At 37.4% G+C, this 251,793-nt stretch overlaps 8 protein-coding genes and 1 long non-coding RNA gene across 10 annotated transcripts in view; 4 read left to right on the forward strand and 5 right to left on the reverse strand.

The window, feature by feature from the left end:
• Positions 1-6,049, forward strand: part of LOC131425652 (tRNA dimethylallyltransferase) — a 434,718-nt gene extending 428,669 nt beyond the window's left edge. The window contains exons 5-7 of the mRNA XM_058587709.1: positions 1,217-1,320; positions 1,395-1,659; positions 5,707-6,049. Coding sequence (XP_058443692.1) covers positions 1,217-1,320; positions 1,395-1,659; positions 5,707-6,015 — 678 coding nt within the window. The 3' untranslated portion in view covers positions 6,016-6,049. The remainder of the gene's footprint in view (positions 1-1,216; positions 1,321-1,394; positions 1,660-5,706) is intronic.
• Positions 6,050-45,426: 39,377 nt separating this feature from the next.
• LOC131425653 (sodium-dependent neutral amino acid transporter B(0)AT3) lies at positions 45,427-71,583 on the reverse strand. 2 transcript variants are annotated; one of them, XM_058587711.1, is made up of 10 exons: positions 71,109-71,583; positions 50,263-50,326; positions 49,459-49,745; positions 48,798-49,402; positions 48,498-48,745; positions 48,334-48,438; positions 47,890-48,093; positions 47,663-47,820; positions 47,335-47,598; positions 45,427-47,267 (listed from the first exon to the last, which is right to left on the reverse strand). In XM_058587711.1, exons 3-10 carry the CDS (start codon positions 49,647-49,649, stop codon positions 47,069-47,071), a joined length of 1,974 nt encoding a protein of 657 aa, XP_058443694.1. In that variant the 5' UTR covers positions 49,650-49,745; positions 50,263-50,326; positions 71,109-71,583; the 3' UTR covers positions 45,427-47,068. The 2 variants fall into 2 exon arrangements, with proteins under 2 accessions (XP_058443694.1, XP_058443693.1); XM_058587710.1 differs by having other exon boundaries at positions 50,263-50,642.
• Positions 71,584-71,878: 295 nt separating this feature from the next.
• On the reverse strand, positions 71,879-75,119 carry LOC131425654 (uncharacterized). The gene is made up of 3 exons (XM_058587712.1): positions 74,817-75,119; positions 73,653-74,682; positions 71,879-73,595 (listed from the first exon to the last, which is right to left on the reverse strand). Exons 1-3 carry the CDS (start codon positions 74,915-74,917, stop codon positions 72,273-72,275), a joined length of 2,454 nt encoding a protein of 817 aa, XP_058443695.1. The 5' UTR covers positions 74,918-75,119; the 3' UTR covers positions 71,879-72,272.
• A 5,030-nt stretch (positions 75,120-80,149) lies between these two features.
• LOC131425655 (methionyl-tRNA formyltransferase, mitochondrial) lies at positions 80,150-81,688 on the forward strand. Its single transcript, XM_058587713.1, has 5 exons — positions 80,150-80,465; positions 80,529-80,738; positions 80,800-80,938; positions 80,988-81,150; positions 81,208-81,688. Exons 1-5 carry the CDS (start codon positions 80,284-80,286, stop codon positions 81,570-81,572), a joined length of 1,059 nt encoding a protein of 352 aa, XP_058443696.1. The 5' UTR covers positions 80,150-80,283; the 3' UTR covers positions 81,573-81,688.
• A 188-nt stretch (positions 81,689-81,876) lies between these two features.
• Positions 81,877-82,794, reverse strand: LOC131425656 (uncharacterized). Its single transcript, XM_058587714.1, has 2 exons — positions 82,405-82,794; positions 81,877-82,345 (listed from the first exon to the last, which is right to left on the reverse strand). The coding sequence occupies exons 1-2, from the start codon at positions 82,546-82,548 to the stop codon at positions 82,154-82,156; spliced, it is 336 nt and encodes a 111-aa protein (XP_058443697.1). The 5' UTR covers positions 82,549-82,794; the 3' UTR covers positions 81,877-82,153.
• A 9,290-nt stretch (positions 82,795-92,084) lies between these two features.
• Positions 92,085-93,082, forward strand: LOC131425658 (neuferricin homolog). Its single transcript, XM_058587716.1, has 2 exons — positions 92,085-92,472; positions 92,533-93,082. Exons 1-2 carry the CDS (start codon positions 92,181-92,183, stop codon positions 93,030-93,032), a joined length of 792 nt encoding a protein of 263 aa, XP_058443699.1. The 5' UTR covers positions 92,085-92,180; the 3' UTR covers positions 93,033-93,082.
• An 84-nt stretch (positions 93,083-93,166) lies between these two features.
• LOC131425657 (E3 ubiquitin-protein ligase MARCHF5) lies at positions 93,167-94,998 on the reverse strand. Its single transcript, XM_058587715.1, has 3 exons — positions 94,807-94,998; positions 93,940-94,622; positions 93,167-93,875 (listed from the first exon to the last, which is right to left on the reverse strand). Exons 2-3 carry the CDS (start codon positions 94,587-94,589, stop codon positions 93,437-93,439), a joined length of 1,089 nt encoding a protein of 362 aa, XP_058443698.1. The 5' UTR covers positions 94,590-94,622; positions 94,807-94,998; the 3' UTR covers positions 93,167-93,436.
• Positions 94,999-101,162: 6,164 nt separating this feature from the next.
• LOC131425660 (5-hydroxytryptamine receptor 2A-like) lies at positions 101,163-237,700 on the reverse strand. The gene is made up of 9 exons (XM_058587717.1): positions 237,270-237,700; positions 172,384-173,043; positions 171,966-172,080; positions 153,094-153,531; positions 139,937-140,343; positions 107,887-108,291; positions 107,734-107,805; positions 102,117-102,286; positions 101,163-101,457 (listed from the first exon to the last, which is right to left on the reverse strand). Exons 2-9 carry the CDS (start codon positions 172,936-172,938, stop codon positions 101,244-101,246), a joined length of 2,376 nt encoding a protein of 791 aa, XP_058443700.1. The 5' UTR covers positions 172,939-173,043; positions 237,270-237,700; the 3' UTR covers positions 101,163-101,243.
• Positions 199,514-200,605, forward strand: LOC131425661 (uncharacterized). Its single transcript, XR_009229013.1, has 3 exons — positions 199,514-199,808; positions 199,861-200,311; positions 200,373-200,605. It is a non-coding gene; the product is annotated as an uncharacterized LOC131425661 (long non-coding RNA).
• Positions 237,701-251,793: the final 14,093 nt, after the last annotated feature.

The following is a 251,793-nucleotide window of genomic DNA, read 5'->3' on the forward strand; positions in this document are numbered from 1 at the left end:
TCTTATTAAAAAAAACTCGATCCCACTGCAAGATGATGGCACAGTCGAACCTTTTTTCTCAAATCTAGTTCAAACTGCAGCAAAAAGTCAACCGGTGTGTAATTGCATTTCCTGTCTGCACCAGACATTTAGTAGTAGATTTTAATAACTACACATTTCTTGTGCTGTCTGCGGTGTCTACACGAATGTTGTCAACATCGACGGATCGCCAGTAGGTGGCGTTTTCGTGTAGCGACGACGACGACAACGCCAACTATGATGATGATGATGGTGATGATGATGACGTTTTGATTCGGTGCCGCGCGCATTGACACAGTGACACACAGATTGAAGATAAACTTCGCTTAATGCCGTCTGGCCTCCAGTGCAGTTCGGCTTCATCACGGCATCACGATGCAAAATGCGAACCAATGGATTCGAAACAATGAGTACTAGTTTCTTGTTCATTGTTTGCATTTTGTTTTTTAATTTTTTTTGTAGGTTAGGGTCGGAGAATCACTGACAGCGTAGTTTGTTGTGTTTTGAGAGCGAAAAAACCCGTTAGTTTTATGTTTTCTTTTTTATTTTTCTCGCATTCATTCATTCATCAAAACGTCGCTGCTTGGCGAATGGTGGGCGTTTGGACACGATAGCTGATGTGCAACGAGTTGCGGGTTTTTTTATGAATGAATCATTCAGCCAACGAACCCACTATATTTGCCAATTATTCACGCTCGGTTTGGTCGTCGTTTTACAACTGCTGCGCTTGAGAAAGCAGTTTCATTCATAGTTTGGCCGCAGCCAGCAGCCAACGTCGATTGTCTATGAATCGGAACTAGCACTGTGTAGGTGGCCGTCACAGGTTCGTTCGGAGATTCGCTTGCATTCACCGGTTCGGTTCGAACGTGGGTTGCCCGAGCCGTACGTAGGCTTCCAATAAATAGCGAACGGAAATTAATTCCACTTTCATTTTTTTCACGAAATTTACCCTATAAAGCGCCCCCCCCCCCCCCCCCCCCCCCAATTGATCATGCATAAATCAGAGACACAAAAGATTGATCTCCGCCACAAAATTATTCCGTCGGCAAGAGACTCGCTTTTACCGTCGCTGTGTGTCAAACGGAGCGGAGTAGACCTCCTTCGGCGCCAGCCAGATTGTCATTTTTCTTCTATCTATTTTTTTCATGGCCACCTCAGCATACATTGAAATGAAGACAGTTTCACTTTCTTCCTGTAGGAAACGCTCAACGCTCGACTGGACGCTCGAGTGGATTCGATGGTCGCGCAAGGCCTACTGGCGGAGATTCGTCTGTTCTACGAGCGCTACGTGAAGCCCCACGAGTAAGCCGGCGGTTGCCATCAGATACGATGGGAAAATGTGAATTTTCACATCAATTTCTCTGCTACTGTTCTAGGAACAATGATTTCCATCGGGGCATTCTGCAGAGTATCGGTTTCAAAGAGTTCGTCGGCTATCTGGACAAGTACGACCGGGAGCATGACCGGCTCATCACGGAATACATGCGACAGGAGCTGCCCCGACCGAACGAGCAGACGGCACCGGAGGGATTGGAGTTGCTCCAGCAATGCCTGGACAATTTGAAACTGGTGACGCAACGATATTCCAAGAAGCAACTGAAGTGGATTAATCATCGATTTTTGGGCAATTCACGCAGAGAGGTAATTATTATCTATATGTTTTTTTTTATTACGCTTGGGATCAAAAACTGTAGGGTGAGAGTGGAGAAAGAATATAATGTGGCAGATGATCATTTTTGGGGTATTTCTGGTGAGGATGAAACAATCATATTTAATTGTTTTTTTTATTCGTTTTCGATGAATATATAAAATTTGACTTCAATATACAAATGACGAAATAGAACACAACAATTTAATTACTATGCAAGAGATGTAAATACGCCACCTAAAAAGCCGTCAGATTTCCCGAGAATCCAAACACAATTAACAACATAACCAACCCCCCGAGAGGATTTAGAGATTTTACATAAGCGACACCATTCTGCTTCTCTGGAAGAATGCAAAACGATTTGAAATGTTTATGAACAGAAGTAAACTCGGCATGTCCCATAAGGGATGCCAAAAAATCTGCTAAAACCTTTTATGGTAGAAACAGAATAGAATCTTTCACTCCAGGAAGAACGATGAACCCCACTGTCTGTTCCTTCTTACCATATTGGGTGAGAAATGATAGAATATCCTTCAATTTTGTTTATTTTATTTTGTTTATTTTTGGGATCAGGGAAAATCCCGATGGAAATGAAATTTGGCAATCTCTCTCTCCAGCAGGCATAAAACCTTCTCATCTTTAGTATCAACAGATTACAATGATCCAACAGATACAATAAGGCTTAACACTAACAATGAAGACTAATAATTAAAACTAAACCTATAACCCTATATCTAGTAGATGACACCAAGCACTACAGGGCAGCACAAGTGTTTTTGCTTGAACTGGCGGAGAGAGAAGAAAAAAATTGATAGGTAAATGGATGATGAAGGTAGGTGGAGGGGTGGAAAGGAAGCGTGGGCGAATAACGGGGTTAGAATCGGCAAGTAGATCTAATTAGTGATCGAAAAGATGGTGAAAGACGGAGGAAAGAAGGAAGTTCGAGCGGGTTAGTATTTGCAAGCGAATTTGATTAGTTTCCAATAGAAATAAAGAAGTCGAAGAAAATGAGAGGGGAACCGAAAGGGTTAGTATCAGCGAGCAAATTTGATTAGTTTCCAACGGTGATGGGAGAAAGACCTAGTAATGGTTGAACAAAAATACAAACGGTTACAGACAAATCCTGATCCAAAGTTAATCTAACAAGTGACAATGAAACAATCGTTTGATCATATTTCGAGATAGATGAAAGTCGAAAACATTGGAGCAGCTATTGAATGCACATACTGGAAAATGGTTCATTGTAACCATAATATGTTCGTGCAATGGGTAAACTCAAGAAACGATGAGAGCGTAGATTACGTCGATGAATGTCCAGATTAATCAATTGCAGAAGTTCGAGACAATCGATACGTGATTGTAATAAACCAGCAACAAAAACGGCTTTGGACGCATTCCTACGAACAGATAGCAGATCCAGGTCAATAAGCTTACAACGATCTTTGTAGCTAGGAAGATTAGTGGGATCCCTCCAAGGTAAATTGCGCAGAACGAATCTAACAAATTTACGCTGGATAGTTTCGATGCGTGCAATGTCGATTTGATAGTGAGGTGCCCAGACAACAGCTGCATATTCTAGCGTCGAACGGATAAGAGCACAATATAAGGCCTTAAGACAGTATACATTAGTGAAGCTCTTGGTAACACGAAAGACGAAACCCAAGAGCTTGGAGGCCTTCGAAATCACATAATCGATGTGACTTTTGAAGTCTAGCTTGGAATCAAGAATGATACCCAAATCTTTCACGGAAGATTCACGTTTCAGTATATTGTGCGAGATGCTATAGTCGTAGGTAATCAGTGAGCGTTTACGAGTAAACGACAAAACGGAACACTTCGAGGCATTCAAAACCATTCTATTATCCTGACACCAGTTTGTGAATAAGTCTAACTGTGACTGCAAAGATATAGTGTCTTCTTGGCATTCAACTAAATAAAATAGCTTGAAGTCGTCTACGAAGGATAGTTTGTGGCATTTCAATATGAAGTTGAGATCATTGAGGTAGAGTGAAAATAAAAATGGTCCTAAGTGACTGCTTTGAGGGACTCCAGAGTTGACAGCGAAAGGCACTGTAATGATGTCTCCGATCTTCACAGACATTGAGCTCACCATACACAGATTCAACCATGTATGGAGAACCAAAACCCGGGTACGTAGTTGTGTCAAGGCAGAGTCAGTCACCAGCTCTAGCCAACTCGTCCGAGATAGTTGATGACTGGCAATTTCCAACGCTCAAATTATCAAACGGCGACTGAAATTCTAACCGCATCATCCATCATATGAGGTTATGAGGTCCTCAGATACTTGAGTCAATAACGTATCCATCTCAACAAGTCTTACCAAAAGCTATTTGTTTTGCAGAACCAACAAACGACCCGTAATCATCAGTGTTTAAGAAAGATAAGAAATATTATGTAGGATATAACACTTCGCTTGACATCCTGATGAACTAACACTGTAAACAACTAAATATTGTATGAGAGCAAATAAATAAAAATGAATTTACTGTTGATGGCTTTAGCTCCTCTGGAATTCATATAATATGATGAATATGAAGTCACCGCTCGGCAGAGACCGGTTGTACGGCAAATATGCCAAGAAATAGACCTATTTTCTGTCTATGCTTTCAATTAGTCCGTCTAATTGTGACACAGAGTTTTGAGCTCCGCAAGGGCAAAGTCCACAAATGTTCCGTTTACGACTGCTGTTTCTTGGCTCCTGCATTCATTTTGTCATCAGCACGGAAATACACCTTCACTTGCGAGCTCCCGTTTTAGTGGCTTTTTACGACATGGAAACGGAAACCAGTGTATCAATTCTTGGTTACCTGTTTGGTGGACTTATACCATCGGAATAGGTGGACCGTAGCTTTATTCTTAGTCAGTAGAGAGTCGCTATCGACACCACACTGCTTTTTAGGGTGCTCAGAAAGAGAAGTTGACATTGAAGATCAATTTTTAATGGTGGCCGAGCAGCCGATTTGTATACCATGGAAGACTGTTGAATGAGTTATTGTGAATATTGTGGAATAGAATAAAATAATATGTTAGACTGAACATATGAACAAACAACTGATAGCTTGCCAAACGATGTTCATGCAGTTCATATTGCGAGGTTATGTCGTATTCGTGTGGGACCTGATGGATGAAGTGATATGTGAGTGAAATTTAAGTGGAATAGAATGTAAGAACGATAATAAATCAGCTTCAGCTCAGGACTACCGATCGTTTTGCGTACATGAAATTTCTGAAATCGAAAATGCCAAAAGTCTTGGAATTGCATAAAACGTTGAGATTTGGTGTCATCTTGAAAAAAAGATTCAAAAAAAAATCGGCTATCTGAGAAATTTTGAGATCTCCGAAATCGGATTTGTTGTTGTTGTCGAATATCTCAAAATTTCATAAAGTATTTTCTAAATAACACTAGATCTCCACAATTCATGCACTTCTAAAACATTTGGAATAAAAGATCTCAATATTTAAAAAAAAAATATTCTAAGATGTTTGGCATCGAAAAAAATTTCGATTTCGAAAATCTGAAAATTGTCCCAGAGAATTATTTTTTTCAAAAATAAACGTTTAAGATGAAACTAAATCTGCAGGGCTTTTGGCATAAAAAAGAATTAAGATTTCGGAAATTTCACACCGCGTAGTGATTAGAGCGACAAAAGACTTTGTTTTACTTCCAGCTGGTTGATGCTGATGATGATGTTTACGCACTATTATGATTAAACACAATAAAACGTTTTTTGACGTGAATTTAATTTAAAGAAGTAACAGGAGCGCAGGGTTTAAATCGGGCAAATAATCAGCTGCTTTGTGGTTGAATATGTTTTTCTTACCATAATAATTATTATTAATCTCAGCATGTATGTTAATGCTATTTGCTGGTTTTATTGATTATACTCCGCCAACACGGTATTGCTGAATAAATTTCAAACATATCAAGAAACAAACTCATTGAAATTCTTTCATTCTTTCTACCATATTTTTAGTAAAGTGGCTACGATTTTTCTTAATTCTTAATTTCGTATATCCAGGTTCCTCCCATCTACGCCCTGGACACGACCGACGTCAGCCGTTGGAATGAAGTGGTTTCGGTGCCGGCTGAACAGGTGATTACGGCCGTCATTGCCGGTGACCGGCCAACCCAAGCCCCACTGTCAAAGGTTACGAGTCTCCGAGAGGGTTTGAATGAGGAAACGTCCTTCCACTGTGCGATCTGCCGGCGAACCATCGTCGGTGAGTACCAGTGGCAGCTGCATCTGCGTTCGAACAAGCACAAAAGGTGCCTCCAAAGCCGTCACAAGGCGGCAACCCGCGCCGGAAAACCGAATGAACTGGAATAAGGTACGTCCGAGTTTGTTTATATTTTTGACCAATAAAGTTCACTAGAGATTTTGATTATGATTATGATATTTACTTCGAAATCGGCCGAAGTTGATGACCGAAATTATTTCGTCTTCATTTAAGGTTAAGTTCTTCGGACCTAGACAGCGACTTCCCCATAGCATAGTGTATCTCATACAAACAGTTAGTCGAGTAAATACTAAAGTCTGTACGATCAATTAGCTTGTTCAACTTATGTCTAGTCAATTAAGCCCTCCGGCATTGCAAATTTGTGCGCTTATCTCTCCTCTTCCCTTTCCTGCCTGTGCCAGTTATGCAACCATGGTTTTGCAACTCTTCTCCCATGGCAGTTGCGCTAATGTTGCGTTGTTTGTTTATTTTTTTAAATCTGTAGTGAGCTGACATTGGCACGGTTTTGCAATGCCCAGTAGTTCAGTAGTGGAGTGGATGCTGATTTTGCGCGGTTTCGAATTAGTAGCAAATGTACCGTGGATTATTTTAATACCACCAATGAGTGCCGATGATAATAATTCAAATGGAATTGATAGAGTAAATGTCTCAGTTCTGAGTTGCTGGGTTATTAAATATCATGCTGTCCAGTGCATTTTTTTTTAAATGAGGAGACAAACTGGTACTCAAGGCTCTGATTAGATTATTCGCTTTTTGTTTGAATTGCAGAAAACAGTACTGGTTTCTATAATCCTGCCTATAACGCCAACTGAAGTGTACCGATCACAGACTTAGGACTGAAATGTATTTCGTTTACGTATCACTATGATCCAGACACTGAATAAGCCTACGAGTAGTAGACGAAATACGTATCAGCCCAGAACACGAGAAGTAAATACTAGAATTGAAGAGAAGGATTTTTTCGGATTTACTCCCTCCGAAGCAATACACATATGCCAACACGCCCGTGCAGGCCTGGCTTTTAGCTCCATCAGCGAATTTTCTTTTACCGATTCGATCGACTCAAAACGCTTACCACGAAGGGACAGTTTGAGATTCGGAAACAGGAAAACGACTTACGGTTAATTGATATTCGTCACAAACCATCACAATATGAGTAATTTTCGAACGGATTTGATAAGTAGATGTCGGAAATAGTTTGTAACGAACATCGATTAACCGGAAGTCGGCATTTTGGATTTTGAAACGACTTCCAACATCCTTTTCCGACCTTTACTGATAATTTTCGGTCCAAAAATATCTGTTACATTATATTCAACGGAATTTTTGCGTCGATATGTGACAATGGATGAAACATGGATTCATAAAAAAAGAAAGGCAAAGGCAAAGAAAAAAAATTTTGTTTCATCAAGTCAACGCACCGTGTCACAAGTCAATCGATACAATGGCAAAATGGCAACGTGAATTGAAATTCGAACTGCCCCCACATCCACGGCATTCGCCAGATTTGGCTCTCACCGACTACTGGTTGTTTGCACACCTGAAAAAAATACTCACCGTAAGTAATTTTGCACGTATTATCGCTGAATCAAAGAACATATATTGTTCTACAAAAGAGGTATTGGAATGTTAGAGCAGTAAATGATTGCGTTGCTCTTAATGGAGATTAGGTTGATGAACGAAGTTAATTTTGAACCAAAAATATCGTGTTCTCTTTGTTAGGCCCGGGCTTTTAAGTCTATGTGTTATCTGAGCTCCGAATCTGAATTTCGGAACTGACTTCAGAATTTAATTCCTCAATTCAGTTACATAACTTAATTTCTGAATTCAAAAACAGAATTAAATTTCTAAATTCAGTTGCAGAATTCATTTCCAGAATACAAGTTCACAATTCAGACCTACTACATGCTGGAACTAAATTCGGAACTTGGTTATTGGAAACTAGAATTTGGAACTGAGTTCAGTTCATTCATTCGGGTTCAGAATTCAGTTCCAGAACTTGAATGAAAATGATTTCAGTTCCAGGAACCTAGACACTCTGTTTGGATTCCGAACCTGAATTTTGCAACTGAATTCTGCGCCTGTCCTAGGTTCCGAAATTAGTACTTGAATTAAGTTCCAGTTTCTGTATTTAGGCTCTGGCGTAAATAAATAAGTGATGACAGAGAGCACTGAAAGGTTGTAAAAATCGGATAAATCCCTCAAATCGGCTCTATTTAAAATCAATAAAATATTCCCATAGGATTATGCGAATTCTTTCTCCATTGAGTACGCAAGTTTAGATAAAAACTACTGTAGCATTTTACGCACTTATTCTGTGTTTACTTGTATGGTAAAATATGTTTGTCGTCAATAAGTCATACTTTAGTATAGAGGAATCGTTACAATTTTAAAAGCGAAGCAGTAATAGTTGCAACATTCACACAATCAACTAATACAAACGATTATCGATATTGGGAAGTGTGATTCAAACATATCAGTTTTATTCCTTATTCACGTCCTCCAGTTATATGTGTGATATGACACACCCGCATTTTTTGCTCATAGTTTGTGTACTAGAATATGCAACAAGTCATTTTAAAGCTAACGTACTCGAAGAAAATTTTTTTGGTCGTTGGATTTGGCATCGTGCCATTAGACGAAACCGACGATATCGTGGTATGAAATCAGCGATTATGTGTCGAACGAGGCGAATCCACCAAACTCGCCAGAACTTTGCCCAATAGAAAAAATCTGGGCGATAATGAAACACGAAGAAGGTCTCTAAAAACGGCAAGAACTAGAAGAAAGATGGCGCAAGTATTGTACTGAGTAACGTTAATTCCAATCTGTAGACATTTAGCGTATGAGTGGAGGAAGAAAGAAAATTGCGAACCGTCATTCAGAGATGTCCATCTCCTCTGTGCGACGAAGAATAAGCGAAATTTCTCCCCTGACACTGACAACTTCAACGAGAGCTCTTCTGTTTTACATATATACATCACTGTTGTATAAAGTGTGCACGCATCATGAGTGCGCGTGTTTATTTTCTTTCACCTCTAGCACTGAATCACGCCAAAGTGCCAGAGCAGAGATCTCAAATTTTCTAACGTGGCTACAAATATGAGCACTGTATGGTGTATGGTTTGCGTAGAAGAAGCGCGGGGCACGAAAAAGGAACAGCTTCTTTCAACACAAGCACATACTCAAAGTCTGTCTAATGGACACTGAGAAGAAGTGCGCTTTCCTTGTTGTGTGCTGCCCACCAAATGCATCTGCATTTTAGGAATGAAACTTACGAACTGGTGTAGAGCGACGATAAAAAAGAAGGCAAAATTCTCTGGAATATAGCTCAAAACTATTTCAATTCGTAGGTTTTTAGCTATTGGCCACTCGACCCAGCTTCGACTATATCGGATTCCGGTTTCCGGTTCTGGATGTACCAGAAAAGATACTCACTTCATTTTCTCAGAGCCCTGCGCTAACCTAACTGTTTTTATTCGAGTTTCAAATAGATTTTTTTCTGGAGAATCGTCGGATGGGTAATGTCAAAGACATAACTGTATGACGTGAACACCAATAAAACTCTGTTAGTTAATCGATTGTGTGAATTGTGTAAGCTTTCCCCTACTTTACTACTAGAATTTGAAACGATGCATCTACTCTAAAGTACGGATTAGTTACATCAATCATTTCGATATACAATTAAATATTGCGAAATAATTTGTATACTTCTATACAATAAAAAACAGGAAGACATACACGTTAAAAAAACTTCTTTATTCAATATCATACGAAAAATTTTCTCTAATTCAATGCAAATGTAAAGATCAATAAAATATCTGAATCCACCTGCACACTCTGAAGTAAACAAAACGCATTCAAACCATTCCATACAAAATCCAATTAAAAAATAGCCAAAAAAAATGCGAGAAATTTTCTAATTAGAATCTATCAGACTGTAAACCTTCCCTAAACTGATTATATTCGCTTCTGATTTGCATATTTGAACATACACTAAGGTCTTTTTTATGCGGTCTTTTTTTATGCGGTCTTTTTTTATGTGGTTTCCTTTCTGCAGTTTTTTTTATGCGAAGTTTCAGAGTTATGCGGTTTTTCATGCGAATTTTCAGAGCTATGCGGGTTTTTTATGCGAATTTTCAGAGTTTTGCGGTTTTTTATACGGTACGTAAACTCGCATAAAAAAGTCTTCAGTGTATAAGTAATTCTAATAGTTCTTTAGATAACATTTGGAGCCCTTAGAAGGGCTGATTTTGCGTAATTTTTCCCATCATTGTCCACTTTTCGTTACACTTTTCTCCAATGCAAACGACTAGCAGTAGGATGACGCAACCCCTCTTGTTTGATGCAAATGTCCCGCAGCAGAACTGCATCCTGATCGAATTGTTCAATACTAAAGCTATTTTGATAAAGGATTTTTTTACGTGATTTCGTTTCTAACTTTTTCACAAATGGGCAGTGGCCACAAAAATAGTAACATACATAATTTTGATGTGAAAAGAAACTATCAAAATGCTGTTCGGGGTTCATTTCTGGCATTCGGAAGGGCCAAGTTGTGGAGTTCTCTACGATATTAAACACTGTGTTTTTTCTTGAACGCGAAGCAGTTAAATGCTGGCTTCATTTGCACCCGTTTGGTGCGAATTTCGCTCTGCGAAAAGTGCGCAAAGCTAATCAAATTGTTTGCACTAAACTGATGATTTTTATCTCTTTTTATTGGAAGAGCCGATTCCATTGAATTGGCAAGTTTTTATGCTTTTAGGCGAACTTCGGAGGTTCATAAAATTCAATAATAATTAAAATTTTTAGGAAGTGTCTTGAAGAAACTAATTGAGCTGCGTTAAATTGATGGAATTGACGTTGAAAATATCCTTCATCCATTAATAAAGTAAGGTCGATTTTTTAATAAGTTTTTGTTTCGATATAACTTTGCATGAAACGTGTAAATTCGAAGTTTGAAGCGTTGTCAGTTTTTTTGTCTTGAAACAAAATTGTGCATTTAAACGTCGAATACGATAAAAAAAGTACTGTGGGGTTGTTCTAGCTGTCGACGTAGGACTATACAACTAGTATCAAAATCACTGCCAATATTTGTTTTGAACATTCAGGCAGCAGTCTTTTGTGTTCTGTATAAACTTATTTGTGTCTGCGAATTTTCGAAATAACTTCATTGAGAATTTTTGTTACCCTGACCGTTCCGTTCGTTGGGGTTGATGATGGAAGTTGCCATGATCGAGGTCATCCTGAATTTCCTCGAATACGAAGAAACAACTGATTTTCGTTCAAAATGTGTCCCGTGCGTATCGAACGGCGCACAAAACGAATCCATAAACAGTCCAGCCGCTAATGTGCTTTACACATTGTTCAAAAAGTCCCGGGATTGACAGATTACGTTTGTAATGTCAAACAAACCTTATTTTTTGAAAGTATCAACCAGATGACAAATTTTTACGCTAATCGCTCCACAAATGCGCAATCTACCGAATTACAAGTGACGTTCAGGCCCGGTGAAACATGTTAATCCCAGGTGGGTAATTTTTCGTACCGGGGAGAACGACCCACCGTTTCGAAGTATTGTTGTATAAGTAAAAAATATATTTATCCTTTAAAAGGGAAAGGTCGATTTTTGATTAAAATTTTGTTTCGGTTTAACTTTGCATGAGACGCGAAAATTAGAAATCTGAAGTGTTTTTGGACCAAAGTCTTGAAACAAAATTGCGCATTTAAAGATCGAATACAACCAAAACTACTGTGGGGCTGTTCGAGTTGTTGACGTAGAACTACATAACTAGTTTCAAAAACACTGATGGAAGGTGCTGAGCTCGTTCATCCAGTAATGCCTTGGTATTACATTTCTATTGGCGTTCTCGCCAGATTTTTCTCGCTTCGTCAGACACTCTAACTAACCAGATCTTTTGCCAGATTTTCCCAGATTTTGTCAGATGTCCCAATTCTCTATGGGTTTTGGCCTCTATACGATAGGTGGTGAGATTTTTCTTTTTGCTCGCTGAAAATAAAGCCCGGTCAAAATTTCCTTGTATATAGTAGATCCAGGCAAGTCCAGATAAATTTTCGAATCAGAGACAGATTTTTGAAAAAAATAAACTGGCAACTCTGGCCACCAGTGTTTTTCAATGCAAAACGCCATGAGAATCCTTTCAGGTCGGGACTTGAACATCCGACAACTGGCTTGTAAGACCAGCCCCCTATGCATTGAACCGCCAACCCATGATCGAAACCATTGAGAATTTCCTCGAATACGAACAAACAGCTGATTTTCGATCAAAATATATCTCGTGCGTATCGAGTGACGCACGAAACAAATCACATAACACATTGTTCAGAGTCCCGGGACTGGCCCAAAGATGACATTTGTGATGTCAAACAAAGCTTATTTTTCGAAAGTAGTAACCTTCAGATGACATGTGTGTAGGAAATAAGAAATAAAATAAAAATAAATATATAAAAATTCTACTAAATACTTAACTATATCTGAAACAAATCGAAAATAAATTCACGTATAACAAAAGCTCGCGAAATGGAACACAGTTTGTCAGTCTGGAGTAAAAACTTCTTCTTCTTCTCTATTTGTAACTGACATCTGTTGCGATGTTGCTACGGAAAGGGCTAGTGACTTGCCTTTGAAGCAAAAGCGATAAAAAGGGATATTTTAAGAAAGGGATATGTGAAACTGGTAGCACTGAAAAAAATGAACGGGATAAATTGAGAGGGGAAGTTTCAAGAAAACGGACAGAGCGAATTTATTAATATATGAGGGAGAGAGAACGCAGAGAGCATCTTCGGGCAAGTGACTGAATGAAAGGGAGAATGGTTTATATTAACCAATACGAAGCAAAAATGATCCGAAAAAAAAAGAAAAACACGAAGCGAAGCGCAGGAGATTGGCGGTTACTCTAGGCATTCTTGGAACGATTTTCAAGCCGAAAAGTTGTATCGCAAAAACATGGAAGGTGAACACGTTAAAAATCACCACAATGTGTTAAATTTTTACGTCAATCGTTCCACAAACACTAAGCCTACCGATATATAAGTTACTTTTACGTTAGCTACGTTATTTTTTAATTTACGAAAACGGAAAGTCTAGTACTCAGCAATGAGTTGAGAAGTGTTACTCGCACTCGGATTCATTGAAAAGACAGATTTCTGTCATCCGGAAAAAAAATTAGGCAAGTTTTGATAATCGTAATGAACGCAAAATCAAAGCTCGTGAGATTTTATTTATTTATTTATTTATTTTTAGTACCAAAAGGTACATTTATCCAAATGATACATATTGCACGTTATCGTAAACTTATCTATCATGCTATCTTCTGTAAATATCTATAATTTAACCCTCAATTCATAAGGAAAGCTGGCTGGCGAAAAATCTTGAAAATAAGTTTTTTACAGTGCTGCGGGACAAATGAAATTCGAATACATTTGAACAAACGTTGAATGATCGACACATACTAGCAAATGGTTCATTAAATCCATAGTTTGTTCTAGCACGAGGGATTCTGAAGAAAGAGTTTAACCGCAAGTTACGACGATGGATATTGATGCTTAGCTGTGGAAGAAGATCAACACAATCAATTCGGGATTGGATCAAATCCGCAATAAAAATGGCTTTGGAAGTATCTCGACGAACTGATAACAAATCAAGGTTGATGAGTCTACAACGATTTTCGTAGCTTGGAAGGTTGGCTGCATCTCTCCATGGCAGACGACGCAAAGCAAAACGGACGAATCTCCGCTGAACAGCTTCTATTCGCAGCTTATCGGTTTGATAATATGCTGCCCAAACAACGACAGCGTACTCAAGGGTAGAGCGGCCTAAAGTGCAAAAGTTCAAAAAGTTCCCGGAATTTTTTAATTGCGCGCGTCTGGAGAGTCCGGTGGTCAAATTTTTTTTTTATTGTGTTGGTACATATGTCCCTAATGTATGGTGAAATTTGCAGCTGTATTCATTGTTTACATTCTGTCTTGCAGCGGCTGGTGTAGACGTGTTTTTTTGAGCTCGGCGATTTTTGTTAGTTTAAACAATGGAAGAATTGAAGAGTCAAAGAATTTGTATTAAGTTTTGCGTGAAAAATGAAATAAAGTGTAACCAAGTGTGCGAAATGTTACAGAGAGCCTACGGTGAGTCTGCTATAAAAAAAACAAGTGTTTATGAGTGGTATAAGCGTTTCCAAGATGGCCGCGAGGACATTGAAGACGACGAACGCTCCGGTCGACCCAGCACGTCAATAATCGATGAAAATGTGGGAAAAGTGGAAAAAATGATTATGAATGATCGCCGAATCACTATTAGAGAAGTTGCTGATGAAGTTGGCATATCAGTTGGCTCATGCCATCATATTTTTTCAAATGTTTTGGGCATGAAACGAGTGGCAGCAAAATTCGTTCCAAAATTCGTTGCTTATTCGTGATTTTTTGGCTAAAAACAAGACTTTAATCATGCCCCAACCTCCTTATTCACCAGATATCGCTCCGTGTGATTTTTTCCTGTTCCCAAAGTTGAAGAGACCCATGAAAGGACAGCGTTTTTCATCGATTGAAGAGATAAAGGCAGAATCGCTGAGAGTGCTACAGAGCATTACAAAAAGTGACTATCAGAAGTGTTTCGAAGACTGGAAAAAACGCTGGCATAAGTGTATTATATCTAGGTGGGATTACTTTGAAGGGGATAATATAGATGTAGACGAATAAATAAATAGTTTTTTAGAAAAATGAGAATTCCGAGTACTTTTTGAACAGACCTCGTACGTTGTTGAAGTTTTTTGAAATGCGGAACATAAGTCCTAGCATCTTAGAAGCTTTAGATATAGTATACTCAATATGATCTTTGAAATTGAGCTTAGAATCTAATAACACTCCTAAATCCTTGATTGATGAAACTCGTTCCAAGACCGCTGTCGAAATAGAGTAGTCATACGTGATCGTGTTTCGTTTGCGAGAGAATGAGATGACGGAACATTTTGAGGCGTTTAGTACCATCCTGTTAACATTGCACCAGTTATGAAATACATCTAACTGAGTTTGTAAGAAAGCGGGATCTTCAGAATCCTTGATGAGATGGATCAATTTGAGATCATCGGCAAATGATAGCTTCATGCATTCCAGCGAAAAATTCAAGTCGTTGAGGTATAATAAGAATATGAACGGTCCCAGATGGCTTCCTTGTGGAACTCCGGAGCTCGCAATTAATGGTGGAGTGACGTTGTCTGCTATTTTCACAGTCATATTTCGACCTGTCAGATATGATTCAAGCCATTTGAGGAACCGTTGAACCCAACCCTTTCGAGTTTGGCAACTGCAATCTGGTGATTAATTTTGTCAAAAGCAGCCAAGAAATCAGTGTAAATGGCATCGACTTGATGATGCGCTTGCATAGATCGAATGATGTATGATGTGTACAACACAAGATTCGTAGACGTAGACCGTTTAGGCATGAAACCATATTGTGTATCAGATATATAGCTAGAGCAGTGATGAGTGATGAAGTTCAGTAATATTATTTCAAATAGTTTCGATACAGCACATAGGGCAGCAATTCCTCGATAATTTGAAATAATAGTTTTGTCACTTTTCTTATATACAGGGAAAATGTAAGAGTTCTTCCATGAAGCAGGAAAAAATCCGCGTTTAAGAGAGAGATTGAACATTAGAGTCAATGGCATCAGAAGACTTCTTGAACATTTCTTCAGAACGAAAGACGGTATACCATCAGGTCCAGCGTTAGTAGATGGTTTAAGTTTAAGACATTTCTTGATTCGTCAAAGTTTCAGCGGAGAAAATACTGCTCAAATGTTTGGAAAAGAAGTGACAAATATCGACGGGGGTTGATGCTTCATGTTCCCCAAAGGACATGTGAGTAGGTAATCCAGATTCCTTTCTTTGATCATTAACATGACTCCAAAAGCGTTTGGGATTTGATTTGAGGCTATTGTGAATCCTGCGTTGGTAGTTGTAATACAGCGCCTTATTTAATCCCTTGTACCGGTTATTGACAAATATGTAATGTGATCTTAGTTGTAGAGAAGGGTTCCTTTGGAACTTTTTTAATGCACATCTTTTAGCACTTTTATATCGATTTAAGAGCGGGTGTGCTGAGATGGTTATCACATCAACAGAATATGCTTTTTCGATCTTACGCGAAAATCTGGGCATCAAAATGATCTTTTCCAAATGGGTGCCATGGTCGTTCACAATAGAACAAAAGCAACAACGCATCAACGATCCAGAGAACTGTTCGGCACTGTTTAGTAGTAATAGAAAAGATTTCTTGCGTTGGCATGAAACAATGAACGCAACATGGATCCAACATTTTTCGGCGAAGTCATATCCGCATTCAGGCGGAGAAAGTCATCCGAAAACGAAACAGGTAGCTGGGACAATCATGGCGTCAGTTCTTCGATGCTCGAGTATAATTAACATCGACTATTTTAAAAAGGAAAGTACCATCAAAAGTGATTATAATATTGAATTACTGATGCATTTGAAGAGCAAAATCTAACAAACAGCCTCATATGAAAAGGAAAAACATATCTTTAACCAAGACAATTCACCGTGTCACAAGTCTATGAAAACATGGCCAAATTGAATGAATTGGGCACCGATTTGTTTCCTCACCCACCATATTCTCAACAACCGAACCTCCAGCAACTACTTGTCCTTTTCTGATCTGAAAAAGATACTCCCGAGAATTATTGGCTCGAATGAGAGTGATCTTCTTAAATGCGAGCGCGCTCAATAAAAAGCAGAAATCTTCTGGAAACCGTGAACTTCAGTATACGAATCTGTCGTATCTGTTAGCGAAAACCATGACAATGGTTTGAAGAACAGATAAAATTAGACATGGTTCGTTATTAATTGAAGTTTCTATATCTATATAATATCAATATCAATGCATTTCCAAGCAGTATGTATAATGATATCAAAAATCAGGTAAAAATGGTTGAGTACGGTTTCATTTGCATTGATGAGACGCTTAATCTTGACTCCTCTACTAGACGGTGAATGTTAAGTTACTAAACGACTTCTGCTTGCTCAAATGAGCCTTGTCACGTCTGACCTTACTGTTGTATATCTTCAAATCCAGACTTTACCTTGAGTACTAGCATTCTATAATTTTGATTTCATTTATTATTTTGAGTTACAATAAAAATATTCTTGGGCTACGGATATAGCGTGATGAGTGAGTCGATGCCTTTCACGCTGCCCACCTGGGTTCGATTCCCAACCCCGCACATAGGGTCAGAAAACTTTTCTGGCCCGAAGAGGTGAATGACAACAATGTTAAAACCTCTATAATCGAAAAAAAAATTCTTATTTGTATAAACAATACAAATATTACCATTGTGTTTCGCTTGAAACTGCAGGTGGGTAATTACCCACCTTTGGAATTTTCGGATGGGTAGTACTACCCACCGTACCCACCTCTTTCACCGACCCTGGTGACGTTACCTATCCATTCATAAAAAAATGTAAGTAAAAAATTTCTTGTGTTGATAAAACATTGCTTTTTAAACCCCAGCTTTGGGTTAACAAGTGTGATCCGCACTCAGATCCATCAAAAACAAGGATTTGTGATACTCTAGTTTAAAACCAAATGAAGCAGTCATTCGGAAACATTGTTTAGCTAGTTTTGATAATCGTGTTGGATCAACTCATAATCAAAGTTCATATGAGATTAGCTGTACTGAGATGATTGGCACATCAACTGGATGTGTTTTTACGATCTTACGCAAAAATCTGGGTATGAAAATGGTCTTTTCCAAAAGGATGCCGCGTTGATTGCTTACAATAGAACAAAATCCACTACGCATCAACGAGAGCTGTTCGTTTCTTGCGTTGATATGGAACAGTGGACAAATCATGGATCCACCATTTTCTTTGGAGTTTCAGTTCGAAAATGCAACAGATAGCTGAGACAATCACCGGTGTATCGAAAATCAGTTGAAAAAATGTTTGTACGGTTTTATTGTCTGTATTTTGAATTCGCAACCCGACAAGGTTCATTTGAGCAAGTGGAAATCTTTTAATAACATAACTTCCACTTTCTACCAGAAGAGCCGAGCTTAAGCATCTCATCGATACAAATCACTCGAGTCTCTGAAGAACCTATTGTGTACGATAATATGTTATTACAACTTCTGGTAACATTTCTTTTGCCGGTTCGGAAAGTTCGGATGGTAAAAGACCTTTTTTCGGTACTCACATACAAGATACTCGAGTGATTTGCATTAATGAGATGCTAGAGCTCGACTGCTCTGGTAGAAGGTGAAAGTTAAGTTAATAAACTATTTCTGCTTGCTCAAATGAACGTTGTCTCGTCTCACCTTACTGTTGTATATCTTCACATACTTTCTCTATCTTGAGTACTAGTATTTCATACTTTTGATTTTATTTATTATTCCGAGTCACAATAAAAATATTGTTATTGTTAAATTATACTAATAATAGGGTGAGGTGGCTGCTATCGAGACAAAGCAAGTCAAAGTTCTGGCCGAAAATCTATCATACAGCAGATTCTACGGCTAAGAAAAAACATGGAAGACCGGCCAAATCAACACCAAGGGGCCACCATCCAAATCATCGGTCAAGAGAGCCAATTGATTGATAATAAAATATTTTCAATCAAATGAATCAACTTAGTTTCTTAATCAGTTGTTAGCTGGGGAGAGTTAGCTTTTATTGATGTATATATGTTCGCATAATGTGCACTTAGTAAGAAGTTATAAACTTAAAATAAAAGGGTACCGGTAACCGAACACTCTCCCCTGTCATTATTTTTCGCTTGAAACTTCAGGTGGGTAATTACTCACCTCTGGAATTTTCGGGTGGGTAGTACTAATCACCGTACCCACCTCCTTCACCGGCCCTAGATTCATTGATTTTTCTTTCTTTAAAAATCGACAAACCTAGACTTGATAGTACATGTTTATTTTGCCACATTTTTTTTATTTGCTTGTTTCTTTTTGTAGATGTAATAGAGCTGTTCAACAAGGCTAAAATAGTAAATAGCAACATAAATCACAAGTTTCTGTTTTATTATTCATTCATGTTCAACCATCAACTAACCGTGGTAAGCGCATTCCAGTTCGCGTTGGCATCGCAACTGAAGCGACGATTCTTGCTTTGCTAAGCCTACCACGACGACGCGTTTCATTCCTTCCTTGATGCATAATCAATGGTATATTTCGCGCACAGTACAGGCATTTCCGTTTACTTACAAGGTAGTGTTACTTATTGTCCGTTTCTTAATATCTTCTAATTTATTAATGTTTGATTTCTGTTTAGTTTGTCCGTTTTTTTTTCGCGAGACAAATGTGATGGCCAAAGAGTTATTGTCTACGGTGTCTTGATCCTACCCAGTTCAACAATCTATTCTAAATTGTAGTTGTATACGTGGTTTCGTTTCGTTTCCGATCTGAGATAATCAAAATCAAGTGAAAGATTTCTAGGATCTTGAACGGATTGGGCTTAGCTGCACCTGCCGGCAGGCATAGGTGGTGGGATAAAATATGCCGTGCAATACGAGACCTACAAACAAGGTACGACGGATGCAAAAAATTATAGTAACATTAATAATTGCAAATTCTTTCCCTTTCTGCAGTCCGGATAATCGCGCGACAGACGATATTTGACGCGTTGGAAAATCGATCTTATTAACAGCGTCTCACACCATTGCGGTCGGTTATTAGCGACTTGTCTCCTCGTCAACTCAACGATTATGCTAACGTAAAAATTACAGTAATCATCATAGGGCGGTAAGTATATAGCATCACAGAAAGACGGAATCGGTGCACGTGCTTTGTCAAAACCTTTGGAAACCAGCCAGGTTCAGCGACATTCGGTTTATCGGAGATTTTTTCCATTCAGAGTATACAAATTACTTCAAACGTTGAAGGTTGACTGTTAACTGATCACTGCAAATGTCTACAGTTTCTCGAGCTATCTGAGTCCGGTGTCTGAGATGAGCAAAGATGAGAACTGCGGGAGGAAATTGTACCAGTGAGTGAGTGAGTGAGTGAGTGAGTGTATGTTTGTAACGTGTAAAAGTAACAGTCACGTTTACAGTGTTTTCTTAACAGCTAATAATGATAAACATCTAACGTTTTGATCTCACTTTCTGTGGACTATTTAGGTGTATATATGTATAATTTATATAGGTCTATTGCCTTCGAACAGTCGACTTTATGTAATCTTATCTCCTTACTGTGCGATTTAAATATTTGTATAGTTATTGTTTAAATAGTAAATACGTATCAGTGACATGTAAATCGCTTATTATTTGATATTCACAGCTATAAGAGTGTTTTATCTATTGTTTTTTTTTTGTTTAGTGAAACATAACATGTTTTACTCCCTGTTCGTGAACATGATCGAGCTCGTGGCAGTACGAGGAAAAAATCGCATCGGAAAGGTTTGAATGAATCTTAATAAAGTGAGAATCTTTTTGTGAGTAATTTCAGATAAATAGTTTAGAATCCCATTATGCAGTATTTATACATCATAAGTAGCACATTTAAAGCAATTTTTCTACTCTATCAGTATAGTCTTAAATATCGAAACGTACTTATAAAATCGTGGTTTTCAACGAAGAGTATGAAAAATAGGCTGATTGTGTGCCTTGACTACATTCCATGCACCATCGACGACATCAATTTGAGCAGTTGAACTCTACTAAAGCTACGATCAGACTAGCCAGTTTATCTGGCACAGTTTATCTGTCACAGACAAGTAATTTTTCTGCAGTTTATATTTGGTCTGGCAATGTGATTACACTATTCACAGTTAAATGACTGCAACAGTCAAGTTTGACTGCCGACAGTCAATACTTTGACAATTGTTATGTTTTACTGTGACAGACTTTTTGAGCATGTCTGTATTGTGATTACATTGATCAGACATATCAAACTGGTTACAGACTTAAATATAGGGAGTGGGCTGTATATTGCAGTTTTTCTGCACAAAGTGATCACATTGAAATAATGTTTGTGGGGCAGAGAACTTTTCACGGAATATTGCATTATGATAAAATATCGATCTGGTCTCACAAACGGAGGTTCGTTGCGTTGCTACTTGGTGTGTTGCGTTTCGAAGCAATTAAAGAAGGAATATAAATGTGATCCGGTTTTTTTTACCTTTTTTATAAATATCAAAAATAGGTATAGAAATCGCTCAAACTTCATAAAATTTTTCCGAGGCCCGGAGACGCATGGTAGATTGGTTATTATTCTAGACAATTTCAAATACTGAACTTTTCCACAGTTCTTAAAAATATGAAACCGAAGCTCTTCGATGTATCTAAAAATCATTTAGTGAGCGTGGTTTTGTTAAAATAAAACGTTTATTTTGAATGAGAAAAAAAAATAGTCGAAATAGTGACCATCTTTCTGGCAATTTGTGGATACCTCGAGAATCAGACATCCCATTTTCGACTTCCTCGTAGGAATTGAAATGGTGCAAAGTCAATGCGTGGCTATTCGATTAAAATTTAAATTCATATTTGTTTTCCTTACTTTTTTTACCTCTGAATGATTTACATTTCAAGTGATTCATTAATAAAATATTTCATCTTTGTTACAGTACTTTGGTTGTTCTGTTTCTTATTTCCTATCTGTATCTTGGTGTTCACTGATTTAGTGTCATTTGATACAAATAGTATTCGGAAATTAAAGAATACGACGGTGATGGAGAAGCTCCCAGTCAAGTGCTTTGATTGTATCCTTCCTGAACTTTGAAACTGATTTTGATTTGACTCTGCAGTATTTTTTTTCAAATGCAAGCATAATTCCAATGCTTTCCCCAAATCATCTCTTTCTAATACAAAATTCGACAATTTTTAAATGATAAAAATATACGATGTTGTTTGTTCTATGACTATGATGTATATTTGATATGTTTATCAGATGTCATAACAACATGAAAATTGATATTCTTTCACATCATATGTTCATTATCTACACGTTTATGTTTTAACGCGCACATCATACGGGTATATCTTCTATTACTAAAAAATCCAGAGTGGCACCGAGCTCGAAAGCGTGAAAAAATATGTTTCGCAATTGATAAGTATTTTTCACGCAACAAATACATTTTCAATAAATTGTAAATGGAGTGGTAGATTCAAAAATCAAATGCAATAAAAATCCATAGAAGCATCCTACCTCCGTAAATATGACAATTAAAGAGTTGAAATTTTGGGAAGGTTGTCTCCAGTCCAAGCTCTTTCAAATATGGTATAACGGTATGAATTCGCTTTGGGGCAGAGTTCAGATTTTGACAGATCCACCATTTTATTACCAAAAGCTTTGTAATCAATTCAATTATCGAACTAATGAACGAACGATAAGCTATTGTAAATTCGGTAAATATTTACAAAATCTAGAAAAAAATTTCAAATAAGTACATTTCCTGTTACCGTTCAGCATTTTTTAATTTGGAGTAGTTAATACTTTTTTTTCATTAATTCATTATTTAATTTTTCATAATTATTTCATCCAAGTACAAAGCAAAACGTTCCAGTACTATGCTTCTGGAGATCCATTGCACTTTATCGTGAAGGAGGAGCTCGGGAAATTCAGTAGTAATATCTATTAAGAATTCTACGAAATATGCGATAAGCTTCATTATTTCGACCGGAAATGACGACATTGACAACGCGGTTCGGTGAGAAGTTAGTACACGTGGTTAATAGATGGAATTGGGGTCCAATACTCGTTAATCGATTTCGATTTTAAGTACTTTTTTGTAAAATAAACAATTATTGTGTATAGAACTAAAAGCCTTGGGCTATTCCCGGGTTTCTGTTTCTGAAATAGTGGTCATATACTCAAAAATGAAACTCACTCACGTTTCGTAGAGGTCGCTTGACTGTTTAAAATACGATGGCCGAATCATATAAAAATTTATAAAATTGACTAAAATCAATACAGTTTGTAAGTCATGTTAACAGATGGTCATTCGAACCGACTTCATTTACACCGGTTGCAGAAGTACCTGCAATAGCAAAACTGTTTCATTTTGTTGGTTGTTGGTTGTGTTAATTGATTTTTTTTTTGTTTTCTTTCAAGAAGCAATAAAAATTATTTCGGATAATACCACATATATGAGAATGTGAGAATATGAGTAATACGAGAAAGCCATCAATACACCACTAGGGGGATTAAAACAGGTATTTTTATTACTATCTGGTTTCTACACATCAGAAAACAAATATATCACGAAACCAACCCTCTTGGGGAAAACCACGTGTACTCACTTCTCACACTGGTGCTGGAACGTTTTGCTTTGTGTTTGGATGAAATAAACAAGTTTTTGGTTGTCATAGAATCTGTGGCAGACAACTTCTGCACAACAGTTTCAGAAACAGTCAAATTTCAATGCTCAGTAGGCTGTGCGCTTGAGCGGACGGAAAAAATTTTTGCGCGTCATATTTTCGTCCATTATAAAAATAAGTGAAAATTTCCGTTTTCTATCGTTTGTATTGAGTTGGTGGACTTTAACAGTGCCTAGTAATAATATTGAACAAACTGTGTGTAGTTATCGTACGTTACAAGTAGAAAGTGCCGTTGGACATAGATAACACAGGCAATTGTTGCTTTTTCCTCCTCGGAGGTTTTTTGCACTGCCGTGTTTTTGATATATCGGTCGACGAGAACCAGTCCCGACGGCCGCTCCTAGAATAAGGATTACAAGCTAAGTGTAGTTGTTTTTTTTTTAATTTTCTCCTACTGAATTTAAATACCGTTACTGTTATCTGCGCGGAGACAATTCCGTGCCATGATAGTGTCTTCTGTTGTTAATCCCCCTCCCCCAGATGATAAAATGGAGACTTCCGCTGACAATAAAAAGTCTCGCATTAAGAATTATCCCGATGGGCTTGCACTCCCGCCCGGGCCTTACGCGGTCTATTTCCGGACCAAATCGAAAGAAAAAAAATTAAATATTTTAAAAATATCGCGGGACCTGTCCTCGCGATACAATACTATAAAAAGTTTTGATAAGATACGTCCAGACAAGCTCAGGGTCCTGTTTACCAGTTCAAAACAGGCTAATGAGCTCGTTCAAAATGATCCTTTTACGCGGGAGTACCGCGTCTACGTGCCAGCTCGCGAAGTAGAAATCGACGGTGTGGTCACCGATTCGAGTTTGACTTGCGAGGACGTTCTTAAGTACGGGGCGGGTTGTTTTAAAGACCCCTCACTTAAGAATGTCAAGATACTGGATTGCAAGCGACTGCATTCAGTATCGATCGCCGGGGATGGAACAAAGTCCTATCCCCAATCAGACTCTTATCGTGTGACCTTCGCCGGTTCTGCTTTGCCCAACTACATCCTCTTGGACCGGGTTCGTCTGCCTGTTCGTCTCTATGTACCACGGGTAATGAATTGTACGAACTGCAAACAATTGGGGCATACAGCCTCCCATTGCTGCAATAAGCCTCGTTGTGCTAACTGTGGGGGTGCCCATGCGGATGGTTCTTGCGGTAAGAATATTGAAAAGTGCCTCTATTGTAAGGAGGATCCGCATGACCTCTCAGCATGTCCCGCGTACAAACTTCGCGGTGATAGAATGAAGCGTTCTCTGAAGGAACATTCTAAACGCTCTTTTGCAGATATGCTGAAAAGTGCCACACCCCCTAAACAGACAACGAACCCATATGCCTGCTTGTCAACTGACGAGAGCGATTCTGACGACCCTTTGGAAGGTACATCTTCGGCTGTCCCTCATAGCTTTAGGAAAAGAAGAAATATATCCTCTCATAAGCTCCCTAGTAAGGGTTCGAAGATATCTTTAGAAGGGCCTCGAAAAATTACAGCTATAGGAAGTGATGTTAAAGCAAACCCGAAAAAAAATGCTCCTGGTCTAGGAAATCTAAACTCTAAGAAGGAATTCCCACCACTTCCTGGGACACCGAACCCCCCAAGCGTCCCTGAAAATCAACAAGAGAACCATCTTGAAACTGCTGGACTTATCAAGTTCTCTGATATTGTGGACTGGATCTTTAAAAATTTTAATATTTCTGACCCTCTTAAAAGCATTTTATTTGCTTTCATGCCTACAGTGAAAACGTATTTGAAGCAGATGACTGCAAATTGGCCCCTTCTTTCAGCGATCGTATCCTTCGATGGCTAAGTCATCCTTGGAGGTTAGGGATTCAATCACTGTCATACAGTGGAATTGTAGAAGTATCATCCCAAAAATAGATCCTTTCAAATTTCTAGTAAATAATCTGAAATGTGACGCATTTGCATTGTGCGAAACTTGGCTAACTTCTGAAATACCCTTAAACTTCCACGATTTTAACATTATTCGTCTGGATCGAGATGATCCCTATGGAGGAGTACTTTTGGGGATCAAAAAGTGCTATTCTTTCTATCGCATTAACCTACCCTCGATACCAGGTATTGAAGTTGTCGCATGTCATGTTACAATCAAAGGTAAGGACCTTTGCATTGCTTCCATCTACATTCCCCCAAGAGCCTCGGTTGGGCATCGGTGGCTCAGTGATATCGTAGAGCTCCTTCCTGCACCGACGTTGGTTTTAGGAGACTTTAACTCACACGGTACGGGATGGGGCTGTCTTCACGATGATAACAGATCAACTATGATCCATGATATCTGCGACAACTTCAATATGACAATCTTGAATACGGGAGAAATGACACGAATTCCCGCACCACCAGCAAGGCCAAGTGCGCTGGATTTATCCCTTTGCTCGACATCGCTACGGTTGGATTGCACGTGGAAGGTAATCCCTGATCCCCACGGTAGCGATCATCTGCCTATCGTAATTTCAATCGCCACCGGATTAAGACCATCGGAAACAATCAATGTTTCGTATGACCTCACACGAAACATTGATTGGAAATGCTACGCAAATTCGATATCTGAGAAACTAGAAACAACACAAGAACTTCCTCCGGAGGAAGAGTACAAGTTTTTGGCTGGCTTGATTCTCGACACCGCGAGTCAAGCTCAGACGAAACGTGTACCCGGCGCGAAAACTAACATCCGTCCTCCCAATTCGTGGTGGGACAAAGAGTGCTCATCACTAAACGTGGAAAGAACTTCAGCGTTCAAAAAGTTTAGAAAAAATGGAACACCTGATAATTATCGGAGTTACGCGGCGTTAAACTTGCAAATGAAGAACTTAATTAAAGCAAAGAAACGAGGTTACTGGCGCCAATTTGTTGATGAATTAACAAAAGAAACATCGATGAGCACTCTTTGGAACACAGCCCGACGAATGCGCAACAAAAACACCACTAATGAAAGCGAAGAATATTCAAACCGCTGGATATTCGATTTCGCTAAAAAAGTTTGTCCAGACTCTGTTCCGGAACAGAAGATCTCTCGCGTCACGACATTGAATACAAACGAAACACCGTTTTCGATGGTAGAGTTCTCACTTGCACTCTTGTCGTGTAACAATAAAGCCCCGGGGCTAGACAGAATTAAATTCAACTTGCTGAAAAATCTGCCTGACCCTGCCAAAAGACGTTTGTTGAATTTATTCAACAAGTTTCTTGAGGGTAATATTGTCCCACATGACTGGAGACAAGTGAGAGTGATCGCCATTCAAAAACCAGGAAAACCAGCTTCCAATCACAACTCGTATCGGCCGATTGCTATGCTTTCCTGTATCCGGAAATTGTTCGAAAAAATGATTCTGTTTCGTCTAGACAATTGGGTCGAGACTAATGGCTTCCTTTCAGATACACAATTCGGCTTCCGCAGGGGCAAAGGAACGAACGATTGTCTTGCGCTGCTCTCAACCGAAATTCAAATGGCATTTGCTCGTATAGAACAAATGGCGTCAGTTTTCCTAGACATCAAGGGGGCTTTTGATTCAGTTTCCATAAACATCTTATCAGAGAAGTTGCATCAGCATGGTCTTTCACCAATTTTGAATAATTTTTTGTATAATCTGTTGTCCGAGAAATACATGTATTTCACGCATGGTGATTTGTCGACAATACGATTCAGTTACATGGGTCTTCCTCAGGGCTCATGCTTAAGCCCCCTATTATACAATTTTTACGTAAACAACATTGATGAATGTATCAACACATCTTGCACGCTAAGACAACTTGCCGACGACAGCGTTGTGTCTATTATAGGACCCAAAGCTGCCGATCTCCAAGGACCATTGCAAGATACCCTCGACAACTTGTCGACATGGGCTCTTCAGATGGGTATCGAGTTCTCTACGGAGAAAACTGAACTGGTTGTATTTTCAAGGAAGCGAGAACCAGCACAATTACAGCTTCAACTAGGGGGTGAAACCATAGCTCAGATCTTCACATTTAAATATCTCGGGGTCTGGTTCGACTCCAAAGGCACCTGGGGTTGTCACATTAGATATCTGAAACGAAAATGCCAACAGAGAATCAACTTTCTTCGTACAATAACCGGATCGTGGTGGGGTGCCCACCCAGAAGACCTGATAAGGCTGTATCAAACAACGATATTGTCCGTAATGGAATATGGATGCTTCTGCTTCCGATCCGCCGCGAACACCCATTTCATTAAACTGGAAAGAATTCAGTATCGTTGTTTACGTATTGCCTTAGGTTGCATGCAGTCGACTCATACGATGAGTCTTGAAGTACTGGCGGGCGTCTTACCGTTGAAAAATCGATTCTGGGATCTCTCATATCGATTGCTAATCCGATGCGACATCCTGAATCCGATGGTGATTGAAAATTTCGAAAGGCTTGTCGAGCTCAATTCTCAAACCCGTTTTATGTCCTTGTATTTTGATTACATGGCTCAGAATATTAATCCTTCTTCGTTTGTTTCCAACCGTGCTCATTTCTTGGATACTTCTGATTCTACTGTGTTTTTCGACACATCCATGAGAGAAGAAATTCGTGGAATTCCAGATCACGTGCGCCCTCAAGTGGCCCCAAATATTTTTTATAATAAATTTAGAACAGTCAACTGTGAAAAGGTGTTTTACACTGACGGATCAAACATCAACAGGTCCACAGGCTTCGGCATCTTCAATCAAAACATCACCGCTTCTTACAAACTCAGTGATCCGGCTTCAGTTTACGTCGCAGAATTAGCTGCTATTCAGTACACCCTCGAGATCATTGAAACCTTGCCCAAAGACCATTACTTCATTGTCACGGACAGTCTAAGCTCAATAGAAGCTCTACGGGCAATGAAGCCAGGAAAGTATCCCCCATATTTCCTGGGGAAAATACGGGAACATTTGAGAACTTTATCTGAACGGTCTTATTTAATATCGTTAGTCTGGGTCCCTTCGCATTGTTCCATTCCGGGCAATGAAAAGGCAGACTCATTGGCTAAAGTGGGCGCATTGGAAGGTGATATTTATGAAAGACCAATCTGCTTCAATGAATTTTTCAGTATTTCTCGTCAGAAAACTCTCGAAAGTTGGCAAACTTCATGGACGAATGACGAACTGGGACGATGGCTACACTCCATTATCCCTAAAGTATCGACGAAACCTTGGTTCAGGGGGATGAACGTGAGTCGTGATTTCATTCGCGTTATGTCACGGCTCATGTCAAATCACTACACTTTTAACTCACATCTCCGGCGTATTGGGATCGTAGAGAGCGGGCTCTGCACCTGTGGCGACGGTTATCAGGACATCGAGCATGTCGTGTGGTCGTGCGTAGAGTATCGTGACGCCAGGTCGGAGCTTCTGGAATCCCTTAGGGCCCGAGGTAGACCGCCTGAGGTTCCGGTTCGGGATGTGTTGGCGAGTCGGGATAGTTCCTATATGCTTCTCATTTACCAATACCTTAAACACATTAATATACAAGTGTGATCCGTTGTATTTGGCATAGAAAGTTTTCCTTACTCTTTTCGAGACTAAGAATACTCTTCACCTATAGGTTCGACACTAACATCCGCCCGATTCTCCCAATCCCCGGTCTGTCTACCATCTTTATCGATACTAACAAGATCTTTTTGCTGTTACTAACTTTTCGCTCCCCTTTCCCCAGTCTCTTCACCATCTCGATGTCAACTAACTAAATATTTGTCGTTATTAGTTATTTCGTTCCCATACCCCTTTAACAATCCGTTTTCCACAACAATTACTTCTCTATTTTTTTTTCTTCATACCATTCGGCAACATCACCATCATTGCCACGGAAAGTCGCTCCAGTCGATGATTCACATGCGGGCCACCCGTCAGGTCTTTGCAGCCTGGGGGTGTTTCCCGCGGACCCACTGAAGGATGCAGCAATTTTTGATACATTTTCACGTCACCTGGCTGATTCCAAGAACGGAGGACCACTCCTGTCGACTAGCACGCGGGCCACTGGCCGGGTCTTTGACTCGGGGGTGTCTTCCGTGGACCCATACGGACAAGCATACGGCCACTATCATTGAGTAGAAACGTCACCAGTAAGAGGCCAGCACCTACACAATTCTTATTATTACAAAATGCCTTTGGCATCATAGAGCTAACGCATTGTGCCTTAATAAATATATTATATGAAAAAAAAAAAACAGTCAAATTTGTCTGTACAGTCATCAACTGTTTGTCTGTCGACTATGATCACACTGTGATTACATTGTCACAGATAATTTGCACACTTTGACTGCATACAAATGGACAGTCAAGCCGATTTTGACTGCTTGCAGACAACTGCGAACCGATTACACTCTGATACAGTAAAACTGCACAAGTTTGTGCAGATAAACTGGCTAATGTGATCGTACCTTAACGTTCCTCGATAGACGACTGCAAACAAATGCACGTTGCCATAGTGCATCATTGTTTTTGGTTTTTTCGGAAAATCGTCGGTTCTCGTGGATTGCTTTGATTGATACAAACTTTTTCAAAAAAGTTGTGTAAAGCATACCAGTAAAAATCCGTTAAAATCACCGTTGCGCACGACTTTGCACACATGAATTACCATTGTATGAAAGCTCGAACGCAAGAGCCCATAATGAATTACTGGGTTGCTTGAAGCGCATCTACAAGAAAATTGATACTTGGTGATTGCTGCACTCCAAAAAAATGGAATTTTACAGGTGACTAAATCCCTCATTCGATGTAATTCAAAAAAACCTAATTTGTCAAATGATGGAAAATTTCATTTGTGATAACTTAATGTTAGACTAGCTTGAAGTTTACTGGTTTCGACTGTAATGTGTATTCTGCTAGCGGTTGAGACTGTATGAATTTAAATACACCGTTTATCAGCCAAGCAGATATGTGCTTCTGTGGCTTAGTCGATAAACAGGCGTACTTTGCGATCCAATGATTCTCGCTTCAAGTCGCGGCGGTCGGTATAAGAATTCATTTTTTTATATCAATGCATTTCATGTCATGGAATTTCAGGTACAATATTAAATCGATAGCGGTAATTGCACAGCAAAAAAATATTAAATTTACAGGTGACGCAAATCCACACATGACTCAGTTCTTTAGGACGTAATTTGTAAAATGACTGAGTTTTAAAAGAATGATTTGAATATGTGTTAAACACACCCCGTGTTTTCAAACTGGCGTTGATTTTACATATTCGGGCGCTCAAAAGTATGTCTTAATGCATTAAATATGTGTTAAATCTACTATAAAAATGGGTTATTTTTGACAATCGTATATGTCGGCCGATTTTTTTTCTAGTCTAAGCTCTAGAAAAGTGTCCGATATCAACCGTGCGCTTGTAGATGTTTATGGCGATCGTGCTTTGATACTTCGAATATTTGAAACGCGATTTCTAAAATTCTTAGAGGTAGAATTCAATTCTACCGACACCGCACGCTTCGGCAAGCGATAATATTTTGTTGACGACGAATTGCAAATATGAAGACGAGAATCACTGAGAGATCAACAAACGTCTGCGAGCCATGGAAGAGATTCAGACAAAAAAGGTGTTTTTGTTCCACGAAAAAGTACCATCGCACATAAGGAAACGCGACACGTTGGAAAGTGCTTTACCATGCGGCTTACTTGCCAGAACTGGCCCCATCCGACTACCGTATCTTTGTTTCGTCGATCCACGGAACTTTGCAAAAATGGCTCATCCAGTGATTAAAAAAAAATCAATTTTACTGGCAAGATATCCATAAACTATCAGAAAAAAAGACAAAAATAACTATACTAATAATATATAAACTAATGCGTTTTATTTACAAAAAAAAACGGAATTTTCTTAGCAGTACACCTGCAGCCGAGTTTCGGTGGCAGAAGAAATTTATCCCAATTTTCTTGAAGAGAAGAAAATTTTAAAATGTCGCTCTTCACAAAATTGTCTTTCGGATTCACTGAGTAGCTGAGCTTTAGTTACAAAATTTCTTGAAAGAAAAGGAAAAGACATTTCGCTTATTTTTGTATTAGGGAATTCCCGTTAAGTTCAAAAGAAAATTTTTGGTCACTGGAGTGATTTTCTCTTTCAGATTTTTGCGAAAGAAGTTCTGAATTTTTTAGTCATAAAATTCTGCTAAGTATTTAAAAAATTAGCGGCGCAAGCATTATTTGTGCAATATAATCTGCAAAAAACGAGTGACTTTTTCAGCAAGACAATATCATGCTGCTTCGCCATCGTCGATTTCTTTGGGGATTTTAGCTATCCGTTCAAATTACCGAATGTCAACTGTTAGAAGCTATTTAGAATGGCTAAATGTTTGCCAGAAAAGTTAGTTCACTTTAACAAACCCGATCTATTTACAAATTCTTACAACGATACCTCAGTCAACTGTAGATTCTCATCAAGTCAGTAAGTAACAGTCGGGTAAAAAAATACTGCAACAGATAAGTATCTGTTGGGAGAATTTGAACGCATGCTTCTGTTCTGAGTTCCACCTATTCTGTCGATTTGCACTTTTTTCTGTTAACTAACGTATCCTAACGTATTATATCCAATTATTTAAAAAAGAACTTTTTTATTACCAACTTTATTTGCAGTAGTTTTGCCTTTCTCATAGTTTGTATTTGTAACCGTAAAGATAAAAAAAAATCTAAAACTGTTTCTTTATAGAAAATGCTCTATTCTACCTTATGATTTTTCAATAGTTTTGTTGCTAAAACTGATTTAGTGATAAAGAATCTTCTCTCAGAATTTCTTTCGCATGAATGTTGACGAGAAAATTATTCCCTTTTTCTTTTCCAAGTGTCAAAAAATTTCATCTTGAACTCGACGGGAGTTCCAAATTAAGAAAATAGGTGGAATCTCATTAATATTTTCTTTTCTTTCAAAAATATATTTTTTTTTTGTGATTGGAATTCGGCTACTGGTACATTAAGAAAAACATGCACACTTCTCATTTCAGTGATGTCTGATGCTACGCACACTAATAGATTTTGACATTGTAAAATGACGTGGAAACAAAAGACGCAACATGTGCATTAGTTTAATTATTATTTTATGTTCAATTAGTCCCGGTTTTAATCTTTGAGTCGATCGCCAGGAAAAGCAACGCATTAAAATTCTGCTCGCGCATCGCTAAAAGCCGAACTTCTCGTTCACCACATTGTTCAGTGTGGTCAAATCAACTGCCATCAAGGTAATAAAAGTATTCGTCGAAAGCCAGGATAACTGGGTCGAACAGAAAAAAATCGTCGGAAAGAAAGGCAAGCTGGTTTAAGCGGATCCTTTACCCTTACGAGACAAGCTGTCGTCTGAAAAGAACTTTATGGCCTTCTAGCAGACCCTGTCAGCTTGGAGCGAAATCAATCTTTAGTTCAGCAACGCCATCGCACGGCATCACATTCAACATATCATGTCAATTGTATGGGTGCGCAGCCCTACTATTTTGGCGCGCACGAATTTGACATTTCTCTCCCCTACTTCTACGTATCAGATTCAATGCGGACTCACCTGAGGGCGACATGCTCGCAAAAAAAGGATGTTGCCAATGATTTGTTCGGGAAATGTGAGAGCTGGATATCTTGTTAATATGATGTCTTTGCTTCTAGCCAAGGATGCCAGGTCATTTTTTTCAAAAATCAGTGTTCGATCCTAAAATCAGTCTGAGAAAAGTCTGTGTCCAATTCCAATTAAGAACATTCCATTTAAGAACATTGCAGAACGACACTGGCGGAAATATATTTTCACCAGCAATTTGAAGGCTTTGAGAAGCGCATTATCAGTCTGTGGTTACTTTCTGTGTGATTTCAAAAATCTGTGCAGAAAATTGAGAATCTGTAGAACACAGATTAATCTGTGAACCTGGCATCTCTGCTCCCAGTTCCCCGGATTTGAATCTTTTCGATGTATCTGGGACGAAATGCTGACGCACTCGAGAACAACTCGCGAAACGTTTTAAGTTTGTGAATAAGTACAAAAAAGGGAATGTTATCTATGAGGAAATTTTACAAACTTTTCCAAGAGAAAAGAAACTGTTACGAAGAGTGCCATTTTCATCGTGACCGAGACCATCTACCAAGAAATACATGCACAAAAATGCGCAATCATCACGATTGAGACGTTCTGTTTTGGCCGGACTTAGCACCTTATTATAACGGAAAGATAGGCCTCGAAAGTAAGTGTAAAATTTTTCAAATTTTTTTGTTTAGCTTGTCTATTTTCTTCTGCCAATTTAGTACTATTCGCTTCTGCCAATTTAGTACTCACAAATTCATGGAAAATTTCCGTACCATAAGAATTATGTTCAATACAGTTCTGGTATAATTGAATTCATCAGTTCACGATCGGGGAGCAATCAAGTTAATACTGTATTATCCTAAATCTATTATAACCATCTATTCCTTCGATACTATCGTAAGTAATACAATGGATCTGAACCCCAGTTCAAACGTGTGTACTGAACTATTGATATGAGATGGTTTTTTTTCTGGGGGGGACGCGCCTTTTTACACAGATTGAAAATACAGCATAATTACAATATGTCGATCGAAAAAAAAACAATATCTTACTCAACATTTTGTCTTAATTCTATGCAACCTATTGCGACAGGCATTTTAAAAATTTAAACTATACACAATTCGCTTCATTTTCAACAGAGTCTTTTCAGGTAACCATAAATATACATAAAACATTTATAATATTTTTTATCAATAAACATTAGTAGCAGTAACAGTAGTAGTAGTAGTCGCAGTAGTTGTAAGTAAGTAAGTAGTCTTTTTTTCTTTCGTTCGATTTTTTCTTTAGCCACGCCATAATTACCATTTACAACGGTACTGACTTACTCTCTATCTCTCGTTTGTCTAAATGTCACTGCGTTGGGTTTAGAAATTACGCGATTACATTACTTTCCTGTTTTTATATAGTTGGCGATCTCCAATAGGTGATATGCAGTAGGGGATTTGATAAATACGGTTCACTGAACTTTTTGAGCTAGGTGAAAAATCTCAGATAACAACTTACTGGAAATAACTAATTAACAAAACGAAGTTCACAAATATCAATGGTCAATCAGCGAACAGAACGAAAAAGTCTGGACGGGTTTGCAACGAAAAAGGGCCGAGATCTTTCTTTGAGGAGCAATAGTATGCAAATTCCCCGACACTCTTAATTAACTAAATCTGTATTAAGGCCCATACTAGAAATAGCCAGCATTCCAATCTTATGAAATCATGGAAAAATAGTCCATAAAGAATCTATTGTTCTACCTTTGAATCTTGCAGCACTGTAAATTCGCCGAGATTTTATGTCATGTCGTCAATATTGTGCGTTTGTGGCGCCGGAGCTCTTCATTCACTGTTGTGAGTAGAAGTACAAACAAATATACAGGCCAGACAGTGAAGAAGTTTTTTTGGTCACATCGCGCTCCTGCGTTTAACTGGCAACAGGAGTGTAAAACTGGCAGCGCTGCTGAGTTCTCAACACAATATTTACGCAAACGTTCAGATCGCGATTTGCAAAAGTGAAGATGATCTACATTTTCCCACAGATCATTTCTAAAAATAAGAAGATCCTGAGGAAATTTCCCATCAATTTTCGCGAGGCCCAAAACTCATTAAATTACATGAAAATTTTTTATTGCGAAACGATTTTCGTATCTATAAAAATGTTCTATTTTCTCTCGTTTTCTGTGTGGAACAATGATCCTACTCCTCACATTCCAATCCGTCACTATCGTTTATGCAATTTATGCGACGTGCGTTTATGCAATTTTGTAATTATTGATAGCAAGTACAGTAGAAATAGTCATTTGAAAAATTTAGGTAAACAAAACGAATATAACATAATTATTACTGAGGCAATTTTGATTAAATGTTGTCAGCTTAAATCACTTTCGCTTTAAGCATACCTGCCTGCCGAATCTACAAATCTGGCTTCCATGCATTGACGTTTGCTTTCGGCACTCACAATACACTCGCCACCGAAATTCAGTCAATCACGCGCGCCGCCAATTGGCGAGTGCGGTCATTATAGAAGGTACTGGGTACACTCAACAATGTTTCAGATTTTTTTTTCGAATGATCTTCGGCACATTCCGGTATTTATTATTTATCTTTAGCAGAAGGTTATGGATTACGCCTAAAGGAAATATTTTTGGTGAATGCTTTTCTTTTTAGCCGATAATTATAACAGGCAATCTTATCATTAGCGAAAGTCCAAGTTTTGACTCAGCTCAATGAGATTGGAAAATATCTGTGCCTGTGTGTGCACCTTTCGAAGATTTTTTTTTTCACCGCGAAACTTTCTCGGTGATGGGTGAACCAATTTCCGTAAATTTAGTTTCGTTTGAAAGCTAGTACTGAGCCTGTCATTTTCAGATTCGATTTATTAACTCATTTCGTTGCACTTTTATTTCTAATCATTTTAATATACAGATTTTCAATACAGAAATTTCATTCCCCGATACTTATTTACAGATAATTCTAAATAATATAGATTTAAATGTGGCTATATGGCATTGGACAAATCACGTTATGTGCTTCATTCGAAAGCAGTGGTGTATTCAGTACCATCACAGATAACAGATATACAGGCTCGAACAAAATTTTTCAAAATCCTGTGTAAATTTCAAATTTGCTATACGTTGGAAACACTATTGCCACCTACTCGACTGTTCGCCGCGATCTTTCAAAACGTTCCACTACGTTCCGGAACGATAACAAAATCCTCCTGCCAGTTGTAGAAATATTCCAACTACAACAATTTTAACACTTATCACACGATTTCCCTAAGTGTTAAAGACAATTTTATTTCCATGTCGCATAAATCACATGAGGATTCAATCGGAATAAAACAAAAATATACTTGTCATTTTAACCAACAGCTCCCGCGCAGCTTCAGCTCCATATGATGGGAAAAATGATCCAACAGGTTTTAACTTTTAAATACCTCGGGGTGTGGTTCGATTCCAAACAAAATGCCAACAAAGAGTAAATTTTCTTCGAACAATAACAGGATCTTGGTGGGGTGCTCATCCGGAAGATCTAATAAAATTGTATCAGACAACGATACTTTCAGTGATGGAATATGGATGCGTTTGCTTTCGTTCCGCTGCAAACTCTCATATTATCAAACTGGAGCGAATTCAGTATCGTTGTTTGCGAATTGCTTTAGGGTGCATGCATTCGACACATACAATGAGTCTTGAAGTTCTGGCGGGAGTTCTTCCATTAAAAGATCGATTTTGGGAGCTTTCATCACGCCTGCTAATAAGATGTGAGGTGCTGAATCCCATGGTAATTAATAATTTCGAACGACTAGTCGAGCTTCGATCTCAAACAAAATTCATGACAGTATATTTTAACCATATGTCACAGGAAATCAACCCTTCAAGATATATTCCTATCCGTGTCAGCCTCCTAAATGTCCCTGACTCAACTTTATTTTTCGATACATCCATGCAGCGCGAAGTGCGTGGAATCCCGGATCATCTACGTTCGACGGAAATCCCAAAAATATTTTCAAGTAAGTTCAGGCATATTGACTCTGAGAAAATGTTTTACACGAACGGATCGCGAATTGAAGAAGCGACAGGGTTTGGTATGTTCAACAATAATGTTTCGGCCTCATTTACAAGGTGAGATGAAAAAACTGCAACCAACTTCAGACTGCTGTCATTTCTAAACCGCTCGTCCCACAGCTGTCAGATTTATTCTAGTGACAGCTCATTATATTATTTACAAGCGCACAAAAGCATTTTGGTGGGAATTTTTCAGAAAAAAAGTTATTTGTGATGGAATTCAAGTGTGATAGTGTGATTGCTTTGCATTTGGCTGGAAAACCACAAGTGGCTATCGTTAGAGCCCTCCAGCATTTAAAAGTGAATAAATCTTTTGTGTCTCGTACCATCGCTCGTTACCGTGATACTGGTAGCGTAGCCCGACGTCAAGGAAGTGGACGAAAAAAAACAGCAACATCGGCAGAAATGGTTCGAAAAGTGAAGAAGCGAATTGAACGAAATCCGCGTCGCAGTGGCCGAAAAATGGCTCGTGAGCTGAACATATCGCAATATGCCATTCGGCAAATATTGAAAAATGAGCTTGGACTAAAGCCATTGAAGTTCCAAAAAGTGCAAGATCTTACTGATGCGCAAAAAAAAGTTAGACTCGAAAAAGCTAAAGAGTTGCTTCGCTTGGCCGAAAGTGGTGAACTGCCGAATTTGGTTTTCTCCGATGAGAAACCATTCGTTATCCAGCAGTTTGTAAACAAACAAAATGATCGTGTTTACTTGCCAGAGAGGTCAGCTGAAAATTTGCAACTTCGGTTGGCCACCAGAACTCAAAAGCCGGCCATGGTGATGGTGTGGGCCGCCATAACAGCCGATGGTCGCTCGCCGCTCGTATTCATCGACCGTGGGGTCAAAATAAATGCGCAAATCTATCGCGAAAATATTTTGGAGGGAGTTCTGAAGCCCTGGGCACGCAAACATTTCGGCCGCAGACCTTGGACATTCCAACAGGACTCAGCACCATCGCACTCAGCACGCGCCACCCAAGAATGGTTAAGAAATGAGGTTCCTCGCTTCATTTCCACCGCACAATGGCCACCAAAATCTCCGGATGCCAATCCGTTGGACTATTGTGCCTGGGGTATTTTGGAAAGCAAGGTTGGCACTAAAAAATACCAAAGTGTCGATCATCTCAAGCAAGCGCTTCGCCGAGAATGGGACAAAATACCGCAGAGCCACTTTCGGGCAGCGTGTGATGGTTTCATTGGCCGTTTGAAGGCCATAGTTCGTGCCAAAGGTGGCCAATTCGAACAAATCTAAACCGATTCTCAAATTTGATGTTATTTCCGACATTTTTTGCTTTCATTCAATAAAATTTAAAAAAAAAATGAAAAAATTATGGCGTTTTACTTTGTTGCAGTTTTTTCATCTCACCTTGTAGGCTTCAAGAACCTGCATCTGTTTATATAGCAGAGCTAGCAGCAGTTCATTATAGTTTGAGTGTAATCGTCACATTAATTCCAAACCATTATTTCCTCTTCACAGATAGTCTGAGTGCAATTGAAGCCATTCGCTCAAACATGACTGGCAAGACTGAACCGTTTTTCCTGGGCAAAATAAAACAGTGCCTGAACGACATATTGAACAATAATTATCTAATCACTATAGTCTGGGTCCCGGCTCATTGCTCCATTCCTGGCAATGAAAGAGCCGATATTTTAGCCAAACGTGGTGCTATTGAGGGTGAAATTTATGAGAGACCAATTGCTTTCAACGAATTCTATAGCTCGTCTCGCCAAAGAACACTTGCCAGCTGGCAAGCTTCTTGGGATAAAGATGATCTGGGTCGATGGATGCACTCAATTATTCCGAAAATATCGACAAAGGCATGGTTCAGGGGACTGGATGTGAGTAGAGATTTCATTCGTGTGATGTCCAGACTCATGTCCAATCACTACACGTTAGATGCACATCTCCTTCGAATTGGGCTCTCCGAGACTAATCATTGTGCTTGTGGCGAAGGTTATCGAGATATTGATCATGTCGTTTGGACATGCGTGGAGCATCGTGATGTCAGATCTCAACTAATAAATTCTTTGCGTACCCAAGGTAGACTATCCAATATCCCAGTTCGAGACATTCTTGCTTGTCGTGACCTTTCATACATGAAACTTATTTATCATTTCATAAAGAAAACTGGAGTTTCAATTTAATAAAGGCCCCTTTTAAGACTTAGTTCTGATCCCAGCTGCGTCCATGAGTTCAACCAATAGCTAAATTAGAATAAAAATAATGTAATGATACAAACAAACTCGAAACAGTTTATGAAATTATTAACAAAATGTCTGAAAATAACAGCTTATTTTATAATTTATAGAAGTTAATCGTTTGGTTCAAATAATATTTCCGAGTAGATTTCATAATTAATGACGAGTTACCTAAGATGATATTTAAGTAATAAGAGAATATGTTTTAATAAATGCAAAACGTTGTGACTATGTTAGAATTAAATTAGGATAAGAATATTATGTAAAAGTGATGCTACGGCGAAGAAAAACTTATGTAAACTGCCTTATGAAATAAACGTATTTATGAAAAAAAAAAAAAACCAACAGCAAAACAAAAATCTATCGAGAAGTGAATGTTGCATCCAAAGTTGTGTCTTAAGTGAAAGCGGCACCCAAATAGTGGTGACACCTCGTGTCGATCATGGTGACATCTGCAAGTGTTCGCCATGCTGATTGAGCAAATTTTACACACAGTTCATATGTGAGCCTGTATATCTGTTATCTGTGGTACCATTCAGAAAGTCCGTCACCTTCCGTCACAGTCAGCCTCGCCGTCACCGTCAAAATTAGTTACATGCTTTCTTATGGAGACATTCACACATAAAGACACCGTCACGGAACGTCGTCGTCGGTAAAGAAAGTATTGAACTAATTTTGGCGGAGGCTGACGTTCCGGTGACGGTGACGGAAGGAGGCGGACCGTCTGAATCGTACAGCACGTACCGATGCGTACCGGGTTTGCATTGTCATTTTGTATGGCGGTTTGAATGTGTTGACACTCATTGCCCTATAATTTCAGGACCGGAAGTCGGAAGTCGGTATCTTTTTTGAGAATTTTAATTTAAATCAAGATTTGTGAAAATCGGTTTAACCGAAGTGAGTTCCGTTTTTGGAGCTTTTCTTTACTACTATCGGTAGGAGACAATACCCAATTTTGTGTTTGAGCGAAATGTTCAATAAAAGTGTTGAAATAATTTTTTCTCCGATACAGGTTCTATGTTGAACATTCGATTGGAAATTGGGCCTACACCCCATGCCTCGTCTAACGATTTTTAAGGGTTTTACAGCAGTTTTAAATCAATCAGGAAGCAGCTCTGGCTTTGTTAGTTGTTTTGAATAGCTGCACAATGAATGCTGATTTTGAAAAATAAGGATAATTTGCATGCTTGCTGTTTGAATTTTGGAATAAGTATTAAACACACTTGAAAAAATTAATGGCAAAGTCTCAAGGTAACATCGGCAACATTTTGAATAAAATTATCAAAAATTCATAGAAGCCTTCATGTTTTTAAGTTTGCTAATGATTACCCTTGTTTCATCAAAATTTGTCTTAGTAATGTAATCATGAAACCATACTTCATCTCATCCACCGTTTGCAGAGAGTATTTGAGTTTCTTCTTCGTTGGTTTCAGAGGACAAGCATAGAATCTTGGAAAGTTTTAGTACAAGGAGTGTATCGAAAATAAGCTATCCACATGCATTTGTGTTGTGCGAATGTGTTTGTGATGGTTTTTTGTGCTTAGACCACAGCATGCTGTGCGTTTGACTGTCAGCTTTTGTTTGTTTACTTATTTGTGCGGTTGAAATAAGTGAGAAGGGTATTACTATGCGAAAATTGGCGAAGAGGTTTGGAATTCATCATGCCAGTGTTAAAACCATTATTAATAAGTTTAGGGTACACTATTCTTTGGATGAGCTACCTACAAGACCTGAATACCTACAAGAAGCAGAAAATCTCGAAACAGTGTAGAACAGAATGGGCAATCGTGAAGAGGGTCTTCAAGAAGACTGGCAAGGCAGCTGGGAACATGCAGGAGTTAAAAAAATGGGCTCAAGCGTCCAAAAAATGCGATGCAACACGTGTCCGGAACTTGATGAAGAGCGTTCTATCAAAAGTTCGAAAATTCGTGAAGGAATAACTTAAATTTCATCTGATTTTCATTATGCTCAAGTTTAACCTCGTACAATGAAGGATCAATATTTAGTTTGGATAAAATATCGTTTTTTATCATAATTTGAAAGAAAAATTTGCGGATAGCTTATTTTCGATACACTCCTTATGGTTTGCTTTGTTCATTGAATCTGTTTAATTTTATTTTAAAGATCCTCAACTCTTCCATGATAGGATCAAAAGAACGCTGATATTGATGTAGATGAAAGAGAATTCAATTTAGTTTGAGCTCTTGGAACTGATAGACTTCTAACATTAATAATGTAATGATTTAAATTATGTTTGGCTGTATCGATGTTTCCCTAAAAAATTTCAGGGTTTACATTGCCATCGATATGAGACCTGTATCCTAGCCGATTAGTGCATATGGTAGTATATATAACTATTTGAACAAATTATTGCTTAGTTTGAAATCCCGAATGTTAATGGTAGATGATGTAAATCAGAGCCAGTTCACTACGAATAGTACATTGATCTGCAAGAATCAGATCAAATGTAGAAGGATTTCTCATAGAAGATAAATTAGTTGTGCTATTTGGAAATAAAACAAGCTAAAAACTTCACTTCACGAGAAATGCCTAGTACTTAGAATCCTATTAAGAAAAAAAAAGATCTTGTGCGTTTCTACAGCTATCATTTGATTTATTTACTCATCAACATATTAAAATCGTAAAAATGAGCATTTCGAAAATGGAATGATATGACGGATGCACCTATTGTTTTTTGGTTAAAAAATTGGTGTTCTAGAAGAGCAAGTCGTGGCATCCGAACGGTGTTGCTAAATCTTATAATAGCTTGAGAATTTATTTTTTTTTGTCTGGTAAGACATTGTTAATAATTGGTTTTATGGTTTCCATCTCAATCAGAGCATGACCATTCATCTGCGGGTATCGTTCATTGAACAGACGTGTTTGCAAGCGAATAACTACAATTTAAACATCTTACACCGAAACCTCCATTTTCGAACTAAACGGGGGTTCGTAAATGGAGGTAGTTCGTAAAAAAAGTTTACGTTATTTGAGATTTACTTCGTAAAAAAAAGTTTTGTGTAATGAATGTGGAAACCCCCAACAACATGGCCATTTTCGGAACGGATGTGATAAGTGGGTGCAAGAAAATGATGTTTGGGGTCGGTTCAAAATCCAAGATGGCGATTTCCGGTTCATCGATATTCCTTAAACATCCTTACAGTGTGGGTATTTTCGGAACGGGATTGATAAGCAGATGACGGGAAACGATGTTTGAAGTGGTTCGGAAATCCAAGATGGCGACTTCCGGTTTGTCGATATTCCTTAAAAACCCTTACAATGTGGGTAATTTCGGAACAGGATTGATGAGTAGTTGACAGAAAACGATGTTTGAAATGCTTCGGAAATCCTTTTCCGAAAATACCCACATTTTAAGGGTTTTTAAGGAATATCGACAAACCGGAAGTCGCCATCTTGGATTTCCGAACCACTTCAAACATCGTTTTCCGTCATCTACTCATCAATCCCGTTCCAAAAATATCCACATTGTAGTAATTTCCATGGAGCCGGAAATTGTTTTCATTGGATGCAAAAACCTCTTTTTACGAAGTTGGTTCGTAAAAAAAGTTACGTTATTTGGGATTTGATTCGTAAAAAAAGATTACGTTATTTGGGATTTGGTTCGTAAAAAGAGTTACGTAAAAAGAGGTAACGTAAAAAAAAGTGTTCGTAAACGGAGGTTTGGGTGTATGTGCATATGGCAAATTTTTCATACCATGGCCGAAGCCCTGACAATAACGAAATTGTGTTAGGTTCGCTGTGCCATCATGGCGTTTATAATTTTCCCACCGAACTGAGATTTCCACTTTCACTTCCGGAAGGAACGAAGAAAGCTCTGTACAAAATGCTTTGAAATTGCAGGCATAGATTGTTGTTGGTTTTCCAGAGTGGTAAGCGTCCATTTTTGGGATTGTTGATACCAGAAAATGATAAGTCATGCGCGTTCGGAAAAAAATCGATTATGTGTAACCAAAGCCCCTAGATGACCAGAACAACATTTTTGGTTTTCTTCTATGCACAAGTGATAATTAATATTTCCTATTTATACATCGAGATGGCCGAAAAGTACTTCAATCCTCAATGTTCGTTTTTGGACATGGGACATGGGATATATGTTTAAAACTTGAATTAAATGAATATTTAAAAAAAACTCAACAGGGGCACCAAAATCCGGAAATTTTTATCTCGCAAACCGGGGAAAAGAACCGGAAAATTGAATTTTCAATTCCATTGTCACCCTGCTTATACCATCATATCTCCGGAACTGAAAGTGACAGTTATTTGATCTTCAAACTTGATCAATGTTCAAATAGTAGCCTTCAAACGAGCCTAAGTTTGTTGAAATCGGTTGAGCCATCTCTGAGAAAATTGAGCGGTAAAAATATCTTCGAAAAGTGCACGCTCCACACACTCGTTTGAAATCTTTTTCTTGCTTGGAAAATGGTAATTTGATCGTACCCCATTGGCAGCGGAAAAGGCAAACAAAAAAGGCGGGTGGGTAATGTCACAGACATATCTGGATGACTTGAATACGAATCAAAACTAACCTGCTTTTTCCACACTTCCGAATATCGATAATCGTATCTACTACACCCAAACCTCCATTTACGTAATAATCGGGACTTCGTAATTCGAACGTAAAAAAAGTTTTCCCTATGTATGTATATTATTGGATGTGTATAATATAAAGGATAACTATGGAACAAAAATGATTTAGTTTTTTCAGGAAAAGGATGTTCTAAGTCGCATCAATTTCCAACATGGAGACTTCCGGCTCATCGATATTCGTTACAAACCATCAGAATATGGGTATTTTCGGAACGGGTTTGATGAGTACAAATACTAAAATACCAGTCAAATCAGATTATCAAGACTGTTGAAACTGCTGACCAAGTGTCCTAAATGAAGCGGAATTCTACATATAAGGAACTAAAGAATTCAGAACCACCTCAAACATCGTTGCCGACATCCACTCATCAAACCCGTTTCGATGATACCCATATTGTAGTAATTTCCATGAAATGTAAATGAGCCGAAAATGATTTTCATTGTATGCAAAAACCTTCAAAGTAAGTTTACATTATTTGGGATTTGTTCGTAAAGAGTTACGTAAAAAAAGGTAACGTAAAAAAAGTTTACGTAAACGGAGGTTTGGGTGTAGTTGATTGATTGAGTGAATTTTTCAAACTTTCAATGCATCTCTTGCAAAATTGTAACGATGCAAATATAACGTGGAATACACGAGAGAGAAAATTTGACATGTTCATATAAAATTGAAAAATTCACAATTTTTTTGTAGCCATTTCGGATTTCTGAACTTGTTTTAAGAGATAGTATTAGTTTAAATAATTGTCAAATTATATAGCGGTTCGAAAGAATAGCAACAAACCGAATGCCGCCATATTGGATTTTTAGAATTCTACAACAGTCGTAAGTCCACAGCAGTCCACCATTGAAAATGTTCCGTATTTCTATATGTCGGTTTTTCGCGATACACTTTGTGTGATGATTCGTTCAATTCCATCGGTTCATATTTTGCGCGCCTCATTTTGACACTGAATTTCATCTTAATGCTCGTTCATACCAAACATTTTAGAAAACATTTTGAGTTACTTGTGGTTATCTAATACCATTGAAAATTTTATCATAAATTGCTGAACATATTTCCGATAATATGGAGAAAAAAAATTTACTGCCTTAAATACAACAAGAGCTATCCACGATTAAGTTCTGCCCATTCTTGTGTAGAGTGAATTTTGAAAAGGCGCCCCATAGTTAAAGTAAGACGTATTCACGTCAAAGTCTCAAAATTCTGGTCCTTATGGTCGTTCTCACTTCCACTTCCATTTTCACTTCACTTTGTTATACTTATTACCAGTATCACGCATAGTGAAGTGATCACTGTAGTGGAAAAACTTATTTTTTCAAGAAAATGTTGGTGGCGTGATGTTCGTAATGACATCGAGTGCATTCAAGTAATTACTTTTGTCTCTGAAGCGACTTTCGTAATAAAGATTTACATTCACTTCACTCGATTATCACCGTGAAGTGATACCGTTAATAAGGGTCACAATAAAAACGAACCCTAGTTCTAGTGGTCGAAGTTAACGTTTTGCCACTGGACGAACATCGTATTATAATGGGGAATACCACAACTGTACTTCTAGAGCGATGAAAATGCATATTACTGGAACAGTTTTCGTAAACCAGAAGATTCAGCTCGATTGCTCGAAATCGTTTTCAAATTTGTCAAACGAAAATTTAAAAAAATTAAAATCAAAATTTACTTGAACTTGTAATAGATGAAATCGAGGATTTTTCTTGCCATTCGGAAGCGAATGATATTTTTTTCGGTCGAAGCGAATGCAATTAGTTATAAGACACTGTTTCTATGTTATCAGATCTTGTTAAAAAAAAAAACAAACAAGGAACTAAATAAATATCAGTTCGGGTTTACATCTCATCCAAGTCAGTCGACAAACAAAACCGCTTACGTTGGAGACAGAAAAAACCAAGTACAGTATTGTGTAGTGAACAATAGACCTCGAAAATGAGTGAACCAAACAAACAAAAGCTACCGCCGGTACGAAAGAATACAATTATTGTTGACTTCAGACAGTGCAAAATTCGACCTTCGACACGAGAACTTGAAGGTTTGCTTAAGGAACAAATGAATCTTGACATTAAACGTGTGCATTTACTCCAATGCAATAAGACCAATAATGTTGTTTATATCCAGTTCTATAAAGAGTTGGATGCAATTCAATTCACTAAAGACAATAATAATGTGCACTATGTGGAGCATGAAAATATCAAGTACAACATTCCAGTATATATGGAAGATAGTGCTATAGAAGTGCGTGTGCATGATCTTCCCTCAAGCGTCAACGGTTCTTATATTCGCAAAACTATGTCCCAATACGGAGAGATTCTCTCTATCGAAGATGAAAAGTGGAGGAATTTTTTCCCCGGTATTCTAAATGGCGTACGTTTGTTACGCATGCGCTTGAGGAGGCCTATACCTTCTTATGTGACATTCGGTCAGGATACAAGAATACCGTGCAAATCACTTGTTACCTATGACAATCAGATGGCCACATGTCAATATTGCCAAAAAGCTGTTCACTACGGTAAGCCATGTGATAAACCGGACAAGGAGACAACTATACCAAAGGACAACGGTGCTTCCTTCACATCAACCCCAAGCAACCCCAGTACACCTGTGACAGTCACCAACAACAGTGAAGCATCCTCTCCAACGAAACCATCCAACGTATCCCCTATAGAACAAAGTACACCAGCTGCAGTTAACAGCTTACCATCCAACCAACCAGCAACTGCAAACAATGTACAACAAAGCGCATCTACAGCAACCAGCAACGAAATCAACAACAATACCACCGATGCGGCAATGGATGACGAGACGAACCACGAACGAAGTGCCCCTCTATCCTCGCAGGAGGAAAATGGAAGCTCCTCTCCCCCTAGAAAAAGGGTGACAACGAGATCCAATACAAAAAAAAATCTTTTATTTAAAAACTCAGCTAAATCGGCCACGTAAAGCTTGTACGCAAATAGGCCTGAATAAAATATCTTTTAAATAAAAAAAAAAAGGAACTAAATAAAAAGTAAATGTTGAAAACATAAATCAAAGCGGCATCTGTTTCAAAGTACTTTGAAGTTATTTGGCTGCTTTTGTTGCAATTGGAATTGTGGCTCAAAGAAGCGGTTAAATCGAGAAGTGTTATAATCCATAATAATGCCTTTCGTCAATTTGATTCGATTGTGCACTGAAACAAAAGAGTAATGTTCAGTCTCCCATCTACTGCATACCCCCCACTGTTCACATTCAACCATTGTCATTCACAAACCTTCCTAAGCTGCCTTCGAAATGGAATGAACTGTTCTAACTATATATATTTCTGTATAATATCATCCTATAGAACCACCACAGAACTAGAACCTGGATTTCCCTTATTAACTAATGGACTACTGTTTTTTTTTTTTGTGTATGATAAACACGCTAGTAATGGTGTTTCTAAGATCCTTACACTTACTCCTCCTCGTCCAGAGGCTGTTCTCGTGGACCATACGTGGGACAGCACAAGCCCTCCGATCCGTCCGGTCGTATGCAGAACAGTGAAATTTCGATATCAGTCGGTTCGTGGGGAACGATTCCGTGAACGTCTCGCAGTTCCGTTGTCGGGAACCACGCCGGTTCCGAATCTTCGATAATGTTAATCCCACATAACCTACCGACAAAAGGTTTATCGTTAATAATAGCAAGTGTGTCGCTCAGTTCTAAGCTACGCTACTCACCGACAGATGGCCACACCGGGAATCCACAGAATTGACACTAGAACTAACAATATTGCCACCACTATGCACCAGTGGGGCCACTCGAGCCGTTCGGCATTACCGGTTAGCGTGTTCCAGCCGGGATAGCTGCTTCCTTCGGATGCCAGTTCCATAAAAGAAGCGACCAGAATTGTAATCATTGCAATCGGTGAGATGTACTTCCAGCACAACATCCAGTATAAGCCAGGTCGTGATCCGGTCATCAGTTCAATATCGTCAGCGAATCTATCGGCAGAGATTAGGAAGGTAATTCAGGTAATTAATCTTTATGTTTTCGAAAGATTCGAACCGTTTAATTCCATAGATATAGCTAACGCCGATACATTCGAAGAATGCAATGATCAGCAGTGAGTAGTTCCCGGCGAAACTGTCCATCAGCTGAAAGATGTAGCTTCCAGCTCCATTGGCAAAGCACATCGAAAGAATACAACACGAAAGGCATAGTCCCTTTGAAAGAAAGAAAAATAACATACCATTGGTTATGGCAATCTTTCAATATCTTATCACACGGTTTACCCCCGTAATGACTTCCTTCGGTAGATTCGGGAACAGCTTCATGTCCACCAGTGAGGTGGTGACACCCTCAAGAGTACCGAACTGTGAGTCGATTCCTAGCGTGAACAGCATAAGGAAGAACAGAACCGCCCACAATTGGGCCGCCGGAAACTGATTGATGGCTTCGGTGAAGATTATGAACGCCAGTCCGGTTCCGGATGCACTCTAAAAATAGTCGAATCGAATCGAAATAGTTCAGTAACCTGCGGTCAACCGAGTTGCATGCTATCTACAGTGGATAAATCTACGACTACGGTTGCAAACTTCGACAGCTACTTCTACTACTGGAAGAATAGAGTACAGTGAATCGACCGGTCGACAGGTCGACAGATAACACATACACATGTCCACAACACGAACACTGAACAAAACAACCAACGGCTACGGGAAGTAGATGGTGTTTACGTTTTCGAGTTCCTTCTGTAGATCACAAACCGGTAGATCAGAGGTTTTGTTTGCCAGCAGCAGTGCGGTACGTTCTTCCACACACGAATCAAAGATCGACGTAGCCTGAAAATAATGGATTCTTTAACGTAGGACAATAACAAGACTTCTTTGAATCTGAGTACCTTAAACCCAATAACCGAAAAAACAACCACTCCGGCAAACATCGATGTACTACAGTTTGTAAAGGACACCACCAGGGCGTCCCGATAGCAGTTGTTGTTTGCTGGATTGTACGAGCTGAATGCGATCAATCCTCCAAAAGCAAGTCCTAACGAGAAGAATATCTGCGTTCCGGCTTCAAGCCATACCACCGGTTCCAGAATCGATTCCCACCTTGGAGTGAACAGATGTAGAACACCGTCGGATGCACCTGTGGAAGAAAAACGGTCAACGAAAAACAACAAGAGTTCGAATTTCAATACCTTTAAGAGTGATCCCTCGGAAAAAGAAGATTATCAGTACCACATAGGGAAAGATGGCGGTGATGTAGACGATCTTGCTCGATTCGGTTATTCCCTGAACCATGCACATGTACACCAGGAACCAGGCGGTAATCAACGCGATGGCTACGTGGTAGTTTATTTCCTCCGGTTCGTTAACACTGGGCGACACTTGCAACGTTTCCCTGTACCAGTAGTACTTGGTAGGCGAAGATACGACACATTCCGGTTCGACATCGTAGGTAAAGTTTTTGTACAGTCGCTTGGGACAGTCTGCCCACGGAAGAGGTGATTCGAAACTGTGCAGTAAATAGATCAAACACCAAGCAATTATGGTGTTATAATACAGTGCCACAATGTAGCTCACAAAAGCCGACGAAATGCCGATCCCTCCGAGATAGGCGGATACTTCGTGCCACACACCAATTGCTCCCTTCCGTAGACGTTGTCCGATCGCTAGTTCCAGGTAGAAGATGGGAATACCCTGTAGCAGTAGCATAACAAAGTAAGGAACAAGAAACGCTCCTCCACCGTTTTTCTGTGCCAGGTAAGGAAATCTCCATACGTTTCCCAATCCCACTGCATACCTTTCAAGAGAAAACACAACTTAGTTAACTAACAGAGGATCTCACACGGAACTCACCCAATCGTGGCCAGCAAAAATGTCCATTTGCTATCCCAACTTTCACGCTCATCTTCGGGCCGTTCATTCGGGACTACCGACTCCTCAACGACCTGATCGATCACCGAAGCCTGTGTCGATAGCTTTCCCATCGGTCCGGTGGTGGCAGTGGGCGGAGCAGATCTGGGGCCCAAATCCACAATTTGACCCATCGGTGGATCATTGTCATCAATGAAAGCCTGATTGGTGGCACCGTAGACAACATTTCGGTTACCATTCTCAGCCCGAACCAGTCGACTACGGAGTTCCTTGGGTTTTCGAATACACAAGAAAAGAAAATGAACAGCAAAAGTTAGATTTCAACAATTCGGATTTATTTCGTGTGAGTCACAGGAATGGAACTGAAATAGCTAGGCCTTGGGTGAGCTACTTCTACTTTCTCCAGAGGACGTCTGGCAAATCGACCCACAACCTGGTTGGAAGTCTCCGGAAACTTTGCCGGCCATGTTGTATCGATATTCAATTCAGCCAGTTTCTGCAGATTATTCACCGGACGTCTTCCATATCCCGTTGTTTCGTAGACGTCAGAAATCTTTTGCCGTGTTGCTTTCTGCAGAGCAAATACTTCATCCCAATATCCGGACTCGTGCAATAGACGAGCTTTTCTAATGGCTTCGATACGTTCCCGGTGCCAGCGATCCTGTAGGACAACCGTCGGTAATGGCATTTTGTTTACCGAAATTCGAATTCAACAAAATCAACAAAACATGACAGAACTCAACCCAGCAATTCAAGGCCTGCTACGATGTTGCATTATATACTCACCCTCAATTCTAGGTCATCCAAGCTTCGAACCGTTGCCTGCTGGATCAGATCCCGGGAGCTTTGTCTGCGAAATAAATGCGCCGTGTTGGCCATTATGATCGCTGCTGATTCCGATTCCGACGAGCGAAGCGGTGTTTTTTTCCAAATTCTACTGTTGTCTATAAGTAACGTAACGTAACGAACGTGCAGTACAAACGAACGGGATCGTGCACTTCCCCGAGCAGAAGATGCGCAGTTGATTGAAAATCGTTGTTGGGTTGTTGTTAAACGGCAATGCTAACGCTACTGTGGTTGGTGCATACGGTACAATCGGTGCTGTTGGGCTGCATTCTGGTTGGTGTTTGCTATGTGTGCTTTTTTTTGTTCAATTGTGCAATGTGCTGTACGATACAAGAAAAGGAAAGAATGTGCTCGGTGCAAACAGTCTGTGCTCTGATAGAAACCGGAAAATGGTAGTGATCAGTGCTGAATGTTTAGAAAATGTGATTGTTGAATAGTCAATTGATGTTGCATTACAATTCCGATAGGAAGTCTGTATAAAAAAATCCCGAAATTATCAATTGTCGATTATCAACGCCTGGAATTCAGTGAGTGGGTTGTCTAGCCAATACAAACAACTTTCCGAACAGTTTACTTTCAAATCATGTTGCCGTAATGCAGAAAAGAAAGTCGTATTTTTTCTACGTTACCGGCTCTACTTGAAGGACAGGCATTCGTTTTAAAATGATAAATATCTCACATGAGACAAGTCAAAGTTAAGGTCATGTGTGTATGATTGAAATGCGAGCTCCAATAGACAGCGAAATTGAGAAGGTTTCGAAGCAGTTTTTGATTGTTTTGAATTCAAAAGAAAAATTTCCGAAAATTTTCACGTATTTAAACAGTCTCACATTCGTTTTTTTTCTCTGTCTTATTCGTAAATAATAACATTCAAAAGCAAACAAAGAGAGAGGAAGTACTTTCGTCTTCCACTTCAACAAAAGTGATCGTCAATGCCAACGTCACTCGTTTCCTTTCGATAAGACGGTCCCCTGTCACGACGCCATCTTGATGAGATTAAAATCGGACCTTCAAAATCAGCTGATTGCAACTTAAACAAACAATCAGTAATGCAATCGTTTTATTGTTTTACCATGTTTATTGCTCGAAAATTAGAGATTATTGGGCCCTCCGGGTTGGCGGTTCAATGCATAGAACGGTGGTCTTACAAGCCAGTTGTCGTATGTTCGAGGCCCGAACCTGGAATGATTATTAATGTCAGTAGGATCGTAGTACCTAGCCATGCAATAATTCTGTACGCTAAGAATCGGCTGCCAAGTCTGTTGAAACAAATTCCACGAAAGGAATGTAATGCCAAGACTTTGCTTTGACTGTATGGGTGTTTCGAGACGAGCCAAATCCAACAAAAGTTTGTCACTCACGGAGCAAACGATCGCATGTTTTTAAGTGAAACAGATCTTCGTTTTCTAAAAGTTTTTGAACACTTACAGCTCAGTCAATTTTGCGCCTGCAGTTTGGAAATGTTTCTACGTATCAGTTTGAAAAGATAAAACCATGTATTTTAAATTTAAAATTATCTTATTTTACCTAATGGAGACGATAGTGCCATACATATCAGTTGAGAAGCGTCGTTTTGGTGGTCAATTCAAATCAAAGACAATTCGAGTGCGTGTCTATGAAGGCTTTAACCGGGTAATCATGTGAAATCGGCCCCCAAAGAGAATTCACATTGTTATACCACATTTGAAAGAGCTTGGCATTAATACAATTTTTTCAAGATGTCAACCCTATAAATGCCATATTGACGGAGCTAGGCTGATTCTATTGATCCGATGAAGTATTCAAGCCCCAAACTCGGTATGTTGGCATTTCTGTAGCCATGAGGAGGTTCCATTTGGCAAATTGTGCAAACGAAATCACGTAAAAAGAAACCCCTTCACAAAAATTGCTTCAGCATTGAATTAATCCGCATTGTGAGCAGTTCTGCTGCAGGATGGATAGAAAAAGTTAATCCTTCTGCACCAGAAAAAAAACAAACGATTTTGACCTTTTGGTCTACTCTTTTAATCGTTCGCCACGTTGCACAGTGATCCCAATCATATTAACTTTTTTCAATGCACCTAGTGGTGTAATGATGCCTTTCTCATATTACTTTACGTCTGCTTAGCGGTTCAAGTTGAACTGTTTAGGTTTGCACTAAGCAGTTCAATTTAAACTGCTCTGCATTGTCTGAGACGATCCGTAAAGCTTGCTTCATTTAGAATTGGAACAAACTTTTGCACATATTGTGGCGCTCCTGGTGGATGGATTTGGAAGTTCTTGGCACCCACGTGTCGGGAATTTTGTCGGCTTCACGTATGATTTTCGATATTCCGCAAATCGACAGTACTTTGTAAACATTCAACTTGGAAGCCGAAAGAAGGGAAAAATTGTTATTTGGAAAATCCATTGTGGTCAGCATCTAGGCTAGCTAAACAGCTGCAATTGTCCAGAAATACGCGTTATCAAACGGTATAAGGAAACATTGACGACGATTCGGAAGCCTCAAGCCAATCGTCGGAGTGGAACTGTCGATCGGAAACTGCGTGGTAAGATTTTGAAGACGATTAAGAGGAATCCTAATCTGTCGGACCGTGATTTGGCCAGAAAATTCGGTGCTGCCCATAGTACCGTGAGGAGAACTCGACTCCGGGAAGGAATCAAGTCGTATCGAGCTAGAAAACAGCCAAATCGGACAATGAAACAGAATAGTGTGGTCAAAATTCGTGCTCGGAAACTATATGACCAGGTGCTGACCAAGTTCGACAGGTGTCTTCTGATGGACGATGAAACCAATGTCAAGGCTGACTTCGGGAAAATCCCAGGTCAAAAATTTTACTTGGAAACAGCTCGGGGGGATGTTCCAGCCAAATTTAAATTTGTTTTGGCCGACAAATTTGCAAGAAAATTTATGATTTGACAGGGCATTTGCAGCTGTGGCAAAAACATGAAAGTTTTCGTTACAAATAAGACTATACCAAAAAGAGTGTCTCCAAAAACGAATTTTGCCGTTCATTCGATCCCACGACCATCCCGTAATGTTTTGGCCGGACTTGGTAAGTTGTCATTTCAGCAAAGTCGTTCAAGAATGGTATGCAGAAAAAGGGGTCCAGTTTGTTCCGAAAAACCTTAACCCACCCAACTGCCCCCAGTTCCGCCCTATTGAGAAATACTGGGCAATCATTACAGGAAAAATCGAGAATTCCTTCGAAACCGTGACGAATAATTTTATCCGTATTTTTTCTTAATAGTATGAAGAAAATGCTACATTTTAAAAAATGATCTTGAATTCAATAATAAATAACTGAAATACAGGTAATTGTCTTTGTTCCATTTCTATCTGAAGCAAGCTTTAAAGAAAAGTATCTTCAATTATTGTAGTACATGACGAAAGAATTGAAGTACTATCTATTTTTTGAAAATAATTCAAAAAAAATAAAAATATTGCCACATTTTTCATATATCAATACCCTTTGTAATAAATTTACCCAAAACCTTTTTAGTTTGTGAACATAACAATCACCTCGATTCTGTATTTCGTTCGAATCGGATTGTTTCGATCGAATACGAAATTTTGCATTCTGTAGCTCGATCGAGTTCCGATTCGATCGAAATACAGAATCAGAAAAATTGTAGAACATATGAAAAATCTAGAAAAATCATTGAAAAATGTTATATGGGAAAAATTTGATTTTGGGGGTCTCCAATAAATAAGGCTTCATATCTCGATTCGACAATGCGTTTTTAAGTATTCATATCTTCGGCATGTTTCGTTGCTTTAACGTGATCTACAAATTTTATGAGAACATAAATTCTCTATCTCGTATTGTATTGAAAATAATGCGGACTGTTCCAAGCAGAAATTCTTCTGAAGACATGAAAGCTCAACCCCCGAAGCACAAACAAAAAACCTGTTTTAATCCACTTAGTGACGGTGTACAATCTTTAACACACTTTACCCTACAGGGTCCGGCACTCGAAGTGTAACCAACTTCAGACCATCGAGCCTGGCGTCAAGGTAAATGCGACATATTATCGGGAAAGTATTCTGGAGGTTGCTTTGAAGCCGTGGGCAGACAAACATTTCGGTGGCAGACCATGGACGTTTCAGCAGGACTCGGCACCGTCTCACAAAGCTCGAGTGAACCAAGAATGGTTGAAAAACAACGTTCCGAACTTCATCACGTCCACACAATGGCTCTCGAATTCACCAGATGCGAATCCAATGGATTATTCTCTTTGGGCCATTTTGGAGAGCAAAGTCCGAACTAAAAGATACACCAGTCTCGAGGCGCTGAAAAAAGTTATTGTCCGCGAGTGGGCCAAAATACCTGCAAGTCACATTCGGGCAGCTTGCGATTCGTTTTTTGACCGTCTCAAGGCCATAGTCAAGGCAAAAGGTGGTCATATCGAGCAAAAGTGAATTGATTCTGAATTTTGTATTATTTTTACAAATTTTGTACTTTGAATTAAGTAAAAGTAATTTTCCAAACTGAATTTATGGCCTTCTTAATTGATTACACTTCGAGTGCCGGACCCTGTATTAACTCCGGAATCAGGATGAAATCCAGAAATTCCGAATGAGACCATGAGACCTTTCATTTGAATCTAAGTTCAATTCAGCCGTTTCCTAGAAAACCTAGTGAGGTTATCTGAGTCGAATGGTATATGTCACTTGGCCCTCCGGGCCCATTTTTACTAGTCGGTTTTTCAAGTGATTGCATAACCTTTCTAGATGAGAAAAGCAAAAACTAATGAGCGTTTTGTAGATTGTCAATTTCGTGCGATGGTGTACTTTTCTCCATCGAAGGGCTTATCTGAGTCCAAAGTACGCACGATTTCCTGCCATAATACGTCTCTGAATTTCTATGTTGGTTCGCGTCTTCCTCTTATGTATTTTGTTTTTGACGCATTTATGGCCAGTCCGATACGCCTAGCCTAGTTTTCAGTTCGACGTATGTTTCCATCATCTTCTCAAGGTTACGTGTTACAATATCAATATCGTCAGCGAAGCCAAGAAGTTGTACGGACTTTCGGAAGATCGTGCTACTCGTGTCGATCCTCGCTCTTCGAATCACACCTTCCAGGGCAATATTGAACAAGATACAAGAAAGTCCATCACCTTGACGTAGCCCTCTCCGAGATTCTAATGGACTCGAGAGCGTCCCAGATACTCGGACGTAGCACGTCACTCTATCCATCGTTGCTTTGACCAATCGCGTCAGTTTATCCGGGAAACCGTATTCGTGCATGATCTGCCATAGCTGTTCTCGATCGATTGTGTCGTATGCCGCTTTGAAGCCAATGAATAGGTGATGCGTGGGTACGTTATATTCACGACACTTCTGGAGTACTTGTCTTATCGCGAATATGTGATTCGTAGTGGCGCGGGCTCCGGTAAATCCCGCTTGGTACGGCCCTACGAATTCCTTAGCTGTTGGTGATAGACGACGGCAAAGGATTTGGGAGAGTACCTTGTAGGCGGTGTTCAGCAATGTTCCTGCGGTAGAATCTCCTCCTCCTCAATCCTAGAAATCATCCAATGCAGCGCTCTAGCCAGTGCCTCTCCTCCATGTTTGAGCAGCTCGCCTGGCAACTGGTCATTGCCCGCGGCTTTGTTGTTCCTCAGCTTGCCGATCTCCTCAATTATCTCCGACAGATCAGGGGCTGGGAATCTGTCGTCGGTTGAGCGTGCACCCAGCTTGATTCCTGCACCGTTCTCTGTATCCTGTGCTTCGCCATTCAGATGCTCGTCATAGTACTGTTTCCACCTGTCGATCACCTCACGTTCGTTCATGAGAAGGTTACCACTGGTATCTCTGCACATTTCGGCCTGTGGCGTGTAGCCTCTACGTAAGCGGTTCACCTTCTCATAGAATTTCCGTGTATCATTTGCGCGGTACAGCTGTTCCATCGCTTCACGATCTTGGTCTTCCTGGTGGCGCTTTTTCCTCCGGAAAACCGTTTTCTGTCTGTTCCGTGCCTGTTTGTATCGTTCCTCGTTCGCTCTAGTGCGGTGTTGCAACATCCTCGCCCTTTTTTTTACATAACTATTTATTGGAATATGAGTTAAAATTAAATTTAAATTGGGTGTTCAGCCACAAGTGGGTGTTCAGCCACAAGTGGTGACTTTTCAGCCCCTCGCCCTTGCTGCATTCTTCTCTTCGACCAACTGCTGACATTCGCCGTCAAACAAGTTATTTGTTCGATTCGATAACCTCGCACCTAGTACGGTTGCAGCAGTGCTACTCACACCGGACCTTATATTCCTCCAGACGTCTTCAAGAGTCGCCGCACCAAGCTGTTCTTCCGTTGGTAGCACTTGCTCCAGTTGTTGCGCGTATTCCTCTGCAGTACGAAAGCTATGTAGCTGCTCGAGATTGAATCCCGGCGTTCCTGTGCGCCGTGTGTTGTGCACCGTCGATAGTTTTGAGCGCATACAAACCGCGAAAAGGACATTGCCGTTTCAACCTTCCGAGTGAACGGACGTGCTTTGTGTTTATTGCGAAAGCGTTGAAAACCAGTGCCGTGTGTGATAAAGTGACCGGACGATCAAAACTAGATTGCTATTGTGTAATAGACAATAGTGCTTTTTCCTGTGAGAGGTTTTATGCACATTATATACTGAAGCAGTGTATTGTTGTGAGCGGACGATCGAAACAGTACCGTTAGCCGGTGATTGTTCGATCGATCAAAACAGGCCCAGCGGTGTACGTGATATCACTGTGCGGATTAAAAAAGAGTGTGCTTTTTCCTCTCGGAGGTTTTTTGCACACCATCGCAGCGGCGATACGCCGATCGACGAGGGCTAGGCCTTGGTGGCCCCCGTTGGATTTAAGTTAAGTATCATTATTTAGTTTTTTTTTCCTTCCTGCATTCGACTGTTCTATTTCTCCCCGATTCACTTATTTCTGTGCGGAGGTAGCTCCGCAACATGTCTAGTGTAAATTCTGACCCCCCCGTTCCCGATGATCAAATGGAGACTTCCCTTGACTATAAAAAGTCTCGCATAAAGAGCTATCCGGATGGGCTCGCACTACCGGCCGGTCCTTATGCGGTCTATTTCCGGACCAAATCGAAAGAAAAAAAATTAAATATTTTTAAAATATCGCGGGACCTGTCCTCGCGATACAATACTATAAAAAGTTTTGATAAGATACGTCCAGACAAGCTCAGGGTCCTGTTTACCAGTTCAAAACAGGCTAATGAGCTCGTTCAAAATGATCCTTTTACGCGGGAGTACCGCGTCTACGTGCCAGCTCGTGAAGTCGAAATCGACGGTGTGGTCACCGATTCGAGTTTGACTTGCGAGGACGTTCTTAAGTACGGGGCGGGTTGTTTTAAAGACCCCTCACTTAAGAATGTCAAGATACTGGATTGCAAGCGATTGCATTCAGTATCGATCGCCGGGGATGGAACAAAGTCCTATCCCCAATCAGACTCTTATCGTGTGACCTTCGCCGGTTCTGCTTTGCCCAACTACATCCTCTTGGACCGGGTTCGTTTGCCTGTTCGCCTATTCGTACCCCGAGTAATGAACTGTACTAATTGCAAACAACTGGGGCATACAGCTACCCATTGCAGCAATAAGCCACGTTGTGCTAACTGTGGGGAAGCTCATGCGGACGGCTCTTGCGGTAAGGATGCTGAAAAGTGTCTCTACTGTAAGGAGGGTCCGCATGACCTCTCTGATTGTCCCGCTTACAAACTGCGAGGTGATCGAATGAAGCGTTCCCTAAAGGAGCACTCCAAGCGTTCTTTCGCAGAGATGCTTAAAAGTGCCACCCCTCCTAAACAGACAACGAACCCATATGCCTGCTTGTCAACTGACGAGAGCGATTCTGACGACCCTTTGGAAGGTCCATCTTCGGCGGTCCCTCATAGCTGTAGGAAAAGAATAAATAAATCCTCTCATAAGCTACCTAGTAAGGGTTCGAAGGTGTCTTCCGAAGGGCTTCGAAAAGTTACAGCTAACGGGAATCGGGACACAACACCGAAGCAAAAAGCTCCTGGTCTCGGAAAACTCAATTCCGAGATGGAATTCCCACGACTTCCCGGGACTACAAAATCCCCAAGCGTCCCAGAAAATCTACCAGAGAACCAACTAGGTGCTGGACTTATCAAGTTCTCTGATGTTGTGGACTGGATTTTTACAACTTTCAATATTTCAGACCCTCTTAGAAGCATTTTAATTGCTTTCATGCCAACAGTAAAAACATATTTGAAGCAGTTGACTGCAAATTGGCCCCTTCTCTCAGCGATTGTATCCTTCGATGGCTAAATCATCCACCGAGGTCACGGATCTAATCACTGTTTTACAGTGGAATTGCAGAAGTATCATCCCAAAAATAGATTCTTTTAAGTTTCTAGTAAATGATCTGAAATGTGACGCATTTGCATTGTGCGAAACTTGGCTAACTTCTGAAATATCCTTAAACTTCCACGATTTTAACATTATTCGCCTGGATCGAGATGTTCCCTATGGAGGAGTACTTTTAGGGATCAAAAAGTGCTATTCTTTTTATCGAATTAACCTCCCCTCGATACCAGGTATTGAAGTTGTCGCATGTCATGTTACAATCAAAGGTAAGGACCTTTGTATTGCTTCCATCTACATTCCCCCTAGAGCCTTGGTTGGGCATCGGCGGCTCAGTAATATCATAGAGCTCCTTCCCGCACCGACGTTGGTTTTAGGAGACTTCAACTCACACGGTACGGGATGGGGCTGTCTTCACGACGATAACAGATCAGCTATGATCCATGATATTTGCGACAACTTCAATATGACAATCTTGAATACGGGAGAAATGACACGGATTCCTGCACCACCAGCAAGACCAAGTGCGCTGGATTTATCCCTTTGCTCGACATCGCTACGGTTGGATTGCACGTGGGAGGTAATTCCAGATCCCCACGGTAGTGATCATCTACCGATCGTAATATCAATCACCAGCGGCTTAAAACCATCGAAAATAATCAATGTTTCGTATGACCTCACACGAAATATTGATTGGAATAGCTATGCGACCTCGATATCTGAGAAACTTGAAAGAACTCTACAACTTCCTCCGGAGGAAGAGTACACGTTTTTGGCTGGCTTGATTCTCGATACTGCGATTCAAGCTCAGACGAAACGTGTACCCGGCGCAAAAACTAACATCCGTCCTCCCAACCCGTGGTGGGACAAAGAGTGCACAAATTTAAACGCGGAGAGAGCCTCCGCGTATAAAAAATTCAGAAAAAATGGAACACCTGATAATTACCGGAATTACGCGGCGTTAGACGTTAAAACTAAGAACTTGATTAGAGCCAAGAAACGCGGTTACTGGCGTCGGTTTATAGACGGCTTAACGAAAGAAACATCTATGAGCACTCTTTGGAACACAGCCCGACGAATGCGCAACCATAACACCACGAATGAAAGCGAGGAATACTCCAACCGCTGGATATTCGATTTCGCTAAAAAAGTATGCCCAGACTCTGTTCCGGAACAGAAGATCACCCGCGCCGCGACACCAAATACAAACGAATCACCGTTTTCGATGGTAGAGCTTTCACTTGCACTTTTGTCATGTAACAATAAAGCCCCGGGATTAGACAGAATAAAATTCAACTTGTTGAAAAATCTGCCTGACCCCGCCAAAAGGCGCTTGCTGAATTTATTCAACAAGTTCCTCACGGGTAATATTGTCCCACACGACTGGAGACAAGTCAGAGTTATCGCCATCCAAAAACCAGGGAAACCAGCCTCCGATCACAATTCGTATCGGCCGATTGCTATGCTTTCCTGTATCCGGAAATTGTTCGAAAAAATGATTCTGTTTCGTCTAGACAATTGGGTCGAAACTAATGGTTTACTTTCAGATACACAATTTGGTTTCCGCAGGGGCAAAGGAACGAACGATTGTCTTGCGTTGCTCTCAACAGAAATTCAAATGGCATTTGCTCGTAAAGAACAAATGGGGTCAGTTTTCCTAGACATTAAGGGGGCTTTTGACTCAGTTTCTATAAATATCCTATCTGAGAAGTTGCATCAGCATGGTCTTTCGCCAGTTTTGAACAACTTTTTACATAATCTATCGTCTGAGAAACACATGTACTTTGCGCATGGTAATTTGTCGACAATACGATTCAGCTACATGGGTCTTCCTCAGGGCTCATGCTTAAGCCCCCTTTTATACAATTTTTACGTAAGTAATATCGATGAATGTATCAACACATCTTGCACGCTAAGACAACTTGCCGACGACAGCGTTGTGTCTATTATAGGACCCAAAGCTGCCGATCTCCAAGGACCATTACAAGATACTCTCGACAACTTATCATCATGGGCTCTTCAAATGGGTATCGAGTTCTCTACGGAGAAAACTGAGCTGGTTGTATTTTCGAGGAAGCGAGAACCAGCACAATTACAGCTTCAACTAGGGGGTGAAACCATAGCTCAGGCCTTCACATTTAAATATCTCGGGGTCTGGTTCGACTCCAAAGGCACCTGGGGATGTCACATTAGGTATCTGAAACAAAAATGCCAGCAGAGAATCAACTTTCTTCGTACAATAACCGGATCATGGTGGGGTGCCCACCCAGGAGACCTGATCAGGTTGTATCAAACAACGATATTGTCCGTGATGGAATACGGATGCTTCTGCTTCCGATCAGTGGCGAACACTCATTTCATCAAGCTGGAAAGAATTCAGTATCGTTGTTTGCGTATTGCCTTGGGTTGCATGCAATCGACTCATACGATGAGCCTCGAAGTGCTGGCAGGCGTTCTTCCACTGAAAAACCGGTTCTGGGATCTCTCATATCGTTTGCTCATTCGATGCGACATTTTGAATCCTCTGGTGATTGAAAACTTCGAAAGGTTAGTTGAGCTTAACTCTCAAACCCGTTTTATGTCCTTGTATTTTGATTACATGGCTCAGAATATTAATCCTTCTTCGTTTGTTTCCAACCGTGCTCATTTCTTGGATACTTCTGATTCTACTGTGTTTTTCGACACATCCATGAGAGAAGAAATTCGTGGAATTCCGGATCACGTGCGCCCTCAAGTGGCCCCAAATATTTTTTATAATAAATTTAGAACAGTCAACTGTGAAAAGGTGTTTTACACTGACGGATCAAACATCAACGAGTCCACAGGCTTCGGCATCTTCAATCAAAACATCACCGCTTCTTACAAACTCAGTGATCCGGCTTCAGTTTACGTCGCAGAATTAGCTGCTATTCAGTACACCCTCGAGATCATTGAAACCATGCCCAAAGACCATTACTTCATTGTCACGGACAGTCTAAGTTCAATAGAAGCTCTCCGGGCAATGAAGCCAGGAAAGTATCCCCCATATTTCCTGGGGAAAATACGGGAACATTTGAGAACTTTATCTGAACGGTCTTATTTAATATCGTTAGTCTGGGTCCCTTCGCATTGTTCCATTCCGGGCAATGAAAAGGCAGACTTATTGGCTAAAGTGGGCGCATTGGAAGGTGATATTTATGAAAGACCAATCTGCTTCAATGAATTTTTCAGTATTTCTCGTCAGAAAACTCTCGAAAGTTGGCAAACTTCATGGACGAATGACGAACTGGGACGATGGCTACACTCCATTATCCCTCAGGTATCGACGAAACCTTGGTTCAAGGGGATGAACATGAGTCGTGATTTCATTCGCGTTATGTCACGGCTCATGTCAAATCACTATACATTCAACGCACATCTCCGGCGTATCGGGATCGTGGAGAACGGGCTCTGCACCTGTGGCGACGGTTATCAGGACATCGAGCATGTCGTGTGGTCGTGCGTAGAGTATCGTGACGCCAGGTCGAAGCTACTGGAATCCCTCAGGGCCCGAGGTAGACCGCCTGAGGTGCCGGTTCGGGATGTGTTGGCGAGTCGGGATAGTTCATATATGCTTCTCATATACCAGTACCTCAAACACATTGATATACAAGTGTAATGTGTTATTCCTCGCTCAGAAAATATAATCTCCACCTACAGGTTCGACACTAACATCCGCCCGATTCTCTCGATCCCCGTCCCTGTTCACCATCTTCATTGGAATTAACAAGATCTTTTTTTTTGTCACTAACTTTTTCGTTCCCCTTTCCCTGTTTTTTCACCATCTCGATGGCAACTAATTAGATCTCTGTCGTTTTCAAACATTTTGTTCCCACACCCCTTTTTTACCCCGTTTCCCACAATATTTACTTCTTTTTTTCATTCTCTTCCGTAACATCACCATCACCGGAAGACCGCTCCAGTCAATGACCAGCATGCGGGCCACCCGCCGGGCCTTCGTAGCCTGGGGGTGTTTCCCGCGGACCCTCACGGACCGAAGAATGCGGCCAACATAGAAAATTACCATCGCCATCTGGAATCATCTCATCCTAAATTCAATTCACCGGCCACTACCGATCGCCAGATACTATATTACATAATGATACTACTCTAGTTTTAAGTTAGACGATAATTAAGATTAGTAAATACCCTTGGCATCTTAGAGCTTAAGCAGTGTGCCTTAATATTATATTATATTATTGAATAAAAAAAAAAAACCGCGAAAAGGTAGTGGTCAGAATCAATATTGGCACTGCGGTAAGTGCGGACATTGATGACGTCGGAGAAGAATCGCCCGTCGATGAGAACGTGGTCGATTAGATTTTCCGTATGTTGATCAGGTGATCTCCAGGTGACTTTGTGGACATCTTTGCGGGGGAAAAAGGTGCTTCGAACTATCATTCCTCGGGAGGCTGCAAAGTTAACGCATCATTGACCATTGTCGTTTGTTACCGCGTGCAGGCTCTCCAGTCCGATCACGGGCCAGTATATTGCCTCCCGGCCTACCTGAGCATTCATGTCGCCGATGACGAGTTTTACATCCCGCCGTGGACAGCTGTCGTAGGTTCGTTCCAGCTGCGCGTAGAATGCTTCCTTCTCATCATCGGGTTTCATCTCATGTGAGCAGTGCACGTTGATGATGCTGTAATTGAAGAAACGGCCCTTGATCTTCAATACGCACATCCTATCACTGATTGGCTGCCACTCAATCACGCACGTGCGCATCTCGTTCCTAGAACACTGGTTGTGCCACAGCTCTGGTAGAAAGTAACCGCCCGAAACCCTCTTTGCCACACCTTCTGTCCCGCCCAACAAAGTTCCTGCAGTGCTAAGACATCGAAGCCACGGATTTGAAGCTCATCATGCAGCATTCGGTAGTATCCTGGGAAGCCAAGCTTCCAATCGTATTCTTTTGTTCGTCGCCTTAGTCTTTGCCGATTATTCCGAGTCGTATTTATATCCTGATTGTACGTAACATGTGTTTTCCTGGCGGCTTGTTAGGCCTGCACCAATCTGCTGTCTCGCCGGAGGGCCATCGTGTCAGCACTATTTAGAGTCGTAATCAGCTGCTCCTAACATGGAAAACAGACGCTGTTTCATGAATAAATATCCGATCAAGCATACTGAACAGGAACAGGAATAAAAAAAACACTAGCGCCAACGTACTACGGAAACGTGTTTGATCATACAGATGCATACTCTTGATGAAACATGGACCCTCGGTTACACACTCGACACACACATAGAATGAATGCTAGGTAATGTAATGGCACACAAGAGCATCGCAACCAACGAATTAAGTTGACAAATGCTTCCCCTTCGTCGTTCGATTTGGCTCTCTTGAACTATTATTCGTTCCCACATCTAAAACTGACGCTATCGTCTATCAAAATCGCTGGAAAAAGTGTATCGACCTAAGAAGGTCTCCTAAGTCCATCAACAACATTCATTTGCTGAATAGTCGATCTGTGGCTCAGAAATATCAGTTAGACGCAATACGAGACATGTGCATCAATTTTCTCGCTAATTAATGGTTTTTAAATAACCAGGTAAATGATGGAACAGAGATGACGAAAAGGTACAGTCTACTTATTTACCGCTCTGGTAGAACTAACGGGTGGCAACTAAAATTTTGGAATTTCTTTCTCAAGCTGTCAAAAAAGACAAACATATTGGAGAAGATCTGATTTATTGAAATTAAAGATACATTTTTGATATGATTGGGACCACTTTGCGCTTTCGCTTCAAACAAGTGCGGAAAATACATCGGAGTAACGAAGTAACGAAGAGAATACACAGAACGACAATTCTAGGGGCCATAAATGAGAGATCTATAATCGACAATTATGGTCAAATCATTTAGCTCCTGGTCATTTGCAGTGTCTTCACATCAGATCAAGCAAGAAGGTGCTTGATTTTCTCATATTCATTAATTTCAATTTATAAAATCGAATTTCAATCAGAATAAGCGTACTCACTAACAGTGATGGCATTTCACTAGAGTGATACACCAGTGTGTAAGTTTCATTTCTACACTGCGGATGCATTTGGTGGGCTTCACACAAAAAGGTAAGCGCACTTTTCCTCAGTGCCCATTAGACAGACTTGAGAGTGTGTGCTTGTGTTGAAAGAAGCTGGTGCGAGAGAACCACATTCTCTTCGCATGAATCGCTCTAACGCGCTCTCGCTTAAATACGCTCAAGTGACCAATGAGCAATTTCATAAATGAGTAGACGAAAAAGTGGCAAAATCAGAATCGACCTTCTCCGATTTGGATGAAACTTTGCACATGGCTTCAGTATGGCAAACCATAAGTTTTGAACCGATTGAGAGGTCAATACGACTCACGACTGATTTTTAAAAAGGGCGTATGTGATTTTGCATTTGCCAAGATTACCTTTTTCAAATCGTTGTAACTCGGAAACCGTTAATTGTACAAAAATGGCGTTTCGGAAGAAGTTGTAGGGAATCGATTGGACACTCTAAAAAAATGTACACCGAAAAAAAATTATGATTTTTTTTCTCAATCATTACAAAATAATCCGAAATAGTTAAATTAAAAAAAAGTATGGCTTTAATTTTTTTGTGATAATTTTTATTTTAAAGCAGTTAATAAAACCATCAGATTGATGGCTATCCCATCCGTGCCTTTTGAAAAATGAAGAAGTTACAGCTTAAACAATTTACAGATATATTCGAATTTCCAAGTTCTCGTTGAAAGTTAATCTTTTAAACTGTAAAATATTATCAGGTGTACAACTTTGCTTCCACCGTTTTTTCCCAATATTAAAAGCTTTATTGCGACAAAGTGCTTACAGATGTATTATTCAAAGTATTGTCCGTGGCTAGCGAAAACTTTCTACCATCTTTCCGGCAATTTTCGGATCCCGGCTCGTCATCATAACAAATCATATCCTTGGCCCCGTGAATACTCGGTTTTGCCTTCGACGAAGCAGCATGCCCGGGCTTTCCCCATGATTTTCTGCGTTTAGGATTACCGTATTGAACCCACTTTTCATCACTGGTTACGATTCGATGTAAAAACCCCTTACGATTTTGTCATTGAAGTAGTTGCTCACATACAAATAGACGGCGCTCGATGTCCCTCGGTTTCAACTCGTACGGCACCCAGTTTCCTTCTTTCTGAACCATGCCCAGGGCCTCGAGACGTTTTGAAATGGCTTACTGACTCACTCCCAATGATTCGGCAAGCTCTGCTTGGGTTTGGCAGGAATCTCTAATCAAGCAATGCTTCTAGTTGTTCATCTTTAAAGGTTTTTTCTCTTCCACCATCATGTTTGTCTTCGACATCGAAACCATTATTTTTAAAACGTTGAAACCACTCCCGACACGTTCTTTTACTCAGAGCAGCATCACCGTAAGTCTCTGAAAGCATTCGATGCGCTTCAGTTGCATTTTTTTTCTCGAATTGTATCAGAAAAGTAAAACTTCCCGCAAATGGCGAGAATTGGGCACATAAACAGACCTTTTCGAGCGTGAATAATATGAAAACAAGAACAACTGTCACTGAAACGGCGATGACAATTCGTTAGGTGCTGTACACACTCACTTCAAAGGCATTTTCATCTATGTATTTTGACCAGCCTCAGCCGGTACAGCCAGCTATCGAAAAACGGCGGAAGCAGCGTTGTACACCTGATATTCTACAGGTTAAAGGCAATAAATTTGTTCATGATATTCTTTCTTCTAAAAGTAGCTGTTCTTGAGATACTCCGAGGTTTCAGTATAAAGTCGGGTTTTCCAGCAATTCTATTACTTTTCTATAGAGAAAGGCAAAAATTAGGAAAATTAGTGGGGTTCCGTATGGAAATTAAATTTTTCACTGAAAAAAGTTGCCTATGCTTACTAGATTAATAATAAGCGTTTGACACGCAACGAGATGCTCAGTATTTGGCCGCTGAAGAAAAGCAAACTAGATCGTTTGACGAAAATTATTTGTCCTGCAACGAGTTTTGTGTGGAGTTTTCGAAGCACGTTTTTAATAGAGTACTAGCTGACCCGTCGAACTTCGTCTCTCCCAAAAAGACAGCAGAATTGTCAAACGACTAAGTAGTTAACGTTTATCTCCAATATTTTGCTGATTACTTAACCTACAATCAACGGAATTCGACACACATTCGCTTTAGGGGCTGTCCATAAAAGACGTCACGCCGAAAGGGGGAGGGGGGTGTTTCATAAAACGTGACTTTTTGAGACAGGGGGAAGGGGGGGAAGTTTTTGGAATGTGACGTCCAATATATAACAATGAGCGCATTTTTGAAATACCTAATTATATTACTGCTATGCCCTATTTCCTGAAAAAATCTTCACAATAAACGTTTACATTCTACAGGATGACGTGTATTTGTTGATGTAAAAGCTTTTTCTTGTAAATACGGAAATGAATGATGCAGGAAATAATTTCTGTTGTGATCAGCAAAAGTGCACGGAGGAGTGAGTAAATTTGCGAAATTAATAAATTGTGCCTAATATGTGTAAAAAAGAAAAAGATGCCTTCAAACGGTTTAACTTAAGTTATGCACTGACAATTTATCAGTAATTTGATTTTCTAGCATTGATAATAGTATACCATAAGAATTTCTCTTATCTGATTCTGATGTAGTTTATTCAATTGTACTTCATTTGAAAAAGGGCGGGAGATCAACGATTTCAGACGTAGATCATGTCATGTCTTATCTTGATCATATGTGATTTTCCTCATTCAACATCAAGCTTATCGAATCATCCAATGTTTGAACTTACATAAATCAAGAATCATTTTAGCTCAAAATCACTACCCATTGTGTGATGGAAGATCAGTACCGATATTGATCGATGTGATTTAAAATTCACTGATCAACTTCTCCGGCAGTGATCTCGTTTTGATGAGGTTTTGGTCTTTATTTTCTCAGCCCTGTATGCTACACTAAGGAAATATTATTATTTACCTAAATCAATAATATATCTGTGTACTCCTAGGAGGAATAAAACAGATGATTTAAATGTTTCATCAATTCCAACCAAATACTTTTGTTAATTTATATAATTGATATTAATAAAATAATTCCGATGATTTTGTAGTTTTAGGGATATTTTTGAATCTAATGACAGCATGTAATAAATCGATTTTTCCCTCATATTTGTATGGTTTGTCATACATATTGAGAATGTATTGAGATGAATTTTATTTATTTTGAATTCGTGACACGTGACATAGGGGGGGTGGGGTGTTTTTGCTTCTGCGACAATTTGTGACAAAGGGGGGATGGGGAGTCAAAAATTGTCAAAAAAGCGTAACGTCTTTTATGGACAGCCCCTTAGCTCAAAAAGTAATATGACTAAAAATTAATATGAAAATGTGAAATACTTCTGTTGTGCAAATTTGAGCAAATGCACATATTGTCATCTCATCCTTTGAATCAATGCACTGAACAGAGTTCCCTTTTTAATGGCTTCGACATAAAGAATATAAGGTGGCACGTTTCCTCTTCCAGCTGTGATTCTTGCTTTCGGTAATCAATAAAAAAGAGAAATAATCAGATTTTTGTAATGATAAACTTATCTCAATATTGAAGAGTTTCTTCTAGGGTTGTTCATTCGGTAGAGTAGGATATATTTACAATTTGTATTTAGTCCAAGTAACCAGAAATTCGTAAATAAAGATTTGGCTTAAGAAGCATACAAAGTATTTTAAGGAATTACTCATACTTGAATGTTCTCCCGACGCAGCAGAACAAGCTTTGAAGCAGTTCCTTGTACAGCTTTTAAGCAGCGAGAAAGTTTTTTCTCAGAATCTTTTCTGTGCGTTCAAGTTGCCAAAATGTGCCACATGTACTTCATAGCTCTAATAAAATGGATATTTTTAAGGTACTGTGGAACTTTTGGTTGCTTGGAGTCTTTCCAATTTGTGGAACTTTTGGTTGCTTTATCTTTTCAATTTGAACATTCTTCACAGAATATGAAATATAAAATTGCAGTCTCAATTTTTTTTTTTTTTTTTTGCATAAATATCTGTTTATTAATCTTATTTTTGTGTATTACATCAACATTTTACAGTACAAGTGTTTTGACCCTTTGGCCTTTCATCTTTGTTGTTCATACGATTCGTTATTAATATTAGGTGTTTTAGTTACTCTTGTTTTACATACTAATGTTTAATCATAATATTTATTTTAATAGTTGCAGTCTCAATCCATCTTGAACATTTATATATAATCAGCAAAATGCAAGTAAAGTCTTTTAGTTTGACCTTAGCACTTCTACTGCACGATCCTTTCATTGATTCATTCAAAAATTTTCTAATTTGTTAAACTTACGTTCACAATGACCAATATTATTCATCTGACTTCATTACACACAATCCATTAACTGGTGAACGATATCAGAACTTTTTCTCCTGCCTACATAGGTATTTCTAGAACAGTCATATGCATTCCGCCAGTCATTTATGTCGTTTTCGCTTGATGCCAAACTTAACCCAGTTACCACCCTAACTGCTGTCAAACCGTTTGTTTGAAGTCAGTTTCGAACGAAACTAGGTTGAGCTGAAAATAGAATCTGTTTCGAACCTGATTTTTATATCAGGTTTGCTCAGATCCTAGTTAGTAAATGCGAAACCAACACAGTTTCATTAAAAGTTTTTGATGAAACTAACCTGGGTCAGTTTCAATTTTCTCAAGCGATAACGTCATTAGGAAGCAATAATTTTGATACCCAATTAGGCACGTGGCTCGAAATGAATAATCACATAAATCAAGTATGCCTGTTCACACAAAACAATTCGTTGCGCGTCAAAACAATTTTTTCTACGATCTAGTATTCTTTTCTTCGACGGCCAAACACTTATGCAACTCGTTATGCGCCAAACACCTATCAATGAAATCAATGAAAGCAATCATTGACGATTTTTTTAGTGGAAAATTCCATTGTCCATACAAAATAACTTTATTGGTTTTTTCCACTTTTCCGGTAAGTTTTCCTAATTTTTTTAAAGTACGAACCCGGTGGGGGTAAAAACTGATCAAACAAAAAAAAAATCATCTCAATCCGTCCATCCGTTCTTACGTAATGCGATTACAAAGGATGATCTCCTCCGGCCGGTGCTCAGACATCGCCGATGAGGGAAAAAAACGTCCCGAATCGTCCCGGAATAGTGCGAATAGACTTTAAGCCACGAGGCCAGACATTGAAAATTTGCGAGATCAATTTGATAACTGTAACCATTCTTTTAACCCCGTAAACTTACGAACTGCTTGGTATTAAATAGAAGAAAAGATAAACAAAGTCACTTGTTTATCACTTGAAAAATTCGAATAGAATTCAAGAAAATTATTTTGGACGAGACGAAGTTCGACGGGTCAGCAAGTAGAACTTTTTTTTTTTGAAAAATTTGTATGAAGACCATATTGTGTCTGTTGATGATGCCTAAATAAATGAAAATATTGATAATGGATGGTTTTTCATCGAACTACTCTTTTCATGTAACAACTAGGGTTTTTGTAACAAAAGTCATCTCATTAGTACAGTCAGCACGTTATTTAACGGGTCGCTCGAGTTCCAATCAGTGAATTGTGATAAAATCGAATACAATATCAAACAACACATGCATTGAAAACGTTCTGAATTGTTACGACATGGTCATGGGCCATTATTTCAACGCACGTAACACACTTTAAAAAGATGAAGCATAGAATTGATCAATAATTCAATCTGATATAAGCTTCAAATCCTGTTGATAGGATACGCTAGGGCAATAGCATTTGATTCCATTTTACGACAGTAATCTTCAACTGTATATCGTCAGTCGATAGCAACAACCCGAGTCATCGACCTAATCGAGTCGAATCCGATCACACGATAATCGTGGCTTAGACGGTTGAAGAAAATATTCCAAAATTTTCGAAATTTTAATTGAATCACGGCAATAGGGGTGGTATCTAATCCATGATAGGAAATGTTGTCATCTTTCCTCAACGGGTAATCAACAGAACAGACCCGCCGTCATCAACTGTATAGAAACCATCGGAAAAACTTGACAAGAATTAAAATAAAATTCAATTAATTTCAATGACAACCTCGAGATTAACTTCCAGGCCTCGTCGCTAAGAGTGGAGTGGAGCACAAACGACATCTCATCAGCATATATTCATAGTTCCTATCGTATATGCAAGCTTTTATCTTGTGTGATTGCTCCAGTAGACAGCGTGTCGACAGTAACTACTGCACGACGGGCACGACAAATCTAGATTGTTTCTTTTTGCCTCTTATGATATGAAGGCAAAATGACTACTGTTATTTTGGCACGACATAAAATCAATATTTGGAAAGTACACTTTCTTTAAAGAAAAAAAAAACGAAAGGAACTGGGGAATGATTGTGCACTGTGGGCTTCTACCGTGAGACATTTCAAGCGAAATTACCGAAACGTGAACACCCAAAAAGACACATTGAAAGCGTTCACAGGTGTATGTACCTAGTAATCGATGGAGAGGTAAGACGTCCTTTATTACCAAGAAAGATTCACACCCTCACGGTATTCCTCACTTTCAACGAAGCTTTTGATAGGTTCTTCTCAAGTTTTCAGCTTTCCACCTACGTAGCTAGCGCCAATTCTGACCGACCGACCATATAATAATCTTCTTTTCTTCTGTACTAAAGCTGTACTGTACATCCCCCGATATTATATAACACGCAACACTCGCGCACTTTCACTGGGGGCAGAAAATAATGCTCGTCCCACTGCACTACATTGCCTAAATCCGGGGGTAAATGAGTACGCAGCAGATTTCTTCGGGATCCCAAAATGATACTTGGTTTTTTTTTCAAGCACTAAATCACTTGTAGAATGATTAACAACACACTCCTTCAGTGGCAGGATTTTTTCATCAGCTTCGCTTCACGGTCCGAAACAGGACACGACGGTCGGACGTTCGAACATTGTCGCTCGGCAGACAAAATTCGATTGAATGAATGAACAGCGAATGCAGCACGAGCGGATTGGTGTGACAAACCGACGTACCAAGCATACCATCAGGCGGAAAAGACAACAGGTTCGTAAACGCTTCGCAATAGAGGAGACGTATATCAGAAGGCGTATTTTCATTCACGTTGTGTCAACTGGCTGCGTTCCGTCATTTTGCACTGTGGGCTAAAAATAGGCACAATTGTTAACGATGGAAATGCGGTGCCCTAATGGGCATAGTGGTGGTAGGGAAGTCAAGCAAAAATTCGAACGAAATAATATATATAAAGTATTCATTTATTTATTCAGCATTTATGTAAACAATTTTTTTTCTCGCATACTCTCGGCTCTTCTATCGATATATTCAACTGAATCAGGTTAAAAATGCTAACGACTTTTGCCTGAGTGTGCGTGTGTGTGAATGTGTGCGTGTGCGGCAGTATTGATGATTCTGTTTGTTTTTTTTTCTTCCTTAACTACTTCGAAAATTAGGACTATGCTAGGCAATGATTATTCATTTTCACATCAGTCGAGTATTATCACACAAAAATGAAACTTTTCCGGGGGCCTTGTACTACACTTAATGATTACGAAAACAGAAATTTAAAACTATACACGTTCTTAATCTAAAACAAAATGAACAAAGAAAAAAAATACGACAATCCTACAAACCATTCATTTATCCGCAGCGGAATAACTCTCTTCCGCTAATTCGCCCAATTTACTTAGGTTAAGCAAACTGCGCCTGTGGTTGGTTTGGGCAGTATCTATCGATTTATTACCGGGTTGTGAGAATGAACCGAATCCGGCCGAAAGGTGATGGAACTGAGTAGCGGCGGGTTGTCCGGCACCGAATACGGGCGGTGTTTGTGATTGCTGCGGCGGGAAGGGCTGCCTTTGTGATAGTGTCCTCCTGAACGATGGGTACGGCTGAAAGAGACTTTGTTCTCCGAACAGATTCCGGCTGCTGTTGCTGGCTAACGAGATGAACGATGGAACCGGCGAATGTTGTGGTACCGGAAATGTGAGCGTTTGATTCAGACGAGGATTTGATTGTTTGGGTTGATGAAAAATAGCAGCCGGTTCGGAAAACAGTGAAATACGATCCAGGTCGGTTGGTGGTTCTTCGGGTGTAGGACGACGAGTCGGTTGTGATTCGAAGCCGGAACTTTGCGAGGATGTTCTAGACATGAATGGTTTTTGCACCAGAGTAACGTTTCCGGCATCCGATTCGGCATCGTTCTTCTGCGGCGACATGCCCCAGTAACCTCCTGCGATCCAGGAACTACCGGATTCAGCGATTGCACCCAATTTCGGGGGTGAAATTGTAAAATTTCGATGACGCAGCGAGATGCTATCATCATTATCGACATGGTGTGTGGCGAACGGATTATTCACCATCGATAGATCTTTTCGGGAAGTCGACAGTCGGCCACTGATACTAAGCCGATCGATATCGTCGCCGAAGCGGTCTTCCATGAAGGCCGCATTATTTAATGCATTCATTGAGTAGCCAAATTTGTTGAGACCGTGTTGGCTAGGCGCAACGGCAGCCGTTGTAAAGTTATCAACCGAGAAGGAAGCTGTCTTCAACAAAGAACTCTCCGGTTGAGGGAAACTTTGACGGCTATATGTTCTAGGCGAATGCTCTTGCAGAGTGGTATTCAAACGATTAACATTTAAAACAGACCCATTGAAAGTTGATTTCGGTGAAGACACGGTACTGAAGGAACAGTCTAGGAAGGGACGGACAGTCGAGGCAGTCAAAACGGAAGGACTCATGGATTTTGTTGTGTCCATAGACCTAGCACTCACATCAACGGTTGAGGACTGCTGCTGTAGATGATGTTCCGATGCATCAGAAAAATCACATTCGGTTGCTTGCTGAGAGTAGATCTTATGGAAACTTGAGTTCAGATTGTCCGACGGTTGAATCTTAGGCGATGTTTGACCAATACAGCCGATGGCTGTAACTAGAGCAATAGAAGAGAGGAAAACCTGAAACAAAAGGAGAATTATTCCAAAAAATTACTACTCAAAATTCTACAATCTAACCTCGACCAATTCATGTGACACTTCTTTTCCCATAAAGGCTAAACCAGACTCGGCACCAAGCAGCAGCATTTCACCAACACAGCAAAGCATCAAAACAATTGGCTTAACACAGTCGATATGCGATTTGGCACACAACATTGCAGCCAAGGCTAACAGGGCAAAGTTTAGAAGAACATTACTGTCCGCTAGCTCCGGTGACTGCTCGACTTTTTCTGACACAGTTTCGGAAATATTTTCACGATGCAGGTCCCATCTGTGGATAAGAAAATCCTTCATCGCACACAACTGATCGACACCGTCCACCACTGCTGCTTGGTTCCAAACGCTATTCCATAGTTTAATCATGGTGTGTTTAAACGCAAGCATGTACGAAACAGCAATCAAAATCGTTTGGGCCACCGACGAACCGAACAGCATTTCCAGCTGGGCCCGGTTTAGCTCAAATTGAACCGCTCGTTGACCTAACTTCACCACCAACAGTACAATTATCATCCACAAGCAAACCGAAGCAATAGTCTGTCGCTTCTGGAATGCATTCTGCTTGTCACTGGCGGCCATGTGCAAATCGAGTACCTTCAGTCCCCTGGTTCCAATTTGAGCTAGTTTCGAACCTAGAATATTGCGTTTGACTTCGTTCAAAGTTCGTTTAAGAACCCGTTCACATCGCGAGCACAGCTTGTACGTCTGTTCCAATTGCCGCTGATATTCTTCCACCTCGACGTCGTAGTTTTCCTCTACATCCGGCACAAACGACGCTAACTGATGAATCTTGAGTTCCTGATTGCGGTTGCAGCCGAAACAGAGCCCATTGTATGGCACAGAGTAACTAATTTTATCATCATCGGTGATGTTGGAGCGTGGGTTCAATCGGCACTGGTACTGCTCCGGAATTTCTCGATTATAATCGCCGTCCTCCGTAAACCCATTGTACTGAGTGCAACTAGGACAAACCCATGAGTTGGCGTTTTCATACAGAACTTTACAGTTTCCGTTGCAGAACCAGCAGTTCACCCAAACTGGGAAACGTTTTCTGTGAAGAAATAATTCCAAATTATTTTATCAACTTTCAAACCAAGTTTCAAGGTTATGTTATTTTGATTAGGCCTCGGTTTATATCGTAAATGACACATGCGATTATTGCTGAAAACACAGATTCCAACTGACCTGACATTGAGAAATAGGTTGACAATGGCAACGGTTCCAACAAATAGGATTGCCACCGCCGGCAGCACCGTACTCCAGAAGTTCCCCATCTGAAACACCATTTTCTCCGTCAAACGTTACTGCAATGTTGCGATCCAGTTTTGCATGAGAAACAATATTTTCTTACACAACTATTTCGTTTAAAATAGCAATTTCCTGATTAGATTTTGTTCTAAATTCCGACAATAACGCAGTGTTTAACCCGTTTCAATCAATTCAATCGCGCGGTTACCGGCTGATTTTCTGATTCTGACCGTTCGCACGATAAATATTTTTCAAAAGGTGTTAAGCTTAGAACTGGGTCGTTATTGATGTCGTACATTTGAATTACCACACATAAAATTTAAAGTACCTACTAACTGACTATTTTTAACCTAATTTTGAGTTTATTTTATTCATTTCGACAGTCCCACGACAAAAGAGCCTAACTGCAAATGGGACCCTCTCTTTGTTTACTTTCTCTTTTGATTATTACGGAGCCATTACACCAAATTCTTGGAAGTATCCAATATAAATCCAAAGCTTATAGTTTTGAATTGAAAGTTTTAGGAAGAGTATGTCATCATGATTTTATATCCGATAAATCGTGAAAGAAAAAGTAAACAAAGAGAAACTGTCATTTGATTTGCAGTTAGGCCCTTTTGTCGTGGGATTGTCGATGTGCTCTTTCACAACTCTCGGTTGATTTTTCAAATGACCGTAGGAACAGGTGACCGTTTCTCTGTTCTTCCGATTATTGTGACGTGATAACAAGTTTTCTTGGATTTTTCAATTCTATTTGAAAGTCAAAGGTTTCGGGTATCATTTTATACAAAGAGTTGAGTGATAAACGTGAAAACCGCTTGGTAGTTAATAGAAGAGAAAGTAAACAAAGAGAAACTGTCACTTGCTCTTACAACCTTTTGAAAAATCAACCATGAATTGGCGTATAGATAGAGAAAATACAGCAAAGGCATTGGTCGTGTAGATATGATATTTTCATCATGAACTATCAAATTGGTACGAAATTTCAAATATGTCCATGTTTTTAATAATGTCTGATAACAATGGGCAACTTCTAATGCAGATTAATCGCAAAAATGAAAGAGAAAGTTTTTGTTCTTAATGTCTGTATATTATAAAATATACTATATCTCAATATGAATCACTTTTGCGATGCACGGGGGACATTTTTAGTAATGTGGCAAAAAAGGTTACTAATACACTACATTTTTTTTAATTGCACATACCCACTTGTACGCGGCGGGCAGATTTCCCTCCAGACGGCTGGCTATGTCTGCCAGCCATTTTTGCCGGAATTCTGCCAGAGTTCCGGCAAAAGTCTGGCAACAATGCAACAACCGTTTCCGGCAGATAGTTTCGCCTAGCGGTTATTAACGGTTCTTTTTTGTCGGATTCTTGCCATACAAGATTGGCAGAACCGTTTTGAATCGGTTCTACATTTTAGGCGTCTTAGTTTTATTTTTTCAATAAAAGCTACATATGAAAGGCAATAAGTTATTGCCCCTCATATATACTAATCATGGAAAATGTTATTGCCAATAACATTGCTTTCTCACTACCAAACATACCCATATTTCAATCTCATTTACCTCGTCCCAAGATTCGGTTTTTGTACGTACATGCGGGATTGACGAATATCAAATGAAATCGAATAAAAAAAAGAAAAAGAAAGAGGAGGGAAATACACAAGACACGTACGGCGAGATAATGACGCAATTTCGCCTGTACAACTTTGACAGCTGCCGGAATGCAGCCAGCCTTCTGACGGTTGCCAGAATTCCTCACAATCGGGTATGACAGCTTTTCCAATCAGTACACTGAACCAAACAACTCCAAGTATGTGGAATATTTCTCGATATATGCTGCACGAAAAAATAAGCATTAGGAATCGAAATCTGATACTAACTCGGAAGGGAACATATTGTTTTATAGAAATCCCTATTTACATAAATGTGTGTGAAATGTGCACGCAAAATTAAACAAATAAATCTTAATGCTAGTTCCAAAAGTACTACGATTTCTTGATTCGAAAAATTTACCATTTGTATTCAACGTAACTAAAACGTAACTTGTAACTCGCCTCAACGAGAGCTATCGTTTGAAGTAAAAATAATAAGTATAACTGATTCTTATGATTACTGTATTGTACTTATCATACTATTTAATAATTTTTTTCAGAACTAAACAAACTTTCTATTTGTCGAATTTTCGAACGATTCGTCTGTTGAGTGAAATTCAACTACTTTTCAGAAAATAAACTTTTAATTCATAGACTTTATAAAAATGACAATTTTCCTTTACATTCTAACTTTTATTCATAACATGCATGAGCAAAGTTTAATATTACTACTTTTAACTCTTGAAAGTGAAGACGATAGGTCTAAAATAGCGTAATTCTACATTATTTATAGGCGATATTTACTTTCATCGAAAAAAAACACACCTTAATATAAAAATATTCATATCTCGATGTGGAAACCGTTTGGTTATTAATAGAAAAGAAAGTAAACAAAGAGAAACTGTCACGTGCTTATATACCTTTTTGAAAAATTAACCGAGATTTCACTTCTGGGTGCACGCTAAAAGCAAACTATTAAACATGACGGAATTAAAAGCCTTTTTCGTCACGAGATGGTGTTACTGTGATGTCTTTTTCGATTTGTATTGGATTCGTTAAAGTGATCCATATTGTTATATAATATATTTGATATTATAGTACTAGACATACAATGATTCTGAACGCTAAGAATCGGCTGCGAAGTCTGTTGAAATATAACGGTTGAATTCCACAAAGGGAATGTATTGTCAAGACTTTGATTTTGTTAAACATTCTGATACTCGAGATGTCAATTAATAACTAGCCTTATCCATTTTTCTTCCCGTTTCGCCTTCGGCTCGCCAGTGCTTGAAGCAGTTTCAATTGAACTGCCATCTCCGCCTAGCAGATCAATTGGAGCCGCTAAGCAGATTATAATGAATTTTAGTATATTGCATCCAGGTGCAATATCTATTCTGATGACTAGAACCAAAGACATCATATTAACAAGATATCCAGCTCTCACATTTCCCGAACAAATCATTGGCAACATCCTTTTTTGCGAGCATGTCGCCCTCAGGTGAGTCCGCATCGAATCTCATACATAGAAGACAGGGAGAGAAATGTCAAATTCGTGCGCGTTAAAATAGCAGGGCTGCGCACCCATACAATTGACATGATATGTTGAATGTGATGCCGTGCGATGGCGTTGTTGAACTGAAGATTGATTTTGCTCCAAGCTGACAGGGTCTGCTAGAACGAAAACGAGTGACGACTGACTACTGGTCGCCGCAGAATGCGAACCTCGATACATACATACATATCTGCTAACAAAATTCCACTTTCTGATTAGTTCAATCCAGAATTTCTTACTAAGAGTTTTACATTTTTGCAAACATTAACAATCTCCGGCTTTCTACCAAAACTAGCGATGACTTTCAGAAATGAATTGTTTAGATGAAAATGGCCGGAAAAGTGCCGACGTGTACTGTTTCAGTTTTGCGAAGGCGCTTCTGATGAGGTGTCCTCAAAACGCAACTCGTCGAACGCCGGATAATCACTTTCAGCAGCTTGCACGATGATGCTCTCAATTAGCAAGCCACCCATCGAATGATCAACCCAAACCACGGGACGTTTACGTAGGAATTCTATGGCACGCTTTTCTAATTTCCATCGTATTTTTCACACGGGCATTCACTTGCGGACCATTGGGAAAGCGATGTGTTAATTCAAACTAATAACGTGAATGTTGGGAAAATCTCTGACAGCCCAATGGTTCCTTGTTCTACTGTTCGTCGGAAACACTAACAACTTTCGATGATCTACGGGATAAACGAGTAAACTCTTTTCATCTGCCACCAGAGGAAGATTCAGAAAAATAAACGATTATTCCGAACTTAGTTATTCGTCTTCTCGCAGAGCCTGAGCGAGCTCTTTGGTGGCGATGTCACTGATCGAGGCCTGTCAATGAGTGAAATATTGCACAATAGTGTAAGATCTTTTGTCAATTTTTAGACACATTAAAAAGAGATATCAAAACTAATATGAGATGGGGGCTAAGTTCTGGTAATAATTTTCGAAAAGCGTCAAAAAAAATCTAAAGATTCGTCCGTATAATGTATATTATTCCATCTTAAAAGACTTTTCCGGCGACCAGTTGAACAGTCGTATAAGCCGGGCTGATTTCTGTCAACCACCATCCACACTGTCACCATTGAGCTAGGCAATCGCGTTGGATGACTAAATTTTGACATGTATTGAATTACTCTTATTTTAAGATTAACGAATGAATGTCTCTTATCAAGAAGACAGTCCGGCTACGGTTTTAGATCCTTCTGTCGTCATCTTACGAATACATCTAGAACGGAGATCTGTTTTGATTTTTTGCACTACAAATTGAGGAGTTTATACCTAATGAACCACAAATAAAAACTACACTCATATTGGGCTGCATCCTCCTGCGCCCCTTCGGATATGGAGTGTCAAAATTCGATTTATATAAATAAAAAACAGCTCAGATCATCATGATCCTGATTACAAATATACAAACAAAAAAACTCGAACTAAATTTTTCAAAAACCTGTGCAAATTTCAAATTTGATATGCGTTCAAAACAAGAAGCTTACTACAGCCACTTATTCGATTATTTGTCACGATCTTTCAAAACGTTCAAAATGATTGTTGACACAAATACACGGCACGGAAGTGAAAACGTTCTGTGAGGTTAACATAGCGTTTTAATAAGTTTTACAAACAGCTCCATTCCATGCCAGTAACGGTCACCTGATAGGGTAACAGAGATATTTTGGCCGCTTCATATATTTTTTTATGGATTTAATCGATGTTAAGTAACACATTTTACATCAGTTTGAAGCGTATCACATTAAATTACCTATTGCGGGAGGGTTTTTCAAAGATATTAAATCATTTGGTGGATATTTTTACAGTGGGCCAAAATTAAACCAATCCTAAAGTGGGCCAAAATACTCTGTTACCCTAGAAAGTGTGACTCGTACTTTAGTCGATTTAGATATGATGTTTGTTTTCACTACGAAATATTCCATCGGTTTGTAGTTTTTAGGCAGATACGCTTAGTGCTAGTTATTTGCCACAAGGGTATAGAAAGGTCTATTCGCCTGCACGATACGCACGACGGTTGGTGATCTTACTGGGTGGGATTTTACGACGATGAATTTTTGATTTTAGCGTGTAGGGCTACCCGTCATTAATCGGGTCTTTTCATACAACCATCGGCCCGTCCCGACGTGCTTTTGTTATGATTGGAAATTCTATAAACCGCTGAAGAGTATTACTTAATATTTCTTTTATTATGGTTCCATCGTTATATTCAAATTAAATATAATTGTGTGAAAATTCCATTGTAAACTCATGCACTTAGTGAAAAATGCCTGTAGAAATATTTTCAAATACCGTAGAAAACTATTATCCACTGCTTTTCGGTGCACACCAAAGCATTTTGGCACATCTCAAAGCAGTCAATTTCTGCGAATACTGTTCTTCGGAACGGACAATTTTTCGCTTCCCAGTTTGCAAATATTAAATAAAAGCGTGTAGGTTAATTGAAACTCAATTATTTTAATTTATGGTATGATGGCAAGTCTCATATTCGACAGAAAACACTGTGGAACGGTCTCTTCGCTTGAAGTGGTAACATCGTTTAAGGCCAAAAGAAACCCTCTGAAGCAGTATGCCGAGGCGGAGAATCTTCCACTGCATGATTGGCCCATGGAAAATCCAGCTACGATTGCAAAGAACTTTGATTTAGGTGTGGTCGTCTCTTTCGGGCATCTAATTCCAGAAAATTTAATATCGTCATTTCGATTGTGCGTTCCGGCACTGTGTTGATAATTTAACATTTGAATTTCACTGCTTAATTTCTTACAGAGGAATGTTGAACGTACACGCTAGTTTATTGCCAAAGCTACGTGGAGCGGCCCCTATCGTACATGCTATTAAGAATGGTGACGTTGAAACTGGCGTTAGCATTATGAAGATAAAACCTAAGCATTTCGATATTGGAGAGGTACAAATTTGTTGTAATTATAATTTTATATTTTCCAATTTTTCCACAGATCCTGAAGCAAGAGAAAGTTGTTATAACGAAAGACATGCTCATGCCGGAACTCCACCAACAGTTAGCCAATTTAGGCGCCACAGCGTTGTTGCACTGTGTAGACAATCTAGATTTTGTATATAGCAATCAACTGATTCAGGATAACCAGAAGGCAACTTACGGTGACTATTAATTCATTTTTATTGTGAGAAATATTGTAACAAAATAATAATTTACAGCTCCCAAAATTGATCCTCAATTTGCGGAAGTTCGATGGTCGGAAATGGGCGCAAAACAAGTGTACGATTTGTATCGATCGTTGTACTCCTACAAAGCGCTAACTACTCGCTTCTGCCACGGGGAACAAGTGAAATTATTTCGTTTACACTTCGACGATAACGACGGCAGTCACGATTGTCTGCCACCAGGACATATTCAGTATTGTCGAAGGAAAAAACGGCTGCGAGTTTGTTGTAACGATGGCCGATTGGTGGATGTTGATCAACTTTCAATAGGAGGAAAGAAAATGATGAACGCGCAAGAGTTCTATAATGGATTCCTCAGCAAACTCACGGTAGAAGAGAGAATGTTTCGAAGTCGATAGTAGGCTGTGACGGTTTACCTGTTTGGAGAAATGCAGAAAACGTGGTACTCGGGAGTGTGCCATCTGAGCTATTAAATAATAAATCCATACTGTAGTTATTATTTTCGTTTTTCGGACGCAAGTATGAATCATTTTGACGATTGATAAAAATGAAGGTGTTCCAAATTTTCCCCGCATGGCCTCGGTACTATCGGAGATTGCATTCAGCAGTCAAATCCAATTATCTTGGTTCTTCAAAGTTTAGACTTTTTCTTGTCATAAATCACTCTTCACCGAGTGCAATACATCCACTTATCTGTGCAGTTCTGTTTGCCATCTTTCGCATCAGGCAATATATTTATTAGAACAATATACTAAGTACACATATTGATAAACGGCTTTCTTAGGTAACAATAACACTACCACAACCCACTTGTATCGAAAGTCACACAAAAATACATCACAGATAAGCAGCTTGGTTTTCGTTCCACGACGATAATGGCCAAACGGAGTCCGTAAACGAAAGAGCGAGAAAAATCAACAGCCAATTATTTCAATTTTTGTATCTCAACTTCCTGTGCAGGAAACCTTCGACGTTTGTCTCATAACGCTGTTTCTATGACTCCTTTCGAATGGTTTCTGAGGTGATGGTTGTGATGCTGAGCAGGAGACTCCATGGGATCCTGACGTGAGCTAGTATTGTTGGTCCCTACACTATTCGGCTTGTCTGTTCGATTCTCTGCTGTGGTACTACTCACTGGTACTTCGGCACTTTGGTTCTGGTTAACGGTGTTCTAAAATCACACAAAACATCACTGCCAGGGATTCATTTCTCTAATCGTAAACAACTTACTGTGCTACCAATTCTGATCGGATCCGATCGGAACAGATCCACGCTTAGGGCAGGCCTAATTTTTAGTCGTGACTTGTGCTTACCCGAATGTGAAACTGAGTACTTTTTGTTGGTAGATTCGTGAGCACTGTCTCGGAGCGTCATTTTTGGACTGTGGTTCCCCAAATGTAATCGTGCCGGGTTTCGCCTGAGATAAAAGCCCTTCCAGCCAAACAGTTGCCCGTGAATTGATTGTTATTATTGCCTGCTGGCTAGCAGGGTGGATTGATAACGAAACGTAGCGTCACGCGCTCGCCTATCTATCGCACCCATCAAGTGCACCAATACACCAATCGCCCAGATAACCGAATGCAAAGGTTTGCTGCACAAAGCTGCCGTTCATCTTCTCGACTCGATATGAAGTTTGCAAGTCGGAACGACTGCCGGGAGACTAGATAAGAGTCACGCTGCGCACATTGTATAGCAGCCATCTGAATGAGTAAGCATGAATGATTTTTGTCTAATATTTTGGACAGATTTTAAAATAAATTCACTGGGTGCAACGTGTTCAAACCATTTGATTTTTCATTTCAATTTCTGCGGTCTATATCGGAAACATAATCGATAATCGATTGGAATCGGCTTATGGCTGAAGTCCATCAGGACATTAGTAACACTACTATTTCTCTCCGGTCTGAACCATTATAGAAGTCGTGTCATAGCCGACGGCTAAAATATTTCTGCCAATAATAATTTTAATCAATTTGTTTTCCTAAATACTTTTTTCTTTACATATCGTCTAAATCTATTTGCTGTCATTATTAGAAAGTATTATTTAAGAAAACTATCTCGTTTAGTTACTTTTGACGAATATAATGCGACACTGTAGTAATACCACTGACGAAACAAGCTGAAAGGTACGTTTTCGAGAAGGCTACAGATGTTGTATGATGTAATAATTTCTTTCGTTTTAGAGATCGATGAAAAAGAATAAATTTAGATCATCTTATCATTTTTTTTTTGGAAAACAATTTTCTGCTCACACAATTGGCTACAGGTACATTTTACGATGCACTCGCGGATGTGAAAGACTTAGGTATTAAAGTTAAAATTTGATACTCATATATTTTATCTTAAACATTGTATATTCACAGCAACAGGCTTTAGGAGGGGCCATCAGGGTACATGCTTGAAACGATTTAAATTGGGAGAGTAGAGTTGCTACCTTCCTATTGTTAACATTTGGGCGGGCCGTTCTCCCCACTTATTGGTGCTACCTTACATTACAGTTTTTCAAAGAGGGTCGAGAACGCGTTGACGACGAACCACGTGAAAGCAAGTCAAAATCAAAGTAATATTGATAGTTTTCTTTGATTATCAAGGTGTGGTATACTCCGAATTCTTTCCGACCGGCCAAACTGTCAACAAGAAACACTATCTGAGTGTTATGTGTCATTTGTGCGAAGCTATTCATAAAAAGAGGCCAGAATTACGGGCTGACAACTCTTGGTTTTTGCACCATGATAATGCGCCGTCGCATACTGCATTGATTCTTCGTGATTTTATTTTGCCAAAAATTCAACCGATATCGTTCCGCATCCACCGTATTTGCCTGATCTGGCTACGTGTGACTTCTGGATATTCAGTAAACTCAAACGAGAGCTCCGGGGAAACCGTTTTGAGTCAATTGAAGACATTAAATGTGAATCGCTAGGCGCATTGAAGGCTCCCAAGCAACCAGAAGTTCCACAATTACTTAAAAAGTCAACTTTCTTGCTGCTTAAAAGTACACGCGGAACTTTTGAGAACTTGAAAGTACAGATCAAGTTCCATGTGAACTTCCTAGCTGCTTAAGAAAACACGTGGCAATTTTTGACAGTTCGAAGTACAGAACAAGTTCCGCGTGAACTTTCTCGCTGCTTAAGAGTGCACGTGGTACTTTCAGCAACTTGAAAGTACAGAACAAGTTCCGCGTGAACTTTTTCGCTGCATAGAAGCTGAACAATGTATTCTAGAAGCAGTTTAGAAGTTCGTTCCGCTGCGTCGCGCGAACTTTCAAGTGTGGATAATTACTTAAAAAATGGGCTGCTTAGAATCCTATTGATTAACTTTGAGAGCTGCTTAAGCCAAATCAGTCCCTTTTATCCGAACTTTTGGTTAGTTGGGCTATTATATTTCGAGGATTGGAAAAAAAACGTTGACACAAATGTATTGGGACCTTTTTTGAGGAGGGACGAAATACATTTGGAAGAATAAATAAAGAATTTTAAAATTATGAACAAAGAAGTCTCACTATTTTTTGCCCACAGTAGTATTCCAACTGCAAATAATATGAACAATTTATAAACTCGTTTGTTTTAAAGTCGATAGACGATGAGAAATTTTTATTGGGTGTTTATGAACTGCAGTTATGATATAACACAGAAAACAGATATACAGCCAGCATATGAACTGTGTGTGCGTGTGTGTGTGTAAAATTTGCTCATTCAGCACGGTGAATACTTGTAGATGTCACAGTGAACGACACTATTTTGGGTGCAGCTTTCGCATCACAACACTATTTTTTACGCTACATTTAGGGATGTCGGAAATTTCGAATTACTCGATTATTTAATAATCGAGTATAATTTTGAAACTAATCGATTGTAATTTATTCGATTATCTAGGTTATTAATCGATTACTCGATTATTACTATGGGAACGTTTTAACTATTCGATTAGCTCAACAATCGAATATTAGTTTTATGCTAATCGATTAAATATTACTCGATTATCTGGGTTATTAATCGATTACTCGATTAATCGATCGATATTACGACATCCCTAGCTACATTCACTTCATGCATTTTTTTGTGTTATTTTTGGTTCAAATGACAAGTTTATTTTAATTTTATTCCGTGTGATTTTAACAACATGGAAATAAAGTTGTCTTCCACAATTTTTTGGATCGTGTGAGATGTGTTGTTGTTGGAACGTAGTTAAACGTTTTGATAGATTCCGGCGAATAGTCGAATAGGTGGTAGTAGTGAGCTTCTTGCTTCCAACGTATGGTAAATTTGCAGTTTACACAGGATTTTGAAAATCTTTGTTCGAGCTTTTATATCTGTTATTTGTGATCGTATTTTAGTCATAACAGTAAACGAATCAGAAAAATTTGCTCTTTTGTTTGGTGTTGAAATGTGTTCACAATGGTTCGCCTGCAATCCAAAGATGATGTTGACAGAGGCAAACAAATGTCTTGGCCAGAGTTGCAATTTGACAGTCATGTCGAATGACCTTGACAGTAGTGATGGGCAATACTAAAATTGTAGTAGTGATGGGCAATCTAAAATTGTGTTTCACAACTAGAGGTGTCCGTGTGGGGATATTGAAATAAATTAGTTGAAATTCCGTTTGGAAAAAAATCTATTTTTCTTCTCCTATTACGACAGAATTCTTTGAAAATTCACTAGAGAATAAATGTTCCTATGTATTTTTGATAGCTTCGTTAGAAAACATAACCGTTTAACCAACAACGCAATCAAATTTGTTGAAACGCAGATTTAAAAATGGCTACTCTGCTTGAGAGCCGCTGTTCAATTTTGTAGAGCCGTGGTTCGTTTGCTCATTGTTACGAGTCGGTTCAAATGAACGGCTCGTGAGCGCTCGCCCATCACTACTTGACAGACTGACTAAAATCATCGTCAACTGTAATCCGTACTGTGAAAGAGACTGTAAACTCAGTCAAAGACAGGCGACTTTTTTGTTTTCTCTCTCGTTCTCCTATTTCCTGTTGTACAATACAGCAATAATGTGTTGGAATAACAACAGAGCAATAATGTGTTGGAATAACATCTTTTAACATCATTTTATTGTTGAAATTTAATTTTGTTAGTGAATACAGATAAATACAGATTTTTATAGAGAGTAATACCGACGACACGACCAGACACTCCATAGAAAAATCGGAATAAAAAGTGATCGTTTACGATTTACCATCAGTTACCACAATTTTAGTGACCCCTTGTTATTGATAAAAATAATGTTCGTGAGCAACTGTTTTAGTTGCTACGAACTAGTTTCCAAGGAACCCCAGCATAAATAAACAGTTTCTAAAAAATACGGAAAACAAACATATTCTCGATAATGAGAGTAGTGCATCAAAATCTAAAAGCAAACGTAAATTCAAGACTTCCTAGCTCTATAAATCCCAAATCTCCAGCATTTGAGACACGGCAACGTGGAAAACAACAAGAAAAGCACAAAAATTACTTACATTACAAATTTGGATGTTTCTTAGTTTGGAAGTAATGTTGATCCATTAATTCTAAAATAGGTAAGCATTTTATATAGTTCTCTAAGTAGTAATATTAAACATATTTTTTGAAACAGTTCTCTTTCGAGTATTTAGAAAAAATGAACTTTCTGAAGCTCACTTCTAATAAAGAAAATCGCAAGATAAGTGCAAATAGAAATAAGAGATCAATGAGCATTAGAGGTCGTTGTAATATTTCAATTCAAAAGTCGTCAATAATTTCTCCAAAGTGATTAATCACTACAGGAAAATGGAAGCTGAAGAGAAAATGAGATGACAGGATGCAGATTGAACAATCACATAACTTCCGCTATCTTAAGGGGGGATTCCGCATTCTTGAAATGTTTCGTTATGATAAATTATAAAAGAAAAACTAAGATTTTTTGAAAATGTTAGACCCTACGGGCTCCCTGGAGTAATTAATTGTTTCCATTGATTTTATAGACAAAAACCTTTAAACGCGTTTTCCTCGAAAGCAGGTTTTGAAAGTCCGTGTCCATCGTCATTCAAAAACTACTGCACCAATTTTTTTTGAAATTTTGACCATACTTTCTACATATAAAAAATCAGACCCCAACGTTTTCCTTTTTGTTGTTTTTTTACTTTGGGGAGGTTTAACAGCTATAAAATGGTGGATTTTTTCGTGAAAAATCGTAGTTTTCACTTTAAACAACCACCAAAAATTTAAAAAATCAAAAAAAAATCACACAGAAACGTTGGGGTCTAGAAAAACTTCTACTCTATCTATGCTGCTTTGTTGACTTCTTATCAGTCTGCGCTAAGATACAGTGGACACCATAAATCATGATTTTTAAGAAGCGTTCTCAAAAATACCTCTTCACCGACTTATTTCTCCATATTTTTCCACGAAAAAATTACAACCCCCCCCCCCCTTTAGATAGCGGAAAAGTGAATATTAGTGAAAAATTGTGTTGATATATTTCATAAGTTTGGTTGCGTAGAATGTAACCATATTTATAAGATGAATAAAGTTTCGCAAGCTATTAGTACGCTGAAATGGAAATGTTATTTAGTTATTTTAAAATAAGATCTTCCAAATACATTCACGAGATTGTGTAATATGTTCTTCAAATAAATACTATCTTCTTAATGTACCACTCATATACTATTTATAATGTCCGAAACAATAATTATCTGGAAAGAACTTTTCGGGTGTTCGGTAGTTGTTAAATAAAACATGTTGTTTGCTTGAAGTCCAATCGAAGAAGAGACCAGCTCTTTCTCAGACCATACTTTATCTTTTATTTTCAGGTAGTCATTGTCATTAACACACTAATTGAACGTTACGTAAAATCTAGATAAATATTTTATAGTGAAGCGCAGTTACGCTGAAAGAATTTTATATTCAGAACGCTGATACAACAGCTCTTCCCCCTTAAGGAGATGTTACAAAATTCACAATCTGAATACATTTAACCATTATAATCATTGAACTAAGAATTCACAATTACATCTAATGAATTATTTCCATTTTGATTCCTGCTTCGGTGAGTACACCTTCCTATTTGTCTCCCTTATGGCTGTCCCAATGAACTCCGAAACATCGCTGGCGTTTTGTACAGTCACAGACAGTTTCTGTGTCAATGGTGAAAGCATCCACCCTCCGTTCAGTCGCCCCCACATACTAGTTAATCTATTAGTTGTTCGAAGAACCACCACCACACTCCTTTCCTCAAGAGTTGGGTAATATCTCTTCACTTTTATGTCACCAATATTTGTGACAATCGTTGAACGAAGCCTTGAAAACCTATAATAGATCCTACCAAACAAACAAATATTCAATTGAAATTAAATTGGAATTGCCCTTAGCCAGTTAGCTGCAATGGTTTGTCATATTCCGAAAAAGCTCGGCAATACTCATCAAAAGAAATCCACTGTCTACACTAACAAAAAGACGCCACTGAACAAAATGGCGTTCTACATACAAAAAAATCGTCACTTTGGCTTTGTCGCTGAATGCTGGTTGATTCCTTTCCTTTGTCGAACAATTGAGATCACCAACACTCACCAACTTCTTGATCGGAACTTTTCCCACTAGCAAAGGAAAGAAAAATTCAACTAAAGTTTCTGACGCCACAATAAAAATGATCGACACAATGAAACACTTCCAGTTCGAACAACAATTCGCACACTTATTAACTTTCTGGCTGGAACCTTTTCCGTTCCCAAATACACAGCCACATGGCCATCACTATTCCTCACACGTCGAAAACCTTTACTCGCAGCTCACAAACTTTCACGCGCAATAAAAAAACACTTTCTCGTCGCCACTTATAATGTCCGAAACAATAATTATCTGGAAAAAACTTTTCGGGTGTTTCGGTAGTTGTTAAATAAAACATGTTGTTTGCTTGAAGTCCAATCGAAGAAGAGACCAGCTCTCTCTCAGACCATACTTCTATCTTTTATTTTCAGGTAGTCATTGTCATTAACACACTAATTGAACGTTACGTAAATATTTTATAGTGAAGCGATAAATATTTTATAGTGAAGCGCAGTTACGCTGAAAGAATTTTATATTCAGAACGCTGATACAACACAATTATGATTTGATTTATAGTTTTCGTGCAAAAGATAAGAACAAAACTTCGTTTGCATATGAAAATTGAAGATAAAACTATAAAGCTACAAAATAATAAAATTGAAACAGGTATAAACAAAAGATATTAATATAATGATAAAATTGAAACAATAAATTGTTTTGCGGATAATATCAATGTTTAAGTTCAATTTTTCGTTTTATTTCTATCGTATATACTCAGCTTATGCACTAGCATTCCAACAATCAATCTTTCAACTCCGATACTTTTTGTCGTGAATACGACTTACTTTACTATGGGGCGCCTTTTCAAAATTAGCCATATGGAAGAATGGGCAGAACTTAATCGTGAATATATCGACTTGTATTAATGGCAGCAACATAATTCTTTCACTACTTCATCATAAATATGATCAGGAATTTAGGATAAGATTTTGAACAGTGTGAGATAACCACAAACAACTCAAAAATTAAATTTTCTGAAAATTTGAAAACAACGCGGAAAACTCTTTACTTTCGCTTGGGTTTTTCACACAAGGACGACGATTTTGAGGTAGTCAGGCACATATCTTCAACTGACTGCGTATAAAAGGTGAACCGTGGTAAAAAATCGATCATTTCTTCTTGTGTGTTGAAAGGAAGCGGACGTCGTGGGAATGATTTAGTCAACCAGAAGCTTCGGAGAGTGCACTTTCTGCGTGATTAAAAACCTCAAACGCCCAAGTCGCAACTCTCATTTGGACTTCAGTCGTCCGGTGGAGCAGTTGGCAATGAAAGCAGGCCTTTTGCGTGTTATAAGGCCTCAAACGCTTAGGTCGTGCTTTCATTTGGACTTCAATCGTCGGGAGCAGCAGTCGTCAATGCTCTAATTTGGACTTCGGTCGTCAGGTGGAGCAGTCGCTAGTAATAAGAACAGACCTTTAGCGTTGTACAAAACCTCAAACGCTCAGGTCGCAGAGTCACCTGTTGGTGGTCGTTTGCATTGGAGCAAAATACAACGGAAAATGGACAACAATGTGGAATATTCTGCAAAATCAGCCCTTCTAATGGCTCTAACTGTTACCTAAAGAACTATAAAGATTGCTTCTTTGTAAATCGTAAATTAAAATTATCAGTGTAGTGCAAATCTAAGATAATTTGACCAGTTTTTTGCAATTTTCACAGTTCTAAAACAGTGTTTAAAATTGTTTATATCGAATCAGTGTTCAATATCTTAGAAAATTATACAATTTGCTCTTCTGGGATGCCGAAAATTAATCCCGTACAGCATTTTGATAGTAACTTTTACTAAAATATTGAAATCCGAAATGTAATAATCGACATCAAAATTCTCTAAGGTGCCATTTAGAACCATAAGTTTATACCCAAAGAATTATGCGAAATTTTACTGCACTATATTGTATACGGCCCATTTTTCAATCAGTTGTAGTTTGTAGTAAACTTTTTGCAGATTTGCTATATAAAATGCGTAGCACCGACTCAGAAGCCATTCATTTCGAATTTGGCTGTCGTTTTCATCGTGTTAATTATGGTGCGATCGAGGAATCTCCAAGCAAAATACAAAGATTTTTACCGCAAGCGGAAGAAGCATTCGTGATCTTTGTGTGTCAGAATGTTTAATGTAACTAATCTGTACTGTAGTTTAGGTGTATCGTTACAAATTCTAGTAGTGTAAAAGAGCAAAACTTGCACAATTCACACTATCGATCAACTAATTTATATTCGGAAGTATAAAGTAAGAGTGTCAGTTTTATTCGTATTCACGACATCCAGTTATGTCTCTGACATTACACACCTGTACTTTTTTTGATATCTCCGTCATTGGAACCAAATTACACGAGTTCCATGATTTAAAGCATTTAGGATGGAATTGATTAATCTGTGTTTCTTACATTTCGCCTCAAATTGTTTTGTTGATATTTTTCAATTGTTCCAAGTAACCAAGGTGATGGTAACTATTATTTAAAAAATAACAGTTTATTGCTCCAAGTTGCCAGTTTCAGAAGAAAATGAAGTGAACTCGTTTTGACATTACGAGTTACTGAGGGGTACTTAAATATACGATACAGTTTTGATAGACGAGTGGCAGGTCTTGTCGTCGGTAATACAGATTTCCTATGAAAATATCTAGCATCTCTCACTAACATAAACATAAATTTATAAAGTTCATTGTTTTTGAGAAACGTCATCGGACTTCGGAGCTTATTGGTGTAAATTAAAATATTTCAATGTTTATTTAGTAATATTTAGTCACATCGTAATCAAGTAGGGACCAGACCCTGTCAGCCTGGAGCGAAATCAATCTTCAGTTCAGCAACGCCATCGCACGGCATCACTTTCAATATATCATGTCAGTTGTATGGGTGCGCAGTGCTGCTATTTTGGCGCGCACGAATTTGAATCGTACACACAATATATTGAATCGTTGGTATTGAAACCCACAATTATGATTGTGAATCAATTGTTTATGCTGTAAAATCAATGGAATAATTTTTACGGGTGGGTTGTTATGTTGTTTTATGTCGTTTTCGCTTGAGAAAACTGAAACTGACCCAGGGTAGTTTCATCAAGCAAACACTTTCAACAAAACTGTGTTGGTTTCGCACTTAGCAACAGGGATTTGAGTAAACCTTGATTTTCAGTTCAACAACGATGAAACATGGTTCGAAACTAGCTTCAACCGAATGGTTTGCAGCAGTTAGGGTGGAAACTGGGTTAGGTTTGGCATCAACCGAAAACGACATTAAACAAGCTACATTTTTCTTCGTGTATGCAAAAAGGAAGAACAAAAAAATCAATTATGAGATACGCCCTTCTGTTAATAAAGTGCTGGTTTTTGTTGTCGTTTCTGTTGATTATTCCAAACGGCTTAGTTTCAGTTTATAGAATGAGAATCTTCGCAAACATACTCGCAGTGTTATAAATAAATAGTTATGGTGAAAAATGATTTTCTCCTACTTGATACCTTATTTTCGTCACTTAGTTGTGATAGGACTGGCAGTGTTAATGTTCGTCATTCTTTCCCGAGAACCAGAGGACATTCTTGCTAACGAACGAGAAGAGCAAAGTGAACGAGTTTCATCCGATGAGAGACTATACAGCGAACTGGAGCTTGCACAATACGATGGCCGTGAAGGAAGTCCTGGTATCTATCTCGTTATCCTTGGCTATGTGTACGACGTAGCGACTGGAATCAAACATTACGGCCCTGGAGAGGCATACAACATGTTTGTAGGTCCGTACCCTGATGATCGAAGTAACTGTGATTCACATGAATAATGTATATAAATTCCAGGTCATGATGCATCAAGGTCCTTCATAAGTGGTGAGTTTGAAAGCTACAGGCCAGAGTTATCGGACGTGTCTTCTCTAACGGATGGTGAACTAAAAAGTCTCGTCAAATGGAAATCGTTTTATGATGAAACCTACCAATACAAAGGTAAACTCGTCGGTCGTTACTTCGATGACCATGGTAGGCTGACCGACTATCACAAGGTCGTTCTTGAGCGTGCAGCCAAAGCGGAGCAGGAAGATGCTAAACCACACCAGCAGTATCCTTCCTGTAACGTCGAGTGGAAAGAAGAAACTGGTACGCGTGTTTGGTGTACGTCTCGTTCGGGCGATGGTCAAGAACGCGGATGGGTTGGAAAGCCACGAAGGTATGTCGACGAACAGAGTCCATACTGTGTTTGTGTGCCGGAAGAAGTTGCTAGTTCAGATTCTTCATTGGCACTCTTCGATAACTGTGATGCGAATAGTGAGAGCTGTTTTGTGATAGACACGAAGCAGGGATAACTGTGTGACAGTATTAAGTTGTTGTTCTCGAATAAAATATTTTTCCAGTATATAGCGTGTGTTGCTTTCTATAGAATCGATTTAGTCGTTCTAATGTTCTAAGAAAGTTAACTGAGAGAATGGAATCGCTGTCATTCGTCGCTAGAAAGCAAATTAAGGAAAATATATTTATTTTCACAAATATTCATGATATAGTGTACATGTAACATTCAACAGTTTGCTTGGTATCGAATAATAGCTTTAGAAAGTACTGAACTTAGTTTTCTTCAAATACGCAAAATTTATGTTTAGTTCGTATAAAATTCTTCCAGCACACCAAGATACAAAAATTCAAAACAGAAAATAGTACTAGAGAATAAAATATCTACAGCAACGAAAGTTTCTACTGAACTAAAGTCAAGTGCCTAGAAAACATTTCGGTAGACAGTTTCGCTGGGTGCTTCTACTTGTACTACCTGATCCTGATATTCAGCCAAATTCTGACTTTGCTGTGGTTGTTTCTGTTCCTTGATCACACAATACTTTCGTATATTTTCTGGTGAATAGTCAAGAATGCGGCGCTGTTTTTTGCGATTATACTGTTTCTGTTTGTAGTAGATTTTCAGTGCGCCCTTGACCACTACGAACGCGAAACCTCCCACCAACGCCCGTTGGAAATTGTTCCGAATCGAATCAAAGAAAACGTTACCAACAATGGCAGAAATGGTTGGTAGAAGGAGCGCACCGCATAGTAACCTAGTTCCCGAGAGGGGATCCGCAGTTATAACCGTTCCAGGTGGGAGCGCGTTTGGTGCTGTAGGAGAATCGGCACCACTGCCATAAATCGGATCGTCATCTAAATTCCTGTAACAAAAGAGCAAACTAGTTGGAAACTGCATCACACAAAAATAACACAAAATTCACTTACGAAATAGGCAGTAGCAAACTTAGCATTGGAAATTTGCGAATTTTGAATGACTTAGTTTGAAGAAACCGTAGAACGAATTCTTCCCACCGTATCATTCTGCCGAAAACAAGCCCAATAGGAATCGCTGGAAGTCCAATGAGCAGTACAACAGGTTCCGCTCTTTCCATCAGCGCTATGCCCTCGTCATATCCGACGGTCTGCAGAACCGTAACTGCTCCGTACGTAACAGCCGTCCAATATATAGATCCGACGATGACACCAGCCGTCAGAAATGGACTTATCTGTTTGATCACAGTGTCAATTCCTTCCAGAACGTTTGCCAAAGCTCCCATCGTTGGTAGTACGATAATGTACTCACTTTGACATTGCGGACAACTAACCCTTTTGAAAGTATTTCCCTTCTGTTTCTCGTCTACCCATCGCTGTAGACAACTTTGATGCACCCATTTGGTGGCACCACGGCAATTGCACGGTTGAACCCACGGGGCCAGCTTGTCATCGTCTTCCGTGGCAAAACAAACCCAACAGTAGCGATCATCAGCCCCAGTACCAACACCACCACCACCACCGCCTCCGCCACTATCCTGAGATGAGCCAGCGGGCGTAATCACGTCCTGTTCGGTTGTTGCACTAACTGGAACAGATGTCATTGCGATATGTTTAAACTTGCCCTTTCCTCTGAACTAGAAATCGAAACAAAATGCAGAAATAATCATTATTCGAAGTAAAAATAATTTTCAATTAACATTGGTCAAATTTCTAGCAGGAACAGGTTGGCATTGAAAGAATCATTGAAATGAAAACTTGAAAACAACCATTGCAATAAGTGCAGAAAAATTGTGATCTCCATGAAAACAAACAACTTACCTTATTTGTCGAACTGACTTTCGAAAGCTGTCGATATGGTGCTGATGGAGAAAAGATTTCGAGCTTTTTTAGACCAGATTAACGACGAAATAATACGGGTTTGACCGCGGAAAATAGGTTTTTTTAATGTTCGATATTCGATAGTGCGACTTTTGTATCCGTGGTATCTGTCATTTCATCATCAGTCACGAATGTGTCATCATTAGCAAAACGAAATAACCCGAACTTGTCCGATGTGCTTGAGAAGGTATGCGTTGCAGAAATGTCACACCTTCTTTTAAAGTGAGCAGGGTTACCATATTCATTGATTTTTTAATACATTTTGCTGCACAAATTGTATGGAATATTCCACAGAATGTTTTAATTATTGGATTGTTTTTAATAATCATCCTAAATTTCTCACAACTTTTCTTACTCTATGTATCACAGGTGAAAAAGAATTTTTCACTAAGAACCTTTGCAAGCCACATGCAGAAGAGCATATTGCAAAAATAAATAAATTCTGGGCAATTCTAACGCATTTTGTTATTGATATAGGGACAATTACAAATCTGGTTTGATTAAACCAATGCTTTTCTGAAGCAATTCTAGTTTAAAGTAAGCATATTCTGTTTGAATCTGCGATATCTCGGTTTGAAACTTTTTTTTTGTTTGATGTGCAACAGCCGAGGTTACCTAAACAGCCGAGGTTATTACCTAAATTTTAGCTATTTCAACTAACGCTTTTGTTTGTTGAAATCATACATTTTTATCATACATTTTTATTTATTTTTAAGAGTTAAATGATTCTTTCAAACTAATTTAGAAGGTTATATTTTACTACTTTTATTTCGATTTATATTGATTTTAAAATTTCTAAAAAAAACAATTATGTTCAAATTTGAATTTTTTAAATACATTTGACCATTCCGTCATTCCTGTTGCTGCACGATCAAATTATTCACGTATCACAGTCAAATCCTGTTTCTTTTTAATTTGTATAGCATTCACACGATTCAGTGCTCCATCAGTCCGGACAAAGTAGAGAACCTGCATCAAATATTGTTTGTAAAGATAATGTGTTATGTAATTGTATGCAAATTTCTAAAATATACCAAATTATCAATAAACATACACTTGAATTGTTGAAAACCCCCTAGGAAATGAAAGAAGCAGATAAAATTTTTTCTTACGGAACGCGTACAAACTTTTTCCGCGGGAGACAAAAATACTGTGAAAAAAATGTTTTGGTTTTTATGAAATAAAACTATCACGGTTTATTTAAACAGTAAAGTTAGTTGTATCATTACACAAATAATATCAGAGATAAATTGACCCAAGTTTGTTCGTGATATAAAGGTATAGCAGGATTGAGTCAACAAGGATATTGCCGATAATAGTAACTAAACTTTGGTTGACATGTAATAAATAGTTAGTTTATTTCAACAATAAACTCAGACGGAACAAAAATATTTTTCGTACGGTTAGACCAACATTTTGATTCAAATCAAACAGAGATCATTGTTTTTATTGAAAGGAGAAATTGGCTTGTAACAATTATATTCTAGTTTGAAATGAATATAAATCAAATTTAAAAATCTACCAACTGTTTTGTTATTTTAAACATGCGTGTAGAAGTGAAAAACAGGTCTAAAACTAATTAAAGAAATCAACGGAATCTAAAAACACACACTCTTGCACGTTTGCGGGCATCCTTCAATGTAAAACTGAGAAGAGAAATCCTTGAACGCCGTTCGTCCTGCACTAGTGGCAATGTTGATCCTTTGCATTCGAGAAAAAAACTATCAGTATAGTTTTTTTTTCAGGAACCAGCAAACCAATTCCAAAAACTAACCACAATGTTCTCTTCAATTGAAATAAGGAAACCAGTAGTTAAATGATAAATTCTACTATTTGTGGAATTACTTTGAGTGCTGTGAGACGACGAGTGATAATTTTTTCAGTAAAATTTGGCAGATTTTCGCTTCGAGAAATATGCCGTCTACGTTGTAAAATATCAATGACACCTATTTTCATCTTAAATTTCAAGTCAATCTATCGAACAGAGACAGCAGATCTCACCCTAAATAAGCACACATAAATTTTATTGCTTAATCTCCGCAAAAAAAACGCCGAGATTTGCATCGGTAATCGTCTCGCCAAAATATATAATTAGGTATATAGGGTAAGGGCTCTCTATTTCATCTCATTTGTAAGGACGTCGCCTTCAAACCCCGATTTAGCCACTAAAAACACTGTAACTATTTCATATTACTGCTTCATTCGCCTTGCTCCACGTTGAGAATTGATTCACATTTCTTGAAAATTCAACTAATACTTATAAAACAGTTAAAAACGCTAATGATGTTTTCACTACTCTGCTCCTAATTTCATCTCAATGGATTTTTATCCATCCTATCGTTGATCTTTTATTCATCCTATAAATTAGCAATGGCGACAGAAATCAAAACAAAATATTCCACTATTACACTCTCACCCGCATACGCATGGCTGCCAGATGGCTGACTAAACGCTGCCAGCTGGAAAATATGGCTGGGCACACATTCTGGTGACCGACTGCCTCACCGCTGCTAGATATACAACTCAAACGATACAACCGTACTCACCAGGATTTTTCCACATTATTAGTATTGGTAAAAAATTTACTCGTTGAATTATCTAATTAATGGGGCAATGACTTACGGAGATCTAAAGAACTATCTTTTAACATAATTTTATTAGTGAAAACAGATAGAACAGATATAGACTTTCTATGCAAAGTAATACATATTTTCTATCAAAATATCTGGCATCTCTGTGCACAGCCGATGAAACACACACACACTTCACAGCGTTATGTTGGCGTATAGCGGAATGAAACCAGTGCTACTAGATTTGCCACAATGGTTATTTCATTAGTATTTAACACGTTCTTTCTGATTATATTCGAAGCTGAAACAGTTTTATTGAAATATTCTTATCAATAATATAATTAAACTAATGTCACGGATACCAAAAACATACTTTTTGATGATAAATTGAAGAAGGTAAACAATTTTTGTTTTGTAACATTATGAGATAACTTGGCAACTTTGCGAAACCAAATGAGATGAAAACAAAGCGCAATCAAGTGAACGAAGTGAAAAACTTTCATCTCATATTTTTGAAGACTTTTATTGCTTGTCGGGTAATTTATGAAGTTTTTATTCGTTAACTAAACAAGTGGCAAGTGAACATAACTAATTATGAAGTCATCCAGCATTCAATGGTAGTGTAATTGTGCGAAAAAGTGATCATGTTTTGAGACGAATCGATTAGTAGATATTCAGAAACATGACGAACTGTAAATCTTGAGACGAAAATGTGTCCTAAATTGAAAAGTGAGTTTATTTTATATGAAAAATACGATCACCGAAGAATTTAAAACCATTTCTTTCAATAGGAAAGTGTGACAATAGCTTTTCAAATCATTTTAAAACATTTCACAGTTTGCTTCCGGTAGGTTGTAAAATATTATTCATGTTCAAAGTTATGAGGTGAAGGGATGAGATGGAAATAGGAGCTCAGATGAATTAGGGAGCCGTTGCCCTAATTAGGTTAGGTTTTTACCGTCACTGCTAACCTCAATCAAATGAACACATTTTGACAGTTCAGCAGTACTGTTTGTAAACATATATTTTTTTGTTTGTCTGTTGAACAATTGGATGAGATCATTTACGGTCCATATCGACTAAATAGAGTTTTAAAACATTTGTTCACGATTGAATACGGTTTGATTTTGAGATTTATTAAATGAAAGTCACTAGTTGCTAAGTGTAAAGATGATTGTTTGAGATGTGTTCTTCGATTTTTGTTTAAGCTTGTTTGTAAACAGTTCCGCTGAGCTGTCAAGGATGGATACTTCTTCATTTGTGACGTCACGATAAAAAATATCGCCAATGCTAAATTTATTGAATCAAGAATTTTCGAGTCATCAATAATCGAAGCTCGAAAGTATTTTTCTTAATTATTGTGTGAAATATATATCAAAAAGGCGGGTGGGTAATGTTAGCGACATAACCGGATTGGCGTGAATAACGTGGATCCCGGAAGATGAAACTGTGCCCTTAAAAATATGATATCAGACAAACGACAAATACAAGGAAAAATAGAATCTGGATTAAAGATATATAATAAAATTTTGAATCGATTACTAGTAGGATTGTATATATCCATCTATAGATCACTGAACTAAAGCATACAAAATTATGACAGAAAAATATGTGGCTAGTTTTGCAGTTTTAATTGATAACCGGTTTGAGCGGTTGGTGGAATGAAACAAAACCGTTCTCGAAAAAAAAATGAAAGTTCTCTTGAATACCACTATGAGGAATTTTTAACCATTTCGTTATAATACTAACGTAATAGTGACAGACATATACCAGTATTTCGAATGCTATTTGCATTCATCCTCTTTGTATCAGACTTTTAACTGATAGTAATGTTTTTCAAAAACGGTTTTACCTTTTTAAATGAAATGTCGCTTAGCACATCAAAACCTGCGTTCCAAGTATGAAAAAGGCTATCACCCGTCTTGAGAATTCCTTTTTGATGCTCGTTGATACCAAACTTTAGGAAAACTTTGTTTTTGAATAATTTGTGATTATGTCATACAACTGAGAATTTTATCATAAATTGATGATCGTATTTCCTATGGCATGTAGCAATAATTATGCTGATACGTTAGATACAACAAGTTATATCTAACGTATCAGCATTAATTATTATTGATATTCACTATCAGAAAATTATCACTCTTTCAGAGGCTAAATTTTGTAAGGCCCCATAGTAAAGTAAGACGTATTCATGTCAAAAAGCTACGGTTGAGGAAAAGAGGTGTGTTGTTAATCTTCATTTTAATTCAGCATAAAAAAAACAAAAGAAACTCGTTTCATTGCACCCGGCGAACGACCATAATTAGGTTGAACCGTGTTTTGGTTATAAGTATTTCTGTTTTATTTCTATTCACGTAATCCAGTTATGTCTTTCACATTACCCACCCGCCTTTCTAACTTTTACTCTTCATCTCTCGTATTCTGAACAGATACGTATTTCATTCACCACTTGTAGTCTCCTGCACTTTGCAGTTTCAGAACACTGGAGAACTCTTCACATAAACACGTTGGTGTTTTGACTCCTGCAATGTAAATTTTTGTATGATCGTGTAGCTTCTGAACAGGTTAGGTGTTTCCGAAGTATAGAACAGGTTACTGATTCGAAGTCTGTGTTTGGATGACAGTGTTTTTCAAAAAACTTCATTTTCGTTGTTGATGCCCAAAATGTAAATAAGCAATGAATTTGAATGGTATGATTGAATTTAATGTCGTTTTCACTTGATGCCAAATCTAACCCAGTTTCCACTCTAACTGCTGTCAAACCGTTTGTTTGAAGCCAGTTTCGAACCTAGTTGTTGAACTGAAAATCGAGTCAGTTTCGAACCTGGTTCACAGACTAACAGACATGGCAGTATGAGTAAATTCTTATAAAAATAGTTTTTCGTGATGCACTAGTTCCACCTATATTGTACTGCGCGAACTATTTACTATCTGTACACCCCTTGTGTTATGTACAAGTTTTTTTACTAGTTGGTTTCCCTTCGTTTGTCAACACCGATCAGCTGCTTGCAGGGATCCCTGATTTCATCAACATATTTGAGAATGAATCAACACAATAAATTATTGGATTACGTTGATAATACATTCAACTTTTTCGCGAAGATTACCATTTATTTGACTAAACGTTGTTCATCAAGACTATTTTTTATTGTGTTGGTAGTTCTCACCCGAAATTAAGTGGCGGCAGACCAGAAGCAAGTAAATATTGTAACAAAACGGGTTCGATTTTATATTCCGTTGGAGGATGAGAAGTAGGCACAATTATGTATATAGTTTTGGTAATATGTATTAAATCTGTATCCTGCATAAAATTCGCATGGACGTAAACAAATCAATACATTACAGGAAATTCTGTATGAATGGCAACTCTGTTGGTAAATGAAAAAATAAACACAGTCTAGATGACAGACAGGATGTTTTTAATAGGGTAACGTAGCGCCATCATGACACATGTGAGTACTGTCCCAAATAAAGGAATATTCGAAATGACCGTTAAAATGATTGAAGAATCTAATTTGAGTGTCCTGTCTGTTAGTCTGTGCCTGGTTTTTATATCAGGTTTGCTCAAACCCTCGTTGCTAAGTTCGAAATCAAAACAGTTTCGTGAAAAATGTTTGTTTGATGAAACTACCCTGGGTCAGTTTCAGTTTTCTCAAACGAAAACGACATAAGTAATGTTATCTAAGTAACAACTGATACAGTAATAAAACAGCTTTTGCACATTCTTCTATCACTTTATTATCATGAACAGTATTGCGAAGACACCTGGCCACTGATTTCATCAATGTCGATCTAGAAGATATTTTAACGATAAGATTGCGCCGGACGAGATTCGTTTGAAGTACGTTGATAGTATTTGCTGTCTAGCTCTGCAAGCTGTCTAGCCTGAAGATTTCGTTTGATTGACGCGGTGCTATTCGTTGGCAAGTTTTTCGTCTCGTTATGCCGTTTCGTAGTTCTAGAATTACCCCATGCCTGCGTCACATCCGTACACGAGAGGTATTCGAGCGTACTGTTGCTGATGAATAGAAAAAACAAGGAGTCAGTAAAAGTGAATGTGCGATGTATTTTTTAAAGATCAAGCAAAACTGAGGTCGCGAATGCCAGTGACTGTATGAAGAGAGCTGATAGCTGTTCGTTTGAAAATAAAATTTTTTTTTTCAGTGTAAACGACTTGTCAAATCCAGTCCCGCATACGCATGGCTGCCAGACGGCTGACTAAACGCTGCCGCATTCTGGAGACCGACTGCCAGACATACACCTCAAACGATACAATCGTATCCACCAGGATTTTTCCACATCGAAATCTTTGATATTTAGAATGACATGTTTTGAATTGTCAACATCATTCTTCTTACAATCACTCTAGATGTCTTACATAGAAGATAGATAATAGGCTCTACTGTAACTACTGCTTATGAGTCAGTCTTCTGTACCCATCTAATAGACTTTATTGATTTGAAAACCATATAAGTTATGTTTTGAAGAAAAAAAAGCTGATAAAATATCGGTTAACTAGTTAAAATTTCCCATCCTCGTTTTAATAATAAAAATCACTAATTTCGTCTTTGGGCGATACTTATGTGTTTTTTTTACGATTACAGTCTAAATCACTTTAAAACACCGTCATTTTACATAATTTTTCTACATGAATTGTTCGAACCTCCGTTCGCTTACCGATGTTGATAACAGCCAAATATATTCAGGAATGCTTGTCGAAACCACCGGTTCATGAAACAGTAGGTAATTGGATTACAACAGGAGCTGATATACGCCAACAGTTGAACCAGGGCTATTCCGTTACTACTGACGTATTTATATACGAAAGCCGGTGAGTACAAGTAAACCTGAAAGATGAAAAATGAAAAAAAAGTTGCATTAGTTACATGAAATTAATACGACGTTTGATTATATGTTCAACACACTTATGCCAGCGCTTGATCCACTTCTCGCAACATATTTTATATTAAGTTTTCGGTATGGGCATCAGAGCCACCTGCGATTGTTCCATAATTTCATCTCGGATATTGAAACGCGTTCCACGGAGCGGTTTCTTGAACCGATCGAGTTGTTTGCCCACAAATCTGGTCTTTTTAGGCCAATTTCTTCACGCAAACGTCTCATAACGCCCAAATAATACTCCTTGTTGACGGCCTGAGCTTGTGGAAGGAATTCATGATATTCAACAACAATCAATGAAAACTGGGAGCAGCGTCTTCTTTTTCGACTGAAAACGACTCAAGATCGCTTCTTCAACGTCCGGGCTGTAGTGCTAGTTTAAAAAAATAAGTGGAAAAAAACTTCGGAAAGTGTCCTGTAAAACTAGTCCAACGGGGCTCCAACTCCTCATATTAAAAATGTCTCAACAATGGACCTCTGTCTGCCAGGTTTGTTGAACGAAAAAAATGGCATTCGGTTCAACGGTCTGTTTCAAACGAAGGTCCCGTGTTGGCCTCCAGTTGAACGATTGATTGGACTTTCATTGGAGCAACGAACCAACGTATTGGACCAACGATGGACCACCGTAGAGCGTTTTTTCTAAAAGGGTTTGGATTTACAAAAATATTGTCACGTGTTAAGAGGCCCTTACACGAGAATTATAAATGTAATTTTTAATGATTACATTCCAGATTTGTATGGAGAATTTATCATTACTGCCCTTACACGTTAATTAAAAATGACATTACATTTTAGTAATGACACTTTTAATGATCGTGCAAGGTTCTCTTACCTGACGATGTTGTTTAGTACATACTTAGAAAAAGTTACTCATTTATGAGGAATAAGTGTCTAATTGGTGCTTTACTGACATGTGTGTCAAGGTACTATTGACACATTACTCCAAGCGACCGCAACTTGATATGATGTCTCGAAGTTAGAAATCAATTGTAAACGGAGTAATAAATAAGCACAGTAGGGTTATTTAAGTATTGAGTGCCAAATACTTAGTACCTAAATACAATATACTCAGAAAATGAGAAAATTATACGCAAATTTGATATATGTGAAACAAAATTTCACTCAATTTTTGACTCATGGGCAAATAAAGCATTACTCAGTAAATAGTTAGATTTTACCCAAACATCGTTTCCGGTGGAATTTTTTCAGAAGCTAATGTATTATAAACAAAAGAAAACTTTTACATTTTTCGAATAACGTTTGAAAACCTGGGAAGAGTTCTTTGAATCTTGACGGTAGATTTTCAACTATCCTTTATACTTCCGTATCGGTGTGTTTACGAGTGGTATAAGCGTTTCCAAGATGGCCGCGAAGACGTTGAAGACGACGAACGCTCCGGTCGACCCAGCACGTCAATAATCGATGAAAATGTGGGCAAAGTGGAAAAAATGATTATGGATGATCGCCGAATCACTATTAGAGAAGTTGCTGATGAAGTTGGCATATCAGTTGGCTCATGCCATCATGATTTATGGAAAAACAATTCATGGGTTTTGCACCACGATAACGCACCTGCTCATTCATCGTTCCTTATTCGTGATTTTTTGACTAAAAACAATACTTTAATCATGCCGCAACCTCCTTATTCACCAGATATCGCTCCGTGTGATTTTGTCCTGTTCCCAAAGTTGAAGAGACCCATGAAAGGACAGCGTTTTTCATCGATTGAAGAGATAAAGGCAGAATCGCTGAGAGCAGTCACGTACCCAGAGGGGGGACCCATGGGGCCCGGGCCCCTCCCGAAATCAAAAACAGATAAGATAAGTGTATTATATCTAGGGGGGATTACTTTGAAGGGGGCCATATAGATGTAGACGAATAAATAAATATTTTTTTTTTGAAAAATGAGAATACCGGGTACTTTTTTAACAGACCTCGTATATTCGATTTTAAAGCTTAATAAAAAACATTTTGTCCACCACTTTGGGAATCACTGATCGACATCAATGTTAAGCGAATTCGACCAGCCAACAGTCGTATGTTTACTGAGTCACAATATTGACTAGCGTAGCTTCAAATTCACGTGCCTACGGTGTAAACTTTATTGATTTCGAATGGTTTTCCACCTCATTCGTATTTTCCGCTCCGATCATTGTCGCAGTACATTTGGGCTAACGGAGTGAAAGGATGTAATTAATGTTGTGTTTGTTTTAAAGCTGGATAAGTTAACGTGAGTCAATTAAAAAAGTTCCTATCGGTTTGCTTCCATTTCGATCAGTTCAACACATTCAGGCTTCAGTAGTCAATTAGTACCAAACAACTTTGGGCAACGTCAGAAAAGTTCAACCCCAGAATGCGTAAAGTTTATTCCGATGACCAACATCCATTACACTCATTGTAAAATGGTTTTCTATTTGATTCATGTTTCCATCAGTTGATGTTCTATTTGGTTTGGCTTCAAGTGTGGCAAGTTCAAATTTTAGAATTTTGACAGAAGGAATTCATCACTCATCATGAGAGAAAGTTCAATTTAGCGTGTCACTGTTTTTTTGCCAGCATATGATGAGCCTTTCGCACACAATGTTAGGTTGATAAATAACGAAGCGAGAAATCCTATTAGTGACACATAACAATATAATGGCTGATGGCAGCATCCTGAAAGTGAGCACAATAACAAAATAAGTGCTGTCTGAGTACCTACGGCCTCGGCATCGTGCTTTTCGTATCGACGATGTCGCCAGTAAATAGATACTAAAAGAATGTTTTGACTCACATTTATTCGTATCGATTTTGTTTTGATAGAAGTGCAAAACAAGTCGCAAATAATATGGCTTACTTTAGTGAATAGGAGACGAATCTCGAAAGCAATTGAACAAAAATTACTTTTCCTAAGATTAAGGAAGAAAATTGTGGAAATATATAAAGATATTGCATTTTCAAAAAAATAAATCTCTATCTCAAAATATTTCAAGTAAAATCCAACAGGAGATCCTGAAAGAAAAAAAATATATATTATTCTAATCGTGAAAAGTTTAGAAAGCTATAATCTGTATACCTATCCTACAAGCCATAGATTGTTAGAATCCGTCCATTTTTAACGGAGGTATCGAAATTTTTGTGTAAGCGACTTTTTCCCCTATTCCAGCAGTAGAATTCTTGAGCGCTGTCTGGCAAAGAAATGCTTGGGAGCAACATAAAACACGATTTTTTATACTGTTACATACATTTGTTTATAAGTACCCAAAAGACTGTGTATAGCATGATATTTTGCCTCGGACCGATTTTAGCACGGTTCGTTTTTGGCAACATAATCGTTCGAATATGCCATATGTTAACCAGATGATGACAGCATTTTCAAGTTGAAAGCAATTCCATAATTATATTGATTTAAACTACTTACAATAAATGTTGGAAGAACATAACAGCCATATACCATTCGAATCAGTTCGTCGAGATCAGCAAATGCGTGTGTGACAAATAATTTCACTCATTTTTTTTCTAGATGACTCAACCGTTTTCGACAAACTCAGACTCATATGAAAAGTCGTATACTCCCAAAAAAGGTTCCTGAATTATGTTTGGTTCCGACCCCTGGTTCCGGAACTACAGGATGATATGTGAAACGAAATTAAAACTGTGTAACTCATTTTTCTCGTAGATGGCTGAACCGATCTAAGATTGAAATGAAATCTAAGAATCATCTAAGATTCAAATGAAAAGTTTTAAGATACTATAAAACATCTTGTTTTTCAGTCAGATCCAACTTCCGGTTTCGGAGATACAGGGTTATTAGTTTAAAAATGTCTATTTCACATAAATTAATCAGGTTTATCGGGTTAGCAGATTTGGATAGTCGATAACCAAATAAACTTATTTCATTTTTAGTGGTATTCAGTTTTCGTTTCGGAAGGCACCCAAAAATTTAATTCGCACTACGATTCCTCAAAGATGTCTACATTGATTTTCAAACATTTTGAAACAAATGAATTGGTGAATTTGTCTGACTTCGGCTACACCGAATTTCGAATTCCGGTTCCAGTATCGAATCGTTTCTCAAAGCTCAATCGTTTTCTCAAAAACAGCCAAATCGAATTTCAAAAACAAAAATTCAAATTAAAAAAAATCCAATTTTATCCAATTCTGACTTCCGATTCTGGAATTGTAGGAGGATGAATTTTTAAAATTCTAAGCGATCCCGAAAAGCTTTGAAGTTGGACTCAAAAATATTGCAATTTATTCATCATATGGCCATACGAATCGGTTTGGGTTATGCTGGTTCCTGAATACCGGCTCTGGAAGTACCTTAAATTACCCTAAACTCTAAAGTTTAAATTACTTCGACATATCATGGAATGTTTAATCGATTGTTACACTTTTAGATTCAAATTAGATCCGATTTGCAGTTTCGACATTAGAGAGTTATGAGTGATTAACATTTAAAATTGCCACTTGCAACGAAGGACATTAGAATAGTGTCATTAAAACTGAAACCCCGAAGAAAAACACATGCGGATTGATAAAAAAAGGTATCATCTCACTGCTAGGTGGATTAAGCACGTTTTTCTTTTTGATCCAGTTGAACAAAGTTTGAAAAAAAGCTACAAGGAACAGCCTATTGTCGAAATCACTGTTAATTTTTGTTTTTAATAGTTTTGTTGTGTTTTTTCGCGTCTATGTGAAATATACTTTCGAAAATAATTTTTTGTGAGTTTTGGATACCCTTAAAAAGACCGTTTTGTATGATGGTGATGAATCAAGTTAAGAACATCAAGACAATTCTTGATCCATTGCATCCATTGATTGAATCTTGTTGCTCAAAACGACATCGCACAGCTTGTTCGACTAATGAGGAATTTTCTGTAAAAAAACCATAGTTTTATTGACAGTTTGACATATCGATTTTGTTATACTGTAGCGTACGGTCGGTCACGTACAGGTGATTGTAAATCTATGTATGATTTGGTATTTAATTTTACCCAGCTGGATCCAACTGGTTTGTTTACTTTTTCAAATGCATGTCATTCTCTCAAATCCCATATTCATTTTGAATGCAACACTGTTTCTAACAAACATTGACCGGAACGACGCAACAACATTCATTTCAATAATTGAAACCGCAGACTCGATTGCACGCGGCCGACACCATGTTGTTTGCTTTGAATTTCTGTTTCGTGCGAACACAAACTCTGCCTTCACCTACATTCAAACATGCCCAGTAGGAGCACTTTATTTGATCAACGGCTTTATCAGTAAATTATTTGGTTTGGAAAACACCCACACCACGTAATAACTTTCGGTAAATACGTTTGGGTAGTTTAGTGAGATATTAATTAATATATCCTAAACGTTATTCCCTCGTCTCGATATAGAAATTGGTAACAGTCGGCTTACTTACCGTGTTCAGGATATGTAGCGGAGCCCAGCAGACGAAGAACTCGACGATGATAACGAACAGCATTCGGATCACCTGAGAGCCAGCGAAAATCGAGAAGGAAAAAAGATATCGTGATTTAATGAGGCACAATTAAAATCGTTTCATCCGATGCACCTTTTTCTTCGTTTCGATGCTCTTATCCATGTACGTGGACCGGATGGCGTGACGTGAAAAGGATGTCGCTGTCACGTAAGACACTTGTCCGGTACGCTCGGTAGATGACTGTTTAATTGATGGCGGATCCCCGGTGGTTGTGGGTCCATTATCGGCGGTTATCGTCGGCGTTGGGCGCAATCCACCGGATGAGGTTAGGCCGGCCGAGGACGTGTTTGCTGTCGGTACACGGTCGCTGAGAGTGGTCTCGGAAGTAAAACTGTAAATGTTCGCTTTGCTGTACGGTTTCCCACAGGCAGGACTAGTAGCTTTCATTTGTAGACGGCTCGAACATGAGAATAAACCATTCTTTTTCGCGGTTGGTGCGTTACACGATTTCTGCGTATTCACCGGCTTCGCGCGGAACTGCGGAAAAACGAGAAAAGATACACGCTAAGAGCTTTGTTTGTTAGGATACGCCTTGTTTCATATCAAGCCATTGTACGATATGGTTATGGTTATTGATACGTAATAACAAGCACTAACAAATGGGTTGTACTTGGTTTTATGAACCTAGAACTGTTGAGCTGACTTGCCTAAATTGGTCCACGTCGCACAATTTCGCTACAAAAACCAAAATAATTTTCAGTTGCGGTGGAACCTTTTAAACTCGTTTATATCTGCTTCTTCTGCTTCTTTCAGAGAAATGACACCGGTTGATGGTACTTCATTAAAGCTTTATCGCCAGTCAGACTTTGTTCAAAGTCCAATTGGGATATTACCGAAAAACTCAATTACCGGTTACTACATCTGCGTATGCATAATGAATAAAAATTGAAAAATGAAATTAAGCAAAGTATGATTCTTCTGAATTTCTCATAGCGACAGCACTTGATTTGCATTTTGAGTTCTGAATACTTTCGAGCATTTGAAAAATGGTATTTTTTCAGATACACTTTTACATTCTTTTTCTTTTGTTTTCTCAATGAAATCTGCATTATCATCTCAGAATAAAAACGTTTTCGTTTGCCTCTGCGATAATGTTTTGTATGATTTTGCTCGTTTTTATCATAAATAATTAAAAACATGAACACATTTTAGGGGACGGATAGTCGACGCCTTTCACGCAGCCCGTCTGGGTTCGATTCCCAACCCCGCACATAGGGTCAGAAAGCTTTTCTAGGTCGAAGAAGCGAACGACTTTAAAGTTAAAACCTATATAATTGAAACATGAACACATTTTCAATTTTCTTTTCGATTTGACAGCTCTTGGCGAAAGTATTTTCTCCACATTAGTGATCTTGTAAACAGAGATCAGCGAAGACATTGTTGTGATTGTAATTGAACTATCAAAAGCGATTCCAATCTGCCTGTTTAGAGATGCCTTGTTTCTCGTTGTTGAGCCATCAGTGGCGGGTATTGATATTTAAACCAAATAGCGAGTAGGGGAGAGGTGGCGATTAGTGCGCACCTAAGCATTTACATTTACAGCGATTACAAATGTATTAATTTGTTTTTAAATCGTAAACACGTTTACGAAAACTTGCTTTATAATAACCCCAAATGAATGATTACAATTAGGTTTCACACGAACATGACATAACCTCACAAATATGAACAGAATGAACTTTTTTTGACAGTCGTCGTGTATTTGTTTACAGTTCGAAAGTTCATCAGAGGTTCATCATTTGAATTTAAAATTGCAAGCCGCCTCACACTAAACCGATTTATACAAATATCGCTTCTTAATGTTGGAAACGCATAACACATGGATCAATAAGTCCCGAGACTAAAGCAGAGATGGCGCTCGTAGTAAACCAGTAACCACGTCTTTTTTTGCTTGAAACGGGTCAAAATTTTAAGTCGATCCGACCAGAAACAGCTGAGTTATCGAGGTTGGAGTAAAGTCGTTTTGTAGTTTGTTTAAAAAATGGAAAAAAAACCGAGTTTCGTGTTTTGATAAAACATTGTTTTTTAATGGGTAAAAACACCGTGCAAGTGAAACAATGGATTGAAAAATGTTATCCGGACTCTTGTCCATCAAAAGCAACGATTTATCGGTGGTTCGCCGAGTTTAAACGTGGTCGTACCGACACAAATGACGCGGAACGCTCGGGTAGACCTGTGGAAGCCGTTACACCGGAAAATGTGAGAGAAGTGACAAAAATTATAATGAAAGATCGTAAAGTGAAGCTCCGTGAGATTGCTGAGATGACACAGATATCATATGGAAGTGTATTTACTATCCTTCATGAAAAATTGAGCATGAAAACAGCAACGAGTCGATGATCCAGAAAGCAGTTTATCGCTATTTACTCGCAACAAAAAAGATTTCTTGCGTCGTTACGTGACCATGGACGAAACATGGATACATCACTACACTCCAGAGTCGAAGCGGCAGTCATCTGAGTGGCGCACAGCTAGCGAAAGCCGTCCGAAGCGTCCGAAAACGCAGCAGTCAGCTGGCAAAGTCATGGCGTCAGTTTTTTGGGATACGCATGGCGTGATTTTCATTGACTACCTCGAAAAAGGTAAATCGATCAACAGTGATTATTATATTGACTTACTGGTGCGTTTGAAGGAGGAAATCGCAAAAAACAACCGCACATGCAGAGAAAAAATCCTTTTTCATCAAGACAATGCACCCTGCCACAAGTCGATGAAAACAATGGCGAAATTGAACGAATTGGGCTACTTCCACCCCCCCCCCCCATTACTCGCCAGATTCAGCTCCCAGTGACTACTGGCTCTTTGCTGATCTTAAAAAAATGCTCCAGTGAAAAAGATTTGGCTCAAATGAGGAGGTCATCACTGAAACTGAAGCTTATTTTGAAGCGAAAGATAAATTTTTTTATAAACATGGTATTGAAAAATTGGAAAAAACGTTGGAACCATTGTATCACCCTAAAAGGTGATTATGTTGATGAATAAAAAAAAATTTGCAAAAAAAATTTTGTTTCCATTGTTAGTCTCGGGACTTATTGATCCATGTGTTACAGGGCAATTTTTTTAGGTCTTTTCATTATTTAACACGTTTTTAACAAGCACTTTATGTCATTTTTCAATTTTTAATTTGTAGTCGCAAAACAAAACAAACCACCGGCAGCTGTCAAAGATGAGCTTGATTCAACGGCAGTTCATTTGTGTCGTCTTCGTGTAAAACCTAATTATCATGTTGCTTACGTACATGAAAGCCACAAATTGGTCGCGTACTGTTAGTAATTACTATACTATTATATACTACTATTAATAGTGCGCAAGGGTAATGGAATTAGGTTTTGCACGATGACGACTTAAATAAATTGCCAATGAATCAAATTCATCTATGATAGCCATCGGTGGATTGCTTACAATGGAATGATACGGGAATACCCTAAGACAAGACCTGACAACTGGCATCTTATTCTTCCTTTCGAATCATCCTTCTCATCATGTTCGCCCTGTGGAATAAATACCAACGTATCGGCTGCCGCGTAGCCATATTTAATAACTTTATGCTAAGAAAAAAATATTTATTAAATTTAAATTTTTAGACTCGGTTTTTGATTTGAAATAAACACGAATATTTTTAAATCAGCTTTGATGACAAAACACGGAATATCTCATGTTGAATGCAAAATCGAATCCATTGTTGACGTATTACCGGATCTTTTGGAAACCGAAAAAAGTCAAGTTTGGATAGAAATGTTTAGTGATACCAAAGAAAGGAACACAACAGCTCATTCTTCTCGTAAAACTAAAGACTGTCGCGGAAAGTATGGACGCAACCAAAAAACGCTGCCATTTCGCAATGGTTCAGAATCTGTCAATTTGTATGGCTGCGTCCTGTTTACACTCTTCTCTAACCACTTGTGCAGTTGTTTATTCGTTTTCATTAGTTTGTTTCGAAATGCGTGGACTTTCAGCAGAACAACGTTGAAAAATTGTGTACAAATGGTGCACAGAACTCGGACTGTCACTGAGAAAGAGAGCAAAAATGGAAGGAGTAAGTGAAAAAGCCCTGCGAAATGCAATCAGGAAGCTCGGTGAGGGTAACACCTTTGAGGATAAACCGAAAACGGGTCGAAAAAAAGGTCCTGCTAATCCTTAGTTGGATAAACGTATACTGAAGGCGTTCGAGCAAAAGAAGTAGGTTTCAGTTCGGGATGTGGCCAAAAAAGTGGGCATTCCGAAGTCAAATGTTCTTCGTGCTAAAGAACGTTTGAATCTTCGAACTTATAAGAAGCAGAAACAACCAAAACATAGTCCGAAACAAGAAGCATCGATCAGGCCGAGGGTTCGAAAGCTGTACAATACGATTTTTGCTGGAAATTTGAACTGCATAATCATGGACCACGAAATCTACGTGAAACTCGATTACAAATCCTTGCCGGGACCACAATATTATACGGTGCGAGAAGGGCAAGTGTTAAACCAGTCCGAGACATCGATTGAAGTTGAAAAATTTGGTAAGAAAGCTATGGTCTGGCAAGCAATTTGAAGCTGCGGTAAGATTTCGAAACCCTTCATCACCACTGCTTCAATGAACAGCGAAATATACATCAGGGAATGTTTACAAAAACGACTTCTACCCATGATTGGAAGCCACAAGGATCCTATTATCTTCTGGCCAGATCTTGCTTCTTGCCACTACTCGAAATCAACGGTAGAATGGTATACTATCAAAAATGTCACTTTCGTCCTAAAAGACCAAGAATCCACCGAATTGCCCACAACTTCGACCAATTGAGGAATTTTGAGCATTAACGAAGGCACATCTTAGAAAACATGTCTCGGCAGCCGAAACCATTCAACAGTTCGAAAAAGATTGGAAAAAAGTGTCAAAACTTGTCGCCAAGAAGTCTGTACGGAATTTAATAAGAAACGTTCGCAAGAAGTCTACAATGGCTAAGTAGCAAATGTTGAGAATAAGATTCTGTTGTTGTAGTCTATTATTATCAGTATATCGAATCACTTGTGAATTATTTACAGCGAAATCAAAGTGCGTCCATACTTCCTGGGACAGTCTGTAAACACACTTTCGAGTTTACACTAATTTAACACATCTTTTATGGTTACACTTTATTTCACTAAAAAGAAAAACGGCTTGATGCTGATTTTAATTACACAGTGCCACAATAAACTATAAACAATTTTCATTTTCATTGGTGAGCTAAAATTATTCATTTTAATAAACTTGTTTTCTGATTTTCATTATACTTGGCATCATTGCTCGCGTGCCCTGCAAAAGTTTTTTCTTTTCACAATGTGCGGGTAGCAACATCAAAATCAGCCAATCAGAAACTGATCCATTTTGGAACAAAAGCAGCCCCCCAGTTGTCAGGTCTTGTGTTAGGGAATATCATGGAACAGAATGGAAAGAAACGGAATGAACATGTAAACTAACCACTGACAGCTGTTCATCCAGCTCATTTTTTTAGGTCAGCCAAATCGTTAACCAAAATGTCCATAAACAGCGCGTCATCTTTCTTTAAAAAGCTAAATTTTTAAGTGGCGTAAGACCACAAGTTTTTCCGCTTGCTAAAACTAAAAAAAAACTTTTCTTAACCCATTTGCAGACAACCAAATCAACTTACCCTGTGGTTCACATTGTTTTCGTTTGAAGAAAATAACAAAAGTATAACCATAGCAACATTGAATAATGTTGTTCAGTTATAGAAATTTTCGATATTAATAATTTTTTTCATCATTTGTGTCGTTAATCGGGACTGGATGTTTACGGTGACTACGTCGAAAGGTTCATATAGTTATCCTGTACAAGAATGGGTAGAACTTAATCGTGAATATTTCTTGTTGTACTTAACCCAACAACATATTTTTTTCTCCATGCTATCGAAAATATGATCAGCAATTTATGCTAAAATTTTCAGTAGTATGAAATAAACACAAATAACTCAAAATGTTAGTTTTTTTAAATGTTTGGTATCAACGAGTATCAAAGAGTAGTATGTAGCTTGCGCAGTTGATAAACTAAACTAAGAACTTTCTGATATTTTCTATCATTGAAATTATTCTAATTCGTACCGTGTCTTCTTCTGCAGGCGAATAAAGTTTTACTCTTTTGGCCTCCTGAATAAAAAATATGGTAGAAAAACAATACGATTTGTTGTTATAAAACCTTCTATAATTTTGTTTTGACTATTGAAAAATATTTTAATGTATTGTTATACACTATTCAATTAATTGTGAACATGCTTTTACAATAGAATGTATAGGTTGTTATGTATCGTAACAATTAAAATCATAAAATTTTCTCATACATGTTCTCTTGGGAAACAATCAAATCTACAGTTTGCATATTGTTCAAAACACCACGTGTACAATAAATTCAATTGTGAATTGCAGAAACAATATATTGAATCGTTGGAAATGAAAAAAAATTGTCAAGATACAATAAAATGTATTGTAACCCATAGATCTTATTGTGAATCAATTGTTTATGCTGTAAAATCAATGGTTTATTTTTTCACGGGCTGTCTCATTAATTTGTGTGTTTGAAAAAGTATATCGTTAATTCGTTGTACTTCAGTTTAAATGAAATGCTCGATTCATGTAAAGCCATTTCTCAGACTTTTGGACCTTTTAGAATTCCAATAATGCACATGTTTTTTTTTCATTTTTCAAGGTAGTCCACCCAAAGTACAACATGACAATCCCAGAAAACTGACGTCGTGGAGCCTTCCATGGCCGCTTCAGAGCACTCGTGCTGACTTCAGTTCGTTGTCGGGTAATCATTATGTTCTTTGATGTATTAAAAAAGTCTAACTGCATCAGCATAGCCAAACACGTTTCCAAAGTGCGCTCGCGTTCACCTGTATAGGCAAATTTTGGCATCCAGCAGAACGATATTTCCAATCTGTCCAAATTATGGCATGCGCGCTTAGTAATAATCTCTGTGGCATCTATTAGCTCACACAATTTCACTTTTCGGTCATCCAGCACTATTTTATGTAGTTATTGATCAGTCACGTACCCAGAGGGGGGGCCTGAGGGGCCCGGGCCCCTCCCGAAATCAAAAACAGATATATAATTATTCAGAAGACCTGAGGCATGTGTTGCAGAAATAACAAGCCAGTAAACGTAAACAAATGTTATACAATAATAGATCCAGTGGAAAAGTTTAAAGTGTCTGTTAAAAACTCCCGTAAGAGGCACACCAAAAATTAGGTACATAAGCAGTCTTCAGTAACATTATTTTTTTACCTTGGGCCCCTCCCGAAACGAAATCCTGGGTACGGGCCTGTTATTGATATTGTCCAATGTAACCGCATCGTAGGGTCTTCTGTTGCCGTTTTTATCGGCAGTGGATTTTCGATCACCATGAAACTTATGAAATCACTATTTTACGGTTTAATCTGAAGGAGCATTAGCCTTATGATATTTACCGAACTTTTTGAGAGAAAACTTGCTTTTTGATAAAAATTTGAAATATGTAGAAGAATATATGGGCAATTTTTGGGGTGATTTTTTACTGGTATCTTTCTGGCAACACTGTCCTTTGAAGATCACACGTTGATTATGTCTTGTGTCATTGTAAAACTTGTTCATTTTGGTCGATAGTTGAATCATTAATCGTCGTTTGATCCATAATTTTATCATGAATGGGCGCTAGCAAAGTTGGAGGAAGATTCACTTTTTTATTGAAAAATTGTGTTCTGCGACGAAGCTCATTTCTGGTTGAATGGATGACAAGCCAGAAGAATTTCAAGAGATACCAATGCATCCCAAAAAAGTCCCTGTTTGGTGTGGATTATGGGTCGGTGGCATTTGTTCGTGAAATACCGTCCGATATGTTGGAGAGAGTGTGCCAAAATTAGACCTTGGGCCATCTAAAGCGGAGCCGCAGCTAACATTTGCATGAAATCATCTTAAAACATTAAATTATATTCATCGTTCTGTAAATTTCAATGAAAATTTTATCAATTTTCGCAAATTTGTTGTGTTTTTTTTTAAAATCAAATCTTATCCCTCTTAAAAAATCATCCTTTAAAATGCTATCAATAAAAGTGTTCGATTTCGGGATGGGCCAAGGCTCCTTGGGGGACCTGGGAACGTGCCTGATGGAGACACTCACAATGTAATTGCGTTAGGAGTGTTGGTTACATCTTTATATTTATATTTATATTTATATTTATATTTATATTTATACGTTTGAGATATGAGAATATAACGGTGCAATAATTTTAAAGTTAGTTACATAAAAAGTGTAAATTTTGGGTTGGCTTAGCGGTTTCAATTGAACTGCTAGATAGCAATGATAGATCAATTTGAATTGCTCAAAGCACTGAGGAAATAAAGGGAAACTGTGAATAAAATGATTTTTGTATTCATACATGAAATTGTTGAAAGCAGTGTTGGTGATTGCCGATAATTTGACAGAAGCTGCTCGATACTTATCTATATTGTATACAACATTTTCAATCCGGTAGATTATGCTACAAGAACTCGTGTCTCTCAATGCATGAATCGTGAGAGAATTTTTCTACATTTCTTCGTTCCACATCATACTCTGAGTATTTCACGACCTTTAAAAAAATTATAGTCTGATAATGATGGGCGCTGTGTGGAATTTAACAAGAGAGAATCGCAAGTTGACAATTATCGCATAAAATCAAATCGATGATTGGGCTTGATGATTCGCGTACTAGGTTGCAATATTTCAAAACCCTTGTGTGGAGCATTCACATACATTTTCATAGACACAACTTATACAAAGGTTATATGCACATAGTTAGAATAAGCGGCAATAGTAAAATGATTCAATCGCAATTATCAACTACCATAAAGAATGGGATCGGATTGCTTCAGAGGGAATCCCCACAACAGCGTTCTAACTCGTGATGCTCAGACAGGCCATCGAGAGAAATGCGCTCTCCCACTGGTGTCCATTCTATGTTAAATGAGCCATGTCGGTTTTTTGTTGCTGCGATGATATCCGTCTCTCTTTGATGACGCTGATTGATTCGTGTGAAGAATTGCTAGTGAGCGTTTTTTGATACGATAAAAGCCATCCTTGCGCATAGATTTGTCCCGGGTTGGCGGTTCAATGCATAGGACGCTGGTCTTACAAGCCAGTTGCCGTATGTTCGAGCCCCGACCTGGAAGAATTCTTAGTGTCAGTAGGATCCATAGTACTAGCCATGCAATGATTCTGTACACTAAGAATCGGCTGCGAAGTTTGTTGAAACAGAAAGGCCAAATTCCACAAAAGGAATGTAATGCCAAGACTTTTCTTGCGCATAGATAATAATTACGAAACGAGTATAAAATAAATACCAAAGGAAAAAGGTTCAATCAGTATGCTTTCGATTGCTAACATTGTATTGAATATTGAAACAGGTTTCTATTATTTGAATGATAGACAACCACAGCTTTCAGCTAAAAATATGCTGATCCAACAAGTCTGGTTCTCAGTTTCTAATTCTTCGGTCTTGAATCGGAAGGGTGATATCACTGTAATATCGGCACGAAGAAAAGAAACACCACCTGTGGCACAATCGATCCAGTGATGTCGATCTGAGTGCACTATTTCCAGACAGTTTGCTTAATTTGGCAGAGTGCTTTAAGTCATTTACTTTTCATCACTCACTTTGTGTGAATTTTCTATAAGATTTTTTGAATTGTGCATGATTCAATTTTAAAACAACTACTGAGGAGCAAGGTATAAAAAAGAGGTGATCATTGAGTTCACTTGCTACCGTTAACGCAATTCCTTCGGTCACAGATTGGATATAAAACTAATCCACTGTCTCACTATGCTGAAAATGCAGCGGAAATATTGAAGAAATCCAATTTTCTTCGTGCAAAAAGGTTTAGATGGAATAGAGAACAGCAAAACCTAATTTCTGCGCGTTAACCTTTGCACCGACAGAGGAACGGAAAAATACATCTATGGTGGTTTTTATCCTTTTAATCCCGCTATCACCTCACGCTACTTTGCTCAATATCTCTTTACAACTTGTGGCATTCTCGAGAACTTTAATATATACGCTCGCCTGTCGAGAAAATGATTGATTGATTGAATCCATCACAGACACACTTGAGGATATGGCAGTCATATCAAAAGAAATCAGAAGCTCATTCTTTCCAATTTCTTTTGAATTGTGAAATTGACTTTCGCTCCCTTGGCTATTAGTAACTGAACTGATTTTTTTGGCGATTTATTATACATTTGGTATAAAGACGCCCCGAATTTAATTTCAACTTATTTCATCAGTATCCGTCGATAAACGGGCTGAAAAATGAAATGTTTTTTAAAGATATTAATCATTTTATTGTAAAGCTTTTCTTCTGAAAGAATTGTAATGAACTTTACGGAATGTAGTTTTTATTGCAAACCCCCAAAGTGACGGACGTTTAAGATAATGCATTGTTGGTGCTCTGTATTCAGTTTAAATTTTTTAGGAAGTAATTGCAGCAGCATTTGAAGAATTGATTGGATTACATTGCTTTCAAAATTTCTTCTGATCAGTACGATTACGACTGGAAATGCTCGAGTACGATAAACTTAATGAACTATGTGTCAACGTTCATAAGCAAATTGAAAAACGGTAGCATATTAAATCAGTATATGTAGGGCAATTGTACCAATAGTCATCTCATTAGTTGAGCCACAACATTATTATCAACTTATTCGACCTATAATCAACGGATTGCGATGTATTCGAAGACAATCACATGTTCCCCGGTGAACGACCAAAATGGTTAAAGCCGGGGTAAAATAAACGATATCAAAAAAGACAATCACCCCGATTCTGCAATCCGACGGATTTGTGATACGAACGAATCTACATTTTCGTTAGAGTTCAAATTTTGCATTCTTTATTACCGTCGACTTGTATGATTCGATCGACTCTCGTTCGGGAACAAAAAAAAATTCGAACACTAACCATCAAAGCTGTCAACATTAATTACACGTTCTATCTTATTTACATTACTAGCTGACCCTTCGAACTTCGTCTCGCCTGAAATTATTTTTTTTTAAATTTATGTTTTCGGACAGCAGAGTTGTCAATGTTTCTTTCCATTATTTTACTGATTACTTGGCTTACAATAAACGAATTACGACAAATTCATATTCAACACATTAACTTCGTCCCGAAGAAGAAATATCATCAAGAATTATTGTGGATGTGTTAAATGCTTTTGTTACGCAAAAACTAAACAAATGCACCGATTGCCATCTCATCCTTCGAGTCAGTGTATTGAACAGAGATTGTAGATCTATCTCAAACTAAAGGTTTGACATATGGGATGATGGATTGGATTGAATCATATCTGACTGGTCGTAGTACGACCGTGAAAATTGACGACTGCGTTACTCCATCGTTCGTCGTGAGCTCTGGCGTTCCTCAGGGAAGCCATCTAGGACCATTCATATTTCTGCTATATCTAAATGATCTGAATTACGCATTGCAATGATGAAGCTATCATTCGTCGACGATTTCAAGCTGTTCCACCTTATCAAAGATCTGAAAGACTCAAATTTCTTGCAGTCACAGTTGGATGTATTTTCTAACTGGTGCAACGTCAACAGAATGGTTATGAATGCCTCTAAATGCTCCGTTATCTCCTTCTCTCGTAAACGAACCACGACCATGTATGATTAGACTATTTCGCAAGCTGTACTAAAACGGGAGCATTCATGATTCGCATAAGGTAATTCGTCAAGTAATTAAAAGTTCAGAAAATGAAATGATTTGGCTTAAGCAGCTTACAAATCTGTATGAAATGTTCAAAACGACGATGGTAACAATGAGAGATTCTCTTTGGATTATGACGGTACTCTTAGCAATCCTTCACTCCAATTATTTACCGATAATAATAACTAACGCTATCATCTTTGAATCTGCACTGAATAAATTACCGACAAAATGCAGGAATGTTTCGCAATAATCGAAAGAGAAAGTAAACAAAGAGAATCTCTCATTGCTACATTCGTCGTTTTGAACATTTCATGCAGAAATGTCATGAATAGTATCCTAAGCAGACCGTTTTGAAGTAAACCACTCTTGAAAACTTACCCGAATCGGCTGAACAAACTTCAGCATGCTAAATGCCAGGAAAATATTTTTATCTGAACTCATTATTTCAACAGCAGAATCTTACATTTGTCGTCAACCAGTTCGGACGCGTTTTTAATTTGCTCCAAGAGCCGCGGTGCGCGAGTTTATTTAATTTGCTTTTTAATAAAAACAGTATTGCTTTTTGTTTATTATTCACTATGACCTGCGAAATTTGTGCTTTGGATACCACCGTCGACTCGGTTATGTGGACATGTGTTGGATGCCCACGAAAATTTCACGCCACCTGTGTTGGAGTGTCTATTCAGCGGGGTTCACTGCGGAGAAGGGATAGAAGAGTTATTGACGTAAACTCTTATATACTGTCGTGCTGTGAGTCCTGTCAAGAGCTTGTTAACGCAAAAATGGACCTCGATAGACTAGTTGAACTACAAAAGATTCTTGAACGTCAACTCCATTCAAACACGGAAGTTGTGCATAAACTTTCGATGCAACAAGAGAAGCCAAGCTTAGTTCATGAGGCTATAGATGCCCAAGAAATATTGCTTACGACAATAAAAAATGAATTGATTTCAATAAACAAAAATAGCAGTTTGACCGGCAGTGTTATTGCCATTAAAAACCATGTCACCTCATTGTTCGATACAGCAATGTCAGCAATGAAGGAAAACGTGTACAATGACTTAAAAAAACTGACTTCCGAATTATCATCTGAGTTACGTGATATGAATAACGAGCTAAACCATATCAACCAGCTCATGTTATCCTAGTAATGATCATCTAATACGAAGACAACCCAACAGCATCCTCCCACCAGACAGAGTGCTTCTTGCTGCTGCGAAAGACCGCTTTTCTAAACCGTTAGCAAATAATAGACCAACCACTCAATTCCAAAGAGGTGAGATATTGAATCCATATCCAGCGAATGACTCACGACGATCGCCGCAACGAAGCAACCCGATGACTCCAAAAGGTGCGTCAGCTACTTTGTACGGCGCGCTCAATTCTCAACACTCTTGTTTTCGGCGTCATTGACACACCCCTTAGGAGAAGAAAACGACGACAACTCTATTGATTATAATGCTTATCATCCAAATGCTGCACAATTTAATAAGTCATCATTGGAGGCAGTGCCGTAGTTGTTCAAATTTAATTGGTTAGTCGTTGACTTTGTTGATGGGGCGCCTGGATTTCCGTGGTACAGGGGTGCATTGCAATTGACTGAAGTTAGATTTTTTAACGGGGTTTGCTGTTTCTTCATCTTCGTATTTTTGTATACAACAGTTATATAGTTCTATTATCAGACTTATTTGTTGCGAGCGAGGCGCCGTATTTTCCTCAACAACTCATTTTTAACTCTTTTGTAAGTTTCCTGAAGCTCTACAATTGCCACACAAATCAACCATGAAGACTCATTTGCAACAGACATAAGTGTTATCATAATCTGAATGTTAATGTTTCTAAGTACCCAGGTGTTGAGATTTCCACTTTCTGTATTTATTATTCTTTCAAATAATAGTTCCGATTGTGTGATTTTGAGATAGAGTTCAAAATCTACTTCTTCAAAACTGCACAGAAAGAAATTATGAATTTGACAGGTGACATAATTCTTACTAATTTACAGCCAAGCAGATATGTGCTTCTGTGGCTCAGTCGACTATCTGGTGTGCTTTGTGATCTAATGTTTCCGTCTATCATCAAAAACCATTTGAAATTGCATATTGCACCAAATGCATGATACTTGAGAATATTAGATCATGCCTAACGTGCAACCTAAACTGATGAAGAACTCATCGATAACGTAAAAGACCCCGTGTGTAGTGGAGGATGTACTGAAACCAATTGTCAATTGCACTAAACCTGTGCTACACTTTTTGCACCGATACCACTTCGCAGTTTGGAAGAAACCTGTAAAATTGAATTGAATCAGATGTAACAAAAAGTAAGTAAGTGTAAGTAAGTGAAATTTACGCGCTAAACATGTTAATTTCAATCAATCATGATGGAAAATACAACTGATAGAAAGAAAATGGAGAATTATCTATTTTAAAGTTTACTCTGCGTAAAAAATTTAACGGCAACAAATTTAATATTAATATGTGAATAGATTTTTTGAAATTTATGTTACATTTAATGGACAATTGTGTCTAATGCAGATTTCCGTTTTCACTGTTTTCGTAAGCATTAAGATTCCATTTTATTAACACAGAAAAAAATTGTAAATTTTACAGGTGACACAATTCTACTAACGATACGATTCATAACAACTTAATATGTCAATTGATGCAATATTCCACTCGAGCAGAATTTTACTAGCTTCTAATGTAATTTGCACTTGGCTACCAAGTGACGCTGTATGCGTTTAGAGGTATCAATTATTCACTAAGCAGATATGTGCTTCTGTGGCCCGGTCGATTAACTGGAGCGCTTTGAGATCTGATGCTTCTTTCGTTCAAGTCTCGCGCAGTTGCTATCGATATTTTGTATTTTATTTCATTCGTTTTCAAGCCATGTAATTTTCATATCACACAATTCTACATGTTCTTGCATATAAATTAGTTTAAAACATGACGCTCCATTTATGTGCATCTTATAAGATGTAAAATCACAAGATTTTTTTGAACTGAGAAATTTTCAGATATTTTTACTGTATAAATTGTCAAATGACGCAAAAATTGGCGTAATTTGAGCTTGGTTAGCAAGTGGGACTATATAAATTTGTATGAACCATTTACTCATCAGCGGCTTGGGTGACTCAGCCAACTAACGGACATACTTTGCCATTTAATGATTCTTGGTTGAAGTTACCATTGTTTGCTCTATGAGTTTTTATTTTTTGTTCATATCGTTGAATTTCATGCCATATAATTTTCAACACTCACAACATTACATGTTTTTCACGTAAGTTTGCGTGAAGCATCAAAAAGTGCATGTTTTGATAATTCTGTGAAAACTTATTTCAATCTTAGTTTGTTTAAAATTGTAGATTGAAAACGGCATTCATTCCTAGCAGCTGTCCCGGATTGTTCTTCACTGTATCAAGCATATGTTTCAATTCCACGGTTCATGGCCCAAAATCTTTTTATAAGGAATTACAACTGGCATTTTTCCGCGCTTGACAAGTTGTTATTAATAATATATATTTTAAAATTCATAAAATCCAAGATGACGGCTTTTGGTTTGTGGATATTCTAACAACTCGCTATACAATTAGTGTTTTCGTAACAGGTTTGACAAGTAAGTTATTGTAATTAATGTCATATTATTCTCATGTGGGCTGCCATAAAATTTTACTGTTACAATTATGCAAGTGATGCATTGAAAGTTTGCAAATCCACTAGTACGTGTGATTGTCGATATTCAGATATGTAGAAAAAGCATGTCAGTTTTATTCGTATTTACGTCATCCAGTTATGTCTGACATTACTCACCAGTTTTTTCTGCTAAAAATAAAAGACACTATTCTGGCTTACTGGCTTTCCCCTAACGGAGACGATGGTTTTGAAAGAATGGGGGATATATAAGCTGGAAAGAATTGGCCAATCAATGCAGAAGCGAAACTGTGGAGGCTGCGATCAATTGTTATTAACTCGATGAAACTTTTTGCTATGTCGTTCTCGCCTAAGATATCTGCTACTACCCCTTGCGTGCTTAAGATTAATTTCTAATTTAGATAAGATGATCTTGGTTAATCTGACATAACTGTTTACAAATTGAAAAGGTGATGGTAGTTTATACCGAAGAAAGTTTTTGATTTTATTCAACTTTGAAAAAAAGAAATTTGACAGAATCTTCTAGTCATGTTTTTGAAAATATTAGTAATATGAAAAAGGCATCATTACACCACTGAATTTTTCATTTTCACATATTACCTTGTAACTTCGAAATTCGGTTCCTGATGAAATTAAATAACAAGCTATGGGACCATAAGACCTTTCATTTGAATCTAAGTTAGTGAAAATCGGTTCGGCCATCTCTAAAAAAGTGATTGCGGTGATGGCGATACCAAAAACCTGTTTTAATCCACCTACTGGTGTAATTATGCCTTTCTCATACCAATCATACTATCATATATAATACTGTAGTATTCTTCAAAATAATTTTCTTTGATTCTTGAAAGAATAACCGAAATCGGTTTGTTTGACCGTCTACTGATAAAAACTATCAATTGGAGAAAATTTGAGGTGGAATTAGAAAATTTTCGCCCTTTTTTCAGTGATGGTATAAAATTTTTAACCCACTTTACCCTATATTTCCGAATCCGGAAGTCTTCTTGGTTAGGAAATTTATCAGAAATAAAAGAATAAAGAACGCAACAGCTGTTTCAACGAATTGTATTAAGCCATGAACTAACAAGACCTGCAAATTGATTTTGTGTATTTTTGCACTGTCACTTTCAAATAAGATTCAGATAAAATTCAATTGAAATTTCAGTTAAACTGTTATAATACTTTTCGTTTGAATTGAAATTTATGCAAATTAGCCAAGCAATTATTGTGAAAAATTTGTCAAATATTTTGACACACACCTACACGAATATTTTGCCATCTAGACTAATTCAAATGATATAGGGCAGTTGAACCAATAGTCGTCTCATTAGTCAGGACATCACAGTATTTATCCGATTACTCGGTCTTCAGCACACATCTGATGCATTCGGAGCCAATATCTTCGCCGAAGCAGCCCTAACAATCAAAATTAGTGTGAAAATGAACTATACTTCTGTTATGAAAACGTGAAAATCGGAGCATAATGCATATATTTTCTTCTTATTCTTTGAACCAATGCACAGTAGGGAAAAATGGATCAAAAACGCTACGACTTTTTGGAGGCAGATGACCACAAAGCATTTTTTGGTGTAAAATGGTCAGTAAAATCGATTCTACGTACTTAGAAGGACCGCACTAAATGCTATCATGTTCATTTTACCTCAAGGTCCCTTTTGTCGTGAATACTTTACTATGAGGCGCCTTTTACAAATTTCCCCTCTGAGAGAGTAATAAGTTTTTAATCGTGAGTATCTCTTGTTGTATCTAACGTATCAACATAATTTTTACTACATGCCATCAGAAATATCATCATCAATTTATGATAACATTTTCAGTTGTATGACATAATCACAAATAATTAAAAATTAAAGTGTTCTGAAATTTTTGGTATAAACGAAAGAAAAGTCATGACGTTTTTCTCGTACCTGGGTAGGTAAAAAACGTTAATACTTGATATATTTCGTTCAGCTCAGGTTCAAGTATCAAGAATTCAGTTCGATATTTCATCAATGGCGTTCAGTATTTAATCCCTTCAAAGCAGATCGATTGCGTCATCCTGCTGCTTATCGTTTGTATTCTAACAAAATAAGTGGAAAGCGATGGGGAAAATTACGCAAAATCTGCTCTTCTAATGGATTTAAATATTATCTAAAGGACTATTAGAAATACTTGTCGTGTGAAATACCTATGCAAATCAGAAGTGAATATAATCAGTTTAGTGAAGGTTTACAGTTTAATTGATTCTAATTGCTAAATTTTCGCATTTTTTCTCGACTTTTTTATTTGGATTTTGGTAGTGTCACATGTTTTAATGTTCATTATATTTGCATTAATATAAATTACAAAATTTTTCGTATTGAATAAAAAAGTTTAACGTATACGTCCTCCTTTTTTATCATGAAGAACTATATAAATTATTTCATAATATTGAACTGTATGTCAGAACGTTTGATGTAACTAATCCGTACTTGAGTGCAAAGCATCGTTTCAAACTCTAGTAAAGAAGGGGAAAGTTTTCTCAATTCACATAATCGATTCACTAACTGATATTCGAGAGTGTACCCGTTTAATTCCTATTCAAGTCATCCAGTTATGTCTCTGACATTACCCACCCTTCTTTTTGTACTGGATTGTAATAAAGTTTAACTATATAACATATCACAGAAGAAGTTTCAGAAGACCGAATAGAATGTTTCTGATGTAAAAAGGTCTGACAAGTCATTGGCATATAGTTTTAATGACAGCAGGAAACTCGTTGTACCGTTTTTAATCTACAATCCAGAACCAGATCCAATACGATCTATCAATATTGGTTCACATTACGTAGGAAACTCCAAGTACATACAATAGGATGGGTAGTACTAGCCCTTTTAATCCGTTTTACACCAATTTATTTCATAAATCGTATCATTGGTAAAAATTTCTATCGCATTCCGATAGGAGGCTTATTGCGGTTGATTAAATTATATCAGTCAAAAAAAAAAGAAGAACTAGAAAGAACGTAAAATTAAAATCATGTTATACCGTTTCACACCAATATTGATAGGATAAATTGGAGTAACACGGTATAACATGATTCGTGCGGTCATTGAATCTATTTGTAATCTACTTTTCATGGTATTCTACACAATATCAGTAGGTTTTGATCAACCGCAGTAAGCCTTCTTTTGAAATGTGAAAGAAAGTTTAATTAATAGTACGATTTATGTAATTAATTGGAGTAAAACGGGTTAAACGAACTAGTATTGTTATTCCCATTGAATGTACTTGGATCACTGGAATTTTCTAAGTAATATGGACCACTTTGGCTAGGTCGCATTGATTCTGCTTCAGGATCGTAAATCAGAATTGAACTTAAAATTAAGTTTGAAGGACAATTGGGGTAGAACGATGTTGCACGATTCATGGGATCATGGAAACTACATGTTAATTAATTTGTAGGGCTATGTGCGTAACATCGAACTATCTTGGTTTAACATAATTGATTGAAGAAAATGATTTGGAGTAAGACAGAAAACAGTTTTTTGCAATCGTTCTGACAAACAGCAATCTATTTATAAAACTAATAAAAATGTCAGGAGTCATTAGTCGAATACATTTTTCAGGGTTTTACAGTTAGTTAGTCAATTCTACATAAGATAAACCTACTTTGAAAATATTTTCATAGATTTCGATGAAATTATTGAGTAAAGTTGCGTTTTTCATCCTTTTTCCCCACAGTGCAATGTATTAATCAAAGACAGCAGATATCATTATTAGTAATGATCCTAAAATGTTGAATTAGTGATAAACCTGAGATGATCTAGAGTACAGATACCCTATGAAACTCAACCTCGTTTTAAAAGATGGTTGATGCAATTATTGCATAGTTTTCAAAATGAGAAAAACAAAAAGCACGTCTCACTATCCATGAAATACAGTATCTATTCATACCCTAATGGCAACGACGAATGGAGCTCATGCCGGTAGAATCTATCTACTGACAACTTTATTTATAAAAATGTCATTTAATACATGCTGGGTACAGCTAACGTATACGCGGCACAATATTATAATCCAGTCTACTCTAGTTCATTATCAATATTTTGGCGATTGATTATTTTCCATTTTAGTCAAATTGCCTAAATGTATGCAATTTCGTACTACGCGTCTTGAACACAAACGAGTATCCATTGACAGAAAATACCAGCAAACAGCTTTTCGAATTAATACAGCTTGTCATATCATTGAAAAAAATCATGTTGTCTTCAAGTGGCTATCATAGTCTATAGCGTTAAATGAGTTAGATATTCTGAAATCGGGAGATCCGGAGTTCGAAACCAAATATTTGAATCCATCACAGAATTCTTTTTCGTTGTTGCGAATAAAATCACTAAAATGTAAATTCCCGGATGAGATTTTATTTTGTGTCTGCCCATTCTATTTTTAACCTTTGTTCGCGGTGTTTTCAGTAATGTCAGAGCAGATCAATAACTGATTATGTTTTTCAATTTTGTTTTTGTTATTTGGCAGTAAAATTAAACTGAGAATAAGTTTTGTTATCAACTAGAGAAATTCATATCTCTTCTCGATTTCAGTATGTTTTTCGATATTATAGGAATATTTATCTGCTTTCGATTTTGATTTTTTAACTTTTAAGGCGACCAATACTAAGCAAATTGAGTAACCGATAAATACGAATATCACATCAAATTCAGAAGAAAATGTTTATTTTAGCGCTTAGTGGATAGCTTTTTAAGAAAATAAAGTCCATTTATTTCCACAATATTAAAAATTTCCTAACTATTTCCCACTAATGTCACGAAATAGTAACAGACACAAATAATAATAGTGGGAGGAAAGTGCGGTGCTATCTCTGTTATACTAGTACAGGTGAATCATTTTACATCTTACAGATAACTCATTTTGATAAGTTACATTTAAATAAATGGTAGATTGGAATGTTTATATTTACATATACTCTTAAACTTTCAGCTACGTTTAGTTTCCATCGGTTAGATGATAAACATATAATTTTAATGGAATGATAACTTTATCTAATTTCTCCGAAGTGCACTTTGTTTATATGATCCGGATTTTTTCAAAGTATCTCTATGGTCTTATGTAGATCCTAGTATTATTCTTACGGAATACCAAATCCAGACCAAAACTTTTTAGTTTTGTTTTGGGCAGATGTTTAATATCATGGCTGAAATCTATTAAAACTATTTTTAATTTTTCTGATGGTTGGGTTGAAGTAGGAAGTGATTGTTTTTCAACAGTATTTCTTTTTATCAATTTTTTTTTGAATTTATTGCTTCGAATATTAATTGAGCTTTCCAATATCGAGAATGTATTTTTTCTCGTTTCTTACCGCATTTTCTCCATGAGCTAGGTTATGCATTCAATGAATCATGGTGAAAAGCTGCCATTTTATGCTGATGAGAAAGATTAGAAGTATAACGTATAATACTTTCCGTATTAGTTAGCTTTCTATATATCAAAAAGGATAAGTTTTCCGTCTTCCTCATGATGAAAATGTCTAAGAAGTCTGCTATTATTTGCTTCTTCACAAGTGAATTTAATGCTTTTGTCATGTTATCGAATGGTGAACTACCTCACTATGTATTGAGTAGGTCTTTAATCAAAATGATAAAATTTCAAAAAGTCTCATCTCAGAAGCATATAAGAAATTGGAAAATACTAATGAAACCCCCATCAGTTGAATTCATGTGGTAATTAATTCTACTATACCGACCTTCCACTATACAAGGCTGAGTTTTAAGAAAAGATGCCAGTATTTATATTAATTCATCTCGTTCAAAATTATTGAAATTCATCATTTCTTATTCAAAACTTCATTATTGTCAAATTTTTCAATAAAGTCAACTTAAAACTATTAAAAGCTGTTAATGAAGATTACAAACAGTTATAAATGCTAGTATATTTTATGTTTGAATATAATAACTGTTAGAAAAATTGTGGTTAAGGCAGCACTGCTCAAAGCTGACTTGTGCATTGCTTCCTCCCGAGATTCTATTTATAGAACTCACAAACAAAGAAATAATTTGCGCTCCATTTATGCTTTCGAAAGCTTTGTAGTATTAGGTAAAAAAATCGTTCTGCACCCTGATGTCAATCCTGAGGCACTCCTTACTTATGCTATATATTTAGCTTGAAAATAAATAATGATTTGCGCCTCAGTAGAATTATACACAGTATTTAAAAAGATTTCCACCATACACCCGGAATAAGTTTTAAGAGCACCCTTTTTAATTCTCCTATCGTGATTCTGCGCCCTTAAAACATTCCTAAGGCATCCTTCCAAATTAGGCGTACAAGATTTTTTTTGCTTGAAAATAGATAGTGATTTGCGCCCTCAGTTGGATCATTTGATGTATTTTAAAATACTTCCACCCTGCACCCTGGAATCATTCCTAAAGCGTCCTTCCAAATTATCTTTACAAGATGTTATTTATTTAGCGTGAAAACAAATAAAAATTTGCGCCCTCACTAGGATTATTTAATATATTTAAAAATACTTTCATCCTTCACTCCTTCATTTCCCTATCGTGATTCTGCGCCTTGGAATAATTCCTGAGGTGCCCTTCCAAATTATCTTTACAAGATGTTATGTATTAAGCTTGAAAATAAGTAATAAGTTGCGCCCTCAGTTGGATCAATTAATGTTTTCAAAAATACTTTCATTCTGCGCCCTGTAATCTATTGTATAGGTCGCCCTTTTCCCATTTCCTGCGCCCTGGAACTATTACTAAGGCAATCTTCCAAATTATCCTTCGATATGTTATTTTTAGCTTGAAAATAAGTAATAATTTGTGCCCCCTTCTTACGATTATTTAATGTATTTAAACTACTTTCATCCTGCGCCCAGGAATTAATTATATGGGCGCCTTTTTCAATTCTCTTACCGTGATTTTGCGCCCTAGAATCATTCCTAGTGCGCCCTTCCAAATTGTCCTTACAAGATGTTATTTATTAACCTTGAAAAGAAATAAAATCTTTCGCCCTCACTGGGATCATTTTATGTATTCAAAAATACTCTCATTATGCGCCCTGAAATCTATTTCCATTTTCCTCCCGTGATTCTGTGCCCTGGAACTATTCCTAAGGCGCCCATCCAAATTATCCTTACAAGATTTTTTTTAGCTGGAAAATAAGTTATAATTTGCGCCCTCACTACAATTATTCAATGTATTTAAAATACTTTCATCCTGCGCCCTGGAATTAATGATATGGGCTCCCTTTTCAATTCTCTTACCGTGATTCTGCGCCCTAGAATAATTCCTATTGCACCCTTCCAAATTATCATTACAAGATGTTATTTATTTGGATTGAAAATAAATAATTATTTGCGCCATTAGAAGTATATTTTACTATAATCAAGATTACTTCCATCCTGCGCCCTGGAATCATTTCCAAGGCGCCCTTCCAAATTATCCTTACAAGATGATATCTATTTAGATTGAAAATAAATGATGATTTGCGCCCTCAGAAGGATATTTACTATAATCAAGATACTTTCATCCTGCGCCCTGGAAGCAATTATGTGGGTGCCTTTTTCAATTCTCCTACCGTGAGTCTGCGCCCTGGAGCCCTGGAATAATTTCCAAGACACCCTTCCAAATTATCCATACAAGGTATTATTTATTTAGATTGAAAATAAATATTGATTTGCGCCCTCAGAAGGATATTTTACTATAATCAAGATTACTTTCATCCTGCGCCCTGGAATCATTTCCAAGGCGCCCTTTCAAATTATCCTTACAAGATGATATCTATTTAGATTGAAAATAAATGACGATTTGTGCCCTCAGAAGGATATTTTACTATAATCAAGATTACTTTCATCCTGCGCCCTGGAAGCAATTATGTGGTGGCCTTTTCCAATTCTCCTACCGTGAGTCTGCACCCTGGAATCATTCCCAAAACGCCCTTCCAAATTATCCATACAAGATGTTATTTATTTAGATTGAAAATAAATATTGATTTGCGCCCTCAGAAGGATATTTTACTATAATCAAGATTACTTTCATCCTGCGCCCTGGAATCATTTCCAAGGCGCCCTTTCAAATTATCCTTACAAGATGATATCTATTTAGATTGAAAATAAATGACGATTTGCGCCCTCAGAAGGATATTTTACTATAATCAAGATTACTTTCATCCTGCGCCCTGGAATCATTTCCAAGGCGCCCTTTCAAATTATCCTTACAAGATGATATCTATTTAGATTGAAAATAAATGACGATTTGGGCCCACAGAAGGATATTTTACTATAATCAAGATTACCTTCATCCTGTGCCCTGGGAGCAATTATGTGGGCGCATTTTTAAATTTTCCTACCGTGAGTCTGCGCCCTGGAATCATTTCAAAGGCGCCCTTACTAATGATCCATACAAGATGTTATTTATTAAGATTGAAAATAAATATTGATTTGCGCCCACAGAAGGATATTTTACTATAATCAAGATTACTTTCATCCTGCGCCCTGGAATCATTTCCAAGGCGCCCTTTCAAATTATCCTTACAAGATGATATCTATTTAGATTGAAAATAAATGACGATTTGCGCCCTCAGAAGGATATTTTACTATAATCAAGATTACTTTCATCCTGCGCCCTGGAATCATTTCCAAGGCGCCCTTTCAAATTATCCTTACAAGATGATATCTATTTAGATTGAAAATAAATGACGATTTGTGCCCTCAGAAGGATATTTTACTATAATCAAGATTACTTTCATCCTGCGCCCTGGAAGCAATTATGTGGTGGCCTTTTCCAATTCTCCTACCGTGAGTCTGCACCCTGGAATAATTTCCAAGACACCCTTCCAAATTATCCATACAAGGTATTATTTATTTAGATTGAAAATAAATATTGATTTGCGCCCTCAGAAGGATATTTTACTATAATCAAGATTACTTTCATCCTGCGCCCTGGAATCATTTCCAAGGCGCCCTTTCAAATTATCCTTACAAGATGATATCTATTTAGATTGAAAATAAATGACGATTTGCGCCCTCAGAAGGATATTTTACTATAATCAAGATTACTTTCATCCTGCGCCCTGGAATCATTTCCAAGGCGCCCTTTCAAATTATCCTTACAAGATGATATCTATTTAGATTGAAAATAAATGACGATTTGCGCCCACAGAAGGATATTTTACTATAATCAAGATTACCTTCATCCTGTGCCCTGGGAGCAATTATGTGGGCGCATTTTTAAATTTTCCTACCGTGAGTCTGCGCCCTGGAATCATTTCAAAGGCGCCCTTACTAATGATCCATACAAGATGTTATTTATTAAGATTGAAAATAAATATTGATTTGCGCCCACAGAAGGATATTTTACTATAATCAAGATTACTTTCATCCTGCGCCCTGGAAGAAATTATGTGGGAGCCTTTTATCAATTCTCCTACCGTGAGTCTGTGCCCTGGAATCATTTCCTAGGCGCCCTTCCAAATTATCCATACAAGATGTTATTTATTTAGATTGAAAATAAATATTGATTTGCGCCCTCAGAAGGATATTTCACTATAATCAAGATTACTTTCACCCTGCGCCCTGGGAGCAATCACCTTTTTCAATTGTATTATTATTTCTTTTGCACCCTTCAGGTTACTTGAATCAGTCATTACAAAAATTTCAAAAAAAATTTTTCGGTTGCAGTTTCAAGAGCTGGTTAGTCACTGACTAACTGTGACTAACCGCAACTACAGCACTGATTGGAGGTCATAGTTTATGGCCAGAATTTTAATAGAATGAAAAGTGCGTTGAAAATGACTGAAATTTGTAATAAAATATTAAGTAGTTCTTACGCAATAATCTTAGCTACAGAAACAAGCTGGGATGAAAGTGTTAGGAGTGAAGAAGTTTTCGGCAATAATTACAATGTGTTCAGAGATGATCGCAATTTACAAATGTCTGATAAGAGATCGGGTGGTGGAGTACTAATTGCTATTTATACAAAATTTAATGCTGAGATCATAACCACTAGAAAAATTAAAGAATTCGAGCACGTATGGGTGAAAACTCGTCTGGCAGAGGAAATACATATTTTCTGCTCAGTGTATTTTCCCCCAAACAACACCCGTAAAGAAGTATATGAAAAGTTTTTCCAGATTGCTGAAGAAATCATAACTAACCTTCCTTCCGAAGTAGAAGTACACATTTATGGTGACTTCAATCAACGTGACATTGACTTTTTTCCAGACTCTGAAAATGAGAGCATCCTATTACCAGTGGTAGGAGAGAATGAAACTCTCCAATATATCTTTGATCAATTTGCATGCTTAGGACTCAACCAAATTAATCACGTTAAAAATCAGCAAAACTGTTACTTAGATTTTTTACTAACAAATTCACAAGAAGACTTTTGTCTTACCGAATCCCTTACCCCCTTATGGAAAAATGAAAGATTTCACACTGCAATTGAGTTGTCCATATTTGTTCATGAGTATAATAGACCCGATGAATATGAGTATGACGATGTCTTTCAGTATGACTTGGCAAATTATGATAACATAAAGTTAAAATTAAGTAACATTGATTGGCAAACCATTTTCAGGGAGTCTAATGTTGAAACTTCTGTGGAAATGTTTTATAAGATTTTATTTGATACTATTAATGATCAGGTACCTTTTAAGAGAATCAGACGACGACTTAACTATAAATATCCAATACGGTATAATGATAACATTAAAAATCTGAAAAATCGAAAACAGAAGGCCCATAAAAAATATAAAAGAGACAGTAGTAGCGTCAACTTAGGAACTTATTTACAAACTTGTGATCAATTGAATCTGGCAATTGAAATCGCTTCCGAGGAGTACTATTCAAAAACGGAGAGTGAAATCAAATCTTGTCCGAAGAATTTCTTCAATTACGTAAAACAAAAACTGAAATCTAATAATTTTCCCTCAAAAATGTTTTTCAAGGATAAGACTGCTGACAATTCGGGATATTTGTACACTATTTGCAAATTACTTCCAAGAAACCTGTACTACGTTTTCCGAAGAGGATCGAGACCGTGAATATTTTAATTTCTTCCCTGAACATGCCTGTGACATTAATATTCATCACATTAGTGTCCAAGATATTATGCAAGGGCTCAATAAATTAGATATCTCTAAAGGTCCCGGACCTAATGGAATTCCTCCCATATTCATGAAAAAAACTATCGTTAGAACTAGCCACACCCTTGTTTTGGCTTTTCAATAAATCACTCATGACCGGTATTTTTCCTAAAATATGGAAGGACTCCTATTTGGTACCGATTTACAAAAGTGGAAAAGAATCAGATGTGTGTAATTATCGAGGAATTGCAATTATCTCCTGCATTCCTAAACTTTTTGAAGCGATAATCAATGAAAAATGTTTTATCAAGTTAAAAATAGAATCACTAATATGCAGCATGGATTTTTTAAGGGTCGCTCGACTAATACAAATTTACTCGAATTTGTCAATTACTCACTGGCTGCTATGGATAAGGGTAATTACATAGAAGCTCTCTATACTGACTTCAGCAAAGCATTTGATCGCATTGATATACCTATGTTATTATTCAAACTACAAAAAATAGGAACTGGTCCTGAACTACTCAAATGGCTTGAGTCGTATCTGACTGATCGTCAGCAAATGGTTCGATTTAAAGGGAGGATATCCAACCATGTCCTAGTAACCTCAGGAGTTCCACAAGGTTCTCATCTAGGCCCTCTCTTATTCATTTTATTTGTAAACGATATATCTCTTATTTTAAAACACATAAAAGTGTTGATTTATGCCGATGACATGAAGCTCTTCCTAGAAATAAAAAGTGATGTAGACAAGGTGGTATTTCAAGATGAAGTGCAAACGTTCCATGTCTGGTGTAACAAAAGCCTTTTGAAACTAAACGTCAATAAATGTAAAGTAATAGCTTTCAGTAGGAAACAAAACACACCAGATATCACAATTAAACTAGGCGATCAAACAGTAGAAAGATGTATTAGAATTAGAGATCTAGGAGTAATTTTAGATAAAAAGTTGACTTTCATCGATCACTATAATACGATAATAGGCAAAGCTAATAACATGCTTGCATTTATAAAACGCTTCAGCTTTAATTTTTGCGATCCTTACACGATTAAAACATTATATATTGCCTACGTAAGGTCTATACTTGAATATTGTAGCATTGTTTGGTCCCCATTTTAATCACTCACAAGGAACGTATAGAATCAGTTCAAAAGCAATTCCTATTATTTGCACTCCGTAAGTTAGGTTGGGCAAGATTTCCTCTACCATCATACAAAGCTCGTTGCATGCTCATTGACATCCACACATTAGAAGAGCGTCGAGAACAATTAATGGTTTCATTCATACATAACATCGTTACACATCGGGTTGATTCATCTGGACTTCTGTCTAAACTTAATTTTTATATACCTTCCCGACAATTACGAAATCGAGCTATATTCTATATAAGTCATTATCGTACCAACTATGCTAAATTTGGCCCATTAAATCAAATGATGTCAACTTATAATAAACATTGCGGAGCAATTGACTTCACAATGACAACAGCCCAGCTTAAACAATATTTTTATTCAATACGACCTAGGTCCTAGAAAATAATGCACATTAATGTTTATTTTAGAAAATATCACACGCGTTAAAATGTAATCAATACAATGTAATGGTCTACTATAGTTTGACGACAAATAAATAAATAAATAAATAAAAAATAAATCCTATCATTGATAAGTAAAAAATCGTTACAATATTTGATTTGTTCAACTCACGCCCACGATGCCCAACATTATTCAACTAACTACATCTATTAGTAAAAGATATTAGAACTTTTGCTTCTGTTTACGCTATAGCTAAAACAGTCATGTGCATTCTACCATAAGGTCATTTGGCAAGTAATGATTTTGATACCCTATTAGGCACGTGTTTCCAAATGATGAATCAATCATGCATGTAAAATCTCCACCCAAAACTACTCGTTACGCGCCAAACGATTTTCCAACGATCTAGTATTCTTTTCTTCAACGACGAAATACTGAGCATCTCCTTGCGCGCCAAACATCAATCGTAGATCTAGCAAGCATTGGTGACTTTTTCAACGAAAAATTCCATTGTCCATACAAAACAATTTTATGGATTTTTCCCACTTTTCCGGCAAGTTTTCTTAATTTTTTTGATGTACGAACCCGGTGGGGGTAAAAACTGTTCAAACAAAAAAAGAATCATGCAAATCCGTCTATCCGTTCTTACGTGATGCGATTACAAAGAATGATTTCTGCATTTTTATAAATATAGATTAATTTCTTAGTAAACGAAACCGTCACACTTGTATAAACAAATTAGAACAATTCTAAACCGAACAGAAGTAATACGTACGCAAGTCGATCAAATAATGTTTGAAAATTAAACAACTAGTGGTGTAATGATGCCTTTCTCATATTAATCATAATATCATATATAATACTGTGGTGTTCTACAAAATAATTTTCTACGATTCTTAAAAGAATAACCGAAATCGGTTTGTTTGACCGTGTACTGATAAAAACTATCAATTGGAGAAGAATTGAGGTCGATTTAGAAAACTTGTTACTTTATTCGCGTTTCGCTTTCTGCTCATCAGTGCTTAAAGCAGTTCAAATTGAACCGCCATATCCACCTAACAGTTCAATTTGAACCGATAAGCAGACGCAAAGTCCACACTATTTATGTGACCGTTCAAAGGTATGACACTCGGTGCATATCTTATGCATACATATGTAGTTTCGATTTCTTCGCGTTTCGCCTTAGGCTCATAAAATATGTACTTTACGTACCAACCAAAAACCCCTAAATGTTCAAACTTTTTCCGTTTTTTCGCCCTTTTCAGTGATGTTGTTAAATTTCTAACACACTTTACCCTATATTTCCGGATCCGGATGAAATTCAGGAATAACGTATGGGACCACAGGACCTTTCATTCGAATCTAAGTTTGTGAAAATCGGTTCAGCCATCTCCAAGAAAAGAAAGTGCAAAAAAAAACGGTACATACACACATACGCCCACATACACACAGACATTTTGCGTACTCGGCGACACGCAAAGAACTCTCCACGAGTCTGTTTCAAGTATTGGAAGAGGTTTCTAAATTAGGAAATTTTTCAAAAGCACCTTTGAATTGTAACAATACAGCTCCTGGGTTGGGTAGCAATCAGTTCCACTTGATGAGGAGACTGTCTGACCTCACAAAAAGATACATGTTGAAATTGTTCAACAGCGATTTTGTTTTAGGCTTTGTTAAGACGTAAAGCCGTCGTCAGTATCGTGCGGCAAAAACAGATGGGTAGAAATAGACTCGTGATCATTGTATGTGATTCTGTTGAATTTGTTTTCGTCGATACGGGACTGTAAGTGAATACCGTAGTGGCTAAGTAGAGCGAAGCATGCTTAGTTTCGTCCAATCAATTGGACTTTCTCTTCATGTGTTTTCATATGCAGGGTAGTTTAATTGGTAAAACAATTTCCCCGGTTAGGAGTTAGCTACGGGTTCGAGTCCCGTCTCTGCGGTAACATTTTCGCGGTTTTCATTACATCATTGTGTTCACATGTCGGTTTTCCAATCTGTTTCCCCGTTAGATACTGATCATATTAAAAATTGTTCAACAGGTTACTTGAGCAACATATTTTTACACTTGACTGGAGGCAAAGACATCTTATTATCAAGAATTTCATCAACAAATCATAAGCGACATGCTTTTTTTTACGAGCATGGAGCTGGAGGCAAGTGAAAGTTATTGCATTCAAAAGCCGAAGAAACCAGTGCAATGTTTCCTGGCACACGGAATTTGTTTCTGGCACAAGGAATTTGTTCGAAAAAATATTTTTCGATATCTTAACACATGGGTCGAGTCGACCGTTTTGTTAGCAGATATGCAGATTGGCATCTTTAAAAATAAAGGGACGAATAATTGCCACCTTGCATCACAATCTTCCATTTGGATCTCCTGCAAGAATCTCGCTCTAATGACAATGACAATGGGCACGTTAAACCACAGACCAAATTACATGTTTGGTATTCATTAAAACTCGTCCACGTTGAATTTTCTGACAATTCGCTCAAACAGGATACTGACGAATTAAAAACGAAGCATAAATTTAGAAAAAATAGATGTGTGTGGAATTGAAATTAAGCGGTTTCGTTAACTAGAATCAGAGCTTAAAATTGTCACGCATTCTCAATGAAAGAGTCCAATCTTGAGTCCAATCCAACAGCCTACTTTTCAATATTTTACTGTCTCATTCGTAAATGACCGACACCAGAACAAACGAAGAGAGACGAAGCAGTTTCGTTTCTCATTGAAAAAATGGAAGAGCATAAATGCCAACGTCACTTTCTCCTCCATGACAAGACGAAACCAAACTAACAAGGAGCATCAGCAGAATTTTAATTCTCATTCTTTCATCGATGTATTGAAAATCTGTGACGCTTGGCTATAAATAGTGACTAAAATATGACAAATCGAAGTAATTACATCCCAGAACCTCTTTAAAAACCAAAACTACTACAAATTCGAGCACCAACAGGTAAAAGTCATTGTGAAAACTTTTTCTGTCATTTTCGTCTTTTTTGAGTCAATGAAAATGACTTTTATTAGCTCTGACTAGAAATTTTTTTTTAAATAAGCAACAGAAAACCTTACTGCCATTTTTATTTTTTACATGGTGTCAAACGCTGCGCAGATCGAAATAAAGGTTCCGATGTTGACTACAATAGCTCGTTGCATTGTTGTCGATTTGGATTTAGTTACAACCCAAGTCGCGTCACGCGAAGTGAACATATATTATCAATTGTTAAACGGGATGAAAAGAAATGTATATAATATGTGAAACGAATGTGTGAATTGAAAATAAGGAACGAAATAGACAGTCAGTCTCTATCCGTTTGCAGGATGAGTTACGACATACTCGCTTCTCTTTGTGTTGTCTAAGGGAGGGCACGTACGGAGTGGGCGCGAAAACCGTTGAACTAAACTTAAAGCTGATGGCGGAATGCGAGATACGATATAATTTTCAGTAAACTGAATCAAACATATCGAGGTGCGAAAAAAAATGTAAACTTCCGCTCTAGTGCTCGATCAAATCACGTCTCTCGGTACTTCCAACGCCGGGGAATTACGTTCCGCGTGGGCGATACCGGTTTTACAGTTCGCGTAGCTAACACGTAAAACTTACCCCAGGAAGTACGTACTCTTTCATCCGTGCTCAACGTTAGCAAAACTGCGCTGGTTGTTTTGCAGTCATTACGGGATGGACAAATTCAACATTGGCAGAGCATGGAACGAACGTTCTTTTCGCAAAACAGTTTTATGCAAACAGTTCCCGAAAATCCCATATTTATTCAAAAAATTCCAACTAAAAACGGATATTGTTTCAACGAAAATGAAAACGATTTATTGTTTCAGTACAAATATTTGCTTTGATGCAAAGTTTGGAATTCTCGCTTTGATGCAAAGTTTGGAATATCAAAGAAAATTTTTTTAATCACATCACAATAATCGAGAGAGAGAGAGTGATTAAAGATAAACTGTCACTTGCTTATACGCCCTAATGTAAAATCAACCAAGAATTGTGATTAAATTAAAGGAATGAGTTCCACCAGTGGAAGGTGGAAGAGGTGACGGAAGAAAACATTTGACGAGAATGGATCACATTTCTCTGTATATGCTTAACCAAAAGTTGCCCTTTGGGAAACATTGTGAGTAAATGTAGAAACGAAAAGTTACCTTACCTTAAAAAAATTGTTCAGCATTCGTAATCTCGTTGTGAGTCGTTTGCTGGTTGCTGCTTTGCTGTTGGCCCCGGCTGGTGTGTGCCGAAATATGCCACATCCTTGGCGAACAGGATAGTAGCAATTACTGCTGGTGATGATGGCATTGTTAGTGCTGGGGGCCGACGTAATTATAGCTGGTGTGTTCCCTTCGCTCAGAAGGTTCCTTGTTCTTGGGCTGGTGCCGAATCGGGTGGAGGCGACGGGTGTGGCACGCTTGGTAACGTTAGATGTTCCCCCGGAGGCCGACAGTTTAGATGAAACCAGAAGGAAGCAAACAGTTTCAGATCGAACAAGTGGTTTTCCGACGGCATCAACTGCGATGTCGCCCGAAGATGAACATTCGGTTGGGCAGTTGTTTATCTGTACTGTTGGAAGCAGAAAGGTGAAATGTATAGTGTTTTATAGGAAATGATGATGGCAACTGAAGACCTGAATCATGTTAACTTAGAAATAGACACCGCGAGACATGATAAGGAAAACGAACGCCTCTGCATTCCCATAGTCCTAATAATAGACAGACGAGTAAAATAGTATTCTGCCTTCAGGTTCAATCACGTTGCTCTTTCCCGATCAAGCGATTTTCGTAGTTGTTGGTCAAGAGGATATCACAGAAATTGATAAAATTTATTTTTCGAATGATTTTTTTCTCGTTACAGCTGAAACATTTAATGAGCATTTTTTATAAATCAAGTTCATGATCAAAATCGCCCTTTTTAAACACCAGAATGTGTTTGTTTAGCTAAATAGCATCTGATTCGCTCATAGACGGCCGTCTCCTGCAAACAACCGTTCTCGAGATATTTATGTCGCTTGAGAAAAATGAAACTGACCCAGGGTAGATTCATTAAATGAACACTTTTCACGAAACTGTGTTGATTTCGCACTTAGTAACGGGGGTTTGAGCAAACCTGATACAAAAACCAGGCTCGAAACTGACTCGATTTTCAGTTCAACAACGTTAAAATTAGGTTCGAAACTAGCTTCAAACAAACGGTTTGACATATTCATCCTGCGCCTACCTTGTTAAGTATACGTATTGTGGAGACGCAAGGTTATTTACTAGCAAAAATAAAACCATCCCCTTATGGCTTGATTGAAATAATTCATTTTGAATGTGTGAACATTCTTCAATTCAAAATTCTGTTTTGTTTGTTAATTACATGTTCGGTATTATTGGTAAATAGTTTTTTTTGCACTTTGCCCTTCTCATTTAGATACGCTATCCATCAATGTGGAACCCGACTTTTACGCTAGGTCATACACAGCAAAACAAGAATTGTAACAATTTTGAGGTGATTATCTATTGATGTGCAAAAAATTTAGACGTACTGAGCATCAAATGCAATAATTTTCTGTGAATTTCTGAATAGAACCGCGTATTTGTTCAAGCGGATTTCCGAAGTCACGTGGTTTTTTATGCTGATTTCCGAAGTTACACGGATCTTCAGACGGATTTTATGCAAATTTCTAAAGTTACGCATTTTTTGACTATTTTAGAGGATTTTCTAAGTTACGCGGTTTTTACACGGATTCACGCGTAATTTTTCGCGCGGCTATCCAAAATATCGCGATTTTTATACCCGGATTTCTGAAGTTACGTTTTTTTATGCGGATTAACACTAAGCCGACTTCCGAAACAAGGAGATTTTTTTTGCAAATTTCCGAAGTTATGCGTATTTTTTTAGCGGATTTCCGAAGTTACACCGTTTTTTACACGGATTTACTAAGTTACGTAAGTTACGATTTCCGATGTAATGCGGTTTTCGTTTTATCTCCGAGGTCACGCGGTATTTTACGGATTTTCGAAGTTACTCGGTTTCATCTAAAATGTTTCTTTACGCGAATTTGTGAAGTCACAAATATTTTTCACGCGGATTTCCGAAATTACGTGGTTGTTTTATGCAAATTTCTGAAGTTACGCTTTTTTTCACGCGGATTTCCGATGTTATGCGAGTTCTTTCTACGCTGATTTTCGAAGCTACGCGGACCTCGCGATTTTTGCGCGTATTGTTTCAAGCGGATTTTCGAAGTTACGCTTTTTTAAGTAAATTTCCAAAGTTACGCGGTTTTTAACACGGATTTACGAAGTTACGTGATTTTTTTCTCACGTGGATCTCCTAAATAACACGATTTATGTTTTACACTGATTCCTGAAGTTACGTCTTTTTTATGACCGATACCATTGAAAGTTATGCGTACGAGTTGTTCGGAAATGTTCAGCTATTCATTAGAACTTACGAATCAAAATATGGAAAAAATTAAAAAAATAAAGTCGTGTTTGCAAATTTTATGATTGATTTAATTATGTCACACAGTTGAATTACGCTAAAACTTTCTTTTTATGCCGTATTTGTCACACGGATTTTCGAAGCTAAGTTAGTTTTTTTTAATTATGCGGATTTGCGGAATTACGCCATTTTTTGCGAATTTATGAAGTATCGCGTATTTTTTCACGCCGGTATCCAAAATTACGCGATTTTCGAAAGTTGGCGATTTTTCACGAGAATTCCCGCAATAACGCGGTTATTTAAGCACATTTCTGAAATCACGCATTCTTTTTCACGCAAATTTCCAAATCTCTTTGGAACGCGGTATCCAAAGTAACGCGATTTTTTACGCAAATTTCCGAAATTACGCTTTTTTATACGAATTTATGCTGTTTTTTACGCGGATTTCCGAAGTTTCTGCGAACTTTTTTTTACGTAGATTTCCGAAATTTCGCGATTTTTCATGCGAATTTCTGAAGGTAGGAATTTTTGTCAATATTTTGGGTATTTTCGAAGTTACGACATTTTTTTCTACGCGGGTTCCCAAAATTTTGCGACAGAAGCTCGCATAAAACATCGCGTAGTTTCGGAAATTCGCGTAGAGTAATGCGGTTATTTTGCAAGACATTACACTTTTTTTGCGGATTTTCGAAGTTACGCGGTTTTCACGCGGATTTCTGAAGTTAGTCGGTTTCTTTTATAGTGTTTCTTTTCGTGGATTCCTGAAGTAACACCTATTTTTCACGCGGATTACCGGAATTATAAGGTTGTTTTAGGAAAATTACTGAAGTTACGCATTTTTCGTAGATTTCCGAAGTTATGCGATGTTTTCCTACGCTAATTCTCGAGGTTACGCGGATTTCCGAAACTACGTGCTTTTTTATGCGAATTTCCGAAGCTATGCATATTTTGTCAAGCGGACTTCCGAAGTTACGTTTTTTACTCGGACTACCGAGATTTTTTATTTTACGTGGATTTCCGAAGTTACTTGGTTTCTTTTAAAGTATTTCTTTACGCGGATTCCCGAAGTCACACTTATTTTTCGCGCGGATTAGCGGCATTACGAGTTTTTTTTTTTCATAAATACGTTTATTTCTTAAGGCAGTTTACATAAGTTTTTCTTCGCCGTAGCATCACTTTTACATAATATTCTTATCCTAATTTAATTCTAACATAGTCACAACGTTTTAAATTTATTACAACATATTCTCTTATAGCTTAAATATCATCTTAGGTAACTCGTCATTAATTATCTACTCGGAAATATTATTTGAACCAAACGATTAACTTCTATAAATTATAAAATAAGCTGTTATTTTCAGACATTTTGTTGATAATTTCATAAACTGTTTCGGATTTGTTTGTATCATTACATAATTTTTATTCTAATTTAGCTATTGGTTGAACTCATGGACGCAGCTGGGATCAGAACTAAGTCTTAAAAGGGGCCTTTATTAAATTGAAACTCCAATTTTCTTTATGAAATGATAAATAAGTTTCATGTATGAAAGGTCACGACAAGCAAGAATGTCTCGAACTGGGATATTGGATAGTCTACCTTGGGTACGCAAAGAATTTATTAGTTGAGATCTGACATCACGATACTCCACGCATGTCCAAACGACATGATCAATATCCCGATAACCTTCTCCGCAAGCACAATGATTAGTCTCGGAGAGCCCAATTCGAAGGAGATGTGCATCTAACGTGTAGTGATTGGACATGAGTCTGGACATCACACGAATGAAATCCCTACTCACATCCAGTCCCCTGAACCATGCCTTTGTCGATATTTTCGGAATAATTGAGTGCATCCACCGACCCAGATCATCTCTATCCCAAGATGCTTGCCAGCTGGCAAGTGTTCTTTGGCGAGACGAGCTATAGAATTCGTTGAAAGCAATCGGTCGCTCATAAATTTCACCCTCAATAGCACCACATTTGGCTAAAATATCGGCTCTTTCATTGCCAGGAATGGAGCAATGAGACGGGACCCAGACTATAGTGATTAGATAATTATTGTTCAATATGTCGTTCAGGCACTGTTTTATTTTGCCCAGGAAAAACGGTTCATTTTTGCCAGCAGCGTTTGAGCGAATGGCTTCAATTGCACTCAGACTATCTGTGAAGAGGAAATAATGGTTTGGAGATAATGTGACGATTACACTCAAACTATAATGAACTGCTGCTAGCTCTGCTATATAAACAGATGCAGGTTCTTGAAGCCTGAATGAGGCCGAAACATTATTGTTGAACATACCAAACCCTGTCGCTTCTTCAATTCGCGATCCGTCCGTGTAAAACATTTTCTCAGAGTCAATATGCCTGAACTTACTTGAAAATATTTTTGGGATTTCCGTCGAACGTAGATGATCCGGGATTCCACGCACTTCGCGCTGCATGGATGTATCGAAAAATAAAGTTGAGTCAGGGACATTTAGGAGGCTGACACGGATAGGAATATATCTTGAAGGGTTGATTTCCTGTGACATATGGTTAAAATATACTGTCATGAATTTTGTTTGAGATCGAAGCTCGACTAGTCGTTCGAAATTATTAATTACCATGGGATTCAGCACCTCACATCTTATTAGCAGGCGTGATGAAAGCTCCCAAAATCGATCTTTTAATGGAAGAACTCCCGCCAGAACTTCAAGACTCATTGTATGTGTCGAATGCATGCAGCCTAAGGCAATTCGCAAACAACGGTACTGAATTCGCTCAAGTTTGATAATATGAGAGTTTGCAGCGGAACGAAAACAAACGCATCCATATTCCATCACTGAAAGTATCGTTGTTTGATACAATTTTATTAGATCTTGCGGATGAGCACCCCACCAAGATCCTGTTATTGTTCGAAGAAAATTTACTCTTTGTTGGCATTTCGTTATCAGATACCTAATGTGTCCTCCCCACGTGCATTTGGAATCAAACCACACCCCGAGGTATTTAAAAGTTAAAACCTGTTGGATCATTCTTCCCATCATATGGAGCTGAAGCTGCGCGGGATCATGCTTTCTTGAAAAGACGACTAACTCTGTTTTCTCCGCAGAGAATTCGATACCAAGATGAACAGCCCAAACGGACAAGTTATCTAAGGTATCTTGCAATGGTTTATGCAGATCAATAGCTTTGGGCCCAGTAACTGAAACCACGCCATCATCTGCCAATTGTCTTAGTGTACATGGGGTTACTAGACAGCTGTCAATGTCATTCACGTAAAAATTATAGAGGAGCGGACTGAGGCATGAGCCTTGCGGGAGACCCATGTAGCTAATTCTGAATGTTGCCAAATCGCCATGTGAAAAATACATGCACTTCTCTGACAAAAGGTTGTGCAAATAATTATTTATAACCGCTGGAAGTCCATGTTGGTGGAGTTTGTCTGAAAGAACATCAATGGAAACTGAATCAAATGCTCCTTTAATGTCTAAAAATACAGATGCCATTTGTTGCTTTTGAGCGAAGGCAATTTGGATGTCAGACGAAAGTAATGCAAGGCAATCATTCGTCCCTTTATTTCTACGGAAGCCAAACTGAGTATCTGACAACAAACCGTTCGTCTCGACCCAAGTGTCGAGACGTCGTAGAATAATTTTTTCGAACAATTTTCTGATGCAGGACAACATCGCAATGGGTCTATATGAGTTGTGATTGGAAGCTGGTTTCCCCGGCTTTTGAATGGCGATAACTTTCACTTGTCTCCAGTCAGGTGGAACAATATTTTGCTCAAGAAACTTGTTGAACAATTCCAACAAACGTCTTTTTGCGAGGTCGGGCAGATTCTTCACCAAGTTGAATTTAATTCTGTCCAACCCAGGGGCGTTATTGTTACAAGACAAGAGTGCTATAGAAAATTCCATCATTGAAAATGGGTTATTAATAAAACCATTATTTGGAGGAGATTCCCGTATAATGCTCTGCGTAGGAACAGAATCTGGGCAAACTTTCCTAGCAAAGTCAAATATCCATCGGTTCGAGTATTCATCACTCTCATTGCCCACGTTACGATTCCTCATTCGTCTGGCCGTATTCCAAAGAGTGCTCATTGAGGTTTCTCTTGACAAACCTTCGACAAAATGTCTCCAATAGCTACATTTTTTGGCTCGAAGTATGCTCTTGTACTTGGTTTCTAAAACCATAAGTTTTTCAAAATTCTGAGGAGTTCCATTACGAGTTTGTTTTATGAAAATTTACGCATTTTTTCGTAGATTTCCGAAGTTACGCGATGTTTTTCAACGCTAATTTTCGAAGTTATGTAATTTTTCTCTTTTGTGGATTTTAGAAGTAATGCGATTTTTGTTTTACACTGATTCCCGAAGTAATGCTTTTTTAATGCGAAGCTTCGGAGGTCACGTGGTTTCTTTACGCGGTTTTCGAAAGTCACACTTATTTTCCACGCAGATTTCCGAAATTCCCCGTTGTTTTAATGCCAATTTCTGAAAGAATAGCTACGTCTCTTTAATGTGGATTTTCGCGTTTTTTACTTCACGCGGAGTTTCGTGATTTCTGTTTAGGTGTTTTTACACGAATTTCTTGAACTATGCGGTTTTTTATGTGGGAATTTCTGAAGTGACGGTGCGGTTTTTAATGGGATTTTTTTTTCACACGCATATCTAAAGTAACGCGATTGTTTTTACGCAGAATTCTAAAGTTACGTTTTACACGCGGATTTTCGAAGTCACTCTTATTTTTCACGCGGATTTCCGAAATTACGCGGTAGATTTATGCAAATTTCTGAAGTTATGCGATTTTGTTTCATGGCTGATTCTCGAAGCTACGCAGAGATCCGAAATTACATGGATTTTCATGCGAATTTCTGAGGTTACGTGTATTTTCGAAGTTACGCCGTTTTATGTTAATTTCGGAAGTCTCGCGGTTTTTTTTTCAAATGAATATCCGAAGTGATGCAAATTTTTCACGCGGATATCCACAGTTACGATATTTTTTATGCGTATTTAAGTGGATTTCCGAAGTTTCATGATTTCTTTTTTTCACACGGATTTCAGAATAAAAGGAAACAAACTTACTAACGTTTATGAATCAACAGTTTTTGTAAAGATCGTAAAGTTCTACCGAATAATTAAATTATGTTAGTTCTCCATGGGCGATCTAATGTTGTGTTTCCCAGCTAAAGGCGTACGTGTGCGAGAATGATGATTGTAGCAATCAATTTCAGAAAGGAATTTAGAATTTTACAGGTGACATAATTCTACAAACGATACAATTCATAACTGCTTATTCTGTCAAATGACGCAATATTCCATTCGTACAGAATTTTACCGGCTCCCAGTGTAATTTGCACTGGGTTACCGCTGTTTAGAATTATATGTATCAATTATTCAGTGCTTCAGTGGCTCAGTCGATTAGCGGAGTGCTATGTAATCTAGTGTTTCTCGGTTCAAGCCGCGCTGTTGCTATCGATCTTTTGTTTTTCCCTTCAATCGCTTTTAAGCCATGTAATTTTCAAATCACACAAGTTTACATATTCTTGAATATAAATTTGTGTGAAATATGACGCTTCATTTGTGTGCATTTAAAAAAAATGTAAAATGTCAATAATTTTTCGCACTGTGAAATTCGAAATCATTTAAAACTTATTTACAACGTCATTGGTTCAAGCGAAAAGTTAATTTTAGTGTTAGAATAATCATTTCCCATCTCTGTTACTTTTACAGCACCCAAGACTGTGTTTTAAACGATGAAAATTTTCAGTTCCAATTTTAGCACGGGAGAAAATGTTATGATGATCATTTTCAAATGATTTTATTTGTCGCGCACATCATGAAATGTTACTTGAAGGACCGTACAGATGCGCAAACCGAACCAAATATGCGGATTTCGGATTTACACGTTCATTTTCACGCGGATTTCCGAAATTACGCGGTTGTTTTAGGCAAATTTCTTTAGCTACAAATTTTTTAATTGCGGATTCCTGAAGTTACTTAAAGTTTTTCACGCGGATGTCCAAAATAACGCTTTTCATTTTACACGGATTCGCAAAGTTACGTTTTTTTTATGTGAATTTCTGAGGTCACGCTGTTGTTTACACTTCGAAGTTACGCGTTTTTTTTTCTATTTTGCGAGGAATTCCGAAGTTATTTTATGTGTTTTTACGCTGATTTCCGCAAAAACGCGTTTTTTCGCGAACATCTGAAGCTACGCGAACTTTTTTACACGGATATCCAAAATAACGCAATATTTCTAAGCGGATTTCCGAAGTTACGCGGTTTTTCTTACACGGATTTCCGAAGTAACGTGATTTTTTTCTCACGTGGACTTCCGAAATAACGCTATTTTTGTTTTACACTGACTCCCAAAGTTATGCTTTTTTTATGCGAATTCCCGATGTCACGCGTTTTTTTTACACAGATTTCCGAAGCTACCCGGTTTTTTAAAGTGTTTCTTGACGCAGATTACCGAAATTTTGCAGCTATTTAATGCAAATTTCTAAAATTACGTTTTTTTTTCACGAGGATTCCCGAAGCTACACGATTTTTCCTACACTGATTTCCAATGCTGTACGGATTTCCGAAGTTACGTGATTTTTTAAGCGAATTTCAGAAGTTACACGTATTTTTTTCTATTTACGAAGAAACGTGATTTTTTTTACACGGATTCTCGATGCTACGCCTTTTTATGCGGATTTCCGAAGTCAATCCTATTTTTCATCATGATAACCGAAATTAAGCCATATTTTTATGCAAATTTTTAGAGCTACGCGATTTTTCTCTACACTGATTTTAGATACTACGCGGACTTCCGAAACTACGCGGTTTTTATTCGAATTTCCGACGATATATGCGATATTTTTTCACGCGGATTTTCCAAATTACGCGATTCCTATTATGGGGCTTTGTTCACGCGGACTTCAGATATTATGCGTTTCTCATGCGAATATCTGAAGTTGCGCGTATTTTTTTTCGCAGATATCCAAAGTAACGCGATTTCCGAAGTTACACCGTTTTATGTGGATTTCTGAAGTCACGTGTTTTTTTTTGCGGATTCCGGAAGTTGCGTGGTTTTTTTCAAGTGACACTTTACGCGGGTTTCCGAAATCACACTTATTTTTCACGTGATATCCTAAATTACGTGGTTGTTTCATGCAAATTTTTAAAATACCGTGATATTTTTGCCTTTCTCAAATAAAAAGGTTATGCAATCACTTGAAAAAACAACTAGTGAAAATTGGCCTGGAATTGAATTTCATCCGGATCCGACTTCCGGTTCCGGAGTTACAGAATAAAGTGTGTTCAATATTGTACACCGTCACTTAAACTGGCGGAACAAAAACCAAAAATAAATGTTATAAACTGGACTCTAAACCGTTATTCCCAATCTTAGGGTCAATTGAAAGGTCTTATAGTCCTAGCAAAAATTACTGCCTATTTTCGGATGCAACAAACATTTAAATCGTAATTTAGAGTGCGTACTAGAACAGTTTGTGTATCATGTTAGTTGGTGGCTGTACGAACCGACTTTGATTATACCGGTTCTCGGGTTCCGGTGCCGGAAGTGCATATAATAGTGAACCCACTTTGTTTTCTTAAGGATGACCTACGCAATCAAAGCACTGTTTTATTCTGTATGTTATACTAGTTAATGCACAAACAATCTTTTGATTTCTTTCAAAAATCTAAGAGAAAATTTTTGAATAGAATACCACAATATTATATGTACATGTAATTATTCAAGCGGATTTCCGAAATTACGCCTATTACGAATTTCCTGGGTTTTTTCAAGAATTTCTGAAGTTACGCGACTTTTTTCAAGCGGATTTTTGAATTTACACGTTTTCTTTTTATGTGTTTTTACGCCGATTCCCGAAATTACGCGTTTTTTAGCGAATATCTTGAAAATACACGTATTTTAAACGTGAATATCCTAAGTGGCGTGATATTTTTACGCGGAATTTCGAAATTATTCGAGCTTTCCTACGAATTTTTGGAGTTACGCGGATTTCAGAAGTAAAAGGTTTTTTATTTCACAATTTAAATTACGCGATTTTGTTCACGCAAAGTTACGCGGTTTTCTAAGTGTCCGATACGTATCCGACGTGTAAAAAAGCTTCAGTGTATTGAAGCGTAAATGTCGATTTCAGCAGGAAATACAATTGGATTCATCGTTAAAAGATGTTAGCTGTAATATTGTGTAACATTTGTGCGAATTTTCACGGTGGGAAATACCGCTATATTCGGATTCAATTTTAGACTTCAACTTGAGTAACATTTCAGCAGTTTTTTGTAAAGATCCTAAAATACTACCAATTAATTTCAATGATATTAGCACAAACTAACAGACATGACAGTATGAGTAAATTCTTATAAAAATAATTTTTCGTGATGCACTAGTTCCACCTATATTGTACTGCGCGAACTATTTACTATCGGTACACCCCTTGTGTTATGTAAAAGTTTTTTTACTAGTTGGTTTCCCCTCGTTTGTCAACACCGATCAGCTGCTTGCAGAGATGCCTGATTTCATCAAAATATTTGAAAATGAATCGTCACAATAAATTATTGGATTACGTTGATAATAAGGAGTGTATCGATAAGTAGTTAGCAACATTCAAACAGTTATCACTCTGAAACGGCTTAATTTTTTGCAGCGTGATTTGCAGTGACATGTTTGTTTACATGTCAATAACAGCTGCGCCGTCGATTGGTTCCGGTACGGTTTATCGTTTCAATGATGAGTCGAATTGATCCGGAAACGCGAAAGAAAATTCTGCACACTTGGTGCTCAGAAAGTGGTGTCACGTACAACGAAATTGCAAAACGCGTGAAAGTGCACCACACCAGTGTCAAAAATATTACCGAGAAGTTCGGTAAGACCCTTTCCAGGAAGGATTTGCCCCGATCCGGTAGGAAAACGGGTCCCAGTCAGCCCGGTCGGGACTTAAAAGTGGTTGAGTACATCAGGAAAAACCCATCGACGTCGACGCGGGACTTGGCCAAGCAGTTCAACACCAGCATCGGGATGATTCAACGGATTAAAGTTCGGAACTTCCTGAAAACATACAAGAAACAGAAGATGCCGAAAAAGTCCCTGGTACAGCAAGTTCAGGCCAAAACAAGAGCGCGAAAACTGTATAACCGGATTCTACAGAATAAAGACGAATGCATCCTAATCGACGACGAAACCTACGCCAAGGAAGACTCTCGAGCGCTGCCCGGACCGCAATATTATACGAAATCGGTGTACCAGGACCTGGACGACGCTGACACCACGGTGGCGATAGAAAAATTTACGCAGAAGGTGTTGGTCTGGCAAGCAATTTGTACCTGTGGTTTGCGGTCGTCGATTTTTTTTCACGAAGGGCACAATTAACGCCAAGGTGTACGAGGAAGAATGTTTGAAGAAGAGAATGCTGCCACTGTACAGAAAGCATAAGGCTCCTCCTCTCTTCTGTTCGGATTTGGCTTCAGCCCACTACGCCAACTCCGTTCTACAGTGGTTGTCTAAAAATAATGTACAATTCGTAGAAAAGAACATCAACCCACCGAACTGCCTGGATTTTCGGCCAATTGAAAGGTATTGGGCAATTGTCAAGCGGCACTTTCGGAAGGAAGGTACAGTGTCCCAAAACATGAGGGGTTCAAAAAAAAACTGGACAGCTCCCACCAGGAAAGTCACAAAAGTAACTGTGCAGAATTTAATGAAGAATGTCAAGTCCAAAGTGCGAGAGTTTCACAGAAACTATGATTTTCTTCAATATAATCAGTGAAATGCATAAAAATGTAATTTTTCTAAAATATATCAAAATATGTTTTTTTTCGCTTTTTTACTCAATAATCAATGTTGCTAACTACTTTTCGATACACTCCTTATATTTAACTTTTTCACGATGTTGGAAGGTAACCATTTATTTGACTCAACCTTGTTCATCTAGATTATTTTTTATTGTGTTGGTAGTTTTCACCCGAAATTAAGTGGCGGCAGACCAGAAGCAAGTAAATATTGTAACAAAACGGGTTCGATTTTGTATTGCGTTGGAGGATGAGAAGTAGGCACAATTATGTATATAGTTTTGGCAATATGTATTAAATCTGTATCCTGCATGAAATTCGCATGGACGTATACAAATCAATACATTATAGGTAATTCTGGATGAATGGCAACTCTGTTGGTAAATGAAAAAAAAACAGTCTAGATGACAGACAGGATGTTTTTGATAGGGCAACGTGGCGCCATCATGACACATGTGAGTACTGTCCCAAATAAAAAAATATTCGAAATGACCGTTAAAATGATTGAAGAATCTAATTTGAGTGTCCTGTCTGTTAGTCTGTGATATTAGTTCTCCATAGTAAATAATATAATATTGGTTCAAATAATGACACTTAGATGGTGCAAAAAATGGTTTTGCGTCGGATCAAATTGGCAAGTGTCCAGTATCGATATGAGCGAAATCTTCGAGAATCGATAATACCAAAAATCGATTTAAAATTACGCTAACCTATTCTCGCTCGTATTTTACATTTTTAGCTTCCAGATGTGCTCTACAGTGTAAATTTGTCTTTCAAATTTAAATTTTATTGAAAATCGTAATTCAACTGAGTTGCCTACGGACGTTATTTCAGTTTTAGTAGTACAGGAACGATCGATGTTTGCATTGATTCTCTTTCTTGCTTGCACGGATAGACGAAAACGTTTCATCTTTGATCTTTCGCTTCGAATGTAAACAGTAAACAAAAAAAAACAAACACGATGGCGAGAACGTTGGAATGGAACCGTTCATTGAGTATACGCGATAATTCAAGGCTCTGCCATGAATTTGTTGACATCAATGACAATTTGAAATGATAGATTGAATCGTTGTTAGACTCTAACCAACGAGATACGTACCTTTGTGTTTTTGGTAGGCCGTGTGGGAAATCTCACGCTGCAGTCCGCGCCACAGTTTCGAGACAATCATGCAGTAGGCGAATCCCATCGATAGCAGTGGACAAATCAGCAAACCAGCATCCAGAAACAGTACGTACGATTTCTCGTAGAATCGATCCGGCCACATTTCTCGGCATTTCATGGCAGTGCTGCTGCTGCTGCTGCTACCGCCCCCGCCCACGCCGATGTGCATGGAATTTGACCGATGAACCGGCTGGAGTCGTTGAACGTAGCAAAGTGGCGCGTTTACCAGGAAGCTTAGCAACCAAACCATGGTAATCATTTTGTACGCGTGGAATTGGGTTTGCCAGCGTCGGGATGAGAGCGGCCGGCAGATAGCAAAGTAGCGCTCCAGGGAGATGGCTACCAGGGTCCATACGGCCACCGAGACGGAGACGGCTGCGGATTAGAAATTCATCTTGGGTAAATCAATCTTTTTGTTGTGCTTCGTGGCAGCAAGGAGCTCCACTGGCCCCGGGATTATCGGCGGTTAAGCTCTTGACGGTCGGTAACTTGCAGGATATCAAATGGAGATAATAGGATTATTATTCTCAGAGCTTTTCTTTTCGAATAACATCACAATGTGAAGCGAAATTTGCTAAATCAGAGAGAAGAAAGTATTATTTTTTTCTTTCTAGAAGAAAGGCATTGAAACTATTCAAACATCTTCGCTTATCTGTTCTAATAAATATGAATGCAAAAAACTTCTGACGTGTTTGGTTGAACTTGAAATAATGTGTGAATCGTGGGTTGAAAGTGGAATAGTTTAAGTAAAACATAAATCGTATAATTTGGTTAGTAAACACTGTTAAGGTGACCATGGAAGCGAGCCATAAATGGCAACCAAGAAACCACCTACCCTCCCACTCCACCTTCCGCTATTTTGCCCTGCCTTAGATGTAAACAAACCATGAAACACATTTTTTCTACGCGTAGGGGTAAATATGTTGCGTAGAATTGCTACTGCAGTTTGATGACATAATCATTCATCGTATTGATATATGTTTATGATAAACTATCAACTCTGAAGAATGATTTGTGCAAAACTTTTTCGGACCTTCATTAGAAGGTTTCTTCTTAGAATGTTATTATTTTTCACTCACCTCAAGATTTCAACTGCTGTTTATAGCTCTGTGACATAAGTAAGCTTTATGAAACACTTTTGAGTTGTTCTTCACCGGTAAACTTATCCTTTGATCTAAACATTTTATTATAAAACCTTTGAATTACTCACAGTTCTGGTTTTGAAAATTTTACAAAAATTCACGATAATTAGTTTGCCGGCCTGCTTTAGTATTGGTAATACCACCCTTTTATATTGGCAGTGATGCCATTCATAATTAGAGAAAAAAAACCTTGCAATGCACTAAAAATGAGATTATTTTCAATTAGTCGCACATTGATATAGTTAAAATTACGTATCAAAACTTTCGTACGTCACCATCTAAAATTTCAATTTTTTTTAAGCTATAACATTACCCTTATTTCCATTTCAAACATTGCTTCCCCTCCAAGTTATCCGCAACCCTGTTGTCTTATTTACCGTCGCTATGGAATGCAAAAAATAAACAAACAGTTCAAGTATTGCAATCTTTTTAAAATGCCTCGTTCATATAAGAAGAGGAAAACAGCGCTCATTAGCAAAAATCAATAGAACACGTTGATAGAGTGTGTTTTGGGTAGTCAGTATGTGCGGGACTCATCAGTTCAAACAGTGGAAGAACTGCCAGATATGCCGGTTCAAAACAATACCACGAAATTTAGAAACTGTACTGAATCCAATAATTTGGTATCAATAGGTAAAGTTCTAAAATATTTTCGTCAATATATGAAATTATATCTTCAAATTTGCATGATAAATCTTTTCAGAGCAAATAGCCGATTTGTCATTAAGTCCTCTCGTCAAGTGCCACTTGACTGTTCTCTGGGTGAGGTTGCTTTCCTATCCGAAAACGATGATGTTGTCGACAAAACGGAAAATGTAGAATTTGTTGGTTTGTATTTTATGAATAAGGGAGCTTCATATTAAAAAATTAAAAGTAATATAAAAAGCCATTGCAACAGAGTTTGTTCTGATTTCGTGTTACTATACTTAATCCATCAATGTAGCAGCTTCCTTTTTACTTTGAAATGTGAGAAAAAGCCCAAGAACGAAGCGAGGGCAAACAGTAAACTATCTTATTTGGCACAATTCTTTTGGTCGCATGATTGCAATTTGTTAACTCCAGAATGAGCATGAAGATGAGATTAGTCCACTCCGTTCTGCTAGGTGATTCGAATAGTTTCAATGTTTACATTTTTTTCTTGCACCTGTATTCCTTTCAGCACACAAATATTATTATTTCATTCCTCTCTACTCACAAATACTATTACTATATGAAAAAGTACTGTTTCACCAATACTTTTACATTTATTTTCTTTGGCTTCTGTCCACGGTCACCTTAAGAGCTTGTTGAATTCAAATGATATGTCACGATTTTAACTTTTATTTGACGAGAGCATTTATTTTTTCGCCTGTTGCCGTAACACTGATGCATCATGCAATACTTGGTTCAGTTTATAAGAGAATATTCACATATGCAGTTTCATGCATTAATGGCATCAAGGGCTGAGGGCACTACCGTAAAGTGGTAGGTTTTTTTGCTAGAAAGGAGAGAGAAATAAAATTGGGTCGACAAGGCTGCCAAACACACAGACATTCAATCTTTGTGAAAGTTGAATATTTTTTCATTGTTCATTAGAATCATGTAATGTCCAACCCATACGATAGATTAATTTGATAAAACTTCTCATCAAAATAATAAAATGTATGCTGGCAACCCGGTACAGTTTGCTCATATACGAGAGAGTACAAGAGAAATACGACGCGCAAAGGGAATTGAGCGAGCCACGTGGTCGATTTAAAACTCAACACGTGGCCCCCTGTCCTCAGACCTTAAAGTTTTGATCAGGATGAAATTAAAGATCGGACTCGCTTGAACAGAGCATTAATTATCACTGCCGTTTGTTAGAAAAGGACACAGTTTCGTCTTCGATTAAAGTCCGAAAACGCTATCCGGGTCAGGATCTTGTTCGATTGCACACATTAGAAGAGTACAAGATTCAAACTGCGTTCGGCCATTTTTATTCATGGCATTCGCGCTATATGTTCAGGCTATTGTAAAAACCCGAATTCTATCATCTCTCCGTTGTAACTATTTTTGTTTGGCATAGATCGTGATTCAAGCCTTCACGCCCTGAATTGTTCACTTCACGAAAGCAGCACTTTTCTCTCGAACACGTATTTAGGATGAAGGATTTTTGCCTTTCTCTATAGAAAGGTATTAGAATTGCTGGAAAAACCGACTTTCGAACGGAGCCTCGGAGACCCATAGTGTTATATACCATTCGAATCAGTTCAACGAGATCGGAAAATGTCTGTGTGTGTGTGTGTGTGTGTGTGTGTGTGTGTGTGTGTGTGTGTGTGTGTGTGTGTGTGTGTGTGTGTGTGTGTGTGTGTGTGTGTGTGTGTGTGTGTGTGTGTGTGTGTGTGTGTGTGTGTGTGTGTGTGTGTGTGTGTGTGTGTGTGTGTGTGTGTGTGTGTGTGTGTGTGTGTGTGTGTGTGTGTGTGTGTGTGTGTGTGTGTGTATGTGTGTGTGCACTTTTAGAAGATATTTGAACGCGCTCAATTTTCTCAGAGATGGCTGAACCGATTTTAACAAACTTGGGCTCGTTTGAAAGCTACTGTCGGGCCATTGATCAAGTTCGAAGATCAAATGGCTGTGACTTTTGGTTTCGGAGATATGATTGTATAAGTGACGTAACCGACAATAGGCGTTGAATTTGAACGTGCTCAATTTTTTCAGAGATGGCTGAACCGATTTTAACAAACTTGGGCTCGTTTGAAAGCTACTCTCGGCCCATTGATCAAGTTCGAAGATCAAATGGCTGTGACTTTTGGTTTCGGAGATATGATTGTATAAGTGACGTAACCGACAAAAGGCGTTGTATTTGAACGCGCTCAATTTTCTTAGAGATGGCTGAACCGATTTTAACAAACTTGGGCTCGTTTGAAAGCTACTGTCGGGCCATTGATCAAGTTCGAAGATCAAATGGCTGTGACCTTTCGTTCCGGAGATATGATTGTATAAGTGACGTAAACGACAAAAAGCGTTGAATTTGAACGCGCTCGATTTTCTCAGAGATGGCTGAACCGATTTTAACAAACTTGGGCTCGTTTGAAAGCTACTGTCGTGCCGTTGATCAAGTTCGAAGATCAAATGGTTGTGACTTTTGGTTCCAGATATATGATGGTATAAGTGACGTAACCGACAAAACACGTTGATTTTTACCGCTCTTGTATATATAAGGGTGCCAAAATTTTGGGATCAACTCTATTTTCGTAAAGTTCTAGTGCTCAAAAGTTTAAGCACCTCGAAAAAAGCCTTCATGCAAAATTTGACCTAAATCGGACATGCTTAAGGGGTGCTGCCCGGTGGTAAAGGTTTGACAATTATCGATCTTGAAAAAGCACCATAGGGGGGAGTACATGAAATTTCCAAAATCGAAAATTTTTTTTGATGCCAAAACTCTTAAAACTGCATAAAACATCGAAATTTAGTGTCATCTCAAAAAAAAATTTTTTTGAAAAAATCAACTTTCTGGGACTTAGAAAAATTTTCATATTTTTTCTAAGTCCCAAAAAGTCGATTTTTTCCAAAAAATTTTTTTTCGAGATGACACTAAATCTCGACGTTTCATGCAATTCTAAGCCTTTTGGCATCAAAAATTTTTTTTCGATTTTGAAAATTTCATGTACTCCCCCCTATGGTGATTTTTCAAGATATATGAAAATTTCACTAAGTGGACTAGGAAGGCTTTTTTTTTAGATTAGCATCACTGTTCTCATACAAATAGGCAACGCAAATGTCAAGCACTAGTTTGGAAAAATGATGCTGACACTGAGTGACATAAACACTGAAGCATGCTTTTGTGAACTACTCGAATCAATCTGAATCAATTGGTGTCAAAATTAGTATCCAAAATTATTTAATAAAAGTATGAAACATATTTTCATGAGACTGTTATGAAAGAAGAGAAAGGCATTATCACACCACTAGGTGGATTAAGAAGGGTTTTATATATGTCATTATTAGACTTTTTTTACTTATCCTTCCAGACTGGCTAAGACCATGGTAGGTCCACCTCGTCAAAAATTTGTTTTCGTTTACGCACTACTATAGGTATTTCGCAAGAAATTTTCCTATTGCCAATAGTGACATTTTCAACAAATATCCAATTTTCAAACTGGTAAAATTATTTTTTCTTGTGCAATCAAAGTTGATATCAACACACCTAGAAAAAATCGTGTAAATTTACGTCTTCTGAAACCGACGTATATGAGCGTCAAAAATTACTCAATTTTACAGTAAATATAACTTATATTTAATTCATTCTGACATACTTTTAAGTGCTAAAACATGTAAATTTACACGTTTGCATGAAATACGGGCGTATATTTACATCATTCTTGTAAAATTCCGTCGTTTAACGGATTACGTTTTATGAATTGAGTCATACGTAGATTTGCGTCACCTGCAAATTTCATAATTTTTTGCTGTGAATAGTTAGAATGAAGTAATAGCTCAATCGAAAAAAATATTGGAATACAAATGTTCAATGAATCATTTTACATTCGATTTATTTTACGCGAGTTCTAGTATTTTCCAGCAGCCATTTTAACCCACAAAGAAAATAATATTGAACTTACTTTTTTATGCTTTTCCTTCCATCGTAGAATTTAATAAATTCTATTAACCAAGGGTGTTATTGTAAATAATCACTCGCAAAATGAAGTAACAGATCGGCTGAAAAGTTCGTATCGTTTCTATGAGAGGGCGCCACTAGAATTAAATCCATACCATTTTCAGTTAGTACCAACCGTCAAAAGATACGTGTATAAATTTGACAGCTGTCTGATTATTAGTTTGTGAGATATTGCATTTTGAGTGAAGCTACTTTTGTTATTGTGAAAAAATGGAAAAAAAGGAATTTCGTGTGTTGATGAAACACTACTTTTTGATGAAAAAAAGTGCCGCCGATACCAAAAAATGGCTTGGTGAGTGTTATCCAGACTCTGCACCGGGCGAAGCAACAATTCGTAAGTGGTTTGCAAAATTTCGTACTGGTCATATGAGCACCGAAGACGATGAACGCAGTGGACGTCCAAAAGAGGCTGTTACCGATGAAAACGTGAAAAAAATCCACAAAATGATTTTCAATGACCGTAAAGTGAAGTTGATCGAGATAGCTGACACCCTAAAGATATCAAAGGAACGTGTTGGACATATTATTCACGAATATTTGGATATGAGAAAGCTTTGTGCAAAATGGGTGTCGCGTGAGCTAACAATCGATCAAAAACAACAACGAATTGATGATTCTGAGCAGTGTTTGGAGCTCGAAATAAAACCGATTTTTTTCGTCGATATACAACAATGGACGAAATATGGCTCCATCACTTCACTCCGGAGTCCAATCGACAGTCAGCTGAGTGGACTGCGCGCGATGAACCGAACCCAAAGCGTGGAATGACTCAACAATCGGCCGGTAAGGTTATGGCGTCTGTATTTCGGGATTCGCATGGTATAATTTTCATCGACTACCTTGAAAAGGGAAAAACCATCAACAGTGACTATTATATAGCGTTATTAGAGCGTTTGAAGGACGAAATTTCAAAAAATGGCCTCATTTGAAGAAGAAAAAAGTTTTGTTTCATCAAGACAATGCACCGTGTCACAAGTCGATAAAAACCATGCTGAAATTGAACGAATTGGGCTTCGAATTGCTCCCTCATCCACCGTATTCTCCAGATTTGGCCCCCAGTGACTTTTTCCTGTTCTCAGACCTCAAGAGAATGCTCGCTGGTAAAAAATTTAGAAGCAATGAAGAGGTAATCGCTGAAACTGAGGCCTATTTTGAGGCAAAGGACAAATCGTACTACAAAAATGGTATCGAAAAGTTGGAAGATCGCTATAATCGCTGTATCGCCTCTGAAGGCAATTATGTTGAATAATAAAAACGAATTTTGGCAAAAAATTATTAAACGATACGAGCTTTTCAGCCGAACTGTTAGTTATACAAAAATGTTTCTAATTTTTTTCTCTGAAAATATTGAAACGCGCTGTTAATTACGATATTGATTATCAGACTTGATCAAATTTGAATTTAAAAGAGACGTGTCAGTTTATTTGGTACATTTTTTTAATAAACGAATTTCGCGCCAACAACTTTTTTTGGTCGAGTGCCCTTATTAAATATATTATTCGTTCTACTACCCACCAAGTAGAGAAAAAACTATTAAAATTCTGCGACAATCAACATTTTTGCAGTAACCTCAAGATTTAAATATAAAATAGATAGAAATGATGCAAAAAATATTTTACTTCGCAATCTCAACACGGTAGAAATTATTTGTTAATTCAAGACCCTATGGTACAAATATTGAATAAGTAAAACCGGAGATATTAAGTAAAATCGACTGGCACAGGAATGAAGCTGTTGAGTGCGAAATTGGATTACAGGGGATCAACTAAAATGTGAACTTAACCGACCGTGTCAGATCAAATACCAAGTTCTCTTCTAGCCGGAAGTCTTCTACGTTGTGTGTCATAGCATCCACAGTAGTTCAGTTGGCAGAATGATTTTTCCGGATTGGAGACGGTTGCAGATGGTTTAAAACTGGCTCTAAAAGTTTATGACACCCGTTTTTGGATTTTATTGTTTTCATTTTATCAGTCATAGTTTCAGACTGTCTTTTCGTTGGGTGATGGAGAAAAGATCTGCATTTTGCGTGTTTACTTGTGGCGTATATGAACGACAACATGATTTTCTAAAAGCTCGCTCGAAACTAACTTTTCCAGTCATTTCTATTTCTGGTTTTACTTCTTGTGTGAGAGACAAAAACGAAATCATTTTAGGTCGAACAGTTTATTTGCGACTTTCCATAGGGGAAATTACGACAAAAATTAAGTTTTGGTGATAAAGATGTGTATAATTGTGTTTATTTCATTTGTTAGTATTTGGTTCTATGATTATTAGAAAAACTTGCAAGTCCTTTTACCCAGTAATAACTACACTCTTAGAAAAAATGAAATTTACGCTTGACGTAAAACCAAGTATGCCGTAATTTCTTCGGCGATGACACAATATTACATCTACTAACATGTGAACATAACTGTTGCGTCTGTATCGATGTAAGTTTCAACTAAATCAACTGTGAAGTTAAAGATATGACTTATGTTTACATGCTTTGTATTGTGAATGTAAGTGAATCGCGACGCTCCTTTTATGTGCATATATAAAGATGTAACATTTTCTAAGTGTGTAAGCAATTTCTACACAGCACAAAATTATGAAATTTACAGGTGATGTAAATCCACATAGAACGGAATCCGTGAAACGACTGAATTTTACAAGAATGATATAAATATACGTCATACGTTTACATGTTTTAGCACTTAAAAATATGTCAGAATGAATTAAATATAGTTTAAGTTATATTTACTGTAAAATTGAGTTATTTTTGACACTCGGTCGGTCTCAAAAGATGTAAATTTACACGATTCTGGATTCAAGTCCTGAACACTGGATTAGAATACTGAACTATCGAACATGGTTTCAGGATCAGAATACTGAATCTGAACCTGGATTCTTGGAAGAGATTCTCTATCCGAATATGGATTCTGAACTTGAAGCAGAATTCAGTACTTATATTCAGGATTCCTCAATTCTAAACTTGAACCTAAATTATTGACAGAGATTCTAACCCTAGACAAGGATTCTGAACAAAGACCCTAGATTTGGATATCCGACCAGGTTTCTGCATCTAAATACTGAATCTGGACATGGTTTTTGAACCAGAATTCTGACAGAGATTCCGAACCTGAGGCAAAAATCTACACTTGGACACTTAGCATGGATTTGGATTCTAGACCTGAACCTGATCTCTTGGCTTGAACTCTCGATGAAGGTTTTGAGTCTAAATCTGGAGTAGGATTCAAGAGCTGGATTCATCATTCCAAACAGGATTTTTACCTAACAAATTTTTACAGAGATACTGGGAATGCACCAGAATCGTGAACCTGGAACTTGATCCTGATTTTAGATTCTGAGCCTGAAGCTGGTTTTAGAAACATAATCGTGGACTTGGATTCTGGGCCAAAATTTTGAAGCATGATTAAGGACCTGGTTTCTGGATCTGAGTTCTGGACCTGCATTCTAACCTTGGATCCTGATTCTGTATTCTGAACCTGATACAGAATTCTTTATTTGGATTCTGAATCTGAACCTGGATTCTGTACATGGATTCTAAACCAAGATTTAAATTCCAGACTAGGATTCCGTACTATAATTGAAACTCAGAACCTTTTGGGCCAGAATTCTGACCCCGGATCAGCTCTTGACAGAGTTTTTTAACCTAAAACTAGATCCTGATCCTTGACTCTTCACCTGAATTCTAGACTTGAATTCTGGACCTAGTTTCAGAACATGGACCTGGATTCTTGAGCGAAAATCGGGATCCAAACTCTAGGCCTGCATTTTGGACCTGGATTGTAGACCTGAGCTCCTGACAGGAATCATAGGTTTTCGTATGTTTTGGCCATGAGTTCTGATCTCAGACCTAGATTCTGGGTCTGAATTCCTGGCAGAAATTTTGGATCTGAACCGGGAAGCAGAACTATGAACCTGAATTCCGAAAATGAATCTGAATTCTGAAAATGACCTCTAGACTATCTTTTGAAATAGGCCAAATTTTTAAATCTATTTTTTAAAATAATTATAGTTGAAAAACGACAAATCCTCTAAAAATTGTTATATTAGTGATTTTCACAAAATCGAGTTTACGAGTAAAAACAATGAAAAAATTGACATCAAAAACTTAAAATCGATTTACAAAAAAAACCTGTTTTGATTTTGGTAAAATTTTATTCCAAGATAGGTGATTCTGTTCTCTATTAACCGTTCATGTATGGCAAGATGGACACTTTTGAAGAAAAAAAATTTTTCTTATAAAAAATATTTCATGTCCAAACTTATTTTTTATCCAGTGTATTTTTATCGATAAGAGCTGGATAAGAACAAGTTTTTTTTTTTAGAAAAACTACAAGGATCAGCCCCATGGGGTTGTTCGAGCCATTGATGTGGAACAAGGCAACCAAAATTTCTAATGATCGACATTTTCAATTAATCGCCACACTTTCAATCCGCAATTGCACGAGAGTCTGCTTAGATTGATCTTTATTAGGAACCAACACCGAACACGCGAACCCAGAATATAGACTCTATTTGTCGTGATTTGTATTTGTTTTGTTGCCGACGAAATTACATCAATAGCTCAAATGTATGCAATTATATGTTTGTACATGCTTGCTATACGGATATCGATATTTAAGCTTCTCTTCGCCAATCTTGTGTTCAAGTTTTGTATGCAAGCAGTTATTTTTATAGCGTTTCTCTACCATTACTACCATTCTGCGATTTCGGTTGAAGCGATAAACTTTTTCTCATTATCAATCGAGCTCATCTCATATAAATTAGAAACTAATCTTATGCACTCAAAATTTACCCTGGGTAGTTGTCAATTTCTCAGGCGGAACGACATAGCATGGAATTTCATCCGATCTTGGATGACACAAGATCAAAGCATACAAATTAATGCTTCAAATCGTTTTATGGCACTTTTTGTCTTGCTGTCTAGCAACAACCTACCTCTAGCATGCTACGCGTAGGAATGAAACGTTAGCTATAATTTTGCTTATATTTATAGCTTCGCGTGCTTCCAACAGTTTCGCTTTTGCATCGATTGACCAATCAGAGCGATGCTTTCCCTTTGATATATCGCTTACTCCTTCGAAACCGTCGACTATGGCAGGGAAATATTTTTTGCAGACAAAATAGGACACTGCTAGCTATTAATCAACATTTAAATGATATACAATTAAAAATACATGGCTATGAACATTCAAATCAATACGTAGAAATATTTCCAATCAAATGGTGACATAATATTAATAATTGATACAAAATTGACTGAGCTGTTATTGTTCATAAACTGACCACATTGCTACGTGTATTTTTCTTGAGTTTCAAATTTGCACCCCTATATAGAAAACAAAAATGGGTTCCTCTTTAAAACTTTGTTTTTCCTTCTAAAAGGCCCTTCTTGCTTCGTATGGAAGGTTGACAGGGAAAATAATTACCTACCTTGAGACAAAATTTCATTGAATTCGAATATTATGTTTTTTTTTGGTAAATCGACTTTAAATTTTTAAAATCGTTTTTTTTTTCAGTATAGGATCCGAATAGAAAATATTTTTCGTGCCAAAATTCGCAGCAACTTCTTAGATTGAAACTTTCTCGAAATATAGACTTTATCACAAAAAGCCACTCTACTTACTTTGTTTTTCCAACATTGATTTTGCTTTCGTGTGTTTCGCCTTTTTTGTTGCAGGTATTTGTTTGGCAAAGTGTTTTTGACAGATAATGCGTGAATCGTGTCTCATTCAGGGATGCCAGCTTCACAGATTAATCTGTGTTTCACAGGTTTTCAACTTTATGCACAGATTTAGAAATGGCACAGATTTTCACAGATTTCTGAAAATGATCACCGATTTTCACAAATTCTGAAAGTAATCACATATTTTCACAGATTTTAGATTACAGTTAAGCACCAAAAAGTACAGAGCGGTTGAGTAAAAAGGTACAGGTGAAGGGTGGTAGTAAGATCTTTTTTGCTCATCAAAAAGGTTCCGATCAGCTATTCTGGTACGGGAAATGTGCACCGATTTTCACAGACAGGTTTTTGGCTTGATCACAGATTTTTGAAAAAATTACCTGGCATCCCTGGTGTAACTGTCAAGCTTGTTTAGCTTGGATTTGGTATAATCATGGATCGTTGTTTGGGAAAAAATTACATCACGAATGGGCGCTGGAAAAGTTTCACTTTTCTATCGAAAAATTGTGTTGTGTGAGATAACAATGTACTCAAAAAAAACAAACGGGCTGGTAGCATTATTCGTGAAATACCGGCCGATATGTTAGAGAGAGTGTGTCAAAATTGAAATTGAAATCATCTTTTTTTGAAAATCAAATACTTCTTAAACAATAACTCTTTATTTGCATCGTTACAACTAAGCAAGTGATGCATTGGAAATTCGCAAAATTCATACAATCAATCAACTAGTACGCGCGACTATCGATATTCGGAGGTGTGTTTAAAAAGCATGTCAGTTTTATTCGTTTTCACGTCATCCTGTTATGTCTGTTATTACCACCTGCTTTTTTACTCATTTATATACAATGGGGAGAACAAAACGCGCAATTCCTGGTTGATCCAGCTCCAAATTTAATACATCGTCATTGTCCTTTTCTCGTATAAATGTGGACAACATGAAGATAAGTCCTCTTGCATTTTCATGTCATGAAGATAAGTCCGCTTCATCAATCATGTCCTATTACTCATGATTTTAATAAGTCATCTACCACGCAAATTTTCATTTTAACCATCATCACGAAATTTAATGAGTAGACATGTTCCATGAATTCATGATTTTGTTTCATGGCACAGGCAATGATTTTTTTATCCGTGTAGATTGATATTTATTTTCATGTCGATTTCATATTGTTCTACTCTGCTTGAAAATGTCACAATTACAGTCGTAAGGGTATGAGGTGAGACCATCATCATCATTATTATGATGCATAGTGATGATGATGATGGTATAGAACAATGATACTGATGATGATGATGATGATGATGATGATGATTATGATGGTATAGAATGCACAAAACTAGCTAGAAAAACTTTCCGAGTTACTCTACGGTTGGCTTTAAAAAAATCCAACAGTGGAAAAGCATATCAGTTTTATTCGTATTCACGTCATCTAGTTATGTCTCTGACATTACCCACTCGTCTTTTTGGTATGGTGTCAACTTTGCGTCTGGTCAGCGGTTTAAATTGAACTGCTAGGTGGAGATGGTAGTTTAATTTGAACTGCTTTAAGCGCTATTTACACTAGGCCGTGACGTATCCGGAATGGGACTGGACCGGATCCCGTCCGGGTTACACTTCAAATTTGTTTAATGCAGCTCCATGTGAATATTCTCACTAGACCGTGTCGTATCCGTTTCTGTATCGACATACGTCCGAAGCACGGTCAAAGCATGCGTTGACTCAAAGACACTATTGGCAGGTAGGGTAAGGGCTCCCTATTTCATCTCATTTGTAAGGACATCGCCTTCAAACCCCGATTTAGCCACTAAAATCACTGTAATTATTTCATATTACTGATTCATTCGCTTTGCTCCACGTTGAGAATTGATTCACATCTCTTGAAAATTCAACTAATATTTATAAAACATCTAAAAACACTAATGATGTTTTCACTACTCTGCTCCTAATTTCATCTCAATGGATTTTTATCCATCCTATCGTTGATCTTTTATTCATCCTATAAATTAGCAATGGCGACAGCAATCAAAACAAAATATTCCACTATTACATTCTCACCCGCATACGCATGGCTGCCAGATGGCTGACTAAACGCTGCCAGCTATGAAAAATATGGCTGGGCAGACATTCTGGTGACCGACTGCCTCACCGCTGCCTGATATACTACTCAAACGATACAACCGTACCCACCAGGATTTTTCCACATTATTATTATTGGTAAAAAATTTACTCCTTGAATTATCTAATTAATGGGGCTTACGGAGATCTAAAGAACTATCTTTTAACATCATTTTATTAGTGAAAACAGATAGAACAGATATAGACTTTCTATGCAAAGTAATACATATTTTCTATGAAAATATCTGGCATCTCTGTGCACAGCCGATGAAACACACACACACTTCACAGCTTTATGTTGGCGTATAGCGGAATGAAACCAGTGCTACTAGATTTGCCACAATGGTTATTTCATTAGTATTTAACACGTTCTTTCTGGTAATATTCGAAGCTGAAACAGTTTTATTGAAATATTAATATCAATAATATAATTAAACTAATGTCACGGATACCAAAAACATACTTTTTATGAGAATTTGAAGAAGATAAACAATTTTTGTTTTGTAACATTATGAGATAACTTGGCAACTTTGCGAAACCAAATGAGATGAAAACAAAGCACAATCAAGTGAACGAAGTGAAAAACTTTCATCTCATATTTTCGAAGACATTTATTGCTTGTCGGGTATTTTTTGAAGTTTTTAATCGTTAACTAAACAAGTGACAAGTGAACATAACTAATTATGAAGTCATCCAGCATTCAATGGTAGTGTAATTATGCGAAATAGTGATCATGTTTTGAGACGAATCGATTAGTAGATATTCAGAAACATGACGAACTGTGAATCTTGAGACGAAAATGTGTCCTAAATTGAAAAGTGAGTTTATTTTTTATGAAAAAAACTATCACCGAAGAATTTAAAACCATTTCTTTCAATAGGAAAGTGTGACAATAGCTTTTCAAATGATTTTAAAATATTTCACAGTTTGCTTTCGGTAGGTTGTAAAATATTATTCATGTTCAAAGTTGTGAGGTGAAGAGTTGAGATGGAAATAGGAGCTCAGATGAAATAGGGAGCCGTTGCCCTACTTGAATTGTCACATGCTTTCTATCCGAGGCTCCAAGACACAGGGAAATTCCACAAAAATCGTCAGTAATTTTCTTTCACACATCTTCTGTTGGTTTCGGCTTTGCATCGTCGATTGATTTTTCGGTAATTACCACCCGCCTGCTATAGAAGCTGGTTTCTGAAACCGACGCATTTTGTTTTGGTGGCGTTGTTGTCAACAATATGTTAAGTTACGTTCATACCATACAATCAAACCGCACTGGTGTCAAAAGTTAATTTCTTGCAACCCTATATAAATATAACTCTAGTCTAGTATTCTCTATAAAACAAGTAATTTGACCTCTTTTTGAATAAGAAAAAGAAATTGTGGTTTATTATAGTTTGATTATATTCCATGGAAATCGTTTCCTTATGTTGGTGCAACCGCCTGAAGAAAAATGTGAACGTGTGAACACTGCTTAAACACAGCATTTGACAGCGAACTAGAACCAAAGAACCAAAATTTTCGGCTTCAAGCTAATTGTATGCAGATGACAATCGTGCCACAGGGGTGGTAACTATACGACATATCTCGTGAACAATCTGGTAGACAGCCCCAAGTCTGTAACTAAATGCTATGGTTTTTTGCGTGTCTCTAAATATCTGAAATCATGAGACGAACACAAACCATAAGCCATCTCAATGATCGGTATACAATTTTTGGTTGGAGTTTTCTTGACATTTCCAAGAAATCTTGTAAACAAATCAATGAAAATTAGAGATGGGCAATTCATTCGCGAACGGTTCAGTAGAACTGGTTCTTTTGAAAGAATGAACGAGCTATAGTTCTTTTTTCGAGAACGGTAGTTCCTCAGATCAAAGTCGAGGGATCTTTTTGTTTTGTTTTATGAGCTCGCTAAACCTTTTTTCAAGAACGGTACTAATAAAAAAGTTTCATCACGAAACCTCAGTTCTACTTCGAGGGACCTTTTTTTCGCTTAAGGGCCACCTGACAATGTCTTCGAAATTTAGTTGAGAATATTCTGTGAAATTTTAGGAATGATTTATTGAGTTTAGCGGTCGTGTCGTATTTTTTTCTGAGTGAACTGCTGAAAATTGGAACGCTCGGAAATGCATACCTCTACTTGTTCATCGAATATCTCGGCTTTGAAGGCTTGTATCATAGATCTACCGTGGCAAAGTCTAGATAATTTAGTTTAGATGCGATTAGTACATGAAAACATATATGTTATTGCGATAAAAATAAAGTATCGCGATAATAAAGTCTTGTATTTTTCTGTGAAACAAAGTCAGTTTCAATGCATACGATATTTTTTTTTGCTTTTGTTTCCTCATAGCATTCTAAAAAAGGAGAGATACATAAAATTGACTCGACAAGGCTGCCAAACACACAGACATTCAATCTTTGTGAAAGTTGAATATTTTTTCATTGTTCATTGGAATCCATGTAATGTCCAACCCATACGATAGATTAATGTGATAAAACTTCTCATCAAAATAATAAAATGTATGCTGGCAACCCGGCACAGTTTGCTCATATACGAGAGAGTACAAGAGAAATACGATGCGCAAAGGGAATTGAGCGAGCCACGTGGCAGATTTAAAACTCAACACGTGACCCTCTGTCCTCAGACTTTAAACTTACAAAAGTTAAGATCACGTTTAGTCTTTGAACAAACAAACCAACTATGAATAGAACGAATGAACGGAGAACTAGTTCTTTCAACAGAACTCTGCATCACTGAACGGTTCTTTGAAATGAACTGTTTTGCCCATCTCTAATGAAAATACCTTAAACAAACTACCAGCGTCTCTCGGGGAGTCACTGCTAATCGGAATGTAGGGTCATGCTTTTCAAGAAACGGATGAATTTTAATCTACAGCGAATTGAAACAGGCTTCTGACATTCGGAAATATTCCTTTATCTCGCACGGAAAGACGGAAATCAGCATTTTGGCGAAAAAATTAGTTGATTTTCTGATTTTAGTTAGTTATTTTTTGAGACAACTAAAAAAATCTTACTTTTGCTAATTTAGATTTCTTAGTTCTAATTCCCTTAATAATAAAAAAATATTTGTTGAAATGGCTATATTTTTTAGTTGAATTCACCAATTAAACGTGCTGTCATTTCTTAGCTAAAGCACTCTTCATTTCCATTCAACTAATTTTTTAGTTGAATCAGAGGAATAAAACGTTGTTTTCAACCAACATAGATGGTTGAATTGGTTTCTGCAATTTGCAGCTATATGGCGCTCTGTCACCGAAAAAAATGTTAACACCGTAATGACTACCAGCCACTAGATGGCACACTAAAAAATTTCAGTCGCAGTAGTCTTTTCTATATTTGCAGGTATAAATACGATGTTGTATTGGAGGAAAAGACATAAGCGAAACATAAACTTCTTTTTGAAAATTTTTCTTCTAAATCGCTGCTTTCTTCATTCGACTTCGCGAAATCGACTCTCTCACTGAAAACTTTGAGCACTTGGAAAACAAAAACCGAATACAAGTAATACATCGGACGGCGTAGCCCGGAAGGTTGGAAGATACAAAAAACATCATTTGACATATACAATTAGAGTGCAACATTCGAAACTCACTTCACTGTTTCGCGTAAAAACATTATTAAGCACAATCGTTTCAAATGCGCACAAATTCTAAATAAATACACTTTCCACTAACAGTTTACGGCATTTTCACATATCGGCTTAGACATTTAAATATGGATATATCGTAACACATGCGAAAAACATCGAAACAATTTGCAATCAGTTTCAACGAGACTGTCCTTTTTAGCTTTCCAATGGATTGTTTTGCTTTGACACTTCTCATGAGTTTTTGGCTAATAAACTTGTTGATAAAACCAATTTCATTTTTGTTTTCTTTGTTCTGCCCTTTAGCAATTATGGTGACAGTGAATAGTAACAAATTTTCTGATTTTAATAACAAAATTAGTTGTCAATGAGAATTCCATGTTGGATTGAAATATTGCTGGTTTGTATCCAGGATATTCGCCAACTTAACACATTCTCTAAAAATAAGAGTTTTTTCAGCAAAGTAAATTCTCAATTTTAACTAATTTTATAGTTATTTTGGAAATTTTGTTGTTGAAATCAACTAATTCAAAAACAGTAATACGAATTAGGCGCAGAGCTAATTTCGGTCGTTCCGTGCGCCATTCACAAGCTGCTTATAAAAGGTGGGGAATTCACCATCAACTGCTCTTTTCCGCCAAGGTTCGTGCACCCAAATCTTCTTTCTTTTTGTTTTTTTTTGTTCTTAAACTGCTGACTATCTTCGTCATTCAGAGCAATTGCAATTACGGCCAATTCTTCATTGAAAAAATGTGCCACTTTCGTGAGGAACAGAAAAACATCAAATGCAACGATTGTGTATGTTACTAACAGCAACGGCAGCGACACGGAAAGTGCACGGTATGATAAGAATATTTCACAAATAAATCCCGGCACGTTGCGGTCCCGTTCCGGATACGTCACGACCTAGTGTGAATAGCGCTTTAAGCACTCATGAGCCGAAAGCGACACGTGAAGAAATAGAAATAAAATACGTGCTTTTTGCACAAAATAACTATTGTCAAAATCCCTGTTAATTTCTGTTTCGAACATTTAACAATGAAGAACGAGACCGTGTTCGAATGAATTGTCTCATGGTTTTAACCTTTCGTGAGACATAATTCAGCTCGCTAGGAATCTAGGTATTGCCTTGAAACAAAAATTATGTGTATAAACTCAAAGAAATGTATTGCTAATGACATCTGATCAAACCGGGCCTCCGTACGGTTAGTAATAATACAAAAAATTGAATTTCCTAAGAAGGGTGGTACTTTTTCTACCTGATAGCGAATTCACCAGTTGAATCAATCCTGCGGGGTACCGAACTCAATTCTTTATCATCGCCGTCTTTTCAGTCGGGATAAATGATAAATGCTTTGAAACTGATTGAGAACTGATTTGTGTTTTGCTTCCAAACCACTCAGTATAAAAGAATCCGAAATGCAAAATCTCCATCACGAACCCCACAAAAACAAATTTAACGTGATGAGAGAGAGAGAAAGAGAATGGAATAAATCCGGGTAAGGTCCCTTCTGATACGAGGGCTCATATCTCGGGCACTCTCCCGTAGACCGTAGGTAAACCATTGCTGTTTCATATGCTAGAGCGAGTTGAGCTGCTTCATTCGTTGCCAGACTTACCTTGAAAGTAGGGTATCAGCTTACACATGATGCCGCCGAAAATGAACTTTCGCAACACTTGACCGACGAGAGTGAACGGCATGCAAAACACACCCAAAAGCAGATCCGAGATAGCCTGTCGAAAGGAAAGAATGGAAAAACAGAACATAAGGGAAGGGAGGGCTTCAAATCAATCGTGCTCCCTTCGATAAGCCGATCCCATTCCGTTACGAAACCCACACACGGCTTTGGAAGGTTCTATTTAACCGGTCGGATGCCAATTTGAAGCGTTTGTTTCGAAAAAGATCGAGTGGGTTTGAAAATTGTTTGTTGAATTACATATTGGAATGGATCAAAACGAAAAACAAAATTCGGTATGCTAATTAAACTTGCAAAATATTTCATAAACATGAAATTTCAGCTAATTATTTACACTCACCAAATTCAGCAGGTACACATTGGTGACGGTTCGCATTCTTTTATTCTGAGCCAAAGTGAAAATCACCAGTAGATTACCGATAACGGAGAGCAGAAAGATGACCACGTACAGCGGTATAATCAAATTATTCTGTATCGTTGAATCACCGCTGGCCCGATTGGCCCCGGCGGGACCGGCCGACGCTGCTGCTGCTCCACTGGCCGTGGTCACAACATCCACAGCAGCGTCATGCTCGGTTCCGTTACCGGCACTGACGGTCGACCCACCCCGCAGATGCCATTCGTTGATGATGTTCTGGCGGAGAATTTCACCGATGGAACTGGTAATGTTTGTCTCAACCAGATCCGGAGATGTTGCGTAGTTAACGAACAGCGGTGATGTTTGATCCGATTTGGTCCACTGGTGATACGGGCTGGCAGGAAACTGATTAGCAAACTGACCGGACATGACTTCGCTCTTCAGTAAACGGTCGTACTGGGTCAAGCGGTTCGTAATGGTTGTCGGAGGAGGCGATTTGAGCTCCACTCCGTACACGAACGACTCCTCTGTCATCATCAACACCTTGTTCGGGTGTGAGGTGGTTTCTCTGTACTGCGAGGACGAGGACGAGGACGATAGGATGTGACCCAATGTATTTGGTCGATTGTTGAAAATGTGTTTCTGAAACGATAGGTAAACACAAATCATTTAACGGAGGAATTGCTGATGGATACGAAGGAATGGGTCATGCGATGATTTAAATGTCCTTCGCCGAAGGCAAGGGTTGTCTGCTGAATGTAAAATCAATTCACGTCACATGGAATCGAGGACGGTTACTCAGTGATGCTCAGGGCTTTAGAGTTTTAATTGGTTTCGCAAGGAGAAAGTCAATATAATAATGTAACAAGAGTTGATTACCATCAGCACAAACGAGGAGTTTTGAAATCGGTAAATATTTTGTGTCCTTGAGAGACACACTCAGAACCGATGTTTGAGTTCGGCACAATAATATGCTGAACCAGAACGAACATACGCGATCTTTCTGATTGATCTGCAATCAATATGGTCTATTTTGAAATTCGTAAACAAGTTCTATTGAATCATAACTTAGTTGTTACTTGACCAATTTCTATCAATTTTACACCCTCGAATTTTGTGAAGTTTGTAGATTATTTAAAGTATATCATTATTGAGTATCGTTTAGGAAAAAACTAATGAAAATCTAATTTTTCCCGTTCCAAGTTTTTTTTAAGCTCGAAATATGCCCTATCTGCATTTATGCGGCACCTGCATCGCGAATAGGATATAGAGAACTTCAACTTTACCGAGTCATAACTTTGTTGTTAGTCAACCGATTTTCGAAATTTGTTCACCATTGGAAAGATACTACTTACAGAAATAAAATAAACTGAAATATATATATATATATATATATATATATATATATATATATATATATTTATATATATTATATATATATATATATATATATATGTATATATATATATATATATATATATATATATATATATATATATATATATATATATATATATATATATATATATATATATATATATATATATATATATATATATATATATATATATATATATATATATATATATATATATATATATATATATATATATATATATATATATATATATATATATATATAAATATATATATATATATATATAATACTATATACTATTAAATATATATATATATATACACTCACACTTCTACACTTCTCGCTATATAAACCTCAAAAATTAACACCGACCTGACATCCCTCTTCCTACTCCAAAACTCTCTCCTCCCCAGAAACAATGTATTGATGAACAAAATTATATATCCGTTCAAAGAATCTCGAGAAAATACAGTATAAATACAGAGAATTTCTATTATTGGGAAAATTTTGCCAAACAAAATCAATACAAAATTTTTAAATTATATGACATTATTTTTTTATTATTTAGGTTGGAATGTATTAGAAACAAAATTTACAAAAAAAAAAAAAACTGAAACTTCGATTTCACTGACAATCTTAAAAATTTTGGTTAATATACTAAAACACTAAAAATAATTATGCATATTTTTGTATTGGATAAAAGATTTAAACAATTTTTCTGCACAACCCAAACGCAATTGATAACTACTAAAATTCTGATTTTGTTTTAGGTTTGCCGTAGAATCTCAAAAAATATGCAGTGATCCGGAACCACAATTTAAGGGGACAAAAACATTTGTGGCTTAACCGTATACTTTAGAGCTATTATGTCTTGAAAACAAAGGATCAGTGAAAGATAAGCCATATTTTGATGACCATGACCATGTTAGGGTGGTTCTTATGCGGAAAGACCGAAGTCAGCATTTTGGCGAAAAAATTAGTTGATTTTCTGATTTTAGTTAGTTATTTTTTGAGACAACTAAAAAAGTCTTACTTATGCTAATTTAGATTTTCTAATTCTAGTTCCCTTAATAATAATAAAATATTTGTTGAAATGGCTATTTTTTTTAGTTGAATTCACCAATTAAAAGTACTGTCATTTCTTAGCTAAGGCACACTTCATATCCATTCAACTAACTTTTTAGTTGAATTAGAGAAATAAAACGTTGTTTCCAACCAACATAAATGGTTGAATTGGTTTCTGCAATTCGCAGCTATATGGCGCTCTGTCACCAAAACAACGTTAACACCGTAATGACTACTAGCCACTAGATGGCACATTACCACGGAAAAAAATTTCAGTCGCGGTTATCTTTTCTATATTGGCAGGTATAAATACGATGTTGTATTGGAGAAAAAGACATAAGCGAAACATAAACTTCTTTTTGAAAATTTTGCTTCTAAATCACTGTTTTCTTCATTCGACTTCGCGAAATCTCTTACTGAAAACTTTTTGCACTCGGAAAACAAAAACCGAATACAAGTAGAACAACGGACGGCACAGTCGGAAGATTGAAAGATACAAAATACTTTACAAGGTGAGATGAAAAAACTGCAACCAACTTCAGACTGCTGTCATTTCTAAACCGCTCGTCCCACAGCTGTCAGATTTATTCTAGTGACAGCTCATTATATTATTTACAAGCGCACAAAAGCATTTTGGTGGGAATTTTTCAGAAAAAAAGTTATTTGTGATGGAATTCAAGTGTGATAGTGTGATTGCTTTGCATTTGGCTGGAAAACCACAAGTGGCTATCGTTAGAGCCCTCCAGCATTTAAAAGTGAATAAATCTTTTGTGTCTCGTACCATCGCTCGTTACCGTGATACTGGTAGCGTAGCCCGACGTCAAGGAAGTGGACGAAAAAAAACAGCAACATCGGCAGAAATGGTTCGAAAAGTGAAGAAGCGAATTGAACGAAATCCGCGTCGCAGTGGCCGAAAAATGGCTCGTGAGCTGAACATATCGCAATATGCCATTCGGCAAATATTGAAAAATGAGCTTGGACTAAAGCCATTGAAGTTCCAAAAAGTGCAAGATCTTACTGATGCGCAAAAAAAAGTTAGACTCGAAAAAGCTAAAGAGTTGCTTCGCTTGGCCGAAAGTGGTGAACTGCCGAATTTGGTTTTCTCCGATGAGAAACCATTCGTTATCCAGCAGTTTGTAAACAAACAAAATGATCGTGTTTACTTGCCAGAGAGGTCAGCTGAAAATTTGCAACTTCGGTTGGCCACCAGAACTCAAAAGCCGGCCATGGTGATGGTGTGGGCCGCCATAACAGCCGATGGTCGCTCGCCGCTCGTATTCATCGACCGTGGGGTCAAAATAAATGCGCAAATCTATCGCGAAAATATTTTGGAGGGAGTTCTGAAGCCCTGGGCACGCAAACATTTCGGCCGCAGACCTTGGACATTCCAACAGGACTCAGCACCATCGCACTCAGCACGCGCCACCCAAGAATGGTTAAGAAATGAGGTTCCTCGCTTCATTTCCACCGCACAATGGCCACCAAAATCTCCGGATGCCAATCCGTTGGACTATTGTGCCTGGGGTATTTTGGAAAGCAAGGTTGGCACTAAAAAATACCAAAGTGTCGATCATCTCAAGCAAGCGCTTCGCCGAGAATGGGACAAAATACCGCAGAGCCACTTTCGGGCAGCGTGTGATGGTTTCATTGGCCGTTTGAAGGCCATAGTTCGTGCCAAAGGTGGCCAATTCGAACAAATCTAAACCGATTCTCAAATTTGATGTTATTTCCGACATTTTTTGCTTTCATTCAATAAAATTTAAAAAAAAATGAAAAAATTATGGCGTTTTACTTTGTTGCAGTTTTTTCATCTCACCTTGTATTTGACATATACAATTAGAGTGCAACATTCGAAACTCACTTCACTGTTCCCCATAAAAACATTATTACCCACAATCGCTTCAAATGCGCACAAATTCTGAATAAATACACTTTCCACTAAGAGTTTACGTCATTTTTACATATCGGTTTAGAAATTCATATATGGATATATTGTAACACATGCGAAAAACATCAAAACAATTTGCAAGCAGTTTCAACAAGACTGTCCTTTTTAGCTTTTTAATGGATTGTTTTGCTTTGACACTTCTCATGAGTTTTTGGCTAATAAACTTGTTAATAAAACCAATTTCGTTTTTGATTTCTTTGTTCTGTCCTTCAGTAATGAGAGTGATAGATTACTAGAAACAAATTTTCTGATTTTAATAACGAAATTAGTTGTCAATGAGAATTTCGTGATGGATTGAAATATTGCTGGTTTGTGTCCAGAATATTCGCCAACTAAACACATTCTCTAAAAATAAGAGATTTTTTCACCAAAGTAAATTCTCAATTTTAACTAATTTTATAGTTATTTTTAAAATTTTGTTGTTAAAATCAACTAATTCAAAAACGAATTAGGCGCAGAGCTAATTTCGGTCGTTCCGTGAAGATTATCCAAAAATTATTTTGCGGATGTGTTGAGATAGAGGACTGCATCCTTCGACAAAATTGTAGATATATTTATATCGAGCTGCTTTGCTGAAGACAACATTGTGGTATCTTCAACGGTTTTAGTGTTACAGCTATTTTTAAAGAGCAACAGCAAGAAGCATTTTTATTTTTCACTTTTCGTATTAGGTATTTTTGAACATTGTTAAAACCAATTTTTTTTATAACTGTCGCATTCAGATAGCGTTTTCTGAACCGAAGTTATGAGCAAAACTAGTTCAAAAATGGGCTATTTTTAAATTGTTATATCTAATATTGAGGCAAACGAAAAAAAAAACCGTTTCTTGTATTTGACAGATAATACTTTCGAAGTATGTTTATAAAAAAAGGCGGAGGAGATATTTTTTAAATTTTTTTTTACATTGTGTTCAAACATTGGGTTTTTTCATTGAAAAATACTCTAGTAACTGTACTGTAAGGCATTTATCAGCTACATATGAGAATAAGGTATTTAAGTCTTCTAGAGTGTTAAAACTAATTCATGTGCATATTAGGGAAGATGAAGTTCACTCACGTTGGTTGTTACTCTATTTGATAATGCTATTACAGTGATTATCTGACTTTAAAAGCAATCGTTTGATTATCTCCTCCAGATTCACTAAACGATTGAATTTCCCTATACTTGTGTAATGATTAATTCCTTGCGCTTTCGTCGCACCGAAGTCATGAGTCAACTCGATTTTTTTTTTAATGTCGACACTATGGGACTTTGAATTTTAAGATTTCCGATATCGAACGTCGAGATCTAGTGTTATCTCGACGTTTCAGACAATTCAAAGATATTTGACATAAAAAATAAATTTCCGATTTCGGTGAATTTAAAAAAAAAAATTTTTTTGATGACACTAGATCTTATCGTTTAAGCCAATTTTAAGATATTTGGAATTGAAAAAGACGGGTGGGTAATGTCAGAGACATAACTGGATGTCGTGAATACGTAAACAACTGACATGTTCCTTAACACTTCCGAATATCAATTAGTTGATCAGTACAGATTAGTTACATTTAACATTCTGAAACACAAATATTATGAAATAACCAGTATAGTTCTTTATAATAAAATAATGGTGGCTCTGAAAAGAACCTTTTATGAAAGTGTTTGTGATGGAGAGTGATGAGTTGAATTCGAATTCCGATGGATGCCGCTGACTTCCGTTATCTAATTCTAGGCTGAACTGTTGTACGTGGGTATAGGGATTCGTTTCTAGCATTCAGAAGGGTCAAATTGCGTAATTCTCTACGACATTAAACTCTGGAACATTTTTCGCAAAAACAAAGAAGGCTCACTTGATCTCGATTACTGTGAATTTCACACAGCGAAAAGTGCACAAATCTAACCAAACTGTTCTAGATTTGAACTAAACTGAGGATATTTACCTTCGATTTGCGAACAACAAATCCTAATTGTTCTTTAGAAAACTTTTAGAGCCATTAGAACGGCTGATTTTGTGTAATGCTCTCCACCGTTGTTTTTTCATCAATGCAAATGACTGGCAGGTGTGACTTAATCGCTCTTGTCGGAAGCGAAACTAGCTTTGCAAACGACACAAAATACATCTGCTCGCAGTGGCGATAGAATCCAAACTGATCCAATTTTCGTTAAGAGCTTTTCTACGTCATTTCGTTTGTAGCTTTTTCACTGATGGGCGGTCCTAACGGCTATAAAAATAGCAGCATATAGAATTTTAATTTCGATTATTTTATTTTGGATTTGCATTTCATTGAAAGGAACTATCAGGATGCTGTACGGGATTCATTCCTGCTTTTCAGAAGAACCAAATTGTTGAACTCACTACGATATTAAGAAATGTTCGGAACATTTTTCTCGAAGGATTTGTTGTACAGCAACAGATATTTTGTTCTCTCCCTCAGAACGCGTTCTGATTGGCTGGTGTTGACATGGGTCAAATGAGACAGGTTTTTCAATAGTGTACTATTGAAATACTTCAATGCTTTTGCTATACCCGTTTAAGTTGAAAAATTTCGATTCTATTGGTAGTTAGATTATATAAATCCTTTCAGCTTTAAAAATACGAGAAAGGCAAACGCGCCTTATGAATTATACTCTTTGATACTCGTTTATACCAAACATTTCAGAAAAGTTTAATTTTGAATTATTTGAGATTATGTCACACAACTGAATATTTTATCATAAAATTGTGATCATATTTCCGATGGCGTGCAGCAAAAATTATGTTGATTCGTTAGATACAACAAGAGATATTCACGATCAAAAACTTATCACTCTCTCAGAGGGTAAATTTTGAAAAGGCACCCCATAGTAAAGTAAGTCATATTTACGACTTTTTTTAAAAATGGAAAATTATCAAACTTTCACCATTATCGTTTATCAAACTTTCACCATTATCGCTTCGTCTTAGACTCGTCAGTGCATAGCAGTTTATGTTAAACTGTTATGCCACGTGCAGTTTAACATAAACCGCCGAGGGTTATGTCCCCTAGCACAAACAATTCCTGAATAATTTCCAATGCCGGCTGGCACCATTCACCCACCTACAGTTTTACGCAATTAAAGATGATCCCAAAATATTGGCAGTGCAGGGATTTATTTCCGCTGTTGCAAAGCCAATATTAGAGCGATTTCAGTTTCAGAAGTACTTTCATGTTTTTCAAAAATCAAACAAAAATGTTTGAAGAATACCATTTCTTTTTTACATGAGAATATGAGAGATATGAGAAAGGCATTATTAAACCAGTAGGTGGATAAAAACAGGTTTTACTTAATTTCGTGAGATTTTTTGTTCCAAATTCGTAATCCTACTTTTTTTTTAATTGTGAAACAAGAATATTACAGATTTTCGCGTGGAATTTACTTATAGAAAATTCAAATGATGTTCGCATTCTATACATTTCAAAATAATTCTAGGTTTATGAAATATAAATTTTAATATTCTATCGACTATAATTGATGTCGTTTAGGATAGCAGAAAATTTATGATATATGATTTTGTTCCTAATTGCTCGTAAAACAAAAATCAAGCAATGTATTATTTTTAAATTGTAGTCATTTTTTATCGGTTTATTTAGAGCAGGGAAAAACCCACTGGATTTAGTTTCTGTCAAACTTGCTCTCCAGCAGGCATAAAACCTTCCTCAGTTTTTGCATCAACAGATTACAATCATCCAAAGGATACATGTCCTTGAATCTAGTGCTAACTAAATTTAATGAGACAATAATATGAGAAAACGAATGTCTAATTGTAACAATTGCAATAGTTCGGAGCAATCGATTCGCGACTGAAGAAGGTCTACCACAAAACGAGTCTTACAAACATCGCAACGGACATACAGGGTCCGCCATGTAACTTTTTTTTAAGCATGCAATAAAACACAAACGGTTCATCCGATTTCAAAATTTATTTTTTCATTTTAAAGTACAATCCTTCCAATTAATTGTGGAATATAATTTCATTCAAATGGCTGCCTCGGCTGGCCTTGAAGTACGCCATACGGTCGGTCTAGTTTTTAGTACATTTTCGATTGTATGCAGCTTTATTTCAGCTATGGCTGCACGAATGTTATCCTTCAAGGCTTGAATTGTCTCTGGCTTGTCCACATAACACTTATCTTTGACAGCCCCCCAAAGATAATAATCTAACGGCGTCAAATCACAGCTCCGAGGCGGCCAAGCGACATCCGAATTTCGACTGATAATTCCATCTTCGAAGACTATGCGCAGAAGATCGATCGTAGCGTTGGCTGTGTGGTACGGAGCGCCGTCTTGTTGGAACCAAATGGTGTCCAAGTCTTCCTCTTCAAGTAACGGGAAGAACCAATCGCTAATCATGGCGCGGTAGCGCTCGCCATTGGCCGTTGCGGCGGCTCCTGCCTCATTTTCGAAGAAAAATGGACCAATGATGCCGCCAGACCAAAATCCGCACCAAACCGTCACTCTCTGAGGATACATCGGCTTCTCCAGGTTTTCCGTCCCCCAGATGCAACAATTTTGCTTATTAACATACCCACCGAGATGAAAATGTCCCTCATCCGAGAAAATGATTTTTCGGCACACATTCCGCAACATTACCATGATTTTCAAAGTAAAACTGCACTATTTTCACGCGTTCCTCAAGCGTATACACAACCATTATCGTTCAGCGGAAGGATAAAACTAAGTTTCTGTCAAATCAGAAGTGACATTAAGGTTACCAATGTCGAAATAACCGCTAGTTAAAAAAAAGTTAGATGGCGGACCCTGTATAATGAATCGAGAGTAAGTTTGCAGAGGCCATGGTCACTCGGTAGGTTTAAAGGATATCTCCATGGAAGACGTCGGATCGAATCGGACAAAATCGCTGGATATCATTTTGGTGACCAGATAACAGCAGCATATTTGCGAGTGAGCGAACTAGAGCACAATACAGAGTCTACGAGCAATGTACATCAGAGATTTTTTAGTAACGCGGAAAATAAATCGTAACCTCTTAGAGACGTTTGAAATAGTAAACAATATCTGCTCCTTAAAATTTAACTTGTAATCTTTTTATTTATTTCGTCAAGCAAATGTAGACTACATATAAATGGTTTACAATGTTTACTTAGATACTACGTATTATTTCTACGACTAAGCTGTAAAATAAATCCAGAAGAACACCAAGATTTTTAACAGACGATGCGTGTTCGAGGATAGTTGGCGACATATCATAGTCGAACTTGAATGCAGACTTTTTGCGACTAAAAAAACCATTTTGTTGATGTTACACCAATTAGTTGAATTATTCAACTGTTCTTGTAGAAACTCTGAGTGAACTGCAAATTTGATTATATGAACTATTTTAAAATCATCGACGACCGATAGTTTCATACATTTGATCGAAAAATTTAGATCGTTGAGATACAATAAAATTATAAACGTTTCAAAGTGACTTCCTTGAGGAACTCCAGAGGTAACAGCAAATGTTGAGGTTGTATAGTTTCCTATTTTCGCTATCATTTCATGACCAGTTAGATATGATCGAAGCCAATCAAAAAATGATCCGTTTAATCCCAATCTACTTAACTTGGAGATCGTTTGTGATGATTGATTTTGTCGAAAGTAGCAGCAAAATCGGTGTATATAGAATCTACTTGTATTCGTGCTTGTAAAGAAGGTATGATAAAGGAAAAAGCAAATTCTTGGCATTACATTCCTTTGGTGGAATATGGCCTTTCTGTTTCAACAGACTTCGCAGCCGATTCTTAGTGTACAGAATCATTGCATGGCTAGTACTATGGATCCTACTGACACTAAGAATCCTTCCCGGTCGGGGCTGATAAAGGAAGTGTAGGTTAATAAATTTGTGGACTTCGGCATAAATACTGAGTCTCAGATATGTGGTCAGAGCAATTATGTGTTATAAAATCCAGAACTATAATTTTAAACAACTTTGACACAGCACACAAAGCAGCAATTCGACTATACTATACTATACTATACTATACTATACTATACTATACTATACTGTTCACATAGGATTTCTTTCATATTTCAGGAACAATTCCAGGAGCCGCCTTCTCGTTTCATTTCTTGTCCAACTTCGCTTCGTAAGCCTGTCGTCCAAATTTTGCTTTAAGAATGCGAATTTTATCACCATGTTTTCGGTAATGTTTCATATAATGGTTAAGCCAGTGTGGAAAATGTATACACTAGAAAAAACAGAAGGTGTATACACTAGAAAAAACATCCAACATATTTACTAGACATTGTTCCATCCGATTTCAATTTGCTCCAATCTATGGCGCATGGCTTGTAAGAGCAGTTAAAAAAAAAACGAAATCACCAGACATTGTATCGGTTCATTCGGCGGAAAAGAATATTTCGAGGTTTGAAGTAATGCGTGTGATTTTTCTGTTGATTAACTAAACCCGATTATAAATGTTCTGCATTTATTTATGTATCATATAGGGGAGACCGGGGCTGGTTGGCCGAACGGCCGTTTGGCAGAGCAGCTTTTTTGAAAAGGCTATTGTGCGCAGTGGCGACATCTATAATGATTTTGACGTAATTTTAGGTGTTTCTGTGTTGTCGCTTGTGCAGCAGCACTTTTTTTCTTTTTTCGGCACTGGTGAGTAAATTTCTGTTTTTGTAAAGTAATACGTGTAACGTGGATCAATTTATATATGATTTCCAAAAAAAATGGTACCATTGGAAAGGGTTGAACTTTACAAAAAACTTTACAAAATGGCATATTGGTTTTCAGTATAACTTTACTTTTATTTTTGTTAATCGTGATTGTTCTCGAAAACATTCATTGGGGCAGGTTGGCCGAGTTTTGTGCGGGGTTGGTTGACCGAGTTGTAATTTTGGCTTAGAGTAAAGTGCACTTGGATTGCATTCGTAAATGTTACCCTTTTTTGGGCGGAATTGGATTGTATGTTTATATTGATGATTATAAGAAAAATATACATGAGACATAGGTAATGGAAATAAACTTAAATCATTAACTAATTGAAATAAGAGATTTGAATCATTAAAAGTTGCAAATTGTCGATAGAAAATATGATTCCAATATTTTATGCATCAAATGCCATCAAAACTATTAGCATTTAGAGTTCCTGACAGGATTTGTCGCAAATTGACCCAACCCCGAACAAAACTCGTATAGAATCTGCTGCAGATGTAAGCCATCCTGAAAATTACAGACCTTTCCCCAAGGATGATTCGGAGGAGCGTCAAGATCGTGAATCCCGAATTAATCCAAAATTTCAACAATTCTCTAATAAATGCAGCATTGGAGGAGTACAAAATGAAACCAAGCGTAAGCGCGAACGCTGATGGAGTAAAAGGCAGGAAGGAAACTGAAAAAGTTCACTGATGCTGCCGAAACTAATTCCAGAATAGTTGAAAAGAGTCAAAAAACAAAAAAGGGGAGTTTTTTCACGTACTTACACAATAAAAATGATGCATACAGACTTTTTTAACTAATGAAAACGTTTATTGATACAATTGATGTGTTTCACATATTTTATAAAACTCGGCCAACCTACCCCAGCTCTGGGGTTGGTTAGCCGATTTTTTTCGCCGCATTTGATCGTTAATAACTATTCTTCCGGATTTTCATACAGGAATGAAAAAAATCACACATGTGCTCAAAAGGCGTACAATCATGATAGGGCAAAGCGTTTATTAAAATGTCTAACCAGAAAGTGTAATGAAATTCCTAAAGCGAATTTTACGATTTCGCAGATTTTCCAGCGACATATTTGGTATCTAAAACACCAAAAAAGTTAGGAAACCACTACTCTACACTTAGCCTAACAGTTCGCACTCGCATTTACTGGAATGGGACCCAGACTTTTGTGATTTGATAAGATCATTTTAATAAATTATTCCAATGGTAATTCTCTCATCACACCAAAGAAGAACAGCTGAAGTATTTCAATCCTACTTGCATGAAAAGCTGGCTGCAGAGCAGTGCGGTAAAATTTTATTTTCAATCGAATAAAATAAGATGAAAATGAAATTTATGGCCGCTGACAGTCAGCATATCCCTACTAATTCATTTGACTTTCGCTGCCATATTCAAGTGAAGCTCCCGGAATTCATCGTCAGTTGAATAATCGTATCTAGTCATTTGAAGTTTTGCTTGCTCAGTTTCGAGTGCCAAGTAGTCTACCTGCTTCAATGCCTTCGCTCGTGGTAGTAAGCAAATTCAAACAAATAGAATTATAAATGGAGTAAAGTATTACAAATGAAAACAAAAGGAGGAAACAATTAATTTATGTGTATTCTGTGATTGATATTTCAGCTATCTGGTTTGTCTTTCATCTATTTTCTTGAACCAATTCGAATGTTTACATGAACCTCATTTGAAGGCCGCTCTCACACTATTGAAAGAGATATTTTGTCATTTCAAGAGATCAATTGAATTGAATGAAGTTTTACAGCACTGCTGCAGAGACTATTCGAAGGGATGAAATAAGGGTGTAGCAAATGTATCGGCAAATGCTCAAGTTAAAACAGGTGCAAACTTTATTGTTGAACATATCATTGTTGAAGCTGTCTCTACAATTTCGAAATACAATAGAATATATATGACAATGTAAACATCGAAATATATTCTATCGAAGAGAATTTGAAACAACAAAAAACCTCATCAGTGCCTTTTACACTATATTAGGTGCTTACTAACGAACGCATGAATTCACAAATTCACTGCACGTTTGAAAAAAATAAAAACAATTTAACTACCCTAAGCCCTAAAGCAAGAATGACATTATTCAATTCAGCTTATTTCGACTTCATTCCGTTTCAATTATCCGGAATTTCGCTTCAGCAACTCGTCGTCGGTGACCCCCTCGATTGTTCACGATATTTGCTAATGATGCTCCTGCAATGGTCGTTACCGGTGAATTCGCACATCAGGGATAATTCCATTCCAGCTCCGACGGTACCTCATCCTTCCCGAACCTCCGGGGTTTGGTCACCGTTTTATGAAAAAGTGCTGGGGATTCTGAGTTGTCTGCTGAGGATTCAGATGTCATTCAAAGATGGTTTTAATTGGTGTTTATTTTCTTGATATTAGCACCATAATAGCGTTACAAAATGATGATAACTATGTTGGGGTTTGTGTTAAGACATAAAGCAGTCGTGAACTAACGAGCAACAGACAGAGAGAAAAGTTCTTCCTCCGGGTGATATTTTTTTGCAAATTTCTCAATTTTCGCTGTTTCATGCATTTTCTACTTCTCTCTCTGTCTGTTGCTCATTAGTAGTTTTGTGTAGAAAATGATGATAATATTATTTGTGATGAGGAGGGACTCTCCCAAAATTGATCTCGTTTTCCATTGCAAACTTTGATTTTTCAACTGAATTCCACGAATTGTCTAGTTTCTAATCTACGTTTATATAGGGTAAAGGCTCCCTATTTCATTTCATTTGTAAGAACGTTACCTTAAAAACCTGATTTAGCCACTAAAATCACTACGATTTTTCATATTTCTGCATAATTCGCCTTGCTTCATATTGGGAATTGATTCACATTCCTTGGAAATTAAAATAGTATTCAAAAAACCAGCTAAAAACATTTCTGATATGTTCACTACTGTGCTCCTAATTTCATCTCAAACGTTTTATATTCATCCTATCGTTGGTCCTTTATTCATCCCATAAATTAGCAATGACGACAGCAATCAAAACCAAAATATTTCACCATTACACTCTCAAGCAGAGATGACAAATCTGCAGATCTGGCATCTCTGCTCTCAAGTTCAAAATGTCAGAATTTGTCTTAAAAAGGGCTTAGTTCCAACTATGAGACAACACACGATATTTTTAGAAACAGTTTGGAAAAAGTAAGAAGTAAAAAGTTAGACCTCTCTCTCTCTGAGTATCTGTTAGTATTTGATCACAGTACTTCTTTAAAAGTTTATTAATAAACGGACAAATCACATGTTAAAATGGAAATCTTTTATTCAAATATTTGATGGTGAACACTGATAAACATTTATATTAAAATTCTGTGACAACTTTCTTGCGAGGAATAGAGCAGGGTGGTTTGCAAATCTTCTCGATGAGGAGTATCGTCGACATTAGGGTAAAACGGGTTACACGGGCTACTGTCATCGGAACTTTAACTTCAATGATGCGATTTTTCACACGGATTTCCGAAGTTACGCGGTTTATTATAAGTGTATGAGAAAGTAGTCGACCAGTTGTCGTATGTTCGAGTCCCGACCTGGATGGGTTCGTAGTATCAGTAGAATCGTAGCACTAGCCATGCAATGGTTTTGTACACTCTGAATCGGCTGCGAAGTCTGTTGAAACAGAAAGTCAAATTCCACTACAGGAATGTATAACCAAGGCTTTTGTATGGGAAAGTAGCTCAGACATCTTAGAGAAATCGATGTGAGTTCTCTTCCAGGATTAGTTTTTTGGCTAACGAATCTAGATGAGTTTACTGAATAATTCTAGCATATTTACTCCTCTTTATAGTGTCACTTTTTAGGCACACACAAGAAATGAATAATTTTCACCTTTATCACCCTGTAATTACGGAAGTCGGCTCCGGATAAAATTTAATTGTAGCCTATGGGACCATAAGATTTTTCATGTGAATTTAATTTGGTGAGTGACATTAATTGTCGGTTTGTGATTTCGAAGACCGGACTGGAAAGCTCCGGGCCTTGGTTGAAAAACCAGTTTCCACAGTGATTGCATTGCCTTTTGGTATGAGAAAGGCAAAAAGAAAATTTAATGAAATACTCACATTGAAAACTTGATACGAACGTTCGTTTTGTTTTTTTTTTGTGTTTACATAAAGTGAAATAATTCGCTTTCTATAATGTTGATTGACATGGTCTTTTGAAAATGATCAAACCGTCACTGTTACTATCGACGAAAATGCAGTTTGATCGAAATTGTTTGCTTGACGGATCCATTCTGGGTTGTGGTAGATTTTTCAGGCTAAAACCGCACGAGTGTCAGTACGAATTTATTGAGTTCATTTGATGTCGAATGATATGGGAATCGTCTGATTTATCTGGGGATTCATCACTAAATCGCAACGGATAGCGGAGAACTCGCATTTCAAGCGTTCTTACATGAGGTCGAAACGATACTGGAAGCCTATCAATCGCAAGGGAAAAAGGGTCCATTCCACATCTTCTTCTGGTGAGACTGAAGGGTACGAATCAAGCCAAGTAGTTGTGGCTCATGGAGGCTCTTCAGAATAATAAATAAACCTTGTTTTCCTAGACTGTCAATCAGACAATGAACCGAAGATATATGTGCGTACCGAAAAGATGCTGTTACAAATGGTAGTCGGTGGTGTAAAATTTATAACATGACAAGATTCTGATACTACATCCGAGATCGATAAAATATTGATAAGTGTGAAACGTTAAACAGAAATCAGGATACTGAAAATAAAACGGGGGAAACTTGGCCCTGGATCAATAACTTCGTTAGCAGTTTCCTGCAGCTAATGTAATCGTTTGTATTGCGTTTCTAGGAAATGATTATTTTTTCCAATCATTCCAACACTACTTTGCAATAAATTCTTTCACGTTCGAACTCGTTTCTATTGCGGAATACTAAGCTTGTTTGTCGGTACTCGTTTTGTGCCTCTAATTGCCATGAATGATTCGTCGAAAAAGTAGAGATGTTACGAATGGATTCTTGCGTAAAAACATTTAAACATCAACTGAATCATTTGCTTGAGTTGGTTTAGAGACGAAACGATTTCAAACCGAGAACATTTGCTAGTATCAGTTTTGCGTGATTTACTTTCATATTTTACTGTCGAATATAGAGGAGTATAACGAGTATAACGCTCACTTCTTTTTTAAAAGTTATTCTGTATATTTGCCTTTCTCTATAAAAAGGTAATAGAAATGCTGGAAAAATCGACTTTCGAAAAGCTTAGACTCGTTTGAAACTACGCTACTATTAGGTTATTTGATAAACTCACAATACTAATGGTTGAGGATAGAATCCTACAAATGTTTCATTGAGACTATGTAAATGGTAAGAGAAAGCCATTATTACACCACTAGGTGGATTAAGAAGGGTTTTTTTTAAAATATGAGCTATATCAGTAACACTATCGTAGGATCTAGCTATTAATCAAGTTTGGTTGTAATCGTCTGCCGAAAAATATCAATAAACTGTGAAAATCAATGATTTGTTTTAGTCTTGTTAAGACGTACATCCGTCTTGAGTTAGTTTTAAATTTGATCGGGGAAAACAGGAACTACCCTGCATATGAAAACATATGAAGAGCCACCTTAATTGACTAGAAAAACCAATCATACTTCGCTTTATTTCACCGCCACCGTATTCAACTATAAAAGTATCTCTATTGAAACACATCCGACAGAAAAACAACACACACTGCGTCACAAGTCTATAAATTTACTTGCAGCTTTGCTGCGTTTTTTCATAGATATAGGACTATAATTAAACTGTGTGGCAGCCAACTAATGCGAAGCATGCTTGGTTCTTCTAGTCAATTAGGCTGTCTCTCCACGTGTTGTCATATGCAGGGTGTAGTTCAATTGGCAAAACAATTTCCCCGGTTAGGAACTAACTACGGGTTCGAGTCCCGTCTCTGCGGTAACATTTTTACGGTTTTCATTACATTGTTGCATTCGCATGTCATTTTTGCATTTCTCATATAGAAAGGCTATACAATCACTGTGAAAATCGACTTTTGAACCGAGGCCCTGAGAGCCGAATGTCATATACCATTCGACTTAGCTCGCCGAACTTAACAAATGGCTGTGTGTGTGTTTTTTTTACAAGGTGAAATGCATTTACGCACAGAGTGTGGTACTCTCCACAGGACTACCACTGTATAATTGGAACTACCCACTAAAACACCTTGGATCTCCAACCCTACCTCCCCGGAACTACCGTTAGGTATTACTTCGGAGTGGAATTGCAGTGCATTTTAGTGGCTGGAAACAGCATATTTTAAAGTGCCGATCAGCCAAATTGATGGCTGCTGATCTGTTTTCGCCATGGTCGCTTCGATCATCGCGTCTTCGCAAGCCAGTGTTTGTGTTTTTATTATATTGCCGGTCAAACATCGGTATATAGGATTCCATTAGCCCTTTGGCTAGTATACAGGTTTGATATGAACTCATACCATTCAGGTAAGTTTATTCTTCCTATGTGTGTCACTGAGGAAAAATAAATGTTTTTGCACTCTATCTTCACATTACATTCGGTGCCTTTGGGCACTTAGGTATGTGACAGATGCAAAATACACACCCATCGGTTGCCTTTAAATCGCAACTGGTGGTGTAAAACTATTTGTACTGGTCAATACCGGTAAGATAGTAAAGTTTCAAACTTTTTTGTTTGGGCACTCGCTATATGTGTAAATAGCATTTTGGCTCATCTCCACACGATCTGTCGCTGTGTGATCGTTGGATTTAAATTATATCCCTTTACTACTTGGCGCCATGCAGGGAATCTGCGCGGTAAGCCAGCGCTAGCTGTTCTATATAGATACAGGAGTGTTAAATTGTACACCGCGGTGTGGACGGTTTGGGAACTGCTCGCGAACAGTGCTGCTCAAATTGATGTCCTGGTCGCTTCCTTTTTCCCTTGGCTGTGGAGACAGTGCACTGGATGCAAATCAGATGTCATTTTTGCACTTTGACCTCTGTGGTATTTATTGTTCTGTTGGTTTATAACAGCTTTTGGGGGGGCTGCTCTGGGGTTTTCAGTTGGGCTGCAGGTTTGCCGAGCATGTCTCGAACGTTTGCACCACTGTGTGTACAATTTATTACTCCGATTTAACACTTCAAGTGTATCTTTGGTCGGTGTGTGTAGATTTGGACAGTTTGTCACACTTGTCCATACGAAGCATTTATATTTACTTGTGAATATAATTGCGTACAAATTCTCTGCCATAGAATTTGGGATTACCTAATTAGGATTAAAGTATTAGTGAGTATCCAACTCTGTTCTTTTGGAACGGACTTTCGGCTTTCTTTTACTTTGGATCGCACTAGCGAAAGGTTGAGTATTTCCTCGCGCGCTTTCACGCTTTAAATTCGTATCGCTTTTTTCTCTTTTATTTTTCGGAAAATGGACACAAAATACATCCAATCATCTGACTGCTCTCATTCCGAACCGTCTGATGGCCAGAAACCTGGGAGTTCCGTCACAAAGTGTCGGAACGACCAGAATATGGAAGTCAGAGGGAATGGATTCGAGAGTAGTCAGACTGCGATGGATGTTCAACCCGGTCCTTCGCCTTCCACCGTTGAAACAGAAGGCGAAGACAAAGGTAAAAACTTTGAGCGAAATCTAAAAAAGAAGATTCGCAAAAGACAAGCTCTCGGAAAGGCGGCTTCTGCTTCCAGAGGCCACTTGTCCGAACAAACTGAGCGCTTTCAGGTCCGGATGTTGAACGGTATGTTCACTGAGGACCTGAAAGCCCATTTATTAAGAGACTTGAACAAATGTCTCTTCACAACGCCGTCTACGGAGTTTATACCAAGCTTCAAAGGCTGTGGACTTAGGTACGGCATCGTCTGGTTCTCTTCGGAGAATGAGATGAGCAGTGCCTGGCTCAAGCAGAAGCTTGGTTTGATAAACCAGCAGGCTGGCGATAGTAAGTTCATTATTGAACCCTACAGTCTACATCAAAATCGGGTTTGCCTTCCTATTCCTTGGGATACTGAGGAAGGGTTGGCTGAATCCGATGTTCTGATGAGATTAGATCTGCAAAATCCGGGGATTTTGTTGAATCGGTGGATGTTACTCAAGGCGGGTCCAGTTACTGTGGGAAAACGCATGTTTTTCTGCAGTATCGACGATGACTCAATGAGCCTTCTAGAGAAAACAAAATTCCGTCTGAACTATGGTTTTCAGAAAATCTATGTACGTATCGTTCATCAGAAAAACGTACATAGTAACAAACCTGAATAGGCTTTAAGAGCAGACTGTTCGGGACCTCGCAAAGGTTCAGAATTTACTTCTGCTTTCACTAAATGTGATCCCCAGCAGATTGTTCAGCATCCCTCAGGGGTGCAGAATTTACTTCTGCTTTCTATGTTTTTTGTGTCGTCAATTTCCCCCATTCTCCTAGTCCAAACCTTACCATTTCCCTTCGATCCCTCCCTCTAACACATCGGGAAAATGATGAAAACAAATAATATGGATGGCAAGGCACAAATCTCCAAATATCAAGGGGAACGTGCCATTCGAGCCAATTTGTTCTGATTCCTGATTCCTGTATAATTGGAACTACCCACTAAAACACCTTGGATCTCCAACCCTACCTCCCCGGAACTACCGTTAGGTATTACTTCGGAGTGGAAGGCTATCAAAGCACCCTTCCCATAGTTATGCATCGTCATGGACGTCTGCGTCGGTCTCTCCTACTTTTGGGCCATTTATCTCTTGATTTTGAGCCACTCGTTTCGCTACAGGGGATCGACCAGAAGGATGTCGAGGTCGGTTCGGCGATTCCGGTTGGAGCTTAACTTCCGGTTCGCTGGCGCCTCGAAGACCCAGGGCTGGTCTACGTCGCGAACTACTTAGCTAATCCTCGACGATGGATCTAGCCTACACCGACGAAAAGTTTCCCGACGATGAAAGTTTCCCAGGGACCGACGCTCCCGAAATCCGTGAATGATTCGAACGGCAGGATGCCTGAGTCGGTTCAGTGATTCCGGTTGGAGGATGACTTCCGGTTCACTGGCGCCCCGACGATCCATATCGGAGTTACGTCGTAATCTACTCATGTAATCCCCGTCGAAGGATCTAGACTACGCCGACGGAGAGCTCCCCGACGAAAGAGTTTCTCCCGACACCGAATCTTGTGTTTTGCCACACGGGACACTCGAATGAGTGCCGAGGTCGGTCCTGTGATTCCGGTTGGAGCGTGGCTTCCGGTTCACTGGCGCCCCGACGATCCATATCGGAGTTACGTCGTAATCTACTCATGTAATCCCCGTCGAAGGATCTAGACTACGCCGACGGAGAGCTCCCCGACGAAAGAGTTTCTCCCGACACCGAATCTTGTGTTTTGCCACACGGGACACTCGAATGAGTGCCGAGGTCGGTCCTGTGATTCCGGTTGGAGCGTGGCTTCCGGTTCACTGGCGCCCCGATGACTCGACTTCGGTACTTTGGCTAGTCCCCGATGAAGGATCTAGCCTACACCGGCGAAGAATTCCCCGGCGATTGAAGTTCTCCCGTATCCGTCGCTTCCGATACCCGTGAACGGATCGATCGGCAAAATGCCTGGGTCGCTCCAATGATTCCGGTTGGAGGATGGCTTTCGGTTCACTGACGCCCCGACGATCCATACCGGAGATACGTCGCATTCTACTCGTCTAATCCCCGGCGAAGGATTTAGACTACACCGACGGAGAGTTCCTCGACAACGGAAATAACTCCCGAACCGACGCTTGTTCGCTGATCCCTTTTTAGCGGCCGGCGGTCGCCGTTGCCTGTTGTTCTGCGCTCCAATTCCGCTGCAAGATGCCCGCGATCTGGGAGGTCGACGTCGACACTGCGTTCCAGTTCTCCACGCTGTGGCACATCCTCTGGACTAGGTTCTCTGGTGTAGTTTCTCTGCCACATACATCCAGTGGATCATTCCTTTGTGTCGCAAAGCGGGGACAGGCAAACAGGACGTGTTCTGTCATCTCAAGCTCATTTGGGCAGCCAGGGCAAGCAGGAGACGCCGCGTGTCCGAACCTATGGAGGTACCACCTAAAACAACCGTGACCTGTGAGGAACTGCGTCAGGCCAAAGTTTACTTCGCCGTGGGGTCTTTCGATCCATCCGGAGACTCTTGGAATGAGCCGATGAGTCCACCTGCCCTTGGTTGAGCTGTCCCATTTCCTTTGCCATTCGCGTAGGGAGCATGCGTTGGCAGTCCTACGGGCGTTCTTGTCCCTCCGCGTAACGTAGCACTCAGCGTCCTCCTTGATGAGCAGTCCAATAGGCATCATGCACGACACCACGCAGGCTGCATCTCCAGATACCGTACGGTACGCACTGATCACGTGAAGACACATCAGTCTGTGCGTGCTCTCCAGAAATTTTGCGTTGCGTTCCACCCGGAGTGCCGACGTCCATACCGGGCTGCCGTCCCTGAGGATCAAAACTGTCACTCCTGCCAGTAACCTGCGTTTTCTATTGGCTATTGGCCATCATTCGCGAGAACGCAGCAATCGCCATTGAAGCACGTTTACAGGCATATTCAACGTGCTAGCCCAAACTGAGCTTGTCGTCAAGTATCACACCCAATTGCTTCAGTGATCTCTTGGAGAGGATCATGCAATCACCAGCATGTGCCGACGCCTCTTGCTCTGATTTTTTGTTGTTTACCACTATCATTTCTGTTTTATAATGCGCTAGTTGCAGTTTCCTGCTACGCAACCAGTTTTCCACCATGCTGATCGAGTGTGATGCGCTCAGTTCAACCTCTTCGATGTTTTCTAGTTTTTACGTTTCGTCTTCGACTCATCAGTGCATCAGCAGATTATGTTGAACTGCTGATGCAAAACCCCCGGATGCACTGATGAGTCGAAGACGAAACGTAAAAACTAGAAGTAAGTCATGTGCACTCTGCACAAACTGGCTACCCACGAGGTACCAAACTCCCAAATGACTCTTCGATGTATTCTTCGTAGACTGCCAACGTGATGTCGTCCACGAACCCGACTATCTTGACGCCCGTGGGAAGCCTCAACCTCAGTACGCCATCGTACATTATATTCCACAGGAGCGGGCCCAGGATGGATCCCTGTGGAACTCCGGCCGTGATAGAAGTGCTGCGTAAGCCTTCCTCGGTCTCGTAAAGCAATACCCGGTTCTGGAAGTAGCTTTCCAGAATCTCGTACAGACCTTCTGGTACTCCCAGTCGAAGGACGGAGTCAGCGATATCCGCCCAACAAGCACTATTGAACGCGTTTTTGACGTCAAGCGCTACTACCGCGCAGAAGAGAATTCCTCGCCGCTTAGGTTGAATAGCGTGTGTATGTGTGTATACATGTATGTATGTATGTATGTATGTATGTATGTGTGTATGTGACAAATAATGTCACTCGATTTTCTCAGAGATGGCTGAACCGATTTTTACAAATTAAGATTTAAATGAAAGATCTTACGGTCCCATGGATCGCTATTGAATTTTATCCCAATCCGGCTTCCGGTTCCGGAATTACAAGGCAATATGTGCAAATCTATGCGAAAATGCACATTCAATTTTCTCGGAAATTTCTTCACCGATTTTTACAAACTAAGATGCAAATCAAAGGTCTTGAAATTCTTTAAAAAGTCCCCGAAAAGTTGATCCAGGTCCGATTTCTGGTACCGATGTTCCAGTGCGATTAGTAAAAAAATTCAATTTCGTGAGTATTTTTTCTCAAGCGATGGCGATACGATACAATTTTATAAAATTTACTGGTAAATTCATCAAGTTGTCAGATCTTGTTAGTTGGTAAATATATAAAACTAGCACTAGTGCCCGGTTTCCGCATACGAACGCACCGGTAATAGTAAAGAAAAGCTCCAAACTCACTTCGATTTCTCAGTAACGGTTAACCATATTTTCACAAATCATGATTCAAATTAAAGCTCTCAGTGTCTTTAAAGACACTGTGCAATTTCATCGAGATCCGACTTCCGATTCCGAAGTTATAGGGCAATGAGTATCAAAACTTTCAAACTGTCATACGTGCTGGTAAGGTAGAAGAAGAAAACGCACCCTCCTAGCATAAATCAAATAAACATACACACTTAAAAAATGTTACATCTTTAGAGATGCACATAAAAGGAGCGTCACGATTCACTTACATTCACAATACAAAGCATTTAAAGATAAGTCATATCATAACCTTCACAGTTGTTTTAGCTGTAACTCATATCGATACAGACGCAAAATTTATGTTTACATGTTAGTAGATGTAATATTGTGTCATCGCCGAAGAAATTACGGCATACTTGAATTTACGTCAAGCGTAAATTTCGTTTTTTCTAAGAGTGTAGATTTCCCACTCTACGGTGACACTAACAGCACCTCTAGTTAGAAACGGGTGTACTATTTTCCATTAGCTACTGTGGTTGTGTTAAATGCGCAGGCAACTTTATGCATGCATTTTAGGAGCATTTACGCACCCATTCTCCACCAGACGGCGCTTTTGGTGTCACGGGTTGCTCGCCTACATTACTATTACACTGGGGAATCTATGTTTATTTGATTTATGCTTCTAGCGTGCTTTGTTCAATTTTATACAGCGTGCAGGGTTGCCACATTTAAATCTATATTATCTTGACATAACTGTTTACAAATTGAAAAGGTAATGGTACTTTACACCAAAGAAATGTTTTGATTTTATTCAAGTTTCAAAAAGAAAATCTTGACAGAATTTTCTAGTGATAAAAAACATAAGTACTATGAGAAAGGTATCATTACACCACTAGATGGATAGATTAGATACTGATCAAATGTAAAAAAATCATTTAATAGCTTCAAAAGGGTGTTTTAGTTCTTCAATTTTATTGTGTCTACTGTTTTATTGCGAACGACGTGTGGGTTATCTTTGCTCAAAATATGGTAAATTTGCTTGTTGACCTATCCATTCAACCAAAAAAGCGCCTCATCACTAAAGAGAACTTTGCGCTATGAACAGTTTTCATTGAACCCTGATTGATGATTTGCCAAACAGTACTGAGTAGAGACGTCACTTTACACTGTCAAAACAACTTTCAGACAATAGAGTTACAATTCAAATCTACGTATTGATAATTGATTATAGTTTTGAATGTTACATGAACATTGCACAACACTATTTTTACAAAAAAATATTTGATGTAAAGATATTGACCATGAAGCACTAAATCTGTGGATACTAATTAAAATCCCAGGGCTTGATTGTGAGAACCTCGAGATTGTGTTGGGTTACACTTTTAGAAAGATTATGTATTTACATTACTCTACAATTCAGCCTAGTTAAACCTTTGCATAGTGCTTCCTAAAAACCATCTCCAGAATTGAATTGGACAAAGTTTCGGCACGTTTTGAGAATGCCTTCAAAACTAATAATCATTCGGAAGACAAATAAAGGAAAGTTTGCTTCGACTTCACTCAACAATATTAGGCAAACTAAATAAAGTAATCTAGAAACTGATTAACTCAAAAGCACGGAAGCTCTCGTCTCGTTCCGACAGAACTGATTTGGTATGCATTTGGGTACACTAATTTGGAATGGCATTGAAAATTGAATTGAAAGTACTGTCGTCTCTCTGGCCTGCTAGCCTCGTCATGGCGTTATGTGTGGTGCATTTTAAATTTTGATCTTGCCAGTAATGTCGAAATTGTAGCTTTGTTCATCATAGTTTGGCTGTTCTGTTTGCCATTACTTTTGTATATTTTTCGTTTTACTAAAGGCAGCAGCTGCTGGGATAGCTGATTTTGAATGTAAAGCACTGGTCTCACGAACTCGGGTTGTCATACGAGATGTTCACAATGGTGGAAATGAAAATTCCGCAAACGGAAATAGCACCAGTGAAATGTTTCCGTCGCTCGGTAAAGATGCAACACAAAAAAAATCGTTGCCTAAGAGATCTATTCCGGCAGAGGTTTGTTGAATACTTTTACCGAGTTTTTGGTATTATGCAACTGTATTGAATATAGGGTAAAGTGTTATAATATGCTCCCCTTGAGCAAACATTGAGATATTTCTAAAATTACCATTACATTTTCTTCGTGAATGTAGCTGTGTAGCAATACGCCTGAGGAACATAATTTTCAATGATTCCGGTAGAAGTGATGAGAATTGAATGATACAAACACATTTTCCAAAACGACCTCAGTTCCAGTGCCAAACGACCACATGTTCCAAAATGGCTCTCAGTTTTTGCCTTTCTCACATAGAAAGGCTATGCAATCACTGTAGAAACGACTTTTTAATCGAGGTGTGTGTGTGTGAGTGGGTATGCGTGTGTATGTGTGAATGTATGTGTGTAACAAAAATATGCACTCACTTTCTCAGAGATGGCTGAACCGAATTTAACAAACTAGGATTCAAATGAAAGGTCTTATGGTCCCATAGCCTGCTATTGAATTTCATTTGGATCCGACTTTCGGTTCCGGAGTTACATGGTAATATGTGAAAATTAGAAAAAAAAAAGTGTGCGAACAATTTGTAGAACATTTTATCAGGATCCTACTTCCGGTTCCGAAACTGAAGCGTGATATGTGGAAAATTATCAATTTCATTAGCATTTTTTTCACGAACGGTTGTCAAACACAGGTACAAATCCCATAGAACTGTCTGATAAATTCTTCTAGTTTGCAGAATTTGTTAGTTTGTGGGCATGAAAGCTTAATCCAGCACCACTGGTCTCCCCTTTTCCTGTTCCGGAAGCATCGAAAATGGTTAAAAAAAACTCCAGTAATTCACTTCGATTTCTCTGCCATGTTTGAACCGATGGTCACAAATGTTGATTTGAAGCTCATATTATCTTTAAAGCTACTGTGAAATTTCATCCGGATCCGCAGCTACAAGGCGATGAGTGTCAAAGTTTTCAAATCGCCATATAGAATGACAATATGTACAACATCGGTACGTGGGGGTACGGTGGAAGAAGAAGACACAAAACGAACGATGCGTGCTTTGTTCTATTTAGTACACGCTATAAAGAAAACGAAAAGGTTATGGATGTCTGCTACTAATGTGTGATATTGGTAAAAGACGGTGCTGCGGTAGATAGAAATTTTAGCTATTTTATGATAAGCGCGACCGAAAGAATAAAAGAATGTAATGGCGAGAAAAAGAAATGATATGAAAAATAAAATATAAGAATGTCAATGAATTGATTTTTTTTTTTTGAAAAAATATGCAATTTACACAGTCGGTAGTGCAGTAATTCATTTATTTATTTATTTATTTATTTATTTACTTATTTCTTTCCATCTGACCTGGATTGATCTCAATGGAGTTTTTGGTGGAGTGGGAAAAGCCCATTTGAAATTCATCAAATGCGCGTAAAAACCCATCATCTTTTTAACATTTTACATATTTGTTTACATAATTACATTTCACAAACATTAGCCTAACGAATAAAGGTACAAACATTGTCCAGTGCTAAAAAATAATTTACTTATAATCTACCTGAGTCTCTTAAGCCTATTCTTGAAAACAACACTAGATACAGAAAAGTCAAAAAGGTCGTAAACACTATTGAAAACATTACACATTGCCCTAATCGGTTCGTTCTAACCATACTCCGTTCTTCGTAAGTCGAGTCGCAAGAAATTCCGCGCTTTCAGCGTTCTTGATGGGACATTAATACATATTTGCGAGAGAATTTCAGGAGCATCAATTTGTCCATTCAGCAATTTCGCTATAAATATACTCTAAGTATATTTCGTCGTTTGTCTAGTGTGTCCATGTCGATCGAACGATAGCGCTCAATGTATGGTGGAAGTTCTGACGGATTACGCCATGGCAGAGATCTAAGAGCAAATCGTAGGAATCGTGATTGTACTGCTTCAAGTCTATTGATCCAAACACTGGCGTAAGGACACCAAATATGCACTGAGGCTTCAAGGGTAGACCGTACTAACGCGTAATATAAGCAGCATTATCCAGTAGAGAATCCCAGTCGATAACGCACAGTATGTTATTGAGTCCGGAAAAGTCAGTCTTCGAAAAGTTGAACAGCGTACCTTCAGACACATCGTCAAACCGACGACACGACCAGACACTCCGAAGAAAAATCGGAATAAAAAGTGTTCGTGAGCGATTTACCACCAGTTACCATAAATATAGCGACCCCTTGAAAATGACAAAAACTAACTATTCGAGCAACACTGTTTAAGTTGCTATGAGCTAGTTACCAAGGAGCACCCGAATAAATAAACAAACAGTTTGAAACAGTTGTGGAAAAATTCCACATTTCATGATTATTCAAAATCATTTACAAAAAACTGCAAAAAAAATAATTCATTCGAGGGCTGAACTGTATATAAAGTTTGTCAAACGCCGATGCTTGGTGAGTGGTTATCTTCGTATACATGGATTTCTAAACGCTTTGTGTTTTTTAGTTCGATCTCAGAAAAAGATATCATGATGGATTGGTTAGTATCATTACTAGTGAAGTTCTCTGGAGCGATTTGTCAAAAAGTCTACATTCAATCGGCTGACACCTATCCGCATACGCATGGCTGCCAGACGGCTGACTAAACGCTGCCAGCTGGAAAAATATAGCTGGCAGACATTCTGGTGACCGACTGCCTCACCGCTGGCAGTTATACAACTCAAACGATACAACCGTATCCACCAGGATTTTTCCACATTGAAATCTTTGACATTTTCAGCGAAGGTGAGAAGATGAAAACGCTCGGCTAACTTAGATACAGGCGACATTGTTTTGTCAAATAGGATTTGACAACCGTCACTGAATCAATTTTGGTAGCCGTCTGGTGGCCATGGCTGCCCAGGTAGCCAAAACGCTATGCGGGTAGCGAAGTCCGGACAATTCGTTGCGTTTTACAGGTAATTCAGATCCCCAACGCAAAAATGTTCTAGTACAGATACATTTTTATTAAATCTTAAGGCTGGACTTCAAAATAGACGACATAAAAAGTTGAAACTTTAAACGAGGAATGTAAGTATTTCTGGGAACGTTATGAAAGTGATAAATGCTTAGTTAGATGAATATATTCCCTCTGAAGATAACACACGATAAGTTTTTTATTGCCTTAAACAACCGAAATCAATTTTTTGGTGGTGAATAATTTGCGTTGCCGGTACGGTACGCCACTACGAATTACATATTCGTTATGAGACAAGTACTCCAGAAGTGTCGCGCCATTGACTTCAAAGCGGCATACGACGCAATCACTATGGCAGAATTTATTCTGAAAGAATAAATTTAATACCTACCAGCGGGCCAACTACACTCAACGGTTCCGTTTTAAGTGAGAATCTCTTGTTTATATTTACATTCCATATGTGGTTTCCAAGGATACTGGTAACTGTTTTTCAAAATCAATAATTTACCAACTTGTGTTGCCAGTTTCAACATTTTTTCAAGCGATTCCGTTTTGACATTACCAGTTACTGAGGGGTAGTTAGATTTGCGATACAGTTTAGATAGACGAGTGGCAGGTCGTGTCGTCGGTCAAACCGCACAGACGTAAAACAAAGCATGCCGTATTTTTGAGAGTGGAGACTTGATATCACACAGATTAGTATTTAAATGTAAGCTTTCTATCTGCTTTGGTGTCAAATTCACATAAATTTACGAAGGAATTGTTGACATGACATATTTTTACATATTTTGAGATGTAAATTAAGATCAATTGCGATACTTTCTTTATGTGCATCTATCGAGACGTAAATTTACATGATTTTTTCGCGCTATATTATTGCTTATATTTGCTATATTGGCTTATATTTGCTATATTTGCAGAGTTCGTATGAGTATCGAAAAGCACTTAACACATGGATCAATAAGTCCCGAGACTAAAGCAGAGATGGCGCTCGTAGTAAACCAGTAACCACGTCTTTCTAGAGTACTAACCTTTGCTTGAAATGGGTCAAAATTTTAAGTCGATCCGACCAGAAACAGCTGAGTTATCGAAGTTCGAGTAAAGTCGTTTTGTAGTTTGTTTAAAAAATGAAAAAAAAACCGAGCTTCGTGTTTTGATAAAACATTGTTTTTTAATGGGTAAAAACACCGTGCAAGCGAAACAATGGATTGAAAAATGTTATCCGGACTCTTGTCCATCAAAAGCAACGATTTGTCGACGGTTCGACCTGTGGAAGCCGTTACACCGGAAAATGTGAGTGAAGTGACAAAAATTATAATGAAAGATCGTAAAGTGAAGCTCCGTGAGATTGCTGAGATGACACAGATATCATATGGAAGTGTATTTACTATCCTTCATGAAAAATTGAGCATGAAAAAGGTTTTTTCCAAGTGGGTGCCGCGATTGCTTTCGACAATGACAATGCACCCTGCCACAAGTCGATGAAAATAATGGCGAAATTGAACGAATTGTAGTTCTGCTTCCCCACCCCCCATACTCGCCAGATTTAGCTCCCAGTGACTACTGGCTCTTTGCTAATCTTAAAAAAATGCTCCAGGGAAAAAGATTTGGCTCAAATGAGGAGGTCATCGCTGTAACTGAAGCTTATGTTGAAGCGAAAGATAATTTTTTTTATAAACATGGTATTGAAAAATTGGAAAAACGTTGGAACCATTGTATCACCCTAAAAGGTGATTATGTTGATGAATAAATAAAAATTTTGTAAAAAAAAATGTATCCATTGTTAGTCTCGGGACTTTTTGATCCATGTGTTATTTCGACAAATCGTGATTCCATTGAAGTCTATAGGAAAATGGTTTCTTGATCGGAAATTGGTTTACACTCAAAATAAACATCACTTAGTATTCAAATGCAAAAACATATGATAATTTTCCATAATACTTTGCACGTAAAAGTTAATTTTCCCATATATGACAGCCATGTGTCCCACATAATGAAAATCAATGTTGGTAATACATATGTTGTATGTGAATTTCACCTACCTATTTCTAGTATATCACATGTGCCTTATATGAAATCCATATATTATTTATCGGTATTTCATTTAACTTCTATGTATTTTTACAATGGTAATCAAATGCTTGTCTATTGATTAATTGGCAGTATGGCTGATCTTTATTGAATGAGCGTTTACGTTTCCTTCATATATTTTAAATGAGTTTTTCTAATTTTTAAAATAACGAATATGTAAGCTAAATTGATACTTATAATAACTGGCACCAAGGATGGCTTTTATCGTATCAAAGAACGCTCACCAGCAACTCTTCACACGATTGAATCAGTGCAATCAAAGAGAGACGGATATCATCGCAACAACAAAAACCCGACATGGCTCATTTAACATAGAATCGACACCACACGGAACCACCCGCGATCCCATTTCAACCAGAATATTAGTTGATTTTCTGAATTCGATTGGTTAAAATTTGGTACAACTAATCGATTGTTGTTTTAACTAAACTGTCATTTTTGTTTTTCGATTAGCAGAAACGATGGTAGAAACAACTAATTTAACTGTTTGAAAAAAAAAATGCTGTCAATTAGTAAGGACACATACCTTTCAATTTCAACAAATATTTTAGTTGAAATAACTGGTGTTGTTATTGAAACAAAATTCGGTTAGTTGAAAAATAAATCAATTTTATTTGTTTTAGACATTGCAAATAGTTGAATCAACTCGAACAATGTTATTGATTTGCGAAAATAATCAAAATATACTTACTGATACACGTCATGATCTATTTGAAATAAGTTCGGTATGTTGAGATTCATGAAATAAATATCGTTGTTAAAATATAAACAGTATTTTATATTGACATGTAATATCATTAGGGCTGGGAAAACCACCGATCAATGCTGATTTCAAGTGTTCTTAACCAAGGAATAAATTATCATTACGAAATCAGAACTGATCTGATATCTAAGTGATTTTAATTTTTGTATGATCATAATCATGTCAATTCGAGATCAGTAAAGATCTGAATTCTAAAAAAATACTTCTGATTCGATCGGAAATGGCTGATGTAGAAAAACGTTTTTAATCAGCAAAAGTGCCCGGAGGGACGAGTGAATTGCGAAATTATTAAATTTACCTAAAATGAGTATGGTTGAACTAAAGTTATGCACTGATTATTTTAGTCAATTTATATGAGCTTGGGTGCATCAACGCTGGGAATTGGAATTTTGCGACGGCAATTTAAACGCGCCATTCAATCGCAGCGCGTTCTGTGTGTTTGAAACTCTTCTCGCCTGTTACTTTTATGAATTAAATTCATGTCAAAAAGCGTTTTATTGCTAATGCATGAACATCATCATCGGTATCAAGCAGCTGGAAGTAAAAGAGTCTGCTGGAAGTAAATCAATGATCGAATTTGAAGCATAAAATTTTTGCCTGGAAGATTACGAGATGATCATTCAATAACCTTTTTCTAATTTGTCACCAAATCTTTTTCATCTTAAACAAGGTTAACTTTATTACAAAACCGCTGTTAGATAAACACTTGTTATCACAAGTTTCTCAAATCGAATGAACACAATTTCACCAAACGCTTTAACCATCGATGTTGTTTTCATTGACATTTTGAAGCGACGCGAACAGATTTCAACAAAAAAAGTTGTTGATTTTGCATTGCGATTATTGTTTTGCTTTCAACTGTCTCCGGCATTTGACAGCATTCATAACAACATATTTTTCAACTACTTGAATATATGCAAATCAAAAACCATATTGGTTGAATCAAAAAGAAATTAGTTAAATCAACTATATCACAACTGCGATATCGCAATTTTATGATCGAAGGGTTCTCCGTGCAATGCGAGAACGAATTTCTCTCGATGACATTTCTGAGAATCAAAGGTTAGCACGCTGCTGTGGGAATCCTTTCTGAAGCAACAAACGGTCGCTTATTCTCGTTTCGCGATCCGATTCTATACAGGCAGTTAATAATTGCGATAGAATCATTTTACTATTACCGCTTATTCTAACTATGTGCATATAACCTTTTTATAAGTTGTGTCTATGGACATGTCTATGAATGCTCTACACAAGGGTTTTGAAATATTGCTACCTAGTATGAGAATCTCAAGCCGAATCATCGATTCGATTTTCTGCGATAATTGTCAACTTGCAATTCTCTCTTGGGAAATTCCACACAGCAACGATCATTATCAGACTGTAAATTTTTTTGAAGGGTGTTAAATACTCAGAGTATGAAGTGGAGCGACGAAATGTAGAAAAATTCTCTGGCGGTTCATGCATTGGAAGACTCGAGTACTTGTAGCATCTTCTACCGGATTCAAAATGTTGTATACAATATAGATAGCAATATAGCAGCTTCTGTCAAATTTTCGGAAATCGCCAACACTGGCTGGTACACTGTAGCATCCATATAAAAGTAGCATTCCTTTGCCTACATGAAACGAAAAAGTCGCTGTTGTCCGACAGTATTGTTCGCAGTTGAACTATATTACATTCTAAAAAATGTTAAATATAATTATTTTCAGAATTATTTTTTGATAGCTCGTATAAGCTTACGTGAAAGATCAAACAAACAATATCTAATCCTAAATCTGCGAGCACTCTCTCCTTCGTTACTTACTGCCATTTTTATTTCAAAAAAGTTTCACAGCTTACAATCACGTAATTTATATTTGCTTTACACATGAAATCTGCCTACGTGCTTCACACATAAGGCGTAAGTGCTGTACACTTAAAAGTTATCGAGATTTCAATTAAATATTTTAAATTAATATATGGGAGATTTTGGCTCAGTGTACTTCAACTTGACGCATTTGTCTTCCATCATTTAAAATTAAAAACAACATGGCTACGGTTTCAATTCGACATTTGCTCCTCAGCTGAGGAAATGATATCGACGCAAGATGAGCTACCCATTTAAAATTTTACTCGTGCGTCTTGAAATTTGAATTATTTGCCACCAAGTTGGCAAAATTATTGAATTTGGCTAGATAAATTGTCTCCAACGTATTACAACTGTTTAAAGACAGCTTGTCTTCTGCCAGGATAACAGTATCAAAAGAGAACTCAAAAACCGCAACCGTCAAAAACTTCAAATAAAATGATTAGTTCTTTTCAATGGAACTCAAACTTCTCCGTTCGGGATGCCATAAACAAGCTGGGAATCAACGATTTGTTTTTTTAGTCTTGTTAGGAGTTTTAAATTTTATTAGTATCTAACCGGGTTAGCTCCTAATCGGGGAATTTTTTTCGCCGTAGGCAGCAAAAGAGACAAAAACAAAATCTAAAAGTAGAATAACGAGGATTCGTCGTTACACACAATTTTTCGATAGAAAAGTGGATATTTCTCCAACTTTGCCAGTGTCCATTCATGATTGAATTATAGACCAAACAGAACAAGTTTAACAATGACACAAGACACGATTCACGCGTGATCTGTCAAAAACAGTTTTGCCAAAAAGATACCAACAAAAAATCACCCTTTACTACCGAAAACGTCTGGTCTATCATGAAAAGCTAAGTCTGGCCACCATTTGAAGCAGTTACCTCGGGAAAATCGTGAGATTTCGCAACATCTTCCAACCAGCTACTCTAAAAACCCCGAGAATGCCAGATAATGGTAATGGTGACTATACGGTTTACTAATTGATTGTACCGAAACGATTTTACTGCGCCTCTTTTGTTGTGAAACAGGTTGTGTTAGAACCACCACAACGTCGAAAATGCCAGGAAACCGAGCTTCTGTGGAAATTTATCCGAGACAAAAACTTTATTCAAAAACACTTCTTTGATAATAGCCACCGGTTCGTTGAATTAGTTTACGTTCAAGCAAACCGAATAATAACAAACCACCCGTGCTCTTTTCTTTACTCACGATGAATTTTCTAGCTCACTATTGTGTAGCGGAATATGGGATTAAACTGCATTCAGGAAGAAAAGTTGATTGCCGAGGAAATCACAAAATATTGTTTAAAATTATGAATTGATCGCGCAAATACTAAATACCGATTCCAAAACGTGTAATTATTTTAATTTGGTCACAATTTTTCGGCTTCACCTTCTGTTTTACGCTAACCGACAAAGGACTTACTACGCCAAACTGCTAATTAATGAGAGTCTCTGCACGTTTAGCTTCCCCCCGAGTTCCGTACAACCGAAGCTATTCATCAAAGCAGTCCGTAATGGAATTTCACTGCTTTGCCGTGCTTATGATTATTATATTCTATTTATTACACCCCGGTTAACTTTTGTCGTGCTGTTTTCTGGGAATTCAATTAAGTTTTTCCTCACGGTGGTATTGTAGTTACGGATTGAGACGTTATTTATTGTTTGGTTTTGATCTGTTGCGGCAAGCGGACAGATACTGGAGGCCTGAAGAATTTCAAATTGATTCATTTGCCTTATGATTACACAGCACATTTAGGCAGTGAACAAATTCGAGTATTATTTCTACTTTGGCTAAAATTTAACACTTCAGTAGACATTTTCCTCGTGATAAAGACAGAATACCCTGCAGTTTTTTTATACAGTGATTTTTCTTCAACGTTGAATTTCTGGTTTCCATCCAAAACTCCGCATTTTCGCCTATCACTTGTCGCCCTCTCATTGCACTGTCAACCAGTATTGTGAGCCGCTAGTAGCAATAGCTGGAAACTTTAGAAACTCTTCCACAAATAGGAAACAATACATCGGATTTAGAGTACTACAATTGGGCTGAAGTATGGTATGGCAAACCGTTCGTAGGGATGGGAAAAGATCTGGGATATGTCTTGATAAACAATACTACATATGTGAAGGCAGAAAGTGCGAAGCAAGACACAAACTTCCGAAATTCGTGAAGCTCCAGACAGCCGGATGTCTAGATATCTTTTGTTAGTCAATTTTTTTCACTTTTATCTCTACGAATAATTGTACTTATTTATCGTTAAGACAAAAATGGATAATGGAATTAATTATTCTTACACTGCTTAATATCGACACTTTTTAGGATGTTTTCTCTAAATACATTTGTGCTTGAAAATCTTAGCGCATAAATGAAAAGTGTGTTGTCAAATGGCTCAATCATATCCCATCACATTTTAATCTTAAGTGTGGACATGTTGACATCGAATGCTTCGAACATAAGACTAAAGTGGGTAGCTTTATACAATAGTAATGGCTGGAAAATCACATATCTTAGAAAGTCTACACAGTAAGAATATTCATTAAATTATCTGTTAGAATCTAAACTTTTTCATCAGTTCATATGCATATGACAAGTCGACTGTAAGTGTCAAGCGAATTGAATACAAAATGTCATACATTCGTAATTTACTCCTTTTTGGTTGGTGAAATTTAGGTGTATTATCAATACACTTGCAATGAAAACGTCGAGATAAATGCGGAGAAATTGACTCCAACGTGTCGATATTTATCAGTGTAGTATAACTACCGCCGGAAAACTATTTTGACGTAGGACTACGTCTACCTTTACAATGCTCATCTGGTGCTTCAGTAATGGCGAATATAAGGTTCCGTTCGTCAAGCCTAAACGCAGAAAAACAACAAATAGGGTATATATATAATAGGCTATTTCATCTCATTACTTTGGACATGAATAATATTTTACAACCTGCCTGAAGCAAACTGTGAAATGTTTTAAAATGATTATAAAAGCTATTGTCACACTTTCCTATTGAAAGAAATGGTTTTAAATTCTTCGGTGATCGTTTTTTTCATTTAAAATAAACTCACTTTTCAATTTAGGACACATTTTCGTCTCAAGATTTACAGTTCGTCATGTTTCTGATTATCTACTAATCGATTCGTCTCAAAGCATGATCACTTTTTCGCACAATTACACTACCATTGAATGCTGGATGACTTCATAATTAGTAATGGTCACTTGCTACTTGTTTAATTAACGATTTAATACTTCAAAAACTACCCGACAAACAATAAAAAGCTTTAAAAATATGAGATGAAAGTTTTTCACTTAGTTCACTTGATTGCGCTTTGTTTTCATCTCATTTGGTGTCGCAAAGTTGCCAAGTTTTCTCATAATGTTACAAAAGAAAATTGTTTTACTTCTTCAAATTATCATCAACAAGTATTTTTTTTTGGTATCCGTGACATTAGTTTAATTATATTATCGATATAAATATTTCAATAAAACTGTTTCGGCTTCGAATATTACCAGAAAGAGCGTGTTAAATGTGTTATGTTGTCTCATAGTTGGCATTAGGCTGTTTTTAAGAAGAATTCTGACATTTTGAACCTGAGAGTGTAATAGTAGAAAATTTTGTTTTGATTGCTGTTGCCATTGCTAATTTATAGGATAAATAAAGGATCAACGATAGGATAGATAAAATAAATGAACACACCATAAGTGTTTTTAGCTGTATTATGAATATTAGTTAAATTTTCAAGAAATGTGAATCAATTCTCAACGTGGAGCAAGGCGACTGAAGCAGTAATATGAAATAGTTATAGTGATTTTAGTGGCTAAATCGGGGTTTGAAGGCGACGTCCTTACAAATGAGATGGAATAGGGAGCCCTTACCCTAGATATTCTGTGAGAATATCTGCTGTTGGTTGTTCGCAGTGTGAATTTCGCTTCAAACAAGAACGATTGCGTCATCAAGCTGCTGATCGTTTGAATTGAAGGAAAAGACAACGAAAAGTTGACAGCGATGAGAAACATTATGCAAAATCAGCCATTATAATGGATCTAAATGTCATCAGAAAACTTATTTTCAAACTGAAGGTACAAATAATCAGTTTAGTGCAAATCTAGAACAATTTGATTAGCTTTGAGAACTTTTCGCAGTGAGAAACTCGCACCAAACAAGCGTAAACAATAAGGAGTGAATCGAAAATAAGCTAACCACAAATTTTTCTTTCAAACTATGATAAAAAACGATATTTCATTTAAACTAAAAATTGATCTTTTATTGTACGAGGTTAAACTTGAGCATAATGAATACCGGATGGAATTTAAGTTATTCCTTCACGAATTTTCGAACTTTTGATCGAACGCTCTTCATCAAGTTCCGGACAAGTGGTGCATCGCATTTTTTGGACACTTGAGCCCAAATTTTTTTGAATTCCTGCATGTTCCCAGCTGCCAGTCTTAATGAAGACTTTCTTCACGATTGCCCAGTAACGTTCGATGGTTCGAAGCTGAGGGCAATTTGGTGGATTGATGTTTTTCTCAACGAAATTTATACCCTTTTCCGCAAGCCAATTGAGAGTGGTTTTGACATAGTGAGCCGGGTTTAACAGCCAAAACAGTGGAATTGTACTATGCTTCTTATATAAAGGCAGCAATCTCTTCTGGAGTCACTCAGATCGATAGATTTCTGCATTTATAGTTCCGGTAGTGTACAAAATATTTGACTTCAAACCACAGGAACATATTGCTTGCCATACCAGTACCTTTCGACCGAATTTCTACACTTGAATCGACCTGTCCGCATCGCTCACATCCTCCCCAACGACGAGAGTGAAGTATTGTGGACCTGGAAGGGTTTTTGAGTCCTCCTTTACATAAGTCTCGTCGTCCATCAAAACGCATGCATTCGGACACTGAAAAAGACGCGAATCTAATTTCCGGGCCCTTGTTGCTGCTCGCTTTTTCTGTTCTACACTTTGTTTCGAGATTTTCTGCTTTTTCTAGGTCTTCAGGTGAGTTCGCCTCTTGATATGCTGGATCATTCCGACACTCGTTCCTGCTTTTTTGGCCGAATCGCGTATTGACATTGATTTGTTCTTCATGATTAGAGATGCCACTTTCTAATCCAGTCTCGGGTTGGAAGAACCGGTTCTTCCTGGTAGCTCATCCAAAGAATAGTGGTCCCCAAACTTATTAATGATGGTTTTAACACTGGCATGATGAATTCCAAACCGCTTCGCCAATTTCCGCATAGTAATACCCTTCTCACTTAGCCATGTGTCCAGAACCTTAATTTTCACTTCCTTTTCAATACGCGACATTTCGAAAACGCAGAATTTCAACCGCACAAACAAGTAAACAAACGAAAGCTGACAGCCAAACGCACAGCATGCTGTGATCTGAGCTTAAAAAACCATCACAAATGCATGCGTAAAACACGAATGTATGTGGATAGTTTATTTTCGATACACTCCTTAAGGCCATCGTCCAAGTATCATGCGCGCGGGTGATTGTAGAAAATTTTCGATGGAAATTTTGGAAATTTTGACAAAACCAAAAACATACAGACCTTTGAAATACTTTTATCTGTTTACAGGGTGAAAATGACTGGAAAATTCGGAGGACTTTCCGAGTCTTATCAGAAAAAGCACTGAAAAAATGAGTTTTATTTGTAATCTTTCACAATTATTTGAAAAAATAATTCGATGGAATGAAATTTTTTTTTTCAAAAAAACCTTATGCTGGTAACAACGATCACATTCGGACACATTTTTGGAAAACCTTTTCACGCTTGTCATGGAAAATCAACGAATTTTATACAACCGATTTTGTGGAAATTTTTGAAATTCGTGGATTTTTTATGAAATGCGTGAAAAAGTTTTCCAAAAATGTGTCCGAATGTAATCTGTGTATCCATCACAAGGTTTATTTGAAAAAAAAAAAATATGTCATCGCATTATTTGTCCAGATAATTGTGAAAGATCACAAAAACACTCATTTTTCAGCGCTATTTTTGATAAGACTCGGTAAATCCTCCGAATTTCCCAGCCATTTTCACCCTGTAGATAGATAAAAGTATTTCAAAGGTCTGTATGTTTTTGGTTTTGTCAAAATTTCCAAAATTTCCATCGAAAATTTTCTACAATCACCCGCGCGCATGATACTTGGACGATGGCCTTAAAGCTAATATTTGGCTTCACCGCGTTCGAGGAAAAGGTTCCGAACAGTGTTTAACATCGTAGAGAATTCCTTCTGAATGCCAGAAATGAATCTGATACAGCATTTTGATAGTTTCTTTTACTGAAACATGCAAATCCGAGAAACGAAATAATTGACATCAAAATTCTATATGTTGTTATTTTTGTGGCCCTTGGGACCGCCCATTTTGAAAAAGCTGCAAACGAAATCACGTAAAAAGAAAGCTCTTAGCTAAACCACTTGAATCAGTTTGGAATCAATTAGCACTTCAAGGTCAATTGTGACAGACATTGTCAAGCAGATGCAATTTTTGACATAAAAGTTTATGTAGTCCGGTAAATAATTCCGATCAACAAGGGAGAACAAAATTATATCTGGGATTGTTTCGTTTTTTCTATCTAAATTAGTCATAATCTTGGCCTCGTTAATAGTTAAAATAACAAAAATTATAACTCAAATTAACCTAGGTGATAACAAAATTGTTACAAACCTTGATATGTAAATATCAATATTATATCTAAATTTGTTACAAATTTAGTACGACTTTTCAGCTGTTATTACCCATTTTTGGAGGGAAAGGCTTTATCGTACAAATAAAAAAATAGATTTCGCGAAGTAAGATGAGATTGCATACCTTTAGGCGATTTGATTTTCGATAAAAAAACATGAACCGTTAAGCGACTGGTTCCGAACCGGGAAGTTTTGAGTTGCCAACATACGCTACGAATGCATCGGGGCATGAAAATCAACTGAGGTTGGGATGATATATTGGAATCATATAATAACTAGTGTAAGTCCATATTGCTACAAAAATAATCTATCGCTCTCCACCTCTTTCGTCGTTCCCTTCCAACAGGCATATGAATGACAAAAGAGGCTATTTTAGAACTATGAGCAAGCTTTTTTTTTTATACTGAAGAATAGTTGTAAATGAACGGAAATGATTAAATTCAGTGAAACAAAACTACCTTATAGAATCTGAGGAAATCAGTTCGCTCGTTCAATTTAAGTAGTAAATTGTCTTATACTATGTATGCCGATTGGCGGTATATTTGATTAAAATGTGCGCTTAATTTTCTTGGAGATGGCTGAATCGATTTTCGTAAATTTAGATTAGAATAAAAATTCGTTTGAAAGACAGTGAAAAATCAAAAGAAGTGTATATAATATCGATTCAAATAGCAAGTTTTTATGATTGATGATCAACCATTTGCCTATTAGTCACATTAGTTTGCGATATTCGCAGCCAGAAGCCCCGCAAGTATTGTTCAAAATCCATCAAAATTGAACTTTCATTCCGGTTTGATTGTTTGATATCTACCTAGATTGACTCACAGAAAAATGATTCAGATGGATAGTCTCATAATGCGGGTCGTTCGCTTTAAACTCTACATCGCAAATTTCGAATTCCAGCTGATGGTTCCGGATTGGAAGTAATCAAAATACTACAAAATGCGACTATCATAAATTTATCAGATATCATCTTCTCGAATGAGGCACATTTTCATCTCGGCGGGTATGTTAATAAGCAAAATTGTCGCATTTGGGGGACGGAAAACCCGCACGTTATCATGGAGAAGCCGATGCATCCTCAGAGAGTGACGGTTTGGTGCGGATTTTGGTCTGGCGGCATCATTGGTCCATTGAACGTTTCAAATCGGAGATATTATGGTGCAATAAATCGTTTTTGTCTGATTCATGAATTCAAAAATGTTCATGCAATGGTATAGATGATAACGGGCAAAATTCGATATCTGCAATTCGTAGATCTTATTAATTGATGACCTAGCCAACTCATTTCGATTTTACTGATTTTTTATCCAAAAATTATGAAAATGATTCGATATTACTTTATTTTGCGTTAGGCCATGATGATATCATCAGCGCCACTAGTGAACATTTTTCAATGTAATATTAACATAGTTTTTTATTTAGAACTACGTAAAAAATCATCAGATCAACATAGTATAAAGAACTAAAGATAAATCGATACGAATTTGTTTAGAATTTTTTTTCTCTATTTCCAGTACATCCGGGGTCCGGTAAAAATAAAGTCGCAATTTTTAATCTGCAACTAAAAGACCTTTAAATCGAAAAAGTATTGAGCTGAGTTTAGATTTTGGTGTTGAGCCCAGTTTAGATTTTATTTTCCGTTTATTGCAGCGTTACTTTTGAAGACGTTTAGAAATTGTTAACACTCACTCTGTGTTTTTGGAAACAAAAATCGGCCACCGATAAAATTGAAGAATTTAAGCATTCATTTTATTCCAAGCTTGTGAAAATCATCTCTTAGGAAACATTGCGGACTTCAATGAACAGAGTCTATATCACTATTTCTAATATTTATTAGTCGAGTTTTAAAGCTTTTGCCTTACCTTTCCTTGTTCATAAGAGAAAAAGCGCAAAATCATCTTGAAAAATATTTATTTTCGATTGAAAATTAATATTTGAATAAAAATTTTACACAATTTAAATAGGAATTACTTAGGAATGTTCGCAAATTAAAAATTTACTTTGTCATTTCAAAATCAAATATAAATTTATTTTTTTCAAAAGCATCTTCTGGTATATGAAATTAGAAAAAAAATTTGTTACTGCTCTTTATTGAAGCATAGCATTTTTCGGGTTGAAAGTCAAAAACCTGATCGACAAAAGTGTTTGAACTCTTTTTTTTTTCAATTCTCTAGTATAGTTTTACCTGAAATGTAACGGCCCTTAATATAATATATGGATTTGCTATAATCTTAATAAAATCTGAATGTTTGCTTCTGATTTGGAATCATATTTATAACATAATGAGATATAAATATTAGGATCACATATAATTTTGATAGAATCCTGTTATGCTCTGTTGATCGGGATCAGATCCAAAAACAAAAACTACAAGGATCAGCCCCATGGGGTTGTTCGAGCCGTTGATATGGAACAAGGCAACCAAAATTTCTAATGATCTACAATCAAAAAGTTCAATCAATCCGAACCAACACCGAACATCATTTGTCTTGATTTGCATTTGTTTTATGACCGACGAAATTGCACCATTATCCCAAATATATGCAATTATATCTTTGTACATACTTGCGATTTCGATAATTAAACTTCTTTTCGCCAAGCTTGTGTTCAAGTTTTTTATGCAAGCAGTTTTTTTAGCTTTAAGTTTCTCCACCATTCTGCGATTTCGGTTGAAGCGATAAACTATTTCTCATTATCAATCGAGTTCATCTAATATAAATTAGAAATTAATCTTAAGCACTCAAAATTTATCCAGGTGTAATTGTCAATTTCTTATGGGGAAACGACATAACATGGAATTCCGAGCTTGCATGACACAAGATCAGAGCATCCCAATTAAGGGCTGAGGCCAGTGTGTTTTAAGGCGTTTTAAAGGGCTATTTTCACGCTTCAAATCTGATTTTCTCAGAAACGGTGACGAATATCAAAAAACCCAACAGACAATATCTAATGTCGTTTTCGCGTTTTCGTGTTTCAGTTTCAGTTTTCTCAAGCGAAAACGACATAAGAAATTTAGTTTAGATTATTCTATGAAAATTTCAGAATGATTGTTTGACTTTGGCGGTCGGGAAAGTCTTTTTTCTGAAGGAAGAGTTGCATAGCTGAAAACGGCAACTTTCAACTTGTTAATTGAAAATCTCGCCTTCAAAAGCATGGATCAGAAATCTATCCTGACAATGTCTAGATAATTTAGTTTAGATGCGATTAGTGCATAAAAACATATATGTTGTCGCGATGAAAATTAAGTGAAAGTTATTTTTGTGGAGGTAAGTCGATTTCTATGTCGGCGCCATTTTAGTTCCCTGGTAACGTAACGAAACATGAGAGAGAAATAAAAACGGCTCATCAAGGCTGCCAAACAAGCGGCAGCTTTATTGGATTTTATGTGATGTAGTCAAACTTGTAACCGAAAATATCAAAACTTTCTTGGCCACCCGGCCGCATCGAGAGTCATTTTACACATTTACTAGAGAGCATGGAGAGAAACGTAATACGCACAGCGAGCGACACGGTTTTACGCTAACAACTGGCATCAGCCCTTAAAGCTTCAAATCGTTTTATGGCACGTTTTTGTTTTGCTGTCTAGCAACAACCTACCTCTAGCATGCTAGGAATAGGACTGAAACGTTAGCTTTAATTTCGCTTCTATTTATAGATTCGCGTGCTTCCAAAAGCTTCGCTTTTGCATCGATTGACCAATCAGAGCGATGCTCTTTCTTTGATACATCGCTTACTCCTTCAAAACCGTCGTCTATGGTAGGGAAATCCGGTATGCTGGAGATTTTTTGCAGACAAAATAGGACACTGCTAGCTATTAATGAACATTTCAATGATATACAATTCAAAATACATGGCTATGAACATTCAAATCAATACGTAGAAATATTTCCTTTCAAATGATGAAATAATATTAATAATTGATACAAAACAGACTAAGCTGTAAGTGTTTAAAACCTGACCACATTTCTACGTGTAGTTTGTGATTTGCACCCCTAATAAAGATGTGTTCCACATCAAAACAATAGCGTAAATACTTTCTGGAAGACCTTTCATTTGCAATCAGTTTGGTCGGAATCGGTCTAGCCATCTCTGGGAGGCGTACCATTCGATTCAGCTCGACAAGGTCGGAAAGTGTCTGTATGTGCTCCTTGCGAAGATTTTTCTCCGCTCTATTTACTCAAAAATAACTGAACCGATTTCAGCAAATTAAAGCTTATTTGAAAGCTTCTATTGGTTTATTGTTTATTTCGGAAATCAAATGGCTGACACTTTCGGTTCTGGAGATATGATTGTATAAATGACGTAACCGACAAAGTGTGTGGGTTTTTATCGTTCAAATCTCTCGGAGATGTCTGAACCGATTTTAACAAGCTTAGGCTTGATATGTTTACGTTTCGTCTATGACTCATCAGTGCATAGCAGTTCAAATTGAACTACTAAATGCAAAATTCGGTAGTTCAATTTGAACCGCTAAGCAGACACAAGCTTAGGTTTATTGAATTGAATTATCGGTAGCGACACCTACCAATGAAAAACTAAACCAAGAAAAGGGGGATTCTTCCGAAAACTTCATATCGGCTGTAGTGATTTTTTTTAATTTAGTCAATAGTACAAATATATAACAGCAATAAAAGTAAACTCGGAGTGAAAGAAAATCGATTACAAAGTGATGACTTCTACTTTTTCTAAGGCAAACTACGATTAAACACGGAAAATAGTAAGAAATGGGGTTAGGTTTTGTTTTTTGGACAAACATTTTTTTAAACAGAAACCGGTGTAATGTTCATTTCTCGAGTATTAGAATGTTTAGCAATCGAGTGCCATTTATTATTTCCGGGCACTTGAAAAATGGTGTTGAAACAAGTAAAATTCTTCATTCTAAGTAAACTATGACGTTCGCACAATAAATTAAATTCATCATTACCGCTTCAGAGTAAAAACACTTTCTTCCACTTAAACTATGATTTTTCAAATGAACTTGCCCGTTTTTATCAGAAATCGTTAAAAAGGTGGAGTAATTAAAAATTTTCCTACCGACTTGACAGCTCTTGCTGAAAGTATCGTCTCTAAACAAACAGTGCCTCTACATTTCATTTAGCGTCATTGTGCCAATCGGGTTCGCTTATTGTTCCGTTGTTCAGTGAGAACCTAATTTAGTTACGCGAAACTCAACAACCCTGATTCAGTTCCATGTTCTTATGCCAAAACGACATAAGAGATCAAATTTGAGCATAACAAATACTGATCCACTCCGACAGTGAGTCATTTGATCTACGCGTTTTCGACTTACATGGCAAACATAATTTTTTTTGTCGAAATAATTCACTGAAGTACTGCGTATTGCGCACAACATCTCGAATTTCGAAGCACGTTGCACTATCTATCTAACGAATGGGATCGTTTTAAGCTTGTTTTACGACCGGAGCTACAAGCACCGAGTCGAGTCTTAAATAAATAACCATCAGTGTTACAGCCAACGTTTCATTCAAGTTTGCCACCCCCCTCGTAAAGCATTTCGCAGAGCAATTACTCTGATGGGTCGTGGGAAAATCTCCCGCATGTGAATGTGAAATAGGGCCAATTTCGAGTAAATGTTGTACAAAGTCTTCTAAAGAAAGCTACCCGATCTGGTAACTAATTATGAACACAAAAATTCGATAAAATAAGACCCTGCGAGGTATCAACTTGGATGCTTTCATAATCCTTTGATCAAACTCGGTTTCCTAGTGTATTATCATGTACACAGGCGCAAGTTCGACACGGTTCCTTGCTTCAGGAACTTTCATAACTATGTTTCCCTGCACAAACAACTCCATAAACTTCTTATTTCAATCACGCACTCGCCTTATTTATGTCCGTTATTATCGTCCACCATCCGGGGATGACCTTTACACTTCCTTTTTGTACATTCTTTACCGACCTAGCAAAGCTTCGGTCCTGCAGCATCTCATCGTCGGTCGAATGCTAATTGCATTCATGAGAGTACGAAGTCTTTTTTCTTTCTACCAAGCGCAAAAATTTCATTCAACGAACTGAGCTGAAGTTAATCTAACGCCGGTATTTAGTTAACCCACATTGCACGCTTTTGAAGAACGTTGAATTCTTTTAATCTCTTAATCTAAGAATCTCGGAGCAAGTTTGAAATAATGCTTCACTCCTCGCAATCACACAACAGAGATGGAGGATCTTCAATGTGTAACACAAATGAACAATAAAATAAGTTTTGAAGCGTAAAGATTTATTGCTCAAGACAACTTTCCATGACCTCTCTACGCGAATATAGCAACACATTCGCTTCCCCGATGATGACATGGGTATACCGTAGGAGTTTACAGTGGCACGTCCTACGTTCGACGAACATGGATTACTAACAAATTACAGAAACGATTTTGGTAGTTGATGATAATGCTGAAATATAGCTTCTCAAAAGTTCAACTTTTAGCTTTAGCTTTCCCTAGACAGAGTGAGAAGTTCGGTGGAAGCAATCAACCGACAATCGAAAAGCACCATAATCTTTCTATCGCCGAACCAGTCGTACTTTGGCCCAAACACATCCTTCAGTTGCGGGATGCAACTTTATAGCGAGTGGAAGTGAATGATTACTTTAACTTTAATGGCAACATCAGAAGCATCTTCCTCGAGGGGACGACATCCAACTGCTGACACCTATAATACGTATACATAATGCGACAGTTTTGAAAACGGAATTTCGGAGATAACCATGCATAAATGTGACAACGTTGTGTTTGATTGCTCCACAAGGAACAGAAACCCATTACAATTTTAATGAAAAAGAAAGTGTAATGACACCAGAACCGACGTTTTTATTTGTGCGTTTTTGTATCACCAGCGAGTGAGCGCACGGATTAGGCTACACACTTAAAAAAAAACCTTGTGATTTTACATCTTATTAGATGCACATAAACGGAGCGTCGCAGTTCACGCAAATTTACGTCGAGGAACAATTAATAATCAAATTCATTGACATAAAAAAAGAATGCTGATAGCAACCGCCGTGACATGAACCTAGAATCATTGGATCGCAAGTACGTCTGTTAATCGACTGAGCCACAGAAGCATGCATCTGCTTGGCTGGTAAAAGGTGCATTTAAATTCATACAGTCGCACCTGCTAGCAGAACGCAAGTTACAGTCGAAACCAGTAAAATTCAAGCTCATCTAACATTAAATCATTACAAATAAAATCTTCCGTCATTTCGACGTCAACATTTCAAAAGGGCCTAAAAACAATTGACAGATTCTCTTTGTTTACTTTCTCTTTCGACTATATATGCGTTATTATACAAATATTTGGTACTGTTGGAAACATGGGGATATTGTCTTTCATTCTACACGAATACTTTGTAGGTACACGTGAAAATTAAGGAGATATTCACAAAAGAGAAACTGTCATTGGTTTATGTGCCCTTATGAAATGTAGTAGCCAACAGTACCGTAGTGAGGGTGAGGCGAGTGAGGCGACCGCCTCGGGCGTCAGCATCCGGGGGCGCCAAAACATGATGGAGTTGGAAAAAAATGTTTCGCAATTATTTTATGAAAAATTCATTTCATGCGGTTTTCTTCGGGAAAACTATTTTAACTAGATTAAGTTTAAGATTAGTACTATACTGCTACAAAAATCCGACGAGATGCTGCCGTAATCAATATCATTTATAAACATGAAAATGCAATTCTACAGTCATTCAGAATACAGAACCGCCATTCAACGACGAACCTAACAATTATTTTTCATGAGCAAGAGACGCTCTCTTCTCAATTTTGGATGTGATCTTGGACCAACCAAAAATCTAATTCTCAGAGAGTAAACCTTCGAACAACTTAAAAAACAAAAAAAAAGATTTTATAACAGGTTCCCTGAGGGGGATTACCATTTCCGAAAATTGGCTAATAATCAAATGCGTAGATATATGTACTACTGTTCAGTGAACTGATATCCCACGTGTTGACGTAGGACTACTCTTTTAATTTTACATAGGAATGCGAATTCAAAATACGAAAAAAAAAGGGCAAACAGTGGTCAGGTCGCATCGATTCGATGAGATAAAACAATATATTTGAGATAATTGGTAGTCGAAACTTCATTAAATAACGAACAGGGTATAATTTTCCATGTTTACCAAGCCGTACTCATATACCGTTTTCGTTTATTGATCAGAGCAGCCCGAGAGTTGACCCAGAGTCGCCAAAACAACTTTTGATGAGTTTGTTTTAGCAACCTGGTGTCGCTCTAGATCGGACTCCAATCGCGTAGTTTCGCTCTGAAAATTTTCTCGGGTCGCACCACGCATCCATGCGAGTTTGTTTATTTTTTTCTTTTTTATATGAGTTGTTGTTTAGGGCGCGTACCACGTGTTTGTTTTACTCGGATTCAGAGTTGCCCGCGTGTAGGTTCTAAAACGAAAACGGTAATAGTTTCCCTGCCATAAATCTCTTTGCAGTTCGCATCATTTAAACTGAGCCTCTTCACACAATCGATGCTCATTAGTCTTCTGTGGGTTTTTATGCGCTGTTTTTCTTTCAGGAGAGGCAATGATATTTGTAGGAGTTCTTCAGATTTTTTCCAATCGAGATACTGAACGCTGGGAATTTTGAGATTTCTGAGATCGTAAATTTATTTTTGATGCCAAATATCTTTAAATTGCCTTAAGGGCTTAGGACAGTACCGTAAAGTGGTAGGTTTTATGCTATTTTCCCGTTTCAAATTAAATTTTCTTGGAAACAGTGCCGAATATATAAAAAACACCTGACAATGTCTTCGAAATTTAGTTAAGAATATTCTGTAAAATTTTTAGAATGATTCATTGTGTTTAGCGGTAGTGTTGTATTTTTTTCTGACTGAAGAAGTGCAGAAAAATGGAACGCTCGGAAATGCATACCTCTACTTGTTCATCGAATATCTCGGCTTTGAAGGCTTGTATCATAAATCTACTGTGACAAAGTCTAGATAATTTAGTTTAGATGCGATTAGTACATAAAACCATATATGTTGTCGCGATAAAAATAAAGTCTTGTACTTTTCTTTGAAACAAAGTCAGTTTCAATGCATCCGCCATTTTTTTTGCTTTGGTTTCCTGATAGCATTCTAAAAAAGGAGAGAGAAATAAAATTGGCTCGACAAGGCTGCCAAACACACAGACGTTTCATTGTATATAAACACATTTTTTGTTTCATTCAATCTTTGTTTATTTATTTATTTATTTATTTATTTCAGTGTATTTTGGAATCCATATAATATCCAACCCATACGATAGATTTCTGAGAAAAAACTTCACATCAAAATAATAAAATGTATGCTGGCAACCCGGTACAGTTTGCTCATATACGAGAGAGTACAAGAGAAATACGATGCGCAAAGGGAATTGAGCGAGCCACGTGGTCGAATTAAAACTAAACACGCGACCCTATGTCCTCAGTCCTTAAACGTAGAGATGAAACCAATTCTCGACATTTTATGCAATTCTAAGACATTTGGTAAAACAAAATTCGGTTTCGGAGTCGATTTTTTTTTGCAAAAACAATTTTTGAGATAACACTAGATCTCGAAGTTTAAGGTAATTTTAAAGACATTGGCATCAAAAAAAGAGAATTTTCGATTTCGGAAATCTCATTTTTTTTTCAAGTTTCAGAGAATCGATTTTAAGTATGATTTTATTTTTTTTTTACACTAGATCTCGACGTTTCATGCAATTCTAAGACATTTGTCATAGAAAAATATTTCCATTTCCTAAATCTCAAAATTTTTCTTAGTTCCATTGTCAATTTTTTCAAATTATTTCCGAGATGACACTAGATCTCAATGCAATTTTAATACATTTTCCAGAAAATTTATTTCTTCAATCTTAAAAGTCGATTATTTAAAAAACAAATTGCAAAATTTTAGATCTCTATTTAGGAAAAAAAATAAATTTAGTTTTAAATTGTAAGACATTTGGTATGAAAAATACCATCCCGTTCTAAAATAACGAAACGTTTTATCCAGCATCATAGCATACTTGAAGAAGCATGAACGATAAATTATGCAAAATGATAATGGTTTTGGGGCACTTAGTTTAATTGAATGTAAATGTAAATTTTCGAAAAAGCGTTTCCTAATAAATGAACTCGATTCTCCTAAATCTCCGTAAATCGTAAAATTCGTAAAAATGTTGGTGAACAACAGTCGAGGAAAACAATTGAATCGCACTCCGTACGTGTCGAAGGGTTTCGGCGAACTTGCATCCTAGTCTGGCCGAAAATCTTGATTTCATGTCCAAAATCCAGTTCTACTATTCAGGTCCAGAAACCAGATCCCGAATGCTGGTCCAGATTCCAGGTGAAACATCCAAGTCCAGAAATCAAACGCAGTATCCAATTTCTCAATGAAAGTTCAGAAGTCACGTCCAGAACTCCAGATTCTAGAACCAGAATCCAAATTCAAAATCCAGTTCCTGATTCAGAATCCATGTCCAAAATTTATTTACAGAATCCAACTCCAGAACAGATTTAGAATTCATGTCCAGAGTTCAGATACAGAATCCAGTTGAAGAGTTATGGTCTTAAATCCAGGTACCGAAACCAGATCCATATTTATTTTAAGATCTGGAATTCATGTTCAGAATCCAGAATTCTGGTCCAAAATAATTGTCCAGAACTCAGGTCTAGAATCAAGATTCAGGATCCAGGAACAGAGTTCTACTCCGAAATTTAGTTTAGGATATAGGCCCAGAAAGCAGGTCCAAAGTTAAGAGTTAATGTTCAGAATTGAGATTCATTTCCAGAATCCAAGTGCAGAGACCAGTTCCATGATTCATGTTCGAAATCCAGTTCCAGAATTCAGGTTCAAAATACATTTACAGAATCCAAGTACTGGTGCAGAATCTATGAATTTATGTCCAGCATCCTGTTCTATAATACCTTTCCAGAACTCAGAACTCCATTAGAGGTCCAGAAATCAGATGCAGAATTCAGGTCCTGAATTGAAGTTCTAAACCCAGGTTCAGAATTCATTCCCAGATGCTCAAAGTCCAAAATTCAGATCCAGATCCAGAATTCGTTTACAGAATCCTACTCCAGAATACTGAACTAAAACTGATGTCTAGAATTCAGATACAGAGTGCAGTCCTAGAATGCTTTCTCAGAACCCAGACTCCTAATTCAGATCCATAATTCAAGTCTAGAAATCAGATGCTGAATCCAGATTCTGAGTAAAAGTTCAGCTCTAAGGTCCAGCCTTAATTCCCAGTACCAGAATCCAGCTCCAGCACACAAATTTATAATTTAGATACAGAATCAAATTCTACAATTCTAGCGCAGAATATAAAATTCAGGTCCAAAACTCATTTCCAGGATTCAGGTCCAGATTTCTGTTCCAAAGATTAGTTTAGAATTCAGGTCCAGAATCCAAGCCCAAGTCCAGAATTCGTTTGAATATCTCCTTCAAAATCACTAAACGATTGAATTTCCCTATACTTGTGTATTGATTAGTTTCGACTTTCTTGCGTTTCCTCACCGAACGTCGAGATCATGAGTCATCTCGATTTTTTTTTGAAAAAAAATCGACTCTCTGGGACTTTGAATTTTAAGATTTCCGACATCGAACGTCGAGATCTGGTGTTATCTCGACATTTCAGGCAATTCTAAGATATTTGGAATTAAAAAAAATTGTCGATTTCGGAAATTTCATGTAAACTGGTGATTTTTCAAAATGGAAAATTATCAAACTTTCACCCTTATCTTTACGTTTCGTCTTAGATTCGTCAGTGCATAGCAGTTCATGTTGAACTGTTATGCCACCTGCAGTTCAACATAAACCGCCGAGGCTATACCGGAATGTAAACATAATGAAATGGTGATGTGGCTTAGCAGAAACAAGATGAATTCCTAAATAACTTCGCAATTGAAGATGATCCCAAAATATTGGCAGTGCAGGGTGGTTTCATTCAGTAAAAAGCATTCAAACGAAGAGGTTGTTTTTCGAGACGCTGCAGGTAGATAACCTATTGGTGCTAATCGCAAAGGTTGCTGCAAAGCCAATATTCAAGGCGATTCCTGTTTCACAAGTACCTGGAATAGTGGAACTCACTTCACTGAGCAAGATGGCCTAACCGATCAGAGAACTCTTTCATTCTGTAGGTTACACTATTGTTTGAAGAATATCATTCCTTTTTTATATGAGAATAAGAGAGATATGAGAAAGGCATCATTACACCACTAGGTGGATAATAACAAGTTTTATTTAATTTCGTGAGATTTTTTGTACTAAATTCATAATCCTACTTTTTCTGAATTGTAAAACAAGTATATGATAGATTTTCGAGTGAAATTTACTAATAATAATAATAATAATAATAATAATAATAATAATAATAATAATAATAATAATAATAATAATAATAGTAATAATAATAACAATAATAATAATAATTATAATAATAATAATAATAATAATAACAATAATAATAATTTTTAAATAATTTTCACATTCTGTACATTCCGAAATAATTCTTTTAAAACAAAAATCAAGCAATATATTATTTTTAAATTGTTGTTTTTTGCCATGGGTTAGTACATAAAATTTTTATATTTTTACGTTCTACTCCTTATTGTATAAAGCCATTGAAATTATTTAAAAATTTTGTATTATCACAAAACTTATTTTATTAGAAAAATTTAAATTCTATGTGTCTTTGAAATAGATGAAATCAACACGAATGGCAATTTTAAAAATTTCCGATCTTCTACTTATTTTTTGAGATTCTACGGCAAACCTAAAACAAAATCAGAATTTCAGCAGTTATCAATTGCGTTTGGGTTGTGCATTAAAATTTTTTAGATTTTTTGTGCAATACCAAAATAGAATTATGTTTAGAGCTTAGGTATATTTACCAAAATTTTTAAGATGGTCAGGAAAATCCAAGTTTCAGTTTTTTTTTTGTAAATTTTATTCCTAATAAATTTCCAACTAAAATAATAGAAATATATAGAATTTAAAAGTTTTGTTTTGATTATGTTTGGGAAAATTTTCCCAATAATCGAAATTCTCTGTATTTGTACCTGTTGACAATGCCACATCGAAAAACAGCGCCTCGGTGCCCCCATCTGATGTTGCAACACTGGACGAAACGGACGAAGGAATAGTCTCCGACAAAAGGGTCACACGGTTAAACTCGGAAAAAAAAACCGCCATTGCGATACTCTAAAAACGACGCTAAGTATCAGTGAACGCTATTTGCATTATAAATATTATCGCTGAGTGAAATTTACCTCACAGTAAAATATTTATATTAACTACTAAAATTTACACCTAAACATACTGCTGAAGAGTGTTTACTTAAGACTACAAAAGCTTGTTAATAGTACATTATTCTGCTGGCTGAACTATACAAACTATTGGTAGCCTGAAGGTGAGAATTTCTCTTAATTAGTGTGAAAGTAAGAAATACTAATCCTAACATTAATGTCAGCAGATTGTACGTTACTGGAATTTAAGCGGTGTTGCCGTTATTATTATAGAAAGCTAACTCACTAGAAGTAAGTTATATTACTTTAAGTTGTTCAATGAACTAACGCAATGTTTTGCAGGAATTTTTTAATTCTACTTCACTGTGAAATAAATTATTGAATTGGAGCTGATCTTTTCGCTTTCTCGGCAACAGTACCGAATTTCTTGAGATATATAATTTTGTTCATCAATATATTGTTTCTGGTATTTTGGAGTAGAAAAATGTACATGTCATCGCTTTAATTTTTGAGTTATATACAAACATGTAAAAAAAATGAAAAATTCATATATATTCTTAAATTTAAAAAAATTCATCGATTTTTTAAGGTTTTCTTTCGATTTAGCAAGAATGGTAGTTGGGCGAAAATTGTAACTGGTATCACTAGCAATCGAGTGATGTGAAAAACTATATAGGTCATCGCTCTTTTTCTGCAAGATATTTACGATCATTGTAAAAAGTCTCACCTTTTCTGACGTCTTCTATCTACAGTTTTCATTTCAACTTTGGGTAGACAACCCTATTTTTCGTTTTTTTTCAGTGAATTCTCTTCCTGGAAGTAGTACCTTTCCAATGGTGAATAAATTTCGAAAGTCGGTTTACTAACAACAATGTTATGACTCGGCAAAGTTGAAGTGTTCAATGTTTTCTATGTGATGTTTATGCCAAAGGAAAAAAAATAGGAGAGCAGATAGGACATATTGGACGCGTGAAAAAAACACATACACACAGATCTCGAAGATGGTGTATGACCAGTCGGTTTTCACCAGTGATAAACATTCTGATAAGGAAGGGCATTCCAGCATGCCGGTGGAAATAAAACCGTTAATAAATGTTACCACTACGTAATTAAAACCAGATATTTTTGATGCTGTTTACACAAGGGGCTGGCTAATCCGGGCATTTTCCAGAAATAGTCAGTCATTAATCAGCTATTCATCCAAACTGACACACAGGGGAATGTTATCATTTCCGCTTTTAATTATTAAGCACAACAGCAGAACTGGCAGTAGTGATTTGTACAGTAGCTAAGCTGCTTTCGTTTCGGAACCTTAATTAATTTAGAGCTGGCTAATAAAGATTGCTGGAGCAGCCACTCGTACTCGGTCGTACGATATTGGATCTTTCAATGAAATAACTGTACATATCGTGTGCGGACAAGCGTTCCAAGAAAATTTCGAACAGTGTCGATGAGGCCATTCTCTATCTACCGTGTTATCTGATTGGAGAAATCTTCTCTCAATGAAATGTCGGATTGTGTGTGGGAGTGTAAATTTCGCGCTTGTTCGGATATGATACCAGAACAGAACACAATCCGTCTTTAAATTCCAGTGGAGTATTGGTTGGTTAATGTACCATTTTGATTGTTACGAGAAAGCTCTTAGCCTAATGAAAAATATCAAAGCCGTTCGAACACTTTCAAATTCGTCTATTAATAACTTGGGAATAAGCTTTATCTTTGTTTGGTGCTGCTGGGAAGTAGGTACTGATTTATGTTTTTGCCTTTCTCATATCGAATGGCTATGCACTCGAAGGTGAAACCGACTTTTCAACCGAGGCCCGCGGGAGAGAATGGTATATTCGACCAGACCATTATACCGTGTACAGAGATGTCTATCTCCTCTGTGTGACGAAGAGCAAGCAAAATTTCTCCCCTCGCACTGACAACTTCAACGCGTTCCACTGAATCGCACCAAAGTGCTAGAGCATTAGCTAATAAATTCTCTGAGGAGGATGCAGATACTTTCACAGAGGTGTACACGCCGGTGAGCACTCTGCTGTATGGTTTTCGTAGATGAAGCGTGGACACGCAAAATCAGCAAAATAAAACAATTTATCGTAAAATTTTCGGTTTTCCTTGCAAATTTTTCATAGCAAGGCCAGATCTACTCTCTATTAATTGAAGTTCACAGAAGTGTTCGCTCACAATCACGCGCCAGTGGTCACTTGGGTGTATTTAGACGAGAGCGCGTGTGAGCGATTCATGCGAAGAGAATGTGTTTCACTCGCGCCAGCTGCTTTAACCACAAGCACACACTCAAATGCTGTCTATTCGACACTGAGAAGAAATGCGCTTTCCTCTTTGTGCGGTGCTTCGTTTTTTTCATCCTCGGTGTGGCAAAAATCTGACTCTAGCGTGTATAACTCTGGTGAAATGCCATCTCTGACCGTGTATGAGCGTGTATGTGACAAATATTGTCACTCAATTTTCTTAGAGATGGCTGAAACTTTTACAAACTTAGATTCAAATGAAAGGTCTTACGTTCCCATATGCTGATTTTGTTCCCGATCCGACCTCCGATTCCAGGAATACATTTTGGTAACATGCAGCAAAAAATGGAAAAAAAATGTCACACACTCTTCCCAGAGATGGTTGAACCCTCTTTGAACAAACTTTCGTCTTATAGTATGAAAGCTTGCTAATACATTTCATCTTTTTCCGACTTCCAGTTGCATAGTTACTGAGTAATATGTGCAAATTTATGACAAAATGAACACTAAATTTAAAAAAAAAATTCTGCACCGATTTTTACAAACTAACATGCAAATAAATGGCATTAAAATTCCTTAACACTCCAAATACCAAGCCTCAAAAAAAGTTGGAACGGTAACTTTGAGCTGTCATAGCTTAGTTGTTTTTGAACGAATCTCAATAAATTTTACACCCTCGAATTTTGTGAAGTTCGTAGATTGATTCCAAAACTTTTTTTCACGCGTCCAATATGCCCTATCTGCTTTTCAATTTTCTTTCCTTTAGCATAATCGTCGCATAGAAAATATTGAATACTTCAACTTTACCGAGTCATAACTTTGTTGTTAGTCAACCGATCTTCAAATTATGTTCACCATTGGAAAGGTACTACTTCCACAAATAAAATGCACTGAAAAAAAAAACTACAAATAGGGTTGTCTACCCAAAGTTATAATGAAAACTGTAGATAGATGACCTAAGAAAAGATGAGTCTTTTTACAATGATCGTAAATATCTCGAAATTAAGCGATGACCTATATATTTTTACACATCATTCGATTACTAATTTTACAATTTTTGCTCAACTACCATTCCTGCACAATCAAAAGAAAACATTAAACAATCGATGAATTTATAAATATATATGAATTTTTCATTTTTTTCACATGTTTGTATATAACTCAAAAAATAAAGCGATGACATGTACATTTTTTTTATTCAAAATATTGGAATCATTACCAGAAACAATGTATTGATGACCAAAATTATATATCCGTTCAAAGAATCTCAAGAAATTTGGTACGAATACAGAGAATTTCTTTTATTGGGAAAATTTTGCCAAAAAAAAAACAAATCACAACTTTGAAATTTTATGACATATATATTTTTATTATTTTAGTTGAAAATTTCTTATGAACAAAATTTACAAAAAAAACTGAAACTTGGATTTCACTGAAAATCTTAAAAATTTTGGAAAATATACCTAAACTCTAAAAATAATTATGTTTTTGTATTGGACAAAAGATCTAAACAATTTTTATGCATAACCCAACCGCAATTGATAACTACTAAAATTAGGTTTTTTTGCTTTAGGTTTTCCGTAAAATCTCAAAAAATCGGTAGAAGATCGGAAATTTCAAAATTTCTGATATGTATTGCGTTCCAACGTTTCTGAAAATCAAAGTGAAAATATTGGAATCCGTTTTGATTTCATCTGTTCCAAAGAGACGTAGAATTTTTTTCTATTAATAAAATAAATTTTAGAACAACACGAAAATTTTAAATTATTTCAATGGCTTTGTACAATAAGAAATAGAACATAAAATTATACGAATTTCATATACTAACCCATGGCAGAAGAAACCAACTACAATTTAAAAAAAAAATATTGCTTGATTTTTGTTTTACAAGCAATTAAGAAAAAAAACATATATCTAAAATTCTCAAACAACATCTACTATAATTGATAGAATATTAAAATTTAAATATCACAAACTTAGAATTATTTCTGAATGTATAGAATTCGAAAATTATTTGAATTTTCTATTAGTAAACAATTCAGAAAAAGTAGAACAAAAAATCACACGAAATTAAGTAAAACTTGTTTTTATCCACCTAGTTATGTAATGATGCCTTTCTCACATCTCTCTTATTTTCAGATAAAAATGTATTCTTCAAACAGTTTTGTTTGATTTTTGAAAAACATGAAAGCTAGTGCATGAACTAGTGTAACCTACAAAATGGAACAGTTCTCAAATCGGTTAGGCCATCTTTCTCAATGAAGTGGGTTCCACTATTTCAGGTACTTATGAAACTGGAATCGCCCCGAATATTGGCTTTGCAACCAACCAATCTATTTGCAGCTTACAGTTGTCTTCGTCTCGAAAAACAACCTCTTCGTTTGAATGCTTTTTACTGAATGAAACTATTTTTAAAGTGGTGAACAAATTTTGAAGATTGGTTGACTGACAACAAAGCTATGACTCGGTAAAGTTGAGGTTCTCAATATCCGATTCGCGATGCAGGTGCCGCATGAATGCAGATAGCGCACATTTTGAGCTTGAAAAAAAACGGGAAAAATCAGATTTTCATTAGTTTTTCCTAAAAGATCGTCAATAATGATATACCTAAAATAATCTACGAACTTCGCAAAATTCGAGGGTGAAAAATTTATCGAAATCGGTCAAGTAACAACTGAGCTATGATAGCTCAAAGTTACCGTTCCAACTTTTTTTGAGGCTTGGTGCTTCGCGTAACTTTTTTAGGCTTGGTATTAGGAGTGTTAAAATACTCCAGAGTTCGATCCGGACCCGACTTCCGGTTTCGGACTCGCAGCGCGATAAGTGAAAACAGGTGCGATTTTTTAAAACTGGCTGGTAAATTCTTCTAGTTAGCAGATCTTATCTGTTGAATATATAAACCTACTTCGGTACTACTTGTCCTCTGTTTCCGGTTCTGAAAGCACCAATAGTAGTAAATAAAAACTCTAAACACGGAACGCACTTCGATTCCTCAGCAATGGTTTAAGTCATTCTCCCAAATCTTGATTTAGATTAAAGCTCTCATTGTCCCAAAAGCCAATGTGTAATTTATTCCAGACCCGACTTACAGGGCGATGAGTGTCAAAACTTTCAAACCGTCATGAAGAAAGACGATGTATGACCGGTACGCACCAGTACGTATCGGTACGGAAGAAGAAAATACCACCGCCTTTACGAACGATGCGTGCTTCCACCGATTTCGTACACGCTATAATGACAACCTATACCTATACCGTTTTGAAAACACAGCCGAGTTCATCTACACCAAGCACACATGCGCACATGTTTTCAGTTGTGCTTAAAGAAGCCGAAACGCTGGTGCAGACACAAATATCGGAGGGGCTGCTTCCAACATTTTTTCAAGCCGTCAATAATTTTTCGTCAATAATTCGCCCTAGATGTTGGCGTGTTCAAGACATTTATACATGGAATGCAAAATTCAGCTTTTCAATGAATTACGCCGTTTCAAAAAGTTATAGGAAGTTTTTTTTCATTTAATAGAATTTATATTCCAGCAGAGAAATTCAGAGACGTATTTTGGCAGGGAATCGTCCGTACTTTGGACTCAGAAAAACCTTCCGATCGAGTAAAGTACGCCACCGCACGAAATTGACCATCTACAAAACGCTCATTAGACCGGTTCTTCTCTATGGCCACGAGACCTGGACTATGTTGGCAGAGGACCAACGCGCCCTCAGTGTTTTCGAAAGAAAGGTACTGAGGACCATCTATGGCGGAGTGCAGATGGAAAACGGAACATGGAGACGGCGTATGAATCACGAATTGCAACAGCTGCTAGAAGAACCACCCACCGTACGGACAGCTAAAATCGGACATCTACGATGGGCTGGGCATGTCATAAGGATGTCGGACGACAGCCTAGTGAAAATGGTTCTTGAATCTAATCCGACTGGTACAAGAAGAAGAGGAGCGCAGCGAGCAAGGGGGATCGACCAAGTGGAGGGTGATCTCAGAAGCATCCGTGCCTTGAGTGGCTGGCGACGAGCAGCCATGGACCGAGTTATGTGGAGACGTATGCCTGATACAGTAAAGGACACCCCAGGACTATAGCTGTTAGGTGAGGTATGTTTATTCAGGCCGAGTGAGTCATGTTTTTGATAGATAAAATTATTTTTTTTATGATTGCCAGTTGACTGTAGTGAGCAGATTGTTCACAAAACTGACATGTAATCAGTCGATTCTCGTAGGTAACCAGCGATTCTCAAGAATGCCTACAAATCATTAAATTTTGCAATATATAAAACATTTTTATGAAGGGAACGGAGTGGTGAGAGCAAATAGAAAGCAACCAAGTAAGAAAGTTTAGTTTCGCTTCCAAATGTTGTGATAAAATTAACAAAAAAAACCCGACTTACACCACCTAGTGGTTTGATAAAGCCTTTCTTTTGCCATTTAAATAGTCTCATTAAAACATTTATAAGATTCTATCCTCGGCCATTAGTATTGGAAGCTTATCAAAAAGCCTAATAGTAGCTTTCAAACTTAAAACTAAGAACCTAATAGTAGCTTTCAAACTTGACTTTTAAGGTTTTCGAAATCGATTTTTTCGTCTCGCGGAATTTTGTTGCGTTGAAAAAAAACCAACGGGATCAGTCGGCTACATCACATGTAACATTACATCTCTCAAACCGGAAATGTTCGCCATAACCCTTCCTTCGGTCAAATTTAAGTCGTCTTCAAGCAAATGAAAAATGTGTGGTAGTTGGTTTGATATTTGAATTTCATAGAAAAAATCCTAAAATCGAGAAAATTGAGCGGTAAAACAAAGACGCGTTTTGTCGCTTGCGCCACTTATACCATTCCGAAAACGGAAGTGCCAGTCATTTGATATTCGAACTTGATCTACAATTCAATACACTGAGGTCTCAACACAAAAAAAAAACCGCGTGACTTCGGAAAAATTTATGCTCAATGTCTTAGAAATCGTCCAGATTTAGTGTAATCAAAACAAAAATATTTTTAAATAAAATCGGCTTTGGCTTTCCGAAATCGAAATTAGGTTTTTTGATGCCAAATGTCTTGGAAGTGCATGAAAAGTCGAGAATTGGTGTAACCTCAAAAACATTTCTTTTTGAAAAGTAAAATGGGACATAGAACAAATTTTGAAATTTCCGAAATCGAAACTGATGCCAAATGTCTTACAAATTGTATATTTATTTATTTACTTAGTCTTCGATAATTTACATCGCACAGACACCTAATTACTAATTCTTAATCTAAACATATTTTTGGACACATTGAAATCAAATTTTCCTAAAAGCTCTGCGCAGTCAATGTTGTTAACTATTATATCGAATATCAGGAGCCGCTGCAAGACCTGTCTCCGGCTTTCCAGTGTTGGTAGATTGATGAGTCGACAGCGATCCTCGTAAGAGGGGAGATGAACGGGATCCGACCAAGGCAGTAGACGTAGTGCGTATCGTATGAAGCTCCTTTGCACGCTTTCAATTCTTCTGATATGGATGAAATCCAACATGGAAAAGGCCTTCGCGATGATTAGTGCGACGTGTTCCGAGAAGCGTAGTTTGTTATCCAAATAGACTCCAAGATCCTTTATTATAGTGACTCGTTCAATACTTGTTGTGGAAATTTTATAGTAAAAAAAAACAGTTTAAGCACGTAAACGAGAAAATGTGACAGCATTACATTTACGAATGTTGATCTCCATGCCATTGATATTACACCAATCGATAAGTGTTTCAATATCAGATTGCAGTGCGTAACAATCCAGTGTAGATATAATACTGCGAAAAATCTTCAAATCGTCCGCGTATAATAATTTTGGGGATTTTATCACCTTGCAGAGATCGTTGATAAATAGAACGAATATTAACGGACCAAGATGGCTTCCTTGTGGTACGCCCGAAGATATATCGAACGATGAGGATGTTATGTTTCCTATACGTACGAAAGCGCTGCGTCCAGTCAAGTATGTCCAAATCCACTGAGTAAGCCAATCTGGAAATCCGAGTTTTTTAAATTTTTCAACAGCAAGACGGTAAGGGACTTTGTCGAATGCTTTTGATAAGTCGACGTAAATGGCATCCACTTGCTGCCGTTTCTGCATTTTCTCGATTAAACGGGAAACGTAGCACATCAAATTTGTTGTTGTAGAACGTTTTCTTACAAAACCGTGTTGTTCTTCGGCGATTATGTGATGAACAGAGTCATATATGGCATCATGAACCATGCTTTCAAGTATTTTCGGTAAACAGCTGAGGATTGAAATTGGGCGATAATTTTTCACATCGTGAACACTACCACTCTTGTGAATCGGAATTATTGCAGCAGTTTTCCATGCACTAGGAAATACGCAATCGGCGAAAGATCGGTTGAAGATTATGGATACTGGGAAGGCAAGAGAGGCTGCACAGTTTTTGATGAAAGAAGGAGGTAGTCCGTCCGGTCCAGCACCTTTCGAGGCATCAATCGTCAACAGCTTTCTAGTGAGGTCTTGGAGACCAAAAACTAAGCGTGGTATGTCCAGGTTGTAATGAGCCAAACCACTCAAGTACGGTTCTGACAAAGGTGGTGAGTTGTTACTTAGCACACTTTGAAAGAAGGACGAGAATAAGTTAGCAGTGCCTAGTGATGTTTCACCAGATTCACCATGGTAGCGTACGTTTATAGGTATACCGTTCGATTTTTTGCGGCTAGTGACGTAGTTCCAAAATACTGTTGGATTATCCTTCACATTGCTTTCGATTTGCTGTATGTAATTGCGAAAACAAGACACATGGAAAGAGTTATATTGACGTTCTATTTCACGTGACTCGGCTTTGTGCCGTGTGGATTTGGTTTTAAAATAAAGGGTTCTTCGCCTTCCGCAATCGGTTGCGCAAATGTTGAAGTTCAGAATTCCACCATGGTTGGTTGAAATTTTTTCCGACGAAAACGTTGTTTAATTGGTACATTATTTCCAATGATTTCGTAAAATTCTGAATAAAATAATGAAACGGCATCATCGATAGTATCACCTCGTATAATTTCAGCCCAATCAACTTCGGAGATCACTTCGTTCAGATTAGAATAGTCAGTCCTACTGAAATCATAAGTTGTTTCGTTTTGGTCTGAGACACGAGCATCTGCGAACTGTAGGTGAAGCAAAAATGGTTTATGGTGACGGTCGACTTTCATCAGTGGCATAGGTGGTTGCATGAAACGTTGAGATTTGGTGTAATCTTAAAAACCGCAAAACTAAGGAAATATTTTCCGATGCCAAATTTCGTAGAAAAGTATGAAACGTCTAGATCTTGTGTATTAAAAGATTTTTTTTTTCGGAAAATCATCGACTTTTGTACTTTGAGATTCCCGAAGTCGATTTTTTTTATGTCAAATGTCTCAGAAATGAATTTTTTTTTTAAAAAGTGGGTGAGTAATGTCAAAAACATAACAGTATGACGTGAATACGATTAAAACTTCACACTTCTGAATATCTAAAATCATTCTCATAAGAAGATTCCCGATCAACATATTGTATCTGAACTATTTCTCTTTTTGATACTTGTTAGAAAATTTTGATATTTTAACTACTAACGAGACCAGACTTATATCAGCACTTACTACGAAAACAAGTTTTTGTTATAAACTTGTTAGGGCTTAATTGTCGGGTTGTGTGAATTGTGCTAGGTTTCATTTCTTTGCTCCAAGAAATGTAATTGTGCACCTATACTAAAGTACGACGAATTCTCGACACACATTATGTTAACGCAAAAATTAATAATAAGAGCAAAAAATTGTTCGCTTGGAGAAGTACACGCGGTACGAATTACAATAATTGGAAGAAAATATCAAAAAGTTCATTAATAATAATAGGCAGGAATCAATGAAACGTGTAAATTTTTACATTCAAGCCTACCCAGTTGGTAACTCGAAAAAAACAATGTTGCTCACGCTTTATCAAAACCGTCGTCCGAGTACAAGAAAGACAAGCTTCATGAGCTTTTTTTATAAATACGTTTATTTCATAGGCATCGTGAGTTTTCTATTTATTACTCGATGAAACCAAACATTTTAGAAATCTATTATTTTAAGTTAGTTTTGGTTATTTCATACAACTATAAATCCTATCATAAATTACTGATTATATTTCCAATAGCATGGACAGCAAATTATGTTGTTGGGTTAAATACAACAAGAAATATTCATGATTAAGTTCTACCCATTCTTGTACAGGGTAAATTTTGAAAAGGCGCCCCATAGTAAAGTAAGTTACCACAAATTTTTTTTGAAGAAAGTCGAACTTGGGACTTTTGATCTGGTGTAATCTTAAAAAAACTATTTCGGTTGTAAAGGCGTGTTGTGTTTTCTTCTTCCGTGCCAGCACGTACTGGTGCGTACCGGCTTTGTATCGTCATTTCATACAGCGGATCGAAAGTTTGAACACTTATCACCCTGTAATTGCGAAACATGACGTCGGATCTGGATGAAATTTCACACTAGCTGAGAAATCGAAGAGAGTTCTACTTTTGGAGTTGTTTTTCACCACTTTCTGTACTTCAGCAACAGGAAATGGGGAACCAGTACAGGCGAATTAAGTTTATACGCTCACAAACTAGAAGAATTTATTATTCAGTTTTACATGTTTGTGTTATCGTTTGTGCAAAAATACTCAGAAAATTAAAGATTATCCACTTATCGCGCTCTAGTTCCGAAACCGGAAGTCGGATCAAGATGAAATTTCATGAAATTCTTAACTAACGTCAATATCTTCGTTTGAGTATTAGTTTCGTAAAATCGGTAAAGCAATTTTCGAGAAAATTGACTGCAATTTTATCGTTAATTTTTTATATTACCTTATAACTTCCGAAACGGAAGACGGATCGGGATGAAATTTAGTAGCAGACTATGGGACCATAAGAAAACCGGATAACTGAAAATTCGCGTAAAAAAAGCTTGTAGTAGCTTTCAAACAAGCCTAGGCTTGTTGAATTCCGTTCAGCCATCCCCGAGAAAATTGAGTGGTAAAAAATCTTTGAAAAGTCTAGAGAAAGGCATCATCATATCAGTAAGTGGATTAAGAAGGGTTTTTTTTCTTCTTCTGAATACGACTTGCGGGATTATATAGGTACAAAAACTTACAGTTCCCGAGTGTGTTTCTGTGCATGACGCGTATAAAACGAGCAAAATAATTTCAAATAACCATATAATTTTTCAAATGTACAAGTCTGGTTAGCCATTTGAAAAAAAAACAACTTCGGTTATTCGGGTTTCGGAAACGTGTGGTGATTGAATACTACAAAACGGAACTCATTCGTATTTCTCAAATTCCGCGGGATCGACTTACACAGACTAGGTAGCACGGGGTAGATTTAAACAAGTATATTATAACTCTTTCTGGAAAAACAGTTGAGAGCATATCCGTATGGGATTCTAAAAATCTCCTTTACTTATCGTGAAATTTTGATTTGTCTCGTTTATGAATTCGGTTTTGTCAACATGTAAATCTCCAAATGTACAATAATTTTATAATTTTTATGTATCGTTATTGCAGTCTTGAACATTCAAAAACCTATAACCGAAAGTCGAATCCGAATAAAATTCAAATGCAGACTTTCATTTGAATCTTAGCTTGCGAATATCAGTATAGTAATCATCAAGAAAATGGAGTGATAATATTTGTCATAATCACACATCCACATAAACAGACATTTCGCTATTTTGACGATCTGATTCGAATGGTACATGTAACTCGGCTCGAAACTCGTGTGCATAGCCTTTCTAGTTGAAGAAAGGCAAAAGGAATCGAAAGAGGATTAATTCTGTTGAATGTACAGAATCATATCGAACTCTCTAGGATTACGATTATATCAATCATGCTTTTGAAAACATCTCGTGATGCATCTCCAGTAGATAATGACTAGTTTGTTGGCGAGATATAATCTCTGAAAATTTATTGCCAATGATTTTATCGTTATGTTCTACTGTCTGTTCTATCAGATTATTCACTAGCTACTAGAACATAAAAATAGGCTTCTATTTTAGTCGTCTTAGAGATTGTATTTCTGGGAAAAAAATTCACTTACCCTATAACAGAGCTGCCACCGACAATCTAATAATCCAACTTTCGAATATACTTCGATCGGCAAAGTATTTCAATTATTTCTTCGATTCCCCGAAGCAAACACTTCAATGATTGACTTCGTGAAATTTCATCCTCACTAAACATACATCAAATATCGACACTAACTTCAACACTCGTTAGAACTATGGAAGGAATTTCATTGCAATGATTAAGTATATATTTCATCAATTAAACCCAATTGAATCGTTTTAGTCGTTATCCAAACATTTACAGTGTATTTCACGAAAACTAGACCAATTTAAGCTCACGCATAACAAAACAATCTATCTTCTCTAACAGTGGTTTTAGTTGCGGTTTATCGCGTAACAGATAACAGTAAGTTTGCTCAATGCGAGAGAGCATCGGCTTTGACACAACCTGTTCCGTCGACGCTAAAACGTAGACTGAAGGAACGGCGTCAGCCGCCGATGTTTTCCTCCGCTGGCTGGCAGCACCAACAAAACCGAACTGCACTCGGAATCCGATCCTGGTTTTGCCGGGAAAATGTGTTATTCGTTTGCTGTTGGATTCAATTTGTTGCCTTCATCCCGAAAGTCAAATGTCATCGGATTCTTCCGCCCCCTCTTTAGATTTTGAAACGTGATGGAATTATTTGAATTCTCGATTGTTGCTACATTGGTACATAAGTAAATTATTGGTCATCGAAAACAATTTTTTTTTCTCGACTAACCAGGACGAGAGGAGCTCCGTGCAGAGAGGGGATTGGTGGTTTTACATTGTGGTATTCAGCCTAGCATTTTATATCTATTCCAATGTTTGAAGATTCAATTTCAGATAGCGAGAAGAAAATTTATTTACTATACTGCTTCATTGAACATTTTGTTTAGTTTTCCTTCATAGTGCTTGACCAAACCACAGGGGCAAGAAAAATCTTTCTACCATTTGTGATATCTTTATGCATACATTAAAAAGCTGTAAAAAGCTTGGTGGATAATTAAAGAAGTGTATTTATTTTTTTTTGTCGTGAATACGACTTACTTTACTATGGGGTGCCTTTTCAAAATTTACCCTCTGAGAGAGTGATAAGTTTTTGATCGAGAATATCTCTTGTTGTATCTAACGAATCAACATAATTTTTGCTACACGCCATCGGAAATATGATCACAATTTTATAATAAAATATTCACTTGTGTGACATAATCTCAAATAATTCAAAATTAAACTTTTCTGAAATGTTTGGTATAAACGAGTATCAAAGAGGATAATCCATAAGGCGCGTTTGCCATTCTCGTATTTTTAAAGCTCATAGCTCAGTGATCTGTGGAAGGATTTATATAATCTAAGTACCAATAGAATCGAAATTTTTCAACTTAAGCGTGTAAAGAAAATGCATTGAAGTATTTCAATAGTACACTATTGAAAAACCTGTCTCATTTGACCCACACCAACCAATCAGAACGCGTTCTGAGGAAGAGAACAAAATATCTGCTGCTGTACAATAAATCGTTCGAGAAAATGTTCCGATAAGTGGTGAATATCGTAGTGAGTTCCTCAATTTGGTCCTTCTGAAAGGCAAGAATGAGTCCTTACAGCATATTGATAATTTCTTTCAATAAATTATGCAAATCCGAAATGAAATAATTGACATTAAAATTCTGTATGCGGCTATTTTTATAGCCGTTAGGACTGCACATTATCAAAAAAAGCTACAAATGAAATCAGGTAAAAACAAACCTCTCAACAAAAATTGGATCAGTTTGGATTCTATCGCCACTGCGAGCAGATGTATTTTGTGTCGTTTGCAAAGATGGTTTCGCTTTCGACAAGAGCGATTACGTCACAGCTGCCAGTCATTTGCATTGGTGAAAAAACAACGATGGAGAGCATTACACAAAATCAGCCGTTTCTAATGGCTCTAAAAGTTTTCTAAAGAGCTATTAGGATTTGTTGTTCGCAAATCGAAGGGAAATATCCTCAGTTTGGTGCAAATCTAGAACAGTTTGGTTAGATTTGTGCACTTTTCGCTGTGTGAAATTCACTGTAATCGAGATCAAGTGAAGTCTTCTTTGTTTTTGCGAAAAAAGTGGAAAAGGGGAATGCGCAGTGGTTTGAATCGACAAAAACGTGAGCTTAATTCTCTAGCTGCTAATCCGTTGGTCTGATATACAAAGTTCCTTTGGAGAACTCATTCACAAAAATATTCCTCGTGATTTGATCACAATAAAAAATGTACAAAGCCTACTACGATATAAATTCATTTCAACAACTTTTTTCCCTTAAGAGATAGGAAAATGATGTCTTCTACAAAGTTTTAGAACTTCTAACGAGAAAAAACTTTGCCGAAGAAGCTATAGGTCTAACGCAAAAAGTTTCGGATATATGAAGCATTTTCGTTTGAAACCACTTAAAATCAATTTTTTGTGCATAATTTTTTTCACAATTATTTTCAGTGTCTACTATGTTCGAGACAATTTCTAAAAACGTAAAATTACACATTTTTGTTAAAGACTTTGCACGGTTTGGCCTTTTAATTAAAAAGTTATTTAGCATTAAAATTTGTATATACACTAACTTTCACTACTAATAGGAAGCAGGGTCGCAGACCAAAAGGCACATACATATACTTTTTGGAAAGCTTAAATCAAGTAATATAAAGTTACGAAGTGTGTAGCGTGGCCCTTTTAAATTGCGTAAATAAAACAACGAAATATAGAGTGCTTTTTTGACCATTTTCTTAGCAAAAACATTTACTAAAACGACTATTTTTGGTTTATTGAAAGGAGCTTTGTAGGAAATGTTCAAAAATTGGAATCGGTCGTTAGTGTAGCTTTGGTGCAATGGTGTAATGATCGAATATAATTTCATGATTTTCTTCGTGCTCATTGAATTTCGACAAGTTTTACTTATTCTTTTAATAGAATATTCCTCATCCGTTCTTTTAATTCCAATCCAATTCATTTCAAGAATGATATCTTACACCATTACCAGTACGCTTAAAAACAAATACGTTCTTATGAATTAAGCGATACACTGAAAAAATGACGAAATTCACACGATTTCTAAAACTAAATTGGAATACATTAATTTCTATGAATATGACCGTTTATTTATATTGACGCTTAGTTTTACTTTGATTGTTTATTGAAAAACGTGTTTAATCCACCTAGCAGTGAGATGATACCTATTTTTATCAATCCGCATGTGTTTTTTGCATGAATATTCTTCGGTGTTTAAGTTTTCATGACATTATTTTAATGACCCTCGTTTTGAGCGACAATTTGAGATTTTAATCACTCATTACTCTGTAATGTCGGAACTGCAAATCGGATAGAATTTGAATCTAGAAGTGTGATAATCGATTAAACATGCTATGATATGTAAGTTCCATTTTAGAGTTTACGGTAATTTAAGGTACTTCCAGAGCCGGTATTCAGGAACCAGCATAACCCGAACCGATTCGTATGGCCATATGACGAATAAATTACAACAGTTTTGAGTTCAACTTTGAAGCTTTTCGGGATTGTCATCTTCTATATCGGTTTGAATTTTAAAAATTCATCATCATGTAATTCGAGAACCGGAAGTCATAATTGGATAAAATAATTAATTTTTGTATATAAGTCTGTTTTAATTAAAATTTTTGTTTCTGAAATTTGATTAGGCTTTTTTTGAGAAAACGATTGAGCTTTGAGAAACGATTTTATACTGGAACCGGAATTCTAGAAGCGGTATGGCCGAAGTCAGATAAATTCACCTGAGTAGCTGTACACTTTACATTTGTTTCAAAACATTTGAAAATCAGTTAAGACATCTTTGAGAGATCATAGCACGAATTAAATTTTTAGGTGCCTTCTGATCGACAACTGAATACCACTAAAACTGAAAAAAGTTAATTTTTTTATCGACTATCCAAATCTGCTAACCCGATAAACCTGATTAAATTATGTGGAATAGACATTTTTATACAATCCCCGAAACCGGAAGTTGGATCTGACTGAAAAGCAAGATGTTTTATAGAACTTTGAAACTTTTCATTTGAATCTTAGATGATTCTTAGATTTCATTTGCATCTTAGATCGGTTCAGCCATTTTCAAGAAAAATGAGTTACACAATTTTGATTTCGTTTCACATATCATCCTGTAGTTCCGAAACCAGAGGTCGGAACCAAACATAATGCAGGAACTTTGTTTGGGAGCATACGACTTTTCGTATGAATCTGAATTTGTAGAAAAGAAATTTTCCGAGAAAATTAATTGAAGTTATTTGTCACACACGCATTTGCTGATCTCGACGAACTGATTCGAATGGTATATGGATGTTATGTTGTTCCAGCATTTATTGCTGTAAGTAGTTTAAAACAAAATAATTAAAAAAAATTCTGCCATCATCTGGTTTATATATGTCATATTCGAACGATTATGTTGCCAAAAACGAGCCGTGCCAAAATCGGTCCGAGGCTAAATGTCATGAAAAAGAATGCTGTACACAATCCTTTTGGTTCTTAGAAACAATTGTATGTAACAGTATAAAAAATCGTGTTTTCCGTTGCTCCCAAGCATTTCTTTGTCATACAGCGCTCAAAACTCCTACTGCTGGAATAGGGGGAAAAGTCGCTTACAGAAAAATTTCGATATCTCCGTTAAAAATGGACGGATTTTAACAATCTATGGCTTGTTGGATAGGTATTACCGTGCGGAATCTAAGTCTGAAAACATATTCTGTTTTCAAGGTCAATTGTGACAGATACTGTCAAAAAACTGAAAATTTTGACATAAAACTTTGTATAACTCAAAAAGTAAACATCCGATCTCAAAACCATTCAATAGCGTTTTGGGTGACGGGGAGACCTTTCATTTGCGACTAGTTTGATGAAAATCGGTCCAGCCATCTCTGAGATCTCGACCTCTTAGTTGACAACACACATACGGACACACACACATACACACACACACACAGACATTTGCTCAGTTCGTCGAGCTGAATCGATTGGTATATGTCATTCGGCCCTCCGGGCCTCGGAAAAATTTTCGAAAGTTTGAGCGAATTCTATACCTATTTTTTATATATATAAAAATAGGTAAAAATGAAGCACAGTGAAGTAACTTTATATTAAATTTCCTGCTCCAAATATGCACTGTTGATGTTGGTGATAGCAGCACTGCATATCATTTTTAAGAACACAAAAGAGTTGGTTGATAATACAAATGCTGGAGCATTTGGTCGATGATAATATTACAATAAAATGCGTGAGTGGTTCAACGTTACATACAGGCGTGCACGGTGAAGTATCGAATCAAATTATGTAAATTATGAGTCAAGACATATTCTCAAAAGAGAAATGCCTGAACTTGAGTATAAAAACGTGCACAGACTAAGAATAAAGAATAGTTAAAAATCAACAAAAACAAGTTTGTTTGGTTTTAGGGAATTTGTAACTAATCTGTTGCGTTACTGCAATTCTATTACATTTTCTACTGAAGTCGGTAATATCTCGCGATTTTTTTGTGATAACGGTCAATAAGACACATATCAACATTCACTTTGAAGAGGAATTCCGAAAGACTCGGTACTCGCTGAGAGTAAGTCATAATAGTAAGGTATAGTGAAAAGTTTTCCCTTTCGTCTGGTGTAAAACTAATGTTCTATTTTTTATACCTGCGATTTCTTGCAAAAGATGTTGCCTAAAGGTAACTTATCGGTCGATATCACAAAAAACGCGTGATATGAAGATAAACAATTTTATTATTGTACGTTTTTTCAAAGATAATGATCAAAACAGCACTCTATATTTCGTTGTCTTATTTACACAATTTAAAAGGGCCACGCTACACACTTTGTAAATTTATATTACTTGATTTAAGATTTCCAAAAAGTATATGTATATGCCTTTTGGTCTGCGACCCTGCTTCCTATTAGTAGTTAAAGTTAGTGTATATAAAAGTTTAAATGTTAAATAACTTTTTAAGGAAAAGGCCAAACCGTACACAGTCTTTAACAAAAATATGTAATTTTACGTTTTTAGTAATTGTCTCGAATATAGTAGACACTGAAAATAATTGTGAAAAAAATTATGTACAAAAAATTGATTTTAAGTGGTTTTAAACGAAAATGCTTCATATATCCGAAACTTTTTGCGTTAGACCTATAGCTTTTTTGGCAAAGTTTTTTCTCGTTAGAAGTTCTAAAACTTTGTAGCAGACATCGTTTTCCTATCTCTTAAGGGAAAAAAGTTGTTGAAATGAATTTATATCGTAGTAGGCTTTGAACATTTTTTATTGTGATCAAATCACGAGGAATATTTTCGTGAATGAGTTCTCCAAAGGAACTTTGTATATCAGATCAACGGTTTAGCAACTAGAGAATTAAGTTCACGTTTTTGTCGATTCAAACCACTGTGGAATGCTTGCATAATTCATACAATTGATCAACTAATTGATATTCGGAAGTGTTAAGGAACATGTCAGTTGTTTTCGTATTTACGACATCCAGTTATGTCTGTGGCATTATCCACCGCCTTTTTAACTGTGTTTATATGTGACATAGAACCGTACTACACGCAGAGAAAAAATTTTTAAAAGTAAACAAATTTTAGTTTAAAACTTTGATTTACTTTATTGAAATAGTGACTAAAGAAAATTTGGATTAATATAGCAAATATTGTTGTTTGAAACTACAAAACTAGGTATTTGATTTTTCTCAGAGGATAAGGATTAGGATAAAAAATAAATAAATATTTTGATAAAAAATAACAAATGTTTCAATTTCTTGACAAACAATTTCATAGTAAATTGAACTTACAAAATCAGTTTAAAATGAACTTACCTTAAAGGTAATATTCGTAGTGTTTTAAATCTATAAAGTTGGCAGTTGAAATAAATGATAAAATATAAACTTAAAATGGTTAGTATTTCAACATACGCATTCTTGTTTGTTAAAATCATACATTTTTGTTCGACACTAAGGAACAAATAGATTTCTTTCAAGGTCAGCTTTTGAATTAATTTTAATTCGATTTTTATAAATTTTCAAATTATTTAATGCTTCAACAGCAGTTGGGCCCTTCTGTCATGGAACGATCGAATTTTTTACATGCACTCAAACAAAAATTCACGATCTATTTACTTGAAAAATCACGTAAAATGGTTTCAAATGTCAAATTGAATATTTTACGTGACGAAAATGAATGTTATACGAACATCCCCTAAAATGAATAGAGTCATCACATAAGGTTTACGTGAATTGACCAAACGTCAAACAATCTACGTGAATTTTCAGTGTGAAAAACTCGATTTTGAAAATGGCGAACAGTGGCCCTCAAAGTGTAAGTAGTGTAAATATTTGCGAGAAATGTTTTTTTTTATTCAATAATGTAATATAATTTAAGGCACACTGCTTAAGCTCTAAGATGCCAAGGGTATTTTCTAATCTTAATTAACGACTAACCTAAAACTATAATAGTATCAATAGACTATGTCATCTGGGGTTCTCGTGAATCGTAATGGCGATCGGCAGTGGTCGATGAATTGAGTGTTGCATGAGTCTTCCAGATGGCGTTGGTCCGTGTGGGTCCGCGGGAAACACCCCCAGGCTGCGAGAAATGTTAATTAGTTACAATTTTTGACTACATCGTCCGGACCATTCCAGTATGAAAGTTTCCATGTGTTCAACTAAACCGAATGCCTGCGTGAGACCGGAAGTTTGCCCGCTCCTGCCGAAACAGGCCATTACACTGGAACCATGTATTGCAACCTCAACTTCATCAGTAGTGTTGTGGGAGCTCTCGAATCTCGACTACGGCTTCAGTTGTATGGCAGTCACAGTGACAGCAAAAACGATTTCTGGAGGCTTGTCGATTTGAGATATCACGACGCTATTAGTTGCTTTTTAAGCTATTGAAATTATATGCTAATTTTCTGAAATAAATGTTTTTTTTTTCATGGTATATTCATATAAAGGGTGATTTTTTAAGAGCTTGAGAACTTTTTTAAACAATAAAACGCATAAAATTTGCAAAATCTCATCGGTTCTTTATTTTAAACGTTAGATTGGTACATGACATTTACTTTTTGAAGATAATTTCATTTAAATGTTGACCGCGGCTGCGTCTTAGGTGGTCCATTCGGAAAGTCCAATTTTGGGCAACTTTTTCGAGCATTTCGGCCGGAATAGCCCGAATTTCTTCGGAAATGTTGTCTTCCAAAGCTGGAATAGTTACTGGCTTATTTCTGTAGACTTTAGACTTGACGTAGCCCCACAAAAAATAGTCTAAAGGCGTCAAATCGCATGATCTTGGTGGCCAACTTACCGGTCCATTTCTTGAGATGAATTGTTCTCCGAAGTTTTCCCTCAAAATGGCCATAGAATCGCGAGCTGTGTGGCATGTAGCGCCATCTTGTTGAAACCACATGTCAACCAAGTTCAGTTCTTCCATTTTTGGCAACAAAAAGTTTGTTAGCATCGAACGATAGCGATCGCCATTCACTGTAACGTTGCGTCCAACAGCATCTTTGAAAAAATACGGTCCAATGATTCCACCAGCGTACAAACCACACCAAACAGTGCATTTTTCGGGATGCATGGGCAGTTCTTGAACGGCTTCTGGTTGCTCTTCACTCCAAATGCGGCAATTTTGCTTATTTACGTAGCCATTCAACCAGAAATGAGCCTCATCGCTGAACAAAATTTGTCGATAAAAAAAAGCGGATTTTCCGAATGGACCACCTAAGACGCAGCCGCGGTCAACATTTAAATGAAATTATCTTCAAAAAGTAAATGTCATGTACCAATCTAACGTTTAAAATAAAGAACCGATGAGATTTTGCAAATTTTATGCGTTTTATTGTTTAAAAAAGTTCTCAAGCTCTTAAAAAATCACCCTTTATAAAATAGTAATTCTCTGCTATCTAAATTTAATACGAACTGATGGGTAAATGTAATATGAACAGTACATTACATTTTACCTATGCAACATGTAACTTTTACTGGATTATGCATTAAACAGCTTTCAAATGCCAGTCCATTAAAACATACGTGAAAAGTAGGGTGGAAAATATTCACATAACTTTTCACGTAACTATAACATGATTATTATTTTGAGTGTGCCACAATCACCCACACCCACATTATCAAAATGACGGAATGGGCAATAAATTCCTACTCGACTGCACGATTTTTCAGTGCTCGATCGGTTCAGTGCTAGAATTTTTGTCTGAGTTGGGTGCTCGATCAGCCCGATTGGCAGTGACATTATAAATGGCATTGAATATTCGCTTATTTTATGAATGTGTTAGTGTGAAAGTTAGGCGACTTACGTCATTTCATTACACTCCAGCTGGAGGAATAGAAGATGCTGACTTAGGTAAGCCTTTTTGTTATTTTCCAGCGAATTGCAATAGTTTATGCTGGAATTCCAAGAAGAACTAGTTCTGTACATCCGAAAAACTTTAAGATTTAGATTTATATACTCAGTTATTCAATGTTTTTATTTAAAAATAAACTGTACATCAGCGCGAAAACGTGCAAAATCGGGAAAGAATAAGAAGAGAACGAAATTATCAGATCCGAATGGATTCCGAATCGGAGAGAAATTTAGTTTTCCTCTTAAGAAATTTTAATTTTCTTCTAATTCTTACCCGATTTTTTTTTGTTGTTTTCGCTGGAAATTAACAAAAACAGTCCTACCTAAGTCAGCATCATCCATTCCTCTAGCTGGAGTGTAGTGAAATGGCGCAAGTTGCCTAACTTTTACACTAACACATTCATAAAATGAGCGAAAACTCAATGACATTTATAATGTGACTGTTGATCGGGTTGATCGAGCAGCCAACTCAAGCAAAAATTCTAGCACTGAACCGACCGACCCTCTCAGCAGGCCGTTCAATTTTGTTGATTTTTGAACGCTTATTGAACGATATATTGCACGAAATATTCGTTCAATTTGCTGAAACGGTTTGTTGTTGTTTTTTCTCTTGCAAAAATAGAGTGAAAATTAAGTGTTACACTCAAAATAATAATCATATTATAGTTACGTGAAAAGTTATGTGAATATTTTCTACCCTACTTTTCACGTAAGTTTTAATGGACTGGCATTTAAAAGCTGTTCAATGCATAATCCAGTAAAAGTTACCTTAAAGAAGGTGACAAGCGATTATAAATACACTCTCCTACTCAATGCTTGATCGGAGAAATAGGTATAAAGCGAGAGGACTAGTGTTTGATGGACAGAGAAGATGTGTGGATATAAGGTATCGGTCGGGTGACGGCCAGGATGTCGACCATGTTCGATGTACGTTGCTACTATGTCTGTGAGTTTTAGTGTGGCTAAAGCAAGATCAGAGTGGCGAAATGGTAGCGCGTATGCACGGAATGCATAAGAACGCAGGTTCGAGTCCTGTCTCTGAGCGTATCTTTTTCCAAAAAATTCATCTTTTCTGTTAGTTTTTCTTTCACTTGGCTTCTCCAATATACATTTCCGCTCAGTCATTGCAAAAACTGAAAAGTTACGTGTTTCATAGGTAAAATGTAATGTACTGTTCATATCACATTTACCTATCAGTTCATATCAAATTTGGATACCAGAGAATTACTATTTTATATATTGGTTGAAGTCATAAGGGAGATTTCAGATTTTTATACAAATCTATGAAATGAAAAATGCCATGAAATATAAAACATTTATTTTAGAAAATTATCATATAATTCCAATGGCTTATAAAGCAACTAATAACGTCGTGGTATCTCAAATCGACAAGCCTCCAGAAATCGTTTTTGTTGTCACTGCCATCCAACCGAAGCCGAAGTCGAGATCCAAGAACTGACACAACACTATTTATATCGATGCAGGTTGAAGTCGCATTACATGGTTTCAGTGTCTCTAGCTTCATACCGACGGCCTGTTTGAAGCATTCGGCAGGAGCGGGTAAACTTCCGGACTCACGCAGGCACTCGGTCCAGTTGAACACATGGAAACTTTCAAACTGAAATAGTCCGGTCGATGGAGTAAAAAATTATAATTAAATAACCTTTCTCGCAAATATTTACACTACTTACACTTCGAGGGCCACTGCTCGCAATTTACAAATCGATTTTTTCACACTGGAAATTCACGTAGATTGTTTGACGTTTGGTCAATTCACGTAAACCTTATGTGATGACTCTATACATTTTAGGGGATGTTCGTATAACATTCATTTTCGTCACGTAAAATATTCAATTTGACATTTGAAACCATTTTACGTGATTTTTCAAGTGAATCGAACGTGAATTTTTATTTGAGTGTACCTTTCCATAGAAAGAAAATTTGTTGTTATTCTACGTTAAGTAGAAGTATTGTGCAGGTATGTATTGTTAGTTTAAACAAATAAGTGGAAAAAACTTCAGAAATTCTGCAGTAAAACTAGTCCAACGGGGCTCCAACTCCTCATGTTGAAAATGGCTCAACAATGGACCTCTGTCTGTCGGGTTTGTTGAACGAAAAAAAATGGCATTCGGTTCAATGGTCTGTTTCAAAATCGGCAAACGAAGGTCCCGTGTTGGCCTCCCGTTGAACGATTGATTGGACTTTCATTGGACCAATGATCCAACGTATTGGACCAATGAAGGACACCCGTTGAACGTTTTTTTCTAAGTGGGGAGCTCTGAAAAATCGAGCAGTCTGGTAAAAATTCATTACTAGCGGCCCTTACACGAGCATTATTTTTGTCATTTTTAATGATGACTAAGTAATGATGTATTTCAAATTTGATAGAAATCTCGTCATTACTGCACCATTTCACGTTCATTTAAATGATATTATTTTTTAGTAATGACATTTTTAATGACTCGTGTAAGGGCCGCTACTCAATCCGTCATTTCGATAATGTGGGGCAAGCCTAGTTTATTACACTGATAAAAATCGACACGTTGGGCTGAAGAGTTTTACACTTAATTTCGCCGCATTTAAACTGATGTAAATTTTTATATTTATACAATTGTAACACTTAAGTATTATGAAAAATACACTTTGATATGGAATGCATTTTGATTTGTTGCAAAAGCTAAGTGCCCGGTCTCACGCTATCGGGGTGACGTCGGCTCGATAGTGCCTTGTTTGGTATCTCTTCACTCTTTTGCGCTAGCGATACATAATGTAAGCGTAAAGCATTTTCAAGTTGATGCGGTTGATGGTACAGAATTGTCCGATGGCAGCGCGATTGCAACACTACGATCAAGCCGTTATCGTGCTCAATCGGTCCGATAATCGGACTGATGATCGGATCGATGCGGGTCGACAAATCCACTGGGTATACACACTTAAATTTTATTGCTGAATCTCAGTTAAAAAATGCCGAGATTTGCTTAACCGAGTGTTCGGTAATCGTCTCGGCTAAATGTATAATTGCTGAGAATTTCGGCAAACCAAAACTTGTTAACTGTCAATTATTACCGAACTTGTCAGCAGTATTGCCGAGTCATGAGTAATTGAACATACATAGAATTTTCTTTATTATTGTATAAAATGTATATCACAAAAACTGAAATTAGGGGGAGCAGGTGTCCCGGGTTGGCGGTTCAATGCATAGGATGCTGGTCTTACAAGCCAGTTGTCGTATGTTCGAGCCCCGACCTGGAAGGATTCTTAGTGTCAGTAGGATCCATAGTACTAGCCATGCAATGATTCTGTACGCTAAGAATCGGCTGCGAAGTCTGTTGAAACAGAAAGGTCAAATTCCACAAAAGGAATGTAATGCCAAGACTTTGCTTTAGGTGTTTTATTAATGTTCATTTTAATTCTGCATACAAAAAACATCACGGCTAAATACAATTATTTTTAGTGCATCTAGACGCCCATACCTGAAAATAAGTAAATATTAAGAAAAGAAGTATATATTAAAACAGATAGTTTTTTACTTCACTTACATTTTCACGAAATATACAAATCTTTTTCCTGGTGACGAGGTGCTTTGTGAAACCGACAAGAGACATTAGATGGTAAGTGTTTTATCAGTAAAAGCTAACACACTGTTCGAAATCTCGGCAAACGGATTTGCTGATCTCGGTATATTTGTCGTTTGCTGACAAGTTCGGCATAATATTATGCCAAACTTCGGCAAAAAGGTGCTTTACCGAGATATCAGAATATTAGTTTACCGAATTTCAGAAAAGAGCAAGTGAATTACTGAAGAATCAGTCGTGTAGTTCGGCATTTAAATATGCCGAGCTCGAGAATCTGTACGAAACAAAAAGTGTTCGCTATTGGTATTGAAAGCTTGTCAAATAACCTAATGGCAACTTTCGAACGCATTTGAAATTTTTGAAATCGACTTGGTTCAGGTATCTCTGAGAAATTTTGGCACTATGAAAAACACTGCGACAATTCGTCACCTAGAAGATCAAATCAAAATGTCTTGAAATGTTCACCAGAACCTTTCTAAACTTGATCAATACCATAGTATATCAATGATCATAGTAGATTTGGAATAGTCCTACTTAAAAAAAAAACGATCTCACTCGAAGGAAATTGAAGCGATATGAAAAAAATGTGAGTTTTATCGGTTACGTCACTTATACCAGTAAATTTTTTGAAATCAGAATCACTACGAACTTGATCAATGACCCAAAAGTAGTGTTCAAATGAGTTTAAGCGACGTGAAAGCGGTTTGGTCACCTCCCAGAAAATTGAGCGATAAGAAAAATCTGTGAGAGGTACACACAGATTGACAGCCTTCATATACACATACATATACCTAGACATTTTCTGATCTCGTCGAGCTGAGTCGAATGATATATAATACTAGGGGTTTCCAGGACTTCAATCAAAAGTCGATTTTTCCAGCAACTCTATATCCTTTCTATAAATAAAGACAAAATAAGAGATCATACAACTTTATTTTAGACAACATTTTTATGTAATAAACAGTTTTATAGCTACACTGATTTGAAGAAAAGCCATACAAAAATATTTTCGTTCTTTCTGCAAGTCCAAATTCAAGTTTGTCTCTCCACTGGGCCCAAAGTACAAATTTCATGCCTTTAATTATTTTGCGGCCTTTTCGTAAACTTTTCCTGATTGGTACCTTCTGTAAAGTTGTAGAGAGTATTGATGTAGTTTAATGAAAATGAAAAACCATGTTCCAGTACGTGTAAAAAGATTTCGTAGTAACAAGCAGGTGGAATTTGTCGAAAACGCAACAAATTATTTATCTAGAATTACTGTGAAAAAAAGTTAGTGATAAAACTGTTTTTTGGAACACTGTTACTAACACTCTCGAATAATGAGTTAACGGCCATAGTGATCGAAATGATTTTTCAGCAAGGTTATCATAAATTATATTGTCTACAATATTGTCGAAAACTAAAACTCTCTACTTCCCTCCGTAAAAAGATTGTGAGTAATGTCAGAGCCATAACTGGATGATGTGAATACGAATAAAACTGACATGCTTATCCACAATTCGGAAAATTTTTCTTTAGTTTGAGCGAATTCTATACCTATTCGTTATAAAAAGGTACACAAACATAATCGGAATACATTTATATCGAATCG

Source organism: Malaya genurostris, chromosome 1, assembly GCF_030247185.1.
Source record: "Malaya genurostris strain Urasoe2022 chromosome 1, Malgen_1.1, whole genome shotgun sequence".
NCBI lineage: Eukaryota > Metazoa > Arthropoda > Insecta > Diptera > Culicidae > Malaya > Malaya genurostris.

What these genes read in the sequence shown, in the direction of transcription:
- LOC131425653 (XM_058587710.1), bottom strand. Translation starts at nt 50,355, where the DNA reads ATGGCCAACACGGCGCATTTATTTCGCAGACAAAGCTCCCGGGATCTG. An exon ending in CCGAGGGATCACTCTTAAAG is followed by an intron (nt 48,746 to 48,797) that starts GTATTGAAATTC and finishes TTTCTTCCACAG; the next exon opens with GTGCATCCGACGGTGTTCTA. An exon ending in CCCGGTGTGGCCATCTGTCG is followed by an intron (nt 47,268 to 47,334) that starts GTGAGTAGCGTA and finishes TTTTGTCGGTAG; the next exon opens with GTTATGTGGGATTAACATTA.
- LOC131425654 (XM_058587712.1), bottom strand. Translation starts at nt 74,917, where the DNA reads ATGGTGTTTCAGATGGGGAACTTCTGGAGTACGGTGCTGCCGGCGGTG. An exon ending in AACCTATTTCTCAATGTCAG is followed by an intron (nt 74,683 to 74,816) that starts GTCAGTTGGAAT and finishes ATTTCTTCACAG; the next exon opens with AAAACGTTTCCCAGTTTGGG. An exon ending in TGTCACATGAATTGGTCGAG is followed by an intron (nt 73,596 to 73,652) that starts GTTAGATTGTAG and finishes CTTTTGTTTCAG; the next exon opens with GTTTTCCTCTCTTCTATTGC.
- LOC131425655 (XM_058587713.1), top strand. Translation starts at nt 80,284, where the DNA reads ATGCACTTAGTGAAAAATGCCTGTAGAAATATTTTCAAATACCGTAGA. An exon ending in CAAATATTAAATAAAAGCGT is followed by an intron (nt 80,466 to 80,528) that starts GTAGGTTAATTG and finishes CATATTCGACAG; the next exon opens with AAAACACTGTGGAACGGTCT. An exon ending in TAACCAGAAGGCAACTTACG is followed by an intron (nt 81,151 to 81,207) that starts GTGACTATTAAT and finishes AATAATTTACAG; the next exon opens with CTCCCAAAATTGATCCTCAA.
- LOC131425656 (XM_058587714.1), bottom strand. Translation starts at nt 82,548, where the DNA reads ATGACGCTCCGAGACAGTGCTCACGAATCTACCAACAAAAAGTACTCA. An exon ending in CGATCAGAATTGGTAGCACA is followed by an intron (nt 82,346 to 82,404) that starts GTAAGTTGTTTA and finishes GTGTGATTTTAG; the next exon opens with AACACCGTTAACCAGAACCA.
- LOC131425658 (XM_058587716.1), top strand. Translation starts at nt 92,181, where the DNA reads ATGATTTTCTCCTACTTGATACCTTATTTTCGTCACTTAGTTGTGATA. An exon ending in GGCATACAACATGTTTGTAG is followed by an intron (nt 92,473 to 92,532) that starts GTCCGTACCCTG and finishes TATAAATTCCAG; the next exon opens with GTCATGATGCATCAAGGTCC.
- LOC131425657 (XM_058587715.1), bottom strand. Translation starts at nt 94,589, where the DNA reads ATGACATCTGTTCCAGTTAGTGCAACAACCGAACAGGACGTGATTACG. An exon ending in AGTTTGCTACTGCCTATTTC is followed by an intron (nt 93,876 to 93,939) that starts GTAAGTGAATTT and finishes CTTTTGTTACAG; the next exon opens with GAATTTAGATGACGATCCGA.
- LOC131425660 (XM_058587717.1), bottom strand. Translation starts at nt 172,938, where the DNA reads ATGATGACAGAGGAGTCGTTCGTGTACGGAGTGGAGCTCAAATCGCCT. An exon ending in ATGTGTACCTGCTGAATTTG is followed by an intron (nt 172,081 to 172,383) that starts GTGAGTGTAAAT and finishes TCCTTTCGACAG; the next exon opens with GCTATCTCGGATCTGCTTTT. An exon ending in TTTGGCTGTTATCAACATCG is followed by an intron (nt 101,458 to 102,116) that starts GTAAGCGAACGG and finishes TCTATTCATCAG; the next exon opens with CAACAGTACGCTCGAATACC.